The following is a 243,793-nucleotide window of genomic DNA, read 5'->3' on the forward strand; positions in this document are numbered from 1 at the left end:
CAGAAATTGAACCATTAAGCTGGATACACGCGCACAGTTTTTTTCACGTTCGCCTTTTTCTTACTCATTTGGACTGAGTCTCACTCATGTTTTACCTTACCAACTTTAACAGTGTCTCGGTAGAATCCATAATCTGTAATTATTGAATAAAATGATCAATTATTAGTACCAACTTTACAAATCTCATTCATTTTCGTTTCCTAAAGAATAAGTGTTATGATACATTTAAAATGCGAATAAAATATTAATAAAAGCAAGAATCCCAATCAATATTTTAGGCGTGGCAATTAATCTGCATAAAATTAACTCTTTAATTAGTGTCACGAGCTGCTTCTCTAATTTATACTGTGCCGCGGAGACAAAAGGATTGCTGAGAACCACAGATTTTAAAAAAATGGACTTCTAATTTACTGAATGTTCTACACACTTTTTTAAATGTTTAAAATATGGAAATTACATGAAGACGAGGGTCCCAGACTCCCAGCAAATGTTAGGAGTTTGCTGAGAGTTTGAAGGAAGCAAAACATTACATTTTTAGGGACACGAACCACTAGCACCACCTTTGAACACAATATTGAGGCAGACTGCCAAGTGATGGTTACTCAGTTAGTGACTCAATCATTTTGACTGAACCATCTGTGCTCAAACAGTTGGGGGTAACTGGGGACTAGAGTTGGGAAACACTTAAAGTACCACATCTACAGTATGCCTGAAGTAGGATTCTATAAAGGCCCACAATCCTCACTCAGATCAGGGATATGGGTTAATCGCTCTGAAATGCTTTGCATATATTCTGAGCACTGATTGAGTTAAACTACAGTTTTGATTCTTGTTCATATAAGTAGGCATACACTTTTTAACCCCTTTGTTGCCAGAACGTTTGTGACAATGCAGTGCAAGTCTCTATGGGAGTATCCTGAAACTAGGGTCATGTTTGAAGTACAAATAGCTCCAGTTACCTTTAACTCATGTCTTCCCTCTTCCAAAGCATCACAAGTCCTTAATGTCTTTCTTAACTTTATTGCAGAAGTAGAAAACAACGGGTACTTGTAGGTGTAGTGTTCATAGAGAGTGCTTCTCTATCTAGAATGCTTCTATGAGGTGGACTACGGTAAGACAGAAAGGCCTTACCAGGGGTGGATGCAGACAGGTTTGTACTCACTGTGATCCTAGGTGGAAAAGGAAGTGAGGGGGAATGTGGGTAGCAGGAATAGTCTTGGGATAGACTATATGGAAACAAACAAGAGGGAAGGGCAGAATAGCCCATTCTGAGAAGAATCTCAGAGGTTGCTGTAGCAACTCACTGGCCACCTGCTCACAGGCAGCAAGGGCAACATATTGATACATCACACAGGCACAGTGTGTGTATGTGGAACAAATGCCTGCAGCTGAACTTAAGGAGCTGACAAGCAGAAGGGGGGTCAGGCAGAAATGTGATTCTTGTTCCATGACAGGGAGCTAAATGGGCAGTTAAACGCCGCCATACCAAGAATTGATTACCATCAAGAAGACTCCAATACTATATATATATTTTTTCAATAATTCTTCTACTTTCTTCCTTATAAAAGTCCTATCTTTCCAAAGCATGTTTATGGAAGATTAAAAGATGAAACTTATTCCCAGTCTCACTAGTATTTTCTAAACCACTCTCAATAAAGGTGCGTTAGTCAGTTAATGACATTCATTAACACCCCGGGTATAATCAGTGTGGAACTTTGGTGGTACACACAGGCCGATATAGGGGATGACCATGCCAATCCTTTAACAGAACCTGCTAGTAGGCTCACAGGACCCAGAGGTCTCATCCAAACTGCCCAGACCTGTTCATAAAAGATTGCTGTTCATACTCAATGTCACGCAACTGGTGAAAGAAACTGGAAGCCACTGGTGCTAGGAGTGAAGTCCTGGCTGTACTGAGCTGAAATCGAGTAACACTTCACCCAGCAACCAATAATATTTAAGTCTTCCTAGGGCAGTTCACATCACCAGGGCCATGTTTACATTACGGGGTGCAGAGCTTGGGGAGCTTGGTATTACAGGGGTATTCAGAGGTAGTGGTGTTGCTGCTGAAGTTGCCCCGGACCTGCAGCTTTCTGTACAGATTAATTTCCTCCTTTCATGCTTGTTAAAGGACAGTAGTATGTCTGTTTCTTTAACAGTCAGGATCAGTGCCACAATTACACCTCCTTTCTCTACCACCAGCACAGGGCCTTTTTTTTATAGAACAAATTTAAAAGCATATTAAAACTAAAAGTGTTTCCCCTACAATTCAACAAATCCTACCTTCTGAACCCTCCCACCTAACAGTGCTTAGGGATAAAATAAAGTGAACAGAAAGTGAATTATGTTGCTAATGCCACTTGCAAAAATACTGTTGTCAAAGAAACAAAATGCTCCAAAATGGTGACCTGAGTATATGACCAGAAAGAACTACTAACTACTGTACACCAGGAAGAACTACTAACTACTGTATAATAGCCATTCCCTTGAAATAAAAAGAAGCCATGCTAGTGCAATTGCGATAGTGTGAAAATAAATGAGTACTTCAGTATTAGGTGGTACGTTTTGTGTTTGAACTAACAATATTTTAGGACAAGTTTATGAGAATTAAATTTATGAGAGTAGAATTTATGAAAGTTGAGCTCTCATAAGCTTGTCCTAAAATATCTATTGTTAGTTCAAACAAAAAAGGTACCACCTAATATTGAAGTACTGCTTTATGTTGCACCTCTGAAATGAGAAGCAGCCCCTGGCTGACAGCTAAGAGGATGGTGTGGCTGCTGCTCAGGAAGCACCACCTCTTTCCACTCTCACACAGGAGGAAGCAATAGCAGCACCACCCCCTGTCTCTGGGCTTCTCCGACCCCTCCTCTCCCCCTGTGCCTGGCTGTCAGGCTCACAGAGAAGGAGTGAGCCAGTGAATGAGCCGGGGAGATTAAAGCTGGAAGTGCAAGTAAAGTCCGCAACAACCCAACACAATATACAGAGGAACTGCAGATCTGTAGGACCAGCAGCAGCATCATGGCAGAGCAGAGCGAGTCTCCCGTGCACAGCCAGCCCCCAGCACAGAGCATCGGGTGGCCAATCTGCAGGGACGACTACGAACTCCAGGAGGTTATTGGTCAGTCAATCTAATCTCTTATCGTTCCTTTATCTTGGAGGGGATGCTGCATATAGGTAGCCGGCTTAAGGCCTACCGGCATCCCCTCCTCACCCCCACCCTGCTGCAGCCTCCTCACACAGCTGTCTCTACAATGATGCTGCACATTGCTAATTCTCCTTTCCCCTTCTGATTACACGAATAAAGATACCGGTGATGCAACAGGAGCGGAATCTAAAGGCCGGATCCGTGTCACTCTGCCTTTAAGATCACACCCACTTACACCCTATCGCTTGTCAGCGCTTCCTTCCCTGCATGTCCCCTCTGAATAAATGTCACTGGGACCTCTCATGCTGATCATTGTCATTCTATGCAGATAAGCAGTGTCTCTGCACAGTCCGGGTTAACCTCGCCCCTGTGCCCATCAAGGTTGCTTGGTCACAGTGCCCATCAAGGTTGCTTGGTCACAGTGCCCATCAAGGTTGCTTGGTCACAGCTGGTGTTTGATTCTTTTCAAGGGGTGGGCTGGTGGTGGGGCTGTCATGGTCACCGCAGCATCAGATGGCCTTTTTTTGCAACTTGCCTACTGTCCTATTGGGTTTCACAGCATGCACATAATGCTAGTGGAAACCAAAGATCTCTATCTCTGCTTGGCCCTTTTCTTGCTTAACCCCTTCACTGCCAGAGGTACCCTTTAGAAGAGTGATGATGCTGAATTTCACAAGTAGATTTCTCTGTACTTTTCTAATACTGTAACTGCAAGAAGTGCTAAATGGGAACCTAGATCTACTCCATGCATTACATATGTCACCCATAACATTGGCTGGTGTGTCATGATAGGTTGTAATGTACTGAAATATTCATTTGCGTTTAATTGCCATTACATCCCATGCAAACCATTGGGCAGGATAATACTTTGGAGTACCTTAGAAGCCAATAATAGCAGTCCCATCTAGGCATTTTTTTTTTTTGCACAGTAAATTTCAGTGTTTCCAATAAATATTCAACACCTCTGCTTACAGACTTCTCTGGCAGTGAATGTGTTAACCCATTCCTGCTGGATAAAAGGGCCTGCAGAGCTTTGCACATCTAAGCGGTTATCATTTTTGGGATAACACATTATTAGTAATTATTTGAAATACTGTGTTGCCTATTCCGTTCCTAGTTTACATCCCCGAAAGAGTGGTAGGCCAGATGCAGAGCAGTCTAAATTTAGCTTCCATGGTGTACATACTGTAGAAATAGAGGCAATTATTTATTTCAATGCTGCACTAGACTGCTTATATAATCTGTGATCTTGTACTTTTCCTAAAGATGACAAAGCTACAGGAAGCCCTTTATTTGAGATCTGTGCATGCACTCCATACATTATCAGATTGCTGCTGCTGCTGCTGCATTTGCAATTTTTTTAAATCAAACATTTTCTAATGTCATGAAAAAAAAGTCTTAACATCATCCTTAAGATAGTGTTCTAGTGTGAATTGCAACTTGCTTGGGGTGCCAATACCTCAAATTAGTTCAGTAATAAAAAAAATGAATAGTTGCAATGAACTATGGATAGGTATTAACAAACAAATAAACAATTTCAGTCTGTCATTATAACATTATTCTGTATAAAAATGTGTCTTGATTATCATAAAACACACTGTGCTTCTGTATAGAAAACAGTGTTATTTTCTCCAATACAGTTTTATCGTTTGCTTTGTATACTTTATAATGAATCGTGAAATGAAAACGAAATTAATTGACTAGTTACAGTTACATCTCAATACTGTGATTTATAATAAACATTTTCTTTTTAATTCTATTTAATTGAAAAGCCATAGATGCATTAACAGGTAATCCACTGCTTTAGAACATTTTTTTTCACTCAAAACTTAACAAATCAAAAATAGGATTATCAAACAATTACTAATGTATAGTAGGTCTAATAGAAAATTTGTGATATTCAAAAAGAATTAAATGTAATCCATTCTTTAATGAGATTTTTTTTTAACATATTGGAGACATCAAAATTAACTAAAAATAATACAATGATTGCTTTGTATTCTATGAGTTTCCTTATTGATTATCTGTTGTTTGTGATCTGCACTAAAGCGTCCCTCAATTATTGTGAATAACATGCTGCCATTTTTATATTTTTAGATATGAGGATTTAGAAAACATGCTTTGCAATCACCATATTTCTATTTGGTGTTAAAGAAAAACCATAGAATTACAACGGAAAGGCAATACACAGTAGTTGAAAACAATGTTTATATTGTTAATAGTTACTGTACAATTTGTACCAAAATTAACCAATGGCAATACCATATTTCCTGAGTAAATCTGGGCAACTGACCTTTTTTTCCCCCTCGTATATTTTTTAAAGCAGCAGTCCAAGCGGTTTTTTTACCCCCTCCCCCCCTTTTAATATGTGAATCAATACAATTCACACAATGATAAGTAATTAGCTAAGTTGCTGATCGATCCGTTCACCTGTGATCGATCAGCGAAGATTTGGCTCAGGGGTTCACTGAATGGCTGTCAGTGCAGCAGAAGAGGACCAAAGATGCAAAGTTCTGTGGGGAAGATCATATGACCAGGCAGTCACTAGATAGAATTGGTGCACTGCTAGAGAGGGGGCATGTCTCAGAAAGGGGTGTGCTAGAGCCTGTTTCAGAAGAGGAAGGGGATGTGACTTTGTAAATGGTTGCTATAGAAACAAAAAATGCTTGTTACATTATAATACATAAAAAATGTCATTCAGAGTTGTTTAAAAAAAAGCTACAAGTATTTTCTCATAGTACAGAATTGTTTTTTTTGTTTTTTTTTTAAACCACAGATATTGCTTGGTCTGCAGCTTTAAGTTAGTTTGTAAATATCATGAACTTAAACATGTGAGGGATTTGATTTCCCCTGGTTACTCTGTTTTGTGTGATATTATTATGTGATAAATAGGAGTTTGCACAGGTAAAGCCCTCTTAACTCGCCATTTTCTGATGTTTTCTGTGCGAATTTCTCCAAAAAATGGCGAGTTTTGAAATAGCGCTGCTCTCTGCATAGACCCCTAATTGTTAGTCCAATAAAAAAGGTATCACCGAATACTGAAGAACACACACACACACATATATATATATATATATATATATATATATATATATATATATATATATATATATATATATATAAAAATAACTTTTACAATTTTCATGGTAAACAAATGGATGGTGTTTTACAATCATTTACTAATGTCTTTTGTGAATACAGGCATACCCCGCTTTAAGGACACTCACTTTAAGTACACTCGCGAGTAACACACACACACACACACACACACACACACACACACACACACACACACACACACACACACACACACACACACACACACACACACACACACACACACACACACATTAAATGGGGCAGGACATGAAAACACATTTTGTTGTTTACATTTTCTTTATTATTGTTTATTTGTTAAGCATCAACATATTCCGCAGCGCGGCCCGGCGGTGGTACGGAGTGATATGCGTTACATAAGCAGAATGACATACAAATAAGAATTAAGTGCAAACAGATACAGCATGTAACGAGGGCCCTGCGCATGAGAGCTTCCTATCTATAGGGAATAAGGGGCCATATTTACATGTGTTCATCACCCCCACAGTCCTGTGGAATGGGTTGTGTGCAATTTGAGTGAGATTGATCGTACGTGTGTGCAGATTTCTATAATAAGTGGGCGGCTTACTGAAATGAAAACTCTTCTTAAAAACACATTTTGTTGCCTAAGAATTCAATGTAGTTTGAGTTAAAAAAAATTTTTTGGTACAGTGTACTGTGTATACTGGCAGTTATAGGTATACATCAATTATTAGTATTTGAGGTAGGACAATGTAGGCACAATAACTACTTGTTTTTATAAAAATTACAATTGAGTTATTGTACCTGATACTATAAGGTAATTAGCAGTATTGCTATACCAATGGTAACATTGATTGTTCAAATTGGCAATGTGTTCTGGTTTAGTGAGTAGGATATTGCAGAGCACAGCAATCGCAAATAGCTGATTGGCAGGATCTGGACCCCACAATGTTGTTAAATTACCATATTGATGTTCTAAACAAAATGTTTAAAATGGTACGCCCTTTATTGTAACAGTGCATGCAACTGCAATGCATTGTAGACCCCTCTCAGCGAAGGGGTCAATTTGAATCAGTTTACCTGACGTAATCATTGAGACTCATGGTTTGAGATGCTACCAAACCTGGTTTATGGACCTACTGTAGCTGTCTACAATTGTGGACACAAAACAGAATTCATATAGATTTGCCAGTTTACCTCTGCAATCATTCGTAAAAGGGAAAAATAAATAATTGGGTAGCTAAGGGCACAAAGAAAAATGTGTTGACCTAAATCTTCTGTTTCACAGTCTAGTGCTGTAACCTTACTGGCAAGCAGTAGTGTGCCCTGTTCTCTTTGGCACTACAGTCATGTGATGATTATTACATCAGTACTATCACTTGAGCACTTCCCCTTGTGCCCACGCAGAAACAGAAGACATTCTCTTTTGTTTTAATGCTCCTGGATCTCTCAAAGGCTCCTATTCAATATGCTGTGAAGCTGTCTTTCCCGTTCTGGAGAAATTAATGGCATTCAAACCTTCTCCAGCATGGGGAAGACAACTTCAAATTATATGGAATAAGGGCTAGAGACTTCTTTATGCCAATGCTGGTTTGCCAAACAACCATAACCACAGTTTAACCATTAAATTCTAGTTCCCCGTTTAATTATTTGTATTGTACACATTGCCTTCACTTAATGTCCCTTTACCCTTTTGTAAAATCTTCCAGTAGTTGATCTTGGATTAATTGTGATGTTTTCCAGGACCGTTAAAAGGGCCAACCGTGTGAATTTCCTAACAAGTGCTCTGCAATACATTACTGGTCACTGCAATGTATCTGCTACATTAAACAGTGTTCATATTCTATGGACTGCTAACTAACTATAGCTAACAAAAGCAGCATCTATTGTAAAACAGCACAAGTGCTTTCTTTTGTTTGCAACTCCAGTATACAGTATGTTGGTAAGTAGGATGGCACGTTTAATGAGTCTCTCCGTCTCCAACAATGTTCTTTCATTCTCCATTCTGTGGAGCCAGAAAGGCCATGGACTCTTTCTCCAGAGATGAAAACAAAAACTTACCTTTTTGTTGATTTTAGATGTTATGAAGCATCAAAGACATTTCTAGACTAATTAACTTAGTAACTGTGAAGCAACTTCAAACAACTATATGAGTTTTGTAAATCAAAATTCTAGTTTAATTTTGTTTGTCTGTCTTTATGCAACAGTAGTAATAATGCAGAAATTGGTCAAATATAGCTGGTAAAAATAAGTTATTTATTTATAAAAATGTTTTACCAAGAAGTAATGCATTGAGAGTTACCTCTCGTTTTGAAGTATGTCCTTGGCAAAGAGTTATGATGACAATACATGGTTATGTTAAATGAACAGAGGTTATACATTATATTTAAAGACATTTCATGGGCAGTTAGAGATATATGTTATGGGCGCATATAACAGTTACAGACAAGATTAAAATGTGAGACAGCTGAAGTTCTGGAAGGACATAAACTAAAGGCAGCTTTGAGAGTCTCTGGTAGATTGTTCCATTCATGAAGTGCACGGTAACAGAAGGAGGAGAGTCAGGATTCTTTGAAGAACAGTCGGACCGTGAATTGTCTTTTGGAGTCAGATCTCAGGTGATAAGTGCTGCGTGTGGTAGGGGTGAGGAGCTTGTTCAGATAGCTTGAACAGAAAGTATTTGAGGGCAAGACAGGAAAAATGCACTTGGCGCCTAGATTCAAGTGATAGCCTATGTAGTTCTTTGAGCATTTCGCAGTGATGTGTGTTGTACTGTAGTTACATTGTTGGACAAAGCGGCATATTGAGTTGTAGAGGTTGTCTAGTTAAGGTGAGTTTGAGGTGCTGTACCATATACTATTGCATCATAGTCTATAATTGGCATTAGCAACTGTTGTGTGATGCGCTTTGTGTCCAGTGTGCATAGGGAGTATTTGTTCCTATAATGTACACCTAGTTTTGGGGTAGATTTTGGATGTCAGAGTATCAATATGCAACCCAAATGTTAAATGGGAGTCAAACCATATGCCCAGATATTTAAAACTAGTGACAGGCTAGAATGGGGTTAGAGCTGGTTCTGATCTGCAGCTCTGTCATTGGTAGCTTTAGAAATTTAGCCTTAGTCTCAAATACCATCATTATGGTTTTGGCAGTGTTTAAAAACTATTTGTTTTGGGAAATCCAGTTTTCAACTCTTAAAAAATCAGATTGAAGTACGTGTCCAAGGCCAGAGAAGCTAGGGCTGTGTGCATATAAGATTGTATCATCAGCATACGTGCATTGAAGTTCCCTTACAAGTTGTAAGTAGATCATTAATGAAGACTCAAAATAGGAGGGGCCCCAGAACAGACCCTTGTTGGACCCCACATGTTGGTCTAGGATGTTTGGCCTCGACCAAAATGCTGCGGACACGCCACCGGGACATTTCGCTACGATGTCCGCCGCACTCCCGTGCTAGACAACCCGCTCCGACAAGCCAGGTGTGATAAGCACATGATGTGATTGCGGTCCAGCAGCAGAACGCCGGCTGTGTTTTGGTCGCGGCCAAACATCTCATTGCACCCGTTGGTGATATCCAAAGGGTAGGAATAGACCCTGAGCTAGGCACATATTGGGATCTACCCAATAGGTAGGAGTGAAACCAGTTTAAAGCGTATTCCCTTGTTCCAGAGCACAGGAGCTGATTTAACAATATAACATGATCAACAGTATCAAAAAACTTTGCAACGTCTAATATTGCACCAGTAGGTTGTCCCAGTTTCATTCCACACTGCATCTCATTGCAAACTTTTAAGAGGGTAGTTACTGTGGAGTGCTTTGGGTAAAAGCCGGATTGGAGTTGGCTAAGGAAATTCGTCTCGGTATAGGAATTGTTTAATTGGGAGTGGATACATTTTTTCATGACTTTGGATAGTATTGGGAAAAGAGAGATTTGTCTGTAGTTGGAGATAATGTTTTTGTCCCAACTTTTGAAGATTAGGACAACTCTGGCAGTTTTCCAGGCCTGTGAGATATTGCCTGTAGAGAAAATAGAGTTGATTAAGAAGGCAAGCGGTATGGCAATGGCTTGGGAACAGTCGTAGGAACCTTTATTGCACTAGGTCAGATCCACATTGGCTGTTAGTTTTAATGTTAGGAGCGCCTGTGTGATTTCCTTTTTAGATACTGGGCCAAATTGAAATTTGTAAGCACTGTTGGAAGGGGGTGGGGCTATAGGGGTTCTCACAGGTTCACGATTATAGTTAGCATTGCGCTATGATAGGGAAGAAGCACATGACACAAAGTACTCATTGAATGCATTTGCTAGGTCAGTGGGATTTGTCTGAGTAGTATCATCCTTTTTGATATTTGGTTGTTCGTGGCTGGAATACGTATATTGTTGATGACTTTCCTGAAGTTTGCTGGATTTTATGTATTTGGAGGAAGATTGTCGGAGTAATATTGGGCTTTTGCTAGCCTTGTTTATGTATTCCGAAGGTATCTAGTTATTAAGATATTTGGTAGTGCCAGTTACTTTGTATCTTTTCCACAAGACATCCCTAAAACGGTAAAGCGCAATAAGGTGGGCCATCCATACTCTTATTCTGCGTAGTGAGGCATGGGTGTCACAGAGTTTTAAAAACTCTAGAAATAATCAAGCACAGAAAGCTATCAGCTATCAAGTTGATTCTGTACCAAGGGCAGTTGGTAAGATCTGCCAGAATTTTTGGTGGGTTAAAGTTTTTAGATGTTATACTGTAGTGAGTAGAACTTTAGGGCTTGATTTGGGTAGTTTGATTTTCCTTACACAGTAAACTATTGCATGGTCACTGAAAATGTCAGGTAGGATACCAGATAATTGGATTCTGTTGGGACAAGAGGATATAATCCAGTCCAGCAAGGAAGGGTTGTGAGATGTTTGTCCTTGAGGGTTGGAAAATAGTTGGGTTAGATTTAGCGACTTGAGTTGTTTCTGGATTTTGTTGTTTTTAAGGTCTAGCCAATTGAGGTTGATATCCCAATAAACTAACAGCTCGCTCTTCCCATTCAGAGAGGAAATTGTGACAAGAAAGTGAGTGATATCAACCACGGATTTATGAGAGTGGTAGATACCAGCATTAAGAATAGACTTAAAGAGGGGGACGCAAATTTTACCAACTAGAATTTCCAGGGCTCGACAAATTATAAAAAATGCTACTCGCTAGACAAAAATAAGAGTGTGTGCTGAGCATGCGCATTTTTGGTTGAAACTTATTTGTCTTTTGTCACAGAAATTGTATTTGTGATGGTGATGTTTTTAATTAAAAATCAAAACTCAATTTCAGTGACAAAACACAAAGAAGTTTGATTTAGGCTGTGCTTATAGTGATGACGCCATCACAAGTACTTGAAGTCCGTTGCGGGTGCCCATAGTGGGCGCGACGGCACTGCGTTGCGAACTGGCGACCTGAAGCTATGAAGACAAGTGATTAAATGTGAATTCCTTGTGTGTGTGTGTGTGTGTGTGTGTGTGTGTGTGTGACTCTATAGCATTGGGAAGGGTTGTGCCGGTGATCTTACTGTTTAGAAAGAAGGGAACTTACCTGTGCAGCAGAGTTCGGTGTAGGCCAGGCATAGGAAGGGGTCCAGGCGGCTGATAATGGAAGTTGCAACCGACATCTGTGGTCCTGCACATATGCGTGGTACCGGGCAGACCTGCCATTACTGCGCATGCGGAGGGGAAAGTGAATATGGGCTTCTGCGCATGCACAGCACGGATTACAACCTCCTCTTCTGCGAATATGCTGCCTACAATCTCCGAGTGGGCTAGAAGGATGTTATGTGCGTGCACGAGTGCGCGACCATCAGTAGCGTGACGTCACTTCCATCACGGTTTTTCATTACAACACAAGAGATTTTTCCCATCAAAATTGTGTAGATGCCAGCAAAGAAGTTTCACTTCAAAAAAGGGACTTGCCCCGCCCCCCGGCCCCACCCACCCCATTTTTTTGTTCCACTGTAAAACTTTACAACCCCCCTTGCACATCTCTCTCAAAAAAAAACCCCACCCCCCACCTCTCCCTCTCTTACACCCCTCCTCCAGCACGGACGTTAACGTCCCAGCACCCGTCTCCACTCCCACATGAAGCCGGTGTGATTACAGCGCATCTCACCCCAACCATGGTGCTGTTACCTGCCATGAGTGTGGGGGAATCCCGCCTCCTCCAGGGTCACTCTGCTTCCGCCTCGTACACGGTGCACACGTAGGCCGGGGGGGTGAAGCAGCGCCAGGCACACACCCGGACAAGTGTGCCACTTCCTCCAGCCGTGGCAACCAGACCACACAGCGCCGCTCTGCAGCAGCTGCTTCTTCCCAGCATCCCAGACACTCATGGCTTTTCCCGTTACTCATCACAACCCATGTGGTGGTGGCGGGTCCAAGGAGGAGGAGACGAAAAGCAGCTAGCGCCGTTCTGAAGGACTAACTGTCTAGCAGCCCGCCAGATGACCGGCACAGTCACTCACAGACACACTTCTACGAGCTCCAGAGCTCTCTCTCTGCCATCTCTGGTCCTTGGCATCCTGCTGGTTAACGTCCCGGCATCGTTGATAAGAGATCCTTAGTGCCGGAGGGCGTGACTGTATGCGCCTGCGCTGGAGTCAATTCCGTGTGTCCCATTGCGTGGCGTGGCGTAGTGTGGTAGTCACTGCAGTGCTTCCAATGGATGTCTTGTCTGCGGCTGCGTATTCTTCTGGTGTCCCGTATTACTAGGTAACACACTCGATCGCATCCCGGCATCCAGAAATGAGCCACTAGCAGTGGCTGAAAGAACCGCATGTGGCTCGGGGGACTGCCGACTCGACAGCGGGTAAAATGCACTCGCCATGGGCAAGTTCATTTGTCGAGCTCCGAGGATTTAAAAAAAGGATAGGCATGGGTGCAATTTAACAGTATAAATTGTAATCTGTCTTCAATATAAAATAACACCCCATCTCCTCTTTTTGACATAGTTTTCCTAGAAATGGAGTATCCCTGAACAGAGAGAGATAGATGCATTAAGGGTTTTAGACGTTAGCCATGTTTCTGTGAGAATTATGGCACCGTTCCCTTCCGGAACCGTTAGTTTATCCAGTTTGGGCAGCAGGCTTTGAATATTTATATGGGCGATAGATATCCCTTTTTAGAATTTGAAAGGGGCATTATCAGGGGTATAGGACAGAGTTAAAAAGGGGGGTGGGCATGGGTTGAGTTCAATATCTCCTGCTAAAGAGAGTAACAGTATAAATAAAAATGTGAGTCATTGTTTGCAGGCTGTAAAGTTACGATGTTTGCCATTAGAATGAGTGTTGGTTGGTATACTGGTTTTCATAGTTTTCCACCAAGATTCAGTAGATAATACAAGGCTTTTGAGTAGTCCACAGTGTATGATTACATTGGTTGTGGGACAGGAGGGAGACGTTTGTAGTGGATAGAGAGTAACATTTACATCAGGCCACAGTGAAGAACAGAATTGTGGTTAGTATCAGCTTCATTTTCAGTCTCCAGTCCAACTACTGTCTAACTACAGTACATACTGTATTCACTTAAAGCAGCAATACTGGTTTCACATGGGGTCTTCGGAGCTAAACTGTGTTCATTTCAGTTACTGGGACCCCTGCTTCCAGACATACTTACCTCCGTAAGGAGTGCCGGTATCTCTGCAGTCTGAGAAGCTGTGTGCCTAATATAATGGCAGCGTTTAAATGTGGCCAATAGGAAGCCGAGACGTCATCCAGTGCAGCTTCCTATTGGCCCGCGTAACCAGGACATTTAAACTGAAAAGAAATACCGGCACCCCCTACGGTGGTAAGTATCTCTGGAAGCGGGGTCCCCGGAACTGATATTAACTCAGTTCATCTCCGGAAACCCCTAGCTTCAATCCTGTAATAAAATAAAAAAAATGAAACCGGTATTACTGCCTTTAAAGATTCCCACTTCAAGATGTAAACTCTTTAGATGCTATGCTACGCTGCTATGCGTCACCGGACCTTTAAAATGTATCCATTTAAACAGTCACATGACCTACCCCCAATAAATCTGACAATTAGCAGACAACGCAATTAAGAATCAGGCCCCTAACATACTAGAAAACCATAAATACATGCAGGGTGGGGGTGATTATTTTTCACAGGGTTTAGAAATGAGTTAAGCAAGGGTACTTACCTGGGGATGAAGAGTGCTAAGCTGCACCTTACTCTAACACATGCATTCAATCTCTCATCTTTGTCAAAATGGACCATCATTATTTTTTTAAATGCCAAGAATTGATAAATACCGATACCAACATTTTGGGGTTAGTGATACATCAGAGTTTTAATGACTATGTGTTGTAATTGAACAATTACAAGCAAGCATCAAAATAGGAGTGTTTGTGAAAAGGCAGAGGTTCTCAACTCCAGTCCTCAGGACCCCCCCACAGGTCAGGTTTTAAGAATATCCCTGCTTCAGCACAGGTGGCTCAATCAGTGGCTCAGTCTTCGATTGAGTCACTGATTGAGCCGCCTGTGCTGTAGCAGGGAGCCACAGAATGAGCCAGCTGTGCTAAAGCAGGGATATCCTGAAAACCTGACCTGTTGGGGGGTCTTGAGAACTGGAGTTGAGAACCACTGTGGTTCCACTACCTAGGTTATGCAGACATGGAACATGTTATGCCTCTGCATGCATGGGAGGTTGAAATGACTGTCAGCAACTTAATTCTCAGCGAGCCAATGAATAATCCTGATATCATCCTTGCACATATAGACATTGGTAAACATACTGCATGTAATCTACAAGGGCAGTTTAATAATACCGCCTTTATTGTCTGGCTCGCTAAGCAGTGGACATTATAAAAAGATATAAAAAAAAACCCTCAAAATAAAATAATGATATGGATAGGTCGTGCCAAACTAACCTTATTCGTATTTTTTGAGGAGGTAAGTAGGAATTTAGACCAGGGTAATGCAGCTGATGTAATTTCTCTACAGAAGGATTTGGATAATCTGGAAACTTTGGTAGCTAAATGGCAGATGAGGTTTAATACAGATAAATGTAAGGTTATAGATTTGGGAATAAATAGGCGACTTAGAAATTAAATGGGACAACATTAGGTAAATCCTTGATGTAGAAGGATTTAGGAGTGTTTTTAGACGGAACCTTAGCAATACTGCTCAATGTCAGGCAGTAGCTGGAAAGGCAAATATGATCTTATCTTGCATACAATGGGGTAGGATGGAAGGATAGAAAACATAATTTTGCCACTGTATAAATCATTAGTAAGACCTTACCTTAAATATGGAGTACAGCTTTGGCACTACGCCATAAAAAAGACATTATGGAACTAGAAAAGGTACAGAGAAGAGCCACCAAATTAATAAAGGGGCTGGCAAATCTAGTTTATGAGGAGAGGCTAGCTAAATTAGATTTTTAGGTTTAGATTAGAAAAGAGTCATCAGAGAGGGGATATGATAATTATTTACAAATACATTCAAGATCAATACAAGGAACTTTCTCAAAAGAATAATTTATCCCATGGACAATACAAACGACACATCCCTTAAGGGTGGATGAAAGGGGATTTAACCAGCAACACTGGTTCTTTTCAGTAAGGTCAGTGAAAATGTGTAATTCATTACCCATGGAATGTCTGTTAACGCAGATACAATAGCTATCTTAAAAAAAAGCTTGGATATCTCTTTAGAAAGGAAAGGTATACAGGGATATATCAAATAAGTAAACATGGGAAGGATGTTGATTCAGGGAAAAATCTGATTGTAATTCTTGGAGTCAGGAAAGAATTTATTTCCACCCTTATAAGACATCGTTGGATAATGTTACACTGTCGTCTATATTTAACATAGGTTGAACTCGATGGACATATGTATTTTTTCAACCTCACTATGTTGCTATAAAAGAGCATTTAGCTCACAAAAATATTCTGTAAACAACTTAATGACTCAATTGATTTAATTTTAAGAAATATAATCATCCATAAAGCAAAAAAAGAGAAATGTGATACTTTCACTGGGAACCTTGAGTAGAAGAATCAGTGTTAACACACTGTTTCTCCATCCTTTTTCCCCACACCACACCTTATCAGACGAGCAAGCAGCAGGAGGTGGACACTTTGCCTGTGGAACGGTAAGACAGGACCTGTTTAACATGCAGGAATATCAGACATAAGGTAGTACTGTAGCTAAGACGCATGTGTGTAATTGGTTCATTCTGACCTGATTCCATATCGGACTGAAAGTGTTTATATTTTAGTAAAGCTTTAATTTGTCCCTCACCTCAATAAGTTCTAAAATAAATAGCAATGTTACACAACGTTGTCTTTTGCATTAGTAGCAAACATGTGGGTGAGAAACTGGAATCACATGTATGCATACATTTATAACCTTACACAGTTTTAATGATCTAAATAAAGCCTTCTGCCATTACTTAAAGAGCCAAGGCTGTGGTTTTCCTGTCAACAAACATCAGTTTTTGTTAAACCTGTTTTTCACCCAGTTTGAGGCAGGCATTTGTTTGCAGAATGTATAAGCTCACAAAAACAAATATCACTGAGCGGAAATGTTAGCTAGCATGACTGCACTCAACATGTTGCTGGCACCCAATGGGTTACAGCTGCAATATTGTTTGAAATGCATATTGTCACATCATAACCAATTACAATGCTCATACTTAGCTATCACTGATCACCACGCCTATTCTTGCTATAGCATGTACAGTAAGTGGACCAAAGTAACATTATTTGTGATTATATCAAAAGAAATAAGACAGAATTTTGTAAGTAACTGGAAGTGAGTTACTGAAGTAAAACTACTGTTCCTACAATTGTGAATTATCACTGAGATTCATTAATCTGCCTCTCACTATTAATTTAGCTTAGTATGTTTCTTTCTTTAAGATGCATTTTTTTTAGTTCCTCAGTTTTTTCTTTCTTCCTTTTGTCGTCTTTAGCAATAAATGCAAAGTAGTTTTTCAAGCACATTAAGAAAAAAAAGTATCTTACTGTATGTGCAGGAAAATACAGTTCAATTACTGGATGAAAGCTCAGTGTGCACAAAGCAAGTCAATATCAAAGCACTACAGCAAGCATGTCAAACTCGCGGCCCGCGGCCCACAAAGATTATCTTTGCGGCCCAGCCAATATTTAGCTTGCAATGTGCCAGGCAGCGTGCACTCTCTGCAAAGGGGAAAAAAAAAACCTCTCCTGATTGGCTGGCGCGTGTTGGCACGCTGCCAGAATTTTTTTTTGGGCCGGCAGCAAGCTCTATCTGAGTTTGCAAAGCCAGGCCCACCTCTTCCTGCTGCATGGAGCAAGTCAGGTGAGTACTGCTCCATGACTGCCTTGCTTCCCCCTTGCCCTCCTGTTCCGATTCCCCCCCGCTCCGATCCCTCCCCTGCTCCGATCCCCCCCGTATGATTCCGTTACGATCACCCCCCTGCTCCGATCACCCCCCGTTCCGATTCCCTCCCGCTCCGATTTCGTTCCGATTCCACCCATGTGTCTGTGAGTGTGTGTCTGAGTGTGTATGTGAGTGTGTGTCTGAGTGTGTATGTGAGTGTGTGTATATGTGAGTGTATGTATGTGAGTGTCTGCGAGTGTCTGTGTGTCTTAGTGTGACAGGGAGTGTGACAGAGAGTGTGAGTCGGAGAGAGAGTGTGAGTCGGAGAGAGAGTGAGAGTCGGAGAGAGAGTGAGAGTCGGAGAGAGAGTGAGGGGGAGAGTCGGAGAGAGAGTGAGGGGGAGAATCGGAGAGAGAGTGAGGGGGAGAGTCGGAGAGAGAGAGAGAGAGAGAGGGGGAGAGTCGGAGAGAGAGAGAGTGGGAGTCGGAGAGAGAGAGGGGGAGAGTCGGAGAGAGTGAGAGTCGGAGAGAGTGAGAGTCGGAGTCGGAGAGAGTGAGGGTCGGAGAGAGTGAGAGAGTGGGAGTCGGAGAGAGAGTGATAGTCGGAGAGAGAGAGAGAGAGTGGGAGTCGGAGAGAGAGAGAGAGTGGGAGTCGGAGATTGAGTGATAGTCGGAGATTGAGTGATAGTCGGAGAGAGAGAGAGAGTCGGAGAGAGAGTGATAGTCGGAGAGAGAGTGATAGTCGGAGAGAGAGTGATAGTCGGAGAGAGAGTGATAGTCGGAGATAGAATGAGAGTCGGAGATAGAGTGAGAGTCGGAGAGAGAGTGAGAGTCGGAGAGAGAGTGAGAGTCGGAGAGAGGGGGAGAGTCGGAGAGGGGGAGAGTCGGAGAGAGAGAGGGGGAGAGTCGGAGAGAGAGACAGGGGAGAGTCGGAGAGAGAGAGAGGGGGAGAGTCAGAGTCAGAGAGAGAGTCGGAGAGAGAGAGTCGGAGAGAGAGAGGGGGAGAGTCGGAGTCAGAGAGAGAGAGGGGGAGAGTCGGAGTCGGAGAAAGTGGGAGTCGGGGTCGGAGAGAGTGGGAGTCGGAGAGAGTGAGAGTCGGAGTCGGAGAGAGTGAGAGTCGGAGAGAGTGAGAGTCGGAGTCGGAGAGAGAGAGGCGGAGAGTCGGAGAGAGAGAGGGGGAGAGTCGGAGTCGGAGAAAGTGGGAGTCGGGGTCGGAGAGAGTGGGAGTCGGAGAGAGTGAGAGTCGGAGTCGGAGAGAGTGAGAGTCGGAGAGAGTGAGAGTCGGAGTCGGAGAAAGTGAGAGTTGGAGAGAGAGAGGGGGAGAGTCGGAGAGAGAGAGGGGGAGAGTCGGAGTCGGAGAGAGAGTGATAGTCGGAGAGAGAGTGATAGTCGGAGAGAGAGAGAGTGAGAGTCGGAGAGAGAGTGAGAGTCGGAGAGAGGGGGAGAGTCGGAGAGAGAGGGAGAGTCGGAGAGAGAGAGAGGGAGAGTCGGAGAGAGAGAGGGGGAGAGTCGGAGTCGGAGAGAGAGAGTGTCGGAGAGAGTGAGAGTCGGAGTCGGAGAGAGTGGGAGTCGGAGAGAGTGAGAGTCGGAGTTGGAGAGAGTGAGAGACGGAGTCTTAGAGAGTGAGAGACGGAGTCGGAGAGAGTGAGAGTCGGAGTCGGAGAGAGTGAGAGTCGGAGAGAGTGAGAGTCGGAGAGAGTGAGAGTCGGAGAGAGTGAGAGTCGGAGAGAGTGAGAGTCGGAGAGAGTGAGAGTCGGAGAGAGTGAGAGTCGGAGAGAGTGAGAGTCGGAGAGAGTGAGAGTCGGAGAGAGTGGGAGTCGGAGAGAGTGGGAGTCGGAGAGAGTGGGAGTTGGAGAGAGTGGGAGTCGGAGAGAGTGAGAGTCGGAGAGAGTGAGAGTCGGAGAGAGTGAGAGTCGGAGAGAGTGAGAGTCGGAGAGAGTGAGAGTCGGAGAGAGTGAGAGTCGGAGTGAGAGTCAGAGAGAGTGAGAGTCGGAGAGAGTGGGAGTCGGAGTCGGAGAGAGTGAGAGTCGGAGTGAGAGTCGGAGAGAGTGAGAGTCGGAGAGAGTGGGAGTCGGAGAGAGTGGGAGTCGGAGAGAGTGGGAGTCGGAGAGAGTGGGAGTCGGAGAGAGTGGGAGTCGGAGAGAGTGAGAGTCGGAGAGAGTGAGAGTCGGAGAGAGTGAGAGTCGGAGTGAGAGTTGGAGTGAGAGTCATAGAGAGTGAGAGTCGGAGAGAGTGGGAGTCGGAGAGAGTGGGAGTGGGAGTCGGAGAGAGTGGGAGTGGGAGTCGGAGAGAGTGGGAGTCGGAGAGAGAGAGTGGGAGTCGGAGAGAGAGAGAGAGAGTCGGAGAGAGAGGGAGAGAGTCGAAGTCGGAGAGAGAGAGAGGGAGAGAGTCGAAGTCGGAGAGAGAGAGAGGGAGAGAGTCGGAGTCGGAGAGAGAGGGGGAGAGTCGGAGTCGGAGAGAGGGGGAGAGTCGGAGAGGGGGAGAGTCGGAGTCGGAGAGAGAGAGGGGGAGAGTCGGAGTCGGAGAGAGAGAGGGGGAGAGAGGGAGAGAGAGAGAGAGAGTCAGAGTTGCCAAGTGTCAGGAAGAAAACATTAATTTTATCATTGTTCTTGTTCTTTTTTTATACTGTACTTTTCGAAATAAACCTACGTTTCTATGAAAATTGAAGTTTTTTTTTTTTGCGGCCCACCTAAACTTAAACCTTGTTTATTTGGCCCGTGTTAGCCTTTGAGTTTGACATGCTTGCACTACAGCAACAATATCTAGATTATAGAAAAGATTCCCACATGGTAAACCAGTGTAGCCAGGTGTTTCCCCCTGTCCTGCTTGCCTGCGGTCCGGAGCGCTGCGGCTGCTCAGCGGATCGTGCGGGTGCCGCCAGAGCGGCGGAGGGGCCCGCCGGGAGAGAGGGAGATGCGCGCCAGTGCGGGGAGTTGCGGTGGGGGGTTGATGGGGCGACCGGGACTCTGTGGCGGCACCTACTGTATGACAGGGCACCGCCATTTTGTGTATGTTCGTGCATGCATGATGAGGTGCGCATGCGCAGTATGAGTCTAGGAGCGGCAGCCATCGCACAATAGGACTCAACAGGGGAACTACATTTCCCATGAGCCTTAGGACACGGGGATGTGATACAGAGCAACCAATAGGGTTAGAGAATCGGACTGTGTGGGGTTTTGCTGCTTTTGGTGTGCTTAGAGCATGAGGCATCAGTTGGAGCCAGGAAGGGGAAGGTAGGGTCTGAGTGTCAGTGGCACTCAGGCTAGGCCAGATTAACCCCGTAGGTCCCAAATAGGCCGCAATCAAGTAAGCTTGTGGTTGCTTCAGGGAAGGCCCCTTAGATAGGGACACTGCCCCTGCAGTGCCAAGTCTCAGGGACACAGCGACGGACACCACGCAGATCGTCAGGCCTGTAGTCTGAGAGCAGGCTGCCATCTTTGTCAGAGATGATCTATGGTGGGACGCTCCGGCTGGAGGCCATCCAAAGCGGTGGCGGAAGGCGTACTTGGATCAGACTGATCGTTTTGTTGTTGTTTAGCTACATCCGGGTGCTAGAGCCCCAGGCAGATATACCAACAAGTGCCCCAACAGTCCACAGGCTAGCGCTACGCCTCATACTTGGGTGGGATTGACATTGTGGGAAGGACACTAGGGCTCTGGTGCCCCTGCACCCCTAGTAGGTGTCCAGTAAATACTGTTATATCATATCCTGTGTGTAATTACTGGGTACATTGTCTTGGAAAGGGCTATCACTCGGCGTGCGGATCCCTTCCAGGTGGAGGTGCTGTATATATGTAAGTGTATAGGTCACCCCAGGCTCCCTTCAGCAGAGAATCAGACCTCCGGTAAGCTATCCAGGTAAAGCACCACAGTAGCGTCCCTAGACACGGGGGAAAGGGGGCTACACCAGCATGAACACTCCTAGGAAACATGCTGTGGCAACAGGATGAATGGTAGTGCCGTTTACTGTGATGGAAAAAGGGGATATTAGGCTTGGTTTATGGTGAAATATAAGGCGCTCAGTTTTAGCTATATTAAGTTTGAGGCTATGAAGCACCATCCACGAGGATATAGCCAGAAGGCAATCAGAGACCTGGGACTACTGCTGCGACACACTTTATTCGAGCAAATACCCAGTATGTACCTGGCAGATACCTGGAATGCGCCGCTCCTCACCTCTGACAAGCCCCGTTGCGTTTGCCTTCCCAGCCATGGTTCATGCCTGGCTGACGGGCGGCTGATCTGTTAAATGATAATGATTACGATTTAATAGGCTGCAATGCTTCGCGTGTCTACCAGATGGCATAAATTCATGAATTGTAATGCAGTATATATATATATATATATATATACTGTGCAGTATTGCAGCCAGCGGGAATAAAATGCTTCAATTCCTGCCTGGAAAATACCTCAATGCACTCGGGCAGAAAACAGTCACAAACCTCAATACACCCGGGTATACCCGAATTCGTGGGACTAGCCGAGCTCGAATAAAGTGTGTCGCCAGTGTAGATTACAGGTGTGAGGGTCGGGGTGGATAGATATCTGCATAGAGATGATACCTAAGGCTACAAAAAGTGATGAAGTTACCAAGTGATAGTGTGTAGAGAGAGAAAAGGAGAGGTCCCAGAACAGAGCCCTGAGGTGCACTACCGGACAGTTCAACATGTTAGCAACACAGACGAAAAATGTGTGATTGGAGAGGTATGATGAGAACCAGGATAGAACTTTGTTGCGGCTACCATGAGAGTTTAGAATGTGAAGGAAAAGAGAGTGATTGAGAGATTGAAGGCAGCAGAGAGATTGAGTAGGATAAGTAGGGAATGTGTATGTTATTGAAACAAAAGCATATGCTAACATTTTACACTTGTGGAATATATCTTCCTAAGTACAATTAATTCCAAGTACAGTGTGTTAAAACTAAATGGCATTATGGTTTTCCTTGTAGTTTTCCATATCATACCTTATCTACTCCTTTACTATCATAGTTATATTTGACAAAGACAAAAAGTACATAACTTTATCTTACGGAGTGTTTTTGTTTAATAGTGTGAGGTTTGATATTGTGCTGTATAATGACGAGAGCAGTGGTTGTTTACCTTTGATGATTGACCAAATAGAAGGAAACACAACAAGCAGGACACTGTAATAACTACAGCACTAGCTGGCTACATTGCCCATCAGCCAGTGACGTAACCTATAACAAGGGTCGTTAGACTGATGGGAGGTAGTACAGTATATCTGCATTGTACCGTGCCACGGAATATGTTAGCGCTTTACAAATAAGCGTTAATAATAATCTGCAGAGTGCGCAGCTGATCATTAGTCCTTGTGGTGTCTTTGACCTCTGTTTACTTCCACATATTGGGGAGCTGTACAGGCATACCCCGCTATACGGACCTTCACTTTACGGACACTCGCGAGTACGGACATATTTACAATAGCACCAGTGTCCGTACGCTCGCTTCGCAAGTACGGACAATTCAGCCCTAAAGACCGCCGTAGTTGTGTGACGCGCCGATTCCCCTCGGCCAATTGGAAAACGGCAGCTCGCGTATGCGCCTGTGAGTAGGATTCTAGGAGACCGGACAGACGCCACGGGCTCCTCCTCCTGGGTTAACCCAGTCCCCTTCCCAACTACGTGCTGTTTTGAAGTTGACATCTGGTAATTGCATATCTTACCTCTGCATTAATTATTTAATTAAAAGGTTTACACTATTAGGGTCTTGTGTGCTCTTCTTTTCCTTTGTTCTACAAACTCATTACGTGCATTTATGGCCAAAACGCTATTCCAGACTTTGAATTTCTTGATATTTCTATTGAAAAACTAATTAAGTGTCTATTTAGTCATAGTTCATTAAGTATGATTTTGAAATAATGTAAAAAATAACATTTATTCGCCTTTTCCTCTGTACTCAAAGAATGTAGTTAATGACTTTTACCTCTACAACGACGATATATTTTCTACCATTTTAAAAGCTCTTTCTTAATTTAATATAGATTCCGTAATTTAAATCCCAAAAGCCATAAAGCTTAATACAGCTCAACCCCCTTATAACGCTGTGCTTTTGGGTCCAAAGAATCACATCACATTATAAGCGGATCTCGTAAGAAATAATGTACAATTGTATGCATTGTACAATAAAGTATTTAAGATACCAATAATCGTGTTGTAAAGTCTAAATAAATATGAAATTGAGAGCCACGCTTGTACTGCGTTATAAGCGGATTCGCGTTGTAACAGATCGCGTTATAATGAGGTTGAGCTGTACAAACCAAAAAATATTATGGAACATGCAGTATATACTCTTATTTGTCATGAACTCATCTAGATAAGGAACATCACTGTGGCTGCCATTTTAAGAACCCCATGCAAAAAAATATTTTTACCTCCAATATTTCTTTAAAATAGAAAATACTGGATCATTTCACAAAAGTATGTTAACAGAGTGAACAATTGAATGTAAGAAAGGGAATTTGTACCTAAAATATTTTGGACCCAGTATGTGAACGTCATGGATAAGATAATAAATATAAACACCCAGATGTTAGTGAATTGTTGGCGATTTTTTTCTCTCCAGTAAAATGGGTTGAAGTTAAGAGCAACACTTCTTTTGAGGGCCTTGGTGATTTTACTGTCGTGTGTGTGCGTGACACTTTATTGGGCAGCAATGTATTGACATCAAATTGTGATGCTTTGCTGAACCAACTAAAAGAAAAAAAATGACTTTGGGAAAGCATACGATAACTGCAGGGTTATAAAGTTGAACAACTCGATATTCATTTGACTAGATGAAAATAATGAGGACAAATGTAGCTGAAGTGGCTGATTTAGAATTCAAGAAAGATTTTTTTTTTAACTTAAAATAGCAGGTGGAGACAAGTAAATAATCTACATTTGAGACAGAACGTTGCGTATGCTCACAAACTGTTAATAGTTCACGACATTTATATGCTACAGTGCAGTATGTGTGAGTATTTTGTGTGGCTTCTGGCGGTTCAGGAGCTATTCACTACCAATAGCTTAATTATTATAAGTATTGTAATATTGGCATATGAATGAGGGGAACATCTTATGTTATTGACGTGTTGCTACCATTATTTTGGTAGCACTGATGTTGAGAGTGGCTAGCGGTGACCAGATTTTCAAAATTAAAAACCGGGACACAGGAAAAAAAATAATAACAAATGACATCACAAAAAATAATTATATATTATAATGATATTTGTCTAATAGCGTTCACATTTCTGCTGTATTATTCATTGTCCCTTCCCTCCATTCTCTTTCTCCCTTCCCTCCCCAATTTTCTCCCTTCCTTCCCCCATCTCTCTCCCTTCCCTCCCCCATTCTCTCTCTTCCTTCTGTCCCCCATTCTCCCTCTTCCTTCTGTCCCCCATTCTCCCTCTCCCTTCCTTTCCCTCAATTCTCTTTCCCTTCCCCCCATTCTTTCTCTCCCATCCCCCAGTCTTTCCCCCTCCCCCCATTTACCATCCCATTCTCTCTCTATGTATTCCTTCCCCCCATTCTCTCGTTCCCTCACCCCCTAATTTCTCTTCCCCTTCCCCCATTCTCTCTCTCCCTTCCACCCCCCCAATTCTCTCCCTTTCCTCCCACAATTCTCTATCTCCCTTCCCTCCCCCATTCTCTCTCTCCCCATTGCTTTCCCTCCCCCATTCTCTCTCTCTCCCTTCCTTTCCCTCCTCCATTCTCTCTCACCTTTCCTTTCCCTCAATTCTCCCCCTTCTCCCTCTCTCCCCCTTCTCCCTCTCTCCCCCCATTTATCCTCCCCATTCACCCTTCCCTCCCCCATACTCTCTCTCCCTTTTCCAGATTCTCTCTTTCCTTTCTCTAATTCTCTCTCCCTTCCCCCCTATTGTCTTTCTCCCTCCCCCTTTCTTGCTCTCCTCCCCATTCTCGCTCTCCCCCATTCTCCCCTCTCTCGCTATCCCCCTCTCTCTTCCTTCTCTTCTTCCCATTCTCTCACTCCCTCCCCTCCCATTCTCGCTTTCTCCCGCCTTCTCTCTCCCCCCATTCTCTTTCTTCTCTTCTTCCCACTCTCTCACTCCCTCCCCTCCCATTCTCGCTTTCTCCCGCCTTCTCTCTCCCCCCATTCTCTCTCTACCTTCCCTCCCCCATTCTTGCTTTCTCTCCCCCCCATTCTCACTTTCTCCCCCCTTCTCGCTTTCTCTCTGCTTCTCTCTTTCTCCCCCTTCTTGCTTTCTCCCCCTACTCGCTCTTTCGCCATTCTCTCTCTCCCCCCTTCTCGCTTTCTGCCCCATTTTCTCTCCCCCTCTTTTCTCTCTCCCCGCCGTCTCTCTCTCCCCCCCTTCTCTCTCTCTCTCCCCTCCCCCTTCTCTCTCCCCTCCCCCTTCTCTCTCCCCTCCCCCTTCTCTCTCCCCTCCCCCTTCTCTCTCTCCCTCCCCATTCTCTCCCCCCCCCCCTTCTTTCTCTATCAATTCTCCCTAGGGGATGGCTGGGGAATTTTTACTTGGGGAGCAAGTGCATCTTATCAGCCCTGATATTTCCACACATACCCACTGTATACAGTTGTAGCCAACATTATTGCACCCGTTATCACACAGAAACGGATGCAATAACGTCAGCTACAGTATAGCTGTACGTAGGCAACATAAACACAAGCACATACACCTGATACGTCCAGTACATGCAAATACACAACCACACATTTTCCACATACATTGTTTTTGTATTTCCCAGAAACACACACTGACCTGCAGACACATTTACTGAAAACTAAAAACACACGTACACAGACCCTGACCTGCACAACACACATACACACACACACACACACAGACCCTTACCTGCACAACATACACACAGACCCTGACCGGCACAACACACTAACAGACCCTGACCTGCATAACACACACACAGACCCTGATCTTTTCAACACACACATACCCTGACATACACAACACTTACACAGACCCTGACCTGCACAACACTCGCACAGACCCTGACCTACACAACACACACACACACACACACACACACACACACATTGACCTGAACAACACTCACACAGACAGACACACAGTAACTGACCAGCACAGACTCACACACAACATAGACAAAGACTGACCATCACATAAACACACACAGACTGACCTACATACACTGTCCTACATGAACCACCAAAGAGGAGCAGCCATGCTCACACGCACCCTCTGTGGCCGAATCTGCATGTTTGTCTCCATTATAGCAGATCAGTTCTTGTTAATACTGGCCCCGCCCCTGATGATACTGGCCCCACCCCTGATGATACTGGCCCTGCCCCTGATGATACTGGCCCCGCCCCTGATGATACTGGCCCCGCCCCTGATGATACTGGCCCCGCCCCTGATGATACTGGCCCCGTCCCTGACAATACTGTCTCCAAAACCAGGACATTTTTAAGATTTTAAACTAATTGTCGGGACATCAGGACATGTGCTGCAAATCCGGGACTGTCCCGGCTACACCGGAGATGTCTGGTCACCCTAAGACTAGTCCTTTTTATTTCCCTAATGATTGTGTTATGATAGATATAGATATAGATATATATATATATATATATATATATATATGTGAAAAGAGAAAAAAGTAACCCGTATGGGAGCACTCAGGTATGCAGATTAAATATATTATTTTATTATTTGACACAATGCAAAAAGAATTCGTAAACAGTACATGATTAAAAACACTTAAAAAAGGCTAAGACCCCTGTCACGGGTACTACCCAAAAACACATGGGCAAAGCCAGGGAATGACTCAAGTTGTCAACCCTCAACATGAACATGGATAGTGACTCAGGAGACACATAAATTGACCAAATAAATCACAACAGGTTAATGGGTTCACAGGCACCTATACAAAGCTAAGGATAATACGTACTAAACACCAATAGAGTGACTAGTCAAAGCATAGCTGACAATCTCAAACCAACATGAAATATGTAAACCAATACCAACAGCACAAATTAATAACTTGAAGGGAAAGGTAACATGATGGGATGGGTTACCTTTCCCTTCAAGTGATTAATTTGTGCTGTTGGTATTGGTTTACATATTTCATGTTGGTTTGAGATTGTCAGCTATGCTTTGACTAGTCACTCTATTGGTGTTTAGTACGTATTATCCTTAGCTTTGTATAGGTGCCTGTGAACCCATTAACCTGTTGTGATTTATTTGGTCAATTTATGTGTCTCCTGAGTCACTATCCATGTTCATGTTGAGGGTTGACAACTTGAGTCATTCCCTGGCTTTGCCCATGTGTTTTTGGGTAGTACCCGTGACAGGGGTCTTAGCCTTTTTTAAGTGTTTTTAATCATGTACTGTTTACGAATTCTTTTTGCATTGTGTCAAATAATAAAATAATATATTTAATCTGCATACCTGAGTGCTCCCATACGGGTTACTTTTTTCTCTTTTCACCCATACTATTTACAACCCGTGAGCACCGCCAATCTTTACTTATGACAAGTTATTTTTTGGCTTATGGTGGCATTAATACTTTAAAAGTAGATGCGAGGTTTTTCCCTACCTTCCCCCTTTTCCCCCTTAATTTGAAATATATATATATATATACATACAGTGGTTGACAAATCACCAAAAATCTACTCGCCACACAAAAAAAATCTACTCGCCACCTAGTACCAAACGTGTGCTACTTGGGCCAATATTTACTCGCCCGGGGGTTAAATCCACTCGCCCGGGGCGAGCAAATGTATAGGTTTGTCGAACACTGCATATATATATACATATATATATACACACACACACACACACACACAATACAGTGGATCTTGGTTTTAAGCCTGCTCAGATTGTGTATGTATCTATATGTCTATCTATATATATTTTATATAAATATTTTACTTATATTTTGGGAGTGTTGAAGGTGTGTGTGTGTATGTGTATGTGTATGTGTATGTGTATGTGTATATGTATATATATATATATATATATATATATATATATATATATATATATATAACAGTGTTCGACAAACCTATACATTTGCTCGCCCCGGGCGAGTGGATTTAACCCCCGGGCGAGTAAATATTGGCCCAAGCAGCACACGTTTGGTACTAGGTGGCTGCAACACGACATCAAGGGACAGCACGCAGGTAAGTAAATCAAAAATTTTCTATATTTGATAGAAGACACAAAAAACAAAGTTTCGGTCCCCCCAGTGGGACCTTTCTCAAGGTGGTGCAATTGAATGCAGTGCACAATACATATATATAGCTAAACCCCGTTATAACGCGGTCCTCGGGGTCCACCCCGAGACCACCGCGTTACTAACGGGGTCGCGCTAATTAAAAAAAAAAAAATGGGCGCCGCATCAGTGCATACAGTATTTACCCCACGGTCCCGGCTTCCCCCTGTCACCGCGTGACAGGAGATGGGAGGGGGGATTCCCCTCCGGCTTCAGCTTCCCCTGTCACCGCGTGACAGGAGATGGGAGGGGGGATTCCCCTCCGGCTTCAGCTTCCCCTGTCACCGCGGGACAGGAGATGGGAGGGGGGATGCCCCTCCGGCTTCCGCTTCCCCTGTCACCGCGTGACAGGAGATGGGAGGGGGGATTCCCCTCCGGTTCCGGCTTCCCCTGCCACCGCGGTACAGGAGATGGGAGGGGGGATTCCCCTCCGGCTTCCGCTTCCCCTGCCACCGCGTGACAGGAGATGGGAGGGGGGATTCCCCTCCGGCTTCCGCTTCCCCTGTCACCGCGTGACAGGAGAGGGGAGGGGGGATTCCCCTCCGGTCCGGCTCCCCCCCGCCGCAGCACAGGGCCCTCGCGCCGCAACACAGGGCCGTCCTGCCCTCCCCCCCCATGCCCCCCCGCTCTGCACCGGGCCCTCCCACCAGCCCCCGCAGCATCGGGGGCCCCCGCAGCAGCCATCATCCCCCTCCACCGCAGCACCACCCCCTCCGGCACGCCCCCCCCCCCCCCCCCCCACCCTGCAGCCACATGCCTCAAAAATCATCCCCAAGGTAAGGTAAGGCTGATTTATGTATATGTGTAGTGTGTGTGTGTGTGTGTGTGTGTGTGTGTGTGTGTCAGTGTGAGCAGTGTGTGTGCAGTGTGCAGTGTGAGCAATGAGCAGTGTGTCAGTGTGTGCAGTGTGAGCAATGTGCAGTGTGAGCAATGAGCAGTGTGTGTGCAGTGTGCAGTGTGTGTCAGTGTGTGTGCAGTGTGTCAGTGTGTCAGTGTGTGCAGTGTGAGCAATGAGCAGTGTGTGTGCAGTGTGCAGTGTGTGTCAGTGTGAGCAGTGTGTGTGCAGTGTGAGCAATGAGCAGTGTGTCAGTGTGTGCAGTGTGAGCAATGAGCAGTGTGTGTGCAGTGTGCAGTGTGTGTCAGTGTGAGCAGTGTGTGTGCAGTGTGAGCAATGAGCAGTGTATCAGTGTGTGCAGTGTGAGCAATGAGCAGTGTGTGTGCAGTGTGCAGTGTGTGTCAGTGTGAGCAGTGTGAGCAATGAGCAGTGTGTCAGTGTGTGCAGTGTGAGCAATGAGCAGTGTGTGTGCAGTGTGCAGTGTGTGTCAGTGTGAGCAGTGTGTGTGCAGTGTGAGCAATGAGCAGTGTGTCAGTGTGTGCGGTGTGAGCAATGAGCAGTGTGTGTGCAGTGTGCAGTGTGTGTCAGTGTGAGCAGTGTGTGTGCAGTGTGAGCAATGAGCAGTGTGTGTGCAGTGTGCAGTGTGCAGTGTGTGTGTACAGTGTGTGCAATGAGCAGTGTGTGTGCAGTGTGCAGTGTGTGTGCAGTGAGTGTGTGCAGTGTGTGCAAAACGGGAGCCATGGGAAAACCGCGTTATAACCGAATCGCGGTATAGCGAGGCGCGTTATAACGGGGTTTAGCTGTATATATATATATATACCCCAAACCCCAGTGCAATTCAACAAAACCAATCACAGTTAATAAGCCTCACCTGCCTATGTGAAATGCATCCACAGTATGTATGTTGAAACCTGTTATTTGATGTCATTCTCTCATAAAACAATAAAAAAAAAATGTGACAGTGTCTGCATTATGTGTTTATGTTAGTATTTAAGGTGTCGCTTCCTGAAAGGATACATAGTCATCAATGCATTATCATTTCTTACACTACGCATTATGCGTTCTATGGCTGAGTGCTTTCAGCATTTATATACTGTCTTTTTCGTTTGTGCAAATTATTATGCTTTGATGCACTGTTTCACTTTCTATGTATGCTGGTGCATTACAGTGTGTCAGATACCTCAGGTCCCTTTTAGTCAAGAGCCACCTGTAGCAATGTTTGCTGAGAGTGTGACACAGCATTTATTACCAGTTTCTCTATTTGACATTGTCTGCATTATGTATTTTTGTTGGTTTTTAAGGTGTCGCTTCCTGACAGGATGCATAGAGTCATCATTGCATTATCATTTCTTACACTATGCATTAGGCGTTATATGGCTGAGTGCTTTCAGCATTTATATATTGACCTAGATTCCAGTCAGCCACGTCATCCACACGTGTATATATGTTTTATTCCATCACATTTTTTTGCACATTTACGGTGAGCACATCAAATGTGTTTCGCTTAACTTGCAGTTACAATGTGTATTTTGCACGTCCCTGAAATAGTTAATCTATCCAGGTATCAGCTCCAGATCAGTTTAGCCCATGCGCACTCTCTCCGGTTATCCAAGATATCGCTGGGTCTGGCAGACTTATGTAGTCTCTCAGCAGTAACATTATGCAATTCCTGAGCCTTTTGCGCATGCCTAAACACATATCAGGTAAACAAATATAGAGTTAATATATTCAAAATGGACGCTCTTTACCTGCTGATACTGTGGATGCATGTCACATAGGCTGGTGAGGCTTATTAACTGTGATTGGTGTTGTTGAATTGCACTGGGGTTTGGGGTATATATTTATGTATTGTGCACTGCATTCAATTGCACCACCTTGAGAAAGGTCCCACTGGGGGGACCGAAACGTCGGTTTTTGTGTCTTCTATCAAATATAGAACATTTTTGATTTACTTACCCGCGTGCTGTCCCTTGATGTCGTGTTGCAACCGGTATCGTATGGTCTGTTATTGCTTTATGGGATAAGCACCAAAACTTATTTACTTGCATATGGTGTGCCCGGGATGTAATTTTGGGGGGGCGGGCAACAGGGTTGGGCTTTCCCCCCCTTGACAGCTAGGTGGGTGACTCAGTTGACTGAGTGTGTGGGTGGATGGGTGACAGTGGGTGGGTGACTTTGGGTCGGTTTGACTTTGGGTCGCTGGGTGGGTGGGTGACTTTGGGTCGCTGGGTGGGTGACTTTGGGTCGCTGGGTGGGTGACTTTGGGTGGGTGAGTGAGTGGGTGGGTGACTGGGTGAAAGTGGGTGACTGGGGGAAAGTGGGTGACTGGGGGAAAGTGGGTGAGTGGATGTGTGGGTGTGTGGGTGACTGGGTGGGTGACTTTGACTGGGTGACAGTGGGTGGGTGGGAGACGGTGGGTAACTGGGTGACAGTGCGTGGGTGGGAGACGGTGGGTAACTGGGTGACAGTGCGTGGGTGGGAGACGGTGGGTGACTTACCTTGACCGGGTGGTGTTTCCTGGCGGCAGACGGTTCCCCTCCTGGCACGGGTATCCCCGTGGCATCAGGCTTGGGCAGGAGGTTGGTTCGGAAGCTGGCGCGGGGGCAAGAGTGGCAGGCTGGGGCAGGAGATCCGCGCCACGTGAGGGTGAGTGCAGGAGGCCCGGCCCGCGCTTCCCCTCTGTCCGGGAGCGCACGTGATAGTGCGGCTGGGGATGTTGCGGAGCGTGCAGGTTTGGGGGAGGTGGGGGAGAGAGTGAGGGGCACCGGGAGAGGGGAGAGGGGGGGGGGGGGAAGGTGAGCTGCGGTCGACGGGGGAGAGTGAGGCCAAGCAACAGAGCGTGTGCGTGTGAGTGTGTGTGTGTGTGTGTGTGCGCCAAGGGACCAATCAGATTTCCCCTAAGGACACAGGACATCCAGACATCCAGACAGGCATACAGTGCTTTCACTAATATAGTATAAGATAGATATATATATGATAGATATAGATAGATATTTTGTGTGTGTTAGAAATGCAGTGAAGTGAAAATAAATTGAACTGATTATATTCAGAGTTATTCTAACATTAAGAATAGGGCAACCAACAAGCTTCAGCTCTCTTGGGACAGGATCAAGGGTGTGCGGCTCCACTTCCCTTCAGGAGTGCGCTTTTACCAAGGAAACATCTATTATAGTGAAATCTGGATTGTATTTTTATTGTCTTTAATCTAGAAGCAAATTGACAACGTGTAACAGCTGGGCATGGGACCACACAACTGGTACAACACTATAGAGGTTACTGCAAGGTATTTAGTAGCAGATAAATTAGTCATATCACTCACAGCACAAGTGAATCAGATGGAGGATGAATTACGACAGTGATGGATTATCCAAAGCATTTGAAAGATGGATTTGGCAAAGCTGTAGTTATTTTGGAAATCAGTTGCATGGAGATGGACAACTGTTCTACCACCTGTGAGGGGTTTTAATACCTTGTGCTAATTATGTCTGTTGCTACATAGTCCCTGAATTAATCTGTTTGTAAAGATTTTCCAGATTATGCAGAAATCAGCATGTGGAAAACCTGCTCTGCATTAGGAAAATGTTAGCAATGTTAAGTGTGCTTTTACATGAGTAGTTGCAGTTCTGTGTGTAACTCAGAAGTTTGCTGCTGTGTTCCTGCAAAGCACTATTTTACAGGCCTGCACAGCACCACCGTGGCTAAATTGTATAAAAACCTCCTCCCGTTAGTCTGTCATGTATCAAATTAGCATCCTAATTTTGTTTTTAATTCCATTTCACATCAGGGGATAGCACCCAGTGGTAAGTAATTTAAATTTTAATTAAAAAGTAATATTTTGAGTTACTACGGTTCATCTGTTTGCAGCTAGCAAACACTTTCCTGGGTCCATTTTGGCACACAATATGTGCCCTGCATCAGTGCACATAATGTTAGAACGCATCCAGAACACAAATGTGCATTTTTATTAGGTGTCCTTATATTCTAAAGTAGTAGTTGTTGATTGAGCCACCTATGCTGAAGCAGGGATATCCTTTAAACCTCACCTGTTGGTGGCCTTTGAGGACTGGAATTGGCCACCCATGTTATAAAGTTGCTATAATTTTTATATATACTGTACATTTTAAAAAGTCTAAAATTTAAAAAACAAAACTTAAAGCAGCATCATGATTTACTTATACATGGGTAGAAATTTAAAACATTGGATGTGGGTGTTTCATAAATAACTAAAATAAATAAAAAGACAACCTAACAATTGACTCGGGTGTTTTGACTGTGATGATCATTTATTATTTAAACACACTTTGTGAAGCACAGCAGGCTATACACTAGTTTGTAACTCCTTGCCTATTGTGATGTTACTAAATTACATGACGTCAAAAAGTAGGCATATAAGCTTGTGTGGTGTGTCCGTGTACATATCCGTGGTTCTCTCCTGCGTTCTGCATCCATAAAAGTTATTTGGATAGAGTGAAAAATATCTTAAAAAAATCTTAATGTTTTATTTTGACTCTGAATGGCAATGTTTTAATTTGGCTTTAAGATTTAATGTTCAGCACTCTTCTTGAAATTGAACATTCAGCGCTATGCCGCAATACTGACTACAGTTTACAGTACAGCAGGGCCCCTGGTATACGGCGAGTTCTGTTCCAGAGGCCCGCCGTATAGTGAAAATCGCCGGAAAGCGCATCCGGCGATTTTCACTTCTGCGCATGCGCAGACCGGCATTTTTGCCGTTCTGCGCATGTGCAACCGATGGTATGCGCGCGCAACCTGGGTCTGAGCATGCGCGCCGGGCGCACCCGCCCGTTCTGCGCATGCGCGACTGGAAATCCAAGATGGCGGCCCCCTTCTCGGTGCCGCCGTATAAGCGGAACACCGGATAACGGAGCGCCGAGAAGCGGGGCCCTGCTGTACTTCTACCTTAAGAACAGAGATACACAGAATAGTTTTTTTTAGTTTTTTTCTAATTGCAACTGCTGGGATTGTCCCATATGTCCTCTGACTGTCCAAATGCCATTAGAAATGATACTACTTTGAAGAAGTACTCTGTTAGTGACCGTGGGTTAAAGGGCAGGAAGGGGTCGCCACACAAAGGCCCATATTTACAAAGCGGTGCTATTTTAAAAAAAACAACAAAAAACACACGTTCCAGCACCAGAAGACACCTTACGGCCCACTTACTTACAGAGCCCGAAGGTCTCTAATGGAATAGCTCCGCTTGGTAAATATGGCTCAGAATCCCTTGTTATAAAGGTGTTGTTAGCAAACTATGAAATTGAGGCAAACCTATAACTTATGTAAGGTCAACAAAAGGATACTGATCTGGGCCAGTATTTCCTGAGATTGTGCTCTAATACAGGGATGTGCAAACTGGGGAGTGTGAAATTTTCTGTGTGGGGGTGCGGCAGTTACAGAGGCCCCGCGCTCTTTCCCAAGCATTGGCGTCAAGAGACGCCGCAGGGTCACATGACGTCACGTTGCTATGACCGGAGAACAGGTAAGAGGAGGTGGGGGAGGTGGGGCGTGCGCAGACAGGGAGAGCAGACAAGGGGGCGCAGACTGAAAGGTTTGTGCACCCCTGCTCTACGGCTGCGACCAGGCAGGGAGCGGGCGCGCTGGTGCTCGTGTGCTGCGCCCTGCTCGGCCGGGTGATTTGTGGCTGGCTAGGTGCGCACTCGTTTGGGGGCGCTGCCACGACGTCATGGAGCTGGTTCACCCTCATTGGGCGAACCGCTCACGTGACGTGCTTGCAAGGGGCAATATCAAATTTGCTTGCTCTGCAAGCATCTAAGCGCCGAGCAGGCGCAGGCGCTTGCTCATGCTGGCCACACACATTGCCGCAATGTGTTTCATAGCGGCCAGCGTGAACGTGCCCGCCCGCTCAGCTCCACCCTGGCCGTGGCCTTAAGCAGGAGGCGCCTGGAGGCTGAGGGAAAGCGGGTGTTTTCCCTGGCCATACCAGACGGGCCAAGGGGGGGCATTCCTGGGTCGTTCCCAGTGACGTCACAGAGCTGGTTCGCCCTCATTGGGCGAGCCGCTCACGTGACCTGTCGCGCTGAGAAATCAGTTTTACTGATTTTTCACACAACGCACCCCTACTCCCACTTCCGCATGCGCCCGCATGGACGCGAACACTGCCTTAAAGCAATCTGTTCGCTCAGCTCGTGCACGTGCCCCCACGGTCTGCAGTACCATGTCCTAGCCCTTATACTGTATACCAGCAAATGGAAAAACAAAACGAAGACTGGATCATTATCACACTGTTAGGCTGAAGTTATTTGGCCGATATGAACAGAGGTATAGCTCAGTAGTGTTACACTGTAGTGTTTTTTTTGCGCATTATTTTAAACTTTAAGTAATTATAATTAGAATCGTTACCTCTTCTTGTGGAGTAAACATGCTGCATGTAGTTTGCTGTGATTTATAGGCTGTTGCTTGTTAAAGACAAATGCTTTTACTTAACAGCTTTTTCTTGTTAGTTTTTTTATGTTCATTGTTTCTCAGAATTCTGTACAATAAATCAGCTAAATAATGACAATGATAAACAATGTGTCGTTTTTTCAGCATTAATATAACGTGTACGTATTATTTAAGGCTATTTAAATAAGTACATGACGTACAATTTGGTAGAAAAAAAAGTCACCGAGTAGTCTATTAATATATACTAAACAGCTTATAAAAAGTATTGATGAGACAATGATTCAACTACAATAGAAATAAAGCTACGATTTTGAACTTACATTTTGAAGTTTTCTGCAGTGTTTACAGTATCAATAAGCTTCAGACACAAACAGCATTAGGATTATTTATAATACACAAACCACTGCTTTTACTAAATCTTATAAACCGCCAAAAAACAGTCTGATGGTGATCTTAAACCTGTGGTTTCTTAAACACAGTGCCCTTACTTTTTCATTTGTTACAACATATAAAAAAAATGGAATGACTAGTTAATTAGGGATTAAGGAATTACTGTAGTTACTAAACTGTTACAACCACTGTGATGTATTTAAATTATAATAACTTTATTTCATATCGCGCTTGTCTCCATATGGGGCTCAGAGTGCCTCACAGTTGCAATGTAGCGTGAGGTACACAGCTCTGTACATAGCATTTTACAGACACAGTCCCTGCACCGACGAATTTACACTCTATGTTTTGTTTACTGTACTGTCTGTATTATAATTTTTGGGTGTTCCATACCTTTTATATATTACATTTCTTCATTCTTGGCTGTCTTGCTACACTGATTGTTGGCGCTCGGCTGCGTGCATGCTGCCCACGTTATCTTCATTTTAAAGTGTTTGCTTTTGGGTTTGCTTTCCGGGAACTCTGTGACCTCCGGGTTGGTAGTTGACTCAACGAGGATCTGCGCGGTCAGGGTACAGAATAGGGAACACTGTGGAGGAAGAAGGTATGTATTCAAACAGTGGAGGTCTGTGCGGTGTCCTTGGTGTCCGCATCAGTGTTGCCAGATGGCACACTACCGTTGGTTGGGTTAATTTTGGCATGACCAGTATTCCGAGGACCAGGCTCTATCCGAGCTAACGCTGTCCTTGTCAGGACTCGGTTCATCTATCACCTACATCTTTGGGTGGCGGTGGTGAGCATTGGTAGGATTCAGCCGGTTCGTGCGAACCTGTTCCTAAAATTTCATAAGATCACCGAACTGGTGCTTAATTCTCTCACTTGTGCGGGCGGGCGGACGGTGGGCGGCGTCTACCAGTATCTTCTCCCTGCAATTCTTGTCAATATGGCAGCGCACCGTCAAATGGTACTGCGTTGCCGTGACAATGTGAATGCTACGTGACGTAACCGCATCACGTGACGCTGGTTGCTATGACAACGGGACGTTGCGTTATGCCACCACGTAACGCGGCGGTGTTGTCATGGCAATGCGGCGCCATGTGACGCCGCGTGGCCACATTGAGAAGATTTGCAGGGGAAAGATGCCAGAGCATGCCCCCCGCCCGCACAGGTGAAAGAGTTGCAGGGGGAAGATGTCGGAAGGACGCCGCTGAAGTTAAGAAAATAACCGGTTACTAAAAATGTTGAATCCCACCACTGGTTGGGAGGGCTGTTATGTGACAGACCTCAGTATTTGTTGCATGCCTAAAGTTAGCACTGTGGGCTATTTTATTACATAAAAGGCAAGTTTAATATAGATGATACTAACAATCGTCCATATAAATGGTTTCAGGCACTGGTCATGCTAGAATGTAGTGAACATTTAATGCTAAACATGAGGGTATTATTAAAAGGCTGCTTACTGAAATTCTGGGCATTAATGGCCGTTTCACCCAACGGCTTCCTTAGAGGCCAGACCTTTGGCTCGACTGTCAGTGGCCGCTGTCATTGGAAAGGGGGCAGGGGGTAGAAGAGCCGGAACAGCCCCCCCCCCCCCCCCCCCTGCCACTCAATGAAACATTAACTCCTAAAAATTCTGGCTGTGCAGAGTGTATTAGGTCAGGGGGGCGCAAACTTTTTTCCCTGCGCCCCCCTGACGGCTGTCCCCTCGCTCCCGCGCCCCCCCCAACCCCAACTTACCCGCGCTCCGGCGTAATGACGTCACGTTGCCATAGCAACGTGACGTCACATGACCTCGCAGCGTAATTTTGACGCCGCGTTGCCATGGCGACGCCGGGAGGAAGCCGCCGGAGCCACGGGTAAGTATGGTTTACAGAGGCCCTGCAGCTCCCCCGGCACTTAATTTAAGTGCCTTCGGGAAGCGCGCGGGGCCTCTGTAAACCCCGCGCCCCCCGTCGGCAGTCTCGCGCCCCCCCTGGGGGTCGCGCCCCACAGATTGCACACCGCTGTATTAGGTTATTGAGACCAAGATATTTGTGATCTGAACATACTGGTTGTGGCCCCTATATGTGAAGGTTTGTGCGGATTGTGAGCACAGTTAAAGGTGGAGCAGCATCTCAAAGGGAGGGAACGTTAAAAAATATATATTTTATACATTTTGTGTGGAAGCTGATTTTTTTAAATCCCAATTTATCCTACAGTAAGTAACACCTTTTTAAAGGAGTGCCCTTTTTCTTTGTATTACTTTATCCTTCATTGTGCCTTCATTTTACTCGTTATAGTGCAGGGGGGCTCAAGTCCAGTCCTCAAATCTCCCCAACAGGTCAGGTTTTCAGGATATCCCAGCTTCAGCACAGGTGGCTCAATCAATCCCTGCTTCAGCACAGGTGTCTCAATCTGTCCCTGCTTCATCACCGGGGGCTCAGATCAGAGGCCATCTTCAACTGAGCCTCAGATTGAGCCACCTGTGCTGAAGCAGGGCTGTCTTGAAAAGCTGACCTGGTAAATTATATAATATTTACACAAATTGCCTTTACTTTAATAACTTTTTTTCACTGATTTTATATAGTAATTCACTACAAAATAAGTAAAATAAGGAGTATAATGTGTACTGCATGTTTCTATATATGTATAAACAAAAACAGAGTCACCCTTGGAATCCTCCAGGCAATAACCATATGTTTGAGAGGCAGGGTGCATAATAAATAAAAAGTCAAATGTTGCATGGCCCTTCAGCATTAAAACTGGTAAAGCAGCAATCCGTGCTATTGGCTAAACGCCATTTTTTTTCAATTTAATTTCTTAACGTTTTTATTTTACTTACTTTCATAGATCTCTTCTTTCCAAGGCTTTAATAAGCGTTTGAAATATTAAGTGTCCGATAGGTTAAAATTAAGCTCTCAAGAGCCCATTGCAGTCTAAATGTTAATATGGCAACTTTAATAATAATAATAATAATATTATTTATATAGCGCTTTTCTCCCAATGGGACTCAAAGCACCTCACAGTTACAAAAAGGTAACAAAAGAAACCAGTTAAGGTTATAAAAGAGACCAGACACAAGGAAAGATACAATACAGGTAGGTATAAAGCCTGTTTTGATAGATTTCCAGAGAGGGGGCCTCCCGAACTATATGAGGCAGATTGTTCCAGAGAGTGGGGGCAGTGTGGATATAAGCTTGGGTCCCAAAGGAAGTCAAGGAGATTCTGAGAACTGTTAGGAGCCCTTTATCTGCAGATCGGAAGTGTAGGGAACTCTTTCTGATAGCTGGGACCGTGGTCATGTAGTGCTTTGAATGATCATGTTAATCATGTTTTTTAACACTAGAAAGGACATACCTGTACTCGGGGACAGGGTGCTAACATTATATGAGTTAAACTCATATAGGTTTCTAGAGGGACTTGCTACCTTAAAGGGAACAGAGGAAAGCTTGATGAGCTAGCTAGGGTTCCCTGAAGAGACGAGGCATCAAACTTAAGGAATTTGCACAGGAGATTTAACTCTATGATCTCTCCTGAGAAAATGATCTGGTTTACAACATGTACTTGTTTCCCAACACAGGTTGTTCCTTGCCTACTGTACATGTAGGAAATGTGTACAAAGAAAAAACACCAAGTAATATAATCAGAGTGGTATTGTTGTACTGTAGATTAACTACTTTCCAGGTGCAAGAGCATGACGCCTAATTAAAACTAACTCATATCACTCTTTTTATGCTTTCTAATTACTTCACTCATCCTATTATTGGGGTTATTGAAAGGAGTCTGGGATATACATTCTGTTGGACTGGACTGAGAAAGAAAATTGGGAATTACTGCGGCGGACCCATTTCCAAAGCACATGTTACCAGCATCACAGATGACATGCAAAGCCCATGAAACATAACTTCTACGTGGCACAAATTGCACATTCGTTATTATAATAAATAGATAAGCAATTAGAGTCAGACAGTGCAAATGTCTCACATAGCTATTAATTATCCATGTTTCCATGGTGACAAGATGTCCATGTAGATCAGTAGCTTATATCAACAAAGGGTGATCATGCTGGGAGCACAATCATTTTGTTCTGATTAATCTTTGGGACATATTGCTTTGTTTTATGGCCAGCTATTAATAGAAAACAAAATCATTTTGAAATGAGCTTTTTAAAGAGCCTACTCAGACTTTCAATGAACACGCCATTTAATGGCTCTTATTAGAGGATGGAGAACGAGTAAACATATTTTGCCTTCCAATGATTACAGCTGCTCTTCGCTACTGCCACATTTAATTTACTCTCAGCCTTTTCCAACCACAAGCATAAAAAACACTTTTGTGAGAAAGAACTCACCTGTCGGTGGTTAAAGGGGCAGTTCAACATAGAGTAATAATAACTTTATTTCATATAGAGCTTTTCTCCCAATGGGACTCAAAGCGCTTCACAATTACAGTATAGTGCGCAGTACGCAGCACATAGGAATTTTACAGACAGTTCCTGCCCAGGTGAGCTTACACCCTACGTTTTTTGCTGCCTGAGGCACAGGGAGATAAAGTGACTTGCCCAAAGTTACAAGGAGCCGACACCGGTAATTGAATCAGACTCCCCTGCTTCAAACTCAGTGTCCTTATTTACAGTCTTCACTCACTGAGCCGCTCCTTCCTCTGCTCCTTCCTCTGTATCAGTGTAATTGGCTTCTTTAGAGAGATTGTCACTCTTAAAGGAAATGTGCATCTTGTAAACACTGGATTCAAGCATATCAGCAACTTATGTTTACCTGTTTGGCTAATGATGGTACCTTATTTACTTTGCAAACAGAATACAGAGCAAAGCTAACAATTTACCCTGGATTTTGAGGCCTGGCAAGCGGGTTTTATCACCAAAAGACATTAGATACAAAATGTTACAACCCTCCAAAGCAAACAATTAAAAATACTTATACCTGTAGACATCCGATATATATTTTTTAACCCTTTGGGTGCCCAAGACGTAGCTATTACACTATGGGGTCTGGCACTTCACGTGTCCCATGATAACGTAGTGGCTTTGTGATAATGTCTTTGCTTCTTTTTGTAGGGGAGAGTTGCGTTCTGCACTCCTATCAAGCGGTGACGTGATCACGAGTGCCCGAGGGCCCGTGGCACTCCGAGGGTTAAAGGCGTCAGTCAGCTACATCTTACCTATTAAACATACCAGGGTTAATTCACTTTCATCTTCGGCAGGACAGCTCTTTAAAGTGTATTACAGGCTAGTAGAGTCTATCATAGAAAATCAGCCAGACCAACAGTGAGCCTCTGTAAAGGAAGTTTGACGAAGTTCTGTTTTATATTAGGAGATTTATGGATATCCGTCATTTGCTTACTGTATATAATACAGAAATAGAGACTTATATATTCAACCTAAAATGGCAGTTGAGATTCTAAAGTTCATGTTGGTAGTGTATTTTTATAAACATTGTGTATTGTATTTGTTAAGGATATGTGTTATTGCACTCGGGGGCTTTCAAGCCATGTTTTGCACAGCACTTAAAAATGTGGTGGATAGCCTTTTCTTCACTCCAGTGTTCAATCACTTTAACACTTTAACACTTCTGTTTTACCTGAACCCAGCATATAAATGAAATGATTGAGGGGAAAATGTTAAGGGGATATAATGGCTCTACCGCCTTCTTTCTTGCGGTAATTACACCTGTTTATACTGACGTTTTGTATCCTACTGTTGGCAGCCGGAGTATTTACTTTAAGCACAGGTTTTGTCCTTGACCCGGATGCTAAATTAATAAGGTAGAAATTGTGTTTTAGTTTAACTAAGGAGCGTCGAAGGGCTGGAGCTGCAAGCTAACAAACTATTTTGAGTTGACTGCCTTGAAAATATTAAACTGATCCCTTGCAGATTAAGGCTGCGCTTATAGTGCCAGCGACGCGACATCGCGGCAAAACAAATGCATTGCCGCCGTGGCGTGCGCTTATAGTAAGCGCGACGCGACAGAGCAACGGTTTGGTTGCGATCGCTGGAAGTCATCTCTATTTGATTTTTCCAGCGACCGTAGCCTGACCGTGGCGTCGCCGGCACTATACGCGTAGCCTAACAATGACAGTTTTTTGGTAGTGATAAGACCCGCAGCAGCAGATTCAACAAGCTCTGATGCGAGGTATCGCACCCAATCCAGTGCTAATTGCCATTCAAGTCTGTGGCAGTTAACATCGGATCGAAAGCAATATTTTCCATGGGAGCACGATGAATCCGAACATTATAGACTTTATGGCAGGGGTGGGCAACTCCAGGTCAGGTTGTCAGGATATCCCTGCTTTAACACAGGTGGCTCAATCAGTCTTCGACTGAGCAACTGTGCTGAAGCAGGGATATCCTGAAAACCTGGCCTGTTGGTGGCCCTTGAGGACTGGAGTTGCCTACCCCTGCTTTATAGGGTCAAGGCATGTAGCAGTTGAGAAACTCCTAGCAGACTCGAGCTTCTTTTAAAATAACGTTTTAATAAATGATTGCATTCAGTGAATTAATATGTACCACTTTTCATCTGGAACACTAAATGTATGCACATCCTCTACTTATGTTACTCTGTTGTGAAGAATGATGGCACCATAATTACTTGCAAACAAATGACTGAGCAATGCTAACAATTTACTAAGGGCTTTGATGATGGACATGAAGTCTTATCACCAAAAGACATTACATATACTGTACTTTGTAAAATGTTAAAACCTCCTAAACATTTGTTTATCATGTTAAAACTGTTAAATATTATTTAAAATACTTACACTTGTCGTTTTTTTTTTTTTTTTTAATTATTAAACACACCACTGTCCTTCGTTCACACTTTTGCCCTCGGCAGCAAACCTTTACTTCTATGAAAGGAACTGACAGCCGTTTCTAAAAAGAATCACTTTAGGTTGCATACCACAAAATACCGTCTCCCTACCACGAATATAATGGAGAGTCATATAATGGACTGGGTTTTGGGCCATAATGCCGGAGTCCTGCATACACCGACCAAGGTTAATTTTGAAATTAGGCGAATGGATAGTTGGCCAATCTATCAGTACCCCTGTATACTGTAAAATATATCAAATTCCTTTGAACATTTACCTCTCTGTTTTTTTCTGTGTCTTTCTTGTTTGTCTTTTACCATTTGTATGGAATCTCAGGATTCTCAAGGAATGAAATACAGGCATACCCCGGTTTAAGGACACTCACTTTAAGTATACTCGCGAGTAAGGACATATCGCCCAATAGGCAAATGGCAGCTCGCGCATGCGCCTGTCAGCACGTCCTGAACATCAACACCGGCTCCCTACCTGTACCGAAGCTGTGTGCAAGCGGGGAGACTATAGAGCCTGTTACAAATGCGTTATTTACATCAGTTATGCACGTATATGATGATTGCAGTACAGTACATGCATCGATAAGTGGCAAAAAAGATAGTGCTTCACTTTAAGGACATTTTCGCTTTACATACATGCTCCGGCCCCATTGCGTACGTTAATGCGGGGTATGCCTGTATACAACGTACGTACAAGTGATCTCACAACCAGAACTGAATGTTGTGTCTGCAATTTTTGATGCTATTTGGAATTTTAAATCAAATTTGAATGCAAAAAAATAAAACGTTTTTTTTTAATCACCTGTTATCCACCTCCATTTTTATATTTATATTATATTTGAAAATTCGTCTCCCCCAGGCACTTAGCTGTTGCGGGTGACTCCTCCTCCTTCAAGAACCGCAGCGTCAAATGACGCAGTTGGTATCTTAAAATGGAACACACAAAGTGGCTCTACACATTTTATCAGTAACATTGTTAAAAAGCTACTGAGGTCACCCATAGATGTTGGCCACGAGACGTTGCATAGCGGCGTCTTGGAAAAGCAAGATGCTCCTACTCTAGCTGTGGTAAAACGCAGGATATGGCACCTCTCTGTAATGGAAAAACTCACAATCTTCCTGAGAGAGAAATGCCACCAATATTCCCAGACTTGGGATCCTTGGTTTGCTTTGAAGGGAGGACAAGGAGGTAACAGAGAAATAGCCCTACTCTAGGCTAGTAAGACCTGTCCCATCAAAAGAGTTTGGCAGCGGGGAACACACTATGAGGCATTCTCTCCCTTTTTGGAGGAGAGGGGAAAAATAATAATAATAAAAAATAGGAGATTAATGGAAAGAACAAAGGTGACCCTCTCCCTCTCCCCCAATGTTACTTACTTGTGTTTCCTTATTTATTTACGATGCTAATGTCTGCAATATAATTTACTCCATCACAGTATGTACAAAAATAGCGGAATGTAAGTTCCATATTGTATCTGTTTAAACACTGGGTACCCCTACAGTCCCTGTCTTGTTTTTCTGTACCCTTTCAGAAACCTGCAAGTACAGTAAATAAAAAGTTGGGGAAAAACCCAGCCACTGAAGGATGAGTAAAGTACCTTAGTTTTATATTGTGGATTTAACATAATGCAACGAGACAGCGCTCCAACGAGAGATGGCTCCTTGGCGATGTTCCAAGTATGCATTGGATGCATGTCATTTTGTACGTGTTGAAATCTTGGAAAACCACTGATCTTCTTCTACTTTTAAACAATGTGTTTTTAGGCAGCGGTGCTACAGCAGTGGTCCAGGCGGCGCTATGCAAACCCAGACAGGAGCGGGTTGCCATAAAGCGAATCAACTTAGAAAAATGCCAGACCAGTATGGACGAGCTGCTTGTAAGTAAACTTTAATGGTTTCAGGATTTACCACCTTGAATATTTTCAACTGGGATCAGTTTGTGTCCAGTAATTGCAGTTCTATCATGTACATGGAAATCTGTGAAGTTTAACCCTTTGCGTGTCAGAGGCACGCGAGTGCCACATCCGCGCCTGCATATTGCAGTAACATGATCAATTCCCGACCACGTAATCATGATGTCACTGATGACGCCAATGGAAAAGTAGCAGTGTCTTCTTCCTTACTTGCTTGTAGATACCAGAGCGCTGGTCACTATCTCTCCTAGCAATCACGCAAACACACTATGATGTACTGTAGCTACTATTTTATGGGGCCCAGGCGTGGCAGACCTCATAACATGGTAGTTATGTCAATGGGCATCCAAAGGGTTAAGAGAAACAAGGGAATTGGAAAATTGAAGCAACTATAAGTGATTGATACCATATGAGTAAGTGTCTATAGAGGTGACTGCAACAGTGGTTGTATGCTGCATACATACACTGTTTTCAACAGATATTCAGGTACATATCTATATTGTAGTGCAATGCTATAAGACAGGGGTGCTCAACTCCAGATCTCAAGGTAGGTCAGGTTTTCAGGATATCCCTGCTTCAGCACAGAGGTGGCTCAATCAATCCCTGCTTCAGAACAGGTGGCTCAATCAGAGGCTCAGTCTTTGACTGAGCCACTAATTCAGCCACCTGTGCTAAAGCTGGGATATCCTGAAAACCTGACCTGTTGGGGGGGACTTGCGGACTAGAGTTGAGCCCCCCTGTTATAAGACCATCCGGCACAGTATATGGTAAATATGGGCCTACATCTAATGTTTCTTTTTAAGCCATTCACTAATAGAATATTAGATGTTTATTGTCCTTCTATGGGTCACTGTATTGGTGGAAGTTTTGCTATGTGTACTATTGCCTATTTTAACGAACTTCTTTAGCTGTAGTATTTTCTTACTTCACATGCAACTTCTTTTATATTGGTTCACTTTGTAGATTATTCTGTGATGTTTGCTCGTTATATAGCAATGTTTAATTATACAGCTGAGTACAATTTAAGGACTGAATATGAAGCATTTCACTAGAAACAAAAAAAATGTGTGTGTGCCGATCACGCGCATTTTAAGTGAAACTTCTGTCTTTTGTCACAGAAATTTTATTTGTGATTATGTTTTTAATTAAAAAGCAAAACACCATTTTAGTGCCAAAACGCAAAGAAGTTTGACTTAGAACGCGTGTTTTAGCTATTTGCACTTCTATATTTATAGTAACTGAATTCCTTGTGTGTGTGTGTCAGTCAGTGTGTCAGTCAGTGTGTGTGTGTGTCAGTCAGTGTGTGTGTCTCTGTGTGTGGTGTGTGTGTGTGTGTGTCTCTCTGTGTCCTGCTCACCTCTCTCCTGACTCCCCTCACCCCGGCGGAGCTGCGGACACGGCTGTGAGTGTCCTGCTGCAGCCAGCCAAACTGCTGCTGGTGCCTTCTGCCGGAGCAGCCCTTCCCCCCCCCCCTTCCCCCCGCGGAGGTACTGAGATACGGTCGGAACAAACCCCGTCTGGAGCAGCCCCAACTCTCTCCCCCCAGCAGAGCTCCAGAAACGGCTGTGTGTGTCCTGCTCAGCCAGCTCCCTGGCGGATATATACGGGGACACGGGCGGGGGTAAGAGGGCGGGAGAGAGCTCGGTGGCTCACTTGGGGGGGTGTTCGGCACATCACGGGGGGTGGTGTGTCTGTCCGTCCGTCCAGCGCTGACTCCTTCTGGTGGAAGCTGGCAACACCGACGGCCTCTTCTGCCAGGAGTGATGTCACTTCTGTCTCCAATCAACTGCATTCACGCCGCTAAAGAAGATTCACTTCAATTAGTTTAACTAAATTCCAGTGAGGTTTGTGAATTGGGCATATTCTTTACCACATAACAAAACCTTATCAATACATTAGACCATTTAATTCATACATGGGGTGGTGGTTCTCTTTGTAGAGTACAGAGTATTTGGAAAGAGACAGTCTCTCTTATCACTGTTTACCTAAAGAATAGGCAGGCAGTCGTTTTTACTGATGTCTCTCCAACAGAGTAGTTTGCTTTCAGTATGAAGGTACTACAATATATTACAATATGAAAGCACATACTATTGCATATTACATGGTGGAGGGTTTTATAACTTTGTTACCCACTATAACTTTATTGTGTTTGCTTCCAAACTAAGAAAGGGGAAGTAAAGTGTATTAGAGACATTTGAGAGATTACTTTACAATACGAGTGACATAACACCTTCCTTATTCACCTTATTTTTTGTTCATTAAAACTTTTTTGGCATATTCCCCTCCTCTTTGGACCCTTTTTTGTGTGCTGGGAACATTAGTTTTCTTTGGATTATTGTTTGAGAGGAAATAGGGTCATCTCAGTTCCACATTGCACAACTTATTTACCCCACTATATGCTTGTTTTGTGTGCTGTCTAGCTTTAATTATTTTTTGCTTCCCTATTCACCGATCCAAATGGTAAAATTACACACTTTTGACCAAATAGCCTCTAAATAACTAGATACATTGATGCTTCTAAAAGCATATATTTAATGGGATAAACACTTATTTTGCCTTGATAAATAGACCATCAGAATATTACATGTGTTTTATTTGAGTTGGAAAAAAACTATTTGTGCTTGAGATTCTTTGTTTTTCTGCAATCTTATTTTTCAGTGGAACTTCACCATTTAAATCTGTTTTATGTTCTGACAACTGGCAAATATGGATCTGTTAGCAATTTTTAGTTTAGCTAAATGTTGTTGAATAAGTGATCATGTACTCTATTGATTTAAAAAGCACGTCTCTTGGCTCTTTATCAATTGCCCTGCAAGAAGCTCACAACAGGTGGCCCCAGAATGTAAAATAAAATTTGTGCCAAATAAAATTAATTATTTATGACTCCCAATTCATTTAAAACCGGCATGTTTAGTCTTGACTAAGGTGATTTATAGGTCAACAATTTTCAATATTGTTCAGGAAAATACTTTTATCTAAATCATAAATTTAAAGGGCAATTTGTTAATATTTAGTAGCAGTAAAATGAATAAGAGCTTAGTCACTGGAAAATTCCAGACATCTGTGCTCTCCAATATATTTGTGTTAATCCAGTATGTTTTTGAGGTTCTTTAGGTCAACTTTAATGTTTAGCAAATCATAAGTAGACACACAGATTAGTTGTACAGACACTATTATTATTTATGTGGCTTGCTCCAGAACTGTTAATCCAACCAAAAAATAATCTTTGTTATTGTAGAAACTGAAACCATAGAATATAGAGCATTTTACTCACACAGATTGTATATCATCTTGGGTGTCATGAAGGATTCGGACACTAAAACTGTTGTATCTTGGAACTTCCTGCATGTCATTAATGGTTACCACTTCTATACCATGGAACTGCCATGAAGAGCTGTGAAAGAGACAAAGCATACACAGATATACCAGAAGTCCTTTGACAATCTAGATATGCCCAAAATCCAAATTAGTATAGTTACAAGTCTCTGGGAGGTGCAAATGTCGTTAAATGCGCTTCCCAAAAAAAATCTGTAAAGTTCTCTTAATATTTGCATTGTTGCAACATTTTTGCAAAACTGACTACCCAATTTATTGTAAATAAGGTTTATGTTGACTGATCCTTGGGAGGTAACTAAGGGGGGTTATTCATTAAACGGCAATCAAGCTCATATGGGCACTATCGCACGGAAAATTCAATTGAAATCAATGAGAGTTTCCATGTGATAGTGCTCTCTTCTTCTTCTTCTTCTTCTTCTTCTTCTTCTTCTTCTTCTTCTTCTTCTTCTTCTTCTTCTTCCAATGAAACTCAAAGCGCTTCATAATTACAATATAGCACTCGGTATGAACGTACAATATTACAATCGCAGTCCCTGTTCCAATGAGCTTTCAACCTATGTTTTGGAGAGAATGGGGGTTGAGGAGAGAGAGGGTGTAGGGAGGAGAGAGGATGAGGGGGAGGAAGGAGAGAGAGGATGGGGGGGCGGAGGAGAGAGAGATATGATGGTGAGAGGGAGGACAGAGGATGGGGGTGGGAGGAGAGAGAGGATTGTGGGAGGGAGGAGAGAGGATGGGTGTAGGGAGGAGAGAGAGGATGGGGGGTAGGGAGGATGAGGGAGGAGAGAGAGGAGGTGAGTGAGGGGGAGAGAGAGGATGAGAGAGGATGAGGGAGGAGAGAGAGGAGGTGAGTGAGGGGGGGAGAGAGAGAGAGAGGGGGAGGGAGGAAGGAGAGAGAGGATGGGGGAAGGAGGAGAGAGGATGGGGGGGAGGGAGGAGAGAGAGGGTGGTTTGTAGGGAGGAAAGAGAGGATCGGGAAGGGAGGAGAGAGAGAGGATGGTGGGAGGGAGGAGAGAGGATGGGGAGGAGAGGATGGGGGAGGGAGGAGAGAGAGGGAGGATAGTGGGAGCTGTAGAGTATGGGGTAGGGAGGAGGGAGGATTGGGGAAGAGAGGGTACATAGGGGGAAGAGAGGGAGGATGGTGAGAGGGAGGAGAGATGATGGATGGGGAGGGGAAGAAGGAAGAAAGAGGATGTGGGGGAGGAAGGAGATAGAGGGGATGTGGCAGGGAAAGAGAGGATGGGGGGAGAGGAAGAGGATGGAGTGTAACAGATGGGAGGTGTGTGTGTGTGTGTGTGTGTGCATGCATGCAATGTAGATTACATGTTTATACTGTAGTTAGTATGTGGTACTTGAAATTAGGTTTTTATTAATCTGGCCCTCAACTAAAAAGGTTTGGACACCCCTGCCCTGGGCATATATTGAATGTTCTTAACTTGTAGTTGGTAGAACAGATACATAAAAATGTATTATAAATATACCTCAATGTATGAGTGGATATAGAGGAACTATTATGTTAGCCAATGCGTTTCAGACTCTTGCAGCACTGAAAGGTTCACACAGGCACCTTAACAGGAAGTAAGAGAGAGAAGAAAGAACGGTGCTGATGGACAAATTACAGTGGCCACCTCCTTTAGCAGCTATTACTACATAAAGAGGTGCTATTGATTAGTAGTGAGGAAATTAGAACAGAAAATATGTGTAAACAGTTTATGAAAGTTTTAAAAATATATAACTACAGGATTCCCCAAAACAATTAAATAAAACAATTTAATGTACCTGTAATTACATTTTTTAAAGGTCTTACAATAATGATGTTTCTATCTTATTGATATAGGCATAACCATGTTTGCATGATTTAGGATAAAATGGTATATATTTTTTTAAATTCTGCCTAATGTACTATATTGTATATTTCTCTTTAATACTATCATTTTCATTTTTCAGGCTTTTTAGAATTAGAATAATTAAAAATGTAGCACCTGTTTAGAATTTCTTGCCCATGCGAATTAACACATTGTTTCATAGAACAATGCAGAGTATAATTGCAGCTCACTAAATACCAGTAGAGAAATCTCTCCAATGGGGAACAGCCGCGGTTAAGAGTAATTGTTGGTAGGTGGTAGCCGGCATGGGCAGAAAACCACATGAGTATGGCAGACCTTTCAATGTTCTGTTTGTTGATATAGTTTTAAGAAGTATATTCTATACATAAATGTAGTTTTGGGGACGGCATATAGATACTTAGTATAATTTAGGGGAACATTTTCAGGTGAAGGAAGAAATTGTGGATTTCTACATTAGCACGTTTTTTTCATGTTGACTCGCAACATACTAGACCAGGAGTGTCAAACTCCGTTTCACTGGCCACCAACAAGCTAGGTTTTATGTATATCCCTGCTTCAGCACAGGTGGCTCAACCAGGGGTGCAACCACTGATTGAGCCACCTGTGCTGAAGCAGGAATATCCATAAAACCTGGCCTGTTTGGTAGCCCTTGAGGACTGAGTTTGACACCCCTGTACTAGACACAGTAACGTGAAAGCTGACTGAATATTAACAGTCCAATCCCTGCACTCTTTTCAACTTAATGTGATGGGAAACAGGGTCTTGATTGAAGGCCAAGAGATTTTCTCTTGTTCCGTTGTAGCATGTATTTGTTTGCCAAAACAAACTTTGGAAGCAGACAAACAGTGGACCTTGACTTGGTGCCTCATTTGAAGGACCACAATGAAACCTTGAATGCTAGCCAAAGCCAAAGCTCCTGAGTGAGAAGAGTAACAACAGTAAAAATAAAATATTTCTGTAGTAATGAGGATTTGATGCAGTATGTCATGCCTTCATAGTACCAATGTGAGAGTCCTTGATAGATGTTGTTAGTTTAGGGTGCTTTCAACCTAGAGTTCCTTACCACTACACCTACAGTATGGAGAACCCTGATGACGGTCAACTTAAAGCAGCAATCCATGCCGGCGGATTTTTATGAATTTTTTTTTATACATTGCATTTAAGCAAGGGGTCTCTCTGAAGCTGAACCTCATTATTTTCAGCTCCGTGGAACCCCTGCATCCGGAAATACTTACCTCCGAAGTAGGTGCCGGTAGCCACTCTCCCCAGCTACCAGGGTTCACAATATGTCTGCTGTTCAAAGATTTTGTGCCCTATGAACCAATAGGAAGCTGTGACATCATTGGTGCAGCTTCCTCTTAGCCCATGTGATGTGGGAGCTTTAAACTTTAAAGCTGTTACCGGCACCTACTTCAGAGGTAAGTATATCTGGATGCCAGGGGTCCCCGTAGCTGAAATCAATGGGATTCAGCTCTAGAGATCCCCTGCTTCTATCCTATTTAAAAAAAAACTTCCCTGGCATGGATTGCTCCTTTAAAATGCATCTGCAACCACTGTACTCTTATCTACGACTGATACATGTTGTAGAATTTTTGATGCATAGGGTAAAACTCTCAGAACCGTCTTAAATTCTATGGGTTTTTGTTCACTTTTGTACAGCAACACAACCTGTAAATAATACATACATTCCTGTGAAATAGCCCTTTTTTTAACCATGTCTGTTCAACCTGATGGCTGTACTGTACATAATAATACTTCATACCATGTGGTTTGAAAATGACTAATTTCAGTAATGTCGATATTAATATGTTTCTTGCAGAAAGAAATTCAAGCCATGAGTCAATGCAGCCACCCTAATGTTGTGACCTATTATACCTCATTTGTGGTTAAGGAAGAGCTGTGGCTAGTCATGAAATTATTAAGTGGAGGTAACTGATCTGACTTTGTATTTGTAAATGTCATTTGTAGATCGTACTCCATCATCACATTTTATTTAAACGTCTTTAAGTATTAACGAAAATGCATTTTTGTTACATTTTATTGTCATCAAAGGTATATCTTTCCTGTGAGACAAATAACATTGTTGTCATATAAAGTAATGACTAAGGTAGAAATTATGCTGTTATTATCTGAATGATATTTAAACAAATGTGTCTTTCGGGATCACCCAGGTCCCTTCATCAGGACTGAGTACGCCTACAAAGTGTGATTTTTCTGGGACTGTGCAACCATCTCCATAAACTAAGACACTACACTAAAAAATATCTTAAATACAACATACCTGTACAGGGCGGTATACAGGGTTATTTACTAATGAAATTAAAAACTTGAGTTGTTTTTACTTGAATTCCTATGAAAATGGCACTGTTCTTTGCGCTTTTTGACCCTATTTAGCAAACAGGGAGAAAATAATAAGGCATCACCTGCTATTAAAGAACATATTCATTTTTGCACAGTTATATTTATTGCATACTTGACATAATACATCACTCACTTGCCGCTTAGTAACACACTGTTCTACGAGGGCTAAAATGGCAGCTCTCTGCCAGAAGCAGTGTAATAAGTCTGCTGCATCCAAAGCTTCGACTGCTCTGGGTTTTGTGGTGAAACAACCGTTGTGGAACCCTTTACAATCTCCATTTATGGTTTAAACGTCTACACTTAAGTTTACTCTTAGGATCCACTTTTGTGTACCAGCTTTACTTAATACAAACAAACATAAATACTTAATATACATCATTAAATGGAAAAGCTATAATTGTAGCTCTTGGCATAAGACATCAGCTGATGGCACCTATTGTAGACACTCTTGTGCCTTGACATTGGCTAATCATGACTGAGTATGTCCTCAGCTTGAGAGGTATTAATCAGTGCTTGGAAACATTAGCACCTCTTGAGCCGTAATAGCTGGATTTATTAGATGATATATTATCTGTGACTGTACTGGACAATGTGTAAACTTGATAAAATGTTAAAGCCAAACCTATTACACATGCATATGTACCAAGAAAAAATATTGGATTAATGATATGGTGAGATTATCTGCATTTAATGCTGCAGAAAGATCAATTATATCAAGTGTTTTCAATATCTTTGTTTGTTTCATTCAGGTTCCATGCTTGATATTATAAAGCATGTTGTCAATAGGGGAGAACACAAGAATGGTGTCTTAGATGAACCAATAATAGCGACTATTCTTAAAGAAGTATTGGAAGGTCTAGATTATCTCCACAGGAACGGGCAGATTCACAGGTATGAATATAGTTGGCATTACTTTATTTAACAAAAATAGCAAATTGGGTATCTTTCTGTGTTTGACTTAATATGTTTACATATTTATTTGTTGTAAGGTTAACAATTAATTCAGTGCATCTTTTAAAATGTATTCTGACCATTTGTGCAACATATTTTAACTTTAGATTTCAATGGGCCATTTTTTTTTTAAGGGTGACAAAGAATACTCTGTTTCAATGATTTTATATGAAAGTAATTTGTTCAATGAATAGATAAATTATTTTTTCTAATAAAAAGAACAAAAGTAAGGTAATGGTGTTTACAGTGCAAGCTTTGGGGACAACTCAGGGCACTTCTTCAAGCCTGAAGAAGGGTCTTGGGTCACCCTGAAATATTTTCTGGCTATTCCATGGGCTGGTAATGTCCAGAAAATGTGCACACAGGGTACTGTGGATATACTGACACATGGACACCACATACAGTGATCCAGCATTGGGAAACTGCAGATATCAGGAGAGGGACAGCAATGGTACTCCAATGGTCTTTGATGCAATAATATCAAGTTTATTGATCCTTGTTCAATAAAATTAATATTTTTGCACCAAAGTCCATTGGAGTGCCATTGATGTTTCTCTCCTATGCCATAGTCTTACATAGTACCATCCTCTATCTTGTTTAAGGAATTGACATTGTTGGTTATTCAAGTATGGTATACCTTATAATTATATAACGATATCTGTACCTTCTCACACCAATTACTCAGTGTTCTGACTTTCAGCAGCTGTGGGTCTAGTTATTTTGCTCAGTAGCACCTCTGTTCTCATGTCATTCAGACTTGGTAAAAGCAGCAGTCAGACACATTTCTTGCTTTTCATCTGGTTCCAGAAAAAAGGTGAAACTAATGCTGACTTTTATTTAGATCTATCGTGGCTCTTATGTAAATGCATTTTTCATTCCACCCCCCTGCAGCAGACCAAATATAATATTAATTTTAAAAATTGCCATTTATTACTTCGATAGATCTAGATATAAATAATACAATTCCCCATTGTTTATGTTAAAGTCGAATGGTAGGATTGGATGTGCAATTTAAAATAGCAGTTTGCATTGGTATTTACCATAATATATGGATCAAATTGAGCTAAAACAAGCCCCTAATCCGGTGCTCAAGAGAACTCCTCGTGAATATAACATGTACAGTACATATATATATCACAGCCAATACAAATAAAGTTCCTCTAGTGATATCAGTTCAAGATATAGGAATAGTGGGTGCTCCAATAGTTCCGGAATATAATAGAAGTCCTTTTCAATAAGTGAATCATAAAGGTACAACGCAAATGTGGAGTGGGTATAAAGTACTACTAAGTGAGTGACACAAGTATAGCACTTCTCAATTCTCCTGAAGGTGACCGTCAAAAAATATATAATACGGGTCCAAAACCTCACCAAGTTTGTAGTAGATCTGGAGTAGTAATGATTTTGCCAAAAGGTCTTACCCACTCCTAGAGTCACCTAGATTCTTTGGTGGCGTGTCCAGCCGCCAGTAGAAATCCAAACAGCAACACAAAATGTAAAAGCAGCGCACTGCCCAGGGAACCGGTTGGTAGGAAAATATGAAAATGTATTGTCTAAAAAACATCACCACAAGAAGGTGAAAGGCCTCCTATGCGTTTCACACAACAAAGTGCTTTATCAAGGAGACAGAGACAACATTTTGCCTTCGATAAAGCACTTTGTCATGCGAAACGCGTAGGAGGCTTTTCACCTCCTTGTGGTGATGTTTTTTAGACAGTACATTTTCATGTTTTTCTACCACTTGGCTCCCTGGGCAGAGCGCTGCTTTTGCATTTTGTGTTGCTGTCTAGTGATATCAGTAGGAGTAATGTATAAACAATAAGTCCATATGAGTGCGGTCTCAGTGTACTTAAATGTGATAATGCATAAGTCCCGTTTGCCTGGGTAAGGATAGGGGAGTGGGGAGAGTGGGTGGACTGGGCGCTTCCCAAGTAATAGTAAAATGGTGTAATAAGTGACACACCTGTTAATACACAAATAAACTTTTACACCAAAACGTGAATAATAAGGATAGGGGGCCTGAAGCCGCGTTAAACCATGACCTGATGCATCCCCATCACCCTGCGGCTGGTACTCTAATAATCACAGTAACAACTGTCTCACAATAAAGCACAATAAATTTGGTTGTTGAGCAACTCACGGTACCGCTGGAGTTGAAGAGGTTCCAAATGAAGGAAAAATGCCGGTGCACCGCTCGTTCAAAAAAAAGAGGTACTGGGACATAGCGACCAAAGGTTTTATTAAATGTTAAAAAAACATGAAAAAATAGTAGTGGCACAAACACTCTAATGCGTTTTACACATAGGGTGCTTTATCAAAGAGTAAAAAGCACCCTGCCTGTGAAACGCGTTAGTGTTTGTGCCAGTACTATTTTTCATGTTTTTAACATTTAATAAAACCTTTGGTCGCTATGTCCCAGTACCTCCTTTTTGAACGAGCGGTGCACCGGCATTTTTCCTTCATTTGGAACCTCTTCAACTAAACCATAATATATGAGCTGTTGGTTTCCATTCTGACCAATTCACGATTAGCATGGCAAATGGAGAGGCATAATTAAGAAAGCAAAGAAATGGTCCGAACGTTAACAAAAGCTATAGAAAATAGGCTTGTATGTGTTTTAAGTTGTCTCCAAATGTGTCTTTGCTTTGTTTATTTTATTCCAATGTGATTAAGGAGTTATGAATCATAATTCGGGTAATATTATCATGCATAAGATCCCACATTGGCCGATATAATTGTTTTATGCTTCATACAACTGCAAGTAACAGCTCAAACAAATAATGTATTGACTTTGCTGTCGTATCATCACATTTTTGTTTTGAAACAAGGCCAATTATGAAATCATCCAGCGTACAGTACGTGGAATGTAGAAGTTGTATTCTTTTCTTTGTTGAAATGTGTTGATATGTGAATATGTTTGTGAACCATACGATGTTTGTTAGACAACCAAAGTTACCAGTCTCATTTTCTATCACAGGGACTTAAAAGCTGGTAATATCCTTTTAGGAGAAGATGGATCAGTGCAGATAGCAGGTACATGTTTGATACATTACAGTAATTACAAATCATGTCCTTTTTAAATGAAAATGAACTTTAGCCATTACATATGTAGTTCAATTGTTCCCTTATTTCTCATTCACTCTGATCAATGTTTTCCAACTGTGTCCTGGACCCTGGAGCTATAATAAGACACCAGTTTCAGCAATGCGAGCAGTCTGGGGTGACGCGGTACATCAATGAAATACTATTTATAGAACATTCTCATAAGTCCGTATGGTCACATCTGGTTTGTTTGTACAATGGAATCAATTTAGTATTAAATGGTTGTTAACGTTGCTGGCAGTATATTGGGAACGAAAAGACACAATTTTACGTCATTCCACTTGCTAATTTTTTTTAACTAGTTGTCATGTAACACCGCTTAGTATTTATGGACCTAAATCCCTTTAAGCAGCACTACCACCTGCTTGGAGCCTGTATGAGTGTAACAAATATAATGTTGGTATATTGCCCCTGAGCATGTCCTGCTCTTTAAAAAAAAAAAAAAAAAAAATGTTGTGAGAATCATAATTGTATTTAATGTTTAGACTGCAATGGGCTGTGGGGTGATCTCCTTTTTATCCTCCCAGACACTTAATATGCAAACATTTATATCTCCTCAACTAAGCACCTGAGTGTAAAGCTAAAAATGGAATTGGAAAGGGCAAAAAGTAAGCAAAAATAAATGCCACAAGAAGTGTATCAGCGTGGATTACTGCTTTAAGAATTTTAGGTTGTATCCAAGAATTCTCTACTCCCAAGTTCCCTATTATGACCAATGTAATATGCACATTGTACTGTTTCAATAAATCAACATTTACAAGCATTTTTCAAGTGACATTGGAATACAACCTTCCATTAACTCTGTCTAGCCACAGTTGTGCACCTAATACAATTAAATTGCATTTAAAAAAAAAATGCAATCATTTGTGAATGATGAGCAGTTTTACGAAGGACAAAATTGAACATATTTGAAAGAGTGCAGTAAATGTAAGTGATTGGTGGCTACACATAATTGGGCAACAACATGTATTTTATAACCATAAATTTCCAAAGATCCGCTAAAAATTAAAACTGTTTTTCAAAGGTTACTAATGAGTAACATTCTTCCTGATCGGCAAACCGTGCGGGAGCTCAAACTCAAATATTTTGCCAAATTGAGCTATTCTAGTAGCTCCGAGATGCACATCACGGCTGCAACTCGCAGGTTCTGATCTCGCCACCTCAAAGGTGGTGAGATGGGATCCGCGATGTGACTCTGAAGAAAAAAAATATTTTTATTGTATCAGATTGAATGCGTGCGGATAATCGCTAAGATAATGAAGGGGTTAAATACCAGTGCCCGTTTTATTGGGGGTGGAGGGGTGGGTGAAGGTGGTGTTTGGTCCGTGGTGTGTGTTTATGCCTACCGGGAGGATTGCGGGAGGAGTTAACCACTTCATGAAGTTAGCGGTTACTACAGATAAGGTAATGAAGGGGTTACCACCTCCTGCAACCTTCCCGGTAGGCCTAACTACCCACCCTGGGGCAACTACCCCCTTCACCCACCCCCTCTACCGTCAATAAACCAAGTACTCTAGTTTAACGGCTAGCCGCTAAGGTAATGAAGTTGTTTTTATTTTATTTTAATAACACAGTATTGAAGCTGGGGGTCTCTGGAGCTGAACCAAATGCATTTAAGCCTCGGGGATCCCCTGCTTTCCGAGTTACAGGCCCCGGTATGGGGTGCCGGTATCTAACTGCATTGTTTAAACGTGCCAATCACGTGACATCGTACAAACTGCAGACAGATTGCATGGGCAGAACTTAGAAAAAGACAGAAATAAAGACACTGCTGTCCCGAGCGGTTTGGCATTTTCCTGCCTCACTGTTTCTGACTTGCGATAACTCTGTCTGAATATGTAATAACACAAATGTCAGACCGTGACGTAGGCTCATGCCAAAACTTTCAATTTGGCAGTGATAACATCGAAGCGACTAGAATAGGCCCCTAAGGCCTCGTCCCCACTGTTCGTGGCTGCGTGCCACAAACAAGATACGGCCCTTTATTGGGCTGGGCCCAGTAGCTACCTGCACGCGCCTGTAGAAAGCGCGATGCTCGACCGCATTTTGTAAAGACAGTGATTTTGTCTTTTCTTGTGGCGACCGCGTCACGTGGTTTCCTGTAAACCAATGATAGCGCAGATATTTTAAGGCCAATCACAGTGAGTTACATTTCAACCAATGGACGAGGATGTTACGTCATGGCTGCGCCCCATCGCCGTGCGTCCAACCGCAGAAAGTCAGTGAGTCGACTGATCGCAACTTTTACGTGTGCACGTGCCGCCAGACGCTCCGCCGCAAGCGTGCACATGCTCACTGGGGCCGTAACTTAAGGGTGGTTAATTTTAAGCCATTTACATCAGCAAGTTCATTTATTATATTGCTTTTTCTCTACATGCTACTGCCACGTTAATTCATCTTAATGTGAAAATGTTCTATAGATTGAATTTCTAAATATTAGAAAGTACAGAGCAAGTTATGGTGGATAAAAAAGTAACAAAATCCCTCCACGTACAGTGTATAGCAAGTGAAAATACCACTTCTGGGTACATTTGCATATCTTAGACAGGTCTGCAACACTGTTTTTCCTCATTAAGGCTTATTAAACAATGCTTTCACTGGAACCAGGGATTCTGGGTAATGACATACAAAGGAGCAATCACTGTGTCTCACTCTTTGCTTCTTGTCCATTTTAACACTGTGAGTGCTCATTTGCATGTCATTACCCAGAATCCTTGGCTGCAGTGGAAGCATTGTATGCTCAGAGGTAATGGGGAAAGGCAGGGTTGCAAACCTCTCTGAGACATGTGAATATGCTCACACGTGGTATTACTACATTTTAGAAGGAATCATCTTTGCCTCATTCTCCAAAATCCAACAAATTTCCTATAATCTCTTTAGCGGTAATGTCCAACTAATCCAATTCATTCTTGCTTCTTTTATGTGTCTGTTTTTGTGCATTAAATTGGTTTGAGTTGGGGCTATCATGTGCAGGAATGAGTTTTTACTTATCAAGCTATACATGTGCTTTACTTAATTGATGTCTGTGTAGTAAACAGACAACGCTATTAACATGACTAATGTAAAATTCACTATGTCTTAGGCTGCTCAGATTTAATTTCCGTAGAAGATCTACCTATGCATTGAGTAAATGAATAGAACTTGTTCACAGGATATGTTCAATAAGACCACAATATGTACTTTTCAGAGGAAGTAATTAGCCTCTGTATCATTTCCCTTAACGCAGCAATAGCATTTTCAGTATTGATCACCTTCCTCCATGTCATCATAAGATTGTAGTCCAGTTCGGGTTTTCCAAATCGCCTTTATCCGTGGAGGTAGTGTACAGGACTAATATGATGAAGCAGAATGCACAGAAATTAAAGTTAAAAAACAAGGAATGGACCTTACTCACTGTTTCTCATGGTGACATGGAGCCAGATTGACAACACTGCATGTTTGTAAACTGATTTACACTACCGACACACTTTATTAAAGTGTGGCCGGTACCGCAAGCCGGGAGATTTCCCGGCTTGCTAGTGGCCGCCCCTCGGCGCGCGGTCACGCGTCTTCGGGAGCGTGCGCCCCCTGCACGCGCGTCCAGGGGCTCCCCGAGGGAGCCCTGGTGTCCCGCGATCGCGGGACAGCGGCAGGGGGTTCCGGGGGACCCGGCGGACCCGGCAGCGGTAGGGAGAGCGCCCCGATCGGAGGGCGCTCTTCCGCTGCTTCGGCGCGCGCCCGTCACTCTCGGGCGCGCACCAGGCTACTGCTGCGGCCAAGAACGGGCAAATGCTCGAATAAACTTGGCCGCAGCAGTACCTCTCCAACACTTAATTGATTCTTTGGTAGGGCCATATATATATAAATATATTCAGTACATATGTGTGTATATATATATATATATATATTCAAAAAATAAATAGACGATACCGTTCTGTGGCTAACGAAATGCTTTTATTTGTGCGAGCTTTCGAGATACACTGATCTCTTCTTCCGGCGATGTTACAATGAATGAAGCAAGCAAAGGGTATACTTAAAAACAGTCTCTCTTGGAATGTTATCTGTGCTTGTCTCCCCCCCCCCCCCCCTCCCTGTGTGGATGTGATTTATGGCTAGAGATGTTAAATGGATCCTGAAAGTTAGTGATGTAAGAGTGTGTGTGTTTATCTGTGTGAATATAAATGAATGGAGAGCCCACAGTGTATACAGTGCTTTACAAAAGGTGTGTATTTATAAATTCTACTAGTGGTCATTTGCACTTTAGACCTTTACCCCTAAAATAATCGTTTTGTAGTTCTGCTATGTATATATATACTCTTTGTTTTTTCTATGGAGATATGTGGTCTCCAGTGCTATTTGTTCCTTCCTGCCTATGCACTAACATCCCTCTTTTTATTTTAGAATCAACCATCGCGTGTATTAAATATATATATATTTTAATTGTTTGTTTTCTCGAGTGTTAATAAAGTTAGAATTGTTTGTGTTAGGTTGCCTCTAGCAACAGCTAGTGTGTATAGATCGAGCCGTCGACTCCTCCCCGCCTCTCTCCCATTGGTTGAGGCGAGTGATTGATGGACCAATGGGACACTGGCACGGGGTATTTAATTTTGATCATTTCCACCTTTATTTATTACAGGGAAAAGGGAGACCAAAAAGCGCACCAGCACAAACGGAGCAGGATGAAACCAGAACAAAAAAATGATTAAAAGGGCACTTTAATGTGGCAAAAGACCCATCCAATGCATTTCGAACGTCGCAGCGTTCTTTTTCAAGGATAAAACACAATGTGATAACATCCATTATATACCCTCTTACCTGTGGGCCATTTCGCGCCAAAAATCAGAACCTGATGACGTCATAACAGAGCAACTCAGTGCCGATCTAAGGGCAAAAGGAAGTACCAAAGGCAGTGTGGCCATTTTGGATGTGGGCCAACATAGGAACACAATAACAAAGCTTTATTGACCATTCCAGCAGAACAAAATACATTGCTGCTAACTGGACAAGCATATTTAAACGAAATAAAGCTATATTAAACTAAACTAATGCTTAATAAGGGTACTATTATATCAAGGAAAAACATGAACAAGGTGGATTAAAAAACTAGCTGTGTTGCAACTAAGTTATATACAAAAAAAAAAAGTTAAAAATAAAAACCTCTAGACATGATTAAAAAAATGTGCAAGAAAAGTAAATTTAAAGACATATTACACATACATACTGCATAACACAGATTGTGTACCTAAATCATAGGAACCAGGGAAATACAACCATTATAAAATATGAAGTATTATCCACAAGATACATCAAAGAACAATTTAAGCTTACATATTAGCATAATATTTGCATGATAAGGCATAGGTTCAAAGGTTATAATGACAAGAATATAATGTCCAATATAATGACAATTGTCTTATTTAATCTGTATTACCAACTAATTACACCATAATACGTCTATCACAAAAATGTTTACAAAAAATGTGTTAGTTGCCAGTCAATGTTCAAGCCCATAGGGAAGCGCGTTTGGAGAGTGAAGATCCAATACGCCTCCCTACGGTCCAGAAGGTTGATATGATCACCTCCTCTAGATTTAGAAATAACTGATTCAATCCCCAAAAAGGAAAAATTATTAATTCCTCCCTGACCACATTCAGTGAAATGTTTTGAGACTGGATGATTAGTGTCTCTCAATTTTATGAGCCTTAAATGCTCTAACATCCTGACCTTAAGGGCTCTAGTCGTCCTCCCCACATACCTCTTGCCACAACCACATGTTATTAGATAAATCACAAATTGACTTTTACAATTTATAAAACTGTTAATCTTAAATTCCTTATTTGGTAATATATTCACACCATGTGGCGGTGGCAAGGCAAACTGGAAAAAACTTTTGGCAGGCTTCATGTGTTTACATGCACTACAAGGGCTCATAAAATTGAGAGACACTAATCATCCAGTCTCAAAACATTTCACTGAATGTGGTCAGGGAGGAATTAATAATTTTTCCTTTTTGGGGATTGAATCAGTTATTTCTAAATCTAGAGGAGGTGATCATATCAACCTTCTGGACCGTAGGGAGGCGTATTGGATCTTCACTCTCCAAACGCGCTTCCCTATGGGCTTGAACATTGACTGGCAACTAACACATTTTTTGTAAACATTTTTGTGATAGACGTATTATGGTGTAATTAGTTGGTAATACAGATTAAATAAGACAATTGTCATTATATTGGACATTATATTCTTGTCATTATAACCTTTGAACCTATGCCTTATCATGCAAATATTATGCTAATATGTAAGCTTAAATTGTTCTTTGATGTATCTTGTGGATAATACTTCATATTTTATAATGGTTGTATTTCCCTGGTTCCTATGATTTAGGTACACAATCTGTGTTATGCAGTATGTATGTGTAATATGTCTTTAAATTTACTTTTCTTGCACATTTTTTTAATCATGTCTAGAGGTTTTTATTTTTAACTTTTTTTTTTGTATATAACTTAGTTGCAACACAGCTAGTTTTTTAATCCACCTTGTTCATGTTTTTCCTTGATATAATAGTACCCTTTATTAAGCATTAGTTTAGTTTAATATAGCTTTATTTCGTTTAAATATGCTTGTCCAGTTAGCAGCAATGTATTTTGTTCTGCTGGAATGGTCAATAAAGCTTTGTTATTGTGTTCCTATGTTTGCCCACATCCAAAATGGCCACACTGCCTTTGGTACTTCCTTTTGCCCTTAGATCGGCACTGAGTCGCTCTGTTATGACGTCATCAGGTTCTGATTTTTGGCGCCAAATGGCCCACAGGTAAGAGGGTATATAATGGATGTTATCACATTGTGTTTTATCCTTGAAAAAGAACGCTGCGACGTTCGAAATGCATTGGATGGGTCTTTTGCCACATTAAAGTGCCCTTTTAATCATTTTTTTGTTCTGGTTTCTTCCTGCTCCGTTTGTGCTGGTGCGCTTTTTGGTCTCCCTTTTCCCTGTATTGCATTGAGTAGCTGCACAGCCTGCCTGCCTGCCCTACCAGGATGTGAGTATTTGCATATTTTTCAGGGGAACCTGCCAATGAGACATATGGTGAGTGGGTTGCACCACACACCACCTGTCTTCAGGAGGATAGTACCCATTATATGACACAATAGGTACTATATCAATTGTTAGTACCCTGGTACAGTGGTCTGGCTTATTATCATTTTGAGATATACCTGCATTTGAGCGCTTCAGCTATTTTCCATATTACACCTTTATTTATTCCCTGATGAAGAAACCTATGGGTTTCGAAACGCGTTGGATAGTGTATTAGTACAATTTACACTGCCCCACTGTTGTGAACTGACCCAGCAAACTTGCGCTACTATCGGCGAAAATCTTCCGGTGACGTCACCAACCAGGAAGTGCCTGAACGGAGGAGGGAGAGCAGAAGCTTGTTGGCGTGCGTCCCCCTTTGAAACAGCTGTCCCGTGTGAGCTGAGAACGTGCTGGATGCTTTGTGGGAGCAGGGACTGACTAAAGACCCCATACCTTACCCAAAGAGGAACCGGTGGCCACGAGGAAAATCTTCCTATACCTGTGACGACATCATATCCGGCTTTCACTTGGTGTTTGGGTAAAATATCCCAGAAATGCTTGTTTAAAATCAATTTGATGTACGCACATTACTTATCTTATTCACTGCTAATGTTAATATAACTTTTAATTGCACTATGAGCGTCTTGCGCTGTGTTTTTTGTGTTTTTATCTGTTAGTTCCTGGGGGTCCTTGAGCCATCCCTATAACCATAGCTGCAGACGCTCCATAAAGGTCACGTAATTTATTTTATATTTATTATATATATTTTATATATATTTTATTTCACGAATTCTATTTAGTTGCGCACTGATTTTTTCACTTGTTCACTTGTCTTGCTCTTGTTTGGTGCTGCACTTTATTTCCATATATTTGTTAATCACTTAGCTCGGATCATGGTTTGGAGTTTGGTAGATTGTAGGAAAAAACGTGACCAAAATTTCGATTTGTTATTCTCAGAGGAACACACTGCAGTTCCTGATAAGGGAAATGTTAAGGGGTCTATTGAAAAACATTTTAAAGTTTTAGAACAATTACTCCTTACCGAGAGTAAAATCCACCTAGAGAAAAGAACCATACAAAAGTATGTGGATTGTGATAGAGTCCCTAGGGGCCTGCGTTTTCGCAAATCACCAACTTTCGGTAAGGAGAATGAACATTTTATAAAAGAGTGGAATAGAATCTTGGATGATTGCTCAGTATCACTGATGAAGCTAATTATCTACGAAAGGGCAAAAACATTAAAAACAATTGATAAAGAAATTTCAGATGTTATAAAATTGCTCGAACCTCTGGTAATCGAATATGATTGCTCAGAGATAGAACATGACCTCCGCATGAAACTTGAACATGCGGAGGAAGAAACTCTAAAGAGGAAGCACGAGAAATTTTATAGAGACAAAGCAGACTACGATAATAATAAACAGAGAAATTGGGCTAAGGATACAGATAGAAGCAGATCTCTAAAAACAAACCAGAAGGGAGGGGGGGGGGGGTAGAGATTCCTCCCAATCCCTAAATAGAACCAATGACCACCAAGGACACTTTACATCTAACCCTCACCAGAGAGGCTGGGAAACCCAGAACGAGAGGGGCTGGGACACCCAAAGATATGATGATAGAAGAGGTTTTGTACAAAATAGTGGGTATCCGCCTCATTTCAGACAGGAGGGACATTTTAGAAACCCCAATTACAAGGGGAAAAATTATATTCCAAATTTTAGATATGGACAGAGGGAGTACGAAAGAACTGATTCAAATTCAAATTTTAGAACATATAAGCCAAGCCCTAGATTTAGTTCACCTGCACAATCATCTCCATCTGGTTTTTTAGACTCAGTCAAAAACAGACACAAGGACCCCTTAAGGAAGGAAGAGGGTCAGGGGTCAGCACAGAAACCAGAAGTGAAAGAAAGGAGAAAAAGGGTTTTAGTAGAAGAGGAACGAGAGGGGGGGCCAGATTTAAAGAAAAGGGATTGCGAGATAGATTAAGAACATCACCCCCAAAAGGAATTTTTAACCTGTCTTCGGTCATCCTAACAAATTACCAAAAAAGAGTTCTAGACAGGGGCCTAACTTTTTCTCGTTCATGCGGACCAAGTGCTTTTCAACTGTACACAGACCTCCAGAAGTTTGTTCGCAATCTTACTCTAAAGAGACATTTTATTAAACTTAATTTAGAAAATATTTCATCTAATGTGGGAACAGAACCTAATGCTGATTTACCCGCAACTCCACAGACTAAGATTGAGAACAATGAAGAGATCTGTACACATACCCATTTTAGAGGGAAATCCAAATTTTATCCTGCGCATTCTAAAGGCCACCACATAGAGACTTTTTTTAATATGGTCAATAAAGATTTTAACCTATTAACAAGCGGTGCAAAAAGTGGTAATATAAGACACAATCTAAGTAAAAATGAAGCATTAGCTTTAAAACTCCTGCAACAAAATAAAGATCTGATTATCAGACAAGCTGATAAAGGGGGGGGTGTTGTGTTACAAAACAGAAAAGATTATGAGGGAGAAGCCCTGCGACTCCTGAACGACACCTCCTCATATATGAGATTAAAAAAAGATCCTACTGTAGAATTTTTAACTCTTTTAAAGAATTTACTAGATGAAGCCCTCACGACTAATGTCATTGAAAAGAGCGAGTATGATTTCCTATATTCAAGCTGCCCAAGAACTGCCATCTTTTATCACCTCCCTAAGACGCATAAAAGTTTAAAGAATCCACCCGGTAGACCGATTATATCGGGAATTGAGAGCTTAACGTCCAATTTATCTCAATATGTGGACTATTTCCTCCAACCCTACGTAGCAAAACTGCCCTCATACTTGAGAGACTCCACCTCAGTGTTAAACCTTTTGGAAAGTTTTGAGTGGAAAGACTCGTTTAGGTGGCTAACCTGCGATGTGCAGGCCCTCTACACAAATATACCCCATGTAGAGGGCCTCACAGTTGTTGACTCTTTTCTAAGGGAGGATGTAGATTTACATCCTCTAAACAGGAAATTTGTTCTGGACTCAATACAATATATACTAAAACATAATTATTTTATGTTTTTAGATGAATTTTTCCTACAGGTTTGCGGAACTGCTATGGGCACTAAATTTGCCCCAAGCTTCGCAAACCTGTACATGGGAGGATGGGAAAATGATTACATATATAACAACAATCCCTTTAGGAATAACATCATAACATGGCATCGTTTTATAGACGATATCCTGTGCATATGGGATGGCGACCAATGTTCAATCAATCAGTTTATACAGCATATTAATAAGAATGATAGGAATTTGACTTTTACCCATGTAGATAATGACAAAGAAATACACTTTCTAGACCTTAGTCTTAGGGTAGACGAAGAAGGAAAAGTGGTGACCAAAACCTATTTTAAGGAGGTTGACTCCAACAACCTCCTCTTAGCCACTAGCAATCATAAAAACACCTGGATTAGGAACATACCTAGTGGTCAGTTCTATAGACTCAGAAAAAACTGTAGCTCAGATTTAGACTTTGAAGAACAGGCCAAAAAATTGACTTTGAGATTCCTAGAAAGAGGATATCATCTTGAAAAACTGAACAATGACCTTGAAAAAGTGAGGAAAATGGAAAGAAAGACAATGCTAATACCTAAGAGAAAAAAGCTGAAGAATTTACAGGAGAATGAGGGAAAATGTAATGTGTCCTTTATTACGAATTTTAATTCAATGACGGGTTTAATAGAAAAAATAATAAAAAAACATTGGCCAATTTTAGCAAATGATTCATTTCTGAGTGCCCACATTTCGAAATTCCCGAAATTTATAAATAGAAAAGCCAAAAATCTGAAGAACACACTATCACCGAGCGATATAAAAATAAAAGAACATCTGAATGGTGATAAGAAATGGCTAAGTGCTAAACCTATTGGGAATTTCAAATGCGGTAAGTGCTCAGTATGTAAACATTTGCACCCAGAGAGAAAATCTTTTATGTGTAAAACAACTGGAGAAGTCCACAATATTAATGACTTTATATATTGTAATACAGATCACATAGTATATGTGATAGAATGTCCATGTGGCCTATTATATGTAGGACGCACCAAGCGGCCATTAAAAGTGCGCATACAAGAGCATCTGCGCAATATCAGGATAGGGTATATGAAGCACAGCCTATCAAAACACTACGCTCTGTGTCATAAGAGTGACCCCTCCTCCCTACTATTTAAAGGGATTAAATATGTATCAAGAAACAGAAGAGGGGGAGACAGGGTAAAAGAACTATCAAGGCAAGAAACCTTTTGGATACATAAGTTAAATACCCTGTATCCGGGGGGACTGAATGAGGATATAGACATTTGGTCCTTATATTGAATTATCCTCTTAAATTTGTGTATTCTATATCTGATTAAATTATTTTATATACATCTATATTTTATATATATTTTATACAAATTTTTATATTTGTATACTTTTTTAAATATTCTTCTATAGATTCAGATACTCCGCTGTCCTTTTTATCTCCCTTTTATTTTATTAAATGAATATGTATTTATAAATTCTACTAGTGGTCATTTGCACTTTAGACCTTTACCCCTAAAATAATCATTTTGTAGTTCTGCTATGTATATATATACTCTTTGTTTTTTCTATGGAGATATGTGGTCTCCAGTGATTCAGGGGTATATGAGCGGGAGCAGGAGTAGTATAGCTTGTTTAGCCTTTTGGGTATGCTATTTGTTCCTTCCTGCCTATGCACTAACATCCCTCTTTTTATTTTAGAATCAACCATTGCGTGTATTAAATATATATATTTTTTAATTGTTTGTTTTCTCGAGTGTTAATAAAGTTAGAATTGTTTGTGTTAGGTTGCCTCTAGCAACAGCTAGTGTGTATAGATCGAGCCGTCGACTCCTCCCCGCCTCTCTCCCATTGGTTGAGGCGAGTGATTGATGGACCAATGGGACACTGGCACGGGGTATTTAATTTTGATCATTTCCACCTTTATTTATTCCCTGATGAAGAAACCTACGGGTTAGCCAACCTCCTCTTAGCCACTAGCAATCATAAAAACACCTGGATTAGGAACATACCTAGTGGTCAGTTCTATAGACTCAGAAAAAACTGTAGCTCAGATTTAGACTTTGAAGAACAGGCCAAAAAATTGACTTTGAGATTCCTAGAAAGAGGATATCATCTTGAAAAACTGAACAATGACCTTGAAAAAGTGAGGAAAATGGAAAGAAAGACAATGCTAATACCTAAGAGAAAAAAGCTGAAGAATTTACAGGAGAATGAGGGAAAATGTAATGTGTCCTTTATTACGATTATTTTAATTCAATGACGGGTTTAATAGAAAAAATAATAAAAAAACATTGGCCAATTTTAGCAAATGATTCATTTCTGAGTGCCCACATTTCGAAATTCCCGAAATTTATAAATAGAAAAGCCAAAAATCTGAAGAACACACTATCACCGAGCGATATAAAAATAAAAGAACATCTGAATGGTGATAAGAAATGGCTAAGTGCTAAACCTATTGGGAATTTCAAATGCGGTAAGTGCTCAGTATGTAAACATTTGCACCCAGAGAGAAAATCTTTTATGTGTAAAACAACTGGAGAAGTCCACAATATTAATGACTTTATATATTGTAATACAGATCACATAGTATATGTGATAGAATGTCCATGTGGCCTATTATATGTAGGACGCACCAAGCGGCCATTAAAAGTGCGCATACAAGAGCATCTGCGCAATATCAGGATAGGGTATATGAAGCACAGCCTATCAAAACACTACGCTCTGTGTCATAAGAGTGACCCCTCCTCCCTACTATTTAAAGGGATTAAATATGTATCAAGAAACAGAAGAGGGGGAGACAGGGTAAAAGAACTATCAAGGCAAGAAACCTTTTGGATACATAAGTTAAATACCCTGTATCCGGGGGGACTGAATGAGGATATAGACATTTGGTCCTTATATTGAATTATCCTCTTAAATTTGTGTATTCTATATCTGATTAAATTATTTTATATACATCTATATTTTATATATATTTTATACAAATTTTTATATTTGTATACTTTTTTAAATATTCTTCTATAGATTCAGATACTCCGCTGTCCTTTTTATCTCCCTTTTATTTTATTAAATGAATATGTATTTATAAATTCTACTAGTGGTCATTTGCACTTTAGACCTTTACCCCTAAAATAATCATTTTGTAGTTCTGCTATGTATATATATACTCTTTGTTTTTTCTATGGAGATATGTGGTCTCCAGTGATTCAGGGGTATATGAGCGGGAGCAGGAGTAGTATAGCTTGTTTAGCCTTTTGGGTATGCTATTTGTTCCTTCCTGCCTATGCACTAACATCCCTCTTTTTATTTTAGAATCAACCATTGCGTGTATTAAATATATATATTTTTTAATTGTTTGTTTTCTCGAGTGTTAATAAAGTTAGAATTGTTTGTGTTAGGTTGCCTCTAGCAACAGCTAGTGTGTATAGATCGAGCCGTCGACTCCTCCCCGCCTCTCTCCCATTGGTTGAGGCGAGTGATTGATGGACCAATGGGACACTGGCACGGGGTATTTAATTTTGATCATTTCCACCTTTATTTATTCCCTGATGAAGAAACCTACGGGTTTCGAAACGCGTTGGATAGTGTATTAGTACAATTTACACTGCCCCACTGTTGTGAACTGACCCAGCAAACTTGCGCTACTATCGGCGAAAATCTTCCGGTGACGTCACCAACCAGGAAGTGCCTGAACGGAGGAGGGAGAGCAGAAGCTTGTTGGCGTGTGTCCCCCTTTGAAACAGCTGTCCCGTGTGAGCTGAGAACGTGCTGGACGCTTTGTGGGAGCAGGGACTGACTAAAGACCCCATACCTTACCCAAAGAGGAACCGGTGGCCACGAGGAAAATCTTCCTATACCTGTGACGACATCATATCCGGCTTTCACTTGGTGTTTGGGTAAAATATCCCAGAAATGCTTGTTTAAAATCAATTTGATGTACGCACATTACTTATCTTATTCACTGCTAATGTTAATATAACTTTTAATTGCACTATGGGCGTCTTGCGCTGTGTTTTTTGAGTTTTTATAAGAAACATACAACACCTTATGATTGTAACTGGTTTTACTATAATAATGCACGGTAGCAATAACACAACATATACACTTATACTGTAACGGTATAACCTTAATGGCTCACCCACTCATCAGGAGTAACGTCTCAGTCTCCTCACCGCGTGCCCCACACACCGTGTCCATGTATAGTACTATTGGTATAGGCTCAGTTCTTTATCCACTCGCTCAGTGTCCCTAAAGAGTTACGCCTAAGGCGGGATCAGCGCCTGTTGACCGGTGTTGGTGCACTTGATGTAATAATACCTTCCGGTCACGGCGGTGACCGGCAACAACTTCACAAAGGGTCAGACGCCTCCAACACTTGGCCTCCAGATATCACGGTGTCCAGCCGTCTGGTCCCCGATGACTGCAACCGCCGCAACTCTGTGCTTTGTCCCTAACTGGTACTCAGTAAGCGTGATGCTCGATACCACTATAGGCCATCCCTGCAGCATAGCAACCTATGGTGACTTCAAGGAATACTCCTGGGACCTGCGGGGTATAACTGTCCTATGCAGGCGGGTCCCTGACACCCTGCACTCACACTGTACCTGCAGCAAACGCACTGCAACCAACCTGGTACCTGCAGCTACACTGCAACCACACACCTTGTCTTCTTGTCAGTGCTCACAGCACTGGCAGCCGTGACACTGACAAGCTTGCACACTCATCCACACCTAAGGGCAGGGTCCCAACCTAGGGGCCGTCCCTCAGTACCTACCCACTACCCTGGTGGGGATTGGGGCCTGCCTGGGGATAACTTTACCTGGTGCAGGAGCCACTTGCTCCCTACACCCTTCCTCCCCCTTCCTGCTCCCAGCTCCAACTGCCATGCTCCTAAGCCCGCGAAATATATCAATCTGCCTTTCTGAGAATCCTGGGCCCTCATTGGCCACTTGGGGACACCTGGGGTGCTTGGCCCTAAGCCTCATGGGAGTTGTAGTCCCACAGAGGCTTCTACAGCATTGGGGCCGCGTGCGCACTTGCCCTGCGCATGCGCGAATCCCTAATGGCCGCTGCAACTCTCTTGCTGTTCCCGCGCATGCGCAATCATGGTGCATGCGCGCGCATCGGCAATGGCGGCCCCCGCTAGCCGGGTGCGCCGCCAGGGCTCCCAGGACTCGGAGCGCTCCCTGCTCCGGCCCCCACCTTCGCGTTGTGCCGGCGGGTCCGTCGCTGCCTCCGGCGGCACCCGCAATCGCTCGGCACTTGTGGAGGGGGGCTCTGGGAGCGAAATAAGACCGGGGCTAAATTCTCCCCCTCGCAGAATCCCAACGACCTCGCTTGGGTAGCAAACACACAACAGAGTGTTATATAATGAAAAATGCATTGCATAAATCATACCGCACATAACTTGCATTTTCCCATTGGTACCCAACATCATCACGTGGATACCCGAGGCCAGCTGAGTCTCATAGTGGAGTGCCCCTAACTGATTTGGGGTATCCCCCTCTGATGCCTATGAGTCTTTTGGAGCTCAAGATCGGGTGTTACAGTCTCTACTGCCAAACCATTGCCTCCCCCTTGTAGAAAAAATAGTAAGGGGGTTTTGGTATTGACCCTTGCTGGATCCTCTGCTTTCGTCTCGCGGGAGACAGGGAGGTTCAGTCTCTTGCCTCGGTCCACCACATGGCGAACAAGACGCTCCATCGTGCGCATGGAAGAGGCAACAACTACCACAGCGGTCACAGCACAGTCTTTGTCCGCTCCAGCAATCCCTTTAACGGTGACATCCTCTTTGGACAGCACAATGTCTACGTGCAGGCCCACGTCTGGAGAAGAAACAGCTTGGAGATTCCTCGTGTAGGAGTAAGCATCGCTCCTGGCCGCTGTACCGGATACCTTGATGAGGTCAAATCTGCTCCCTGGTCTGCAGAGATCTTCTAGGGGAGACACCTCCACCAGGACGCGATGACGAGGTGAGCCCATCGCCCGGGTGACCCTACCTTTTTGGAGCCACCAGGCTCCACGATCACCGGGGAGCTCACACCCGACACCCCTGGGACAGTCAACTCACCCCTGTCGTCGTTGGCAGGTACTGATCCCAAGCCTTGGACCGCTGGTACCATCGTAGAAGACTGGACTGGCCACAGTAGGGCACACGGACCCACAGCAGGCTCTGTATCCGCCGAGATATTCGGCTCGGTGACTTCGCAAGAGTGGTCCGCCGGCAGGCGCATCACCACGAGTGGTTGGTCGCTGGAATCACCAAAAGAGGATGGGGGTATAGATGCCTTACCCTGTGATTCCGGAATTGCGGTTCTGGGCTCTGTGGTTCCTGCTCGGGAACCGGGTCTGGAACCGACATCTGGGGTTCCGACATCTGTGACTCTGCCTTCGGCGGCTCCGGCTCGGGACCTGAGTCTAGAATGTCCATTTGGGCACATGGGCCCTCCACAACCTCCATAGCTGAGGTAGGTGGACTAGCAGCGGCGTTGACCACCGGGGTAGAGACATCAGGCGCCTCTTTCTCCACGGGTTCCGCCATCAGAGGTTCCTGCTCTAGCACTAGGATGTCCCCTTTGAGAAGGTCTGGAACATTGGTTTGGACACACGGGTCCCCTGAGGCCGCTGGAATTAGGACAGATTGATTACCAGCATAACTCACTTTAGTAGAGAGGTCAGGCTCCTCCTCTTGTTCCTCTGGCGGTTCTCTAGGCTGCGGCAGTCTGGGTTTCAGGAACTGCACCTCACAGTCAGGACACCTGGGCCCTCGGGTCAATTCACCGACGGGGCAATCACATCCGCTCAGGCAGCAGTGCAGGCATCCTTCCCCATCTACCTCTGTCGTCGTGAGCGCTACGGGTAACGTAGATGACCCGTCCGTCCAGCCACCAGTCACGTTCCAATCTTCTACTACACGTGGGCACACTACCAGTGGCAAGCCTGCCTTTGGAGCCCGTATGACTCTATACAGCTGGGGGTGAAAGTCAGAGTAGGTGGTACCCCCCTTCTGTGTGTAGCGGCCAATCACATCTGTCTCTTCTGGTTCCGGCTCTAGAACCGACTCTGGAACCACGGTTAGAGTACCCGTGCCCTCCGCAACTTCCGAGAGGTAGGTAGCTTGATTACCTGCATTGACTGATCCAGTCTTGAAGTCGAATGCTTCTTCCTTGGCGGGTTCCGGAGTCTTCAGCAACACTGGCTCTGGAAACTGTACTCCGCAGCAGGTACACCCGGGTACCCAAGTCATTTCACCACCTGGAAAGTCACAAGTAACACAAGTGTTGTGCATACACCTTATCCCTTCTATGAACACCTCCTTGTAGTCTAGTAGCAGCAGGTTGGGGTCATAGATCATACCAGCAGGCAGGTTCAATAAAGTTTGTATACACGGACACAAGAGAAAGGCTACCTTCCCATTCTCTGGTAGCCAGGCTCGATACATGCGCGCGCATCGGGTGCGCCGCCGGGGCTCCCAGGACTCGGAGCCCTCCCTGCTCTGACCCCCACCTTCGCGTTGTGCCGGCGGGTCCGTCGCTGCCTCTGGCGGCACCCGCGATCGCTCGGCACTTGCGGAGGGGGGTCTCTGGGGGCGAAATATGACCGGGCTACATATATATATATATATATAGATATATATCTATATATATATATATATACATATATATATATATATATCTATATATCTTGCTTCATTCATTGTAACATCGCCGGAAGAAGAGATCAGTGTATCTCGAAAGCTCGCACAAATAAAAGCATTTCGTTAGCCACAGAACGGTATCATCTATTTATTTTTTGATTATTATAGATATATATATATATATATATATATATATATATCGAAATAAGACCGGGGCTACACATATCTATATATCTATATCTATATATCTATATATATATATATATATGTAGCCCCGGTCTTTATTTATATATATCGAAATAAGACCGGGGCTACATATAGATATAGTTATTTCGCCCCCAGAGACCCCCCTCCGCAAGTGCCGAGCGATCGTGGGTGCCGCCAGAGGCAGCGACGGACCCGCCGGCACAACGCGAAGGTGGGGGCCGGAGCAGGGAGCGCTCCGAGTCCTGGGAGCCCCGGCGGCGCACCCGGCTAGCAAGGGCCGCCATTGCCGATGCGCGCGCATGCGCCGTGATCGCGCATGCGCAGGAACAGCAAGAGAGTTGCGGCGGCCATTAGGGATTCGCGCATGCGCAGGGCAAGCGCGCAAGCGGCCCCAATAGATATATATATATATAGATATATACATGTGTGTGAGTGTAGAGAGGTATCCGTACCGTGTTATCCGAGCTTAATAATCAAAAACTAATAGACGATACCGTTCTGTGGCTAACTAAATGCTTTTATTTGTGCGAGCTTTCAAGATACACTGATCTCTTCTTCCGGCTGTGTTACCATGGATAAAGCTAGAAAGGGTTTTACTTAAAAATGGTGCATTTTGGAATGTATCTGACTTAAGCCTTCCCCCCCCCCCCCTTGTGCAGTATGCGATTTATGACTTAAGGTGTTAAATGGTCCCTGAATGTTAGTGATGTAAGAGTGTGTGTGAATATAAATTTATAAAGTGCCCACAGTGTATACAGCACTTTACAAATGGTGTGTGTGGGAGTGTATACCAATGGTGTGGGTGGGTGTAGAAATGTAAGAGGGTGTTGCATTACTATTAATTTGTGTAGGTACTATGTGGTCCCTATTGGTATATATGGATATAATTACATTGTACATATGTGTAAGAGACAGCTGTGTGTGCATTCATATAGTGCAGTATGTATAGACATGGCCTTTAGCACTCATGGGAAGAGTTCTCTTGTGTCAGAAGTGACTCATGAAGCTGCGGTCTCGGTTTAGGCCACTGCTAAGTGTCCCAAACAGTTGCATAAATTTGTATTCATGCAACTGTCTCTCTTTCAGTGCTCGAAGATTATCTTTGAGTACGGCCTTTCAGATCGTTCATTTTGTAGCCAGTCAGAGAAATGTTTGCCGACAGGACTGTCTCTTGTTCCGCATGTGATGCTGTGGCAATGCAGATTCATTCTCTTGTTTAGCCCATGTCCTGTCTCCCGCATTCAGTTGTACTGTTGAATACTTTACTCATCACCATCATTTTCTTGAGATTATGAGGGTGTCTGTATGACAACCACAACCTAACAATCAAACCTGCGTACATCTGAATGCGGGACAAGACCATGCCAGGATGCAAGATGCAAATCCTGCGCAATGCTCCACACAGCGGGCACAATACAAATACCACACAGGAATCTGGAGTACACCTTTTCCTCCAGCAATGTTGTGTACCTCATCATATGCATGAAATGCTCAGGGGGCTGCTACTACTTAGGTGAGACGGGACCGGGGCTAAAAAAGAGAATGAATCTGCATCATCACAGCATCACACGTGGAAAAAGAGACAGTCCTGTCGGCAAATATTTCTCTGACTGGCCACAAGATGAACGATCTTAAGGTGGCCATACTCAAAGGTAAAGGAGAGACTGGGGAAGATGGGATTGGACACAAATTGAGGGCCCTGCTCCAGAAGACAAAGCATAGAAGTGTGGCCCGACCTCTGGCTGGGCCCAACGTCCTGCATTGTCCGTCCAGGTCACCGGACAGAGCCGCATGTATTTAATCAAAGAGCCGTATGCGGCTTGTGAGCCGCTGGTTGCTGAGTGCAGAAGAAAGATAAATGTTGTATGTTTAAAATGTATATTGTAGTGGAAACATGTAATGGTAGGTTTTAAATTTTTGAGTCACCATCATTGTTTTCTGCATTAATTTATGAATGTATGAACTGCAATGTAAAGTAAGGTGTTTCTTAATTAAACCATCAAAAAAGATGTATAGATAGATATAGACAGACACCACTGTCATATTACAGCAATAATATCTTAGGTGTATAGAAAAGCTAAACTAGGGTTCAACAATTAGAGGAAAATTTAAAGCAGCGTCCGCACTGCTTGCAATTTTTTTTTTTACTTACTGTACCTGAACCAGGGGCTTCTCACGAGGTAATTAGTGGTATTCCAACCTCCAGGTTCCTTGGCGACAAGCAGGTTTCTCTACCGGGTTAGAATACCTGCCCGGTGGACACAAAATGACCGCGGGGTCATGTTGGCTCCGGTAACCAATAGAAAGTTGCAACGTTTTACGGAGATAGCGTTGGGACTTTCTATTCATGGCCATAGATAGATGATCAGATAGATGATAGATGGCCATGGATGGATGATCAGTGTAGTGCAAAGTCCCAAGTACAAGAGGAGAAGAGATGGGTCACCCAGCCAGGCTCCCATTCCAACGCGTTTCGACAACGGTCTTCTTCTGGGAGTTGTGGCAAGTCAAGTGAGTGCAAACATTATATAGGCATAAAAATTAGAAAATATTTGCACCAAAACGAAGCTCTTAATTTTGAACAGCTGATGTGCTCTGAATTCAATCCGCACTGGTAAGTCCAGCCTCCATAATGGCCGCGTCATTGCGTCTCAGCTTCACCGTCGCCATTGCCATAACGACATGAAGCTGCCATCAAAGGCCAATCAGGGAGATCCTAGTTGGTTAAAGAATAACAGAACATTCAGCGGCTAAGCATCTATAACCACGGAGACAGGGAAGCATATGCCGATGACTAGTCATGCCATCAATCTGTGTTCATGGAGGTAAACAGACATCGCGCATGGAGAAAAAGCGATTCGGGGAGAATCAATAAACTGTCCGCATACTGAGGTAGCACACTTGTGATACCTTTATTTTCCACCACAGCAGTTATTTGTCCAACAAATTACCACGACGTCTTGATATTCTGGTCAAGTTATTCATAATCACAGACTGATAACGAAACATGTTTCATCAGCATTTGCACTCCTCATGATGCTCATCCATGGCCAGCATAAAGTATGATTGTAACAGGAGACTTATCCCTGTTCACAAATGTGCCTCTAATCCAGCAGTGTGGTGGTGGTTAACTGCTGGTAGGCAATTAACTAACACCACCTGGCTGATTACAGGCGTTAGAAAAAGCCTGCCTCTGAGACAGGAAGGGAGATTCCTTAGTCCACAACTGGGCTGAACCAAGGAAGGACAGATGTCTTGAGCGGCAAGTTGACAACAAGACAAAAGGGGACAAGATTCTAAACCTGGAGCCTGACATTGCCTTAGCACACAAGGGTGCAGATCTAAGAGAGCAGAGAAGCTTCCCCTACAGCAGCCCAGCTAACAGATAAGACTTTTCGTATAAGACTATTATCTATGTCTATGTATATTGATAATGTCTCTATGATTTGGGCTGGTGAATCGCTGGGCTAACCACGCAGTTAAAGAGAACTGCATCACAAGTGTATATATACGCCAGCGTGGAGCAGATTTTGTTTGCTGATTTACATGTTTGCTGTGTTTAAAGCAACAGGCGCAATAAAGCCTTATTTTAATTTCACCTTAAAACAGTCTCCATTGCGTACCTCTGAACACGTCTCTTACAATGATATACAGATAAACATCTTGTATAATATTGTCACTTTTCCCACGGATCTAAGGCTGCTGTAATGATGCCAAGCTTTAATGGAGCAATCAGGAAATCAGGGATTGAATATCGTCATGTTCCATCGGTATTTAGATTTCAGTCGCCGTAGAAAACTCTATTAAAAATATAAATAATCAAAAAAGGGAGGAAAAAAAGTCAGAATGGTTAGCTATCAAGGAATTACATGATTCCACTCACGTGGAAATCAAACCTTCTGACAAGGGAGGTAATGTTGTATTATGGCCCGAGGAAATGTACGAGATGGAAGCGTATAAACAGCTTCGAGACCCCCTCTGTTATGCTGTATTATCGTGTGACCCAACAGTTAAATTAAATCAGAACTGGATCGCATTTTACGATCTGCATTAAGCGATGATATCATCGCAACATAATTACGAGCGCCTGTTACCCAAATGCCCGGTTGTGCCCACATTTTATTTATCACTTTCTATAGGAGCATTAGTTATTTGGACACTTAACATCAATCAATACATCTTTAGCATAACGATTTGCTCTTATGTTTCCAGTATATATAATACTGTGTCTCTTGTATGTCTGAAAGATACTATTTCTGTGTGTTTATGCCTTGTATTTCTGGCCCACTTACTTACATGCATGCTTTATACACTGATTAGTAGCACACTATTATATGTGCAGCTTGCCCTTCATCAACGGGGCTTTCTTTTTTTGAATTACAGACTTGATAATCTGTGCTGTTTTCATTGAATAGAGTATCATATATATTTCTTGGTACTCAACAAGAGTTTACTATTGGGTCCTGATTTGTCCCCTGAGGAGTCAGTTTGGAATTCCCCTCAATTTTACTCTTTCTCCCCTGTTTTTATGTGATTAATAAATGTGTTAATACAGCTAAACCCCGTTATAACGCGCCTCGTTATACCGCGATTCGGTTATAACGCGGTTTCCCCGTGGCTCCCGTTTAAAAAAAAAAAAAAAATTCCGTGGAGGGAGGGGGGGGGGAGAGTAGCGGGTCCCTCCGCTCAAGCCACGCCCCCCCTCCCTGTTAAACCTCCCACCTCCCGCTCCGGCTCTTACACTTACTTACACACACACTCAGACACTTACACACTCTCACACACACTCACACACACTTACACACACTTAGACACTCACACTCACAGACACTCACACACACTCACGCACACCCACGCACACTTACGCACACTTACGCACACTCACACACACTCACACACACTCACACACACCCACGCACACTCACACACACTTACAGACACTTACAGACACTCACACACACTCACACACACTTACACACACTTAGACACTCACAGACACTCACACACACTCACACACACTCACACACACTTACAGACACTTACAGACACTCACACACACTCACACACACTTACAGACACTCACACACACTCACACACACTTACAGACACTCACACACACTCACATACACTTACAGACACTCACACACTTACACACACTTACACACACACTCAGACACTTACACACACTCACAGACACTTACACACACTCACACCCACATACACACACCCATATACACACAAACACTTTCTCTCCCATATATACATACACACACACACTCTCTCACTCTACACAGACGGGGGGTGGGGTCGGAGCAGAGGAAAGGCCGCGACCAGCACCACCACCCGCTCCCCCCCCTCCTCCCGTGCAGGCAGCGGGAGCACCGGGGACAGCGGTGGGGAGAAGAAACCCCCCGCTACCACCTCCATGCAGGCAGCGGGATCTGAGGTAAGCGGCGACCTGAGGGACATCCCCGCTCCCATCTCCTGCCCCGCGGGCTGTCCCGCGGTGACAGGGGGAAGCGGGGACAGGAGGGACATCCCCGCTCCCATCTCCTGCCCCGCGGCCTGTCCCGCGGTGACAGGGGGAAGCGGGGACAGGAGGGACATCCCCGCTCCCATCTCCTGCCCCGCGGCCTGTCCCGCGGTGACAGGGGGAAGCGGGGAGCGGAGGGACATGCCCGCTCCCATCTCCTGTCCCGCGGGATGAATATGCGCTAAAGCGCGGCGGCCATTTTTTTTCCCGCGACCCCGTTAGTAACGCGGTGGTCTCGGGGTGGACCCCGAGACCCGCGTTATAACGGGGTTTAGCTGTACTTTGTTATACCCGTCTGGTCCCCTAGGGATTCTTTTTTGTTGGTTTCATATGATTCCTTTCCCTGGAGCACCGCTGGCTACTATAATATTATAGATTACATGCTAGTTTATGGGTACTACATTATATTGTCGTGCATGCAATTTTTCTGTGTGTCTGATATATATATATATATATATATATATATATATATATATATATATATATATATGCACACACTGTATATGTCTGTGTCAATTGAAGTGCTACTGGGAGAGTGACCTCAAATATGCAGCAATGAATGAAGCCCCAATGCTACATCCAATATGACAAATGATTTTGTTTATTACTATCTGTTTTATCTCTGTTTATTCTTGTCTTTGTGGGGTGTATTCATATTCTTTATGTGTTGCGGCTGTCAAAATATTTTGGTCAAAGAAAAAGAAGAAAAATAGTGTCTCTTCTTCCCTGAAAGATTGCAGACCCCTGATCTAAGTGTTATTTTGTTCTAAGACATGATATATACCTAAGAGTGCTGACAGAAGAATAGTACTAATTGAAAGATAGAATTACTTTTGTGCTTTCATTGAGAACATATAAAGAAAAGGAGGTTGCTAGGAATTGAATTCCCAGGGATTGGACTAAGGACGACCAATTTGGAGGACCCAAAGTAATTGAATGTCTCAGAAAATGTTTAGTTGGAGAGTAATAGAAGGGAAGAAAAATGACTGTTACAATAAGCAGAAAGCAGAGGCACAAAAACTGGGTATATTGGGGTTTTAGTTCGTAAGGTATAGAATAAATTGGAGAGAGTTTTACTGTGGACTGAACAAAAAAAAGTGTGAGGAGTGGGACTTCTTTGGTATTATTCGTGAAAGTTAACTTCCGGGTATTTCTTATTTTAACAAAGGATACGGAATGGGGAGAACCCTCTCTCAGCTGGTGTACAGGTGCAAAATTGCAAGGGGTGCGGTGCTGGGACAGTTAGATATAGACTCACAACAAAAGAAAAAGATCCCAGACTGAAATGCGCTCAAGCTCCGAAGGTGAAACACTGATTTCTTATATTACTGCAGAGAAACTTCAATCTCATGGCAGATCCAAGTTACCCACTAAGCCAAAGAAGATTATAAGATATTTCACAAGTTTACTAAAGGAAACGAGTGTTTCATTATTTTAACCGTGTCCAAGGGTTTCTTGCCATTACTTTATGTCACTTCGCTGTTTTTTCACAAGGCAGTGATGTAAATGAACTCTCTCTGTACTTTGTCCCCTATTTAGTATGCTGTGAAGTCGTCTTCACCTTGCTTGGAAAGATTTCAGCTCTCTTAACTTGTACTGTATAAAGATGGCTTCACTTGAATGGGGCTGAGATTTTTCAAAGCAAGGAGAAGACTGCTTTATTGGATATTGAATATGGGTGCTTGTCCCCTAACTGTTTACTGCTAGACCCAGGCCTGGGGCAATAGATTTTTTTGCAGCCAAATATTTTTTTGTATCAACATTAGAATACAATCTATGTTGTACTTTGCTAAATGTTTAATCAATGCATTTATTTTTTATTTCAGATTTTGGTGTTAGTTCATTTTTAGCGACAGGTGGGGATGTCACCAGGAATAAAGTAAGAAAAACATTTGTTGGTACCCCGTGTTGGATGGCTCCCGAAGTAATGGAACAGGTAAATCGTGGTTTTTGCACTTATCTTTGAGGTTAATGTGTGCAGAGGGATTATGTGAGCAATGAGCCTCTTACAGTATAATAAAGTTGAAGCCCAGCATTGTCATATCGTCTGGATGAATATAAATGGTTGCCCAGTATATACATTCTATTGTGATTTATCTGGCCAAATATATTATGTGAATATATGTGTAAACCTTTATTTTCTGTGTCTAATATTACTGCAAGCATAAAAATGTGCTTTAAGGCATAGCCAAGGTCTCTGGATATGCATGGCTGAGAAACCCTTTGTTCAGCCCACACGTCTGGAGAAATGTCTATTTCTTGGACTGGAGAGGGTGGGGGGTGTGCTCGGTCCTGGGGAACTGTGACACTGAGGGCAAGGCCATTGTTCAAGTCAGACTGAGTCATCAATCTCCACAGGAGGTATTCAGCTGAAAATGAACCCGGAGGTTTTAAGACCCAACTGACACAGGCATTAGTGGTTAGTAGGCCTCAGTAGCTCGCTCTGCGATTGGCGCACATAGCACCCACTCTGAGATTGTTCACCAGCCTTTCTTCATGTTTCTAATGGAAACAAGAATCTAGAAAAGGGGCGACACAGAACATTCCTGGACTGGCGTGGAGATGGAATAAATAGTGTTCTCTGAAGTTGTGCCAGTGACACCCAAGACGAGGCTGTGGGCCTTTCTGAAGCGAGACATTTAAACTTGCCTGCTTGCATCTTGCAGCCAGTGCTGCCTGGTGTTCCCGATCCCCCACAGGAGTAGAAGCTGCTTCAGGAAAGCCATTTAAGTGTCAAAAGGAACTAGGAGTGCTAGGATTCCCCCTGTATCATGCTTTTATTTGATCTCTGTGTCCTGTGTGGTGCTTGATCCCGTGAAAGAGTCCTTGTCTCATGTGACAGGCTTTTCTGGTGATACAGCTTTGGGATTGCCAGGATCAGGGCTTAACTACTTGAAGGTAATTTGGACTGAGTGGGTCTGAATCTTTGAGACCGCAGGGCAACGAGTCACAGACACTCCGGTCACCCTCAGAGCTCACCTCATCCCTACAGCAGTCATCGTAGATGGCAGACTACCCGATCTAGACAATGGCGCCCACGTACTCTTCATGGACCAAGGAACTAGCCGTGCTTTGTGGTGAGGATGACACTTTTAAGGGCCTCTTGGACATAGTCCTAAAAGAAAAGTACTTGCTGTACTGCACCCCTGAGGTGAGGGAATGGATCGTGGTCCATGAGCTCGGTCTGGCCTGACAAGCTGCCAAGAGGGCAGAGGATTTTATGGCGGCCTGACTCCTGCCAACCACTTCGGTCCCCACCGGTAGAGCACTTCAACCCACTGCAGCACTGAGATCTGATGCTCCCTCCTGGAGGACTGCTCAAGCAGGTCCCAGTTTACGATTCCAGCATGCCAAGTTTAACCCACAGGGCCAATGCTTTGGCTGCAATCGTCCGGGCCATCAATGGAAATATTGACCTACTGCCCCCTGGGCAGCTTCCCCTATTTCGGGGCAATGTTCTCCAGCACCCTATCGGATTGCCTGCATTGGGCTAGCTCCGATTTGGGAGCAGCGCCAGGCGATCCAGATTGACCATCTGATGACTCCAGCTCTGGCCCTTGGGACCTTGAGGGATCCAGTTGCACACCAAGTTGCCCCACGGATGGTAGGTAGGCAGATTAGGGTCATGTGACCGCTGCACTAGAAATCACATGACCCAGCTTCTCGAAGGGCTGTGGTTTTCCTGTGTGCTGCCACGATCAGGATTCTGCATCTCTTTGCTGTCCAATGTTCACTTCTTGTGATGTTATTTACAGATTAAGCAAAGCTCACGGTCTTCGGTGCCATGCGCGGTTACAGCACTGAACGATTAACAGTTTGACGTCCCATTATAAGCAGGGATCCCCCACAGCTCTTTTCGCGGCAGACATTGTCCCCGATGCTGGGGACAGTAAGTCTTACTGTATCTGTACGCTTTAGTCACAACAGAAGTGTGTGTTGGAAATGAGTTATTTTATTATGTGCGTGTTTAGAAAGAAATGATGCAAATTGCATCATTTTTATCTTGCGCCTCAGTGTATCATGGTCTTTGCTCAGTGTTGTGCCATTATAATGAGCTGTATCAAATACTTTATCTCTGCATCACAATTTATATTGTATTTGCCTTTAAAAAAAAAAATAAATAAAAAGTGCCATAAACTTTTTGGCTAACAATTTGCAGAGGGAATTAAACACAAGCAGAAAATGGAGCCATGCATAGAAGCAAACTACCATTCACACTTTATTTATGTTCATACTTCTCTCCCTCAGGTTTCACTTGACATTTATAAAATATAACATAAAATATTTTACCAGAAAATAATACATTTGAGAGTTACCTCGAGTTTTCAAGTATGGGATGGGGTTTCTTTAGCAGTGATGTTTCACCTGAGTTAGAAGTATCTAGAAATGTTACATGATTTAGTAAAGTTGTATCTTCCTATCTACAGGCATACCCCGGTTTAAGGACACTCACTTTAAGTACACTCGCGAGTAAGGAAGTATAGCCCAATAGACAAACGGCAGCTCGCGCATGCGCCTGTCAGCACGTCCTGAACTGCAATACCGGCTCCCTACCTGTACCGAAGCTTTGCGCAAGCGGGGAGACTATAGAGTCTGTTACATTTACATCAGTTATGCACGTATATGACGATTGCAGTACAGTACATGCATTGATAAGTGGGAAAAAGGTGGTACTTCACTTTAAGTACATTTTCGCTTTACATACATGCTCTGGTCCCATTGCGTACGTTAATGTGGGGTATGCCTGTATTGAGTAAAAAGTTAATTGAAACACTGATGTACAGTATCTGATGAAAAACAAATATATACATTCACCACGCTCCTCCGTTTAAAGAGCATGTTTTTTCACAGTATCTGATACCTGGAACTTCTTGTCTAATAAACAACGTCACCTCTGACAAGACAACGTCTTGTCTAATAAACAACGCCATCTCCGTGTTCTATTTGAAAAGAGAAGTCCCCCTACTTGTTTTTTTTTATTTTTTATCTCCATCTCCCAACACCGCTATTTTCAGTTCCGGGAACCCCCTGTGTCCCGAGATAATTGCTAGTGACTTAACCGGATTAAATCTCATTCCAGGGGAAACAAAATAGCTGTCAAATCTTGGGCCACTAGGAAGTTGCAACCTCCTTGATTGTGGCTTCCTATTGGACGAAGCCATTTAAATCCCCTTTAAAAACCAGTAAGTGATATCGGTAAATTCCCCAGTAAATATCTCGGGAACCGGGTGTACCCGGAACTTAAAATAGTGCGGTTCAGCTCTGGAGGACCCCCTAGTTCCTGTCCTATAAAAATACATGGGGATTTGTTGGGATCATTATGCCTATACAGTTTACCAATTTCCTTAAAAGCCACTTACTTTGGGATTGCCTTTCAGTTATTCAGTACAGTAGTTATTTCCATTCAGATGCATTGCAAATATGTTTTATGTGCTGCTGAGCTGTTAAAAATCCCATATTTTGCTTCCCGTGTCTTTAGGTTAGAGGTTATGACTTCAAAGCTGATATTTGGAGTTTTGGAATTACTGCCATTGAATTAGCAACAGGATCTGCTCCATATCACAAATATCCTCCAATGAAGGTAAGAATCATTTGTACTGTAAACGACTCCTTCATGAAGCCAATGTATTATTCTGAATTTTACTTCATTATTTATATTTTCTGAATATGTATTTTTTTGTCTCTCAATAAAATAGTAGTGAAAATATAGCCATGTCAATATTAGAATTCAGCGTGCAGTGTTGCAACCAAAGGGTTAACTTTGTACTGAAATGTGTTTTTTAAGTCCTGTCTAGCGTGGGGGTTTGTGACATAAACGCGTAGGTTTCACACAGCTTAATCTGCAGACCCAGGTAATCAAACAATTAAGCACAAACATTGTGTTTTCTCAGGAACCAACATTTTTCTAGCTGTGTTATATTAAAATGACAGCAGGGGCTGAATGAGGGGTTGCAGGTACCCTATGTGTTATTGTGGGTGAGGTTATTTGATGCTATGACTACTCGTTTTCAAGGACAGTATGTCCTGCGAATAGTTTTGATGATAATAATACATGGTTACATTAAATGAACACAGGTTATACATTATATTTAAATACATTTCATGGACAGTTTGATATAATTTATGTTAAGAGCATATGTTACAGTTACAGACAAGATTAAAATGTGAGACTGCTGAAGTCTCGAAAGAACTTACACTGGTGGCGCTTTGCGAGTCTCTGGTAGATTGTGACGTGCACGGTAAGAGAAGGAGGAGCGGCCAGAGTCTTTGTTGAACCTTTGAACCGTGAAGTCTTTTGGAGTCAGATCTCAGGTGATAAGAGCTGTGTGTAGGAGGGGTGAGGAGCTTTTTAAGACAGACAAGACAGGAAAAATGTACTTTGTGCCTGGACTCGGGATAGCTACTCTATTATCGGAGCATTTCGCAGTGATGTGTGTTATAGTTAAATTGTAGGACAAAGTAGCATCTTGAGTTGTAGAGGGTGTCTAGTTTGCTAAGGTGAGTTTGGGGTTTTGTGCCATATACTATGTTCCCATAGTCTATAATTGGCATTAGCATGTGCTAACATTAGACTTAGATCCACTAAACTCTGTTAAGCTACTTCACGAGACATTATTCTAACTTCATGCATAAAGTAACACTACATCCACTAAGGACAATAACAAAATGTTAAGTCAGGGTTTCTCTCATAAAGACCATAGCACTAACTATTGGAAGTTAGTGATAATTATATGCAAATGAGGCATTATCATAACATCTATCCACTGAAGTCCGTGAAGCTTAACGCAGTAGGGTACATTCATGCTTTAGGCCTCGTCCATGGTTGCGGCGGGCGTGCTGAGGCGCGCTGAGGCTCAGGGAAAGCGGGTGCTTTCCCTGCCCTTAGACAGCGTGCCGTCAGGGGGCGGGCCAGTATCGTCACGGAGCTGGTTCGCCCTCATTGGGCGAACCGCTCACGTGACCGGCCCTGCACTCCGGCGAGTGCTGAAATGTAAAATTCTGGTAAGACCTACGCTTCCGCAAGCGCGCGGAAGCGTAGGCGAGCCCCTACTAAAGCCGCTCTAATTGCGGCTGTAGGGGCTCAGTGCTGAGCGGGAGCGTGCCTCAGCGCGCCTCCGCCAGCAAGCAGCAACCATGGACGAGGCCTTAGGGGTACACTGTTGATCTAGGTCTTTGGGATCCCTGTATGTCATATACCACAGAAGAATTAAGTTTGAATTCTATAGAAAGTCAATGATATCTGGAGTTTTGTGGTAATATGTCATCTTACCACCATCACATTTGTATTTGTAGAAAAAAATGACCAGCAGCTCATGAGACTAGTATTTGGAATCCAAAAAGCATCCCTGCTTTGTTGCCCATGTTTCCCATATCTGCTTATTGCATTCCCTAGGTCTTGATGTTGACCTTGCAAAATGATCCTCCCACGTTAGAAACCGGAATAGAAGACAAAGAAATGATGAGGAAATATGGAAAATCCTTCAGGAAATTAATCTCGCTGTGTCTCCAAAAAGATCCATCAAAGAGGTAAGTGGTATAGTATCCTTATAAATCTTCTCTCTGTTGCTGATAAATATCTTTTAAATGAAAATAACACTTATTGCCTTCAAGTATTGTGTAGAACTCAATACACTTCAGGGAGAAGTGATTAAGTTAAAAAATAGATAATAAAACATATAAATGGAGTACAAGTACCTCTGAAATATTCAGAGCCTTAGGTATTTTCCAAGCAAGAATAATTTCCTTAGGACCCCTGTGGATTTCACATTATAGTTAATGAAATATTGAAGGACGCAAACACAGAACAAGATCAGTCATTATTATTTGCTCTTTATCCAGTGCTTAAATTATGTTAGGCACATTGCCAACTTCCTTGGTTTCCTTTAATATTAGTGACTGGATAGCTTTAGACATACAGTATATCTGAGTTTTCAAAAGAATCTAAACAGAGAGTTGTTGTTTTTTGCATTCTCAAAATCTTTGCCTTCGTGATATTGAAAGATACCTTCAAGCACACGTGCTTTTTCATGCAGATACACAGTACACGCAGTTGGTTTGTGTATGGAAAATGTATAGTTGGTCTGTTTGAGATAAACTTAAAACTGCATTCCAAGCAAGGGTTTATTTTTTTGGTGATGTTTTATTTTATTTTTAACATAGGTTAGAAGCAGGGGGTCTCCAGAACTGAACCCCATTAATTTTGCTCCAGGGACCCCCTGCTTTCAGAGATATTCACCTCTGTAGGGGGTGACCGTAGCTGCTCTGTCTGGCTAGTAGGATTCATGTAGTGGTGAAGTTTTCAAAACTCCTGCGCTCTGCGGGCCAATAGGAAGCTGTGATGTAATCGGGTTTGGCTTCCTATTGGCCAGCGTGTCGCAGGGAGCTTTAAACTTTGCAGAGACATCGCATACCCCATTTGGAGGTCTGTATCTTGAGAACCAGGGGGTCCCCGGAGTTGAAATGAATGTGGTTCAGCTTCGGAGACCCCCTGCTTCAATCCTACAGTATGTGAAAAAAAAATAGAAAACGACTTGAATTGCTCCTTTGAATCCATACTGTCTGTTTTTTTCTCGCTAATTTTAATTAGGAAGTCTGGGACTTGTTGTTGTTGTTTTTCTGCAAAGAACTAAAATTACAAATAAATAATAATTAAGTGTAGAGCCCTAAATTAGTTATAGTGGTGGACGTTAGCAAAATACAAATAAAAAAGAGCATTGTGCCTATGACCAGAGTATTTATAATAACCAATGAATTTGGCATTATGGTTGAAATTGTACCTATTTGATTGCCATTACCAGTATCTCCAGTGTAACAAACACATGTTATCCTTCACTAAATGCCAATCTAATAAAAGAAAGCTCTCACTTGCGTCAGACCATGGATTTTGCTTCACAACGTCAAGCTAATGGGAGTGTAAAAGGTGAAATGCAGCATATAATTAAGAAAAATGGGTCTTCGGAAGTCTTAAGAAAATACGTTGCACTATAATTCTCAGGAAGGCTGCGAGATTATTCCCTGAGGTTCGATGTATCCTTTTATGGCTCTGCTCAATGTTCTTACATTTCTGCTGTCAAGGGATTGATTCATAACTTTGGAAGCTTAGGAGTGTATTTTAAGTTATTAAGAGGCTTTTTAAGTGTAGGATATGTCATTATTAACATTTAAAGCCTTGTTTAAGCCATAAAGCTTGTATTAAATGGCAAACATATTTCACAATATCAGCGGAGAGCATAAACATGGTGTGTATGAGAAGCCAGAACCTTTTGGTTTGTTCCCACTAGAGAAAGATTTGAACTTCTAGAAAACGTGTATTTTGAGAACAATAGAGAGTTGTTTACAATGATCATATTAAGTATCAGCAACCAGGTGTTCTGTGTTGACATTATTTTTGTACTTTCAGCCGTGCCAAACGTAAAAATGCATGAAGTTCACAATTTATACTAATTTAAGTAAATTATGTCATTGACATTTCGAACTTTCTTAATGTATTAAACACACACAATCATTACCTTAGTTGAAAGAAAACACTCAGAGTTTTTTCTTTTCTTTGTTGGGGTATATATAATCTGTTTTTAAAGTAAGGTTGTACAAACTGATTAATGCTCTTTCTGCAACATATTGGAGAAGAGGTACCTCTCTCCAAAGACAGGGAGCGTCTTCAGAATACACAATAGCATGCACCCTCTAGACCAGGGAGGGTACGCAAACTATTCCCCCTGCGCCCCCCTGCCTGTTCTCACCCCCCCCCCCCCCCCCGGCGTCAAATTACGCAGCTGGGTCATGTGACGCAATGTTGCCATGGCAACGTGACGTCGTGTAACCCCGCATCGTCAATTGATGCCGGGTTGCCATGACACAAAGGTAAGTGAAGTTACGGTCCCCCGGCTTTTAATTTAAATGCCTTTGGGGAAGCGCAGAGCCTCTGTAACCAGCGTCCCCCAGTTTGCGCACCCCCTGCTTGTAGACTGTCAGGTGGAAGGAGAATGTAGGTGAATAAGCTCAGAGATGCACATGAGACAGCAATATGGATGGTGTAGTAAAGATTGTATGGGATAACTCCTGAATTATTGTATAGTATGACCGATGGGGTTAAAATATTTTATTGTTAACTAAAACTTAAAATAATTGGGGCGAAAATGTATAAGAATGCCTAGGAGGCGTATTGCAATAGGAGGTATAGTCAATACTAGTAGTATCCAACAAGGTTTAAAGTACTCTGAAACTATTGGAGACAGCACTCGGCGAAGTATTGTCCAGAGTCACTCTGCGGTATTTAAAGTTGCAGTTCAGTCTTTTTTTTTTTTTTTTAATTTATTTTTTTACTTCAATAGTTTCATGTGTGCAATCTCTAATTACCTAAAGAACTGTATAGCTGCAGGTCAATTCGTTCTCCATGTATTGATAGGCGAAATTTGGTGACATAATTAGTGAAGGGATCTGTTTTTCTTCTGCTTCTGTCTCTCAGTGGAAGCTCATGAATATTCATAAGCACTCCTGCACTGACATGTGCTAGAGGGAGGGCAGGGCTGACAAAGGGGTGTGCCAGGGCTTGTGACAGAACATGAAGGGGCAGTGCCTTAGCAAATGGCTGTTAAAATAGAATACAAGAAAATTGGTCTTTCAAAGTTGTTTTTTTAAAAACAGAAAATGCTAAAAGTATTTTTTCTTACTACAGAACTGATTTATTAAAAAAAAACACACATGCAGGATATTGACTGAACGGCAGCTTTAATTGGGCTAATGATCCTAAAGACAGTGCTCAATGCAGCTACAGTTTGTGCCAGGTTATATCTGGTAGGCAGTCATAACTTAACACAGGAATGATAGTACTGCATACTTAGTACTATGAATACAGTTGATACATGTAAGTCTGTAATATCCCCCTGTGAGGTAAACTGTATGTTTGATGCTTTATAGATGTAACTGTATGTGCTTAAAATGAATGGTCACCCGAGTTAACCTGCATACAGTATGGTCAAAGTACTGCTTTGATAAGCTGTACAAATATGCCAGAATATCCATATGCAGCCCAAGTGTAAGGGCTATAGGGTGAATATGTAAAAGCCCTGTGTGAGTAATAAACTAGTAATCCTGGTGTACCATATGAATTGCTAGTAAGAGTGCCACCATATTGCTAGTGCTGCAGTTAGGCAGCGATTATACGCTGTGGGATGGCGCACGCGCGTGACAAATACAAATTGCAGGATCCCTTAGACGCTGCCCCTAGTGCGCGTGCACACAACGGAGCGTGATGGCGCGACCGCGTTTTGAAAAGTGACGGCTGTGTAACCTGACCTGTTCAGCCAATCACGACGAACCAGCTTCGTGATGTCATAGCCACGCCTCCCCATCGACCTGAAATAGTAAATGCAGAAATTGCTTGAGCGACGGGCACGCTCAACGCCATGCGCGCACACACGCTCAAGTGCGCATATAATCTCAGCCTTAGGTATTGAAGGTGTTAAGTCCTGCATCTGTGGGACAATCAGTGAGCGACGGGAGGGGAGAGGTAGGTATTCTGCAACTGCTTATCTTATATGAGCGCATGATTTTGTGGGGGAGACGCAGTGGTTACAGAGGCCCCACGCTTCCCCGAAACCATTTAAATTAAATGCTGGGGATTGTGCGTGGCCTCTGTAACTTTACTTATCTTGACTTGCCAGCGACGTGTCGCCATTGATACCCAGTGGCAAATGATGCCACTTGATGATTTGGCATTTGACGCCGGAGCCGAGCAGGGGGGGGGGGGGCAGGAAGGGGGTCGCAGGGAGAAGAGTGCATGCTATTGGGTATTCTGCATACTCTCCCTGGGGAGAGGTACCATATCTCCAATATATTTACATGACGCTCGTGCACCGAGACTATTAATTACGTAGGGTGAGCGGGCGGCCTCTTCTGCTTATATCTTTCAGCAACAGCATTATAGACTGATCATGATTGTTATTTAAAGCACTAATAATTACTGTACATTGTTAAATGATGTTGAAATGAGTAGAGCATGTATTAGTTGGGGATACTCTGATTACGCTCCATTCCCGTTTACCTTATATAGTCTATAGACAGTATGAGAGGCTTTCAGCACCAATAGAAACCTATTGAAGCTGTAACACATTTTCAAAATTAAGTAGTTTGAATATTGTTATAAGTGCTTCATTTTTAAATTCACCTACTTTTCATTAGTTTTTCTAGTAATGGACAACTAGCAGCCATTACATTGATAATGGTATATGATACATATTATATTATTATGTTAGACATGATTTGAGAAGATATTAAAATAGGTATATTGTGTCATCTTTAGCTAACTGATACTTCCAGCGCACCACAAGTTCTATTAATCTTTAAAAACATAGATTTTTTTCTAACAGGCTTATATGTTATTGTTTTGTTAGGCCGACGGCAGCGGAACTCTTAAAATGTAAATTCTTCCAGAAAGCCAAGGTAAGCATTTCAATTACAATTGTTATTGTTTTTAATACAAGTATAAAACATTTCTGAAAGAAAATAAATTATACAGTAACACAGTGCCACCTTTTGCTTCAAAACCATTAACATGGTTCCCTATAGGCTTAAGCTTGCTGCATGGTCACAGCTTTGAGCACAGCCAGGGTTAAAATTCATAGCCAGTAAAAACCCACAGACAACTGTTTTGACCTTAATGGGTCTCATCAGTGTGGGATATCTATCTATCTATCTATCTATCTATCTATCTATCTATCTATCTATCTATCTATCTATCTATCTATCTATCTAGCTATCTTATCTATCTTATCTATCTTATCTATCTTATCTATCTTATCTATCTTATCTATCTATCAGGACATAATAACAATCAACTGTTCCTTAGCAGGTCTTAAAATTAGGTAAATACAACCTCAGATGAACAACAACACATGACATATTACACCGTGTCATGATTTATTTAACAAAAATAAAGCCAAAATGGAGAAGCTATGTGTGAAAAACTAAGTACACCCTTACTGCTTCCATAGGAATTAAGAGGCTATGTAGCAGACAGGTGCTGCTAATCAAATGCCTTTGATTAATTGATCATCAGCAAGTGTGACCACCTCTATAAAAGCCAAAGTGTTAGGAGTTTGCTGGTCTGGAGTATTCAGGTGTGTTAATACAATGCCAAGGAGGAAAGACTCCAGCAATGATCTTAGAAAAGCAATTGTTGCTGCCCATCAATCTGGGAAGGGTTATAAGGCCATTTCCAAACAATTTAAAGTCCATCATTCTACAGTGAGAAAGATTATTCAAAAGTGGAAAACATTCAAGACCGTTACCAATCTTCCCAGGAGTGGACATCCCAGCAAATTCATCCCAAGGTCAGACCGTGCAATGCTCAGAGAAATTGCAAATTTCCCAAGAGTTACATCAAAGACTCTACAGGCATCAGTTAGCATGTTAAATGTTAAAGTTCATGACAGTGCAATTAGAAAAAGACTGAACAAGTATGGTTTTTTTATGAAGGGTTGCCAGGAGAAAGCCTCTTCTCTCTAAAAAGAACATGCAGCACGGCTTAGGTTTGCAAAGTTGCATCTAAACAAACCACAAGACTTCTGGAACAATGTCCTTTGGACAGACGAGAGCCATGTGAAGATTTTTTGCCATAATGCACAGCACCACGTTTGGCGAAAACCAAACTCAGCATATCAGCACAAACACCTCATACCAACTGTCAAGCACGGTGGTGGTGGGGTGATGATTTGGGCTTGTTCTGCAGCCACAGGACCTGTGAACCTTGCAGTCATTGAGTCGACCATGAACTCCTCTGTATACCAAAGTATTCTAGAGTCAAATGTGAGGCCATCTGTCCGACAGCTAAAGCTTGGCCGAAATTGGGTCATGCAACATTTATTTATATGTTTATTTATAAAATGTTTTACCAGGATGTAATACATTGAGAGTTACCTCTCATTTTCAAGTACAGTGTGTCCTGGGCATATAGTTATGAATAAATGAACAGGTATACATTATATACAAGACATTGCATGCACAGTTAAAGAAAATATATATTATAGGCTTATGAAACAGTTACAGACCAGATTAAAATGTGAGAGCCTCAGTTTTGAAAGAACTTAAACTGGTGATGGATGTGAGAGTCTACGGTAGGTTGTTCGAGTTTTGGGGTGCACGGTAAGAGAAGGAGGAACGGCCGGATACTTTGTTGAGCCTTGGAACCATGAACAGTCTTTTGGAGTCTGATCTCAGATGAAAAGTGCAGGATGTGGTAGGGGTGACGAGCTTGTTGAGATAGATGTGTAGCTTGCCCAGAAAGTATTTGAAGGCAAGACAGGAAAGGTGAACTTTGCGCCTAGACTCGAGTGATGACCAATCTACAGTAGTTATTTGAGCATTTCGCAGTGATGTGTGCTGTAGTTGCATTGGAGAACAAAACGGCATATTGAATTGTAGAGGGTGTCAAGTTTGCTAAGGTGGGTTTGGGGTGCTGAGCCATATACTATGTCTCCATAGTCAATAATTGGCATTGGCATCTGCTGTGCTATACGCTTTCTGACCAGCAAACTTAGTGAGGATTTGTTAGCGTAGAAGCTGCCTCGTAGGAATGGCCTCTGTGTGATGTACGAGAGCGGCCCATAATGAAGGCCTCTGCAAGGGAGAAATGCAGACAGGCCTCCGGAACAACGATGCAGGCCATATATGCAGACAGGCAACAGGAACAACGATGTAGGCCTCTGCACAAGGAAAATGCAGACAGGCAACAGGAACAACGAAGCAGGCCTCTGCAAGGAGAATGTGCAGGCCTCTGCACGAGGAATATGCAGACAGGCAGCAGGAAAAACAAAACTTAGTGCTGGCGACTCCAGCGCTTCAGCACGAACAAAACAGTAAGGCTAAGACAGAGGTGTTAGTGGCAAACACGTTACATCCAAGGATTTACTCGGATTACTTTCAGCAACTTCCTGGAGGAAAGGCAGCAGCTAAATAGCACAAGAAGCCAATCAGGCCAGAGCTGCACTGGAGGCAGCAAGAAGCAGGTGATACCTGATTGCAGGTTTATGGAGGGCTTGACTGGAAACTGAATAGCTCTGTAAGGTTGAGTTCCAGCCAAACCCAGGAGCGGAATCCTTGCAAGGTGATATCCAGGGGGTTGGAGTTAGAGCCTAAGATGGACATATGTTGGGACGGAAACCAGTTTAAAGCATGCTTCCCTATTCCAGAGCTCTGGAGTTTGTTAAGCAGGATAGCATGATCAACAGTATCAAAAGCCTTTGCAAAATCTAGGAATATTGCACCTGTGAGTTGTCCCCGTTCCATTCCACACTGGATTTCATTGCAAACTTTTAGCAGGGTAGTTTCAACAGGACTATGATCCCAAAAGATCATATGACTATGACACCAGCAAATCTACAACAGAATGGCTGAAAAAGAAAAGAATCAAGGTGTGCAATGGCCCAGTCAAAGTCCAGACCTCAACCCGATTGAAATGCTGTGACTGGACCTTAAGAGAGCTGTGCATAAACAAATGCCCACAAACCTCAATGAACTGAAGCAACGTTGTAAAGAAGAGTGGGCCAAAATTCCTCCACAACGATGTGAGAGACTGACAAAGTCATACAGAAAACGATTACTCCAAGTTATTGCTGCTAAAGGTGGTTCTACAAGCTATTGTAATATTGAATACATGTCCCCGCCCCCCCCCCCCCCCCTGCTGCCAACACATCTCCCCGGGCCCCCCCTGCTGCTGGATGTAGAGTCCGGTGAGATTTGTCTGTGTGTGTGTGTCTGTCTGTGTGTGTCTATCCCCGCTGCTGGCACATGTACCCGCTCCCCCCCCCCCCCCTGTTGTTACATCTCCCCTCACTGGCGGCAGATTTTCCCGGTCCCCTCCTGTTGGTACATCTCCCCCGCTGCCGGCACATGTGTCCCCCCCCAGCCCCGCTGGTACATCTTCCCCCGCTAGCTGGCACACCTTCTCCCCCCCCACAGCTGGCACATCTCCCCCGCACATCTCACATCACACACAGAGACACACAACCCCGATCCAGGCAAGGACATGCCCCCTCCCCTAGTAGCCACGCCCCCACCCCTGCTCATGCTCTAATAGATTTGCTGGACAGCTGAGGGAAACTTAGAATGTCCATAATTTGGAAGGTGAGTCACATTGGAAGCTCAAAATAGTTGCGTTGACCTACAAATCCGCAGCTGAATGTACAGTGAAAGTTTTGTTGTGTTTCGTGGTGCAGTTTCTGAGATTCCGATGCTTCGGACAAACAAACAGACGGAATCCAACTTAGAATTATAGTATAGATATGAAAGGTCTTCATAAATGTTGTTACTTGATAAGGTTTCTAGACCTCAAGCTTCTTTTCACATGTACACTGAGATTGACGAACCAAATGGTATGCCTACCTGCAAGGGAATATGGGACTAGAAGTAAATGATGAGGGAGCATATAGCAAACGATATGAGCAAGTGAACTGATGTAAAAAAATCGATTGCACAACATACAATACGTAAGCTACTTGTCCCGCACATTTTAATGTATAGTTTGATGCCTCGCAGTTAAGTATGGAAACACTGAGTTGTGATGGAATCTGCTAGTGATTTGCAACTTTTTTACTACACTTTGTTGTCAGTGCATCCCTTTCTCCATCTCCAAGGCCTTTAACGTTCCCTTTGTATTTAAAATCAGCACCATAAAGGGAGTATATAATTTTTCACTCTGCAAAGCTGATACTGAACTACACTGTTGACTGGCTGTCTTGCACCTGATGACATGTCGAGATGTTTTCTCCCCAAAAATTTATTTAATTGTCAGGGGGCATAATTACTAGGCTGGGCTATTCCCTGACACACTTTCCATTCAAGGGAATGGGCCTCGAAGTGTCTTATAGCAATGCTTAGTAAATATGGGCCTGTGTGAGACTATGCTTTGTACATGTGAATTTTGACTATTGTGCAACTCTCCTTTTTTACAGAATAGGGAGTATCTAATGGAAAAACTTCTCACTAAAACACCAAATATTGCTCAAAGGGGGAAAAAGGTAAGATACTACATGCCTTGCTTCTTATTTTTTGATTTTTTTTAGGAGTGATGCACAATGTGTGTTAAGTGAAAAATAATTTGTATATGTTAAATGCTGAACAAAAACCTCAATCATTTTATTTGTTGTAAATATACATATTTGTTTATGCTTTTATTAAATTACTGTATTAAATTACTACAGTATTTGGAGCATGTGCATCTATGTGTTTTTGTTGTGTGTGTGTGTATGTATGTATGTATGTATGTATGTATGTGTGTGTATATATATATACAGCTCAACCCCGTTATAACGCGATCCGTTACAATGCGAATCCGCTTATAACGCTATGCAAGCGTGGCTCCCAATTTTCGTATTTATGAATACTTTACAACACAATTATTCGTATCTTTAATACTTTATTGTACAATGCATACAATTGTACATTATTTCTAACGCGATCCACTTATAACGCAATGCGATTCTTTGGACCCCAAGCGTTAGAAGGGGTTTGAGCTGTGTGTATATGTATGTATGTGTATATATATATATATATATATATACACATACATACAGTGTAATGTGTGTGTGTGTGTGTATATATATATATACACACACACACACACACACACACACACACATTACACTACATTACAGGGCTTTTACATGCAAGTTGTCATCATGTAGAGACCTATGTTCATACAACTTAACATGGAAAGAGACTGCTACTGTACATATTTGCTCACACATTGAGATTGGACTGTGAACTGGCTGCCTGATCAATATGCATTAGAGTTAGCATTTCTTTGTATCTGTGTAGCTGGATATCCTCCTCTGCGTAGTTGTGGAAAAAAACTACTAACTTATCAATGGTTTCTGTTATGTAGGTTAATGCTTTCCATTGCCTGGGGCCATGTGTCCACATTCAAAAACCATTACCGTTAATGTCATGACATTATATTACCAATGGTGCTTTTTCATAAAATTGCTATGTTTCTGATTGGGGCACTATACCTCAAACTCCCAATGAAGTCAATGTCTATTGTGCCCATCCAATATGAGAACTATTCATTTTGGCACAAAATGAGAATGAGTACATAGAGTATGTATCAGCAGCTCTGATCGATATATTAACACGCTTAATTTGAGAGATGACTTCTTTCATTGGATCACACCACAGCCTAAAGGGGCATTATCTAGGCCATCTACTTTGTCATTCATCAGTCTGATGTTTAATTTATTGCACAACTCCCTTGGGCCCAGCTCCACAAAGCTCTGTTAAGTTACTCAATGTGATGTTAACTTAACGTTACGTTAAGACTAACAGTGTAACTTCAAAGGACAATAACATAGCGTTACGTCATGTTTTCTCACATAAAGAGCATTGTGTTAACTATATCGGCCGACATGCAGTTTAAGTTTAAATGAGGTGTTATTATAACATTGCATAACACAAAAGTCTGTTAAGATTATCATGAAGATTTAACATTTAATTAGTTACGTCATACTTAAACTTGGAATTACCTCCACACCCTGAAATAGGACTTTTACAGAGTCTGGATTAGTGTAACACCACAGATAGATATGATTTAACTAAGGCTGCGCTTATAGTGCCTGGCGATGGCGACACGACGTCACTGCAAAACAAATCCCTTGAATCTGTCGCATGCGATTATAGTAAGCGCGACGTCGCGACCAAAAATTTGGAAGCCAGTGCAATTTGATTTTTTTTAGAGACAGTCGCCACATGTGACTGTCTCTAAACGAATCACAGAGCGCTGCCCTCCTCCTTGGTGACGTCACTGGCCTTGTCGCCAGCGACGTTGCTTAAAACTAAAGTTCAACTTTTGCCAGTGGCGACGTCGCCGGCGCTATAAACGTGGCCTAACAGTGTTATTTTCCAGCATTATTTACCTCTCCTCTCTTTCTCAACTTGAGTTAAAACGTTATTTTAAGATCTGGATCGGAGTAACACTAAGAGACTATTAATCGTCATGTTAAAAGATAACACAAAGTTAAGCTACAATAACTTGATATTAAGCCTATGCTGAGGAGATGTAGAACAGCCATTTTGTTTTGCATATAATTAGCTTTGTGGATATGCATTACGGAACATAATGTCCGTTCCTGTTTTAGGTACTGTCACATTATGAGCCCTGATTTAACAGAGCTTTGGGGATCAGACCCTTTAAGGCTTATTAAATTTGCCGCTTTTTGTATCTACAAGGGTTTAATCAATTCATATCCATGATTAATATGGTTGTGTATTAATAATATTGCATTTTTCTTATTTCTTTTATACAGCAGCAGTATAAGGTAATATTTCATCTCCCTTTAGTGCTAACCCTACTGTAACTCTAGCCCTCATTTATTTATTTTTTAAAAAGGGTCAAGAACTGACAAATGCTGCTTGGCAGAGAATAGAATTAGGATGTGTACAAGTAGAGGTTTGCGGATAATCTCAACTCTCTGTCAGAGTAGAAACTTCTTACTCTCTGACACAGTTTTCTGCTTTCATAGCTCATAAATTCGATCGAAAGAATCAGAGTTCAGTTTGCCTGAGACCTCAAGAGAGTTAGTAAACCATACCCTGGGGCTAAACGTTCTAATATCTACACATGAAAACCATGACTGATGATGAGTGGTTGCATTCATAAATTTCACCGAATGTGCTCCAGAAATACTAGTCTGTTAGCTCTATTTGTTTGTCTTCTATCATCAGAAATATATTACACACAGTGTGTGCTCTGTTTGCGATTTTTGTTATTCATGGGACTTTATTTTTGCAATTATTGGAACCTTGTGTGGAAGAGTCTAATGGTTTCCCGCATGGGTCTGCCCATTCGATTGATATGCCACGTTGGGCGCTATTGCCTGCAAATTTCTTTCATCATGAGGATACCTGAGAAACAAAAATGGAAGTCAGCAGCAATTGATGATATTGTTACTAATTACTGGATTGACAACTGAACGGGGGGAAAAGAGCAGGTCCTGTTTAAAAAAGAAAAAAAATTGGCAATCTTTACAATGCTCTAATGATTCTCCCTGAACGTCACTTGCACTGGTGAACTGGTGGCCCTTATACATTTCAGTGAATGTTTGCTTGTTTCTAGTAGAGATCACATGGCAGCTGCAGATGTAATTGGAATGAGAGAGGAGGACTCCGATTTCACAAACACACTCCTTTGAACGCACTCATGCTGATGTTCTACAGCAGGAGTATCAAACTCGCTTAATATGAAGGGCCTGATTAGATTTCACTGTACTTCATTCGGACCGTACGTACCATAGATTTTCAAAATCCACAAATAATAAATGATAGAACTATTGTATGCTAGATGTCATCATTAAGCAATCGTAAAGAGCAACAGTAATACTTCTCCCCACATGCTCCCCTCCTCATCAGCTTCTCCCCACATGCTCCCCTCCTCATCAGCTTCTCTCCACATGCTCCCCTCCTCATCAGCTTCTCCCCACATGCTCCCCTCCTCATCAGCTTCTCCCCTATATGTTCCCCTCCAGCTTCTTACCTACAAGTTCATCTCCTCTGCATGTTCCTCCCTCCCCTCTCTCTGTGCCCTCCACCCCTCTTTTACCCCCCCCACCCCTTTTACTCTCCGCCCACCCCTCTCTCAGTCCCTCCTCCCCTCTTTCTCTCTCACTACCCCTCCCTCTCTCTTTCACTCACAGGGATGCCCAGAACAAGCGGGATTAACTAGGGCTGGACTGGGGAATGAATTGTAGACGCCCGCCCAGTGGCGTAGCTAGACATGCGCAGGGCCTCATTAATATTAATACTGACTGCATTTTTTTTCTCCCTCCCCCGTCCTCTCTCTCATCATCCCTCATCATCTTTCCCTCTCCTCATCTCTCCCCCTCATCCTCCTCATCATCATCTCTCCCCCTGATCTCTCCCCCTCATCCTCATCATCTCTCCCCCTCATCCTCCTCATCACCATCTCTCCCCCTGATCTCTCCCCCTCATCCTCATCATCTCTCCCCCTCATCCTCCTCATCATATCCCCCCTCATCCTCCTCGCCATCTCTCCCCCCATCCTCCTCATCTCCCTCTCCTCCTCATCATCATATCTCCCCCCCCACCATCACCTCACTCCCCCACATCACCTCTCCCCCATCACCTCTCTCCCCCTCACCATCATCTCTCACCCCCCCCCTATCACCTCTTCCCCCCCATCACCTCTCTCCCCTTAACCATCACCTCTCCCCCTCCCTCACCATCACCTATCCCCCTCCCCCACCATCACCTCTCCCCCTCCCCCACCATCACCTCTCTCCCCTCCATCATGACCTCTCTCCCCTCCACCATCACCTCTCTCCCCCACCATCACCTCTTTCTCCCCCACCATCAACTCCCTCTCCCCTCACAATCACCAAAACCTCTCTCTCCCCCCACCATCATCATCATCACTTCTGTCTCCCCCCACTACCTCTTCCCCCCCCCCCTCCTCCCTCATGCCTACCTGTGGTGGTCCGGTGTTAAACAGAGAATAAGCCGGAGGAATCAGCAGCTGTTACACAGCAGAGCAGGACAGCAGGTGAGCTCTAGTGGTCTGACCTGGAAGTCTTTCAACTTCTGGTGTCTGCTGCTAGAGCGTGCTATTCCCCTGCTCTGCCTGTGTAACAGCTACTAATTCCTCTGCCATCTTATCTTCTGTTTAACGCTTGGGGCCCGCTGCTGCATACATGTCCCCTCACCTGTTTGAAGAGAGCGATGGGCTGCTGACAGGAGGGGAGAGCAGGCCCCCTGGCTTTGCCCTTGGCTACAGCCACACCCCTGCGCCCACTGCAGGGGAATAACAAAGGAGGGAAATTATATATATATATATATATATATATATATATATATATATATATATATATATATATATATATATAGCCCCTTTTTCTCCTTGACTAAAGGAACTATGTGTGCTGCCGTTACCTGTGGCTCACTGAAGGCCTGAGCCTCCGCAGCTGGGAGCCTGGGGTAAGCTCTTGTTCTCCTCGGTGCAGCACCTCCACCTGAGAGGGATCCCAGCGCAGCGGGATAACCCTTTTCAGGACACTTACAGTGAAATGATACACACACCATTATATAACAATTGGTTTACTAACAATAGAATAATGATATAATGGTACCATACAATATAACACACAAAATACAATTATAACAACACAGGGTGGGTGTCCCCCAAAGTACCACGTGTAGGGAGTAGAGCTACCCCTGTGAACCGTTGGTGTACTTTACCTCCCTGGGCACCCTGTACCCAGTTATCGCTGGATGAGCAAAAAGGATCCGTCTGATCCCACAACGTCTACTAAATCCTCTCTCTCTGGTCCGCATAGGCATCTGCCTCTTGAGGGAGCTCCAACTGGAGGGTGTTCCTCAAAGTCTATAGTTGCTTGTGGTCTGATCCCAAACCGCAGGCTGCAGCTAACCGCGTGGAGTTTCTTCGCTGGTGCTACACCTGACACTATAAGGCTAAAGAGTAGCGTCTCTGTCTGGGTCTTCCCTATAGCAACCACAATCTAGAAGGGGACTTAGGACGTAGCTGGGACCTAAGGGACAAACCTTGTCCTAGTCCAGGGGAGCACTGCTCCCTGGACACTACCTCAACGGTTCTCCCCTTCTAACTGCCTGTAACTGCCAAAGTGTGTCAACATTCTTCCTGTACACTGGCGACACACTTTATTCGAGCTCGGCTAGTCCCACAAATTCGGGTATACCCGGGTGTATTGAGGTTTGTGACTGTTTTCTGCCCGAGTGCATTGAGGTATTTTCCACGCAGGGATTGAAGCATTTTATTCCCGCTGGCTGCAATACTGCACAGTATATACATATATACTGTATTACAATTCATGAATTTATGCCATCTGGTAGACACGCGAAGCATTGCAGCCTATTAAATCCTAATCATTATCATTTAACAGATCAGCCGCCCGTCAGCCAGGCATGAACCCAGGCTGGGAAGGCAAACGCAACGGGGCTTGTCAGAGGTGAGGAGCGGCGCATTCCAGGTATCTGCCAGGTACATACTGGGTATTTGCTCGAATAAAGTGTGTCGGTGCAGTATGTCCCTTGGGCTCCTTGCGGAGTCTCTCCTAAGATAGCCATCACAACTCTGGAGACTGCGCATGCGCAAAGACTCCACGGTGCATGCGCGAACCCAAAACGGCCGCTGCAACCTCTAGCCTCTCTGGGCATGCGCACGGCTGCATTTGCGCATGCGTGAACTACAAGATGGTGGCCCCTGCTTGCCGGGTATGCCACAGAGATCTGCCACTCCCATACACCGTAGCTGTCCCCCTCCCCGGCACCGGAGGTAGGAGGGGACATGGCTATATATATATACACTGTAAGTGTGTGTGTATATATATATATTTAACACAACATCCCCCTAGTTTTTAGCACGACAGCTCTCCTCCATTTTTAGCATGGCACCCACCCTCCATTTGAACACAGCATCCCCCCCTCCATGGTTTAACACAACACCCGTCTCTTACCTGAATATCAATGTCCACTGACTATTTGGAGCAGGGAGAACAACATGGTAGCAGCTGCAGCAGGATCATGCAAAGGCACGCGGGCGTTACTATTGGCCCGGCAAGCCTCCTGCTGCAGTCTAGCAGCAGAAGCGTTGCACAGGTAACTGCTTGCCCATGCAGGACCTCTAGTCCTGCCCTGCGGGCTGGTCTCTGCTTGCCTCCTCACTATACCTTCGTGGGTGGTGCTCTGCCACCTTAAGCGTAATATATCTAAGACTGAGCTGACCTGTGATAAAGCATCTTGAGCACCAGAAATGTGTGTCAGTCACGTGGTTGACATCATGATATCATGTTCAGGAAGGTGGCGTTCTCTTGTGGTGCAGAGGGCCATATAGAACCGTATTCATTACTGGATATCAGCTAATAGTAGTGATTACAGATATTGATTTATACAATAGATGTGTTAATAAGTGAGATTTATTATAATACAGGCAGTATTTACAACAGCGTAGCAGGAGATTATGTTATCAAATAAGATTTAGTTTAATGAAGGCAATATTTACAGTAGCAGATCAGTATGTTAGGAGTTCTTAATAGGGACCCCCTATACCTCCCGTATCTATCGATTTCTCTCTATCTTATACCTATCGACTTTAAAAAAGGGCTTATTCAGCCTATTGTAGCTATCATTTTACTTCAATACATACAGTTGCCATTATTGCCAACATTAATATTCATGCTTATTTGACATGGGAGTTTCTTTACTACCATCACTTTGCTACTGTTGCTTGTACCAGGATTGATATTATTTTTCACTTTGGAGGTTTGGTATTAAAGTACCCCCGGTACATCCCTGTAATCTTTAGTTATAGACTGCCTTCTGAGGACTGGGTTTTACCTTTACTATACCTATGATTAGCCCTCGCAATTTTTTTTAATAACAGTTGAATTCAAGTTGTATTTGTAATTGATACATTATACCTCTCTGGTTTAGAGTGCAGTACCTTTTTTTTCTTACATCAACAATAAAACTGAGCTCCTCATATTTCCTGGTCTAATAGTTCCTTTTTCAATCACAATAAATGGTACTTCTATCTACAGTAGCTATCCTATCGCCAACGCATGTTGCCTAGCTGTGACATTTGATTCCTACCTTTCCTTCTCTATTCACATTCATGCCAGGGATTTGTTCCTTCTTCCTCTGTAACATTGCCAAGATCCGCCCTTTCAGTCTACTCCTGAAGCCCTAATGCCTCTCCTATCAGGATTATTGTAATATTCTTCTGACATTCTACCCTTTCTAGCAAGTTTCTCCTTTGCAATCTATCTAAAAATCAGCTGCTAGAATCCCTTTCCCTTTTCCCAGAATAGATCCTATTAATTTCCTCAAATGCCTTTCCTTACTTCCCATCAAGTTTCAGATCAGCTCCGAAATTCTCCTCTCTTAGGCTTGTAATATAGTGCGCGCTGGTGCGTGTGCGAGCGTGCGCACAGTGTTGTGCGGGCATTTCGTTTGTAGAGGGTAAGCGGTGATGCGCGCGGCTAGGGGGCGTGGCTATGACGTCACAGCACTAGGCCGCAGTGTGATTGGTTCATAGCGTCACGTGGCGTGGCAACAGTGCGGAAATACAATTGTCTTGTATTTTCTCTGGTCTGCCGCGCCATCGCTCACGGTCGTTAGCGCACACATGTCCCAAGTATACAAACGTCTGGCTAACACAGCCAATTATAATTGATGTGCGCATGGCAGCGCATGTGCGCGTACTATATTACAGCCCTTACATTCAAGGATTCTTCACTCATCTGCTCCTCTATATACAATATCTGCTTTGATCTCTCACTATGCCCCTGCTCGTCTCTTGTGCTCTGCTCATAACTGCCTCCTTTCCTCCCCTTCACCTCTACTGCTCTCTCTTGCCTTAAACCTTTTTCCCTCACTACCCCATACCTGTGGAACTCCCTCACACTCTGTGTACGCCAAGCTTTTTCTCTCCCCATCTTTAAGTCAAACTGAAAAACTCATGGCTACTGTCCCACACCCACTGTCGCTCCTACCAACCATCGTGACCAAGCGCTGCCTCTACTGCACGTACTCACTCACCTGCTGTCTCTGTAAGTCTCCCAAGGGTATTTCCTTTCCCATTGTCTGATTTTGTGTCGCACTTATTCTATTATATTTCCCTGTATTGTATTGTCTCTTTTGTAAAACACTGAGTACACTGTTGCCTCTATATGAATAAACATATACCTATATACATAACCATATTTTCGCTAAGTGATGACATTGTTCGGCTGTTGAAATGTCCATGGCTCAAAAAAAAAGCTAAAATAACAGAGTCCCATTGTTTCTAATGCCTCCCATGAGGAAAGGTTGAATTAATACTATTCCTTTGTGCCAAGAGCTTAAAACAAAGAAGTAGCCAATATGAAATTGATTTTTTTTCATAGAATTTTTAAGATTATCCAAACAATAAAGAATTATATTTGTGGATGTTCATTAAGCTACAATACCTATACCTATATTTATTTATTCATAAAACACTTTACAGCCCTGGATGACATGTTATGGCCTATTTCAATTATTGTGTTATAGTGTGTCTTATGAATTAATTGCACCATTTAGTAAATATGGCCCCGAGGGAGGTCTATGACAATAGATTTGTCAACAGTACTTCCTTCCCTTTAGTTGCAATATGCTGTGAAGCCGCTCGCCTTGGCTGAAGAAAAAGTGAATGTCTATTTAACCACAGAGATAATAAGAACAGAAGTACAGAAATAGGATAACTATTTGATAACTATAACTGAATGTAAATGAATACATGTAAGTTAAGATAAATACCCACTTTACAGTATGTAATTACTGGTAAGCTCGCTTGCCTACTGAACTGAAGATGTTTTTTCAAAGCAGATGTTTATTTATTTAAGCACATAGGCTTAATAGGATAGCCTTGCCTCAATGTTTACAGGACAAGCCCTGGTCTACATCAGCGGTGCTCAACTCCAGTCCCCAAGCCCCCCCCCCCCCCTCCCCAACAGGTCAGGTTTTAATGATATCCCTGCTTCAGCACAGGAGGCTCAATCAGTGGCTCGGCCGAAGACTGAGCCACTGATTGAGCCACCTGTGCTTAAGCAGGGACTGATTGAGCAACCTGTGCTGGAATATCCTTAAAACCTGACCTGTTGGTGGGAGGGAGGGGGGGGGGTCTTTAGGACTTGAGCACCAGTTGTCTAGACTAAGAATCCGTCCTAAAGCACTAGTAGTATATACAGGCATACCCCGCATTTACGTACGCAATGGGACCGGAGCATGTATGTAAAGCGAAAATGTACTTAAAGTGAAGCACTACCTTTTCCCACTTACCGATGCATGTACTGTACTACAATCATCATATACGTGCATAACTGATATAAATAACACATTTGTAACAGGCTCTATAGTCTCCCCGCTTGCGCACAGCTTCGGTACAGGTAGGGAGCCGGTATTGCTGTTCAGGACGTGCTGACAGGCGCATGCGTGAACTGCCGTTTGCCTATTGGGCGACATGTACTTACTCGCGAGTGTACTTAAAGTGAGTGTCCTTAAAGCGGGGTATGCCTGTATATACTTGTACTTTTATACCCTACATCATTCACACCTCATTCCACATTTGCGTATTTTGCCCACCCTGGCTTTATCTTCTGTCATCAATTTCCCATACATTCTTTATCTTCTGCATTCCTTTGGGTTAATGTGTATGAGGGGATTTCTTGTTTCTTTTGTATCCAGTTTCTAAATCATTTAATTGGTATCTGAGGAGGGACAGTTGAGAGAAGTTTTGCTTCTCTGGAGATTTACTTATATTGTATCTTTTTCCTTCTTGACCTCTGCGGTGAGCTAGCCTCATACCTCAATAACCCCTTTTGTGCAGGAATGCAACATACCAGTAACACACCATGTCATACCTGTATGCAGTCTCTGTTTTTGGGGTTCCAAAGTCCAACATGAACATTTTTATAATAATTGTCAATATTGTGTAAGTGTGATATTAGCCAGCAGAGGGCACTGTAGGATTTCTTTTAGGATGCCTTGCTGAGGTACTGTAAACAACAATTTTTATTCAACATTGAAAACAATGTTTTCAATGTGTTAATGAGATAGCATTTACATTGGCTACTAATGTAATCATTATTAAATAGTTTCAAATAATAATAATAACTGTAAATATTTACATATTACAACAAATTGTTGTATCTTTTTTGTGCTTTACAAAGTTTCCCTATGTTCACGACTACAAATTTGTATCATGTGTACAACTTCTCACAATTGGTATTAAACTAAAAAAAAAAATGTAATATTGAAACGATCAATGACTTTACCTATGCACCGTCACTGATGTTTAATGTCAATTCATACTTACTGTATCTGTCCTACTGTGACCAGCTTTCTGTTTTTCTTGTGGATTTGTGGAAAGGTCACTTGGTCTTTAATTAGTGAGTCGAGTGACCAGAGTAAGAAACCCGCTGAGTACTGGAAATACTGAATGTACATCATCGGTACCAATCTAAATACAAATATGTGCAAATGTATGAAGAAGAAGATTATGTAAGGGGACACGTGGGGCAAAAATAGGGGTTTGGGTGATGCTGCAGTCTCCTTGGATTTTAACTTGGAAGTGCCGAGATCCCCCTATTTATACTTGTACAAGTAAGAAAACAGTCAATTGACTTGCTAAGGCTTTCCATGGCTACGCACAAGTCGGTGCCATTGGCAAGCAGAACAAAACAAAATAAGTTTCTTGGTTACTGCTGGACCAGTCCTGAAACAGTCACTCTCAAGACATCCTTTACTCATAATGGCTCTAGCATTCAGCGTGGTACCCAGGTGTACAATACTGAGTGTGGTGCCACTCAACCCATTCCTTCCCAAAACACTGTAAAGCTCAAGCATCCCTGTAAATGGGTACTCTGAACATGTGCTCCCACACCTCAACCCCCATAAAACAAAAGATGATGAAAAAAACGGTCCCCAATGAAAAGAAGGTCCCTCACATAACTGTATTAGAAATCAATCATCGGTCAACAAATATGACAAAAGCAGATCAATTGCAATCTATTGTGACGCTCCATGCGCCGTCTTCAGGTCACTGTCATATTTGATTTAGTGATGATTTATTTCTAATATAGTTCTTTGAGCACTGAATGCGCTTACCTTTGATTGGAACGAAGAAAAGTGGATAGAAAATATCAAATACAAATTGACAATATTCTACACTCATTAGCCTGGTTAGGAGAAACAATTCACAACATCCTGTGGTTTGAGTAACTCGTATAAAATACTTTCTTTACAATAAGACACTGTTAATAGTTTTTCTAAAGGTTAGCATGCTTCTTTTTAAAGAAGCTAAATCATCTGGTTAATTAAAGGTTAGTTGAAGTACTAAGTGAAAGTACTTTACTGTTGCAATGTATTTCCTGATACAGTATCTCTTTGATCTCGGTTAATTTGAGACAAGAATCAATGTGTTAATTATAGCAGCCTACTATATTTAATCAACCTGTGAACTTTTAGACAGGCAAGAAATTATTTCACTCATTGTTGAACAGTGGAGGGTTTTTGTCCCTAGTGTGTTCACCATAACTTTCTGTGCATAGATTCCTCTAAATATGCACTATGGTAGGGAATGGCGTTTCATATTGCAGATGTAATGGAGACCTGCTTTTTTTTATCATGTGAGTTTTAGATGCATATCCTGGTAATGTTTTACTGCAACTGCAGTACCACATTAATACTAGAAAATAGTCCCCCCAAAATTGCACAGAAGAATAAACCATGAACAGCTCCATCATAAAATGTAATTACATTCAACAAAATATATATTATACTTTATACATATATGCATTAAAGAATATAACAGTGAGCACATACTTCTTCCAACCGTTGGTATTAAAGTGTTTTACCCAAGGTATGAACCAAGTATGTAAGTAGGAATTATTCTAATAACATATGCAAAAGGTCTTCCGAGAATTATATGTTGTGTATTTGATCTCTGAAACACAATGTTATTGCCAGAAGAATGTAATTTTTAACAAAAGTAACGATAGATACAAGTTTCTGTTTAAAACGAAATCTATATATTTATGCCAAGATTTATTAGAAATCTCAAAGTCTTATCAATTCTTAAATCCCATTTAGTTGAATAGGATTTAATATGTGGTAAGGTCCAGCACAGTTTACTGCAGGGTTTCCCAAACTTTTTTTCCCGTGACCCGGTTATTTTTGAACTTCTCCTTCGTGACCCACTAAAATTTTTATCGTCTATACTGGCCTATAGGGCCTGCACAGACACACACACAGCCACTGATACACACACACACACACACACACAGCCACTGATACACACACAGACACACACACAGCCACTGATACACACACACACACACAGCCACTGACACACGCAGCCACTGACACACACACTGATACATACACACAGCCTCTGATACACACACACACACGCAGCCACTGACACACACACGCAGCCACTGACACACACGCAGCCACACAGAGACACTGCTACACACACACACACACACACTGATACACACACTGATACACACACACACACTGATACACACACACACACTCGCTCTCCCCTATACGCACACAGACACAAACAGTGAATTACAGGCAACGACGGATGTGAGTGACTGGAGAGGGGGCCAGGGGCACGTGGATGGGAGGGAGGGGGCCAGGGCCACTTGGGTGGGAGGGGGCCAGGGGCACTTGGGTGGGTGGGAGGGAGGGGGCCAGGGGCACTTGGGTGGGTGGGAGGGAGGGGGCCAGGGGCACTTGGGTGGGTGAGATGGAGGGGGCCAGGTGCACTTGGGTGGGTGGGAAGGGGCCAGGGGCACTTGGGTGGGTGGGAGGGGGCCAGGGGCACTTGGGTGGGAGGGGGCCAGGAGCACTTGGGTGAATGGGAGGGAGGGAGCCAGGGGCACTTGGGTGGGAGGGAGGGGGTCAGGGGCACTTGGGTGTGTGGGAGGGGGCCAGGGGCACTTGGGTGGGTGGGTGGGAGGGAGCCAGGGGCACTTGGGTGGGTGGGTGGGAGGGAGGGGGCCAGTGGCACTTGGGTGGGTGGGAGGGAGGGAGGGGGCCAGGGGCACTTTAGGGGGCCAGGGGCACTTGGGTGGGTGGGAACTAGGGGGCCAGGGGCACTTGGGTGGGTGGGAGGGAGGGGGCCAGGGGCACTTGGGTTAGGGGGCCAGGGGCACTTTTGGGAGGGAGGGGGCCAGGGGCACTTGGGTGGGAGGGAGGGGGCCAGGGGCACTTGGGTAGGAGGGAGGGGGCCAGGGGCACTTGGGTGGGAGGGAAGGGGCCAGGGGCACTTGGGTGGGAGGCAGTGACTGGGTGGGGTGACTTACCTTGCCGCCGGACGCTTTCCCCTGCTGCCCCCGATATCCCCTGCTGCCCGGGACGGGAGGTGGGCTTGGGGGCACGGGAGGTGGGCTCGGGAGGGGGTGCCACGGGAGGTGAGCTCAGGAAGCTGGCCGTGGGGGGAAGCGGGCCGCTGAGGAGCTGGTACTTCCTCCTCCGTCCCACGTTGGGAGCGGGGGGGGGGGGAGGAAGGGAGCGGGCCCTGCGCAAGCGCGCGGGACCGCGGGGGGAATCGCCGCCATTTTTTTGAAATTGAGCAGGGGGGACGGGAGACACCGCGCGGCCAGCCTCGCTGCGACCCGGCAATTTTGGTGCCGTGGCCCGGTGCCGGGTCGCGACCCACCATTTGGGAAACGCTGGTTTAGTGAATCTGGGCCTTAGGCTAATCCATCAGGTCAGTGAAAAATGTACATTGTTTCCCTCGCCAATCACACCGCATGCTTCCTGCCACCTGGCTCTCGGGAAAGATTTTATAGTCTCCTTCACATGCTACCTGCTTGACAAATTTGTACCTGCCTGCATTATTATGGTTTCAGGCTGGGATATACTGTATATTCATGGTGCCGTGTAAGTACTGCTGCGGCCAGCTTCAGTCTCACACTTACCCGTCTTGTCCCGTGGCTTTTTTCGGGCTGGTGCCGAACTTGGCCGCGTGCCAGCCGCATCTTCCCCGCATCTTTCCCCTCGTTCCCCTCACGACCTCCGCCTCTGCTTCTCCGGGTCCCTCTCTGCATCTCCGGGTCCTCCACATCCCCCCTTACCCCGCCACCACCTTCAGGGAACCCTGACACGCACGCCACGCGTGCACGCACCCTGGCACGCGTGACTGTGCATCAGTGACGCGTGGCAAAAACACAAACCAGCCGCGTCTGCCCGCACATTGCGATGGCGGCCGCTGAAGACTCAGATCGGCCGCCACTGTATGCATTACCACGACTTACAGAGTTAGCTGTACACTGCATAAAATGCCAAGCCATTTTCAAACAAAAATGGCTTTTTAGGTGTAAACACATTAGTTCAAGAACTCACCAATATTTTACAAAATCTCATAAAAATGTATTTACATTTATAGCACTGGCAAAGGACATTTATAATTTTCAGCTATGCTACAGTACTTCATAATTGCTCAGATAGTGTAATCCCAATAGTAACAGTGTAATTGGTGTGTACGAAATGGGAATTTATTGAACTGCAGTCATTTTAATATATCTGCAGTAATCATATTTACATTTGTCCTACTAAACATAATTCCCTTTGCATTAATCTTGTAGAGGTTAGTGCATATTTTTATGTTAGAACTTTTTTGTTCTGCGCATAGCGTTGGTTCTTTATAATAAAATCAGTTCTCTCATACTGTATATTGGGTTGAACCTATCGGTGAGAATGGGACTGCCAGTGTTCCTTTAATAACCATGTATTCTTACAGTTGTTGACTGCTCAAGAAATAAACTTCTTATGATTATTTCTGTGCTCATGCAATATAGGTTTATATTGTCTGTGCCAATGTATTTGACTGTGCTATATGTTAAGTGTCCCATGTGAAGTGCCAGAAGAGTTATATTAGAGTTGAATTGGAGTGAACAAGAAAACAAAAACTGGATTCAGCACTTCATCATCGACTCTGCACTTGTGAGAACTTACTGTACCTTCTTAAATGCTGTGACAATCTATACACACCTTTAAGACTAGAACTTCATCAAATGCTGTGTAACGTTCAGCGCTATACAGTACTTCCCACTCAGGCCTGATTTCTAGATTTGCTCTCTCAATTCATATCCTCTAATACCTGGGAACTCTCTCCTCCTAACTTTCTCTCCATACCACTTGCACTGCATCCACTATGACCTCCCTATTGCTGTTTCTGTTTGCCGTGTCCTCATTAATTTGTTATGTAACTTGTCTATTATCTGCAACTTCCCCCCTCTCCTCTTTCTATTCACATCTCTTCCTCTCTCCTTCCCTTCACCTTTGCATGTGCCCACACACTGCACCACTATTTACAGAACTCTATCCCATTGATTTTCTGTACCCTTCAATAATAATCACTCCTACAAGTCCTCTTCTCAACTCCTTTCTCTCTCTACTCCTCCTTCTTTCTGCTGTGGATATCTCTCCTAATCCTGGACGTGCCCATACACACACCTGCTCTCACTCACGCCTCCCAGCCTCCTCCTCCCTCCCAAGGCTGTTAACCATTCTAATGTAATACCTATTCCTTGTCTCCCTTCCTTCTCTATTCCCTTCTCCTGTGCCCTCTGGACTAACAAGACTGGGGTTGTACTTGACCTCTTCTGCTCTCACTCTCTTCACCTCTTTGTTCTAACAGAAACCTGGATCTCATAACATGACTCTGCTGTGGAGGCTGCTGTCTCCTATGGTGGTCTCTATTTCTCTCACACTCGATGCCCCAATGGCCGGAGTGGAGGGGTAGGTCTCATACTCTCCTCCCACTGCCAATATCCGCCCTGCCTAATGCCTCCATCTGTTTCTTTCTCTTCCTTTGAGGGTCATGCTGCCCATCTTTTCTACCCTCTCTTTGCATGTGGCAGTTACAGACTGCCAACCCCTACAGCCTCTACCTCCTCCTTTCTCTCTGACTTTGAATCCTGGCTTTCTTTCTTTCACTCCTCAGTCTCCTGGGCATTTTGCCTTCTCATTTGTCCTCCACCAATTGACCAATTCCAGCGCACACAAGTATGGTCACTACTTAGACCTGATCTTTACTAAAAACTGTTTCCTATCTGATTTCTCTTTCTCCATCCTTCCACTCTTTGACCATCAACTCCTATCATCCACCACCACTCATTTCCCTCACCCCATACTACCTGTTCTTCTCACTACTCTCGAGACCTTCACTCCAATGACCTCTCTGCACTGACATCTACCCTAAACTCTAACCTGTCTCCTTTCTTGCCTTCGTCTGAAACTGACAATCTTGTCCACTCCTAAAACTCTACCTCTCCTCTCTTGATCTATATGCCCATTCTAGGCTCCAGCAAACCTGTCCCTCTAACCCAGGGGTGTGCAAACGTTTTTGTTTGTGCCCCACTGCCTGCTCTCCTCCCCTGCTTGTGCCCTCCACCCGCACCCTGTTACCTTTTCTCCAGCATCGGCGGTGCCATTTGACGTCATGACGTTGCATTACCATTTCACCCCGCGGTATCATTTTAGTCTGCATTGTCATGACGATGCGTCGCCAGAAGCCATCGGAGAGCAGGTAAGAGGCATACAGAGGCATCGCAACTCCCTCTGCAATTTATTTAAATGTTGTGGGGAAGATCACGGGATCACGCCCCCCCCCTCTCAGAAAATTTCTGGGGCATCCCCCAGTTTGCACACCACTGCTCTAACCCGTGGCCAAATTCACAAACACACTCCCTTCGTACTTGCAGTCGCTCCTCTGAATCCCTATGGAGGAAATCTCACACTCTGGCTCATTTTCTGCACTATAAATTTCTCCTCCTGTTTTTCACTCTGCTTTTTCAAAAGCCAAATAGCACTACTTTTTCTCACTCATCTACAATCACAAATCCAATCCATGCCAGTCCAATTCTCTGCATTTGACTCCCTCGTCTGAACTTTTCCTCCCACTTCCTATCCTTTCTTCCCATCTCCTCAAGCCTTTGCAGACTAGTATAAAGGCATAATGGTTGCTCTCCAGAAGAAGATTCTTTCTGTCCCTTCCCCTCCTCTCTGCTTCGACCTAAATCTTTCTTCCACTCTTGACTCTTTTTTTCCAGTTAGAGTTGGAAGTTTCTAAGCTGATTTTCTCTTCTCCCTCTAGCACATGCCCTCTCGATCCTATCCCCTCACACCAAATCAGAACTCTTACTCCTGTCTTGGTCCCCACTCTCACACACATCTTAAATTCCTCCCTATCCTCTGTCACTTTTCCCTCTTCCTTAAAGCATGTGCTGGTCACATCTATTTTCAAAAACATCCTAGACCCTATGTCCCTTACTAACAACCACCCTTCCTCCAAATTGCTAGAATGTCTAGTTTTCTCTCGTATAATCAACTTTCTTAATTCCCATCTCCTGCTGAACCTTTTACAATCTGGCTTTCGTACAGCTCGCTCAACAGAGACTGCATAATAAAGTCGCCAATGATCTGCATGAAGCAATATCACAAAGCTTTTGATACTGTCGATCACTCTCTTCTCCTTCATATTTTAAATGTCTTGGTATCCGCAACAAAGCTGTATCCTGGTTCTGATCATACCTCTCCCATCGCACATTCTTTTTCTGTTGCTAACATGTCTTCGTCTTCTGTTAATCTGTCTCTTGGTTTACCTCAAAGCTCTGTTCTGGGACCTCTCCTTTTCTCTCTCTACACACTATCACTTGGTGACGTCATCAACTCTTTTGGCCTTGGGTATCAACTCTATGCAGATGATACACAGATATATCTATCCACCCCTACCCTCCCTCTTGCAATCCAGTCCCATATCTTGGATTGCCTCCTGGCTATATCCTCATGGATGGTGCTCCACCACCTTAAACTTAATATGTCCCAAAGTCATGCAGTAGCTGCAAAGGTAAACAAGATCTTATTTTGCATAAAACGGGCAATGGATCGAAGGGAAGTAAACATAATTCTGCCCCTTTACAAATCATTAGTAAGACCACACCTTGAATATGCAGTACAATTTTGGGCACCACTCCTTAGAAAAGACATTATGGAACTAGAGAGAGTGCAGAGAAGAGTCACCAAATTAATAAAGGGGATGGACAATCTAACCTATGAGGAGAGGCTAGCTAAATTACATTTATTTACATTAGAAAAGAGGCGACTAAGAGGGGATATGATAACTACTGTATATACAAATATATTCGGGGACAATACAAGGAGCTTTCAAAAGAACTATTGATCCCAAGGGCAGTACAAAGGACTCGGGTGCATCCCTTAAGGTTGGAGGAAAGGAGATTTTACCAGCAACAAAGGAAAGGGTTCTTTACAGTAAGAGCAGTTAAAATGTGGAATTCATTACCCATGGAGACTGTGATGGCAGATACAATAGATTTGTTCAAAAAAAAGTTGGACATCTTTTTAGAAAAGTAAGGTATGCAGGGATATACCAAATAAGTATACATGGGAAGGATGTTCATCCAGGGATTAATCCGATTTGACAATTCTTGGAGTCAGGAAGGAATTTAATTTTTCCCCTTATGAGATATCATCGGATTATATGACACTGGGGTTTTTTGTTTGCCTTCCTCTGGATCAATAAGTAAGTATAGATATAGGATAAAGTATCTGTTGTCTAAATTTAGCATAGGTTGAACTTGATGGGCGTACGTCTTTTTTCAACCTCATCTAATATGTAACTATGTCTAGAACCGAACTCCTCATATTTCCCCCTAAATCTGACCTAATATCTCCTTTCTCATCACAGTAAATGGTACTACCATCTGTCCTGTTGCCTATGAGTAACATTTGACTATTCCCTTTCCTTCTCAATTCACATTCACTTAGATTGTAAACTCTTCAGGGCAGGGACCCCCATTCCTATTGTTACTGTCATGTCTGAAGCACTTATTCCCATTATGTATTATATTATTATGTCACGTGTATTACTGCTGTGAATTGCTACAGTATGTACAGATGCAGCGGCCGTTATCCGAACATTTCACGATTTGTATTCCTGGGCATGACCCAGCTCTTGCCGCATGATTTCTTCAAACTTTCCCGCGTTAAGATGCGTGTTTACTAGTATTTTTATCAGGTGTTGTTGTCTTAAAATCTAAGTAATTTGAAGATTAATGTTCATACTGTATACTGTACATGGGAAATAAGTCCTTTCTGAGGCTCCTGAGCCATACACAAATCCTCTAACTGTAGAAGATTACAGTTGTGATTGGCGGCGTTCACGGAAGAATAACGAGTGAATGCCGCGTGAAATACAGCAGAGTTCACGAAAACGGCTCCGTGAAATGATCGGATAACAGCCGCTGTATTTGTACATAAATAAAAATATACATACATTCATTCACAGCATGGAAACAATTTGTCGTTTCTTCCTACATAATATTTCCAACATCACCCTTTTCCTCTGTCAATCTACTGCTAAAACTCTAATGCATGCCCTTATCCTCTCCCGTTTGGATTATTGTAACATACTGTTAACAGGTCTCCCTGCCTTACAACTTTCTCCTTTGCAATCTATCCAAAATTCTGTGGCTTGAATAATTTCACTTTCTCCCAAACAGTATCAGCTCAACTCCTCCTTAAAAGAGCAATTCAAGCAGATTTCTTTTAAAAATTAATTGGTATCGGCTCCAGAAACCCCCAGCTTCAATCCTATGTAAAAAATAAAAGGGGAAAACATGGCCAGCTTGGATTTCCTCTTTAAATCCCTCTCTCGGCTTCACATCAAATTTTGAATCGCCTACAAAGTTCTCCTTTCCTTTAAGGCTCTCCACTTATCTCCTGCTCCCTACATATTAAGTTTGATGTCTCACTATGCCCCTGCTCGGCTCATGTGCTCTACCCATAATTGTCTCCCCCCCCACCCCTTTCACCTCTACTGCTCTCTCTCGCCTTAAACCCTTTTCCGCACTTGCCTTGCCTGTGGAACTCCCTCACACACAATATATGCCAAGCACCCTCTCCCACCACCTCTAACACAAACCTTAAAACCTCACCTCTTAAATTAAGCGTTTCAGTAGCCTAGACTCATGGCTTCTGTCCCACACCCAGTCGCTCCTACCAACCATTGTGGCCAAGCACTGCCATCTACTGCACTTACTCCCTCACCTGCTGTCTTTAAGTCTCCCAACATTCCATTTAGATTGTAAGCTTCCCAGGGCAGGGATTTCCTTTCCTATTGTCTGACTTTGTTGCACTTATTGTATTATTCCCTGTACTCTGGCTTGTCTCTTGTGAAGCACTGGGCTACACTGTGGGCACTATATAAATAAAGATATATACATACTGCACAAACATCTAAATTTGCATATTTCTCAGGTGTGTTCAGTTCTGTTCATACTACGGTACTGTATGAACAAAGCGTTGACTGTCCACACATTGTATAAAGGAGTGTATGGGAACATATATAAGTCACTGGGAATTGTTCTGGGAGTCTCCCTCTCCGGCGATATCCATATTTCCAGGTTTGTATGGGAATAACGCACCTTTAGACAACACATGCTTATTGCCACGTTATTAGAAGCGAACGCAAAGTTGCATTACAATAATGTGAGGTTAAGCCTATGCTACTGAAATATAAAACGGCCGTTGTTTTTTAATATAATCATCTTTGCGTATGTGTAAAACACACGGAAAATAACAACTGTCGCTGTTTTAGGTGACGTCACATTGTTTTCCCTGATTTAATGGAGATTAGTCCATATGGACCTCCGTTGGATATGACTTTGCTTTGGCGGTATACTCTGGCTGGGCAGCATACATAGTCACCATGGAAAATCTAGAATATATTTTCTGTAAGGAGATTTTCATGTATGAATATATTTAATATCATTATATATTTAACCTACTGGGTGAAATTACTCCTAAAGATAAAATATTGTTTTATGCTCTCAACACATCACTTTTTCCCTGTCTATCATATCCATGCTCATTATACTGTAGGTGAATTCACAAATGTCTTCAAACTGGCATGCTATTCGTTTGTTCTTTCAACAGCTGTGACAATATTGGCAGCTGTTTGCTTTCTGCAGATGCATATGTGGGAACAATGAACAGAGCAGCTTGTATGCCCAAAAAACGGTACAATCCTCAATGCCATCAATTCAACCCCTTTTTATATTGCGAGCGTGTCCTGCTGCTCCATGTCAAATATGTTTTTTGGATGTATGTTAATTTTTCATGTAAGGCTCACGGGTTTTCGTATCCTTCATTAGAGGTCACATGTAGATGTATTGAAAACGTACAATAGAATTTAACTCCAAATAATTTTTTTTGGACAGAGTTTAATTGACAGATTATTTTTGTGCTATGATTCCCACATCTGTTTCTAAATGTGGTGAGATGGAAGCAGATCACATAGGGCGCCGTATGATAATCGCTGTCTCTACATTCGACTAATTAATGTTGAGATTCTTTTCCAGAACGGGAATTTACTTCGGGAGCCAGCCACAATGCAACTTTCTAATCACCTTCACAGGAAAATAAACATTTCCGACAAGCCTTTTTATGACACCTGCCACATTATTTATTACCAAGGAACACACAAGAATGTTATACCACATTCAAATCAGTGCAGACAGTTTTCCAGTTTTCACATCTTCCATCTCCATTTTATTCTCAGATCACAAATATACTTTGCATTTATATTGCACCTTAAATCTAAAGTGTGCCAGTGTGATTGATTATCCTTTTTTCCTTTGGAAAGTTTAAGTCAGCTAACTCAAGATATTTTTGACAGCATACAAGTACATTAGCACAGCGTTCTCTACTCTAATAGCATGTTGATGAACTTGCATTCTTTTATGAGTTGTATCATAAGGAAACGTATTTTATAGTCACAGCTTTAAAGATCCAAAAACTGGGGGGAAAGGGGAGGAGGGATGTGGACGTTTGTAGCTGAAAGATAATGGCTGCTGCACAACACCAATTACTGCTTGCTGGAGTTGTGCCCCATAATTCCTTGCTTGGTGCTCTTTTGCCACGCAATGTGGGGGACAACTTCAGGGAAGCAGAGCGATGTTTTGACAACTGTGATTCCAAAGACATTCCGCAGAAGCCATGTTTTTTTCATGCACCAGCCCCTGCGGTGGACTGGTGCAGATCGGTGAAATGTTTCCAATCCTGCATGTAGTGCACATAAGGGAGGGTTTATGAAACGGACTATATTATCACCATACATCATGTGAGTGATTTACTATCCAATTATCTAGTGACTGAATCTAATTTGAGGAAGATGTTTATCAATTTTCATATAGTTGATACAAATCACTTGGTTAAATAGATATTTGCATGTGTTATGGCTAAAGACGGAGATGTATGTCCACTGAATATTATACCAAGTAATTGTTATATTTATATTAATCCTTAACTGGGGACATAAAAATTAAATGTTGCCATCTCTGTTTTATATACTGTAATGAAACAAATGCCTTATTGATATCAGTAAATGACAATTAAGTTCTCTGTAAAACAATAAACGTTCAGATTTACTAAACAGTGATAAGTTGTAAAGCAGCTTATTGCCCATTTGATGGAATGGGCCATAGGTTGCCTCACGAATTAGCAGCGCTTTGTAAATATGATCCAACATATGTTACAATGCTTAGAAAGCCACTTGAGCAGTGAAGAGGTTAACTTGATCTGTATATGACTTGATTTTTTTTTCTTTTTAAGACATTATCTACAGCAGCGGTGCGCAAATTGGGGGGCGCGAGACTGCCTGGGGGGGGGGGGGAGCGGTTTACAGAGACCCTGCGCGCTTCCCGAAGGCACTTAAATTAAGTGCCGGGGGAGCTGCAGGGCCTCTCTAAACCTTTACTCACCTTGGGATAGACAAGGGAGTAAATCGCTAATGAGTGCTCTAATGCCTGACGAAATGGCTGTGGAACATCAATGTATAAAGAACCCTAATGAGGGGATGAAGGAACAGGGAAAGACGCCCTTTAGGTGGAGTTTCATGTAGCCCATACATCATGTGGTGCAAATCACCTGACAATATGTCATAACGAAGGTATATAGAGCTCTAGTGTCCAGGAGTAAACAGCCACTGACCTAAGCCACAATATATATGGTAATCCCCCTCGGGGTAAGTCTTGACTCTCCCGTGGCACCGCAATGAATTGCTCTGAAGGCTACACACCACACTGGCTAGATAAAAACACAACACCGCTTTGAATGTCTCTGTATAATTAAATATACTCACACCGTCGTATAATAATAATAGCATGTTTTTGTATAGCGCTGCCAGTTATACGTAGCGCTTTACAGAGACATTTTGCAGGCACAGGTCCCTGCCCCGTGGAGCTTACAATCTATGTTTTTTTTTTTGGTGCCTGAGGCACAGGGAGATAAAGTGACTTGCCCAAGGTCACAAGGAGCCGACACCAGGAATTGAACCAGGCTCCCCTGCTTCAAACTCTCAGTGCCAGTCAGTGTCTTTTACTCACTGAGCCACTCCCTCTCCCAATCTTACTTGTATCTTGTATCCAATCTTACTTGTTCCGGTGGGTATAGGGAGGGGCTCCTGTTCCAATGCGTGCTGCAGTCCTAGAATGTGAATGCGGAAGAGAACGGGATGCGCACTGCTTGGCATAGAAGGGCTGGAGGCATGTGCCAAAAATGAAAAAAACTTTATTGGGGCATGACAGCCAAAAATGTAAAAACACAGATGAATCCTCTGACATGTTTCCCGCCTCTAGGGCGCTTTATCTACGAGTGATTCAAGCATATACTTGCACATTATATAGTTTCCTCTCCACTGTGCAGGTGCAGAACAGACCACCCCCCGATTAACCCTGACCAATGGGAGCTCCACACGCGTCGCCATGGCAACGCGGCGTCAAATGACGCCGGAACCGGGGTGAGGGGCGACGCGAGGGTGAGGTGACTGCCGGCAGGGGGGCGCAGGGAAAAAAGTTTGCGCCCCCCTGATCTACAGTATGCTGTTCTTTAGTGCATTCACTGTAACAACCATAACTCTACATACAGTATGTAGTTAATTCCACATCTCCTACTATGGCGCCCCTGTCCCAATTATGCATTCTTTGAGGTCAAACTTCCTTTTCAAGGTCTTTGTATTATTCCCTTATTTGCATAGTATTTCTTCACAATTAAAACTACACCTGTTTTCATCACCGTAATTGATCTTCATCTACGTTTTCTAATTGTGTGAAGGTTTTTTGTGTTAATAAATCCAGAATCGTAATCTACAAATTTCAGGTGTTATCGAACTAGCAATTGAATTTATGTTGGTGTTTTAGTAATCTTTGCCGCTGTTGCCCAGCATTAAGCACCTATGCTGCATCTGTTTCTCTACAATCACTACTAAATTTGTCACCTTTTATGTTCATGTTAAAAACATGACATGACATGTATTTTCATCATCGCTGTATCATGTTTTCTGTCATTCAGATCATGTTCGTGAATAAATACCTTGTTCAGATTGTAGCTAATACATGGCACCATAGTCAGAAGACCTACAGAACATGTTCGAAGAAGCATGGCAGAAACATGTACAATTATGCTTGAGTGCTCAGTTTTGTCTGTCACTGCTCATGGTGATTACTTACTGTACTTAAATAATAAACTCTGATCAACATAGTAGCCTTTACCGAATAAATGACTGAGGTAGAAATTGAACCCAGTAACTTGCATGCATATAATTTACACCTTAAACACACTGCCACAGCTCTTCATGGTCACAACATCATCCAAATACACTAAAAATTGTTAAAACATTGAAGGTCAACAACGTATTATCCAAGGGCATTGAAAAGAACACACGATTAGCATGCTTAAAAATTCTAAGTTTACATTTACTGTTATGTTCATTTTAAGTGATTTTTTTTTCATTATCAAATCCGCTTAAAAACCAGTTCTGCAAGATCTTTCATTATAGGCAATTGCAGTCATTATTTCGAAATGTTGTTGGTATTTTTCAACTTTTCTATTTGTAATTTTTAATTTGTAATTTTTAATTGTTTATTTATATATCATTGCTTTATACGATTTGAATGTTTATTTTTATGTTTATTTTTATTTTTAAAATATTGTAATTATTAATTTACTATCACATTATTACTATTAAGTTCATAAATATATTCCATAGCTAGTCCATTTAATATATTAGGATAGTATGAGATAAGAGTCCATTGATATTGTCATTGTACCCATGCTTCCAAATTGCAGAAAAATCTTTGAGATCACACAAGACTGTTTATTTTCAATTCAATTAGATAGGATACTTAAAATAAAGAATTACCTGCACTAATAACTATTTCAATACCACTATAAACAGCTTTTGAATTTATAAGTCTTGTGGAGATCACAGAGATTCTTGTGTATCTTTTGTCTAGAAATCACGTTATTCAATACCATAAATACCAATATTTAAATATCATCATTTATGCTTCCATAAGAAGACTTGTAAAGGACAGATGAGTTGAATTACTTTATTAAGAAAGCTCCAATTATTAAGCGCTTCCAATCAGGACTGGGGTATTTAACAAGATCAGCTACCAGCAGCACTTATCCCTGACGAAGAGAGACGCCATTCGTACTTTCGAAACGCGTAGGAAGGTCTGGTGGTACCGCTGAGCCACCGTAGCCGAGGACCAATACAGGTGACGTCATCACGCCGAGGAGATCGGGTGTATTCCAGGAAGCAGCGCTCACAGGAACACAGAAACAGATCCCCGGCAGCAGATGCGAACATATCACAAGGCGGACGGCGACATCAGAGGCCAAGACCACCAGCACCAAGTGCTTATACATTGCTTTTATACTACTTACCTGTGGTGAATAGGTTTCCAATTTTAGATCAGGCGGAGCAAAGAACAGGACTGCTGGACATTGTTCCTAACTATTAAAGTGTGGATAGTGCCTAGGCACCAGTTCATTAATTATTTTATTAATATCAATGTATGTTCATTAAATGTTTATTAATTGTTATCCATGGTTTTTAACCACGATATTTTAATAATAAATTGCTCCTTCTTTGTAAACATCCGGTTATCCCTTGGGTAATACACTATTGCAGCTCCCCTGCATGTCTTGTCTTTTTCCTTTTCCTGAGGTCATTGTTCATCAGAAGAAATCATAAATCCACTCATCTCTACCACATCTCAGCGCCAGAAAAGATTTTTTTCCAGCCCTCAATTCTGATATAGTCTTACAGAATGCATTGCATTATATACAGCATAGAGTAATACAAATGCATTGAATACTTGACCTGAAAACACAGCAACAAAAAAAATAACTGGTGCATGGTCACAAGAGGTAGGAGCTGGGTTGTGAACCAGTTCTCCCATTTCAGAGGCCAACCACAGCATAGTCACTGTATAAAAACAAAACCTCCTTCCTTTTTAAAAAAGCAATACAGGCAGCTTTAAAAAAAAAAAAAAATCCCTTTTAGTATATGCAGCCTTTGATTTAACTTTTATTGAAAACTAATTACCTAAGCTGCCGATTGATTAGTTCTCCCGTTATCGATCACCAAAATCCTGCTTCCTAGGGTTCACTAAATGGCTGCCTTTCAGTTTTAAATCAATCCTTCTGTCAGTGTAACTCAGCAACTACAATGTATTCTTGTATTACTCGGGTAAGGTTCTCTATTGTTACAGTTTACAGTTGAAACTGCTGGGAATATTGGCAACAAATTACAGTATCACAGACAGGAAAGTGTTACAAAGTTTACATTGCTGGGGAAGTGTGCTAAAGCAAGGGGGCGCAACATTTTCTGGGGAAGGGGGGACTGGCGCTTACAGTTGCCCCGCGCCCTTCCCCACATTTAAATGAAATGCCAGGGGAGCACGCGAGGCCACTGTAAGTTCTCTTACCTTGTCTCCGGCGGCTTCTGGTGAAACGTTGTTGTGTTAAAAACGCCGGAGACAAGGTAAGGAGGGGGGGGGGAGGGGCGAGCAGAGGGTGCAGACGAAAAATGTTTTGCGCACCCCTGTGCTAAAGCCTGTTGTAAAAATCAAAAGAGGCTCTGTGTATTAAAACTCATTAAAAATGTGATTAAGAGGTCAATTTTAAAATTAAAAAAGGTAGTAAATATTATGTAATACTACAGAACGGATTTATTTAAAAATAAAAAGTCACGCATGTCTGATATTGCTTTGATTGCTCCTTTAAATCAATCTATGATTGCAATATGCTATGCAAACACTTCAAATAAATGCAATGTTAATGTTAAATAAAAAAAAAACATGCTGAGAAGCGTGGAATAAAGTAGCTTACTTTGCAGTTTGCAGAACAGTTAATTGTTTAAAACCAATTGTACACAGAGGCAAGTTCTACTACTAGAAAGTTTAATTAAAAGTGGCTAGGGAAGGTTCTGTGGAAACTCATTAAGTACTGTTCTCGTCTCAACTGGAATTAGTGCTTCATATTTCTCCATTACGGCGCTACATTATCCAAGAACAACAACTATGGTAAGAGAGTTCCTAGTAGATTAGACGGCAAATTGTGATTTGCATTTCACATCACTCCATTACGCTGAAAACAAATGAGCAATATGCTGCTTTGCCAAGTGCATATTCTGCATCAACATCTCAGTGGTGCTTAGCCCTAACTTTTATCATCGTTTTGAATGTATATAAAACCCACTGCTACTGCTAAAAATGGAGTGAAGTGTGTTGGAAACATACTTGTATATGGTTTTCATCTAATTAGGGGTAAATATGCATGACAACTGTAAAGTTCCCTATCGACACACTCAAGAACTGCCTCTATATTGAAATATAACTTTTTATCAATGTAAAAATAAAAAAAACAACCGCGGCAGGAACACAAAACAACCTATTTAAAAGAGATCAAATCTCAACTCGAGTGGACCTCTGCTCTAATAGTGCTGGAGGGCCAGCTGGGTGTTCGTGGTGCTGTGAATATTTACATAAAGTGACCCTCTAGTGCACTACTGATTTAAAGTAAATAGCTGCATACAAGCAGGCAGATATACCTCAGGGATGAATCCTCTGAACTTCCAATAGGAAAACGTAATATTGGCTAATAAAGGTGGAAAGGTCTGCGTCTCGCTGAGTGTTCAGGAGAAATAGATACTGTAAGAAATTAGTATCTACAAGAGAGTAGGTATTTGTGGTGCAAGATCTGTGCCAAGCCGCGAAAGAGTCACATACACCTGTTGGTGACTAATTCCCTATGATTTGGTCAGGTTAGGGTAATGGCCAAGCATGGAGGAAGTCCTCGTGCGGTCCCTCTTTCCTCAATTAAGGGAAATAGCCATTATAGTACTCTAAAAGTAATTCACTGGAATATCCATTAAAGCTCAGTGGGAATGATTATTTTAGTGACTATTAACAACAATGTAATCATACCTTTTAGTGAATAACCCTCAGTAATGATTACAGCCACTTGGTCTATGACATCTTCATTCAGTGGCTGATTAAATGCTCATGCATTGCCTTGTTGAACTACTAAGTACCTCAAGACAAAATATGTGATAAAATTGCTGAACCATTTCTTGGATTAGGTTTAGGATTAGATTAGGTATTTAGCTATATCAAAGTTGAGGCAAGATATATGTAAAATTACAAATGGAACATTATAAACTCTTTCTGTAGAGATTTCCATATATCTAAAGAACGAACTCCTTTTCATCGAACACCTTTAATGGCAGACTTATAAGTAGAATCATATTATGACCAGGCAGACGTATTTGATTTGACTTATTGAGTGAAATGCACTTGTGTTAAGAAATGTACATCATAAACGTGCATGTCTGTAGACGTAATGGCATTGGAAAAATGCATTCTATGGATTTCTTTTCGTGTTCAATAATCTGACATAATTAGGAAAAAAACTGATTGTAACCTAAACAATCAGGTTGTGTAATGATTACAACGGTGCTCTTTAAGCCATCTCATGAGTCATTGAAACATTTGCAAGATGTTTGAGAACAGTCTGATGCTGTTTTGTTTTGCTCAAGTAGGCTGAGCAGAATCCAGGGAAAACAAGCATGATGCCAGGTTCTGAAAAAGAGCAAGATGGCAACAGAAGGGTACTTACATTTTTGGATTAGGATTTAGTTGTTGGTTAAATTTAGTGTGCTTTTCTAGGATGCTGTTCATGTGTACCTGGTGCTGATTGTGTTGCATGCATGCAGTTCTACATTTCTTTTTGTTACCTTAATGTGACTGTTTGATGTAAACTGCATTTGTAGCAATGTAATTCTGTGAAATCTCTTTTTTGGATTGTTGTTTTGAGTTTGGAATGATGAATTAGTTTGAAATAGACATGCTAAGGGTAAACCTTTTACATCAGTGCATTTCTGTATAATAGGGCATTGAAGCTTTGTAAAACACTGCTAATTTCTGTTTCCGTAGGTTAGGAGAGTACCGGGCTCAAGTGGTCATCTCCATAAAACTGAAGATGGTGACTGGGAATGGAGTGATGACGAACTGGATGAAAAGAGCCCAGAATTTAAAGATTCATTTTCCAAAGAAAAGGTATTCTATCTTAATCCTACTCCCAACTCAATAGATACTGCTTTACTTTAGTAGTAATCCCTGCCACTATTACTATATATTACTACTACTACTACTACTTCTTTTTACTTCCCCAATTAATATCAATCTAATTATTACTGTTATAGATTGCATTTGTTTGAATTTAATTTTATTGTAATGTTAACGTATTTTAATATTTATGTTAATAGTTAGCATTTCTTTTGTTCTTTTTTTTGTTTTTGTTTAGTCAAGAAGAATCAATGATGACAGTGACAATGCAGAGGTACGATTTTATGCCTAATTTATTGACTGGTTCCAGTGTAAATTTAGTTGTTTTTTTTGCTCTTATTTTTGTATTGGGAAGTAAAAACCAAATTCTTTCACATACATATATATATATGGAAGGAGTAGAAACACTGTTTAGTCACAAGATAATTTAGCAAACATATCTTCAAAGAGATTTGAAAGAGGACAGTCTTCAGTTTACCTTTGTTTGCTAGATTCCATAACATAGTGCAATTGTGTCTTATGCATCTAAGTTACTGTGAGCAAAAAATGAATGCTAAAAACAGGGGATCCCCCAGCTTAGACTAAGTAACATAAATATTTAATCAATAGAAATATCCAGTCAAGCAATACAGCAGTTTGAGAAAACATTGTCCCCAGATTTTATGCATTCTTTAATACTGCTCTGTTTCAAACTCCTACCAGGAGCCAGGATGCAGCCCTGGTCAGTCACGTCTCATCTGCATTGTAGAATATTTAACAACTTAACCCTTTTTTGCATCCAGAGGTGAAATACGCTGTAGGCCCTTCTGTGAGCAAGAGCGTTAAGGGGTTGATTTTTTAAAATCATCATATGGGTGGATGTTCTTATTGATAGGTCTCCACATCTTTACTGTATGAAGTTTTATGTGGTGCTAAGTCAGAACACATGTAATTGTACAGTCAAGTGTCCTATGGCTTAGGGATGATTAGTAAAGATGATGCTATTACAGTACGTTACTTATCGTGAGCTAGAAGAGTCACATCTTTCTTCTCTCATGGATTTCTCCTGGATATCTGGGGATAAGGATATGATAGGTGCTGCTCAGACCAGAATAAAGTTATACAGGCATACCCCGCATTAACGTAACAATGGGTCCGGAGCATGTATATAAAGTGAAAATGTACTTAAAATGAAGCACTACTTTTTTTTCACTTTACAATGAATGTACTGTACTGCAATCGTCATATCCGTGCATAACTGATGTAAATACCATTTGTAACCAAAATAAATGCAGTAGGCTTTATTGAAAGAAAATCTTTAATGTCAGCTGATTTTTCTTACTATGTGTTATGTACTGTAGATTTAATGTACATGTCCTTGTTTTTACAATTCCTGCATGGTGTATTATATAAAGTATATAAAATAATAATATTTATTATTATTATTATACTACACCATGTGGGAAATGAACCCCTGATACTTCATATGCTAGTGCAATTCTCTTAACTGCTACACCACAGGGCGGTGTGATGAATCTAACTCTTTAAACACACTTAACATATACTGCACAGTGCAGCCCATCACCCAATTAGAATATAAATTTCATCCACACTGTAGTGCTTAGAGCAGTAGACTGGTATATGAAGTGATCAAGGGTTCAATTCCTGCATGGTGTGGTATAATATATAAATGTCAGATGACTGAAATTTGAAGGAGAAGAATGCCGGAGACTACTGTAACCCCTAGCCTGGTACGTCCACAGGGGTTTGGTGCAATTGGAAATATGTATGTACGTAAAATGAGTGTACTTAAAACGGGGTATGCCTGTACTGAAGGGATTAACGCTTCTAATTGGCCACTTCTTTCTCTATGCAGTGTGAAATTAAAAAGTGTGAATGTTGCTATTAATAATATAACACTATGCCGCATGGTAAGAAATTGCTAATTTGTTCATTGTTTATACATGCCAAGAATAGAAATGTTACTACATTTCTACAGGTATTTCTTATGGCGGTATGTCAGTGAAAATATAATCTCAATATTGGTGCAATTTACAATTAAGAGGTAAAAGATATCAGCACCCTATTCTTAGTATGTCTAGTGCTATTCCTGTGCCACTGTACACAGTACAGTTAAGAATGGCTTTTATAGGCCTGGTAACTTGTGTAGTGCTAAGTATAAATATATGAAAGGTGTGCTTTTTATGTTCTATTTTGTCTGTAAGATACTCAGTTAAGTATAGGCTGAATTAGATCTTCAGTTGATATTGGGCTGAATTAGATCTGCAGTTGATACTGGGCTGAGTTATGTTGTCCATTTAAAACCTAGTAATGCTTTTATAGAGTACATTTGCTGTAAGTGGTTCCAGAAAATCTGTATCCAGATTTTACTGTTTTGTTTAACTATATTGCTCCATTTTCTTCTGGCAGAAAATGGCAGTATATGTTGGCATAGTGCCACATATTTTTCAAAAAGCTGGACAATTTATCAGTGAGTTGTCTACATTGTAATTAGCATTTTTCAGTTCATAATTCTGCTTTATGTTTCAGCATCATGATACCGCAGATTACATTTAATTTCTCAAATCCTCAATTAATGATCAACCCAATTCATCTGTGTGTTATGTTTGAAATAGGAGATTAAAACACTCATTCAACCAAAATTCTGTGTTTTCTAATATGATAATGTCTAATTCTGTTGATGAAACATATACCCTACAGTATATCTATGGACAGATAACTGTAGACTCGAACTTAGTAATCTTTTTATTTTATTGGAGGTAAAAACGAGCCCTGTTCTTTCTGTGACCATGTGAGAGTAACGGTGTGTAGAAAAGGCGCTAAACACTACAGGTGATCACTAACTATAAAGTGACTTAAAATGATTAAACTAAAAAATATAGTGAATAATCGTACAAACAAATGTGCAAAAAAGTGATACAATAAAGGTAGTAACTCCCTGCTCAAATCCTCTGTCTTCACTTGTCCCAAAACGTAGAAGCTTTTTCTCTCACAGTGCAGGGGAGCATAGAGGGATAAAGAACAACAATAGACAGCAATCTAAGTGCAGATGGTTCTGATATGTGAATACATTATGATATATCCTTGGCTCATTTGAATAGCCTACTCACAAGAATTCAATGGTTTTAAGGCAACATCAGTATACTGTAATTGGTATGTTCCTCTAGAGTCAGGTAGGGATGTGCTCCAGCTTCACCCTTCAGTAGAGACGAACTTTCTGTAACCATGGAAATGATTACTAATGGAGAAAAAAGTCAAGTCTAACACATTTCATTTTAGGTAAATGTAGAATTATTTGTTATACCAATGGTGTTTAACCTTTAGACTCTACATGATGTCACCATATTAGAAGTTACAATATAAGGAAGATATTCAAGGAGAAGGATTGTTCCCAATCTCATTTATTTTAAGACATTCGTTATCATTCCATGCTGAGTATATTAATAATTGACTATACCATTACAACTTTTAATTACTGATGCAACCTCGAAACACACATAATTATAAATTAAAAGAGAAATGTAATACCAGATAAATTGCATAGATATCAAATCTTGCTGGTATTGAAATTAATATGGATGCAATTATGATGGTAAGAACTATTGTCATGTAGGACATACACAAAAGTAAATGAAAAGTGGGCACTTGAAGTGTGAAATGATTCTGTTGCTTAACCCTCTTATTAGGAATGGGCAATGATTAAAAATACATATACTGTACATTCTTAGTTTATTAAAAACCCACATTAAAGTGGTAGTGAAAAACATATATCCGAAATTCTCCTGACTACAGTTGGACACACATCTTAACTGATGAGCAAAACCTACAGATTAGGAGACAGGGAAATTATGTAGACAGTAAAGCAAAGATAGGAAGTTCATGAGTGTATCCACATCTTCAACAAGTCCCCCAAATCTGTTTCATTCACTGCATTTCACGTTATACAGTCTTTTAGCTACAGACAAGGATTCCGGGTAGGGAGAATTACCACACTAAATCACTATATGACATGGATAAACAAGGGAATGCATCAGGTTTTGAGGACTCGTGAAGACTGAGCCACCTTTGCTGAGGCAGTGATATCCTGAACACATGACCTGTTTGTGGCCCTTGAAGACTGGAGTTACTCACCTCTGCTTTGGTTCACTGGATCATGGCCAAAAAAAGTTGACAGTGCATGTAGACAAAATGGTAACATTATCTACTGGATCGTATACAGTATGTAGCTGGGAGTATAGAAAAGTTGTCCCAATTGCAAGACGTTTTATTTATATATTTCATAGTTAAAGGAGACCGTTAGCTTTAAGGAGTAAGTAATATTTAACAGCAAGCAACAGATACAGCAATCATAGTTGGATGCATGTGAGAAAAAGTTCAGCCATGGGAAATAAAGTCCCACCATGGAGAATCGGACAATAGTCTTGTTAGCACAAATCTCTCTGGGCATCATTCAAGGGTTATATATCCACTGTGCACTAGGAGATGTGGGGTTGTAAGATGCAAGAGTAATGTCCGCATTTATGTCCAAGTATTGAAGTAGTGAAGGACATGGGGTCAACTCCGCACACAACATCCGTGGTGGCATGTCTGCTGTACAGTAGTTACAGATAGGAGGGACATTCTTCATCTACGATGTCTATGCGTGATTCTGACCAAGATGTAAAAAGTGAACTGGTCGCCTCTGTGGTGAGCATCTGAACTGATGGTTACCAGTATGGGAGAGAAGCAGCAAAGTCCATGCTTAGGCCGCGATTATAGTGGGCGAAGGAGCGCATGATGTCACGCGCCTGTCGCTCGTGCAAAACCTGCACTGAGGTCCGAGGTGACGGGAAGGCGTGGCCGTGACATCATGTGAGCGGTTCGCCCTCATTGGCTGAACCTCGCACGTGGTCTGGCTGTCGCGCGACAAACACAAAACTGTCTTCTCGAGAATCACCGTCACGCGTCCTCGGTTGCGCGCTCTATGAGCGGGCTCATAGAGAAGACGTTTGTTCATGCGGCGCTCGCCGTCGCTGCCACTATAATTGCAGTCTAAGGTCTCACCCCCTCCTTACCCCCCTGGCTAACCGAAGTCAATGTAGGATTATCTCTGAGGTAGTGAAGGTCATCGGACCTAAACCCGTCCTCGCTATCACATGTTGAATTAACCTTGAATTGCAGCTCCAACACTATTTTTTTATATGTATCTATCTCCAATCTAGATGGTAGTTTTATAAACCAATATTTTTAGTAAACTGATCGACTGTAACACATTGTTATTTGCACTAATTAGTTTGTGATTATATTGTGAGACTTGATGACAGAGGGGTCAGGGAGGTGGAAGAGAGGTGTCATACAAATGCAAACACTGCTTCTTCTTCTTCATCATTTTCATGAGCTGAGACATGGGTATTTCAGATGAAATATCAATGTTATAAAAACATGCAAATAAGGAAGAACTTTTATTGCAGCTATACAGTATGTTTCAATTTGTGGTACCTGTCAAAAAGCATAATAGACAATATATTTATAATACAAGTCTAAAGATTTCTGTTTTCTCTTCTCAGACTTCCTCAGACAGCAATATCCACACACGAATACAACATTTAACTTTACTGGACACTCAGGTAAGTAACCCAGTAAATTTCCCCATGCTTTTTTTCCCCTTTAGAATACATTGGTATGATACAGACTCTGGAGCTTTCTGAACTCCTGTCTTCTTCAAAACCTATTTTATTTTAATATAGGGCTAACAATATATGCAGGACAGAAGCATGCAGTGATTTTAAATACAGGAAGCAATACTGTATATACAATACATGGAACACCCAGAATTAAAAGTAAACGTAGGGTTGAAGGGAATGTTTATCCTATAGATCTCCCAATCAAGTGGGATAGTAGAAGAGATACAGAAACAGAAATACTGTAAATGTATGTACGTTATGGGTCTCAGTGCATGGTAAAAAGGCATTTTCTTAGGAAGGGGCTAGTGCAGTCATTAGTGTTTTGTAGAATTCCCTCTGTAGTAAGGTAGTACAAAATACATATTGTCAGCACTTACATTATTGCACTGAACTTGCATATTTTCCGTTGGCTTTGTGGATGTCATTTGTGACTCCTTTAACTTTCTCCCAGCCATGTTGGTTTATATTTACTTAGCAGTGTTATTCCACCTTTCTTAAAGTTGGAATATGTGCTTACAAGGTTAAGTTTTGTTGAATCAACCTTAAAAAATACAGGAGAATGACGGTAAACAAATCAGATGACAATTATCATCTGGTGTGGAGAAAACAAGATTTAAAAGAATCTCACTCTAGTTCCAAGTTGTAAATTAAAACCTTTCAACTTAAAAATAAATTAAATTGACTTATACTGATTTTTGTAAGTGCATCAATCTCCTTCATACACTTATTAATGCCATTAACTCATTTTGGTCCTAAGTGCAACTATATCTTTTGATACATGTAAATAAAATATGCTGTGGTGCTTAGCAGAACGGGTGTCTTTTCTTTCAGGCACAATCTAATAAAAGCCGTCAGGATAGCGGACTTCCACCTGCAGTTAACCTTGTTTTAAGATTAAGGTAAGAAACTCTGGTAGCAGTTCCCGTTGCTCAACTCTAAAACACTGTTTTTGTTGATATAGAGCCAGACTTAATAAACTGTGCAAAACCTTAAGGCACCTAATAGTCTATTTGAATGTGCCATAAAGTGCCTGAAGGCATAGCTCTGTTTAGAAAATATTCCCATAGCTTTTTAGAAGTCTTTCATGCTTGGTGCATTTATCTCTGTCCATACTGTAATGCATTAGCACACATGAAATATTCTGTAGGCTTTTCATCGCTTCTAAAATGGCTGTTTTTTTCCCCAGCAGTAAAGTGATAGTCCGGTGAGATTAAATTAAATGATTATTTTATTAATTCTTCAGATAATTGGGAGTATATTTTAAAGATGCTTTGGATTTTCGTGTCACCCTTCTAACAAGAAATGTAAAGGGACTGCTGAAGTCACTGTCCTCTGTTTTTGGCTTTCAACTAATACTATGATATACCATTTTTTATTTGATTGAATATCTTAGTGTGACTCGGATTAATACTTTTCTACGACTTATTGTCAAGATTCATTGCTGTCATAGATGAAAGTGTCTGTAGGCTTACTGAATAGTTCATTATAATTTTTCTCTTCTTTGTGGGATCACAGTAAGAATTTTTTAATGAGTTTCTTTCACACTCCAGCAGTCCATCTCTGGCAGAAATAAAGTATAGCTGTTTTACAAGATGCATGTTTAGAAAATGTTTCACTGGGAGATTTGATCAGCAGCTATGGAAGAATGACATACACCTTTTAAAAGAACATTGCGAATGTCTAATATCAGCTGAGTTTTAGATCGATGTCCTCATCAGTGTATCCACAAAGGCAGACTATAGGGACATTGCCACAGGTTTATAGACTTTGGAGGACATTTAATCACATTGAAGTGGTTAGAAGCAGTGGGCTAGTGAGTATATTCTCATCTCTGTTCTTCAAAAGGTGTTTCGCTTTTTGACTGCTCAGTGATCTTGAAATGCACAGTCCCACTTAGCACCCTTCTTATGTCAGTCAGTTATGATAATGTATATATGTATATTTTTATTTCTATAGTGCCAAGCAGGTACACAGCACATTACAATACAATCACAGTACAAGGGAAATAATATTACATATGAGATAAGTGCATGAGGACATAAATGTAACATATGGAGAAAGGAGCCCCTGCCCAGAAGATCATACACTTTAGCATGTGGACAGACAATTAGAGACAGTAGGTATACATTTGAGTGGATTGTTACCGTAGGGTGTGTATAAGAGTATACTGTAGCTTAGTGAGTAGTGGTCATCCAGAGTTTTCAGATGTGGTTTGAAGTTAGAGAGAGTGTGTGGTGGACATTGTGAGCGAGTTCCACAGGGAAATTGAACATTTGGACGCGACCACGTCGGTGCTGCCGAGGGAGCCATCATCGTAGCCACTCTAGGGTAGGGGGTCAAGAATAGGGGTTTTCGGGTAAGTAGTTAGGTTTTTAGGGTAGGGAATTAGGGCAAAGGTTGTAGGCTAAGGAATTAGGGTAAGGGATTTTAAGGTAAGGTGTTAAGGTTTTTAGGGTAGGGGTAGCGTTACTATTAGGGGTTAAGATGAGGGTTTTTTAGGGTACGGGATAAGGTTAGGGGTTTACCTTGGCGGAGAGATGTTCCTGCAGCGAGGTGAGTGGTGCTTATACGATGGCAGCAACTTGGTCGTGGCAAAGCGGCCGTGACCAAGTTTCCTAGACAGGTTCCAGAGGTAGGATAAAGCATGTCAAAAGGGTTGTAGGCGTGAGAGAGCTGTAGTGACATAGGAGTTAGAGAGAGGACAAGCCTGAGCAGAGAGTAGTGAGCAAGTATGGGTATAGCGAGAGATTAAAACTGAGATATAGGGTGGAGCCGAGGCGTGGCGAGCCTTGTAAGAGATAGCAATTATTTTGTAGTGAATGCAGAGTTTAATAGGGATTAGCACAAGCTCCAGAATGTATGTATAATCAGTATCCAGGCAAGAGAAAGATGCACCCGCTCTACCTAATGTGACCTAGGCGGTCATAGAAACAGGCCGATGCAAATGGGCAAGGAGCTATATATCAAACACAGAGAGAAACACTGTATGAAGCAAAGACACTAACATACAGATATGGCCCTATATAATGCACTCAAGGTCTGTGGGAGAGAATGCCCTACTGAGTGAATAGTTGCAGTACAAAAGAGATAGTCTGGACCAGGTTGTGTAGGTAAATTGTTGTTTATTAAAAATATTTTATTAGGAATTATTTATTAAAATATAATGAAACCAGTCTAGTGTGGTGAGTATTGGAACTGAAAATGAAAGTATTCCGTGCTGATACCCCGTTGGGGGTCTATAAATAGCAAGCTATACTAAATATCTAACACCTGTACAATGGTAACCGTGCAGGTAAAAAGTCCAAGTGGGACTAAATAATCAGCACAATGAAAAACCAGAAGCACAGGTGCCCAATGCCTATTATAACGTGGCTAAAAGGGCTGCTTCTGATAAGTCATGACGTCACTGGATAGCCTATCAATCGTGGCACTCACAGAAACACTAGTGTGTCATTCAACAAATAACATATAGCATGTATTGCCTCACAGAAATATATGATACTGTAGAAGTAATAACAGTTAAAGGGCAACATGCAGTGTGTTGAGTAACAGTGTGAGGTGAATGTGAACCCACACAATGAATATAGACACACAAGTGCACACTTGCAATATTTGCCACAGTTATAAGTGGACAAATGCGTGGGTTGGGTAGCTGAATTAGCCGAGTTGGCAGTGGAGAACCCCGCATATACTATCCCTGAGCGCCAGTAACTACACACAGGGACGGATGTGAAATAAGAGGTCCCTGCACACCAATATACACTAGTGTTCATGTGAGTGCCACAGGAGTGTTTTAATAAACAACAATTTACCTACACAACCTGGTCCAGACTATCTCTTTTGTACTGCAACTATTCACTCAGTAGGGCATTCTCTCCCACAGACCTTGAGTGCATTATATAGGGCCATATCTGTATGTTAGTGTCTTTGCTTCATACAGTGTTTCTCTCTGAGTTTGATAATCAGTATCCAATAAAGTACAATATATGGACGTGTACATTGAGGTATGAATGTAAACAAAATATAACAAAACAAAAAAGAGAAAAGGAAAACTGCATCCCAGTGCACTCATGGATTACCATTTATTCCAAGTAAAAAAGGATACATTTATTTCTAAACATTATACTGTATATCAAAAATACAAAACATTGGTACTGTGCTATATCCCGGTGTAATACAGATGCAGTATCTCTTCACCCCATACAGTACTCCTAATTCCTAGGTACAAATATCAGTTTCTTAGAAATCAATGAGAATAAGTACATGAAAGGTATGAGACACAAAAATAGAGAGAAAATATATCATAAGTAAGGTTTGCAAACCTTGAAGGTGTAAATAGATAATATCCATATGATATACATATTGTAATAAGCACAAATGCATAGAAAATCACAAATATATATCACCCTCAATATACTGTCAATAAAAATTATTACAGCGCAAAAAACCCTCAAATAGGATCAACAATATAATACAGAGAATAATTACTCTCATAAAATCATGGATATAGGCATAATGTCCGCACAGCATCAGGGGGATCAAGTATGCCAGAAAGTCGTTACTACAACACCCGAAGAGACGTCCAGATGCTAAAAGTATAACAGCAACAGATGGAAGGCTGTTAGCTGGATCAATCCCTCCGTGCTCACCCAATGCGTATTTTGCATTTCCATGCTTCCGGGGTGGAACAGCGAGATTTCATAAGGAGAGAAGCAGAGACTGATCAACAGGAGAGTGAGGTTATGCTTGTTGCCACTTTTAAAAAAAACTAAATTGAAGGGAAGAGAACTGTGATGCAGGGTGACTAGTAAGTAGTAGATTGCAGAAATCTAGTTGGGAGAGAATGAAGATGATGCATTAACATTTTAGTAGTAGACACAATGTAATATTTAAGCATTAAGGTGAGGAAGAGAATAGTCAATTATGATACCTAAACAATGGGCTTGGGAAACTGGTGGATGGAGTGTAGCGTTACTGACTGTGATAGAAAATGCACAATGGGGCTTGAGTTAAGTGGGTTTACGAACAACTCAGTGATTGACACATTGAGTTTAATGCTTCTAGCTGTGAGGTTTGGTGTAGATTTGTGTGTCATCTGCATGCTGGTGATACTTGAAGGCAAACCAATTAAAGAGTTTATAAAAAGAAAAGAGGAGTGGTCCCGGATATGAGCCTTGCTGTACACCAACAGTTAGTTCAACAGAGGGAGAAGGGTCATTAGCAATAGATATACTAAAGGAACGATGAGAGAGAGAGCTTTATCCCGAAGTAGTGGAGAGTGTGAAGGAGATGTGGGGGGTCAACAGTATCAAAGGCTGCAGATAAGTCCAGTATAATGAGAAGGGAATAATGTTTTTAGGATTGAGCCATGTGGAAATAATTTGCTACTTTGGTGAGTGCTGTTTCAGTTGAGTGAGCAGTGGGAAAAACCTGATTAGAGAGGATTTAGGTGCGCAAAGGTGCTAAGAAAAGAATGCAAGCAGGAAGATACAGATGTAGCCAACATAATATAACCTGTAATGCGCTGCAGCGGGAAATATACAACGCACCAGTGGGTGAAGCGGCCATTGTTTTGAATCAACTGTGCATGGGAACGGGACAGGGCGATTGTGCCATTTCATACACAGGAGTGTGCCACGGGTTGCAATTCTATTCCCCTATCTCTCTCTCCCTCCACCTTTCTCTATCTCCCCTTTCCTTTCCCCATTTCTCTCTCCTCCTTTCTCTCTTCCCTTTTTCTCTCACGCCTCCTCTTTCCTCCCTCTCTGCTCCTCTCTCCTTCCCCCCCATCCATCCCCTCCTACTCTCCCCCTCTTCCTTCTCCTCTCTCCCTCCCTCCTCCCCCATTCTCCCCTCCCTCACCTCTTTCCTCTCCCCCTCCTCTATGCCTTCCCTCCCATTCTCTCTCACCCTTCCCTCCCCCTTTCTCTCTCTCCCCCCACCCTTTCACTTTCCTTCTTCCCCCACCCTCTCACCCTCCCTCTCCCCCCCACCCTCTCTCTCTCCCCACCCTCTCAACCTCCCTCTCCCCCCACCCTCTCACCCTCCCTCTCTCCCCCCAACCCTCTCACCCTCACCCCACCCTCTCACCCCTCTGTATCTCTCCCTTCCACTCTCTCACTTCCCCCCTCCCCCTCTTTCTGTCCTCCTCTCCACCCCCTCCCTCCACCCCCCTCCTCCCCTCCCATCCCCCTTTCTCTCTTTCTCCCATTGCCCCCCCCCCTCTTTCTCTCTCTCCCTTTTTCTGTTCCTCCCTTCATGTCTCTCATTCCCTCAATTTCTCTCATTCCCACCATTTCTCTCTCCTCCCTCCCTTATTGTTCTCCCCGCTGTCTCATCCCCCTTTCTCTCTCCGCCTTCTCTCTCTTCCATCCCCCTTTATCTGTCTTTCCCTATCCCCCTTTCCGGGTCGGACCACTAGCGTGGGCTGCGCACGTGCCTTCCTCTGCTGCTGTTATCCTCCACCGGACTGGTGCCATCCTCAGTGGCTACAGCTATCGCTACCGGCCTGACCTGCTTCCCCTAAGAGACTGCACATGCCCTCGTCCCCCTTAGAATCGGCTGTGGCTAGATTTGCACATGCAGTTCCAGAAGTTTAGAGGGAAGAAAAGGCAGGAGAGAGTCACTGCGATAGTTACATGGGTTAGTGGGTCAAGGGTAACAACAGAATGTGTAAAAAGTATAGAAAATATACCAGATGAGCTAAGAGATTAGGTGGCTACCAGTGATTGCACATGCACCCTCTGATTTCACTTTTTTTTTAAAGATTAAAAAAAAATATTCCACAAAAAAGTAAATAGAATATTTCTTATCTTACTAAAATGTTACAGTACCAAATATTATTTATCCAATATAACGGTATGAAGCCATCGTTGCTACACTAATTGCCTTGCATACGTGAGCAATATAATTAAATGAATGCATCTGCATAGCCCGTACAAGCTACACTCATTTGGTTATTTAATTTCTTAATCACCAGGTATTTCCTCAATTTATGTAATTTAACCATCTGCAGATATTTTTTTTAAGTCTTCCTTTTCAAATATAAGCATGCAAGTTGGCTTGTGGATGGGAAATGCAACGTTGTCCTTTATTTGCACAAAAGGAGCATAGAAATAAACATGTATCTAGCACAGTGTTTTTCATCAGGGGTTCTTAGGAATCTGGGTTCCGTGGGCATCCTTAAAGGGTTCCCCTTCAATTTTCAGGTTACATAGTTACTTAGTAGATGAGGTTGAAAAAAGACGTAGGTCCATCAAGTTCAACCTATGCTAAATTTAGACAACAGATACTTTATCCTATATCTATACTTACTTATTGATCCAGAGGAAGGCAAACAAAAAACCCCATTAAGGGGAAAAAATTAATCCCTTCCTGACTCCAAGAATTGGCAATCGGATTAATCCCTGGATCAACATCCTTCCCATGTATACTTATTTGGTATATCCCTGTATACCTTTCCCATCTAAAAAGATGTCCAACCTTTTTTGAACAAATCTATTGTATCTGCCATCACAGTCTCCATGGGTAATGAATTCCACATTTTAACTGCCCTTACTGTAAAGAACCCTTTCCTTTGTTGCTGGTGAAATTTCCTTTCCTCCAACCTTAAGGGATGGCCCCGAGTCCGTTGTACTGCCCGTGGGATGAATAGTTCTTTTGAAAGCTCCTTGTATTGTCCCTGAATATATTTGTATATAGTTATCATATCCCTCTTAGACGCCTCTTTTCTAATGTAAATAAATCTAATTTAGCTAGCCTCTTAAGTTAGATTGTCCATCCCCTTTATTAATTTGGTGGCTCTTCTCTGCACTCTCTCTAGTTCCATAATGTCTTTTCTTAGGATTAGTGCCCAAAATTGTACTCCATATTCAAGGTGTGGTCTTACTAATGCTTTGTAAAGGGGCATAATTATGTTTACTTCCTTTCCATCCATTGCCCGTTTGATGCAAGATAAGATCTTGTTTGCCTTTGCAGCTACTGCATGACATTGGGCACTATTGCTAAGCCTGCTGTCTACAAGCACTCCTAAATCCTTCTCCATCAAGGATTCCCCCAATATATTTCCATTTAATTTGTAAGTCGCCTTTTTATTCTTGCATCCCAAATGCATAACCTTACATTTATCTGTATTAAACCTCAACTGCCATTTACCTGCCCACGTTTCCAGTCTCTCCAAGTCCTTCTGAAGAGAAATTACATCCTGCTCTGATTCTATTACCTTACACAATTTAGTATCATCAGCAAAGATGGAGACTTTGCTCTCGATCCCAACCTCAAGGTCATTAATAAACAAGTTAAAAAGCAGGGGTCCCAGTACTGATCCCTGAGGTACTCCACTCACGACTTTAGCCCAACTTGAAAAAGTTCCATTTATGACAACCCTCTGTTGTCTGTCCTTTAACCAGTTTTCAATCCAGGTGCATATATTATTACTGAGTCCAATTTTCTTTATTTTGTACACTAACCTCTTGTGTGAAACCGTATCAAAAGCCTTTGCAAAATCTAAGTAGACCACATCAGCTGCATTACCCTGGTCTAAATTCCTACTTACCTCCTCAAAGAAACAAATAAGGTTAGTTTGGCAAGATCTATCCTTCATAAATCCATGCTGATTATTATTAATAATTTTGTTTCCATTAGGTATTCCTGAATATTATCCCGTATTAAACCTTTAAGTAGTTTCCCTTCTATTGGAGTCAGGCTTACAGGTCTGTAATTTCCCGGTTGTGATCGAGCTCCCTTTTTAAATATAGGCACCACATCTGCTTTACGCCAATCTTGTGGTACTGAGCCTGTGGAAATGGAGTCCTTGAATATTAAATATAATGGTTTGGCTATTACTGAGCTTAACTCCTTGAGAACTCTTGGATGTATGCCATCGGGGCCAGGTGCCTTATTTACTTTAATTTTTTCAAGTCGCTTATGAACTTCTTCCTCAGTTAACCAATTGTTCATTAATATGGAGGTTGTGGCTTCCTCCTGCGGCACTATTATTGAACTTGATTCTTCCCTGGTAAACACAGAGGCAAAGAATTTGTTTAATACCTCAGCTTTTTCTTTATCACCAATAATCTGCCTACCCATCTCAGAGCATACAGAAACACTTGCCTAGACAAGTGAGAGAACCCATTTTGAACAAGCACTCATAGTATGATTGATACAAGTAATTAAAAAAGTAACCTTTATTAGTGTCTGTGGGTAAAATAAGTGAAGTACATAAACACTCAACACAATTAAAACACGTATTAAACTTAATGTCTCTGAGTCTGAATCATAGACTAATGAAGGTGGTGTTTGAAGGAATATAGTGTAACTGGCACCATGTGCAATAAAATCAAAACAAAAGAAAGAATTTTTGATATTACAGTGTAGAATGAATAAGGTGCCTCAGTGTGGTGTGTATATTGTAGTTGAAAGGGTCTGGTGTGTGTCACGTAGGTAAAGTGTCAATCACACCGCTTTCAAACCACATCTGATTAATATGTGGTTCTCTGACAGTATGCAAGATGTAATATATCTAGTACTTTTCTTGCCAGACCAACATGATCAGTGCTGAGTGTGGCCTGGTTGGAATCGGTTGTCAGAGAGACCACCAAAGGGTTAATATATATCCTTCAATACAACGCTGGATGAAGTAAAATGTCAAAAAGGAAGGCTACTATGTAGCTAGGGGTAGTGAGGCTAGATTGTGGAGACTATTGGTATATAATGATGCTTATATTGTTTCCCCCTTGTCAGTAATTATTCCAAGGTTATTATAGCCTCAAATGAGCTCAACAAAATTTACTTAATAAATAAATAGTGAGATAAATAACTGCTCGTGTCCCCTGTGAAGGTAGCAAGTGTGTTGGTGGATAGGCTAGCTGGTATCTCTAAATTGGTAAAGCCAATTACAGGGAGTTGACTTCAGCTGCCTATAGAATAAAGATCACTCTATATCTGCAGACCTCTATAGATGGTATAGGTAAGTTGATTGATATTTATAATAGCCGCCCTGTTGGGTCAATCCATATAGATGTTGTAAATGGGCAGGCTATATTGTCATAGACAAATTTGTCTCAATAACTACTTATCTTCTAGGGCGAATAAGCCCTGTCTGCTAGATATAGGCGACTAAATATAGTATAGGTGGTGCCCAGCAGCCGCTCGGTGACGTACCCTCTACAATACAGGGGTGCTGTGGGGGGCTGCTATCTCGGAGCGTTTAATCCCTGCTCACGAGTGGCGGCATCTGTTGAGTCTCCGCCCGGCATGGTGTATTCATGAACACCGCTGTGTATAAAACTGCCGGGTGGAGCTCAAAGTGAAGCTGCGGCTATTCTCCGCGCTCTCAGAACAGACGTCGCCGCACCAGTGCGCGTGCTGACGTCACAAAGGACCGCCCACCGACGTACGTTTCGCGTCACACTGACGCTTTCTCAAGGTGGCCGCCTATTGGAGAGGGTTGGGGTTCCTTACAATGCATCTGATCTCAGACGCACTATTAGAGAGGGTTGGGGCTCCTTACAATGCATCTTATCTCAGACACTACCGGAGAGGGTTGGGGTTCCGTGGAATTTCACATAGGGTTTCTTAAAAAAAAAAAAAGGTTAGAAGTCACTGATCTAGCAGATAACACATGTATGTTATTATACACCCCGTCCGAGCGATGTGTGATTGTGAAGGAAGCGATTGGGGAGGCAGGGTCAGACGCCTCACGAGGCTGGTTTTCCACGATTGGCTGAACCACACGTGAAGTAATGGTTTTATGAGGAGAAATCTACGTGATTGACACCTTTTCGTAACGTTCGTTAACATGGTGAGCTGAGACTTGGGAGGGGTTTGGCTTCCTCTGGGTACTCCCTTTTGCCTACTGTCGCTGTATGGTCAACAATTTGCACACACAAAAGCCCTCTCTTTCTCCCTCCCCTTATCTTTATTGGCTCTCTGATAAGGACAGGGGGGCATTGTAACGCTGTGCTCACCACAAACAAGGCGGGACCCCGGTACTGAGGTGGGAATGGATATAAATGCCACCCACAGCCAAGGGGGCACGTCTGGAGAGTGGATGGTCAGGTAGCCGGGTCAGGATTGGAGATATTAGAGTAGTCTTGATACTTGCCGAGGTCAGAGGTAGGAGCTGGTAGAATGGTCAGTGTCCGTTTAGCCGTGGTCAGGGGTTGGAGCCAGTAGGAGCGTAGAAGTCCGTAAGCCGTGGTCAGGATTGGAGAGGTGCGGAAGGTCAGAGGTAAGCCGGGCTCGGTAAGCCAGAAGTGCAGAGTCCAAGAGTAAAGCCTGTTCAGTACACAGGAGATCAATCTGAAAGCATGGCAACGGGAGACAAGACAAGGCAGGACAAGGAACCAGGAAGTGGGAGAACAGGGATAACTGGAACTATGCTCAGCCAAAGTGCAAGTGGCACAGCTGAGTATATATGGGAGAGCAGGACCAATGAGAGAGAGGGGAGGAGTAAAGGTGTGGCCTCAGCGGAAGCAAGGATAGGTGGAGTGGTGCAGGAGACAGGTGGGCGTGATGAGGTTTGTTGACATGCAGTTGTGGAGCGGTGCACACACATCACGTGTGCGCACGACGCTGACGCGCGTCGTAACCAAGGGGCGGAGCCAGACTCCGCGATGTCCATGAAGCTCCTGCGTGAGCGCGCTTGCTATAAGGACAGCGAGATTGCGCGAGACACCAGGTAAGGAGGGAGTGCGCCGCGGGGGACGTACTCTCCGATTCATTACAGGCATAAAGAGAACTCTTACTTGATAAACACTCCCAAATTCAGAGGCCCCTAAATGCATTTTGTGATTAATTATCAGAGTAGCAAGAACAGACAGTACTTTGCTTTCAGCAGAGTTGGAGTTATATGAGGAAGCCAATTGGATAATTCTGTTTTTTTTATTTTATTTTTAACAAAAGGTTATTTTTTATCTTGTTACATAAGACTGAACCTTTAAACACAAAGCTTCCCATTTACTGTACGACAATTAATTTTTTTTTAGCTAGGAAACAATTTTTACTTGGTGCAGGAGTTCAGCCATATAATGAAATTTGGGGCAGAGGGTATGGAAGGACAGATGGAGGATTGAAACTTTCCTTTTGATTGAAATATGCTATTTGAAAGGTGAAATCCACCTAGCAGCATATATTAAAATTGCAATAAAGTTAAAGGTCTTCCAATTCTCAACCAAGTATAACACCGTGTCTATCATTTATTTCCCAATTTGTTTAATAGATTTTCAGATTTAAACTTTAGAACTCTGAAGGGTAACACAAAACATGGAACAAATGTTAATTTTCTTATGAAATGACCAGCTTGACCCCCATTCCTTCCCACCTCATCTGACCTCTCGCTCCCTCTTGATCCCATTTGTAGCACAAAAATTGACGCAGAGTAAAAATTAAACTACGGTCTTAGTACATAGGCTCCCGTTTTTCACACCATATATATATTTATCCCCTACACACACCTACACACACACGCACGCACACACACACACACACACACACACACACACACACACACACACACACACACACACACGTGTGACAAAGAAAGTATTTACATATCAGGACATAATAACAATCATCTGTTCCTTAGCAGGTCTTAAAATTAGGTAAATACAACCTCAGATGAACAACACCACATGACATATTACATACACCGTGTCATTATTTATTTAACCAAAATAAAGCCAAATGATTCAATAGCTTGTAGAACCACCTTTAGCAGCAATAACTTGAAGTAATCGTTTTCTGTATGACTTTATCAGTCTCTCACATCGGTGTGGAGGAATTTTGTCCCACTCTTCTTTACAACGTTGCTTCAGTTCATTGAGGTTTGTGGCATTTGTTTATGTACAGCTCTTTTAAGGTCCAGCCACAGCATTTCAATCGGGTTGAGGTCTGGACTTTGACTGGGCCATTGCAACAAAAACAAATACAGACCAGCGCCCAAAATGGTATTAAAATGTCCACTGAGTCCAAGATATAGTCCAATCAATCGTGATGTATGATCAGGCTTCACTCAGTAGATCCGTGACATGCAGAAAAATACAAAGAGAAAAATCATCATAGTGTGCATTGTAAACACAATTGACTTGAAACAATACTAACTAACAGTATTATTTTATTATTATCGTATTGGGATTAGCGCTGTTAAAGCACATTTCTTTTTGTTATGCCTGGGCCATTGCAACACCTTGATTCTTTTCTTTTTCAGCCATACTGTTGTAGATTTGCTAGTGTGCTTGGGATCATTGTCCTGTTGCATGACCCAATTTCGGCCAAGCTTTAGCTGTCGGACAGATGGCCTCACATTTGACTCTAGAATACTTTGGTATACAGAGGAGTTCATGGTCGACTCAATGACTGCAAGGTTCCCAGGTCCTGTGGCTGCAAAATAAGCCCAAATCATCACCCCTCCACCACCGTGCTTGACAGTTGGCATGAGGTGTTTGTACTGATATGCTGTGTTTGGTTTTTGCCAAACGTGGCGCTGTGCCTTATGGCCAAACATCTCCACTTTGGTCTCGTCTGTCCAAAGGACATTGTTCGAGAAGTCTTGTGGTTTGTTCAGATGCAACTTTAAGCTGTGCTGCCATGTTCTTTTTAGAGAGAAGAGGCTTTCTCCTGGCAACCCTTCCAAACAAACCATACTTGTTCAGTCTTTTTATAATTGTACTGTCATGAACTTTAACATTTAACATGCTAACTGAGGCCTGTAGAGTCTGAGATGTAACTCTTGTTTTTTTGCAATTTCTCTGAGCATTGCACGGTCTGACCTTGGGGTGAATTTGCTGGGACGTCCACTCCTGGGAAGATTGGTAACTGTCTTGAATGTTTTCCACTTTTGAATAATCTTTGTCACTGTAGAATGATGGACTTTAAATTGTTTGGAAATGGCCTTATAACCGTTCCCAGATTGATGGGCAGCGACAATTGCTTCTCTAAGATCATTGCTGATGTCTTTCCTCCTTGGCATTGTGTTAACACACACCTGAATGCTCCAGACCAGCAAACTGCTAAAACGTTGGCTTTTATAGAGGTGGTCACACTTGCTGATGATCAATTAATCAAGGGCATTTGATTAGCAGCGCCTGTCTGCTACATAGCCTCTTAATTCCTATGTAAGCAGTAAGGGTGTACTTAGTTTTTCACACATAGCTTCTCCATTTTGGCTTTATTTTTGTTAAATAAATCATGACACAGTGTAATATGTCATGTGTTGTTATTCATCTGAGATTGTATTTACCTAATTTTTAGACCTGCTAAGGAACAGATGATTGTTATTATCTCCTGATATGTAAAACCATGGAATTCAAAGAGGGTGTACTTTCTTTTTCACACAACTGTTTGTTTATATATTATGAATTTCATGGAATACTGTACGTTGTAAAAACATTGTTTTTATAGGACAAAAATTCTCACTTTAAGGGTCATTGACTCTCTGTAACGCCACATTAATTGGTTAATGGCTTAAAAATAATGTTTTGACTACTCTGTGGGACTGAAGATTACATCTTATTTCCCTGCTGATGGTGAATTGGCCATGATAGAGATTATGTAGTAGAAATGTATGGGATAAGACATATACTGTTGGCCTATATATACTTACCAGTGACTTAAATGGGCTGTAAAGTGTGTGACAAACGGCTTACTCCGGGGCTCCGCCGTCTGTCCGGGACTGTTAGAACACGGTCTTTTAGGGTAGGTTAAATGATGAGACGTCACGTACTGTTCCTTTAAGCAGGCTATGCCTGGTTTATTCAGTCCCAGGCACTGAGACTGCCACAGTTTAAACAGAAAACAAAGCCAAACAAAAAGCTGCTCGTCTGAGCGATAACTTAAACTTAGATGTCCCTGACTCAGAGTTGGAAGTGGCTTGTCCACTTCCACCAACAAAATAAGTACCTTTGCAGTCTTTAGACAAACTAACAGAATGAATGAAGCGATTTGGGAAAGAGGCTTTCTCACCCCCTTGCAGTTCAGCAGCCTTCCACGCTCTTGGGCGGGGCCCAGAGGAAACAGGAAACAGGTCTTATATACCTGAACTCTAATCAGCATGACAGGTGACAGAAAACAGGCAGCAGACAAACTGTGGAATGGAGTGCCTGTACCACGAGGCTGCCCTGTTCAGCTTAGACAGGACAGAAACTGTTCAGTATCCTGGGAGCCCTGTATATGGAGTTTATTACCAACCCCTGGTTTCTGTCACATATCCTCCCCCCCAGCTCAGAGGGGTGAGCGACCATGGATATTAGGGAGTGCATCCTTGACAACCCGTCGGCATTGCCATGTTTGTGCCCCGACCTGTGTTCCACAGAAAATTTAAAGGGCTGTAGGCTTAGGAACCACCTGGTCACCCTAGCGTTCTTCTCCCTATTTTGACACATCCAGGTAAGGGGTGCATGATCTGTGACCAATCGGAACTTTCTCCCCAACAGATAATACTTGAGTGTCTCTACAGCCCACTTTATTGCGAGACACTCTTTCTCGACTATGGAGTAATTTTTTTCCTGGGGATTTAGTTTCCTACTTAAATAAAGGATGGGGTGCTCCTCCCCTTGAGACTCCTGGGAGAGTACCGCCCCCAGCCCTACCTCAGATGCGTTGGTTTGGACTACGAACTCTTTGGAGAAGTCAGGTGTGACCAACACTGGTTGGGCACAGAGAGCTTCTTTCAGGCTTCTAAAGGCCTGTTCGGCTTCGGGGGACCACTTTACCATTAGCGGTCCTCTTGCTTTTGTGAGGTCGGTTAGTGGGGTTGCCTTAGTTGCAAAATTGGGAATAAACCTCCTATAGTAGCCAATTAACCCCAAAAAGGTCCTTACTTGTTTTTTTGTAACTGGCCTTGGCCAATTTTGTATCGCCTCTACTTTGAGTGTTTGTGGTTTGAGTAACCCTCTACCAATAGAATACCCCAGATACTTGGCCTCCTCCAGACCAATAGTGCATTTAGCGGGGTTAGCAGTTAGTCCAGCAGACCGAACTGCGTCGAGCACAGCTTGGACCTTTGGAAGGTGGGACTGCCAATCTTCACTATGGATTACCACATCATCCAGGTAGGCGGCAGCGTACCGAACATGTGGTTTTAAAATTTTATCCATCATTCTTTGGAATGTGGCGGGAGCTCCATGTAAGCCAAAAGGCAGCACCTTATATTGAAAGAGGCCGTCTGGGGTTGAGAAGGCTGTTTTTTCTTTTGCCCTTTCTGTGAGGGGAACCTGCCAGTACCCTTTTGTTAGGTCTAGGGTTGTGAGATATCGGGCTTTGCCCAGTCTCTCTACAAGTTCATCCACCCTGGGCATAGGATAAGTATCAAATTTTGACACCGCGTTTAGTTTCCGGTAGTCATTACAAAACCTTGTTGTACCGTCTGGCTTTGGGACTAAAACTATAGGGCTGTTCCACCCACTTTGGGATTCCTCAATTACGCCTAGTTTTAGCATTTTTTTAACCTCTAAACTTATAGCCTCTCTCTTGGCCTCTGGGATTCGGTACGGTTTAAGGTTAACTCGGACCCCCGGTTCAGAGACTATGTCATGTTTAATTACGTTAGTTTTACCTGGCTGTGTAGAGAAGATTTCTTTGTTCCTTCTCACTAAACTCTGGACCTCTCGTTTCTGATGCACGGACAGTGTTTCAGCTATGCTAACCTCTGGGTCAGTTTCTTGATTCTCTGACGGACCTGGGGGTACTAGGGTTAACAAGACCTCTCTATCTTTCCAGGGCTTGAGTAGGTTTATATGGTAAATTTGCTCAGGTTTCCTCCTACCTGGCTGCCTTACCCTATAATTTACTTCTCCCACTCTTTCCAAGACCTCATATGGCCCATGCCATTTAGCAAGGAATTTACTCTCCACGGTGGGAACCAGAACTAGTACCCTATCACCTGGAAAAAAAATTCTGACCCTAGCACCCTTATTATACGTATTCCTTTGTGCTTCTTGAGCTTTCTCCATGTGTTCCCTCTCTATGGGTAGGACTGCAGCAATGCGGTCCTGCATTTGGGCAACATGCTCTATTACACTTCTGTAAGGGGTAACCTCGTGTTCCCAAGTTTCTTTGGCTATATCCAGTAAGCCCCTTGGATGTCGGCCATACAATAGTTCAAACGGGGAGAAGCCTGTGGATGACTGGGGAACTTCCCTAATGGCAAATAACAGGTATGGTAACAAACAGTCCCAGTTTTTCCCATCCTTATCGACCGCCCGGCGTAACATGCTCTTTAAGGTTTTATTGAACCTTTCCACTAAACCATCTGTTTGTGGATGATAGACTGAGGTTCTGAGATGCTTGATTTTTAGGAGTTTACATAGCTCTTTTGTTACTTGGGACATAAATGGTGTTCCCTGGTCAGATAAGATCTCTTTAGGAATTCCGACCCGGGAAAACAGAAGTACTAACTCTTTTGCTATGTTTTTAGCAGAGGTGCTACGTAGGGGAACTGCCTCCGGATATCGGGTAGCATAATCTAATATTACCAATATATGCTGATGTCCCCTAGCAGACTTTATTAGGGGTCCTACTAGATCCATAGCAATCCGGTCAAATGGTACCTCTATTATGGGAAGGGGTACCAATGGGCTGCGGTATGCTTTGAACGGGGCGGTGATCTGACATTCTGGGCATGAGGAACAATAGTTTGTAATTTCTGCCAGAACCCCAGGCCAATAAAAGCTTCGGAGAACCTTTTCTTTTGTCTTTTCCACCCCTAGGTGTCCCCCCAATGGATGACTATGTGCGAGGTGTAATACTACGTTACGGAATGTCCGTGGTACCAACAATTGTTTAGTTGTAACTGATTTTCTTTTATCAACCCGATATACTAGGTCGTTCTCTACCTCGAAGTAGGGGTAAGCAAGTGACCTATCTGGTTGGCCATGAGTACTATTCTGGTCCCGTATATTTCCCCTTGCTACCGCTAATGTGGGGTCCTCCCACTGGGCCTTCTTAAAACTCCCAGGACTGACCTCTAGGTCAGCGAGGGTCTTATCCTGTACTGGGGTGGTAAGTGCCTGATCAACATCTTGATTTGGGGTATTCCCTACCAAAGTAGTGATGGGGAAGGGAATTTCACAGCACTCCTCCTTTTCCCCCTTCTTATTTGGGCCCTCGTCAACCTCCATTTCTGAAAAAGGGAAAGGATTTGTTTCTTCTAACACTTCGTTATGGTCTGCTATTGAACTCTGGGCGCTATTCTGAGCTGGGGACCACATTTTTAGAAAATGGGGAAAGTCGGTCCCTATTAACACATCATGTGCCAGTTTGGGTACAACACCCACCTTGAAATCTAAAGAACCAAATTCTGTTTCAAAAAAAACATCAACAGTGGAATATTCATGATTATCCCCATGTATACAACAAATTGCCACTCTTTGTGAACTGTTTACCTGTTTCTTCTTAATGGGCAATAGGTATTCGGACACTAGTGTGACCATACTCCCAGAGTCAAGAAGTGCCCGAACCCTCTTACCATTAACCTTTACAAATGCCCACAGATGGTTATTCAAGGGGTCCTCTGGGCTAGGGCCCATACATTGGGACAACAGCGAATAAGGTTCCACGCTGTTGCATTGCATGGGCTCATCATTTAGTGGGCAGATTTTTTCTGTGTGGCCCCTCTCATGACAATTTACACATTTAGGTACATAGTCTGTGTCCCACTTAGAGCCTTTTCCCGGCTCCCCATGTTGGCTATTGCCCTTAGTGTGCGAACCACTGTTGCTGGAGCGGCGTGAAGGTGGTCGCCGCTCTTCAGCGCCCCTTAACCCCGGTACCCTTTTACCGTCTCTGGAAGAGTCCTGGAACCTCGGATAGTGGGGTTGCTCCACGACTGTGGGTTGCGGGTGCTCTTCTGCTGCACTGTACCTTTCTACAAGGGCCACAAGCTCATCCGCATTGTGGGGGTCACTCCGACTGACCCAACGGCGAAAGGCAGAGGGAAGTTTCCTCAAGAACTGGTCCATGACCAACCGTTCCACGATGTGGCTTGCTGAGTTGATCTCGGGTTGTAGCCACTTCCGGGTGAGGTGGATGAGGTCATACATCTGGCTTCGGGTGGCTTTATCCATCGTGAAGGACCATGCGTGAAACCTTTGGGCACGAACAGCCGTGGTTACGCCGAGGCGGGCGAGGATCTCGAACTTCAATTTTGCATAGACGTTAGCTTCGGCTGGCTCTAGATCAAAGTAAGCCTTCTGGGGTTCGCCGCTTAGGAAGGGTGCGATTAGACCAGCCCACTCAGCTTCTGGCCATCCCTCTCTCTGTGCCGTGCGTTCAAACGTGAGAAGATAGGCTTCCACATCATCCGAGGGTCCCATCTTCTGAAGGTAGTGGCTTGCCCTGGTCATTTTCGGAACTGGGGCTGCCTCTGCCAGTGGAAGGTTACTGATAGTCCCCCTCAGGATCTCGAGTTCCTGCTGTAAGCCCTGAGCGAACCGCTTTTGCTCCTCTCTCAGCAGGCGGTTTGTCTCTTGCTGGTTTGCATTAGTCTCTTGCTGGGCTATTAACAGCTGTCGCTGGGTTTCACTCGCCTGTTGCTGGGCTTCATTCGCGTCTTTCTGGACAGCGACATTGCGTACCAGCGCACTCACCACGTCTTCCATCTTGTTTGGAGAGAGAGAAAAAAAACCTTCTTTTTTTTTTTTTTTTTTTTTTTTTTAAAGTTCTTTAACCCCCAGACCTTTCAGTGTTCTGCCCGCATTCTCCACCATATGTGACAAACGGCTTACTCCGGGGCTCCGCCGTCTGTCCGGGACTGTTAGAACACGGTCTTTTAGGGTAGGTTAAATGATGAGACGTCACGTACTGTTCCTTTAAGCAGGCTATGCCTGGTTTATTCAGTCCCAGGCACTGAGACTGCCACAGTTTAAACAGAAAACAAAGCCAAACAAAAAGCTGCTCGTCTGAGCGATAACTTAAACTTAGATGTCCCTGACTCAGAGTTGGAAGTGGCTTGTCCACTTCCACCAACAAAATAAGTACCTTTGCAGTCTTTAGACAAACTAACAGAATGAATGAAGCGATTTGGGAAAGAGGCTTTCTCACCCCCCTGCAGTTCAGCAGCCTTCCAGGCTCTTGGGCGGGGCCCAGAGGAAACAGGAAACAGGTCTTATATACCTGAACTCTAATCAGCATGACAGGTGACAGAAAACAGGCAGCAGACAAACTGTGGAATGGAGTGCCTGTACCACGAGGCTGCCCTGTTCAGCTTAGACAGGACAGAAACTGTTCAGTATCCTGGGAGCCCTGTATATGGAGTTTATTACCAACCCCTGGTTTCTGTCACAAGTGTCTTCCAGCAACAGATGGTGTCTTATGGCAGATGATTTCTTAGCATCTATCTATCTATCTATCTATCTATCTATCTATCTATCACAATGTCTTATATAGCACATACACAGAGCGAACCCAGCTCCTTAGTTAATAGGTCCTATAGGTTTCCATTTTTTATATTATGCTGATTTGTGTTTGTTTGCAAATTGTAAACAGAATTTCCAATCCATTCTGTCTTAACAGAATATAAATCTGAGAACCCCGCAGAAAAAGTCATTGTTTTATTTCTTTTGTTCCATTTTATTGTAATGATGCTCAGTGTGGGAAAAGACATTTAATGCCCCCTACCTAATAGAGATCCAGCAGTAAACTCCAGGGACATAGGAACATTAGCAGCATCCTTATGGCTACTTCATCCATGTACCGTTGATTAAAAAGAAAAACTGAAACAATTGCAAGAATTCAGCAATACTGTGTACAACAAACCTACATCTACACTAAAGCCTAGATATACAAATGAAATGTGTTCTGCAATTTATAGTACTGAGGTTTTAAACATGTTACTGTACTGTACATCACATTTTCAAACTTCAAATTTAATGTGCAATGCCCACTATTTTTGTGGGGAAAACAACCAACGAAAACTCCAACCATCCAGAGCCTCTCCATTTTTTCTCTTTGTTCTTTCTGCTTCTGATACAAGTGATATTGTGCTGGTGCCTTCATGGTTGATTGTAAAATTAGGATGTCATCCTCTGTATGTTCTAATGATGATACATACAATGCAATGATTGAGTCAATTTTTTCAGGATCAAGCTGGATAGGCAGAGGCTGAATGTTCAGGCTTAAAGACCCAGTATTGCTAGGATTACAAGAAGTGCATTGAATTTCTTTTGTAGATCCCTCTTCACAACTATTTATTTTATTTCAGTCACAATTGTCCAATCTCAGACAAAAGCTCCTTCCAAAATAGTGTCCAGAGACAATTGAACAGTATAACTGTATATACAGTCTTTCCTGGCCAGAGCTACAGTATGAGTGATTTTATTTATTTCTTCAGCACATAGAACATCCTGTCAAACGTCAGGGTATTCAGATGCATTTTAATGCTTCATTTTGTACTGCAATTGTTACAGCATTACTATATAGATGAGCAAATTATTGAAACCAAGATTCAAACAGCAACCTCTTAACAATTAATGAAGCATGACAACTATGGAATATTATTGGGAAATAAATGGTGTTATGCACATTGAGGAACACTGGAAACTGTGTTGTTATGCCCCATTGTGCAGCTGGAAGTCACCAACTAAATTAAGAGGAACAAGGAAAACAAGAGTATTTTAAATGAGAGGGTTTTAAATCAAGATTCCTTGCAAGTCAGTCTTTTAGATGGTATGTGTTCTAAGGTCTTTCCATATGAAAGTGTTTACTCCTCTTTCTATGCAGCTCGACATTACATATTTCTTCTCATGTATGTTCACAGCATCATAGTGAGGCTTAGGCCACGTCCATAGGACAGGCCGTGCTGAGCCGTGCGGACACTCCGCGCCCGGCATCCTCAATGAGGATGTCTTTAGAGGGGGCTCACGCGAACGTCCGCAGGCGTGCTGATGAGCTGGATTTTTCAGCCGTCAGCCAAGCTGCTTTCCAGCGCGCTGTCAGCTGAAAACATCCAATCAGGGCGAAGCAGCGTCAACGTCACGGCACCGTGACGTTGACGTCGGTGCGTCACAGGCGATTGGCCTAGCGGCGTCACTGCCCCGCCTCCCTCTGCCTCCCCCCACCTCCCGATCGCGGACGCTGGCTCGCCTGCATGGGCATGAAATCGCTCATGCTTGATCAGGCGAGCATCAGCATCCGCGCGGCTCAGTGCTGCTCCACGTTCTATGGACGCAGCCTTACAATGGTTCTGTGACCTGGTACTCACCTTACCCAAAAATAATTATGTTCTTTGGGCCTATAGACATTTTCTTTCATTTTTTTTTGGGGGGGGGGGGATTTGAGTACTCCATCACCTGAATTTGTTTACGTTTTGTTGGATCATCATATAGCTTACAATATAGATCAAAACTCCAAGGTTTTTCTTCAGCTACAGTATATCATTTTTTTCAGGATAAAAATGTTTTTTTCTCGATGTTCCTGATAAAAATCCATTTGCCAATTGCTTAGTCAGACCTAACGGCACAGTAATACTGATTTTGTTTTTTGCCGCACATTTTTAAGGAAATAATTTCTCTGAATAGTTTAGTCAAAAGTAAAGTATATTTTATAAGCTTCAGTACTTAACAGGGCTGCTGAGAGAGAGGTGGGGGCATGAGGGAGGGGGATATAGAGAAAGAGAGGTGGGGGCATGAGGCAGAGAGAGGTGAGGGGAGAGAGATGTTGGGGCACGAGGGTGAGAGATGGGGGCGCAAAGGAGAGATGGGGCATGAGGGAAGGAGAGAGAGACGTGGGGCGCCAGGGAGAGAGGTGGGGCATGAGGGTGAGAGGTGGTGTGAGGGGGAGAGAGAAATGGGGGCGTGAGGGGGAGAGAGAGAGGTGGGGTGTGGGGGGAGAGAGAAATGGGGGCGTGAGGGGGAGAGAGAGAGGTGGGGGTGTGAGGGAGAGAGGGGGGGGTGTGAGGGAGAGAGGGATAAGGGAGAGAGAGGTGGGGGCATGACTACAAACAGTGCACCTATGAGTCCATTAAGGTATTGACAAGACAAATGTGTAACAAAAACAAAACTGATCTTTTTTTTTTTTTTAACATCAAAAAGCACAATACCATGTCTTAACTAGACAAATTATTGAGAACACATCTTGGCCTCACTGTTACTAAACTGCAAGTTACAAGTTCGAAATCATGTAAAAATCTATACAGAGCATGTCCATTTTACTAGTGAATAACACCAACAAAAAAAAATCGTTATTTGTGCTTGATTTCTCTTGTCAAAGCATTGGCAGAAGAGTTCTGAAAATATATGACTTGAACACTTTCTCATGTTTTTATATCAACAGGGTTTCCATTGGCATTGCATTCTATTCTAAAAACAATCAAATGTACTCCCTGCAAAAGTAATTAGTGGTAAAATTCACTTTCAGTACAGCATTTAGTATTCAGCCCAGATTGCAGTGTGGCAGGCAGCTAGAATGCTCCGAGGGATTCTGCCTTAATATTTCTCCACTCATTTAAATGGTCTCTAACATTCCACCTGCCTGTTATGTTCATTAAACCTCGCTGTTAATTCTGACTTCAAAAACCCGTGTTAGAACAGTGTAAAAAAAAATTATTCTAAGGAAAACTGTGGTCTAGTCTTAAATTTGTTGCCATGGAAGTTCTTTGTAAATTTACAAATAAATAAGAAGATATCATGTGTAATCCCTCTGTGCTGAGCACACATTTAGGAGCTAAAGAATGTACCTTTTAAAAAGGAAAAACAAAACAAAACCCAACTGTTGAAAATGCTAATTATCTTCAATTAAGAGCATACTAATGTCTGATTCAGCAAGTACTGAACTGCGTTTTTAGTTTACCGACAAAATCCACATTTTCTTGGAACATTCTATACATTTAATTCTGTTTGCAAAATCTACACCGTTCTCTCACCTGCATTTTCTCCGATTATTTTAATGGAAATTATTAACGCTATCGTTATACTGTACATCAAGAAACAGAAACAGCTGTTTAAAAGTGAAATTGATGGTACAGTATTAGGTTGGTACAAGATAATTCTCTAAGCAACAATTTATCATATCATAGTATATGGATTGTTGCAGCTTTAGCATAATGCATGTTTGTATAAAGCAGTAGGAGTTATGGTTGAGTTGCTTGGCACATATATTACGACAGGATGATCAATGCCTGAAATTTTGTCTGGTAGTTTTGTATCCTATCTATCTGGCTTCTAGAAGAGTTTGCCAGGCTCGAGGTGAAAAAGACCAAAACAGAGGTTAACCTTATGTACATAACCCACTTACAAATTTCCGCCTGCTAGAGAGGAAAAATAATGCTTGGGGCACTCGATAGCCATAAGCGGGGAAAATATGTGCACACAGAAGGGCCAGGATCACCAATCTTTGTCAAGCGTGACAAAGGACTGTTTATAGACTGACGCGTCGCCCATTTGTGTGTGTGTGTGTGTGTGTGTAAACTAAGATTCAAGATGGCTGCGGAATCAGAGCTCGCTTAGACAGCCAATACAAAAGCTGCAACATTATCAGAAGATTACGTTGTGGCTTTCTATAGGCGACCCCGTGGCCATTTTTAATCTGGCAACCTCCTACCTAATTGAAGCTCACTCCCTCCCACATTTAAATGGTTAAAAGCTCACTCCATGGCATCTCCCACTCTCAGGGGAACTTGCTTGCTTACAGTGTGATTGTGTCAAATCTAATACAGAGTGCTTTTCCTGGTAATGTACAAGTTAATAAAAGCTTCAATCAGACTTAGAACTTTGCAATGCACAGGTTATTAAGAATCTATATTAGTGTTAGGGACCCTTGAAACGTGGTCTGCCGTGCAGTTGGCTCGGGGGCTTACAACAATTTGGCCAAAATGTTAAACTAAAAGACCATTTTATTTATTAGTTATCTATACATGTATATTTAGGCACTGTACTGTGTTTTATGTTATGTCTCTGGTTTTAAAGAGGATCTCATTATGCCTGCAAACTTCTTAGTACAACACTATTAACTATTGATATCAGCGGTATATATATATATATATATATATATACACATATATATACACATATACACACACACACACACACACACACACACACATATATATATAGTTTTTGTCACTTTTTTTACTCACCATAACTTAACTCAGTATTATGGTTTAGCCTATCCCATAAGCCTCTCTTGCATTCCCAGTAAAATCAACCCCACACTGATGAGACCCATCAAGGTCGAAACAGCTGTCTGTGGGTGGTTTTCTGGGTATGCACCTTAACCCTGGCTGTGCTCAAAGCTGTGACCATGCAGCAAGCTTAAGCCTATAGGGAACCATGTTAAAAATGGTTATTGAGGCAAAAAGTGACACTGTGTGCTCATTTGCATGTCAATTCCCAGAATCCCTTGCTGCAGTGGAAGTGCTGTATGCTGGGTGATAATGGGGAAAGGTGGGGTTGCAGACCTGCCTAAGACATGCAGATGAGCATACAGCTATATTTGCATATTTGCTTTCCTGTGGAGGGTATTTATCACTTTTTTTACTCACCATAACTTAACTCAGTATTATGGTTTAGCCTATCCCATAAGCCTCTCTTGCATTCCCAGTAAAATCAACCCCACACTGATGAGACCCATCAAGGTCGAAACAGCTGTCTGTGGGTGGTTTTCTGGGTATGCACCTTAACCCTGGCTGTGCTCAAAGCTGTGACCATGCAGCAAGCTTAAGCCTATAGGGAACCATGTTAAAAATGGTTATTGAGGCAAAAAGTGACACTGTGTGCTCATTTGCATGTCAATTCCCAGAATCCCTTGCTGCAGTGGAAGTGCTGTATGCTGGGTGATAATGGGGAAAGGTGGGGTTGCAGACCTGCCTAAGACATGCAGATGAGCATACAGCTATATTTGCATATATATATATATATATATATATATATATATATATATATATTTATTTATTAGAAGTTACATATATTTAACACTATTGCAAGTGGAAAATAAATTATAAAGGGACTTATATTTCATTCAGTTCCCAGAAGGAAGTATTCATAAATAAAGATTTTTTTTTATACTTTTCATAAACGTGATTAAAAATAACCGAAAATGGCGGTACGATGGGTTGCGGTTTCATGTACTTGTCATAACACTCAATACAGATAGACTACAATTATCAAGTTAACTTTGCTAAGTAATTGCTTTCCTTCACCATATTGTTGACCTCAATATCCGTTTAGTTGCTTTTGAAACAGATCTTTAAATAAAAGTCAGAGATCATAATGAAGGCATGTAGCTATGGCAGGTCAGAAAATATGAATCATTCCAAGCAAAATTCAATCCGCTTTCTGTCATAAACAGTAACCATTAGGCAGAAATGCTGACAAGCTGATGTTAAATGCATTTCCTACAAGAATAAAAAAAAAAAGAATTGCAGCATAGTTTTTTACCAAAAGTAAATAATAGTTTGTCCTTTATGGTTTGTTAACTTATTTAAAAAAAAATTACATTTGTCAAAGAGGAGAAATTCTATGATCTGGATTCATTTTTGAAATATCAATATTTTTCCCCTTTATTTGGCTTAATTTCATCATAGTAAATATTGACAAAAAATAGCACGGTCCTGCAGGGATACAGATTTCAATACAAATGTTATATCTTATTTCACGCAGTTTCACAATTGTCGCTAACCCACTACAGCAGGGGTTCTCAACTCCAGTCCTCAAGACCCCCCAACAGTTCAGGTTTTAAGGATATCAGAGCTTCAGCATAGGTTGCTCAGTCAGAGCGTCAATCTTCGACTGAGTTGAGAACCCCTTCACTACAGTATTGACTGGTTAGCTCTATTAGTAACCTCTGATTCTGTAAATGTCATTCACAGCTGCCGTCCGTTAGTAAACAATGTGTGGCGTGATTTATTTTTTCTAGTGCTCACAAGTGGACTCCTTATGTTATAGGTATTCACCTATTTTCATATTTTTATGTTATTTCTTAAATTTCGCAGCATCTTTTTAATGAGAAGGTCATTGTTGCCAACATCTCTCCCCACCCAGCTCTTTGGCGCCCTAAACTGTGGGGAATACGTTATGCGTTGCAAATTGGAGCATTGCTCCAAAACAGGTGCAAATTGTATGATTTTTGAAGTGAAACTTCTTTAGTGGCACCTCATTCCTAATGGGACAAAAATGGATTGTGGGGATAGAAAATGAAACGGATGTGACGTCAAAGTGCTGACGACACAGTGCTGGCAGTTGAGGCCAGGCTGTGTTCTGGCAGCTCCTAACCATCTTTGTTCCCCCCCAAACGGTCTCCCCCACCCGCTCAACATTTACTCGCCGCCGCAGCTCCTAACGAGCACTGCTCCCCCCACCCGCTGACATGCGCCGGCGCCGCTCCCCCTCAAAATTTAATTGCCGCCACTCCCTGCTGACCTCCCCCGGCCGAGGCATGGAACGGGGGGGGGGGGGGGGAGGGGGATTGAGTGCGCTGCGTTCCCCACAGCACCATCAGAAGGGGATCGCTGCAGCGCTCCCCTCGAAGCCAGCTCCCGCTGACGATGACGTGCTGCCCCCCTTCCCCCGCCCACACTGCCTCCATCGCCTCTGCCCACGCAGCACTTCCGGAGGGGGGGGGGGGCTTTATTAAGGTATCTGCCCCTCACATACGCCGGGCCCGGTGCGGCCGCGTCTTGCCGGGGGTGGGGAGGAGGAGAGACTCAGGCAGAGCCGCCGCGGGTCCGCAGCTCTGCCTGCCTGTGAGGGGGGTGTGTGAAGGGGGAGGAGAGGCCAAGACAGAGCCGCCGCGGGTCCGCAGCTCTGCCTGCCTGTGAGGGGGGTGTGTGAGGGGGGAGGAGAGGCCAAGACAGAGCCGCCGCGGGTCCGCAGCTCTGCCTGCCTGTGAGGGGGGTGTGTGAGGGGGGAGGAGAGGCCAAGACAGAGCCGCCGCGGGTCCGCAGCTCTGCCTGCCTGTGAGGGGGGTGTGTGATGGGGGAGGAGAGGCCAAGACAGAGCCGCCGCGGGTCCGCAGCTCTGCCTGCCTGTGAGGGGGGTGTGTGAGGGGGGAGGAGAGGCCAAGACAGAGCCGCCGCGGGTCCGCAGCTCTGCCTGCCTGTGAGGGGGGTGTGTGAGGGGGGAGGAGAGGCCAAGACAGTGCCGCCGCGGGTCCGCAGCTCTGCCTGGGGTGGGGGGAGTCAGGAGAGAGGGGGCAGGACACAGAAAGAGAGACACACATACACTGACAGACACACACATATACATACATACAGTACACACACACTGACTGACACACACACACACACACACACACACTGACTGACACACATAAACACACACTGACTGACACACACACATACACACACTGACTGACACACACACACACACACACACTGACTCACACACTGACTGATACGCACGCACACTGACTGACACACATACGCACGCACACTGACTGACACATGCACACACTGACACACACACATGCACACACTGACACACTGACTGACACACATGCACACACTGACTGACACACATGCACACACTGACTGACACACATACACACACTGACTGACACACATACACACACTGACTGACACACATACACACACTGACTGACACACATACATACTCTCTGACTGACACACATACATACACAAACACACATACATACTCTCTGACTGACACACATACATACACAAACACACATACATACTCTCTGACTGACACACATACATACTCTCTGACTGACACACATACATACTCTCTGACTGACACACATACATACCCAAACACACATACATACTCTCTGACTGACACAAATACATACTCTCTGACTGACACAAATACATACTCTCTGACTGACACACATACATAGTCACTGACTGACACACACACTGACTGACACATGTGTGCCGAGCACGCGCGTTATAAGTCAATTTCTGTGACAAAAGTCAAAGAAGTTTCACTTACTATGCGCGTGCACAGCACACACAGCTTTTTTATTCTGCATCGCTTTGCGTCTATATGCCAAGGATCTTTGCTCCACTTGTTCAGGAGCATTTTGGGACGTGATTACAGGAAGAGCTAGGGAAGTAGGTAGCAAAATATTATAATGAGATGTCAAAAGTTAAGTGTATACTGTACCTGGCGCCATTATCTTTTTTTCTAAAGTTATGCATACAACTGGTGCAGTTTTCCTTTCTCTTTGAACCAAATAAATCTGCCAGGTTTAAAATGCCATTAACCTTTAGGGCTGCCCTTATGACGTTCCCTGACTTTTACTAGGGCCTGCGTACCATGGGTTCTTGTGATGTTCAGGAGACATCATGCCGTTAATCCTTGTTTTCTAGCCCTCTCCACTTCCATTCATGTCACTGCAGCTGGTTGCCACCATATGATTGATACCCCGAGCAATTGCAGTGTCTCAAACCTGGAGGACGGCAGCACTTGTGTGTTCTTGCAGTGGCAGCGATGAAATCACACAGCCACCACAGATTTGTTTCCCGGCTCAAGAAATGCAGACACACACTACATCTGTATGGTGTAGCTCTGAGAGCAGTAGGGATCAGAACTGTGTGTACCAGTGTGCCTCTACCAGGAAGAACTACAAAAGACACATTTTTAACATGACCTGACATAATGTTGCAATACATGCTAAGGAAATAACTCCTTTAGTAACAATAGCTACAGAAATGCATCTGGAAATATATTAATAATTGAACAAAATCTGAAAAAAAATATATTAAATCTGTTATTTATTAATGTATCCCTCCTTGCCCGGCTCTAAAGGAGGTTACATCGAGCTGAACGATATACTGTACATCACAATGCTCAGTCTCATATCTGTTAAGGGTGCTGGGTCGGTGCAGGCTGGGCGTGGATATACAGATGGAACAATGATGGGCGCCAAGAACATTTATAGTACAAGCAATAGCTTTACTCACAGCCATTGATAATGCTCGTCTAACAAAAGACAGACTTCACTTCAGACATTAACTAGTGGGAAACAATATTGTTCCTTTGTGCTCTTTCCCTTGGTAGCTCTCATTCCTACGCCGGGAAGGTACTTACACTGGCGACACACTTAATCGCAGTGCGGCCAGATCCGCAAGCCGGGAGATTTCCCGGCTTGCTAGTGGCCGCCCCTCGGGTGACGCGCGGTCACGCGTCTTCGGGAGCCTGCGCCCCCTGCACGCGCGTCCAGGGCTCCCCGAGGGAGCCCTGGTGTCCCGCGATGTGGGGGACGGCGGCAGGGGGTTCCGGGGGACCCGGCGGACCCGGCAGCGGTAGGGAGAGCGCCCCGATCGGAGGGCGCTCTTCCGCTGCTTCGTCGCGCGCCCGTCACCCTCCGGCGCGCGCCAGGCTACTGCTGCGGCCAAGAACGGGCAAATGCTCGAATAAACTTGGCCGCAGCAGTATGCTTGTTTCCCTTCATATTGGTTAGATTGGCAATCTCCTGCATAGCTTCAATAATGCCCTATCTCAGGTGGACCCTTGTTGGGACACACACTATTCTCTGGGATAACTATCCCGTTTCAGTGCCTGGCATTCTTAGTCTGCTCATCCTGCATCACATGATGGGGAGAGTAACCTGAGTGATCCTTCACCGTTAACCCATTATGGCTGTTAACCCCTTACACTAATTTGTAGTCCCCAGAGGGGTGGTACATTAATAGTAACACATATAACATATCTCTGGATTTAGATGGAACTGCACCTTTAAAATATTATGCTATTGCTGTTACTTAAAGTGCAGTTTTATGGATGCGCACTTAAAATGTTGTAAGCTGTGCAGTCCCTGGTTGTGCACAGAAAGCTGTCTAGCTATGTATTCAATAGTATGAAATTATGTTATTGCAATATCTCCTATGTATACTAAAGGCAGCACACAAAACAATTAACTGTAATGTAAGGTAAATGTCATCCCCCAGGCAACTACTTTTACCTAATGAGGTGCAAGATTGGCAGAATTTACATGTTTTCAGTGCTGTAGAAAACAACAGAATTCCTCATTTCACCCATAGCGCAATATTGGGAACAATAATTGCATTGTAATCAAATACACTTTATTCACTGGCACAGGAACAAGCTACAGTACTTGTCTATAATCATAAAGTCATTTTACCGAGTCCAGATTTGAAGGGGTTAAATCCCATATAAATTATCTGTTTAATTAGGTAAAATTAGGATCAAGAACTGGAGGAATTATTTCTACTTCGGGTCAGCGCCATAATAAATTACAGATTCGTACGAAACATATTGGCTATAAAAAGAAGTTCTTAGCACAAGGGCTCTCAAACTTTTAAATTACCCCGGACCATTTCATTGTTAATAGTCACTTGGAGCATCACCATAATATTTACTCTTGGCTCTGCTCGTCAATATATGTGTACAAAGAAGAATCACTTTTGTGCAGACTCTACAGTACGTGTACTCAAGGGAAAGGTCTTGTAGACAGAATCACCTCCTTGCAGCGTGGGTCGGATGGGCGCTCCGGTTGCCCAAAGGTGAGACCCGACGGATCTCCAAAAAGGACACACAGCGCACCAAAAAGGTGAATGTTCAATAGATGTATTGAAACATACACAAAGTCTATCAATAACTTACGATTGAGACAGATAAAATGTGCTCAGCTGGAAATCCGGTAAAGATTGAGTTCGTAGATGGGATTCAGACAGGACCTATAGTAGTGCACCGATTCCCCGGGCAGTGACTCAAAGCGGAAGGAAGTGGGGGCAGACCGCGTCACGGCGTGTAACACACAAACGAGATGACATATATATCGTAGTGACGTGAGATATGCTGCAGCTGGCAACGATACCTCAGCGCGTTTCGCACGTGCTCCGGGCTTCATCAGGGAGTCACACATATGTGTGACCTTCTGGCCAATACTGCACCAAATAAGCATTAATTGGGTGAAACGTGCATGCAAATGAAATTTCTTTTCATGCTATTTTTCTGCATAGATAATTCTTAAAGTGGCAGTTCACCTTACTTGATTCAAATTTTTAAAGTTATCTAAAAAACTGAATGTAAACATTTAAGCTAAAAAAAAAAGTACTTAACTGTATTCCGTTGGGAATACTGAATTCCAGACAGAATCGCCCCCCAGAAACCTCACAGCCACATAGATTGCAGCCCGATTAAAAGGTTACAGTCCAAGTGGCTGTGAGGTCACATGGGGACAAGGGGCGACTTTGACCAAGTTTCGTGGAAAGGTGAAAGCAGAGTTTACCAGGACCATCTATACTAAAATTCCAGCAAGTTCAGGACATTTAGAAATTCAGGTAAATCCCCTGCTTGAGGAAACAAAATGGAGATTTAAATCTCCCGCAGAACACGAGCGTGCCGAGGGACATATAAGAACCAGGAGGTAATCAGATGCCCCTACAGAGGCAAGTATCTCAGGAAGCAAGGGGTAAGAGAAGCTGAAACTAACACCATTCAGTTCGGGAGACCTCCTGCTTTAGGCCTCGGCTATGTTTACTGCTTGCTGGCGGAAGCGTGCTGACGCGCGCTCCCGCTCAGCACTGAACCCCTACAGCCGCAATTAGAGCGGCTTTAGTAGGGGCTCACCTGCGCTTCCGCGCTTGCGGAAGCGCAGGTCTTAGGGGAATTTAAAATTCCCCGCTTGCCGGCGCGACAGGCTGGTCATGTGAGCGGTTCACCCAATGAGGGCGAACCAGCTCCGTGACGTCACCGGCCCGCCCCCTGACGGCCCGCTGACGGCGCGTGCGGTAAGCAACCGCAAGGCCAGGGAAAGCACCCGCTTTCCCTGAGCCTCAGCGCGCCTCAGCGAGCAAGCAGGGAGCATGGACTCAGCCTTATAAACATTTTAAAAAAATTGAGATTTGTTGGATCAAATGCTGCTTTGAACTGCCCCTTTTATAAGCATGGCAAAAATAACAGATTTTCATTGCGTCAAATTCTATTTTTGGGTGGTGCATTGGCAAAATCTGAGTTTACTGAATAGGCCCCAATATCACAACTCCTGATTTGTCAGCAACAGGGTATTTTCATGTGTAGCCCCGGTAAGAAATGGGGGCTATATGTCTTTCTCCTACTGGTGTAAGTCCTGCTAAGGGCAGGCCGCCAGTAATTAGCATGGGTTTCCACCGCTTCAAGCCCTGCCTTGATTGGTGGAGGTAGGCCCCCTGACTCTGTGTGGAAGGCAAGAGACACAGGGGAGGGGCCTGCTGACACCATGAGGTGTGGGGCTGTCTAAATTTAGTTGCCTGATCCTGTCAGTGGCAGTTAGTTGGTGTTGGAGTGACTGACCAGAGAGTCAGTATTAGAGTGAGACCTGTTATAGGAGCGAGGCCTGCCCTGGGATCAGAGGCAGGAGAATGCAGGCGTATATTTGGAGGAGAAGCTAAGACCAGACCTATTAGAGCTGATAGCACTATAGTGTGGTGGACCAATGCCCCTCACCCTCTCAGGGGGTGAGGGGGGAAGCTAGCCTCACCTCGAGGTCTGCACCTTGGGGTGGGTGTCGGGAGTATTAGAGCGCCAATCAGTCCATCCTAAAAGGGTACAGCCTGGAGGAGAAAGAGAGGAGGAAAAGACCCTGTACATTGTATCTGAGTGCTGCTGTGTGCTGCTGCTGGAGAATAAAGAGACATTGCTGCTTTTACAAAAGACTTGTGTGTGTAAGACTGAAATCTCTCGCCCTGAGGCAAAGGGCTCTCTGGAAGGATTTCACCCTACATCCTAAGGGCTTACCAGAGATGGAGGGGGGGGGGGGGGGACATGGGTTACACATGCACCGGGGGGGGGAAGGGGGGAACATGGGTTACACATGCATGTTCTATAGGCCTCATTATTACCATTCATGTGAATATATTCTTAGCGTTTAGCATGAAAACTAGATTACAAAACTTAACAGAAATAAAGGATCTGGTTTCATTAATTATAAAGAAACGATGAAGAGCATAATGAAATATGCTCTTGTAAAGAATTCACTTTAATTACACACCACACATAAAACATAACATTTATTTGTGAATCAATAAAACATCACTTATCTTGAAATGCTTGCAGTAATTAGAAAGTGATCAGTTGGGGGTACTGGCTTACAATTAACCCACGTAGGTCTATACAGGGTTGGCCAACTCCACTTCACAAGGGCTGCCAACAGGTCAGGTTTTCAGGATATCCCTGCTTCAGCACAGGTGGCTCAATCAGCGGCTCAGTGAGAATGACTGGCAATAGTAGCCTTGTCTGCTTTTTGCTTTAGCTTTGCATCCCAGCTGCTATTGTTGTTACTGCTCCCTCTTTCTGTGTATACCAATATGGCATTATTAGACCATTACTATAATATTGAGGACGATGATATGACTACTTCTATTTGCTGATTATATGTTGCTGTTTGTTGCTCCACAGCATGCAGTAGTTAATTAACCACTTAGGTGTATATGAGAATTTCTTGCTCTCTATTTTGTCAATAGACATTAGTACAGTAACGACCAAGTTTATTCTAATGCGGCTAGAGCCGCAAGCTGCGAGGTTTCCCGGCTTTGATGCCGAATCCCCTCGGCGTGCGCGCGGTCACGCTTCATCGGGAGCGTGCGCGCACGGCGTGCGTGCCCAGGGCTCCCCGAAGGGAGCCCTGGTGTCCCGCGATGTGGGGGATGGCGGTGGGGGGCTCCGGTGGACCCGGAGAGGGGAGGGGGGTGCCTCGATCGGAGGACCGATCCTCCGAGGCTCCGGCGCGCGCACGGGACACCTCGGCGCGCGCCCGGTATCTGTCGCGGCCGAGACCGGGTAAATGTTAGAATAAACTCGGCCGCGACAGTATTACATGTTCTTTGAGCTACAGTACTAACATTAAGCCATAGACCAGGGGTGGCCATCTGCAGTCCACAAGGGCCACCAACAGGCCAGGTATTAGGGATATCCCTGCTTCAGCACAGATGGATCAATCGGTGGCCCAGTTGAAGACGAAGACTGAGCCACCTGTGCGGAAGCAGGGATATCCTGAAAACCTGACCTGTTGGCGGCCCTTGTGAAGTGGAGTTGGCCGCCCCTGCATATATCTATGTGGGTTAATTGTAAGCCAGCACTCCCTCCCTCCCCCCACCTGATCACTTTCTAATTACTGCAAGCATTTCAAGGTAAGTGATGTATGTTTTATTGATTCACAAATAAATGGTACATTTTATGTGTGGTGTGCAATTAAAGTGAATTCTTTACAAGAGCATATTTCATTATGCTCTTCATCGTGTCTCTGTAATTAGCTCCAATTCACCGTATTAAACCCACTGTACTATCACTAATTTGAGTTTTGGTACCACTTTTAAGGGTTAATTAAGTTTAAGACTTTTGGTTGATCAACTCCTCCCCTCGAGTCCTTTTCCTTCATTAATTATAAGACGGACTATTCAGAACACGCCACACACAGTAAATTGCTTTTCCAATATCCTACCCTGAATATGGTCATAACTGTTTAAAAGTAATTGGAAATGGACTGAGCATCACAGGTGTTGTGGTTATTTACCACAATTACAACTATATTATATTTAGTTATGTTTATAGTATAAACTCTGTCATAAACTTAAGCACCTTTTAAGTAGCTCGTAGAGACTGTAATTGATGAATGCACACAGCAGATACTACAGTATGCTCTTCTAATTTACTAATATTACTCTTTTTCACTCTGGCCACGTTGATATTATTTTATCAAGGTTTCATGTTAGTGGTGAAATTAAGGTGAATCTTAATCATTTATGTTTTACAGTAAAATTGACTTTCTGACACGATATCATAGTTACATAGTTACAGTACATAGTAACTATGATATAGTGTCCAAGTCAATTTTACTGTAAAACATAAATGATTAAGATTCACCTTAATTTCACCACTAACATGAAACCTTGATAAAATAATATCAACGTGGCCAGAGTGAGAAGGAGTAATATTAGTAAATTAGAAGAACATCATGGAGTCAAACAATAAATCCCCTCCAGCAGGGACAGAAAACCCATCACAGCGGCCTTGGAGAGAGAGAACATGTTAGAACGCCACTGAGTGCAAGAATTATTTGAGAACTCCTTCACTTCTCCAATCTAGTTTTTTTTTTTTTAGTGGTAAAGGAACGTGGGTACAGCATTTAAGTGTGAAATATTTACAGACCGTATCCATACTGTTTTCCCAAATGTTTTATTTAACAAATGATCATTCGTATTCAAACTAGAGGAATACTTTACAGTTGTCGCTCGTATATGTTGTAACCTCACCAAATTCCTGCTACTGTATATTTATACACTAGTTACTAAATGATACAAGTCACTCGTCATTAAAATTGTGAGCAGAAGCGTTCAATGTCTGTTTGTTTTGAACTCGTATTACAATAGGGAATCTCTGATAAGCAATTATACTCGGAGATGTACTTTAAAATGTGTGAAAAGCCTGCATTGTGACATGACATCCTTGCCTTTGGGAAAGTTTTCAAGGTTCGCAACGCAAAACAAAAATGGAAATGAGGTGTCTATGTAAATAATCTGTTATCTGAGATAACATTTGGATACTCTGACAGATGCTGTGTTTGTTGCAGACACCCCATTGGCAAATAATTTGACTTTTCCAAATGCATAGAACTGTGTTCGTGGGGCGCTGTACTTTTTATATCTCTGGTTTGTCAGGACTGGGTTATCGCCTAAGGCTGCATTTCTGTGCGTCAATCCATTGGCTTCAGATTAATGTCAGGTACATTCCTACAAAGACCAATGATATAGTCAAGGAGCAGTGAGGGTTAACTGCAGACATACTGTACTGTAAGTGTTACTCTTTCCAAGCTCATGTTTGTCAACTTATAAAACCCTGCTCATATTACAATATGTATGTATGTAAATATTCATTTATATAGCGCCCATAATGTACTCAACACTTTAGAAAAGAGACAATACAGGGCAGGGAATTATAATACAATAAGTGCAACAAACAAAATCAGATAATAGGAAAGGAAATCCCTGCCCGGAGAGCTTACAATCTAAGTGGTATGTACAGAGACAGCAGGTGAGGGAGTAAGTGCAGTACATGGCAGTGCTTGACTGCAATGGTTGGTAGGAGCAACGGTGGATGTGGAACAGTAGCTATTGAAATGCTTCATTTGAAAGGTGAGTTTTAAGGTTTAGCTTAAAGGCAAGGTGAGAAGCTGCTTGGCGTATACTAAGTGTGAATGAGTTCCACATGTAAGGTGCAGTGAGGAGAAGAGGTTTAAGGCGAGAGAGAGCAGTAGAGGTGAAAGGGGTGGAAAGGAGACAGTTATGAGCAGAGTGCAGGTGATGAGCAGGGGCATAATTAGAGATCAGAGCTGACACTGTATGTAGAAAGATAGCACAATGAAAGATGGAATCTTTAATCCCATGGCTGTAGCTCATGTCTGTTTAGAAGAACAGTTCATGATCAATGGGAAATTGCACTTCTCTCACAAACAATTAACCATGCAGTTTACTGTACACTCCAAAACGCTTCTTATATAATGTAGTATATGTGGACAAATGTTATACAGTAACTTTAAAATGTGAGTGCACAAGACTGGACATTCACTGCACACTGGAGAGAGATACTGCGATATATTGTGTTTTTCATTCCTTTCCCGTGAATAATTATTGCGCTCCCCTCGGGTTGAAGAATACTGATTTTGTATGTTACCTGTCCCCACCCACCTCTAACCCACAGGTTGAGCAAAATAATAGTCTTTCCCTGCAGCATGTTCTTTTCAGTTGAAGTTTTGTAGGGGAGTTGTAATGTAGAGCAGGGGTGCTCAGCTCCCTCTCCAACAAGTCAGTTTTTCAGGCTATCCCTGCTTCAGCACAAGTGCCTCAATCACTCCCTGCTTCAGCACAAGTGGCTCAATCAGTCCCTGTGTCTTTGACTGAACCTCTGATTGAGTCACCTGTGCTGAAGCTGGGATAACCTGAAAGCCTGAGCTGTTGAAGGGGCTTGAGGACTGGAGTTGAGCACCCCTGGTATAGAGCATTAGAAATGGGCAGCCAAAGTGAGCAGCTGTAGCTATTGCTGGGAAGCCAGTAATGGGTTTTGGATCTCTGTGTTCTCTTTGGTAGAATGTGTTTGGGATGTATAACCATTCTCAGCATTGCTTGATATTGTAACTGGTTCATTCTCATACAGTATTGCTATTCAGGAAATGTTAAGCCCTTGGCTGTAGCGGGGCTTGAAATTAACTGCAGAGCTTTGGGCCCAAGTAGCACCAAAGGGGTTACTGTATCCCACCTCTATGAACTGAATATTGAATGACCATTCCTTTCATGCCTGTAACTACTCTATCAACTGAATAATTGCTACATTTTCATGTTAGATTAAAATCAAGCCAGCAGAGTAAGAATGTATGAAATATGATAAAAGGCATTGAAATATTCTGTCAATACTTCTCAATATGATTTAATAAAATATTCTCCCTTAAGCCAACTATAGTCAAACATTGAACCTCTTCAGGGAGAGCACTTCAAAGTGCTGCTTTTCCGTACAGACTCTTCTGTCCATGAGTTTAAAAGATTTGGTTGAGGAAGGCCCTTAAATGATAAATAATACCAAGACATTAACACAGCATCAAACTTTTTAAGTGAAACGTCTTTCGTGGCAGTGCCATCCCAAAAAATCTGATAGGGAAGAAAACCTGAAAATTGTCACGAAAAAAATAACGGAAGTGACTGAATTGTATTCTGCGCATGTGCAGCAGCAACACACACACCTCTCTCTCCCCCCACCCCCCCTACCACCCCTCCGGAGCACTGTACCGGGGGGGCGGGGGGGGAAGGAGGGTGAAGTGAGGTGCAGGGGGGGGGGGGTGGGAGAGGGTGATGTGAGGTGCGGGAGGGAGAGAGGGTGATGTGGGTTGCAAGGGGGGAGAGGGTGATGTGTGGTGCACAGGGGAGAGGGTGATGTGAGTTGCAAGGGGGGAGAGGGTGATGTGAGGTGCAAGGGGGGAGAGGGTGATGTGTGATGCAGGAGGGGGAGAGGGTGATGTGAGGTGCAGAGGGAGAGAGGGTGATGTGAGGTGCAGGGGGGTGGAGAGGGTGATGTGAGATACAGGGGGGAAGGTGTGATGAGCAGGGGGTTATTATGTGTGTGTTTGTGACGGGGAGAGATGGGGGTGTGAGAGATAGAGGGGGAGTCTCGCAAAGACCACCGACACTAGGGTTGGGGAGTGAGGCAATGGAAACTATTGTCCTGGGCCCCAGAAAAGCAGTCTACGGCCCTCTCTGGTATGACCACATACACATACACACACACTGTATTTTATCAGTCAAATTGTACTTTCATGTTTATGATATTTATTGCATGAAACCCTTTTGACAGTGTCAAAACACACAGAAGTTTTACTTATAACGTGTGGCCACCTTTTTAAAAAAATTAATCAGTTCTGTACTATGAGAAAATACAGTGTAGTATTATTTAAAATATATATATCTTAAGGTAAAGCATGCTATAATATTGGAAAATGAACATTTTAAATGTTCTCTGTTCTTATTTGATTGGCTGAAAAAATGATGCTAGCAACTTATTGGAGATCTATAATCGCTCATAAACCACTTTTATGTGACTATAATCATGTGACAAGTGGGAAGGTGATGCATTTCTTCCTCACTGAGCACTCTAAATAATGTCTTATAAAATCCTTAACTGACATACTGGAAGTAAGTAACGATCAGTGAGGTCAGCAAAAAATAAGCACTACGTATTTCAATGCACAGCTATTACAAGTGATGTCATGGTGACTAATGATCAAATGCTCCATCCTTATAATGTATCTTTTACTGGTAGTATAGAATAAAAACTACACGCTGGTGACTAAATAAGTGGTGTTAATTGCATATATTTTGTCATTTGTTACAGTCATTTTGAAAAGGGTGCTGTGCCACTCAGCAGCGTATATTGTAGTTGCAATGGAATTAAAAGACTTGTGCTGTGTTGTATTTCTTCACCATTATAATGTTTATCTCAAGATATGTTCAACCCATTGTTCTCCAGAAAGGTTGTGCCACGAACATTCCAGGTCCAGGGTGATGTGATCGCTACTGTAGAGATGACTTGGCTCTGATTTACCGCTGATATCAGGGATGAAAGAAGACACTCAAAGTCAAAAGGCCACCACTTAAGTGCTCCAACGTCATGGGCAACTCAAGGGGTTAAGGCCCAAACAATATTTGAAAGTGGTTCTATTCCTGCCACCAGAACTGAAGGACCCTTTGCTATGAGCTGTGAGGGGTCTTCCTGCTCTTGAAGTAGTAACAAAGGAGGGAGAGGGAGTAGGTGGTATGATACCTTTTATTGGACCAACAAGTACAGCTCAACCCCCTTATAACGCTGTACTTGGGGTCCAAAGAATCACATCGCGATATAAGCGGATCGCGTTAGAAATAATATACAATTGTATGCATTGTACTATAAAGTATTTAAGATACCAATAATCGTGTTGTAAAGTATTCATAAATACAAAAATTGGGAGCAGCGCTTGCATCGCGTTATAAGCGACTTCGCGTTGTAACGGATCGCGTTATAATGGGGTTGAGCTGTAGTTGAAATGTTACAAGCTTTCGAATCTCGTAGTGTCCTTCATCGGCTATGACAGAAATATGCAGTAGCACTAATTAGTAAATAAGACCCTAATGTTTCCACACAACGGGTCTGTAAGCCTACGATAAACACAATAACAAGTTTAAAAAAACCATACAATAAATACTGTTTTTGTGAGTCTACCTACGGTATTTAAGTTGAATTAGTTAGTGTTCATTTAAAGTAAAAAATGTAGAAGATAAGTGTAAAGCATTTCCTGAGAAATCATTGTCATTTTTAATACACTATAGGTATAAAGCAGGGGGTCTCTGGCGCTGAACTCTGTTAGTTTCTGGGGACCCCTTGCTTCCCGAAATACTTATCAGAGAATGCTGGTTACTTCCTGGTTGTTACATTTCCTGCGGCAAGGGAGCCGCACCATATGACATTACAGCTTCCTTTTGGTTCCCTTGCCGTGGGAGATTTGGGCCACCATATAGTGCACTCAGTTAGGTCTGCTACTGGCATGATCTATGTAAGTAAGTAGTTTGGGAAGCAGGGGGTCCCTGGAGCGGAGATTAACGGGGTTCAGCTCCGGAGACCCCTGCTTCATAACTAAGAAACAATTATAAAAGCGCCCTAATCGGAAACACACCTTTAATATCATCCTTCCAGTTTATATACTGCATATTCAGAAGTATGTTCATTTTGCCAATGGTAAGAAGGCCTAGTATGCATTTGAATCACAGGGTTAAAAGCTTCTCATTAGAAGCACTGCCCAAATGGTACAGTAACTGGTTACATTCTGTAGGCATATTATGCAGTGCATCCAAACTGCTTTGATTTTAGCCTCAAAACAGGTTGCCGCTTTCCAACTAGATCCATTTGTCTTCTCGTTTAGAGAGTGATAATAGTTATGAGCAATGGCCAAGTACGCTTGGCTGTTGGATTTAGTTTTCCCACAGCAAGACTTCATGCCTTAGTGCACTGAAATATGAGTCTGCCTCCATATCTTTGCTGAGGAACACAAGAATAATGGACCGCTATACACATCCTCCTGCTATTTAGTTTTCAACTGGATTGAGCTATTCACTGGAAACTGAAAATGCCATAGCAATTAACTGCACTCCTGTGTTTATCCTTCTTGCTGACTCTCAAAAAAAAAATGTCTTTCAAACCACAAATTAAGTTTTATTAGAAAAGGACATATTAAAATAAACCTTTGATTAAAATGTTTTTATACATAGATCATACACAGTGGAGTTTTCTAAAGTTCGCTAGATGAGAAATAATTATCAAAATTACATCTCTTTTTCCATTACCTTTTATTAACAACAGCATGTGTAATGTCACATACAGTATATCAGTATTTCCGAATATGTGAAAGTGTAAGCAGTTTCCTCGGGGGGTAAAAGTGCAAAACACAAAGGGGCGTGTTCTCCACCTTCGAGTTTTACCATAACAAAAAAGAAATTGCAAGTGGACATGATAAAAATCAGGCGTTTTCCCAGTGTTCATTAAGAATTATCTGTGCAGACACATCGTGCCAAAAGCCATCTCAGTTGCATTCATTTTTCCTCTCTCCAACCTCAAATTCGCAGGCCTGACGGAGACGATATTTCTGGACATATTGCACCTTATTGAGTAGCATGTGACTACTTGATTTTGCGAGCTTGCTTCGTTTTCATATCACGCAGAATTAGCATGCCTGCATTTCCATGCAATATTACATGTTTTCGCACAGAATTACAGTTATCAGTTTGATAATTAGGCCCCAAAGGGTAAATAATAAAAGGGAGTATATATTATTCAAGCTAATTCTGAGGATAAAAATGATATGGATTTGTGCTAATTTTAATTGAGCAGTGCAGAGAGAAGTGCTTTATCCCAATTCTCCATTTAAGCCCAACCAAAGTATGCATATCTGATTTGATTTAAAAGGTCAGTATTTAAATATATGCAGTACTTTACAGTAAGTACTAATTATGTTATCCAAGTAGCGCACTGAAGAGCAGCTGAAAAGAAAGAGCTTTTTTTTTGACAATTCTCGACATAAATGTCGCGTCTTGAATAGTAACCACCCCAGAAACACAATAACGCCTTGAGATTGTTTTAGACATGAAATTACACACATATGCTATAGTTTTCTGTTACAATGAAAAAGGCCAGCTCCACAAACCCCACTCAGTAGTAACCAAAAGGAACTCAACAAAACCTAGTTAAACTGCAGTAGTACTGTAAATGTGGTCACACCTGTATTGGTTACTAGAGATGTGTGAACTGGTCCAAATTGTCGTTGCCTAGGTTTGGCTTGAACGTTTCGAAGAGGAAAACGAGAGAGGAATGTATCCTGTCCTATGGGTTGCATATTAAGATGAGCTCATTTGCGTATTTAAGTCCTTCAGTGCCCTAATGACGTACAGCGTGTCAGGAAAAGTGCCACCCCCAGGGGGCGGTCTGACGTACACTGTACGCCATTGGCTTTTGCTGTTTTTTATGTGCTGTACATGGAGTGCCGATCGTGTACTGTGCTGAAGGGTGGTGGGGGGGATTCTGGGTAATGACATGCAAATGAGAACTCAAAACCTAGGTTAAAGTAGTGTATGGCCAGCAAACCTACTCACAGACAGCTCATTGTAATGTAAGGTCCCCCTTCCACAGTTCCAAAGATCTATTTATATTTCACCAGATAACAGGCAGGACACTTTCACCATAATTCACAACGAGAGGCAGAAGGGAAGCTCAGCACTACTTCGCGTGCTAAACTATTTATTTACATCTCCTTACAGCCATGTTAATTTATAAATCTCTCTCTGCGAGTCCAATTCCTAACTGACATTTCCACTGACCACTCACCTTTCAAAGGACAACATTCCAAGGTTGCCAGGATAACACTGACTGGACCAGCATCACACATGCACACACACACACACGCACACACACACACACACACACACACACACATATACCCAGCATCTCATACACACATACTATGCAGCCTCCTACTTTGGGTAATTACACATTCACGACCACTTAAATATATATGTCCTCGTGTACTGTATATCTACCTAATAATATTATGTAACAAAGCTATATCTAACACATACAGTATACTATATATGAAGACACACACACAGTCACACACAGTCTCACACACACAAACACACGAGGAATTCGCAGTTAGTATAAATATAGGCGTGCAAATAGCTAAAACGGGCTGTGTGCCTAGCACGCGCGGTCTAAGTCAAACTTCTTTGTGTTTTGTCACTGAAATTGTGTTTTGATTTTTAATTAAAAACATCACCACAATTACAATTTCTGTGTTAAAACAGTGACAAAAGACAAAGAAGTTTCACTTAAAATGCGCTTGCTCGGCACACACACACTTTTTTTCTTTTAAAATTAGATTTTATGCTCTAAATTTATGTATTTTAATGCTGCAGTATTTACTATGTCAATGCAAAAAGTTTGAAAATGTTTTTTCCTGTACACTGGGGATAAAAAGAGTCATTTGAAACCGGTATCAGGGGTCCTTTGCTCTGAATTTGCCACACAGAGTTAGTTATTTGATAACCATTTTATAATGGGATGTAGCAATTCTGGGTCTTCTTTTTCTCTTTCTTTGCAGGCACTAATAAAAGGCACCAGGTCTGTGCTGAGACAAATCTATTTGTTAACAAGTTTCTTACTTACATTAGACAGAATCGCTGAAGTAAGGAATAGTTCTTCAATCACACACTACACTGCACTGATAAAGGTAGTTGATACTTGGGCCTCCTCATGTTTTCTTAGGGATTTTATAATCCCTTCTGAGTTCTTTTTCGCAGCACAATCACTCAATGCCGTAACTGCTTTTCTGTACACTGTCATTATACGGGGGGTGGCATAATGGCTGCAGACAAAAGAATCGTGTATACAACAGGTTGGCATTTAACTTTCTAGTGAAAGGTAAATTCTTCATTTTTGGAAAGCTACAGTATAAAGTGTATACCTCACAGGGAATTGCCTTCTCCATAAGGCATGCATGCTGATGTTTAGAAACTGCTAGATAAAAAAGCCAGTCGTCATCTAAATCAGGAGTGCTCAACTCCAGTCCTCTACGCCTCCACCCCCCACCCCTCCCCCCCCCCCAACAGGTTAGCTTTTCAGGATATCCCTGCTTCAGCACAGGTGGCTGAACCAGAGGCTCAGTCTTTAATATTTTATTAGACAGCAATCATCTTTCCTTAGTTTCTTTGAAGCTAATTCTTTGATGCATTGCTAATGAAGTCAAATGTAGAAGATGGCAAGTGCACGTTTAAATAGATTTATTAATGCTAAATATCCAGTTTGCAGTAGATTAGTGCCAATAGACACTTTAAATGTAGGCTTTTCGTGGTATTTCCACAATATACTGCTGTAATCTATTGATTCCACTTATAATAAATAGAAAAAAAACTGTTTGGAAAGCACTAAGACTTTGTCAGTTCCTTTTATTGAGGGAATCAGATCAGCAGATCAATGTTCAGATAGCAATCATTCATATAAATGTAGAAAGATTTCAGCCTACACACTGTCTATTGGAATTGTGTGTTCTATTGAAGCTATGTAAACTTGTATGTGTTCGTTTGGAGCTAATTGCATACTCTTTGGTATGAGATGCTCCAGTAATTCTCTCTTTTTTTTTTTAATCGAAATATCTTTATTAAAATATTGTTTTCATACTGTATGTTTGGAGGATTTTATAAAATTTTGCCACATTATTTCATTATTTAAGTATTGTAGTGCCCATAATATTGTGCTCTTCCAAATCTTTCATGTTTACATTTGCAATGATATTAAACATACAGTATCTCATGTTATGGAACAAGAGATAGGGGCTTAGGTATCAAGGTAATGCTGGGGCTGAAACTGCACTCTCCTGACAAAAATCACGTAATTTAAATGCAAATGTAACAATTTGTCTCACGAATAACCATTTTTTAATTTACTTTTACCAATACATTTTGTAAAAAAAAAAAATATTGACAGTGATTGCAAATGAATATTTAATTATTAACTTTGGAATGCTTGCATGTATATTTCCTTACCATATTCGGTACCAACAGGTAAAAGGTTATCTTAAATGAGACTATTGATGGTGATATTCAGATAGTATAGTAGCAAAGACTGTTAGCTGCCAGCAAAGGTAATTTGGCAATCAGTGTCTAAGTAATAGTTATTCTACAGGACTTTTATCTACTATGTTTCTGTATAATGCAGCACTAATGCTTATTAATGATGGTAACTAATTTTTCAATAATAGCTGTAGTTTGACACACGTGTGAGATCTAATGCTGATTGTTATGACTGCATGTTTTACATCGTTGTTGTATAATACTACATGCTAGATATAGAACCCAAACTCTACCTGTTTTCTTAGAAGCAGGTGGTGGCCATGTATGTTTGAATCAGAGACAGGTAGCATTGGATTTGCCCCTCCTGGAAAACAAGCAGGCGGCCAGATTTGCACACGCCACATGTGTTATAAACATTGTAGGACACATACCTAGTTGTTATGTCGCTGTGAGCCTCCAAGCAGTAGGCTGGGGCCATGGTGCCGCAGACTGCTGAGCGATCAGAGAGCAATAAGGCAGTGATCGGGTCCATGCGGCGTGCGGGCGCGTGCGCACGGAAGCTGGCACGCGTTGCACAAGAAATCAGTTGAATCTGATTTCTTGGCCTGACAGGCCGGTCACGTGAGCGGTTCGCCTCTAGGCACGCCCCCCCCACGGCCTGTCCACCTTGGCCAGGGAAAGCACCCGCTTACTTCCCAGCCTCCGTGCGGGCGAAGGCACCATGGCCCAGCCTTTAGATTGCACATTTTTCAGAGCCTGGTATATGCATTCTGTTGGATCAGGGGTGATCAACTCCAGTCCTCAATCCACCCCCCCCCCCCAACAGGTCAGATTTTTAGGATATCCCAGCTCCAGTCGCTCAATCGGAGGCTCAGTCAAAGACTGAACCTCTGATTGGGCCACCTGTACTGCAGCAGGAATATCCTGAGAACCTGACCTCTTGGGGGGGGGGGGGGGGGGCTTGAGGACTGGAGTTGAGCCCCCCTGTGTTGGATAAAATGTGCCGACAGACAGCACTGTAATAGAAAAATAGAGATAAGGTTGTTTGTACCAACCAATCGCTAACAAGAAGCACACTTGTTGGTGCACACTAGGGCTATTTAAAACTTAGCATTTAATATTCTCACAATTAATATATGTCTACACGTGCAAATAAAGTTATCATATATATTTTGTGTGTATTTTTTTGTTTTAAAAGTATACCAAGAGGTAGGGTAAGGACGCTGCTACTTGCTCTGCAATGATTGAATTGAACATATATTAGGCCAGCGGTGCGCAAACTGTGGGGCGCGACCCCCAGGGGGGGCGCGACACTGCCGACGGGGGGTGCGGGGTTTACAGAGGCCCCGCGCGCTTCCCGAAGGCACTTAAATTAAGTGCCGGGGGAGCTGCAGTGCCTCTGTAAACCTAACTTACCGTGGCTCCGGCGGCTTCCTCCCTGCGTCGCCATGGCAACGCGGCGTCAAAATGACGCCGCGAGGTCATGTGACGTCACGTTGCTATGGCAACGTGACGTCATTACGCCGGAGCGCGGGTAAGTTGGAGTTGGGGTTGGGAGGGGGGCGCGGGAGTGAGGGGACAGCCGGCAGGGGGGCGCAGGGAAAAAAGTTTGCGCCCCCCTGTATTAGGCTATGAAATAGCCATCTCTGCGGGAATATACAGCCAATAGGCTATACAATCATTCTATATTCTGTAGTTAGACACACTGAACCAGATTGCTGTGTGAATTTTATATATAATTGACAGCACATAACAATTAATATTGGAGCTCAATTGTGCACTATCATTGCAGAGCTAGGTAGCAGTGTCCTTACCCTACCTCCTGGTATACTTTTTAAACAAAAAATACACCCACAAAATCTAGGATAACTTTTTTTGCACGTGTAGACTTATATTAATTGTGGGAATATTAAATGTTAGGTTTTAAATAGCCCTGGTCTGCACCAACAAGTGTGCTTCTTGTTAGAGATTGGTACAAACAACCTTATCAATATTTTTGAATATACATTTCAATTCAGCACATAGCTAGCACCCAGTGCCAAAATCGCATTTACAACACTTCTTGCACCTAATTATCAGTGAGCAGTATATTTTCTTCTGACTTTGTTCTAATTTAATTGTATTTGTCCAGACAGATAAGTGCAATTTTATATACACTAAAACTTACGTGGAAGGTAATATACAAAGTGTTCATGTGATACAGATATTACAGTTTATCATAATTCATTATTTTTCAGGCATGTATAAGTATTTAAATGTATCCTAAATGATACTATAAATGATAAATAAACATATACAGTAGCCACTCCAAAATAAAGCACAAAAAGAGAAAACAAGTGCACGGGTCATAAAAATTAAAATAGAAATACTTCATCCAAAGACCAAGATGATGAAGAGCGACTCAGCATTCCAATGTTAGTGTTCAACAGCAAAAAGTTGTGTTGAAGAGAAATCCAACATTTCGGTCCAGCTACGGGACCTGCATCAGGGTGCCGCCCTGAGTATAACAATATCCTAAATTATATTAAGATTGTCTTGTCTTCTCTTCTAATCCTAATTGATGTTGTTGTCCAGCACTTTTGGGAAACTGGTTGAAGATCCCTGCAGTACAGTGTATTTATGGCATGAATAAAGAATGTAAATTTCCACCCTAACAAAAAAAATGGTCTCCTATATCTCCGATGTTTAGTGCTACTTTAAAAAATAAAGCTTATGACCCATTTCTCTATAAAATAGGTTGCATATTTTAGAAGCCTTGCTCTGTGCCTTCAATGCTGTTTTGAGCACAATCTATTTTGTAATGGTGTTTATGAATCTGCGGGTCTCAAGCACTTCACTGCAGTAAAAAATGCTTAATTAGAATTGAATACTCTAGGTCTAGTTCTTTCTGCAAAGAGCAGTTAAACCGGGAAGTCCTAGATGCTTTTTCACAGTGAAATAAAAATGTTACTTGCCAAGCACTCTTTTGCGTTTTGTTAATTAAGAAGATAATAACACTGCCTCTCTAAAAATGAGTTTTGGTTATCCCATAAACCTTTGGCTGTTAATATCTCTGAACCTTCACATAGTTTATTTCCTTCTGTACAAATTAAAGGTGCAGCAAGCCGTGCCATGAGCTAGGAAAATGCTTACATCTCTAACTGCAAATTCTTTAAACTGCTGAGCATTCTGGGTTTTAATAAACTCTGCCTCATTAGATTTGAATGACTGTCTTAACTGTTTTTCAGGAATTCCAGAAAGGAACTTAATGACATACGATTTGAGTTTACTCCTGGCAGGGGTAAGTGTGAATTGAAACTATATTTTTGGCCACACAGTAATTGCATATTGATGGCTAAATAGCAGTTGTATGGCTCATGATGGTTTCAATGAGTTCAGAAAGGTCTAATCATGTCAACTAAATGTCTAAACCCTGCCTTGCTAAATGTATCAGTGTAATGAGCAGGTGTTAGCGAACGTAATTTTAAATGGGCCTTGCTGTCTTTTTGCCATTGGTGAGATATATCGGAACAAATGGAAGGCGTACCGCTATAAACAATTACAGTACAAGTGCCAGGGGTTGACATAAATACAAAGTCCGCTTTCTCTCCAAGGTTGTTCAAATCCAATGAACAATCTCAGGACATGTTTTGAAATGTAATAGTTTTACACACCTATAAATAATGACACTTACTTCCCATTGATCACTGATTGGTCGCACAGTTTAACAGTCAAAATGAAACATCAGTCACACCTATTAATCCTGTGCTTGTCCTTTTATTCCTTGGATTTTTTTTTTTTTTTTTAAAGTCTATTGTAAAATGAAGTTAATAGTTTTGGCACAGAACCATTTACCTGGGAAATATATCTGGGGATACAAAGTTTTGAAATAATTGCAGATTAACTTGGGGTAGGATTGATGAAAACTAGTGGTTTTCTGTATGAAATAAAATCAACATATTGTATCACATGTGATATTTGATAGCATTTATTAGCTTAACTTTATTAAACCTTGGACAATTTCCTACAACTTCAGAAGATATTCTAACTTTCTACGTAAATCTTACTGCATTTCTGTTATTAATCCTTATAATCAGGTTACTTTCTTGACTTTTATTACTTAAATAATATTTTGCATTTGTTACAGCATTATAGGCATTAAACAAAATCTAATCACAAATGAAAAGCTCAATTGACAAATGCATTTCTTTTCTATATATTATAGAAAGATTAACATATTTTTTAGATTGTTATTGTCCAAATATACAATGATGGGATGTTCTACCTGTGGTGGAAAAATAATGCAAGACCATAAAGTACACTACATAATTTTTATAATATACCTAATACCTGGTATCCTTAAAACTGCCTTTCGGGAAATATTTTCAGAAGTTTTTCTTGTATTGCGTAGCGTTAGTCCCAAACCCTTGTGTAGCTGGTCTGTAGGGACTAATCTGTGACAATAATAGTACACATTTTGGAAACAAATATTCTTATATTCGATATTCTAGCTATATCTGCACATGTTTCAGCTGCCGCTGATTTATGGTCCGGCTTACAGTCTGATATTCCTTACAAAGACATTATGGCCCCTATTCAATATGTTTTTAAGATTTCAGCTTTATTCAAATAAATAAGACTATAATCTTTTCAAGCACAGGGCAGATAACTTTACAGCATATTGAATAGGGTTCCGTTTGTTGTTCTTCTGCCCTGTGTTTGGCTTTCAGTCATGCATGTACATTTAAGTATATAACATATCTTGATATAACAACCCCATCCAAAATATATCCTAAGTCAGGGGGTCTTCAGCTAGTTCTGTAAATGGGCCAGATCAGAAAACATGTAAATCGGCCACCAGCTTATTGTAAATGACGTTTAAATACATAGCAAATTACTTGAAGACTTGAAAATAATTAAATTTCAACAATTATGAAAGCATTTCTAACATATGTACCTTATATATTAACATTACTCTAATATACGAGTGAGTTTTAGTGTCAAAAAGTGCATTTAGCTGCCTAAGCAACAAGTATGAAATTAGCAAGATCAGAGAGTCCCAATGGCCACATCAAGACCACTTTTGGCTCACGAGCCGGCAGTAAAAGAGCCCTGTACCATATAATGCAGCTTTGTTCCCAAAGCAAATCTTTTTTTTTTTTTTTCCATAAAGATGAAGGTTTTTTTTGGTTTATCCATCTTATTTGACTTCATTGATTTCTATAGCAGTGCATAGCAAAAAAAAATCTATTTTTGAGTCAAGCATGGTAGATTACTGCTCTAAACCTTTCACTGCAGCGATGGAGTTCAATTATCATATGAATGTTAAACATTGCTGAGTACTGATTATTTGTGACAATCTGCAGTATTTATCAGATTACATTTATAGAACGGCCTCCTACTCTGTATCCAATATATTGTTGGCTCTTGTAACATGTCCTTGGTAACGCGGCAATCCCGTTAAATTTTCATCTTGATTTTGTTACATCATTATAATCGGGTCTCCTCCAGGGCTAAACTATGTTGTTTTTGTTTTGCTCCAGTTCCCGAGATACCTACCGGTGTTGTTACTGGTGTTTAAAGCTCCCTCCAGGTAAATCAAAATGGCCACCAAATCTCGCAGATCCCACCGGCCAATTGGATAGCTATTTAAACGCCAAGTTTAACAACTGTAAAGATCCCCGGGTCCACAGAGCTTCAAAATAACACGGTTTAGTTCTGGAGGACACCCCGTTACATTCAGTAAAACAAACAAAGGGGGTGAGGGTGGTTAGTTAGGCCAGGACTGTTGCTTTTAAGTTATCAGTAAAGAAATGTTGCTAGCTGGCTTTACTTCCTGCATATTAAAATGTTAACAGATAATAAAATAAAGTGCGCTACTAATGGATACTCTGTGAAAGGTGGAGATATATTAAAAACCACACATTATAATCTACACCTCTGTGATAGTTTGTGTTACCAACAACCTGTATTAGGGTGACGATGGCGTCTGCTGATATTGGAGTGGCTCAGCACCCCTATAGATCAGTAAAAGATGCGTTGTGCGCTATGCGCTGTTTTTTCTTGTCTTTTACTGATATTAAAATGGTTGTCTGCATATATTTATATGATGCCGCATAGTTATCTCCTCCCCGATAACCTCGCGGCCTTACCAGCAACTAAACTAGTAAGTATCTCAGGAAAGGGAGCCGGAGTAAAAATAATGTAGTTCGTAGGGATTCCACCATTTGAATTCTGTAAAAAAAAAAAAAAAAAAATCAATCGTTCAAAATGTTTTACAAAAAATAAATAGGTTTGTAAGATCGCCGGTTTAACCATCCCAGAGATTTGGTAGCCGATTGGTTTCACTTTAATGCATCTGCAACCAAGGCCATGGAGGGGAATGAACCTTTTTTTATGTCATGGTTTAACAACAATGCTGTCAGGCACTGCACGTAGCTGAATCATTCAGTTATCATCCGCTGTCCTGAAGGTATCCTTTACATGTGCCGTCTTCCCATTTCCACAGATACAGCAGATGGTGTTTCACAGGAGCTCTTCTCAGCAGGCCTCGTAGACGGCCATGATGTAGTTATAGGTAAATGACATTCCTTTCCTGGAACTATTGCATGATTACTTTAGCATTTTTATGGAAATAATTGTATTTAACCTACTTTATTTCTCAGAGGAATCCCCCAGCAGCAAACGGGACATTGGAAATGTTCTAAAACACGAAGCATAATGTATCACCTAGCACAATGAGCAATATATTTGTAATTATTGTTCCATTCTCAGTGCAGTGTTTTTTTTTTTTTGTTCCCTTAAAAGCGAGAATGTTTAAAATGTAAGTGCTTAGAGGTCCCTTAAGCAAGGAATAGGTTAATCGTCCTTTAATCCTTATTGTTTTTCTAATTTGAATTGGATTGCACTCCAGGGACATGAGGAGCAAGTGGAGAAAACTTAACATTGTATATGTAACCTTCCTTCTATATTCTGCTTTGCAAACAGACCTGTTTGCAATTTCACTGTGTCTCTCAAATGCAATAGGGGAGTCGTCAAGCTAATTGTCGGGCAGTATGTGGTTATGGGGCAAGAGTCCCAAAAACAGTGCTCAATCTCGTTCAGAACTTCAGTAGATAATAATAATCCTTATTTGGTTGTGGAGTCAGCCTATAATCATAATTAGGTATTGGACCCAGTGCTTAGTACATGAATCTATCACATATGACAAATAACATGAATGAGGGTTAACGTACCGTTACTTTGTAGGATTGCGCCCTACATGACCCTTGTGTTGCTGCACTGTTACCGGTCATCCAGTCTCAATGAAGGGAGACATACAATACTCACATATGGCTGTTCTCCTGTGCGTGCATCCACGCTCGGTGTGCAATATAACAGTGGGAGAGATCCGAAGATTTCAGCGGTGCACAGCTTGTAGAGATGAGAGACCAGCAAGGTGTAGATTAAAAAATGAAATTTTATTGAAAAAACATATGGTATGGGGGACACACTCTGACGCGTTTCGGACCTGCGTGGTCCTTAATCATAGAGCCTATGATTAAGGACCACGCAGGTCCGAAACGCGTCAGAGTGTGTCCCCCATACCATATGTTTTTTCAATAAAATTTCATTTTTTAATCTACACCTTGCTGGTCTCTCATCTCTACAAGCTGTGCACCGCTGAAATCTTCGGATCTCTCCCACTGTTATAATTGTCGGGCAGCTTGGTGTTCAATATCAATATTATGACATTACTTTCTCCAAAACAAATCTATTGTAGAACATTTATTACATTATCAATAATAGTACCATTAGGAAACGGTTTTTCATAATCCCCTTTGTGCAGAATAATAGAGTTTGTGTTCTTCTAGTACCAAACTTTTCATTTTATCAGCAAAAATACTGTATGTAAGACTGCATCTAATAAAAACAAAGGTTACATTGCTATTAGATTATTTTATTATTATGAATCAGTATATAAAATACAAATATTATTATTCATTCTATACATGAGTATTCTCGGTCAATGATCATACTTTTCATATATTGTACATATTAGAATTCTGTAGAAGGCTGCAAGAATATATTACCAACTCATGCAACTGAGGCGTTACTGTTACTTTTTATGACCTGTGTGATTCAGGGGGTTGCTTATTTTATTATTATACTGTACGAAAGCACTTCCGCACTGAAGAGATTTAATAATAACAAATTAACACTCACTAAATAAAGACTCTTGGTCTGTGAAAATGTCTTTGCGCTTCTGTACCATCTTATCTTTTCTGTTGTTACATACTGTACCTTGATAGGACAGTAAGTAAGAAATAAGACATGTATTAGGTATCTGCGTTATCTGACCTGCTACCATATATAAACCCATTTATACACAGAGCATACTCACTAACATTTACATATAGTACCAAAGATTTGCCACTGTCAGACAATACAAGGTACTTGATAGAAAGAAAAAAACATTGTGTGTAATTTGTATGTCCTGGAACATTTAGGGCAATGTTTACGAAGCCTTAATGCCATTAGACAACTCCCGTGAATGGACTATAATGGGTCTTCCAGACTGCTTAGCTAATATGGGTCTAAGTTGCTATTGAGTCAACTGGAAGAATTTCATATTGAAAGTTGCACGGGTTTTTGGAACGTGAATGGGGGCGTTTGAGAATCTAAACAAAAACTGTGTGGTTGGATTCTACAGACATTGTATTGTTTTTGCTATAAAATATGAATCTGTTTCTGTATTCTGGAGTTGGGATTCCATGGGTAATTTTTAATTTACATTTTTTTTTATGATACTGTATATCAGTTCTACAAACAGAAGGTTTTTTTCCATTACTGTTCAATTCTTATTTTATTGAGTTTGAACCAAAGTTATTTTGAAATTGCCAGAAACCATTTAATTTCACAGCAGTTTGTAAAACCTGCCACGGTGCTCATTTTTACCTTATTTGTTACCTTTCTTTTTATTCCCAGTAAAGAGTATACAACAAATACATAATGTAAACCGAGCAGTCAAAAAAAGTACATTAAAATGTATTTCCTTATAAATGTGTTAGCTGGCCCTTGCTATGCTAAGTATGAACAAGCCTGCAGATAAATTGATGTTATATTTGATAGAACGTTTAAACGTTTCTAGTTTAATGTTAAATTGTAGTTGCTAATTATTGTTAGTCTACTGCAGGTGGCAAGGCATTGTAGGAAATAGATATGGATGCATTTATTTGCCTGCTAAGCCTACTTTTAACAGGTAAGATGGATATACCCAATGTTGCCTGTCTTAATGTTCTAATTTCAGGGTTTGTAGATAAGGAATGAGGTCATCCAGTACTCTATGATGTCAGCCTGAGGTGGCCAGCTGTAGATAACTGTGTAGATACGATTGAATAGAGTAGAACTAAATAGTAAAACACAATTAATGTGGAGTCCAGAGGCTTCCTTCCTGGCAATGCAATATTTGTTTATACTAATTGTGACAATATTCAGATTTGCATTTACTTGCCAATAAACAAAACATCATTGAAAATACACCACTTGTTATCAACAAACTTGTTACTACTGTACCTGCTATAATACAACAGTGTGGCGATAACAACCTAATATTATACAATATATTACAATTTAGAGAACTAAAATGCATAGAATAAAAAATAATACACACGTGACCAACCATTAGACGTCCAAAAAAGTGCAACTACTCTCAAAAGTATTCAAGGATAAACAGTGCACAATTAAAAAGTGCAAAACCACAAAAATAAAGGTTATATTTATCACAAATATCAGTGTTATATCTACCCTAATTCTTGCTGCCTGACTTAAAACCCTCCCCAAGAAAATACAAATTAAAAAATGTAAAATTAATCTTTTAGTGCATTGAAAAAGAGAGAGGAAAAAAAAACAGACGGGGGGAAGTTAAAAAATAGGCTGAGATCCACAAAGGGCGCCAAGCTTTACCATCCTTTTGTGGATCTGGTTCACAGTGTAGGATGTTTAAAAAAATAAAATGAAATAAAATGCTGTATGCACTCACAAATTGGATTCTTTTTAGTAGCTTTTCACTGGGTACTGTAGAGTCAACACTTTCTACTTAGCGTCCGGATGCTTAGACCAAATATCCCAAGGTTTATATGGCAATGGCATAGGACATATGCAGGGCCGCCAACAGAAATCATGGGGCCCGGGACAATTGAAAGGAGCAGAGCCCTCCCCCCCCCCAACCCATAGCGCACCCCTCCCCCCCAAACCCATAGCGCACCTACCACGAAAAAATATCTTTTAGCGCGCAACTTTTACTTAACTGTTTTCTTATTATGATACAGAAAAAAACATTACAATGCAACCTGTTTATTTTTATATTTTCAACAAAAGACATGTGCCTGTCTGTCTGGGTGAGTGAGTGGGTGAATGACGGTGGGTGGGAGACAGTGAATGACGGTGGGTGGGAGACAGTGAATGACGGTGGGTGACAGTGACTGGGTGGGTGGGTGAGTGACTGGGTGGGTGAGTGAGTGACTGGGTGGGTGAGTGAGTGACTGGGTGGGTGAGTGAGTGACTGGGTGGGTGGGTGAGTGACTGGGTGGGTGAGTGAGTGACTGGGTGGGTGGGTGACTGGGTGGGTGAGTGAGGGACTGGGTGGGTGAGTGAGGGACTGGGTGGGTGAGTGAAGGACTGGGTGGGTGAGTGAGGGACTGGGTGGGTGAGTGAGGGATTGGGTGAGTGAGTGGCTGGGTGATTGATTGGGTGGGTGGGTGACGGTGGGTGGGTTACTTACCTTGACTGGTGGGTGCTGCTTCCTTGCCGCCAGACACTTCCTCCTATTGCCCCCGATATCACCGGCAGCTGCCAGGGGCGGGAAGGGGGCTCAGGGGGGGGGGTGCGGGAGGTGGGCGGCTGGGGGGTAGGGGGTGAGGCGGACTAGGGCAGGAGGCACGCGAGGGGGAAGCTGAGTTGGCGCTTCCCCCTCCGTATCAAGTTGGGAGCGGGGGGCTGGGTTGCATGTGCGGGGGTTGTGCACGTGCGCGGCGATTCCCCCTCCGTCCCACGTGGGCAGCGGGGAGGCTGGGTTGCACGCGCGGGGCCTGTCTTGGCGCTTCCCCCTCTGTTCCACGTGGGGAGCTGGTTGCGCGCGCAGGGCATGTCTTGGCACTTCCCCCTCCGTCCCACGTGGGGAGAGGGCCCAAAGGCAGCAGGCAGGACACCCTGCTTGCAAGAAAGTTTGTAAGAATGCTCAAATACCCTGCTTAAATAAGATCATTCGGTCGCAAAACATAGGGAGGTGTATGCCATAAAGTGAGTAAGTCCTTATTTAAAGGTATAAGCCATATTCCCTGAAAACTGACGATGAATGAGGAACTCACCACAAACAATTTCATTGGGGGCTAGTGAGGCATAAAGCCCAATTACTCACGGACACCTCCTTGTAGTGGATGATGTGCTGCTGTTGAAGATCCAGAGTAAAACGAAAGAAGAGAGCACCATCGATGACTGAAGTCAGGAGGGGATCCAAATAACAATTCTTTATTGGAGTAAAAGTACAGGAACACCTCCTACGCGTTTCGAACAAAGGTTCTCCTTGATAAAGAACCTTTGTTCGAAACACGTAGGAGGTGTTCCTGTGCTTTTACCCCAATAAAGAATTGTTATTTGGATCCCCTCCTGACACCAGTCATCGATGGTGCTCTCTTCTTTCGTTTTACTCAGGACACCCTGCTTGCCCTGCGCATGTGCGGGGACCACGAGAATCGCCGCCATTTAAAAAAAAAATGTAATTAACTGGCGCCCGGCCGAGCAGGGGGCCCGGGCCCCCCTGACTCACGTGGCCCGGGACGCCATTATCCTTTGTCCCCCACTGTCCCCCCTGGACATATGGCAGAGTTCAATAGAGCAAAAAACATTTATTGACCAATTCATAAACGATAAGAGATACACTTACATAACCCTTCTTGGGTGATAGACATATAATAATTGGCACTCTGCATAGTTTCCAGTTCATCGGTTACCCTCCGATTGCCACTTATTATATGCCTTTTACCGAAGAAGGGTTATGTGAGTGTATATCTTAACTTTCATGAATTGCTCAATCATTTTTTTTATTGCACTCTTCTTTTTTCCTCTATGTTCTTTCTCCCCATACTGTATGTACCTCGGGATATTTGCTCTAAGGATCCAGACGCTGAGGAGAAAATGTTGACTTTACCTTGTGAAAAGCTACTAGCAAGAATTCAATTTGTGAGTGCATATCTCACCATATTTGTTATTTCATTGTATTTTTAAAAGCATACTACGCTATTTTTTTCTTCTCTCTTGTGCCATAAGACTACTTTTTAATCCTAGTTACTCGCTGCACTTAGTTAATACAATTGAACTCACAATTCATTTTACATTTCTCTCTTGAATTTCACCAGATGTCATAACCATTTTGAAACATATCGGTACTGGTATATTTAACATTTTACTTTGTTTGCTTAACCAATAATACATTGGTATCTATATGTCTGATTCTCGGATGCTTTGTTGATGCAGAAGCTGACAACAACTGCAGAAGTTGCAGCCAATTAAATTTGCACCTTGTGGACGGACGTTCACAGAGGTACACAATTGGAGTCGTTATAATGTGAAATTATTATAGGCTTTATTGTGCCTTTTCCTTTTCATCAGGAAATTATCCAAACACAGGGAGGAACAAAGCTTCCATTCACTTGGGAGTATTTCTAATGAAATCCTTGCAATTAGTTCACATCTCCATTAGTTAAGCATTTCTCCCATCCCAAACACATAGCATGAAAATAAGCAGATATAAGCAGTCTCTTAATAATGAAAGTCTTATCTGTTTATCAGCTGTAGAGTAAGCTTCTCTGCTCTCCTGGAACCGCACCCGTGCGTGCACAGAAAAATATCAGCATCCAGGTTTAGAAGTCTTATTGGGTGTCTTGCAATCAGCTCTGCTGTGTGGCTGTCAGAACTCAAGACATTGTGGTGTCTCCAAAGGTCAGCTCTCAGTCAGAACTAAAGAGAGTCACTTCCTGTCTCAAAGGCAGGCTTTTTGTAAACAATCTAATCAGGCAGGTGGTGTTTAGTAATTAACTACCACACTGCTAGATTAAAAGAGCATTACTGAACAGGGATAAGTCCCCTGTTACACACCTGCATTACGATGTCAATTGTCTCTACATAGCACCAATTTTCTGCCTACTCTGCAGAATTCTGAAGGGATCTCGTTTAAAAAGAGTTCTTAGGTATAAAATATATAAATATTTTTTTATTTAGTTTAGAGCTTCTGTCACAAAGTAAAGAGAATTGTTTCACAAATGCGAAGTTCAAATATTGCATAGTATCTACACATTGTCCAAAACACTGAAATAGGATATTTGTCACAATGTACAAGATAGCAGTACTGTAATTGGTAGGTCTGTACAAAGGTCATGGTGGGAAGTTTCAACCCAATCTTTTAATGCAGTAGTGCTTGAAATATCATACGTGAGACATAAATTGGGCTCAAGGTTTCTGTATATTAATATCGGTCTGCACAGACATACAGTAATGGTAATACTGTATATATAAAAAAAAATTCTTTAAGAGATACACTTTATTCACCATCTCATTTCTTTCTTGTGCTTAAACAAACCGTGTCAAAAATCTTTTCTGTATCTTGGTAGAACCAGTAGCCTTTTTAAAAATACTCTACTGCAGGGGTGAGCAACTCTAGTCCTCACGGGCACCTAAACGGTCAGGTTTCAGTACACTTACCCACGTACCCACTTACTTATATACCCCCCAAAACAATTGTCTATTCATGTGGAGAGATGCCTGTAACCACACTTGAAGTACCTGGGAAATAAGCCAATTTAAATATGCAAATTAGCTGACTGCAAATGTTAACTTTTTATTGAAATTCAAGTAAAACATAGGTGAACTCAATTTAGCCAGGGTTGGCATATTTCTATTCTAAGGTTTTTAATCATTTAAAGATTCACTGTGTACATTATGAGCCAGATGCACCAAGCTCCATTAGTCTATTTAAGCTACATAACGCATATACACTAAAGCAGCAGTGCGCAAACTGGGGGGGGGGGGGGCGCGAGACTGAGTGCGAGGGGGCGCGGGGTTTACAGAGGCCCTGCGCGCTTCTTGAAGGCACTTAAATTAAGTGCTGGGGGAGCTGCAGGGCCTCTGTGTACCTAACTTACCTTGGCTCCAGCGGCTTCTCACACGCGTCGCCATGGGTTAGACTTGTGCATGTTGATTAGTGAAGAAAAGTGAAGAGGCGTTCAGAGGAACGAGTGCAGGAATGCAGCATGTGCGTGTTGGAATTTAGCCAGGGTCTGGGGTTAGAAGGATGAGAACAACAGAGAGAAAGAGGGGCATCTAGGTCAAGAGTGGATGACATGGCAGAGTTGTAGTTCCTGACTAGGTTGTCCGGGTCTGGAGCAGAGCTGAGAGAGGAGACAGAGGAGCGTAAAGTGGAATCAAAAGCTGGTAGGTTAATAGAACGCGGGTCTCTGCATAAATAAGAGGCAGATGGAGGTGGAGAAGAGGAGAAGTGAGAGAGAGAAAATGAGATGAGGTTATGGTCAGAGAGAGGAAAGGGGGAAATGGAGAAATCAGAGAGAGAAACGTTTTTAGTGAAAACCAGGTCTAGGTAGTGGCCATCTTTGTGGATGCTGGCTTCAGTCCACTGTTGAAGGCCAAAAGAAGAGGTTAGAGAGAGAAAATGGTTTGTTGAATGCTAGAGCTACTGCCCAGAATGGTAGGGTTGTTGGGTTCTAATCCTGTTGGGTCTAACACAGGAATCCCCTGCACCACAAAGTCTTTAAACTGATTTATTTTATGGATTTATTTTATGGGTATATTTTAGGATGTGTGACTCATTTAAATATACTTTCTATAGACATTAGCATATCTCCCAGGGTACCTCCGGTATGTTCATTTTTAAGCACAGACATTTCTCCTTAATTTATTTGGAGGGAAGTTTAAGGGGACATATATACAACTGGTGATACTATTAAGTTAGGTAGTCCTCCCCCTTTAGAAATGGATAAAGTTTCTGAATCCAATGAATGGACCCCTATGTGTAAATTGTTCTGTATTTATAATGAAATGAAAAAGTTGTGAATTATTCATTCATTTTGTGCAAAAATACCACAGAGTAGATATTTATTGAATCCAGGCGACTTACCTCAGCAGGGAGCATACAATGACAAAATGTGCAAGTCCAGATGGTTACTCCAATTAAGGCTTTTGTATTCCTGTCTCAGAACTTTTAAGTTCAAAATAGCAAAAGCAAACTGTGAGAATTCATTGTCAAACTCAAAGAAACTTGTGCCCACTCTAATTATAAAAGTAGCAGATTGCTTAAAGTAATATTCTTGGCTTCATGTTTACCATTATACCTAGCTATAAGTGTTGTAGTATATATATTGTAGATAATTAATACTGTACAGTATGTGGAAAGGCCTTAATCTTACCTTGATCCATGACTTGTTTTGCTGTGGCTGATGTGTAAAAATGATTGAATAAGTGTCTGACAATTATGAACATTAATACATTTTATATACTGTAATACACATGCAGGTATCGAACCCAGGACCTTTCATATGCTAGTACCAATTCCCTACCTGCTGCGCCACAGGATTGGTGTGATAAAACAGACTCTATAGATATACTTAACATCTCCTATACAGTATGTTACGTTTGTTTCTAGAGTCTGTGACATCACACAAACCCTGTGTCTTGCAGGTAGAGAATTGGTACTAGCATATGAAAGGTCCTGGGTTCGATTCCTGTATGATATGGTATAATGTATGAATTATGAATTATTATTCAAATTAAAAAAATGCAGGGGCTGGGGGCGGGGCTAGGTGGCAATGAACTTTTTTGGTTGGGCGAATAGCTTTTTGGGTTATTTGTTAAGTCGTGTGTGTGTGTGTGTGTGTATATATATATATATTACAGTGTTCGACAAACCTATACATTTGCTCGCCCCGGGCGAGTGGATTTAACCCCCGGGCGAGTAAATATTGGCCCAAGCAGCACACGTTTGGTACTAGGTGGCGAGTAGATTTTTTTGTGTGGCGAGTAGATTTTTTGGTGATTTGTCAACCACTGTTTATATATATATATATATATATATATATATATATATATATATATATATATATATATGGTCCTGCTAGAGGACTAGGGAAGAGCAGGGACTGCTGTGGGGGCCCTTGACCCGTAGTGAAGGTCCAGGGACCATTCTAAGTTTGGAGACCAGATCAGTGACTGTATTGGACAGGAACTGCCTTGATACAGTGTGCGCAGAAGAATAAAACCGGTTCCAGTTATCTATACCTCCCGCCTGGTGTGTAATCTTTCTGGGGGGAAGAGGAAACCGTTCATCTGGAGCCTATATCAGATGGAGGTGCTGTGTACCATGGAGTTAATGTCAGGTATACACCCCAGAAGCCGGTCCTGCATACGACTCCTCCACAACTCCTGCTGGATGGGTAAAGAATGTATGCATACTCTGTTGGCGCCTTCTTCTCTGCATCCTTCTCTCTTGAAGTCGTTAGTCCATGCGTATGCATAGGGCCATGAGATCCTCTAATCCCGCGGGGTGTTCTTGAGCAGGGGTTGGCCCTCGGACAACCTTTGCCAGAATGCTGCCGTCAAGGCCTCATCATTCCAGCCGGTCTCGGCAGCTATGGTACGAAATTCGACCGGGCCACAGTACGGTCTCCCTGTGAAATATTTAAGAGAGTTGAAGCTGCAGTTACCTTGCGCCCTGGGGTATCAAAGACTCTCTGGTGAACCGGTTAAGGTCGGAGGTCAGGTCCGATCTTTGCTCCCAGATAGGTGAGCCCCATACCAGGGCGTCGCCCGTCAATAGTGAGACGATGTATTCCACCTTAGAGCGTTGAGAAGGAAAGTGAGATGGTAATAGTTCAAAGTGTATGGAACACTGATTTAGAATCCCTGACAGCCCAAAGGATCATCTCCATAGCGGTTAGGGGTAGGGAAACGTGGCTCCGAAGCCGGGGTCAATGGGGCGGGAGCAGGAAGAGAAGCTGCTTGAGTACCAGTGGAAGGAGAGAGGCCTCTAATCTGGTCACTCACGGTGTGTAGAGAGCGTTGGAGCAGATTAATTAGCTGATCATTTTGTACCAGACATCTCTCCACTTGTTTGGACATGCCGTTGTGTTCATATATTCATCGATCCACCTCAGCGGGGTCCATGTTTGTAGGGCTGAGCATATTGTAACGTGTGCTCACCACAAACTGGACTAGACTACAAGGCTGAGGTGGGGATGTGTATAACCACCGCCGTACAACCACGAGACCAGGTCCGGATTGCGAAGTCAGGGTTGTGTAGCCGGGTCAGGAAAGGAGAATACAGGTAGGTCGTGGTACTTACCGTAGTCAGGGATTGGAGAGAAGAGTGGTCGTAATCCGTAGCTGTGGTCGAGGAGAAGAGAGAGCAGGAGTCCAGAAGTAAGCCGAGGTCCAGGGATACAGAAGAGAGAAGTCCAGGTACGAGCAGGGGTCACAACGAAGGTCAGGCAAGGCACAGCAACAGGCAACGATCAGTAAGCAGCAAGCACGATACACAAACAATAGTTTATGCGCAGCAACCAGCAGAGGGCTGCCTGGGCATAAAAAGGAATAGGAGCCAATAGGGAGGTAGCAGGGGTAGTGATATCACATGTAGGCTGTGAGCCGATAGGAGGAGCTTGAATGGTTATCAGGTGAGAGACAGCTGAGTTTGGTCTTGTCATTACCTGCCGCACGGCGTGCGTGTGCAGGAGGGGTGTGGCGTGAGGAGACTGCATCGTCGACGAGGCTGTCTGCCGTGTTTACGTCACGAGAACGAGGACCCGAGATCTCCCTACTAGTGCGGCGTGTACGCGCAGACAGGATTCTGCGCGTCCCTGGTGTTGGTGCGTGATGCGTCCGTGGGGCGAGATTTAGCTGCGATCCTGACAGGTAACTGGAATGGACATGGGGACAGATTGGTAGAATTTGCAGAATGTGAAAACTTCATCATGAATTCATTCTTCAAGAAGAATCCAAATAGAAAACGGACATGAAATGGAGACAAGAAGGAAATTGACTATATCCTAATTAATAAAAAAGACACGTGATTGAAGACTGCACAGTCCTTAACCGTTTTGACATAAGGAGTGATCACCAATTGGTTTACTGCAGATTACATCTGAATGTGAAGTTGGAAAGAAGAAAACTGATTAAAAAGACGCAACGAAAAACAATCAACATGAATAACCTAAAGAATAATAGCAGAGAATTTAAATCTAGAACTGAAAAGCCAACTCCAAAATGCTTTAACAAACGATCATTAAGAACTTCTGAGGATTGTAGTTGAAAGCAAAGACAAAAAAGGGAAATCGCTAACAAAAAACAGGATAAGAAAATATCCGATGAGACAAAACTATTAATGAGGAGACAACAAGAAATGAAGCAATCCCAGGATACAAGAATAAGAATTTAATATGTAGAGTTGTGCAAGACAATCTGCAAACGAATGAACGGAAGATGTGAGAACATTTTTACCATGATATGGCATAGAATACTATTTATGATAACAAAAGCTTAAAGAAGTCAAAGCCGTAACTTATGCTTGAGAGGAAGCAAATTATTACACTCAAACAAGACGATGGATCAACAATAAAAGACCGTGCACTTATCTTAAAGCGGGTTGAGGACTTCTACATAAAATTTTACATGAACACAGATAACACGGGGCATAATCCAGAAGAGGATAAGCAAAAAGAAACCACCAATGATGTACCATGCATCCTTCCAGAAGAAGTGGCAAAAGCAATAACATTCTTGAAGAATGGGAAGGCTCCCGGGGAAGAGAATTACAACTGAAATCATGAAAGATGCTGGGGAAGAAATAGAAAAGAAAATTTTGTAAAACTCTTTACATGCTGCCTGAAGAACAGGAAAATTTCACAGCAATGGAGTAATGTCATAGTTATCCTGATACACCAAAAGACGACAAAGAAGGCCTCAAGAACTGCATACAAATCAGTCTATTTCCAATAACACTTTTTTATAACAGTGATTATAATCGACTACAGCAGCCCCTGGACTTTCTCCAACCTAAACAGCAAGCAGAATTTTGCGTTCGATACAACATAATGGACCACATCCAAGTCGTACAAAAAGTGATTTCTCGAAGGATTGAAAATGATTTACCACTCCTTTTCGAATTCGTGAATTACAAAAAAGCATTTTATTTTATCTACACCTCAGTGGTTCTAAATGCATTAAGAAGACAAAGTGTTCAAGAAGCGTACATTGATATTATAAAGAATATTTAAGAGAATGTCACCAAAGCTTTTCACTGCAACACTTAGAGAATTGTTCAAAACATTAGATTGGAAAGAAAAAGGAGTCAAAATCAACAGTGAATATTTGAGTCACCTACGATTTGCAGATGACATTGTTATTTTGCCACACGTCCAGAAGGCTTGCAGCAACAAATTGGAGAACTCGCCAAAACAAATAATGCGAGCCTCCATATGAATCTCAGCAGGACCAAAGTGGTGTTCAACAAATGTGTCAAGTCACCAAAGATCGAAATAAATGGAATAGAATTAGAAGTAATTCGAAGACTAGGTCTACCATGACTGGAAAAATAAAGGTTGATGGCAACCTTTCGAATGAAAGCAATAGGAGAAGGAAAATGAGATTGAGCACATTTGGAAGAAACAAGACAATATTTCAAGGGAACCTCCCACTGTGCCTCATTTCTGCCCATGCTCACGTTTGGATGTGAAATTTGGACCCTGAATATGAAGATAACACACAAGCTTCAGACAACGCAAAGAGGTATGGAGAGATGTAAGCTGGGTATTACTCAAAGAGAAAGGAAAAAGAATGAGTTCAAAACCAAACAAAAAAGTCTGTGACATCATCACAAGGGTGAAGAAATGAAAATGGCATTGGGGCGGACATTAGGCAAGAAGAAATTACCATTGTTGGACAAAGATTGTACTCAACTGAATTCCAAGAGAGACTGAAAGACCAAGATGACAACCGAAAGCAAGATGGGAGGATGAAATCAGAAAATTTGTACTGGGGTAGTACCTGGAAGATCATAAGGCAGGCCTTAATCCAGCAGTGGAACAACAAAGGCGGAAGATGATGATATATCTACACATATACATTTATAGATACACACTGTACATACTGTATAATAAGTGTAAAGGTGTTTTCCTTTTACAACACTATTTCATGTTGCTACTGAAAGTACTAAGGTACCTTTAAACTATGAAATATGTTAGCTGTAATTACAGTAGAGGCAACTCTTATTCGAACAAAAACCAGTGGCAATTCCCCAAAAAACCCAGGAAACACCCAGGTACATTCTGAATACATGCCTTAAACTTTCCTTAAACTAGCCCCAGCATTTCTGCATTGATTAATGGCCTATCAGATTAACAGCGGGGGTCCCTGACAGTCCCATTCAAACTGAATTGGACTACCAGGGATCCCTGCTGTGTTAATCCTATGGGTCGTTAGTCAATGCAGAAATACCTTAAACGTGCCTCAAACTAGCCCAGAACATACCCAGCACATACCCAGCACATACCCAGCACATACCCAGCACATACCCAGAATGTAACCCGGCTAGTTTACGGCAAATGTTAGAATAAACGTTGCCTCTACTGTAACATGTCTTTCCCTTTATTTGGTTAGTTGAACTAATTTGTTGTTTGTTGGTAAATAACTTTGAAGCAGAAAAACACTTGATATGTATTGCAAGCTCCTGCAGTGTGAAGGGGATTAATTTTTCAACCTGCATGAGCGATGCAGTACAATTTTACTTTCTTTTAATGATATCATTAATATCTGGTTAAAGAACATAATATGTGTGCCTCCTGTTAGATGAATAAAGCTTTGGTCTGCAGGTTTTAAAAGCAATCTAATTTAAGATCAAGAGATACAAGTTTCTCTACCCTTGGGTTAGACATACTACAGTTGGCAGGGAATCACTGATTTTGAGTTTATCCTACAGTATCTAGTTATAGAGAATAAAGGATGTATTTAGAGATGTGCACACTTTTTGTGCTCTTAAACGAGCAGGACCTCCATTTTTTTGGGGGGGTGGGGGGGTGGTTTAAACCACAACTTTTTTACAGATAGGAAGCAGAGGTTCTCCCGAGCAGAACCTCTCTAATTTCAAGTCCGATGATCACCCTGCATCCGGATATACTTACCTGAGAAGATGCTATTGGTAGCATCTTCTCCAGAGCAAACAAAATGGCGTGTAAATCTCCAGCGTTACGTCGGCTAATTACTATTCCTGCATGATTAGACAAACATGGTGGACCAATTATATCTTGTCCAATACACTATCACACTGTTTGTGATGCTATTGATAGGGTATGTGTGTTCTTTTGAGCATACAGTAGGGCCCTTTTGTTGAGTAGTAAAGTGGCCAAAATGATTGCATTGGCATGCTGCCTTATACCTATGTAAAGTGTAAGGGCTTTCGGAGTGACAAAAATCTGATGAAAAACAAAAAGAACGATTCCTGCGCTCCTACCACTTAGGCTAAAATAAAATAATAATCTCATGAAAAAGGGTTATTTTGTTAAACCCTTTGGCCAAAGCATTTATAAGCCTGCATGCCACGACAAGGCATAACCGTATACAGTAACCTACACTAAATATATGTAATAGTTGTCCCATGGACTAGTAAACAAATGTGTGAAAGCCCTGAAGGGGTTAAATAAACATAAGCTTATGTGAATAGTGCAATTAAAATCTGGCTGAAGCCAGTCTTAGGTCTAGGACATAGTGAAATCAGCGTCGCTGAGGCGGGCTGAGCCGCGCTGAACAGATGCACAAAGCCCCTGAATCTGTAATCAGCGCGGCTATAGTTTCTTCCTCCGCATGCGCGCTGATGCGTGCGGAGGCTGAGAAACTTTCCCGAGACAGGCAAGTTTGAAATTTGCCGCTCCGGGAAGCGGAGGAGCGGTCACGTGACCGCTCCCATCCAATGGGGCTGCAGCCGGCCCGGCATTTTAGCTACAGAGCCACCAGACCAGACAGAGGCAGCACAGATGTGTGTGTGTGTGTGTGTGTGTGTGTGTGTGTGTGTGTGTGTGTGTGTGTGTGTGTGTGTGTGTGTGTGTGTGTGTGTCACTGTGTGTGTCTGTGTGTCACTGTGTGTGTGTGTGTCACTGTATGTGTCACTGTGTGTGTATGTGTCACTGTGTGTATGTGTGTCACTGTGTGTGTGTGTCACTGTGTGTGTGTGTGTGTGTGTGTGTGTGTGTGTGTGTGTGTGTGTGTCACTGTGTGTGTGATTTATGTATGTGTGTGAATATATTTATCAAAGTTGCACAATGTTAATAAATAATTTATTCTCAGAACATGTCTTTTTTTTTTCATTTTAAAAATATTATATAATATACACACACACACACACACACACACACACACATATACACACACACAGGTTCCCCAGTGACACACAAACACACAGACCACTTCAAAGTGACACACACTGTTACCCAATGACGCACACACACACACACACACACACTGACAGCTACCAAGTGACACACACACAAAGTGATACCCGCCTCCCAAGCGCGCTTGCTGTCTCCTCTGCCAGGACAGCAAAAAGCTCCTGGTAGAGCGAGCGGCAGCAAGCAACAGCGAGCAGCAGCACCAAAGTCTTTACTATGTCCCAGGCCTTATAGTTACCTTACTGAGAGGCAAAATGTGGGTGCACATATTCCCTTATGACTATAATAAAACTTACACATATTTCTCTCTGTCCGTCTTATACATTCACCTACTCTTCAATAGAGGGTGATGTCCAGACTGACACTAGAGTGTATTATACCTGCACTAATTGGAAATTTGGTAGGGGCTCAGTCAAAATCTGCTGAGCCTTGCTGGAAAATACCCAGCATCTGTACCAAGAAGTTGTAGTAATGGGTTGGGTTCTTGATAGGACACAGTAAAAGGACAGACATGTTGACGCACATCGCGGAGGGGATCATGTGACTTTTACCACCCATTGAGTGTGCTTGCCTCCTGTTTGGCATAGGGGATGCTATGTTGTAGCCGGTGGTGGCAGTACTGTTGCTAAAAGTAAGGTAGTCAGCAGTGGTACTTACAGGAATCATGCTAACCTATGTTTGCAGGGTTTTGTTCCGAAAGCCCAAAAAGCACTTGATGTTTTTAGTATTTTATTACAGGTGTTATTGAGCCTTGAGTGCGGGCTAAAGTTCAGAAATGATGGAATCAATCTGTTGGAAGCATTCGATCAGGACAACCTGATTTCACATTCTCTTGCGATCCCGTCCATGTCATATCACCATCAGTACCCACCAGTCTACACCATCCACCACCAATCAACACCATTGCTAGTTGCCAACTTTCCAGGGGCATCAATTCCATTTTATTTTGTTTGCACCATTTTGTGGGGATACAAACAAACGAGCACTGTAACTATGTAATATGAGACTCATCCAGATTCAATAATATTTTTTAAAAGGTCTGCATCACACATAAGCCAGCCTATTATACTGCAGACCGCAAAAGCGGTTTGTCTATTGTTTGGAAAAGGGATTATATTGGCAGAAAGGTGCACATCCACAAATAATCACCAATAATAGATTGATCAACCCCTAGTGTAAAAGGTAATTATTACTAATTCAAGTATGGGGATGCTCCACAGAAGGTATATAATCAGATAATGTATATAACTACATAAACCCAGTCAGAAAGACTGGGAGATAGAAGAGAAACTTTCAATACACACAAAAATGGTCAGTAATAATCAGAAAAATAAGTAATTTAATGTATCAAAGAAGAAAAACAGGATGGCGTGCAAGTTAAAATAAGTGAAGACACTATTACCAGAAGTGAGATATCTGGATATATATATATATAGCGGTCCTCGGTTCCACAGAAAGAGAGCGCATAATAAAATGGTGCCGTGCGAGGACATACCAGCATCTGCAGCTCTCCCTGCTTCATCAGGCTGCGTCCACGTGTGCAGCACTTACGTAGACTTTTGAACTCAGAGGAGAGTCACATCTCACACACGCACACACACGCACACACACGCACACACACGCACACACACGCACACACACGCACACACACTTTATATAATACACATGCAGGAATCAAACTCAGGACATTTCAAATGCTAGTACCAATTCCCTACCTGCTACGCCACAGGATTAGTGTGATAAAACAGACTCTATAAATATACTTATCATCTACAGAAAGTGAATCCCTGCGCTTCTCCCTTTGGGATAGCAATAAATATATATATATAAATATATTAAGGTTATGGTGGGTAAAAAAAGTGACAAAAACCCTCCACAGTAAAGCATAAAGCAACTGTAAATATGACTGTATATTCATTTGCATGTTTTAGACAGGTCTGCAACCCTGTCTTTCACCATTATCGCCCAGCACACAGGTTAGTTCATGTAATGTGAGCTTGAGATAAAAGGTGGCACTGTGTGCTCATTTGCATGTCATTTCCCAGAATCCCTTGCTGCAGTGGAAGTGCTGTGTGCTGGGCGATAATGGTGAAAGACAGGGTTGCAGACCTGTCTAAAACATGCAAATGAATTTACAGTAATATTTACAGTTGCTTTATATATATATATATATATATATATATATATATAGTGTAAAAATCTATAAGATAAAGTAGACTTTTGGTTTACATCCTTTGATCAAATAAGGCCAAGCCTGCTAACCACGTCAAGGTAAGTCTCTCTATAGCAGGTCCCTACGCTTAATGCATACTAATGTTATGTGAAATGAACCCAGAACCTGGTATATATGTTAACTGTCCTCTGTGTCATCCCACAAACTCTGTGGCTTGCAGGTAGATAATTGGTACTAGCATAGTCCTTGGTACGATTCCTGTATGATATGGTATAATTTATAAATTATTATTATATATAATAATTTATAAAATAAAATGATAAATTATACATTATACTGTAATTAAAATCGCACTATAACGGGGTTGAGCTGTGTATATATATATATATATATATATATATATATATATTATTATATGGGGAAAGACAGGGTTGCAGACCTGTCTAAGACATGCAAATGAACATACAGTAATATTTACAGTTGCTTTATATATATATATATATATATATATATAACAAAATGTAAGCACTTGCTCAATGTATCCACTTGATAAAATAATGAAATATTAAAACTAACCCAGTGTAAGCCTGAATCCACGCTGCCGCTGAGCTCGCTCATGCTTGGAGAGCAGTGATGTCACCAGCTCTCCAAGCATGAGCGATTGCTGTCCTGCAACATTTTTAGAGCAGGAGTGAGGGGGCGTGGCTATTAGGGGAGGGGGCGTGTCATTGGCTGAATAGGGGCTGTGTGTGTGTGTGTGTGTGTCTGTCCATTTTCTCTCTACCCCCTTCCCTCCTCTCTCCCTTCTCTCTTTCCCCCATTGCTCTCTCTCTCTCCCCTTCCCTCCTCTCTCTCCCTTTCCTCCTCTCGTTTCTCTCCCCCATTGTTCACCCTTCCCCTCTCTCCCCCTTCTCTCCTTTCTCCCCCCTTCTCTCTTTTCTCCCCCCCCTTCTCTCCTCTCTCCCTTTCCTCCTCTCGTTTCTCTCCCCCCTTGCTCTCCCTTCCCCTCTCTCCTTTCTCCCCCCCTTCTCTCCTTTCTCCCCCCTTTCTCTCCTATCTCCCCCCCTTCTCCCCTTTCTCCCCCTTTTCTCCTTTCTCCCCCCCTTCTCTCCTTTCTCCCCCCCTTCTCTCCTTTCTCCTCCCCTTCTCTCCTTTCTCCCCCCCTTGTCTCCTTCCCCCCCTCACGTCGTTTGCCCCTCCCACACCACACCACTTTGTTTGCCCCCCCACACCACTGTTTGCCCCCCCCACACCACACCAGTTTGCCCCCACACCACACCACTGTTTGCCCCCCCACACCAGTCCGTTTTGCCCCCACACCACACCAGTCCGTTTTGCCCCCCCACACCACACCAGTCCGTTTTGCCCCCCCCTACCACAGCAGTCCGTTTTGCCCCCCCACACCACAGCAGTCCGTTTCGCCCCCCCACCAGTCCGTTTTGCCCCCCCCCACACCACAGCAGTCCATTTTGCCCTCCCCCCAACACAGCAGTCAGTTTAGCCCCCCCCCACACCAGTCCGTTTTGCCCCCCCCACACCACAGCAGTCCGTTTTGCCCCCACACCCACACCACAGAAGTCTGTTTTGCCCCCTCCCCCCACCCCCTCCACTCCTCTCGGCTAGAAATCCCATGTTTATGTTTGGTGTAGTGACAGGGCATTAGAACACGCCCTCTCTCTTCCCATTGATCAAATTGATCATGTGACCCTGCTCTGAGCCTGAAAGTATCTGTCCAGTGTCTCCTCAAGCACAAAGCTTGAGCACCCACGCACAGCGCAAGCGTGAACGGGAGGATTCCCATTCACAGAGTTAAGTGCGCTAAGCGCCAAGTGCATAGCAAGGTCAGCGCCAGCGGGGACTCAGCCTGAGGTGTATAATGCTTCAAATGCTTAGGATAATAGACAAAAAATTTAATAAAATTAAAAATGTGATAGTGCTTCAAATAATAATAACATTATTGACAATTAGTATTAGTTAAAAGACTGTGAGAATCTAATCGCACATAGTGTATGAAATGTCCACATAAATGTCCAAGACACAAAACATATATATAAACCTCATATAAATCCAATGCCGTGACTTCTCCGCAGCGTCTCAAAGGATGAACCACATCCAAATTGAATCTAACAGAATGAGAAGAAGAGAGGCGCGTGCCACATAGCGTAATTCTGTGCGCAATTTATTCTCCACAATGATAATTTTGAAAAAAGCACACTCACAAGTGTAGCTAGGATAAAAGCATGTAGAGTTAGTCAATCTCATTCAACGTTCTGTGTACTATATGGTGGTCTATAAAAAAACCATCAGATTAATTGTCAATTCGCTAAAGGTTAATGACCTCCAGCAAATTTACATTTGTCTAATCCTTTCTATAATAGTTGTCGATTCTCTCGTTCTTCTGGAAAACTGGCGCATGTTTTAACGTTTTTCTCTTTGGAGAAAAATAGCCAAACACGCGAGTGAAGGATTACATGTTTTCCCTTGTTGGGAAAAGAACAAAATTCTGTTTTTATAGTGTGCAAAGAAGAAACATATTCACATTACAGTTGATTCAATATTTTTACTGAAGCGTGTTTCTCTATTAAATTGAATATTTTTTGTCTAAGCAAGCCTGTTTCACTGGTAACGTGCATCTTTGTTCTTTTTGTCGGCTAAATTGGACTACCCAGTAAACCACAAAGGCGCTTCCCTTTATTATTTTCCTCCTGACTTAATGAATGTTTTTGGTTCTGTAGGATTACATAAGATATTCATTTGCTGTACATGCTCTGGTGCGTAGACTCCAGTGTGGTCACCTTAAATATTTATTAGATGGAAACAAAAGGAGCTTGAAAACTCGTGTGCAAAATATGAATGACCGTTGGTTTGACATCTTTTGGAATAAAATAGGCTACCAACTTTTAAAGCGGATAAGAGATTATTTGCAGCAAAAAATGTGCTTTATGAACAACAACAATAATGATGAACAGAAGGTGTAATTTTTAAAAATACAAATCTCTGGTGTGACTTGTTTATTTTGTGTTTTGGTATTTCAATGTTTAATTTTAAAAGAATGAACAGCATCTTCTACACATGAGTGTTTGTTACATTTAGTATCAAGTTGAATTATTTCTGCATATGCTCACGTTAATTAGGATTCAGTAACTGCTCCTGATGTGTTGTTGTGGGAGTCAATGTCATTATCTGCTCCTAGAAGGGCAGGATCTGGAAATTTTATGTGGATAAAGAAAACAAGCAGACAGGAGGAATATTTATATGAAACAAGAACTACTGCAAGACAGTATTTTGATTACAATGCTGGTTTCATTTTATGTGTCATAGATTCATTGCAGGCTGGCACAACATTTAATGGACCAACAAAACAATTCTTAATACAGTAGATATGGAAGGTGTTTTCAAAACATGTCTTTTTTCATAAACATAACTTTTATTCATATCACCAAAAACATAGGTTTGTTGAGTTTTTGAAAGGGAGATGGAAGGTTGAAGGTACTGTAGGCAGGCAGATTTGGGTATTATCACCCACATAATACTGAAAAAAGAATGTTTAGTTCACCAAAAGATAGATATGGAGCTCGTACAGTACAGGGCTGTTACAGGGCCCAACAGAAAGTGGAATTGGATTGAGGTTGACTCACTGAGCAAGTGGTTAAACAAATAGGAGGTCACTCAGGCCAGTAAAGTTGAGTGAATGAAGGAGATGTCAAAGGATGCAGATAAATCTACTATAATGAGCACAGAGAATTGCCTTCCAAAACTGTTTTGCAAAATCATTGGCGGCCTTTAAAAATGTAATTACCACTGTGAAAATATACAAAAATATTCTGCAAATTTATACAGTAGATCATGGCAGGGGCTCTCCGGCACGCTGCTTTAGAATGAACCTAGAGTTGGAGGTCCAATCCACCAGTACTGGCCCAATCATTGTGCAGTGCAGGTTTTAAGGCAATCCTCTAAATTAGCACAGGTGGCCCAATCATTGTGACTGAACCCCCTGTGCTCAAGCCGGAGTATCCTTAAAACCTGCAATGTTACTGGTCCTTGAGGACTAGGGTTGGGAACCACTGCTCTACAGTAAGAGAAAATAGAGAGAAATATGAGAAAATCTGATTAATTTTCAATGCACATTGACTTTTCAAGCTTAGCAAAGTTTGGTAATTTTTTGGAAAAAATAGGCACATTTCAAGCAGCAATACTACTTTCTCCCTTTTCTTCTTATGTTGATATGTAAACATGTGACAATGTATAATACTACATTCTTACCTAAACTGGCAATCGTTTGGTGCTCCTGCTATAAATCTGTAAAAATCTTGATTGTGTGCCTGATGAAATGGCCAACTTCTAACTTTGTGCTGCAGTCTGTGAAATGCTACAGCCGATATGTAACATTATATTACTATGTGTAACACGTTATTGTTTCAGCTTTCAGAGTAATAGCCAGTCTGCTGTTTGGAAACACAGCAACAGATCTGTTTGTGATACTTTGTTGTCAAAGTGCAGAGCTCACAAAGGTGTGTGTCAGAGCCTGTTTCAAAAGAGGAAGTGGTTATGACTTTCTAAATTGTTGCTGCAGCAGCCAGAGGATGATCAATACATTAAAAAAAAATATTAAAATGGCATTAGAAGTAAAAAAAAATAATAAAACGCAGACAATACAATCTAATTTTACAGAACTGATTTAGAAAAATAGTATTTTTCCTGTTTTGCTACTTCTTGAACGTCCATGAAAATTCTGCATTGCTTGTTCTGGCCTCTAAAAATATTAATCTGTCAAAGGTGGACAGCAAATAAACCAACCCACCTTGCTTACCTTAAGAAGCCCTTTATTGGTTGTCAGACAGGGATAGCAACTATGCCCTGTATTTTGAGCGTCTATAATTCTAGCAGGCAAAGGCACTTATTCTGTAAAGTGAGAATAGCCCTGATCTGGTGCTATCGCATCAAAAGCCACATTGACTTAAATGGGTGCACTAGTGCCAGATGGGCCATATTCATTCTTTACAGAATAAGGGCCAAAGTGTCATATTTTCACATAACAATAGAATTGCCTATGTAGAAACATTACTACTTATAATACTGGTCACATTGCAATATTTACCATTTCTCAAGTCCATTATAATCATAGTGCCTGCTGGACAAATATAAGTTACCTTTACTCTTATTTTCAAATATTAAAGCTTTGTGAATTATTTTAACAGTGGAAGTCCTTTGGATGAATGAATCTAAACTATTTACTAAGTGGTCTCCTGGTGCCAATATTTGATATTTGCTTTTGATTGGATTGAGCATTAATAAAAATACCGCTTGTTGCCATCAGCTGCATTGTAATTGTGGAATCTCATGGAGCATTATGAATATTAGTGACGGTAGATGAGTGCATGATCAGACCTCTTTCTTGGACAATTATGTAGGTAACATGTAAAGTTTGTAATCTCGTACAATTTGAAAGTATTCTTGTTGATCCAGTGATCTACGACGATCTTCACCCACAATAACTCCTACCTGGCTGTGGTATTATGCTGGTTAATGCATGTCATGCTCTTTTACATCTTATATTCTGTACGTGCGTTACTCACCTTCTCCATTGTTCAATATCATCAGTGTTCGACAAACCTATACATTTGCTCGCCCCGGGCGAGTGGATTTAACCCCCGGGCGAGTAAATATTGGCCCAAGCAGCACACGTTTGGTACTAGGTGGCGAGTAGATTTTTTTTGTGTGGCGAGTAGATTTTTTGGTGATTTGTCAACCACTGTATATCATTATTTACTTGTTACACTATGAGTTGTGCGCTTTTCTTTTTTTCTCTTTCTCATACATTAAATGTCAGCTTTTAGACGATCTGCTTATTACTAGTAATTGAAGGCATTTTGGGAGTCTATGGAAGAGGCTTATGGGATGGCTCAGATAAAAAAAAAACAGAACACCTTTTCAGTTCTTATATGCATCTTAACCAGATTTAGTGGTAGCAATGAATAACATGATTAAAATGGTTAATTAAAATTTCTTATTGCAGCACTGCATTTTTCATTCTTCTCAGTGCTACAGTATATCCGTTGTCTAGCTTGTCTATCTCTATTCAGGACTAATGTAAAGGGACGGATTGTCCTATTGGCTGATTGGGCTTGAACCGGTGGGCAATTAGAAACTTGATTTGTGAGGGAGACATCCCACTGTCTTTTTCTAAGGTCCTCAATAGTGCCTTATACTGTACATCCCCATGGTATGTTGATGTACTGTATACAATGAAGTCACATCTGTGGTGACTAGAAAATAGCCCTCACGCCATTCTATACTTTCTAAAAGGGTTAATACATCATTGGTATCTTTTAGATGAGATCTTAGATTTCTAACAAAACCTTGGAGGTAGCTATCAATATATTCGGATAGATTCGAGTTCATAGATCCTATGCCAGAAATTATTGGCCTGCAAGATGGGTTCTTCCTGTCCTTGTGTATTTTTAGTACAAAATAAAACCTTGGGTTTTCTATATATATTTAAATACAGCTCGGAAATTATGCAATCTCAAAGTAACACTGCAAAAGAATCATTGATATTTTGTTTTTTGTGTGTATGTATACACGCTGTGATTTAAATACAAAATATTTAATAGGCTGCTGCTGATAATTAAGGTGGCTGCAAGAATTTCTGCTCAAACAATTCCCAACCAGCTGCAGTGAGATAAAAATAATGACATTCAGTAAAGCATTTCAACAGTTAAATTGCTAAACTGGAGCTGCAGTGAATTTGATTAGCAATATAATGATAACCCACAAGGGGCTTAGCTATTTGTTTCAATTATCATTTGCAGAAGCAGTCAATTATAATTCAGTGGGGTCAATGTATTGAGTTCCAAGACTTAGATTTGTGTTTAGAAAGCAAGTACATTTCTGTAAAGGTTTTAAGCTTTTTGGGCGTTATTGGTTGATTTTGCCAACTAGGATCACTTAGCCGTACATAGACTTTATAGGTTTAATAGATACCTGCTACAGGGAGCCTCCCTGCAACAGGGAGCCTTTAAAAAAAAATATATATATATATATATATACCACAACCAGTATTTATTGCACTCAGCAGAGTTATAGCGTGCTTTGCTTCCCCTGGAAGGTTACCTGAAGGCTTGGGCCAATCTAGGTTCCCTTCTGGTGCTCCTCCTGTATCCCCTTGTGGGATACAGGGTAGCTGTTCACTCCATATGGGGAGGAAAGAGACACTGATTTCTGTGAGAGTGCCAGTATATATACCCTGGGGTTATACAGTAAGTGTATCCAAGGCTGCAATGGCAAACTAGGCCTTCCTGAGGACTTATCCCTCCAGCATGACATACTGTTGGGGACCAGAGGAAAAAGGTAGCGGCCGGAGGCTAGGCTACACTCTCCCTAATTGAACCAAATACAAACTGTATTACAATACAACAGTACAGTGTATGACATCCTGCAACTCCCTGGCTGGAGCCTTGGTTCTAACATAGGTGTTACTTAGGGCTACATCAATAGTAGTTGGCCGGATCGGGCTTCTTTTCTATGTTACCTTGCCCATCGGGTACTTTAACTGAATAACACCTCCTTCTTCCAGACTCAGATGTATTCTACCCGGTCAAAGTGGATGTTGCAGCCACCTCCCACATTTTCTACAGATATTTAGCCCTATCTGGGTTACAGGACTTAGACCCTCTGGTAGTGTTGGCCAGGTGCTCTAATATGGCTTCCTTAACCCATTCTGCCCGGTGCTCTTCAGCACTACTCATGAGGTTTTCAGGGAGATATGGATATTCAAACCCCATTTTTCGGAACCTCATTACCAGGACTCTCTCAGACCTGTTGAATTTCATAAGGCCCATCTCTCTTGCAGGAGCAGGCAGTACCCAAAACAAGGACCCTTCCCATAATTGTGTTACCTGATACTCCTCCCTTTATGAAGCATTGAAGGTTTCTGCCCCTGCTGTGCTACTCTTTCCTAACACCCGCTGTGTTTGCTCTACTTGAGGCACATCACCCCGGTTCTCTTGATCCCACCAAGGCAAGGCCTTCCTCACAGACCGTACAGGCATAACAGGCATGTTAACACTTTTTCCATTACTGCTTGTGACCACGGGACTCACTGGGGATAAGGGCCGAGGGGTCAAATGTTTTACACTAGGGCTGGGGTCAGTAGAAGAGGACTGGGCAGATTGGGGCAACACTGGCACTCTAAAGTCTCTGAAGCGGAAATGTTTGGGAGTCTCCCCAGGCAGAGCGATAGAAATGTCCACAGTCCCGGCTAGGCTCAGTTGACCACGGCCTCTAGCCTTTAGGTATCTCGCTGCCTCAATGTCAGCAGCTTCCCGGGCCTCTCTTTCTCCCTTCCACTCTCTATAGTGGAGGAAGTAGGAGTCCACAGAGGGACAGTCACTCACCGAGGAGGTAGCAGCAGCTGCTAAGCCCATCCGGACTGACGGTTTGGCGGCCTTCTCTTCTCCCAATGGTGGAGTTGTAAGCCGTGTCGCTTCGGGGTCATCTGGGACAGTAGCAGCTGTCATTTCCCGGGGGAATTTCTCCAGTAACCCCAGCGCATCGCAGTGTCATTCTGCAGCTTCCATGTTGGCAGCAGCACAGAAGCGGGCCTCACGCATCTCCTTCCGGCAGCGTAGATATTGGTCTGCAGCCTTCTCCGCTTGGTCCCAGTGCGGATCGCCATACCAGATCTCCATGGGACCACCTGTAATGATCACCAACAGCTCAATATCTGACTCGGGTACGTGGGAGGCCTGTACCGGTATCTTGGAGATATCCGAAGTCTCAGCTTCCGATTCGGCAGCAGTAGCAGTCACTTCCGCAGGGTTCGCCCACGGAGCAGCTAGCTGGAACAGCAGCAGAGCGCACCTCGCAATATGCAGGTGGTCCCTCTCTGCGGGGCTCCGACGGATGACTGCTTGGCTCAGATGGCACACAAGGCAGCATACAGCTCCGGTGGCGGGGCAGCTGTAGTTAAGTTCTTAAAGGCACTCACCCAAGCTGTAGGGCCCAGAAGAGAGCCTTCTTTTCGCCCCACGGGGCGCACCGAGTGTAGCTTCATGGTAAAATCTGCATAGGAGTGGTCGGACAACATTTGCAAATCAGGATAGAACAGTTCATACACCATTAATAGTGTGTGGTGGCATCACCTGCGGATACCTGAGCCAGCGCTGTTAGATTGCGCACCAGGGTGTATAGTGTCCGCAGCTCTTCTGTGCTCATGTTGGGATAAGGCCAATGGATCCCCTCTGGTCTAGGCCATAGGTAGGGCACTCGACAGGTCACACAGTTTGTCATTTCCTGTAGCTCTCCCCCCAGTAGGTTACATAGTGGGCAAACTTCCAGCATGAGAGTTTCTTTATAATCCTTGATTATCAGAACTCCGCCAGTTAGTTCATACATTTGGTTGATCTCTTCACCATATTGGATGGTATAGCAGCTTTCCTCACACGTCTGTATCTCTGCAGAGTACACGTGCATCTGGCTCCTCGCATCCTGTTGCTCCGTTTGGGCACACCCAACTCCCCCACCTCTGGTGAACACGAGCGTCCAATCTGGGAGCAAGAAGGGGGCGAGGTCTCAGCATTTCGCGCCGATTCTACTAGTGGTGCAACAGCAAAAGCTTGTAACTGCATGCAACTTTTGCAAATGAGCATGCGGCTTCCCGGTTTCGTCAGCAACCGCCATTTTGGGTAGTAGCACAATGCCATGCGGCTCCCAATTCTCTGGAACCGCCATTTTGTGTCCACACACTGCAGTTATGAGTCCCCGACCGATTTTCATTGGGAACCTCTGCTAGCCTCATTGTAGATTTTCCTTACAGGGAATGCGGTCCCTGGGCAGGCAAACCCCCTGTTTAAGCACACTACACATGCTGACCATCCGTCCAATTTTCTGCGATACTCTGTGCTTGAAGCTTCTACTAGTAAGGTGGTAACTCCTCAAATGGAGGTTCTTGGCAACCATGGCCTTCAAGGTCCCCCATCCCACGGACACTATCAATGTTTTTACCCCACCACGTATGAACCCTGACACCCTATTCTCCTTCAGGGGCTCCTGGCCTGTGGCAACTAGACACCCCCTCCAGATGTCCTATGTGCCAGTCTGCAGGGCGACTAAGAACCAGAGCTTGTTCTATATATATATATTGTTATAACAGGGTTCAGCTGTAGTAATAACCAAGACCATGAACTTAGATTTCATATGAATAGAGTATTGATTGGTTATCTCCAATACATGGCCTGTGGGGTATAAATAAAATCTATGCTACAAACTACCATAATTAGAATACCTGATCCTATGTATTTTTTTATGTGTTATATCAGGCTACGAAGATATAGGATACCCAAAATGAAGGACAACCAAGTTTCATCTGCATCTAAACTTCATTTCAAAAATTATAAACCACTGACGGTGTGGCTTGAAATAACAGTCTCACAAGCCAAAACTTATATTTTAGACAATTTATTACCCTATTTCCTCGATTGTAAGACGCCATCGATTCTAAGACGCACCCTTGATTTAATAAAAAAAAAATTGGGGGGAAAAATCCCACTATATTAAATGTGCAGAATTTTTTTGTTTATTTTTTAACTAGCAGGGTCACATGACACTTCAATAACCAATGGGGAGAGAGAGGCAGACACAGAATGGGGAGCGACAGGCAGAATGTGGGGAGAGAGAAAATTGAGGGAAAGGGGGGAGAGAATGGGAGGGAAAGGGGGGGAGAGAATGGGAGGGAAAGGGTGGGAGAGAATGGGAGGGAAAGGGTGGGAGAGAATGGGAGGGAAAGGGGGGGAGAGAATGGGAGGGAAAGGGGGAGGGAAAGGTTGGGGAGAGAATGGGAGGGAAAGGGTGGGGAGAGAATGGGAGGGGAAGGGGGAGAGAATGGGAGGGGAAGGGGGGGAGAATGGGATGGGAGGGGAAAGGGGAGAGAATAGGAGGGAAGGCGGGGAGAGAATGGGAGGGAAGGCGGGGAGGGAAGGCGGGGAGAATGGGAGGGAAGGGGGGGAGAAGGGTGGGGGAGAGAATGGGAGGGAAGGGGAGGGAAAATGGGAGGGAAGGGGGGAGAGAATTGGAAGGAAGGGGGGGAGAGAATTGGAGGGAAGGGGGGAGAGAATGTGAGGGAAGGGGGGGAGGGAAGAAGGGGGGGAGAATGGGATGGGAGAGAGGGGGGGGGAGAATGGGAGGGAAGGCGGGGAGAAAAGGGTGGGGGAGAGAATGGGATGGAAGGGAATAGGGAATGGGAGGGAATGGGGCGGGGGAGGGCTTACACAGACCAGAGAGACACAGATATGGCAGTGTGAGGGGGATTTTTCTTAACCCTTTTGCTATCAGAGCAGCCAGCATCCGATTTCAAAGCAGCAAAAGAGTGAAGCATGAGAGAGCAGTAAGAACAGGATGGGTAGGAAGGTGTGCTGGATAAATAAACACACTAGCTATTTACATTTAGTGGCCCTTTTTATGATGTTACCAAGTACCTTTTTATTCCTGTACTCATTGCATTCCTTAAAGTAAAAAGAACATGTTCTAAGATAATCTCCTATCCTGCTTTTGATAGCAGAGACAGACACACAGACACATACAGAGACAGAGACACAGAGAGTGACACACACAAACACATACAGAGAGAGAGAGAGAGAGAGATACACACACACAAATACATACAGAGACACAGACAGACAGACAGAGAGACATACACAGACACATACAGAGACAAACACACACACAGAGAGAGAGACACAGAGAGTGACAAACAGACACACACATACAGAGACACACAGAGAGACACAGCTACCACTGCACCTCCTGCATTTCACACAGGGATTTGGTAAGGGGATGCTTCTGGGCAATGTTGATGTGCCCTGACAGACATCTCTGATCCCTCTGCACCTCATGGGAAGGGAAGGCAGCCATGTGCTGTTTCTGCAGACTGTGAATATCCCGGCCGGCATCTGCAGCAGCGTCCCCTAGCTGATTTTTTTTTAAATACATCGATTCTAAAAGGCAGACCTATTTCAGCCATGTGAAAATAGGAAAAAAGTGCGTCTTAGAATCGAGGAAATACGGTACTTGAATAAGCTCCATTGGACAGGTTTAATCACCTTACAAAATATTTGTTTCCTGTGAAAAATGAATACTTGAATTGTTCTTGGTTCTTATGTGGTTCATTTTTATCAGGTACTTACAGCTAAATGTATTCAGCATTGCTGCACATAAAACACTGTCACGGAGAGGGAAGGTGTTTTATGGAATACCACCACTTAAATATTGGCCTTAGTATGCTTTGTTCTTAAGTGTTTATCTAATAGTGTCATCATCAGTACTTTACACACAAAGAGAAAAAAAGAACAGCCAGAATTTAAAATGTACTTTTAGACACAAAAGTGATTATGTAAAGATAGGTAAAAAATCTCTAAAGCATTTTGCTTAGCATGGAAACAGAATTATGTAAAAATACTGGTACTTATTTTTCTTAAGATGCCTGTCACCTATTTAACCCATTAGGCATATCACTGCCTTTAGTTCACTTTCATTCTAGTAGGAATTTCCTATTAACTATGTTAAACACAATTAAAACACAATATGAAGGTGAAAGCAACACAGCTATTTCTCTAGTCCCCAAATAATAATAATGATATACTAAATGTGTTTTTTTTCTGCTTGAATTGGAACCTTAAATTAAGTTCCATTGTGCAGAACCATTAAGAAAAAGCTCATTGAACTTTGTATTAGAGAATATTGATTTCACATTTCGAGTGTGTGTCACAAAACCAAAATAGTTTATAATGTTTTTTAAATGTGTTTTCGCCTGTCATTGCCATCAAACTGGCAATTTTAGGGTTTTTCATTCGTAAATGGATTCATTAAAATTGCAGTCCCACTCAGAAATATAAATTGGAGTTGTAGTGAAGTAAAATTACCCCATTATATAACACTTTATTTTATAAAATGTTGTTTCATAATTGTAAATGTAGGTTCAAAAAGTCAACAAAAAGAAAGCACAATAACATCACATTTACTATACTGTAAATGTTGATGTTATTAGATGTAAATATGTCAGGAAATGTCCCACTTCTGAACACCAGTTTTGTTTTTTTAACCCCTTTTGTGGAACATTTTGAAAGTTTATAATGTTGCCATGTAAAACAATCTTTAACAGTTTAGGCTTTTTGAATTTTTTTTTAAATGAACTGAAACAAGTGCCGGGAAGCGGTGATGGCCGCTGTAAACTGCACTTACCTTGGCTCAGGCGGATTCTGGAGACGTGGCGCCATGGCAACGTGGCGTCATGACGCCAGAGCTGAGGTAAGGGGGGAGGGCGCGGAGAGAGTGGAACAGTCAGCAGGGGGGAGCAGGGAAAAAAGATTGTGCTTCCCTGGTTTAACCTATAAGTACACATGCCACTATACATCTTCTTGAACACCCTTTGCCACCGTCCTGCCACTTTGAGGCAGTGAGATAAGGATTTGAGGAAAGGAAGGTTAAACAACAGCTGTCATGCATACCTCAATCTGGCTACCTACAACTTACACTCTCTCCGCGCAGTGAAGCATCACTGGCAAGAACTGACAAATGAGCTTGAAAACCTTAAATGGGATGGTGTTGGCATTAGTAGTAAGAAGAAAAGATGACGGCCTCATTGAGCTTAAAAGCGGACACTTATTAAATTACAGAGATACAGAAAAAGGAAGAATCCATGGAGTGGGCATCATTAACAAGAGATGGCGAAACCCTACAGAGGAGTATGAAAGTTCATTGGAAAGAGCAGCCAGAATCGTCATTCAGTTGTCAACGAGATGCAACCAAAAACAGTATTAAGCGCAAACTGGATGGAGATATGCTTTAAATATTGACCAACTTTCTTTTGCATATTCATATCCAAATCTCAGTATTTTTCCTTTATATTTTTTCCACTTTGGTTGACATTAAAGAGTAGTGTTAGAATCTTCTTTTGGGGGGGGTGGGAGGGGGAGAAGTGGAAGGAAAAAAATGAGTACTATAAAAAAAGGGAACATTAGAACAGCCATTCCAGAGAGGACATTACTTAAAATGAAAGGGTTTAAACTCTGAGGAAGAGGAGGTGTGTTCTTACAGAATTGAACTTCAAGGCTGATATATGTCTCATTCAAGAAACACATATAAGAACAAAAAGATCAACATCTTTTAAGAGATTAAACATTTTTCATTAATTTAGTTTGGCCTTGGGACCTGAAAAAGAGAATGGAATTGGCAGCCTTAGTAAGAAACAGACTGTCTTAGAAACCAACACAAATCTGTAGGTAGAAATATCCTTTTGCAAGTCCGACTACCGGCAAATAACACACCCTTTACTATCGTTTCAGTTAAAGCCCTTAACTCCAATCAAGCAATATTTATCCAAGAATCTCTAATGATGGTCAGAAGATTTTTTTATTTATTTTTTACGTCAGTGCTGGGGCCACTTTAATACTATATTTGACCCTCGGTTTTATAAGCTTCCCAGAAATTCCCACTCAAATAGGGTCAACAATTCTTAAGGAATCCCTGGCGCCTTTAATATCCTAATGACAAAAAGTACACCTTTTTTTACCATCTGCACATGATTTTTGCTCTAGAATCAATGACCTAATTATGGTGCCCTCAGCTGTTATGTGCCAGGTGTCCTCCAGGCAGAGAGGTTCCATATTGTGGCCAGGCCAAGCCTCAATCTCTATAACCCTTTTTGGTTCCCCTTTGAGATTCTGATAAATCTGATACAGTTTGGATTATTCACTATTCAATGCAACATGATCCGTCTATTGTTGACAAACTATCTAATGTTATGTTTGATTATTTCATTTGAAATGATAGGGGTGAGGTTACTTTGCCAATAACATGGGACGCTGCTACGGCGGTCTTTACATGAGTGTAAAGTAACAGCTAGGAAAAAGAAAGCCTTACATTTCAAAGTTAAAAGGAAACATAAATAGTAGTCAAATGAGTGCAGTGGACTAATATTTTTGGAATACCATTGTGTTAAGAATCAATGGCATCAGCTGAATATTTATTTATTTATAAAAATGTTTTACCAGGAAGTAATACATTGAGAGTTACCTCTCGTTTTCAAGTACAGTATGTCCTGGGCATAGAGTTATGATGACAAATAATACATGGTTACAAATACATAGTTACATTAAGTGAACAGGGTTATACATTATATACAAGACATTGCATGCACGTTAAAGATAATATGTTATAGGCGATTCATAATGCACAATACAGTATAGAAAAAAGGGGAAATAGGGAGTGATCATAACAGAAAAAAGGGGAAATAGGGAGTGATCAATACAGTATATATCTAATGTTTAATTTTTATTCTAAGTGTTATACTGTACACACTTTTATGTTCCTCATCAGACTAGCAAATATTATCCTATTTAGACTCTTATGATCTGCCTCATATCCCAGTAAACAACTTTGATTTTTTTGTACACGTTACTGTATGTGCTTGTTCTGAAATAAATCCAGCTATCAAACAGCTGAGAAATGCAAGAATGCCAAGCCTTGATGGGTTCACTGCTATTTTCTATAAGAAATTTGAGAATGTATTTATATATAACCTGCATAAACTATACAATAGTCTCTCGATTGATTTCTTCTTCTGTAAACAACATTTGGAAGCATTGATCTCAGTCATACTAAATCTAATAGGAATCACACCCTTTGCGCTAACTACAGGCCAATATCCCTTCTCAACCTCAATTTTAAAATCTTTGCAAACATTTTAGTGAATAGGCTCAATCAGGAGTTTGCTAGTTTAATCTCTCCAGATCAGACTGGTTGTATCCGTAATAGGCACGCTTTTGACAATACTTTAAAAGCTAATGATATTATAGCTCATGTAAGTGCCCTAAATTTAAAATCAATACTGATTTCACAACACGCCAATAAAGCCTCTGACAAAGTAAATTGGCAATTGATTCACTTAGACCCTTATTCATTAAGCTGCAATAGCCTGAATTCAGCACTATCACACGGAAGGCCCCATTGACTTCCATTGGGTCCTTAGTGCTAACCACGACAGGTTTGGTTGCAACTTTGACTGGCTTGTGACGTTATATTACAATTCTTTGGCTAGAGTTAGACGTAATGGCTTGCCTTTCTAAATTATTTTCTTCGACAGAAGAACTCGCATGGGATACTCCTTATTCCCGTACATTTTTGCTCTTGTCATGGAGACACTAGCTCAAAAGATTAGATCTACTGTAAGTCCTGTATTCATGGCAATAAACTGTCTCTTTTTGCTGACAATGTCCACTTTTTTATTTCCAAACCATCTATAGATGTGGCAAGGCTCTTTGTGTTCCCCGAGGCGGCTGAAAAAGCAAAAATCAGCGACTCGGGAGACAGTGCCAGCCGCGGGAGGTCCATGCTCCCGGACCCTCCGCAGCATTAAACTTCCAGCGCCAGGGCAACCACGGGCGCATTCCTGCAGCTTGCCCCACTGCAGGAGACCACGAGCCTGACTACATCTGTATACAGGTGCGCCGACGAGTATTCTAAAACGTGCCTTGGAAAATCTGGGGCTATCACCAACAAGATCCAGGTACATGCTGCAACATTTCAGTGACATTTCTGCAGAGACTAATGGCCCATCGGATTAACACAGCCATCCAGTTTGAATGGGACTGCCAGGGACCCCCACTGTTAATCCGATGGGTCATTAGTCTGTCTGCAGAAATGTCGCTGAAATGTTGCAGCATGTACCTGGATCTTGTTGGTGATTGCCCCAGATTTGTTTTAGAATACTCGTCAGCACTACAGTATCTTCCTCACATATTTCAGGAATTAGGCAGTGTCTCTAAATTCAAAGCTAACTACCAAAATTCTGACTTGTTGAAAATAAAGATGCTGAGACATGAGGCTAATTTACTTGAATCTAATTTTCATACTAACAAATATAAATTTGTGTGGCAAAAAACAAAGAAGTTTCACTTAAAATGCGCGGGCTCGGCACATACATTTTTGGTTTAACACATCTCTGTTATATGAACCTATTTTCTGGTTTTAAAGCCTCTTGCAGGTACTCCCAAGACAGGAGTCGAGGTTAAATACCTGAGAGTAGCAGTTGGGTGTTCATTTGACTGAGGACACTTGGGACAAGATTGGCATAATGCAGCCTCCACATCTAGATCGACCAATAACAGATGTATAATTTAAACTACTTTACAGATGGAATTACACACCTGCTATGCTCGAAACTAGTTATCCTAATGTTCTTAATCTTTGCTGTGGTAAATGTGGACTCGTTTATCCTCCTGTTGTGGGGAATATCCTTGTATTCAGAAATTTTGGTCTTAGATTTGTGATGCATGAATAGAACAGGAGTAAAAAAAAAAATCACTTTAAAACCTACAATATTTCTCTTAGATGATCTGCCAAACTCCTGGCCCAACACGAAGAACCTGATCAGTTTTAAGCTTTGTGCTGCCAAACTAAATGTAACTTTGTATTGAAAGTTGTGTGTAGCTCCTGTACAGCGTCTGGCAGATACTGTAGTTGCTATGAAAATACTTATGGCCCTGGAAAAAGAGAAACTATGGAAACTATGTTAAGATTTGAAAATCCTTTTTTAATTATACCCAGAGAGCAGTTTCTTTGAGCAGGTCGCTCTATAACATGTTGTTCTACTAATCTGATCTGATGTCAACGTCTTTTGTTTTGTCCCTTTATATTTGATCTCAAATTATTATTTTTTATTGCTATTTTTGTGTGTTTATTACAGTACATGTATTGACTTTTTTTTTTTTTTTTACAAAGCACATAAAACTGTAATATCAAGTATACTTTATTATCTTTGTATCCTTCTACAGTATGTGACATACATTTGTTCTATGTGTTTTATATACTGGTAGTTGCAAAATGCATAAACTAAGTTACAAAGAAAAAGAAATAACTTAAAAAAAAGAAAAAAAAGAAATAAATCTTCCTCCGCATTTAGATGAACATGTAGAAGAAGAGTTAACAAATTGTAAGCAAAAGAAGACGTCATTTCTTGCAATGACCATGGGTAACTTGAAGGATAATAATAATACGTTAAAAAAAACTGTTAACCAACTGTTAACCAACAATTTATTTCAGCTCCTACAAGGTGTAAACAGTTTTTCTTCTAACAGCTTGCTGACTGTCTTTTAAACCCCTATGCAATCCGGAGTTTAGCCTGAATTAGGTGCACCCGCAGATTGCCTCAATGAGCAGTGTGTGTGCAGTGTGTGTGCAGTGTGTCAGTGTGTGCAGTGTGAGCAATGAGCAGTGAGTGTGCAGTGTGTGTGCAGTGTGGCAGTGTGAGCAATGAGCAGTGTGTGTGCAGTGAGTGTGTGCAGTGTGTGCAGTGTGTGCAGTGTGCAAAAAAAATTAAAAAATTTTTTTGCTGTGTTAAAAGCTGTGTGAACAGCGAGCAATAGCTTATAAGGGTTCCATGTAAAAAGGGATTTCAGGCAAAAGGTGACGCAGTATGCTCATTTGAATGTCATTTCCCAGAATCCCTTGTGGCAGTGGAAGCACTGTATGCTAGGTGATAATGGTGAAAGGTAGAGCTGTCTAAGACATGTGAATGTGCTCACAAGTGATTTTTTTTAATTGCTACATATATATTGAGATATATTGATTGATATATATATATATATATATATATATATATATATATATATATACACACACCACAAAACAAAGCTCACATATGTCCATTTAGTATTGAAAATCCAGTTCCCTCTTACTAGGAGGATTATGTTGGAAAACTATACAGTATATGTACATATACACTTATATTCTGATTAGATGGAAAGAATTAAATGCTGTTGGTGAGGGTTTTGAGTAGGAGTTGTTTTATTCCTTTAGTGTGGATGAGCAATTTATCCTGAAAGTAGTAATTGAGCAATCACAAAAGGTAAATCCTCTGTGTTTCCAGTGATGAAGTTAACCTTTTATGGTGCTATATTTGCCCTGTAGTATTTTGTTTCTTTGGATCTAAGGCTGCGGCCCCGCTGCCTATGCTGCACGCGCGTCTGCGAGGCAGGCGGCGCATGCAGCTGAGTCCCCCGGTCTTCAGAGAGCAGCAGTTGGAAAAACGGGGATGAGGAGTGACGGAGGCGCGGCCGTGAAATCACCCGGCAGGTTCACCCTCATTGGCTGAACCGCCAGGGGGGTGTGGCCTAGCGCTCCATCGCGACTCCTCTCAATTTTCTTGAGAGCAGGAGTTTCTATCGGCGCAGCGCAGCAGCCCGCCTCGCAGCGAACGGCCCCATTGTGGGACGTCTCTTGTCCCTGCAGCGTCCGCCACAGCGGGCGCTGCAGTAGCCAGCGGGGACCTGGCCTTATGTAAGCAGATCAGTAAGAGTGTCTTTTTAGAATAGTAGGGGTAGTTGCCCCTTAATGCTTATACATGTGTCACCTTTTAGGCGATTCGTGCAGGGTTAGTGTAGGTGTATCTTACTTGATAGACCACGCTGTATGAGCGGTGCCCTTTTGGCAAAACACAAGTGTCACCTCAGCTCCTGTTGCACGAATCTCGGTGTCCTGGGTCGTGTGGGCCACTTATATTTCCGCAATGCTATTTCCAAATTTGCTCATAAAACAGTGGGACACCGTGTCGCAGTGTGGCTGCTATTTCTCGTAGACGGGTCTGCTGTTCATGCAGGTTGGCCGCTCTGTATAAACAATGCCTCCCCGGTGATTTACAGCCAACACTCCGCTGCACGCAACAGCAGTTTGAGTCGCATAGGTCACCTGCAGTCTGGCAATGTTGCTCCGGGCTTGCTGCCCCAGCGATGTATCGACACGGGGCAGCACAACAGCTGTTCCTCGTGTCCGGTTCGGCTTCTGCTGCTACGGATCTCCTCCACGTACGGCGCGCAACAGCTGACGTCCAGGCAGTAATTGAATGTGGCTCCAATTCGGAGGATAATTGCTACGGGGCTCTCAAGGTCCAGGGTTCTCACCCTATGCGTTTCACCTGTAGTCTTTCTCAGGGGTATAGATAGATGCTCTACACTTTTTTATATAGGAACCTGGACCTTGAGGGCACCCATACCAATTACCTGTCTATCCTCCGAATTGGAGCCGAATGAAATTACTACCTGGATGTCAGCTGTTGTGCTACATATGTGGAGGAGAACTGTAGCAGCAGAAAACGAATCGGCCACGAGGAACAGCTAGTAGGGTTTTTCTACCTCCTTATAGCATGTCTCTTCATGAAAGTATTTTTTCTAAATATTTTTGGACTCTGACTCCCTTTTGGCTGTGCGCTGCACCTCTGTTGCTAACTACATTAAGTACAAAAGATAACAGATCAGTGAATTCTTCCTTTTTATGTTTCAAAGTGTTGAGAATAGGTGTTAGCAGCTGCAACTATTACGAGGTCACCAATGTTTCTCTGGGGATCTCTCTTTTGTAAAAAGAATCTCTACAGAGTTGATTTTAGTATTCATATATTCTATTGCATATTTATGTTGCCGAGAGGGGGAATTGGTAATTATTTGGTGTAGGGCCCGGAGAATAAACTCCTACTTTGTTTTGCAGTTGTTAAAGCAAAGCCAAAGTAGAAAAGCATGTTTGAGTGTTACTATTCTGGATGACATCTGCTTCATCAGAATGCTAAAGATTACTGGATGAAATAATCTAACTCAAAAGCACATTAAAATAGAATAAACAGAAAAGTCCTGATTCTTTTGACAGTCTGCACTCTTTATGTTGATGTCTGAGCAGAACCTGTGGAAAGGCATTCTGCTGTGTCTGTTAATCAATAGTTCCATCTGCATAATCTCTTGTATTCGTTTTTGTTTTGTTTTTGCATTCTGAGCATGTACTGAAGTTTAAGAACTTTTTTAAAAGTGATCCATCATGTTGCAGAGCAAAGATTAAATGAGCGTAGGCTGTCAAAAATGTCAGCATGATAACTGTGGTTCAGCAAGGCTGAACTCTGGAGATAAAGCTTACCTATGTGGTTCCGTTTTTAAAAGACAAACGCTGTCAATTTTTATAGACTGTAGCAATAGTCGTTCCAGATCACGAGGAAGGCGACACTTGTCAATTATTCAGTTCTGTTGAAATGAGCAGTAACGATTTATTATAGATTATGTTAATGCAGCAATCTCTCCCAGAATGTAACTCTTATGATAGTAGTATGTTGGCCCTTGAGTATATGCTGTTCTTTGGGGGTTTTTTTTTGTTTTTTTGTGTTTGTTAAAAATAAGTCATTTTTTAATCTCAAGGCTCTGAGGTTACCAGGATGACATTGAGACTGCACCCGGCTCTATGGAGAGCTGCGTTTAAACCTTCCAGACACCTAATATTTCAAACACAGCTCATGAACGGAGCAGCAGATTTTTTTTTAAATAAAAACCGTGTTGGAAATGGCAAGAAGAGATCTTTTAAATAAAAAAATAAAAAGTGGAGAAAGTTGATCAGCGCAGACTGCTGCTTTAACTGTCGATATAACTTGCAGGTGCTCAGGAATTTATTGAGCCATTTTCACACAGCCTAAGGCTGAAATGAAACATACTGTACAGTAATTGCTCTAATTCTAAGAATATTAGGTTAAGGCTTAATGGTCTTTAGTAATGTGCCATATGGCAGTTTTTATGGTATGTGTTGTGTTTGTGACTGAATGACAAGAACATCAAGATACATTTAATTTTGTTGTTGTCTCTTTGGTAATAATGTTTCTTTACGAATGGATTTACACTCCAAATAATGATAATTCAACTTGGCCCTTAATTAACCCAGACATTGTCGATTGTTTTTAATCATTTTGTTGTACCTGTAATTATGCATGTATGTTTGCATGTCCATAGATGTGTATGGGTATTTATGGTCATGGTTTTACATAAGAATACTGTATTGTACGTACATACAGTAGCAGCTGTTCTTACACCCTTAACGCTGGTTCATGCAAGAATTAACTCAGAAAATAATGCATGCGTTGGAGAGAACATGCGTGTTACCATTGTTTTTTTTGAGCTGCAGTATTTCTCATGAGAAATATTGCAATGGCATTCATGCATTGTATCAAAAGATCAGGCTTTTAAAGGGAAAAAAGTAACAAAAAAAGACTTTGTACATTCTTTTTTTCTGTCTGTATGGAGCATCAGTGTATGACAGGAGCAGTCATATTTAATTCTCCCTAACTTTTTTTTGACACACACGTTATTCATGTCAAAGTGTACATCCTCTATATGTTGTAAGTGGAAATAGCTAAACTGCAAATTGTATAAAGTAAATCTTTTTGTCTCACATCACTTGGTAACACTCTGACTGTGCCCTCGCTGTAAAATATCCACTTCCAAAGGCCAGTGATAGAGGTACTAGAAACATGCTCTTGTTCCAGTGTTAATGCCTATTCAAGTCGATGGAAGTCAACACCAGAACTGGTGCAATAACCCATCCTACAGATGCAGCCACCAGTATCCGATCACTTGCCTGGGTAAAACCTAAGGCATTTCACACTAAATGCCTCAACATTTCTGTGAGATTCCTAATGGCCCATCGGATTAACACTGCAAGGGTCTTAATGCATGTCCCCGAAAGTGTCAAAAATATTTCAAAAATCACATAGTAACTTACGTATTAAAACAGCACTTAGAGTCTTTACTACACAGTTGTAAGGTTGTCTATGGCTCCCAACACAATTAGTTTTTTATTTGCTAGTAATAATAAAATAGCCATAACTTCATAATCCCTATGACGTTGGGGCATTCTATTGGCTGCCATATACATTTCAAGAAACAAAAATGTTAAATCAGCAATCCCTCCCCCAAATATTTTTATGTCCCTTGACCTATCGGGTTCCTGAGATATTTGTTGTTTTTTATGCCGGTTTTGCCAAAATAAAAAACTACTAATATGGGGGTGGGGTCACACGGAGGTTACAACTTTTTGTAAGCCATGGGAGCGAGCCTGAACCCTGTGACCATATTGTGTCCACTGGGCAAGTATTCTTGCCCAGTGGACACAACTGCTAGTAGACAAAACTGCTAGTCTCTCAAGAGCCAGAGGGTTCCCATGATGTCAGGGGACCCCACAGTTCGCATAAATTATATATATATTTAAAATAACGAACAGGGCATACTGCTGTTTTAAGACTATTGGAAATATATTTTTCATATATAAAGCTGCATCATAAACCATCCTGTACATAACATTATTCTGGGATAAGGCCCGACCCAGTAGACTTTATAAACTAAAACATACAGGACACCTACAAGCTCATATTGAACCCCCAAAATAACCACAACATATATATATATATATATATATATATATATATATATATATATATATATATATGCATGTAAGTGTCACAGAGAAGTGCTACTGAGCATGGCAATATATATTTAAAACTTAGGCACTGTACCGTGTATAAGTTTCACTGGATGTGCACTGAGCTCTGTCTGTTTGATGTTCTGTCTCTGCTTTTAAATATTGACTTTATAAACTAATCAGATTATCTGATGTCTGAGTCACTGGAAGATATTGTCACATGTCGAAATTCACAAGGAGCCTGAGGATTCAAACTGCATTCACACACAGAAGTAACAATCATGCTACCCCAAGCCCTCTCTTTTTTCCATTGGCTACACCTCCTCCAAGATTACAAACTAATCTTGGTATAAAGAAAAAATCCTATGAGATAGTATTGTAATCTATTTTGGGTTTTGTGCAAGCGATAATACTACCAGCACATAGATTTTTACTTCCTTCTATTCCTTGTTATTTTTTTTTAACATACTGATAATAAAACTCTCTTCTTAGTACCATGTGCATTTTTCAGCAATGAGCCAAAGTTTATTTTTACAAGCACTATCCCTGGTAGTGTTTTCAAAAGCATTTTGATGGTGTTGCATTCAGTGGAAAAAAGTAAAGGTGTTATACGACTGAGAACTTCCTCATCAGTACATCGATATGCGCATATATAACAAGCTTTACGTACTAGTGTTCTTGTGAAACACATGTACATTTTTCTTCTTCTTTGTAAGTGATAAATTAACTTAACCTTTCCTTTTTCAACTTAATGGCAAACCCCCAGTATGGCTCAGCTCTGTACAGGGACTCGTCCTTCTTGTAATGTAACAATCCAGAAAAATCTCCTTGAAGATATAAATGTTTGGGGATTAAAGAAAAGGCTGTCAGTCTTCATGCAATATGAAATAATGGTTTTGACTCAATGCACGAGTCAGAAGAAGAAATTTAGGAAGATAAAAATATGTTGCTGAGCATTTTCTTTACTTTTCTTCTTAAAAACCATTATAAGAGTGATTACACATCTGCAGTACATAATTTTGTTGATACACTTAAAAAAAAAAAAATATTCCTGCTTTTCAAATTGTATTCTTCTAATGTTCTCCAAGTTATATTCTTAAAGGCTTGATATCAGAATACAATACATTTGATACATCTTGCTGTAGAAGTAAAGCGAAGAAGACAAAGAATGTTGCATATTGTTAAATGTTTTCGGCTAGGTAAGAAAAAAGCACTTGAAAGACTGCTCTAAAATCCTTGATTAAAAGATTTCTTTCATGGTTAGATTTACTGGTTTGTCACAAAACAAAATAGTTAAAATGGAAATAATACAATATTGTCTATAATTGCTCTGTCAAGGTTTAATTCAAAATAAGAATTTTAATTCAAGCAATTTATAGTCGCATGATAAATATGTCTGTAGCTAGCAGACTTCTAGAGGCGTACATTCATATGAATCAACCCGTAAATTCTTTCTTTGTGTTTTAAATGTTTCTAGAAGTGAATTAAAGCGACAATTCTCTATGATGTTGAGAAAATATTGATAAGTACAAAAAGTACTACATATTGATAATTATAAGTTAAGGTTCCACATTTAGATTTCTTAGTAAAAGATTTTTTTTTTAACAAATCCCCAACACCCTACCAGGATGTTAAAGCAGCATTCTGCGCTTCTGGTGTGAAAAATAGATGCAGATATGTCAGCTCCGACTGATTTTCTGTGACTGACGGATTGGTGGTCGGGCTCACAGAGTTCAATAGAGTCTCACTCAGAGAATATAGTACTTTTCTGTTAATATGCCATTTTGGTCTAAAATCTCACTGATTATGGAAATTGGAGTTTAACACTGGCAGTTCTTACCAGATGACCGGGATTTAAAATGATTATGACCACAGTTGACTGGCAGTCAGTTCAGGACATGACAGCAGCATTTCAACAATCAGAAAAATAATGTTCAGTGTCCCAGTAGCACATCTCTGCAATTTCTGCAGTAATTCTTTCTCGGTCAAGGTGTTTCTGTGGGAATTCTGTGCCACAGCTGCTGCCCTGTGGTCCAAAGACAGTCATCCACCCCCCAATCCAAGAATTTGGTTTTGACCATTGATATTATAACTGCCTGAATCCTATATCAATGTGTCCCTGCTGCACGCCTACTGCAGTATAAAAAGTTTTGGTCTGCACGGTCCTTTACATTTGCATATTTTTTTTAAAGTATAAAGAGTGCTTCACATGGGAATTAGTACACACATTTACATTTAAAATTCGGGTGAAGGAGCAGCTCAGCAAGGAAAGACAATGAATCTGTAAACACTGAGTTTGAATCATGTAAGCTTGGTTTAAAATCCCAGTGTCAGCTCCTTGTGACCCTGGGTACAGTAAGTCACCCGAAGTACATTGGGTGCTAGGCACCAATACTCTGATGTCCCTTTCCCAATGTCCAGGCCCACCCAAAAGTGTAGGGAGTAGCGCTACTCCGTAAGCTGTTGGTGAACTTTTTTAAGGTACCTGCCAAGTACTCCAGTACTCGGTGCGGCCGACTTAGCAACGAGGATCCGTCCGATCCAGCAACGTGGTCCTCCGCGATGGCGTCCGCCTCAGCGTTGGGTGGACTCCGGTAGGAGGGTCTCACCTTTAAGAGTCTCTGATAACACTGTGGTGGTCTGGTCCAAGACCACAGGCCGCAATCACTGCCCGGCATCTTCCTTGTGTCCCTGACACTACAGTAAAATGGGGAAGCGTCCCTATCTAGGGGCCTTCCCTGAAGCAGCCCCAAACTCCCTTGATTTGGAGCCTATCTAGGACCTAAGGGGGGTTATCTGGTCTAGTCTGAGTGCCACTGACACTCAGTCCCTACCTTCTCCTTCTCTGTCCTGGCTCCAACTGATGCCTCGCGCTCTAAGCGTGCCAAATGTAGCCAACTGTTGCAGTGGAACCCTGGCAGCCCTATTGGCTGAACCTCACCATCTGACTGCAGCCTCCTGGGGCATTCTGGCAAACTTTACTTACTTTACTTACTTTAACTTTCAAGCGACGCGTCGCCATGGAAACGTGACGTCACATGACCCCGCAGCTTCATTTGACGCCGGAGCCGAGCACTAGGGCGGGGTGAGAGCAGACAGAGCGGCGCAGGGAGAAGAGTTTGTGCTTCCCTGCACTAGATCATGGGTCTTGTTGAATGCCAATCTATGGGTAGAAAGAACAAGAGTAACAGTAAGAGTTACAAATAAAAGCAGAGTCTCTGTATGGTTGGTAAAAGAAATGTTTAATAGGGGTGTGCAAACTGGGCACATTTAAATTAAATGCCGGGGGGAGGCGCAATGTCTCTGTAAAACCCTCTTACCTGCTCTCAGCGGGCTCTTCGGCGATGTGTCGCCCTGAGAATGGCGGTCAAATGGCAAATGTCACACCGGTAAAGGGGGGAAGCAGACAGGGGGGCAGGCGCAAACAGAAAAGTTTTCGCACCCCTGATGTAGAAGATTAAAAAAAAAATCAACAAAAAATAATAAGAACCATAAGTTTTTGCTGATAAAGAGAATTAAAAAAAATGCTATACTTCCCCCCCACCCCCCTCCTCCCAGACATTATGTCAATAATAAATAGTTAGAACACGCATGACTTTCTAGATTGTCAGCTTTTTGTTCATGTGCTTGCTGATATTTCCATAGAATCTGGCTGCCCCCATTATTCCAATATCAGGCTCCTGCCATGTTTGTACAGGAGTACTAACACACTCTTGGGTCTTTGTAGTGCCCAGAGCTTGTTATAACCAGGTGCAGTATAACAGCTCCCAGGGTGTGGCCAACTTTAATAATACCAAATCTTCAACTAAATTACCATTTTTTTTAACTTAATATGCTACTAACCCTGACATGAAGAGGAGGTTGGAAGTGGATAATGACAATATTTTGTATTGAAAAAATGCTTTTGGTTTTATTTTGTTTCTTTGACCCATGAGGTAAAAGCATTGATGCACACATTGTCATGCAAGTGAAGGATGGGAGCTTGCAAGAGGTGCCAGTAAAAATAGATGTCTCCAGCCACATTACTCTGTCAGAGTAATTGAATTGTTTTGCAAGCTGTGATATGACTGTACTAGAGAACCTTAGCTGTTTGAATTTCACCTGTCTGCATTTAACGCTGTCATGCCATTTGATTCATGTCTCAGATTTAGATGTTTACAGAAAATCATTAACCTAGAGAGTGTCTTAAATGATTTGTACATTTTCAGATTTTATCTAAAGACATTTGGTTGCTAGAAGCAAAGAAAGTTTGTAAACTGTTGAATGTTTTGTCTGCACAGCAAAATATTGTTATTGTGTATAGCATTAACATTAGAAGCAGCTTCGTAAATAAAGAAACGTTTGCTTTGATGCTCAGCACCCTTTTTTGTCACAGATGTGTCAAATGTAGGAAAGTTGTTATTGTAACGACGCTGATTGTTAGCTAGAGGTTTATACCACCTCCCCGTACTTATTTAAGCAGATTTAAGCTCTATTACACAACACAACACACACACAAAACACACACAACACACATCCTCCCTCCCCCAGCTAAACACATCTCCATCAGATACAAGCATTGCCTCTCATACACTTTACTTCTGTAATGATAACAAATAACGTGAATTATAACTCAGAAATAAAATCTGAATCTAAATGTATAAATACCAGATTACAAAACGACAACTTTAGTTTTATGTTTTTTTATTCAGCCTTACATTTTTTTTTTAATACTCTTATTACTGCATAGTTTGGCAAATATTTTACAGCAAGCTTGCATGTATGTGAGATGCAGTCCTGTCCTTGGAGGGTGTTAGATTTAAATATTGTTAACAAATATAGTGTAATAAAAATTAAAAGTCAATAACAGTGAATTGCTGCAAAAATTCAAATTACAGGGTTTGCAAAGATCTTTCAGGATAAGGCTGCGCTTATAGTGCATGGCGATGTCGCTCCAAAACAAATCCATTGAATCCGTCGCGTGCGCTTATAGTAAGCGAGACGGAGCGATGTCGCAAGCCAAAATTTGGAAGCCAGTGAAATTTGATTTTTTTTTTTTAGACACAGTCGCCACAGGTGACTGTCTTTAAACCAATCACAGAGTGCTGCCCTCCTCCTTGGTGACGTCACTGGCCTTGTCGCCAGCGACGTCGCTTAAAACTAAAGTTTAACTTTCGCCAGTGGCGACGGGTGACGTCATCGGTCGCGTTGCCGGCACTATACACGCGGCCTAAACCTTCAATGATTACTGCCAGACTGTGCAAGATGGTGATACGTGGGACTGTGCCTTTATTGAACAATGTTACCCTGTAAAGAAGTTAATTGTTTTCCGCAATCAGCATATAATATTGTAATAAACCAACTGAGATGAAATCAGAGCATATTCTGGATGGACTGTGAGAAGTCGGAGATATTTAAAACTTTCCTTCCCATCACCTTTAATATTGCAGTGGAGAAAAAAATGAATTTGCATAAACTGAACACGTTTGTACGTTTGTATAATGTATTTGTACAGAATCCCTGGCTGCAGTGGAAGCACTGCAGGCTGAGAGATAATGGGGAAAGGCAGGGTTGCAGACCTGTCTGAGACACGTGAATGTGTTAACAAGTGATATACAGTATGTATTTGCTGTACAGTTAGGGGGTTATTCATGAAACTGTGACAGTGGACGATCAGGGCACTATTGCGTGGAAACATCCATTGACTTCAATGGGAGTTTCTGACCGTATTGCAGTAACTCAATCGGCACAATTCCAGTTTAATGAATAACCCCCTTAGTGTTACAGTTATGCAGTTGCTTCCGTTACACGTGTTAGAAAGCCACGGGTAAAGTAAACACATTTTTTTATGTCTTTTTTTTTTTTTATATAGTATTAACAGACATATTGAAACCGTTCGTTCTGAAAGAAAATGACTCACATTGTAGAAATTAGGACAATCAAAAAACAAGAACATCATCTCTGCAGGAGATGTTGTTGCTTTGATGTTTCTTAGGCTTCTCACTTTTGACAAAGTTGGAATGAAATACACTGCTTATGAAATTGATAAGAGGCTACAGACCATATTTTCATAGTAATACTAAACAGTAAGGGCCATACATTGCCTTGCGGGTAAGTACTAGTAAGTAAATATAACCCAATGCTTTACTAGACATGAACCCTCCTGAAAAGACTCTATGGCCAGGATTCACTAAGACTTGACTTAAAAGGCAGGTAACACGGGATCGGTGTGCAATACCCTGCATCAATTCCTACAAACCACCAGCTACTGTACCTACAGTAACTACCATTGAATGTTGACTACCTAATCAGATCCTACCGATGTGAAGCAAAAGAAAGTCACAGATAACATGGTAATTTGGGGTGGAAAGATTAATTTTGATATTTGTTACGTTGCTGATGGCCTAGCTATTAAGCTCCATAATGTGTCTTCATGAAATGAATATATATATATATATATATATATATATATATATAATTTAAATACAGAGGACTCTCTGAAACTGATGTAGCCACACTGAAAAGTCAAAGTAAATTGAAAGAGTTTTTAATATGTGTAGTTGGATATGACCTCGCAAGTCACTTCTTCAGATATAAGAAAGCCTGAAATCATCTATGAAGACACTTTTGAGGCATTACAAAAAGTCATATACTGTACAACAACATCAAGCTATATAATAACCTGCAGGGAACCTACATTTTCAGTGCCCATACTGTATACTGCGGGTATTGGCACTTTTGATGACTTGTTTTTACTTTTGTTTTTCTTACAGTTGCTGCTAACTTGCAGAAGATGATAGATGACCCCATAACATTTAAAACATTAACTTTTAAGCTGGTGAGTGACTATATCAATATACAACTTGTATGAACAAAACTTGTGCAATTATTTAATTTAATTAAATAAACAGGCGTTTTGTTTCCTTTTTTTTGTTTCAGCTGTACCTTTTACAACTAATTGTAATTTATTCAATATATTGATAATCAACTTGATTAAAATATCATGTCTCATCTTAACCAAGCATTTAATACGGATCTAATTACTGTTTCCTATATAGAAAATATACCATACAAAACATGTTTAGATGCCATACATGCACCTGTATTTGCCCACAGCATGAAAACATTAGATAGAGACACTGTATTCTTCCATTCATTTAATAAAACACATTGCTCTGGGATATGAAATTAAAAATAATTATTTTTTTACAAATCCTTTGCTAGTGAACTCTTCCAGGTATATATACTATAATAGAACAGGCACAATTACTCCCTTGGAAACTTACAATCAATTTTCTGAGCCCGAGGCACTAATAACTTGCACAAGGTCACCTTGTTTTGGCACTGGGTCTGAAGCAGAAATATCCCCTAATTGTTTTTTTAATCAGCATTTTTTTGCTGGTAACTATTGCTCTGTCTTGTGCTCTTGTAACAGACCTTTAAACCACGGTTAGTGGGGAATGTGATATTATTAATATTGTCGGTGGCCTATTATCTGAGGAAGGGGCTGTGACCCATGCAGTAAAACCCATCATTTTTTGCAGCAGTACTTGTGCTCCTCCGTCCTACATTTTTGGTTCAAACTATGGTTAGTGGGGAATGTGATATTAATACTATATTTTACATATTCCACAGCGCAGAATAATGTAGGGGTAAGGGCAACAAAAAAACATAAAACACAACTTATGAAAATGAAACAATATGTAATGGGGTTGATGCTCCGAGCATGGTATTTATTGCAGCTCTAAAGAAGTTTTGGAGAGGAAGTAATGAGTAACGAGGCGAGCCATGGGTTATGAGGCGAAACTGCATGTGGGAGGAGTAATTGGGGATTACATTGGAAATGTAGAGGGGGGCAGTGTCATGGAGAACTTTGTAGGTGAGAACGAGAACCTTGCATTTAATTCTGCTGGGTATGGCAGCTAGTGTAGGGATTTGCACAGTCAAGCAGCAGACAGAACGATTGGTGAACTAGATGAGCCTGGTAGCAGCATTTATGATGCACTGGAAGGGCGATGGTTGGGGGTGGAGGTGACCGACTAGAAGCAGGTTACAATAGTTCAGTTAGGAAATTAAAAGTGCATGAATTGGAGTTGTGGTGGCTTGCACGGTGAGGAACGGGTGTATTTTAGCAATTGAAGTAGCAGGAATTGGTGAGGTAATGTGTGGTATTCTGTAAAAAAAAAGCTATTGTCAGCGAAAAGTGAGGCATAGGAGCCTATTCTCGTAGCTCAGAAGTTGTCATTGTTTGACATGCTCAGAAGTAGTGAAATAAAATGTGAGAAAAAACACCTATTCTCTATTGCAAATCGCATCTTCTAAACCACTTCTATAAAAAGTTTAACAGCCAAACCACCCGGATTGCTTTAGAAGCAGAATGACCAGAGGTTGTACTAACTCCATCCCCAGTCTTATTTATGGGTTTTACTCTGTCAACCAAACCCATATTTTAGGCTCTGGGTGTAACTCACAAAACCAATTTCGCTCCCCTTGAGGTGGCGTGAAAAAAATGCACGTTTTTAGAAGCAGTTTGCATAATGAAACTAAGACAATTGCAGTTTTTGTTTTAAAAAAATGCTATTTGGAGGCTTTTTTGACAAACCAATCAGATCGTCAGAGCAGGAGTGTAACCGCTTCTATAAAAAAAAAAGCCGTTTAGATGCGGTTTGGACATCCGATAAGGGCTTACACAATAGCAAAGCATGTCAAGCTGCTTCTAAATGGCACTTTAGAAGCAGATTGTCACACTTTGGAGCTACTAGAATAGGCCTCTTAGAATTAGAGGGAGGGTAAATGATTTGTTCTGTTTGGACATGTTGAGATTGACAGTAGCTGTGGGACATCGAGAAGGAAATGGCAGAAAGGCAATTAGTGACATAAGACTGGAGAGTGGGAGAGAGTTCATTAGAAAACAGATAGATATTGGTGTCATCGGCAACCACACAACTGTGTTAGTTTGCCCAGAAACGTGGTGTAAACAGAAAAGAGAAGAGGTCATAGAAACACCAACATTGAGTTGGAGTGGAGGTTAGGAGATGCCAGCAAAGGCAACACTGATGTGATCAAATAAATAACAAAAGGACAGTGCTATGATGTGGAATAGAGAGTAGGGAGCAAGAGAGGATAGTCAGCAATATTAAAGATAGCCGAGGCGTCTAGTAATGCAAACTGCCCCTATGATGATTTTGCCTTGAGGAGATCATTGACAGTTTCTGTGGAGTGTATAGGGCACAATCCAGATAAAGATGTATTAGGTAGTTCGAAGAGAGAAAGTGTATCATGCGGTTATAAACAAGTAGTTTGGAATCAATGGGGAGAAGGGAAAGTGGGTGGCAGTTAGATGTTGAGGTTGCTTCACGACAGTTGGCTTCTTCAGGATCATGGGACAGAGGCATACTTAATAGTTGAAGGAAATAAGCCAGTGTTGAGATAGGGTAAAGAAGTGGGTAAGAGTAGAAATTGTTGTGGTGTAAAGAGAGTGAAGATGATGTAAAGAAATAGGGTCAAGAGTACAGGTTGTAGGAGAAAAGGTGGGAGACTTCCCCTTCGCTAATCAAAGAGAATAAGTCAAAGGTACTTTTGGGGTCAGATAGGGGACAACTATGTATGATTGGAGTAGACCGCGAAATATGTTAATCTGTATAATGTAATTTTTTTGTTTGAAATGTGTGGCGAGTTCTTGAGCTGCAAAGACTGACTGAAGGGAAAGGTGAAGAGGGTGTGCAGAGAAGGGAGTTAAAAGTGGAGAACAGGTGTTGAAGATTGGAGGACAATGCAGACATTTATGTTTGTTTAGATAGAGAGAATGCAGCATTGTATTAAGAGTAAGTACATTTATAATGTATCAGCAGTATGGGAGCACTTCTGGAGTTAATGTGTTTTACTAGTTTGCTGGGGTTGAAGCTCAATAGGGCGGTGCCAGTGAGTTATGGTATAAATGACCCCAGTCAAGGGCAGATAAACTGGAGCTGTTAAATAGGAAGGCTGCTGAGTCTGGGCAGGTGAGAAAGAAGGGATTATAGAGATGCTGAGAGCTGAAAAGTGACGTTTGCGGTTGGGGGAAGGGGTGACAAAAGGAAGAGTGAGTGAGAAACAAAAGAGGTGGTGATCGGAAATGGTATATGATGTGTTAGAGAACTTAGAGAGGGAGCAGACATGATAGAACACAAGGCCAAGTTAATCCACTGGGTAAGACCAAAGTGAAAAGTTAACAAAAGGGGTTGGGGTGTTATGTTTTTTAAATTGGCGATATTGTAGTTGATATTTATGAAGTTGATGAAGTTTACTCCTTGATATGGTAAAAAAATGTCTTGCTTCATTTTGGAAACAAAGGCATGAAGCCTAATAATTCAGTTTCTTACACATGATGCTGCTCACTGGAGTGCAGAGGTAAACATCTCCTCAGACCAGACAGATTTACTTGAATATAAATTCAACAGTTACATATTCAAACTTTGTTGCATCCCATTATAGTGTTATGCAAAACAACTCTTCTAACTGATCCAATAACCTCTCCCGCAATCACTCTCGTGCTTACTCGAGTCCTTACCTGTGGCGGCATCTCCCGGCATTCTTCTCCTTCTCTCCTGCAAATTGCAGTGTTTCCCCTGCAGCTCCTTTCAAAATGGCTACACGGCTGTCATTTGACATTTATATATTATTATACCACACAATGCAGGCATTGAACCCTTGATCATTTCATATACCAGTCCACTGCTCTAAGCACTTCACCACAGTGTGGATGGAAGGTTATCCTCTTTAAACCAGTGTTAGCAGTTAGAGAATTGCACTAGCATAAGAAGTATCAGGGATCCAACTCCCACATGCGGTAGTATAATTTATATATTATTATATTATATACTTTATACACCATGCAGAAATTGAACCCTTGATCTTTCATATACCGCACTGCAGTGTGGATGGATGTTTATCCTCTTTAAACAACCCGCTGGGTGTTTGGATGGTATATTTTAATTGACTGCACTGTGCAGTATATGTTGAGGTTTTTTAAAGAGTTATAATCATCACACCCTCTGTGGTGAGATGATTATAAATTAAACTGATAAACTGGAGCTGTTAAATAGGAAGGCTGCTGAGTCTGGGCAGGTGAGAAAGAAGGGATTATAGAGATGCTGAGAGCTGAAAAGTGACGTTTGCGGTTGGGGGAAGGGGTGACAAAAGGAAGAGTGAGTGAGAAACAAAAGAGGTGGTGATCGGAAATGGTATATGATGTGTTAGAGAACTTAGAGAGGGAGCAGACATGATAGAACACAAGGCCAAGTTAATCCACTGGGTAAGACCAAAGTGAAAAGTTAACAAAAGGGGTTGGGGTGTTATGTTTTTTAAATTGGCGATATTGTAGTTGATATTTATGAAGTTGATGAAGTTTACTCCTTGATATGGTAAAAAAATGTCTTGCTTCATTTTGGAAACAAAGGCATGAAGCCTAATAATTCAGTTTCTTACACATGATGCTGCTCACTGGAGTGCAGAGGTAAACATCTCCTCAGACCAGACAGATTTACTTGAATATAAATTCAACAGTTACATATTCAAACTTTGTTGCATCCCATTATAGTGTTATGCAAAACAACTCTTCTAACTGATCCAATAACCTCTCCCGCAATCACTCTCGTGCTTACTCGAGTCCTTACCTGTGGCGGCATCTCCCGGCATTCTTCTCCTTCTCTCCTGCAAATTGCAGTGTTTCCCCTGCAGCTCCTTTCAAAATGGCTACACGGCTGTCATTTGACATTTATATATTATTATACCACACAATGCAGGCATTGAACCCTTGATCATTTCATATACCAGTCCACTGCTCTAAGCACTTCACCACAGTGTGGATGGAAGGTTATCCTCTTTAAACCAGTGTTAGCAGTTAGAGAATTGCACTAGCATAAGAAGTATCAGGGATCCAACTCCCACATGCGGTAGTATAATTTATATATTATTATATTATATACTTTATACACCATGCAGAAATTGAACCCTTGATCTTTCATATACCGCACTGCAGTGTGGATGGATGTTTATCCTCTTTAAACAACCCGCTGGGTGTTTGGATGGTATATTTTAATTGACTGCACTGTGCAGTATATGTTGAGGTTTTTTAAAGAGTTATAATCATCACACCCTCTGTGGTGAGATGATTATAAATTAAAGAATTGCACTAGCATATGAAGCATCAGGGGTTCAATGCCCCCGCATGTTGTATTATATAAAGTATATGAAAAGATGCCGGGAAGAAGCAGAAGCTGCTGCGGAGCAGCACTGTGTGCAATCTGGTTGTTGCACTTATCCTGGTGTGTCCTGGCGTTGCTGCCGTGCGAGGCGGCAGAGCCCCCGGAGGAGGAATCCGGACACTCATGGCACGTGGGAGGGAGATGGATGTCTGTTGGCTGAGAAACAGCTATTACCTGATGTTGTAGACTATATTACAGGTCTCGCTACTACTGAGGTTTATTTAGGAACAATTCCTAATTGGGAAGTGTATAATCTGCAGGCTGGAGGTGCTTTGACAGAACTATTTTGGGCTTGGGAGTAATGTAAACGGTGTAGCAGTGTAATAGCTATGTGAAGGTGTGGTAATGATAAAGAAGTGCTGTGTGTGTTCAGGGATCAATACCAGGAAAGCAGAGAGGCTGTATGTTAGGATTGTGGTGCAGTTTTATTCAGCATAATTGGTGATTTAATTTTTACTTCAGTATTAGGTGATACCTTTTTTATTTGGACTAACAATTTATGTCATAGGACAAGCTTTCGAGAGTTTTCCTCTATTCCTCAGGTCAGAAATACTCTCGAAGGTTTGTCATATATATAGTGCACTGTGAATACTGTCCAGCTTCCCTTCTTACACCGGGAACTAGTAATTAGCACAGATGAGGAGTGCGCAGTACAGTATTTCTCACTGCTCTATTATTAAGCAGCTGAGGGAGTGGGAGAAGGTATGATCCGTGCCAATAACATCTTCATTCCCTCTGTACTGAGGATAAAAGCTGCTGGGTTAGCCAGAGGTTGGGGGCTGCAGGTAAAGCCCCTTAGAGTTACATGTGGCCCCTGGACCACCTATTACCCACCAATGACTTGTACTGTAGCATATCTGCTGTCAGACCTGGTAATCATTTCCCCACAAAAATGTGAAAGGCTGCTCTAACCGGGAGAGACTATAAAACCATTTGTTCTGTATTTGTAATACTGAGAAACTCTAAAACATATTAAATATTTTAAAAGTTCATAAAGAGTTTCAACAATCTCTATTTTCTATTTTCAGATGAACAAATATTGAGTTCCTAAAGTCAACTTACCAACCTTGTGTAGTAGTTGCCGTCATCTGATATTGCATTTATAATGCAATCTTTGGGATGTCTAGGAGTTATGTATACTTTGTCAAAATAATAACGTTAAGAAAAAAACATACCTTAAATAAAACAGATACTAAAACTTTAATGTTATCTTTGTATGCTTACATATTCAAAATTCCCTTTACTAAAACTACCTGCATATCATCAAATAGCAAGAAGAAGACACAATTGTGGTAGCCGACTGATAAATATTACTGAAAGTGACCTTTAGGAATACAGACTTGTGTTCTTGCCTTAAATAATAGGCCAGACTCCGATATATCACGGCACCCCGTTATAATTACAGTTATTATTTAATTTGCTAGCTATTAAGACAGGGTGGCTCAAAAATCATACTGTTGTTTTTTTTCTGTAGGGATCTGGCTGTGATGGGACGGAGATACCCGACGAAGTCAAATTGATTGGGTTTGCTCAGCTGAGCATCACCTGATAACTGCACTTTGACATTCAGCTGGATCAAAATTTGTGAAGAGGCCATCTTAGACAAAAAAAAGGGATAATAGCACCACACAAGTTTTGCTTAATTTTCAAGAAAATCACAAACGTGCTACAAGTTGAAACCACACCTGAAACGCCTGCTGCTATCCAAAAAGCTACTAAATGTCTCTTAGCAATCAATTTGGAATATCCCCATGTGAAACAATTGGAAGAAATGCACTTAATGCTAATGGCTATATTTATTGGTTACTTACAATACAAATTTCATATCAGATATGTACTTCTTTCATTTTAAAATGTCTGATATTTTAATTGTACTGTACTGCTGATTGACAAGACTCCCTATTTTCTGTATTATTTTTTAATGAATATACTTCTGAAAAAAAAAAAGATTTATTAGCCAAACTTGAATCCTAGTTGACTGTGAATTTTATTTTCATATATTTTTGAATTTCACTTCCAGTGACTATTTGTGGTTAAATAGCGTGCTAGTTGCAGCTAATCTGTTAAAGAAAATTATATTCTTGAAGTTTATATAATCTCGTTTCACAGTTGAAAGTCTAGATCCTAAGTTAATGAAAGCACTAGTTCGAGCACAATTTGCAGAATGCATGGGCTTTTAGATGTCACATATAAACATAAATACAGTTTAACACTGGGGTATTTCCCAAGAGGAGATGTTACAGTATATGGTGGTAACCCATTTTACCAGCATATGGTATACTGTTATGGTAGACCACAGATGATAAAATCAGGGTCGGAGAAAGTTATTGTAGTCCATATTTACTATGCGGTGACAAGCATTGGCGGAAAGGTGCCTTACGTCTGAGCACTGCTTAGTATATGAGCCTGTGTGTCTACAATGTTACGTAGCACGTGGTAGGTGCCTTGAAGACATTGCAGCTTAAGAATGTGCCAGAGGCTGCCTTTTTCAGTCACACAAGTTATATTATCATCATGTTGGTATGTTTATTGCAAATAGAAAAGACTTTCACATTGGGCACTCAGGAAATTACTTAGAGGTTGTTACAGATTCACACAATAAAATAGCCATATCTGTCTAAATGGACTTAGAATGTGCAGTAGTCATGTTCTTTCTGTTCCTTTATGATACCCACAGTCACTTTTGAACTGCAGTTACATGGCAATGTCTAAAACAAGTATGTCATTAGAACGGCTTTGATACATTGGAAATGGATATTACCAAGATTCAAATTTATTAGCTCTGAAGCTCGCTGGCCGTGGACTGTCAAACATAAGTCCCTACAGTTTTAGCCCGAATACTGATACTAGCCATCTTGAATTATACCTAATGGTTCAGCCAGAGAGAGAGGATAATTGAGTTACAGGTGTATGTCGTAGCCCACAAGTTATAGGGCTACATCTCAGACCCTCTATATATGGGAGATGCAGTAGTGCATAGCAGTTCTGCTTTATTGGCAAGTAAACTGAGGTACCATATCAGTGGCACCTCTTATTTAGCCCTTTTAGATGTGGACGGGCCAGTCACTGAAAGTGTTGCAGACCCTCCCTCACTTTAAATGTTCAATCTACTCTGGATTTTGTTAAAACCCTTATTCTCACTCTCAAGAGGCTCTTTATCATAATGAAAGCTTACATTTTCGTGTAGCTGATGGGCAGAAATGCAAAAGAATGGGCTCCAGGTACAGGTGGGATTCCGTAGTAGTAGAATGCATAGGATAGTCTCAGTAGACCCTTTACTCCATAGCAGCTCAATCAGGAGTACACCACAGGCCATGTTTACATTTTTAGGAGAAATATTTTTTTTTTTTAAAGTTATTTTATTATATATATAAGTTATTTAATTCTTGAATAGAAGGGATTCTTACTAAGCAGTGCTGTTTAATAAGACTGTGGCAAAAGACTACCTTATTCATTTAAAGATGTCTTCTGGTGCTGAAAAGTGTCTTATGGAATAACACTACTTTGTAAATCTGGTCCTACCCTTCTTAATTAGCCCCCTCTGTGTGCTTTGCTTTTGTTGAAGTGCTCACTGCATATATTGTTATATACTGTATATAACTTTTAGAAAACAACAAATTCTGTAAAAATGTGAAGAAATCAAATCTTAGCTTTACTTGAAGATATGATAACCAGAGAGTTGCTTAAGCAGACATCATGCCCGTCCCTAGGTCATATGCCACCCTTAGGCAAGCACTAATAAGGACGCCCCCACCCCCCCAAGAAAATCCCCCAAATATTTTTGCCCCAAATAGTTTTACCCTCTAGGTAGGAAGCAAGGGGTCTCCGGAGCTGAACCGCATTCATTTTGATCTCCATGGACCCCCTGCTTCCTGAGATACTTAACTCTTTAGGGGGTGCCGGTATCTCCTGCTCGGGTTTAGCTGTCCCATAATGTGGGCCAATAGGAAGCCATGACGCCATATGCCACTTCCTATTGGCCCATGTGACCGGTGCCTTTAAACTTGAGGAGGAGATACCGGCAACCCCAAAGGAGATAAGTATCAGGAAGCAGAAGGCCCCCAGAGCTGAAATGAATGGGGTTCAGCTCCGGAGACCCCCTGCTTCAATGTATATATTTGTTTTAAAAGAAAGAAAAGGAAAGCAGCAGTGGTGCTACACTTTCCCTCTTGTCGCCCCCTGAGACATGCTACCCCCAGGCGGTACCTTACCTAAGGTATGCCTAGCGACGGGCCCTGTAGGAAGGGCTTTCTGTAATGCCTTTCTGCAACTTTGCAGTAGTGTCAAGTGGAAACATTGTTAATATAAGTAATCTTATTTCCTTATCTGCAATATACAGCATATACAAAACCAATACACCACGTTGTATGAGAAGGCGTAATAGGTTTAGAACAGGGGTGGGCATCTCCAGTCCTCCAGGGCCACCAACACGTCAGGTTTTCAGGATATCCCTGCTTCAGCACATGTGACTCAGACTAAGCCATCTGTGCTGAAGCAGGGATATCCTGAAAACCTGCCGTGTTGGTGGCCCTTGAGGACTGGAGTTGCCTTCCCCTGGTTTAGATGGTATGTGAAAGAAGCAGATTCCTTGAATTCTGCCATTAGTACTTCCTAACTAAATCAAGATAAACTGCATTTCTGTAACAGTAATTATATATTCATAATAAAAAAGTTATTTATAATACCTTGTCAGAACTGTTGAGGTGTTTTAGAGCCATTTCCATGTGACAATGTTATTCCATTCCATACTGTTTACATAAAGATAACTCAAAGATGACTGAAACGGTGAAAGGAAATAAAGATGTACTGAGTTGGGTCTTAAATGATTGTCCTTTTTTTATTTGTTTGTTGTGCTTAACAACCTGAGGATTAAAGCAATTGCACACACAGGACAGGAGTTTTCATGGGTTTACATAAGTTTCCTAAATGGAGACCAGATGGATTGGACCATTTCCCATATACAGCTCAACCCCGATGATCTGCGGGAGGGGCTGGCATCGCTGCGCGTCGCCCCCTCCGCCGGGGCCACCCTCAGTAACATGAGACCAACGCCTGGTGCGGGGATCGCTGCCGACGCCTCACTCCACCTCTTCCCCCCTCCTCCCTGCTCCCGCCGATTGGGCGTGCGGCGGCCATTTTGTTTTTAAATTAGCGCGACCCCGGTTATAGCGCGGTCGGATCAGGTGGCCCCCGAGGACCGCGCTACAACAGGGTTG

At 42.1% G+C, this 243,793-nt stretch overlaps 1 protein-coding gene and 1 long non-coding RNA gene across 3 annotated transcripts; one reads left to right on the forward strand and one right to left on the reverse strand.

Annotated features, from left to right (window-relative positions):
- Nucleotides 1-2,786: 2,786 nt before the first annotated feature.
- STK39 (serine/threonine kinase 39) lies at nt 2,787-243,413 on the forward strand. Of its 2 annotated transcripts, XM_075609161.1 has the most exons (19): nt 2,787-3,121; nt 45,002-45,114; nt 52,150-52,258; nt 53,441-53,582; nt 56,620-56,675; nt 82,078-82,187; nt 85,731-85,832; nt 87,645-87,778; nt 92,644-92,692; nt 97,201-97,266; nt 126,741-126,809; nt 127,135-127,257; nt 127,505-127,540; nt 132,813-132,872; nt 133,761-133,828; nt 181,680-181,732; nt 184,940-185,008; nt 233,106-233,170; nt 240,052-243,413. In XM_075609161.1, the coding sequence occupies exons 1-19, from the start codon at nt 3,022-3,024 to the stop codon at nt 240,124-240,126; spliced, it is 1,599 nt and encodes a 532-aa protein (XP_075465276.1). In that variant the 5' UTR covers nt 2,787-3,021; the 3' UTR covers nt 240,127-243,413. The 2 variants fall into 2 exon arrangements, with proteins under 2 accessions (XP_075465276.1, XP_075465277.1); XM_075609162.1 differs by lacking the exon at nt 126,741-126,809 and having other exon boundaries at nt 2,790-3,121.
- Nucleotides 45,118-54,504, reverse strand: LOC142499596 (uncharacterized). Its single transcript, XR_012802701.1, has 4 exons — nt 54,307-54,504; nt 52,612-52,716; nt 48,425-48,544; nt 45,118-46,950 (listed from the first exon to the last, which is right to left on the reverse strand). It is a non-coding gene; the product is annotated as an uncharacterized LOC142499596 (long non-coding RNA).
- Nucleotides 243,414-243,793: the final 380 nt, after the last annotated feature.

This window comes from Ascaphus truei, chromosome 7 (assembly GCF_040206685.1).
Source record: "Ascaphus truei isolate aAscTru1 chromosome 7, aAscTru1.hap1, whole genome shotgun sequence".
Lineage (NCBI taxonomy): Eukaryota > Metazoa > Chordata > Amphibia > Anura > Ascaphidae > Ascaphus > Ascaphus truei.

Coding starts and splice junctions, on each gene's coding strand:
- STK39 (XM_075609161.1), top strand. CDS start 3,022: ATGGCAGAGCAGAGCGAGTCTCCCGTGCACAGCCAGCCCCCAGCACAG. Junction 3,122..45,001: donor CGAACTCCAGGAGGTTATTG/GTCAGTCAATCT, acceptor ATGTGTTTTTAG/GCAGCGGTGCTACAGCAGTG. Junction 56,676..82,077: donor TGGATCAGTGCAGATAGCAG/GTACATGTTTGA, acceptor TTTTTATTTCAG/ATTTTGGTGTTAGTTCATTT.